The 255,442-nt window shown below is 38.3% G+C and overlaps 12 protein-coding genes, 8 long non-coding RNA genes and 3 pseudogenes across 29 annotated transcripts; 13 read left to right on the top strand and 10 right to left on the bottom strand.

Annotated features, from left to right (window-relative positions):
* Positions 1-3,436: 3,436 nt before the first annotated feature.
* Positions 3,437-5,323, top strand: LOC112175218. Its single transcript, XR_002926359.2, has 3 exons — positions 3,437-3,662; positions 4,325-4,399; positions 5,252-5,323. It is a non-coding gene; the product is annotated as an uncharacterized LOC112175218 (long non-coding RNA).
* An 85-nt stretch (positions 5,324-5,408) lies between these two features.
* LOC112175210 (probable serine/threonine-protein kinase PBL19) lies at positions 5,409-9,824 on the top strand. The gene is made up of 6 exons (XM_040510761.1): positions 5,409-5,482; positions 5,572-5,667; positions 5,759-5,797; positions 8,327-8,443; positions 8,524-8,591; positions 9,484-9,824. The coding sequence occupies exons 2-6, from the start codon at positions 5,647-5,649 to the stop codon at positions 9,485-9,487; spliced, it is 249 nt and encodes an 82-aa protein (XP_040366695.1). The 5' UTR covers positions 5,409-5,482; positions 5,572-5,646; the 3' UTR covers positions 9,488-9,824.
* Positions 9,825-22,332: 12,508 nt separating this feature from the next.
* LOC112177654 (receptor-like protein EIX1) lies at positions 22,333-25,224 on the bottom strand. The gene is made up of 4 exons (XM_024315921.1): positions 24,990-25,224; positions 24,535-24,787; positions 22,923-23,082; positions 22,333-22,701 (listed from the first exon to the last, which is right to left on the bottom strand). The coding sequence occupies exons 1-4, from the start codon at positions 25,222-25,224 to the stop codon at positions 22,333-22,335; spliced, it is 1,017 nt and encodes a 338-aa protein (XP_024171689.1).
* A 3,187-nt stretch (positions 25,225-28,411) lies between these two features.
* Positions 28,412-29,553, top strand: LOC112177655 (uncharacterized protein At2g29880-like). Its single transcript, XM_024315922.2, has 2 exons — positions 28,412-28,834; positions 28,933-29,553. Exons 1-2 carry the CDS (start codon positions 28,493-28,495, stop codon positions 29,551-29,553), a joined length of 963 nt encoding a protein of 320 aa, XP_024171690.1. The 5' UTR covers positions 28,412-28,492.
* Positions 29,530-31,304, top strand: LOC112175209 (protein ALP1-like). Of its 2 annotated transcripts, XM_040510757.1 has the most exons (5): positions 29,530-29,678; positions 29,790-30,338; positions 30,450-30,506; positions 30,579-30,675; positions 30,777-31,304. In XM_040510757.1, the coding sequence occupies exons 1-5, from the start codon at positions 29,622-29,624 to the stop codon at positions 31,283-31,285; spliced, it is 1,269 nt and encodes a 422-aa protein (XP_040366691.1). In that variant the 5' UTR covers positions 29,530-29,621; the 3' UTR covers positions 31,286-31,304. The 2 variants fall into 2 exon arrangements, with proteins under 2 accessions (XP_040366691.1, XP_040366690.1); XM_040510756.1 differs by having other exon boundaries at positions 30,450-30,675.
* A 6,744-nt stretch (positions 31,305-38,048) lies between these two features.
* LOC112175215 lies at positions 38,049-84,134 on the top strand. 2 transcript variants are annotated; one of them, XR_002926355.2, is made up of 5 exons: positions 81,991-82,250; positions 82,860-82,934; positions 83,789-83,865; positions 83,935-84,010; positions 84,100-84,134. It is a non-coding gene; the product is annotated as an uncharacterized LOC112175215 (long non-coding RNA). The 2 variants fall into 2 exon arrangements; XR_005803251.1 differs by lacking the exons at positions 81,991-82,250; positions 82,860-82,934 and adding an exon at positions 38,049-38,259.
* LOC112175211 lies at positions 38,879-44,329 on the top strand (annotated as a pseudogene).
* A 28,051-nt stretch (positions 84,135-112,185) lies between the features above and the next one.
* On the top strand, positions 112,186-119,130 carry LOC112177659 (annotated as a pseudogene).
* Positions 119,131-120,422: 1,292 nt separating this feature from the next.
* LOC121050528 (receptor-like protein EIX2) lies at positions 120,423-122,336 on the bottom strand. 2 transcript variants are annotated; one of them, XM_040510755.1, is made up of 3 exons: positions 121,148-122,336; positions 120,732-121,075; positions 120,423-120,557 (listed from the first exon to the last, which is right to left on the bottom strand). In XM_040510755.1, the coding sequence occupies exons 1-2, from the start codon at positions 122,202-122,204 to the stop codon at positions 120,735-120,737; spliced, it is 1,398 nt and encodes a 465-aa protein (XP_040366689.1). In that variant the 5' UTR covers positions 122,205-122,336; the 3' UTR covers positions 120,423-120,557; positions 120,732-120,734. The 2 variants fall into 2 exon arrangements, with proteins under 2 accessions (XP_040366689.1, XP_040366688.1); XM_040510754.1 differs by having other exon boundaries at positions 120,732-122,336.
* On the bottom strand, positions 122,266-123,743 carry LOC112177660 (receptor-like protein EIX2). Its single transcript, XM_040511391.1, has 2 exons — positions 122,380-123,743; positions 122,266-122,317 (listed from the first exon to the last, which is right to left on the bottom strand). Exons 1-2 carry the CDS (start codon positions 123,741-123,743, stop codon positions 122,266-122,268), a joined length of 1,416 nt encoding a protein of 471 aa, XP_040367325.1.
* A 1,855-nt stretch (positions 123,744-125,598) lies between these two features.
* LOC112177661 (beta-amylase 3, chloroplastic) lies at positions 125,599-127,510 on the bottom strand. Its single transcript, XM_024315927.1, has 5 exons — positions 127,498-127,510; positions 127,260-127,399; positions 126,900-127,042; positions 126,524-126,665; positions 125,599-126,390 (listed from the first exon to the last, which is right to left on the bottom strand). Exons 1-5 carry the CDS (start codon positions 127,508-127,510, stop codon positions 125,599-125,601), a joined length of 1,230 nt encoding a protein of 409 aa, XP_024171695.1.
* A 5,956-nt stretch (positions 127,511-133,466) lies between these two features.
* Positions 133,467-134,585, bottom strand: LOC121050535. The gene is made up of 3 exons (XR_005803264.1): positions 134,419-134,585; positions 133,968-134,046; positions 133,467-133,559 (listed from the first exon to the last, which is right to left on the bottom strand). It is a non-coding gene; the product is annotated as an uncharacterized LOC121050535 (long non-coding RNA).
* A 1,980-nt stretch (positions 134,586-136,565) lies between these two features.
* LOC112177662 (probable serine/threonine-protein kinase PBL19) lies at positions 136,566-162,773 on the top strand. Its single transcript, XM_040510758.1, has 7 exons — positions 136,566-136,796; positions 136,877-136,952; positions 137,042-137,137; positions 137,228-137,266; positions 160,764-161,024; positions 161,922-162,044; positions 162,250-162,773. Exons 3-7 carry the CDS (start codon positions 137,117-137,119, stop codon positions 162,682-162,684), a joined length of 879 nt encoding a protein of 292 aa, XP_040366692.1. The 5' UTR covers positions 136,566-136,796; positions 136,877-136,952; positions 137,042-137,116; the 3' UTR covers positions 162,685-162,773.
* Positions 141,040-142,448, top strand: LOC112175213. The gene is made up of 2 exons (XR_005803257.1): positions 141,040-141,293; positions 142,188-142,448. It is a non-coding gene; the product is annotated as an uncharacterized LOC112175213 (long non-coding RNA).
* Positions 148,929-159,190, top strand: LOC121048765. The gene is made up of 7 exons (XR_005803259.1): positions 148,929-149,026; positions 149,874-149,926; positions 150,407-150,525; positions 150,696-150,782; positions 150,878-150,992; positions 158,166-158,273; positions 159,067-159,190. It is a non-coding gene; the product is annotated as an uncharacterized LOC121048765 (long non-coding RNA).
* Positions 162,774-165,173: 2,400 nt separating the features above from the next.
* On the bottom strand, positions 165,174-167,598 carry LOC112177664 (receptor-like protein EIX1). The gene is made up of 3 exons (XM_040511392.1): positions 167,005-167,598; positions 165,310-166,908; positions 165,174-165,257 (listed from the first exon to the last, which is right to left on the bottom strand). The coding sequence occupies exons 1-3, from the start codon at positions 167,596-167,598 to the stop codon at positions 165,174-165,176; spliced, it is 2,277 nt and encodes a 758-aa protein (XP_040367326.1).
* An 872-nt stretch (positions 167,599-168,470) lies between these two features.
* LOC112175216 lies at positions 168,471-172,048 on the top strand. Of its 5 annotated transcripts, none has more exons than XR_005803254.1 (7): positions 168,473-168,614; positions 168,701-168,776; positions 169,337-170,135; positions 171,029-171,105; positions 171,186-171,266; positions 171,356-171,451; positions 171,528-172,048. It is a non-coding gene; the product is annotated as an uncharacterized LOC112175216 (long non-coding RNA). The 5 variants fall into 5 exon arrangements; XR_005803252.1 differs by having other exon boundaries at positions 171,549-172,048; XR_005803253.1 differs by having other exon boundaries at positions 168,474-168,614; positions 169,337-169,449; positions 170,061-170,135; positions 171,356-172,048.
* On the bottom strand, positions 171,833-182,680 carry LOC112175219. The gene is made up of 2 exons (XR_002926360.2): positions 182,625-182,680; positions 171,833-172,074 (listed from the first exon to the last, which is right to left on the bottom strand). It is a non-coding gene; the product is annotated as an uncharacterized LOC112175219 (long non-coding RNA).
* Positions 174,887-177,012, top strand: LOC121050533. Of its 2 annotated transcripts, XR_005803262.1 has the most exons (4): positions 174,887-175,223; positions 175,392-175,502; positions 175,614-175,874; positions 176,917-177,012. It is a non-coding gene; the product is annotated as an uncharacterized LOC121050533 (long non-coding RNA). The 2 variants fall into 2 exon arrangements; XR_005803261.1 differs by lacking the exon at positions 176,917-177,012 and having other exon boundaries at positions 175,614-175,990.
* LOC112175205 lies at positions 180,231-182,357 on the bottom strand. Of its 2 annotated transcripts, none has more exons than XM_040510760.1 (2): positions 181,879-182,357; positions 180,231-181,453 (listed from the first exon to the last, which is right to left on the bottom strand). In XM_040510760.1, exon 2 carries the CDS (start codon positions 181,450-181,452, stop codon positions 180,943-180,945), a length of 510 nt encoding a protein of 169 aa, XP_040366694.1. In that variant the 5' UTR covers position 181,453; positions 181,879-182,357; the 3' UTR covers positions 180,231-180,942. Both variants share the same exon structure in this region, with proteins under 2 accessions (XP_040366694.1, XP_024168638.1).
* An 850-nt stretch (positions 182,681-183,530) lies between the features above and the next one.
* LOC112177665 (receptor-like protein EIX2) lies at positions 183,531-201,392 on the bottom strand. The gene is made up of 2 exons (XM_024315930.2): positions 201,146-201,392; positions 183,531-184,390 (listed from the first exon to the last, which is right to left on the bottom strand). The coding sequence occupies exons 1-2, from the start codon at positions 201,390-201,392 to the stop codon at positions 183,531-183,533; spliced, it is 1,107 nt and encodes a 368-aa protein (XP_024171698.2).
* A 12,131-nt stretch (positions 201,393-213,523) lies between these two features.
* On the bottom strand, positions 213,524-232,092 carry LOC112179614 (annotated as a pseudogene).
* Positions 221,896-222,725, top strand: LOC121050822. Its single transcript, XM_040512095.1, has 4 exons — positions 221,896-221,954; positions 222,096-222,165; positions 222,274-222,372; positions 222,503-222,725. Exons 1-4 carry the CDS (start codon positions 221,899-221,901, stop codon positions 222,596-222,598), a joined length of 321 nt encoding a protein of 106 aa, XP_040368029.1. The 5' UTR covers positions 221,896-221,898; the 3' UTR covers positions 222,599-222,725.
* Positions 232,093-255,442: the final 23,350 nt, after the last annotated feature.

Below are 255,442 nucleotides of genomic sequence, written 5' to 3' on the forward strand. Positions count from 1 at the left end.
GTGACTTATGAGATCCTCACTGGGAGACGTGTCATAGAAAGACACCGACCAACTGCGGAGCAGAATCTTCTTTATTGGATTAGACAGTACTTGAGACCAGTATTCAAGAGACTAGTATTCTGTCCAAAATGGGTGTACGTTAATTATTTGAAGAAGTTATTTTAGCTCGTTTTCTGCCACAAATAAATAGTTTTTGAAGGTAATCCACACCATATAGTTGAAGCAAAAAGATTTTGGAGACTAGAGGTATAAATGTGAAAATCACAATTGACTTGCTTTTAGTTCCAAGTCAAGTCTTTAGAAATTGGCCGACTTGACTGATTTTGTAAAGGTAGTCATGGCTGATCTCGTTCGGATATCTAATGATGAAGGTAGTCAGTGTTACAAGATGACCCGAATGGATTTGTGGGCTATATTGTTGGGATACTTATCAAGTAGTTTGATAGGTTGCTATTGTTTTGTGCGTTTTTTGACAGTGTGTGATACTTTTTCTTGAGGAGTGAATTCCACACTCCCTAATTTGTTCTTCACTCTCTTTTTCCTTCTTTAGACAAAATTTAAGTTACCAGAAAAGAAAACATGGACTATTTGATGCGGCTGAAATAGCCTCACAATTTAACCCTGCAAAATGTAGTTGTCAGTATAGGATAAGCAGGGATCGTTCAGTCCGTGGATTGTAGGGTACACCTACACAAAAAGGTCAATTAACAAATAAAAGAATAAAATGGGGGTTTTCAAATTTGGTTCCTAATCTACTTAAAATAAAAACAAAACAAATAAAACAATATACAATGATCGACTTCCCTAACCTAGACCAATACCACTCGAAAATTACTAAGTGTAAAAACAGAAAATTCATTTCAACATGCTACAAAAATGTGCCCATCTTAAATGCCTAGATAAGAGCCCAAATGAAAAGCCTCAGCGGATCAATCCATTTATCTGATTCGTTCTAATGTAGGCTTGGATCGGAAAAGTCCTTACCAAGCCTAATACTACTAATTTTGAAAACACTCAGCGTAATTCTCTTAACTAGTAGTATTATCTAACCCTCGAATCAACTCACACGTGCAAATTAACCATTACACATAGAATTTAACACGTAATTTCCAGAATTGTTTAATCATTAAAGCATGATTTTCACCATCGTTAGAACTAATTACGACTTGTTTAACTCAGCGTCTTAACAAATAACAATTACTCTTGGCAAATTAAGCAAACACACAAGAACTCTCACCGTTATTCTAGCATGCAAACTTATTAATCTAACTCTGAAAATTACCTAAACACGTAGAAGGGCACAAGATTGTAACATGCATTATAAAAGAATTCTCGAAATTAACTCAATAATAAACTGAAAATCTCAAAAATATTAATAAAATATTCTGAAAATTTCATGTCTCCAATTACACAACTCGCAAATCCAAACACACAAAACCGAAATAAAAATTGTAAATAGAGTCATAGTTACACTTTGAAGCTTTCCTCAGCGGCTTAGCAACACGGTGATGAACTTGTCTCTGCTATGGTGGTGGAGCATCCTTGACTCAGCGCCTAAGAGCTTCGTAGATTGATGGATGGATGGTGGTCACGGTCTTGTAGGTGATGGAAGTTTAAGGAGTGAATTGGGCAGTCTTGGAATGGTTTTTGGCCAGGAAGTGATAGGCCAAGAAGTGATCGGCCAGGAAGTGATCTTGGCTGGGAAGTGATGCAAATTCTGTTCTGGACGTTGCCTATTTATAGGGGAGCATTAGTTGGCTTTTGTCGATCATACCCTTCATCATTGGACGGATGAGATTGCATCATAATTCCTTTAATTTCCCAACTGAAACATCTCCTTTATGGCCTTAACTCCTCTCATAATGGGGCAATTCCTTTAATTTCCAAGCTAAAACGTCTTTCTCTTATTTCCAGTTGAAACATCTTTCTCTTTATTCCTCAACTGAAAACGTCTTTCTCCTTTATTCCCCAACTGAAAACGTCTTTCTCCTTTATTTCCCTTCTTCATTGCTTGGTCAAATATCTTAAATGCTTTATTTTATGACTCCATCATTGCTGTTTCAAAGTTCCACCAGGCAAGGTTTCCTACAACAAGCAGGAGAATATCAGAATTTTAGAGAAAATAAAGGGAATTAAAATGTAAAGACCGCAGAAACAGTCGACAGTGAGGAATCCTGATCCAGCTAGGATTTTTCATGAATTTTACTTTTTCCGCCTATTTCAACAAGACTCTCAAAATGACTTAATGACTCAAAACACTAAACTAAGGGAGAAACAAGGCTAAAATGTGGCACATATTCAATAATATCGTCACACTTTTTGCTCCTATCAGTATCGATTATAAAATGGGGTGTAGATTTCACTCTTGTTTTTCTTTGATTTGGTGTTTTGCCTGGCTTTGAGTTTTACCCCTATCCGGTTTTAGTAAGGCCGCTCTGACTCTTGTATGTTTCTCCTATTTTATGAACAAATTGTTAAAACTGTTCTGTCCACCTGCCAATCCACGATGCTCCACCATCGAAGACTTGGCATAAACAGCAGTAACAACACTACCAACCGAATCGAAAACAGTTTGAAATGAAACCAGTTGATCTGTGATTGAAAGAATTTAAGTGGAAGGATATCAGGCCTAGGCACCCCTCTGCCATTTGACAGATTAGAACCAAGTTCAAAGAACGCCAAAAAGAAACCGGAATAGAAGCCAAATCCACGAAAAGCTTATTGTTTTCCAATGATTTTAATTTGGTTCTAACTAATTAGATGAATTCAGTCTTTTCCGAACGTCAAAGCTGAAAGAAAATACACCAAAAGCTTGATGGCTTTGATGCACATCAATTCCACTTGGTTGACCTTGACTATAACCAAAATGAGTTGGACGTTTGTGGAAATTTTGTACAAGTTAAAAGCAAACATATATAGATATTGCAAAGCCAAACTTGTAGAAAGGAACACAGCTGCCTTCAAGATCAAGATCGAGTATTAATTAGAAAGATTTTAGTCCACTAAAATTTGCGTATTCAATCAACTCAAATTAAGAACCAGTGAACTAGGGATTCAATCCATCAAAATAATTAAAACAGAGGCTCAAATAATGTAGATGTTACAATTCAAGTAGTCAAGGGCCGGTCACACCATGATGATACGACCTGTTTGGTATGTACTTAAAAAAGTTATTTCAACCTTGACAGAATGCATGGACGAATCCATTTATGATATTAGACATGATGATTTGCTTTTGAGTAAAGAGCAAGGTAAACATTCCATTTATGTTTTTATCTTGATCGACTTCCCATTTGTACAATCATACTGTTGAATTGGGATATGAAGAAAAGTGCATCGGCATGCCATTTGTAGAAGAACCAACTTGAATATACTGACTATTTTCAGCTAAATTCTATAGCCAACAGGAAGGGTTACAAATAAAAAAAGTAAACTGAAGTGGATGAGGTATGAAAGCATGACACCAAAAACTCTCTTCGGCATTTCATCAAACGCCTTGTAGGCGTCCTTCACAATGACCCAAAAAAGTGAGGTTGAGTAAAACTCATTTTGGGTCTGAGAAGATTTAATTGAACTTAGATTCTCAGACCCAAATAAGGGTTTGAGATTCTCTCAATTGGCAAGTTCTTGGGTTTTGCTCCGAGCTGCCGTCAAAATCAAAGGTATGCTTCTTTCCTCTTTTGACACAAAATCACAATCAGAGAGGTGCTCGATTACTGGATTTGTGGGACTATGAACAAGCTATAGGTAGGAAAATTTGATTCATTGGATCTTTTAGGAATCAAACATTAGCTGTTTGCATAAAATGCTCCGAGAAATTCTTTTGGCAAATATCTCATGCATTCTACTTCTTTGAATAGATGGAGCTTTATTTGCATGCTTAATCTGTTTTTGAGTGTCAAAGTTGATCTGAGATGAATGATGGATAAATATCTTGACTTGTGTTACAATGACTGGATTTTGCTGTTTGGAAATTCCTTGGTTGTTCACCCAAAAATGAAAACCAGCTGATTTCCAGTTAGTAAGTGCCTGTGCATACATTACCCTTTTCTTTCTCCAAAAAAGCAGTATTTTGTAGTTAAGGAACAATCACGTCAATTTATGTTCACATAGATATATGTGCTGATCTTCTTACCATTCTGAAATAGATGGGATGATATGACAACTATGAGTTTTACTGATAACTAAAGCCTGGGAAGAAATTTTTATAATTGATTTGATTCACAAACTTGTTGAGATTGCTTCTTTGTAATTCTATAATCTTATTACCATTCTGGAATAGAAAGGATCATATTGTACTTGGGCATTTGGTGGTTGTTTGCAGTGTATTGGCACACAGAGGCGGGGGGCATGGTGGACATTACTAGGCCTTTATCAGGCCAATGCTTTTCGATCATTGGTACACATCTGTTTCTCATTTTTCTGTCATGCATCCGCTGAAATGTGCAGACAATTTTTGCATTTGTGGACAACTGAAATTTGATTGTCATGATTTTACTACATCAATCCTAGTTGTGGTTTTACATTCAGAAATTTTCAGAAGCATGTAGGATACAAAGTGGGTAACTGAGGTTGCTAATCATCGCTGAGCATTATTCTGTTACCATGCCATTAAGATTTGTGTTTCTCATGAACAAATTTGATGACGCGAGGGTAACCAAAGAAGATATAAAGAGGGCACTAGAAGAGCAGTGTGGTGGTGAGGAAGATGTATTTCTTATTCTGCATGCACTATTGCTTCTGTTTTTCCTGCTTAAATGTATTCAGTAAAATGTTAACCCTGAAGTCCTAGTCCTTTCTCAATTTTTTCATGCTTCGACAGCTACCTAGACATCCCTGGGTTTAACACTCCTTTCAAATTTACAAAATATTCACACCTTACATGCTGGTGTACGTAAGTGAAACTGACAAGGACAAAATACTCTGTATGTATGTCTATGTATAATCTGGTGTACGTGGGTTTAATAACACTCCTTTCAAATGAACTGAATGTATCCATAATCTGTGTACATACACGTGCTTGCTGCATATGTTCATTGGCATTATAGACTTTAAGGGGTGTATTTATAGGGAGGAGGGAGGGAAAATAACTACTTTGTTGTGCTGGTACATTCTATATCCTGAATAATGTTCATACTAGCATTGCTGGTGGGTGGAATGTGAAGTGAACAGAATCAGACCCAAAACTTATAATGCTATAGTTTCCGTTCATTCATTTGACTTCTAGTTGAGAACATCCTTGCTTTTGCAGTATGGAAATGTTGTGCAAGCTCTAAGAAGAGGCGACCTCCGACTTCTTCGGTATGCTTTTCAAGAGCATGAAACAGGTATGAATTGCTTTCATTGTGAAAAGCTGGAGATTGTACTGCATTTTCTATGAGATGCTAATTTATTGAAATATATCAGGTTCTTTAGGTTTGCTGTATATCTTGTCCTAGAGAAGCTAGAACTTCAGGTCTATCAGAGATTGTTGAAAAAAGATGTAAGTTCCCAAGCAACTATAAATCCGCCCTCTGACAGTATAATTTCTCTGAAGATTCAATTCATGATGATGCTTTCTTCATTGTGCAGTTATATTATCCAAAAGCTGAAGGACCCAAGCAAAGCTCACCAGCTGAAGTTGGAAGTAATTGTCAAAGCATTGAAATGGTCATTGATGTGGATGAGGTACTTGCTCTGCTGTCCCTTTCAATCTTGTTTTATTTCCAGTTTCTGTTGTTGATAGGCTATTTAATCAAATATCTGGTCAAATTTGTAGGTAGAGGGCATAATGGCGATGCTAATACACAAAAGTCTGGTAAAGGGATACTTTGCACACAAGAGTAGAGTTGTGGTTTTAAGCAAGCACTGATATCCAACTCTTATGCAAGTCCATAACAATAAATTATACTCTGCTAGTATTATTAACTTGAACACTCTAAAATATAGTTGAATAAACATAACAGAATTAGAAAAGATCTAGAACAGTATTAGCTTTACCAATCATCCATGGGGTTTGCTGTTCCTTTTTGCCATGTACACCGTCATTGTGATATAAATTCTATCTTTGTATCATCCGATAGTTTTAGGTTGCCATACTAACATAATAAAATTCTAGGTTTCTGATACCATTAGTTTTCTCACTTTCTTTGTCACTGGAGAACTGGAGATTCCAGGATCTTGAGACTTGAGTAGTCCCATCTTAGGGGGATTTCAGTGTTAGCAGTGGTCCGGAAAGTTCAAATTTCTATATGCAGAGGAATTAAAACTATGAAGTTAGAATTCTTCCTGACAATTATTTTATGATTAGTCCAACGCTTCCGCCTGTCATGATGATGAATAATAAATTTATCTCAGATTTTCCATGCAATGTTATCTTTATTTTTCTGAAAGGCTAGTGTTATGTTTCTGCTCTGACCTACTGTATTGTACAGAAATATGCAAACCTAGTGGCTAATAAGTGGTTGATGATTTGGCCTTTTGACATTTACTTTGGTTGCTTTATCAGAAGTTGTCAACTAATTTGCTAAAACACTCAAAACGGTATTAGTTTGTTAAATTAAGCTACGTTAATATTTGCATGAAGCCCTTTTCTTCTTCATGGTAAAGATGGTAATTTTGAAGGGACATTGAACTTTCCTACAAGAACTAGTTTCTTGTTCATCAGCAAAAACAAGAAGCATTCTAAAGTCTTGAAATTAGGGAGGTTTGAGCTCAACAGGATGAACTGGTGGCTGTTAAAACTCAATTCAAGAAAGAGATAAGTGAAGTAAAGAAACCAGTTTGATATAGATCTTTAGTTTTTGTGCATTTCTATGAGCTGCAAAATATTTATACATCTCTAAACTCCACCTGCCTGCAACCTCTTTTTTTTTTTTCTTTCACATATGTAGACATGATATTGTTTGTTTCCAACACTAAGTTTATCAGAAAGGGTTAGTATGAGTCTTCCATTTCCCGCAGGGTAGCTATATTGAAACAATAAGCAAAGAAAATAGAAATTAGAGCTGATATATTGGCAGTTGTAGATGCTTTCACTAAGAAGCATGAACGCATATTACTTGACACACTGGACTAGGTTGACAACTATTCTCAAGAGTCATCTGAACATCCCCTAAACTAGATGACAACTTGGTTTGAATGAACATCAACTGACCATTCAGGTAATGAAGAAATATACAGGGAATAGTTTAACCATCTTAAGCCTCAGCATCTGATGCCAAGTATGCCTTGCTTATAATTAATTACTCCTTTTATCCCTCACTCTTTCCCTTTGCTTTTTTCCCACTATATAATAGTAGTTAACTATATACTCGGATACTCAGTTTGTACATAAAGATGCACTTAAAACAAATTTTCTACACAAGAACAGTTTCCTTTTCTTCCTGGACATTCTTCTCTTTGATAAAACGGACAAAAAGGCCGGTGCCAGTGGAGTTGCACTCTGACAGTCTTCATAGTTTCATTCCATTGAGGAACTTTAACTGTTTGGTTAATTTTTCCATTTTTTCTGTCTGTTTTATTCCCCTTGGTTTTCTCCATTACTGCTTGGCTGATTGGTTTTCTTAGTCTTGGATGTTGAATGATTGTGATGGTAGCATTGAATGGTCTTATAATCTGATCCGAAAGAGTTGTTATTATTAGATAGTGAATTATATTACCTTGTTTTTGGGGTTGAATTATTCCTAAAGAATAGTTATATATATATATATATATATATATATATATATCTATATATATCTTCATGTTTTGACTATACTTCTAGTAGTGGCCCTGTTCTGCATTTGTTAATAAACATATGGTTTTTAAATGATTAGTACATGTGTTCTTTTTAGTAGATTTATTGGGTCTGGGATTTATATACATGTGGAGAGAATATCATCATTTGTAGTGTTAGCAAGAACCAAAAGGAAAGTGAATAGAATTAGGCAAATGGATTTCATGTAGTGTTTCAAAAGCATTCCTAAAGTTAATGGTAAATAGACTTGTTTCTCTCAGCTGGAAAACATATCATGCAGCGTTCTTTTGTCTGACAATGCTCTTACCTGTTACTAAAGAAAGAGATTTTTTCTCTCAAGAACTTGAATTGGAACAGATCGTCAAATTTTGCGGATGGATAAAAGTAATGATTAAGCCCTTGAGATGATATTGGCCTGTGTAAAGGATACATCTCATTACTCTTTTAAACAGTTGAGAATGACTCGCACATTCAACTGAACTCTAAGTTCAAAGTTATCCTTTTTTAAACGCCCATTTTGGAGACATTGTGACATTTTGTGCCTCTCATCATTTTATCTATTTAGTTGTCAATCTTATGGTTCGTTGCTGTTTTCAACTTTTCATTTAGGGTCAAAAAGAATGGCTTGCAGAGGTTCAATTTCTTGGTGTGGTAAATCACCCAAATCTAGCAAAGCTTCTAGGATATTGCTCTATAGATGGAGAAAGAGGGATCCAACGGCTATTGGTATGTGAATATATTCCTAATAGGAGCTTAGAAGATCATCTTTTCAACAGGGTTTTGAACCCTCTTCCTTGGATCACGAGGTTACAAATAATGCTTGGTGCTGCTCAAGCTCGGATTGGCTTATCTACACGAGGGACTGGAAGTCCAGGTGAATATAGTTTTCATTTATTTGACCTATGTGTGACCTTGCATTTCCTTTGAGTTTGTTTGGAATGTAGAACTACCATATCATGTGAACATGTGACTCATCTATGTGAATTTGACCAATGGAATACCAAATCAATATAATGACCTGCTTAAGCTAGTGAAGTATTAGAAGTAGGACTAGGAATGTAGCAACTACTTATTACGTCATACATCTTTTACTTGTTTGCTGCATTTATAGTGGCATCTCTGGTTTTGGAACTTAAATTGTATCTGCTAATAATATAATTGCCTTCAGTTACATACATTGTTGGACACTGTCACTTCAGTAACTGTCCATTATCTTGATGTATTCTGTTCTCTAAAAGCTTTAGCTGTTGGGACCCTGTGGTTGTGTCACATAGTATAAGAGTTCTTGTGTTCAAAACCTTCAAATGACATGCACTCTTCTTTGCTGTCTAGTACAAATCGAAATTGGACATAAAACTTGGAGTAATATAAAAGAAGCATGAACTAAATTATCATTGTGTAATTTCTGCGCGTTAATAGGTACCCACTGTTTACTTCAACACACTAGTCCCCTGATCTTGTTCTTCCATTGCTGTAGCTGAAAGTCAATTAAGGGGAAAAATTTAAATTCTTGCTACTTAAAAATGCTTTCTGTGCTTTAATGTTAATGTTATAATACTACATCATAGATTTGGTTCAGCTCTGCTTGTGAGCCTGAAACAAAAGCTGTCTTCTATTTTTGCTTCTGCCCATGAATATCCAAATGCTAAAGAGTGTATTTAAGGATGGTAGATAATGGCTTACCTCGCATGGTAGCTCTTTATTTGTTTGAAGACAAGAATTTTTATGTACTTTGTTGAACCTTTTTTGTTGCATTGTTTGAATAGGTGATATATCGAGATTTCAAATCCTCCAACGTGCTCTTGGATGAGGACTTTAAGTCGAAGCACTCAGACTTTGGGCTTGCTAGATAAGGGCCAAAGGGTGACCGTACTCATGTATCGACAGCAGTAAGTAGATAATAGATGACTTATTTTATTACTACCCCAAGTTCTTTTAGAAATCAATGTCAACTTCATTTGGAGGTTGGCAGAATCTTGTTTAAATTGCAATATTGAGAGGACAATTGGTATTAGTTATTATTCGCCTTTCTGATGGTGTTTCGTTTTTGTACTGCTTGCTGAATCTAATGAAAGGGCTGACCTATTTGCGTTAAACAAAAAAAAAACATTTTCCCTGGTTCATATTGTATTTGCTTTTGTTATCGGGTGTTAGTGACTCATGGATATGCTGCCCCAGAGTATGTTGAAACAGGCCATCTTTATTGGGTTAGACAGTACCCTGCAGACAGTAAAAGTTCAGCATGATAATAGATCCGCTCCTGAGAGACCAGTAATCGCCAAGCTGGCAGATAGCTGCCTAAACAAGAATGCAAAAGACCGGCCAACAATGAATCAGGTAGTAGAGATCTTGAAGCAAGCTATACAAGATTCACAAAAGGGTACCAACTCTGTAAATCACAATTATTGATCTGCATAAATGAGTTCTTGATTTTATTATAAATATAACAAAAGTTTGGAAAAAGGAGAATGGTTGTTCATCCTCTGATGTGTTTGATCAAATGCAAAACATACAAAGAAGATAAGTTCATAAACAGGTTTCATATAGGGTCAAGTGCAATTGGCTCTTGCTGTATTGTATTACTACATATCATAACATCGTGATCGTATATGTTTAAAGGCTATGAAACCTTCAAAGTCTGTGATAGCAACTGCCAGATTCTTGGCTCTTTTATGCGTGAGTCATATATGGACTTCTGTATGATATGCTTCTATACTTGCTTGTTTGATTGTTTAATTAAAATTATTAAATCTGTTTGGAGATTTAATTGTTTCCAATTATTGATTGAATACGTATTGTACACGGAAGATTTAAGTAGAAGAAACTAGGATGGGACAAACTTGGCCGAAGATGTATATTCTTTCGGGTATATGTTTTGAGTCCTTGACATGAAGATGTATATTCTCGTGTTTCTTAATCAATCCCAAAGCTCAATTAGGGGTGAAACGCAGTAAAGATGCACAACTTGTTTTCATTGAAAAAGTTTCTGTTTGAATTTTGTGTTCATTTTCTGTGGCAGAACTTTTATTATGATGGCAGAAACAGATTTGAAGTTAAATAGTAAAAATGCACACCAACTATTTGAGATTTTGCCTGTGCAAGCAAGCCTTGTTTAGTATCTACTGAGTTTTCTACAGTTACCCGTCCGAGCTTGCAGGGTCAATGATGAATCTATTTTATTGATTTCGTACATTTGCTTTAGTATTTGTCACTTTTCAGCATTCAAGTCCACAAAGCAGACAATGTAGCTATTTATAGCCAGATTATAGAGATCTTTCTTTCGCTTTATTCATTACTCAACGCACAGGCTATATTTACATTATGAGTGGTAAATGTTGGTTGGGCTTCTGTGCTTGCTCGTTACCACTGCAATTGGTTGTTCAAGAGTTGGGAGCTCCAGCATAAGATCGGATTCATATCAAAACGGCCGAGTACAAGGCAAGAGCACTATAGGGGATACGTCAGTACAATCTTGTTCACCTACTCGGTTATTTTCATGATCAGTTGTACTCAACTGCCGTTAGATCTAAATCCAATAGTAGAGGATACTGATGGAAAGTAAATAAATTTCATTCACCTTATTGTTATCCAGTGATTTAGAATTTTTTTTTTTCCTACTAGTCCCATTTTGCAATATCCGGACATGTTTTCTTTGATTTGTACATACTTCCATACAAACGTCCAACTTATTTTGGTTAGAGTCAAGGTCAAGCAAGTGGATCGGAATTAATCCACATCAAAGTCGTGATCAAACTTTCGTGTTATTTTCATTCAGCTTTGAGATCCATTGAAAAACTGAATCCATCTAATTAGAAAAAAAAACATTAGAAACACTAAGAATACTTAATCAAAAGTGGTCTCATTAAACCATATGTATAAGGGTATAATCCAAGAGAGACGATACTCCTTATGAAAGAAAAAGAACACACACTCTTAAAAACACAAAAAAAATTACAATATACTGCACTGCAAATTAATTATTCCAATAATACAGTCCATATATATATACAAGTCCATTTGGGATTTTGGTCATCTTGTATATATAGGTTTGATTGTGACACGACCATCTTTGTCTATGAAGAACTTGTGAATATGGACAAGATCAGCCATAACTACTTGTATATCTTAGTCAAGTCGAACAATTTCCAAAGACTTTCACAAAAGCAAGTCATTCAATTTTAACACACACGTATGGTCTCCAAATCTGCTGTCACAAAACGAGCTGAATCAATTTTCTTGCAATAGTTTAACAATTAATTATCGAGCTACTTAAGTTGAGCTATTGATTTATTGAGAAGTGGTTTTCGGAAAGTCATTGATTTATTGGGAAGTGGTTTTCGGAAAGTCATTGATTGAGGAAATATTAAGAGAATTAAGAATTTTCGAGTATTTGAGTATGATCCATTTTTCGAGATGGAGTTCAGTTATTCGAGGAGGCAATTATGTTAGCACATGCATGCATTACATAGTCGGCAGTTCCTTCCAGGTAATAGTCTGGTCGGCAGTACCCTCCAGAATATTTCGGTCGGCAATCCCCTCTAGATGACATGAGATAGTTAGTCGGTAGTACCCTCTAACTATCTATGGTTAGTCGGCAGTACCCTCTAACTATCTATGGTTAGTCGGCAGTACCCTCTAACCATCACCTCCTCGTCCGGTCGGCAGTACCCTCTGATGCGTCATTGGTCGGCAGTACCCTCCAGGTGGCATGAGATGACTAGTCGGCAGTTCCCTCTAGTCATCGCCTATTTTGAGATATGAGTATTTATAACGAGATTTATGGGACTACGAGATTTCTTAAAGGTGTTCGAAAATGGTGACCAAATTGCATCCACTATTGAACTACGAAAATGGTGACCAAATCGCCTATTTTTGAGATATGAGTATTTATAATGAGATTATGGAACTACGAGATTTCTGAAAGGTGTTCGAAAATGGTGACCAAATTGCATCCACTATTGAACTATGAAATTAAACCTTGATTTAAATTTCTCTTAATTTTCTTGGATAAAATTGAAATTAATAAGCCTCTATTTAATAGGAGCCATTGATATTTTTTTTCCCTCAAATATGAGCCATCAGATTCAAAATATATCTATTGCTGTTTAAAAAAAAAAACCGACATTAGAACCGTCCATATAAAATGGATGGATCATAGCCGTCCAAAACATAACCGTTGTAAACTCAATTAATACTAGTTTATTGGTGTTTTCCTTTTTAACGGTTAGATTTAGAACCACATCACTAAATTAATACTAGTTTATTGGTGTTTTCCTTTTTATACGAGTTACACTACCGTTAACTCCAAAAACAAAAACAAAAAAATTCCGTTCAAAACCTCGTACAGCCGTTCACGATCCTTCATGGAATACTAGTTACCAGATATAGGATCCTCTCCTTGCAACAAATTAAAAGAAGAAAAGGAATGCTAACTTTTTCTTCTGTTTTGCTTTCATTTAGCCTCCGTCAGTTGATCTCTCACAAACATACTAAAGGGCTTAAGGATATCAGATTTGTATATATTTCCAATAAATTGTTTCAGGTAATTATTACAGGCCTTTGAAATTCAAATATACCTGCAAGGTTTTTGTTAGAAACAGTATGCTTAAGCAATCACAAACATATAATTTAGAACCTATACTAGATCAAACATGTATATTCAAAACTGAATTCTGTTCCAACAGTGTTTGGAAATCTCCTTGAGTTAAATTCAAGTGAGAAGAAATCTCCTTGAGGAAGATTCAAGTGAGGTGAAATCTCCTCTAGACAGATCTTGGAGAGGTAATATCCCTTGAGATGGATCCGAGTGAGGAAGAAAATCATTAACGGATCCCTTTGAGATAGATCTAATCGTCTTCAATGGAAACTGATTTCCATTCAAACTCTAACACTGAATGTAAGTATGAAATAGGGATTGAAAACAACATATCAATCCTGAAGCTGCAGAAAACAAGAACACAAGATTATGAACCCAAAAAACTTACTCGATGCACTCCCACTGTCCATGATAGCCTTTCCTGATTTCACCCTTATGTTCTTTTAGTATATGGGACTAACAACAAGAACAACTCGTGCATCAGAAGGACCAATCTGACATATACATATAGCAATGCAGCAAATCAGTTTCATCCATAAAGAAACTAATTTCATTGCTTAACTGCCTATTTAACTGCTCTGCAACTGTATTTCTATTTTGAATTCAAAATAATATATATAAGCTTATCCATAAGTCAAGATTAATTGACAGCTTATACACCTATTGTTTAAACTCTGATCAAATTACATATTTATATGAATATATGTACACTCGCATATCAGTGTATGAACTCTAAGCAATGTCCAGTTCCATATGTAAGCCATGTCATAGCTTACAGTTTTTCGTTTATAAAATTGGTCATGGGTGCTTCCCATGTTTTGGAAGTTGTTTCTTGTCATCTATGTTATGGCTTAGGTGAAGAATTGCTTGTTTAGGGGCGTTTCATCGGGTCCTGATTGCCCTATAGCATTTTCAATTGGTTTTGTATGCGTATGCTCAGATCCTAGTCTTTTTATAACTTTGAAGAAGAGAGGGTTTCTTTTTTTGATGTAGTTAACGGCAAACAAGTCTCAGTTTGAGCAAAAAGCCTCAACATAGATATTAGGTGATGTGGTTCTAAATCTAACCGTTAAATGAAATGGAAGATGGAGATTTCACGAACTTCAGGAACTTCACGGTCTTTGAACTTTAGAGTAGTCGGATCATATATTAATGGGAAAGGATCCTCTCCTAAGCAATGAAGTTGCCTAACCTACCTAAGCTTTTATCTATATGTTGACACGTGGATATAATGAATCCAACGGTCTACAACTTCTCTCTTTATTAGACTCTTCCTTCACTCCTCTCTCCCTCTCCTCTCTGTTCTTCTTTATGAGTCTGTCTACAGTGGAGACTAAACAAGTATAGGAGAGTAGCCTAAGGCAAGCTCCAACAGATTGGAATACGATTTCGACACCATTTTCTCTTTGAGAAAAATCAGTCACCGTCCCCAAACTATGCTGCCAAGGCCAATTTGATTCCTGAACTCTCAAAAGTATCAATGTGATATCCAAAGACCTATTTTGACATCAACGTGATACTTCCGTCCAAAATCTCTGACTGTGCCGTCAACTATGTGGCAAGGGTAAAATTGTCTTTCTTTACTAATTAATTATAAAAAAAAGGAAAAAAAACAAAGCAAAACAGATCGAGCTCTCTCTCTCTCTCTCTCTCTTCCTTTCCCAATCTGATCCTCTCTCCTTTCTATCACTGGGAATGGATTTTTGGATTTATGAAGAATAGCCGAAATGGAGAAAATTTTTTTTTGATCAAAAGTGTTTGTGGCTTATGAAGAACAGTCGGAAAGTAGCGAGAATCGCTGCCGATGTCGGTGACAAGGAGGAGACTCTGGGCCGGAGAGCTCAGGTGGAGGTGGACGAAGTACTGGTCAGAGCTGGTGGAGGAGAGAGGAGCGGTGATGATCCGGGTATTGAATTAGAATCTGGGAAAGAAACAACATCTCTTGAAAGCAAAACACGCAAATCCTTCTTGGTTCCAAATCAAACTCCCAATTGCTCAAATCCACCCATCACAGAAATCAAGCTCTATTCTAGAAACCTTAGCAGCATAGTCTCATGGAAGTACCACAGAAACCTCGATATGTCAAATAATTCTCTCAAAGGCTCTGTCCCAGGTTGGTTCTTGTCTCATCCAACCTTAGTCGAAGTCATTCTCTCTAAAACAAGTTCGGCGGCAGCTTCGGGTTTGATAACGGTTCGGTTTCGTCAGTCCATAAGCTATCTCTCCAGCAACAGGTTCACCAACTCTATTACGCTTTCTGGTTTCCCACACCTCAAATCCTCAACCTTTCTCACAACAATTTGGGTGCTCTCCCTTCTGATCTGCCAACCTCACTAATGTCCACACCTAGACATTTCGAGCTGCAAAATCTCGGCAGCTCGAAGCCAATCTCTATTCTTCGCGCATTGACCTACTTAGATGTCTCAAACAACTCCATGAACGGTTCTTTCCCTTCGGATTTCCCCCAATTAGTCCCCTGAAATCCTTGAACATTTCGTTCAATAATTTCAGAGGTATAGTCGGCTTAGAAGAGTACCAGAAATTTGGGAAAACAGCTTTCTACAAGACTCAACCTTTACATAAGAACAACAACTACCCAAACCAAATAAACCCATAAGTGAGTCCAACGATCAAAATCTGAGTGACCCATTACATTTTGCCTCTTCCCACCGTTTGTTGCCTGTGGTTTTTGTTGTTTCAATGTACAGTAACTATGTTGTTGTGTTGTCCAATTGGATTTATATAGTTAACAGTTGAACACAAGAACCCATCCCTTCTTATTGATTCTCGAAACGGGCTGCTGTAATTTCCTTATGGATATGAAGATCGAATTGCAGTGGATTTGGTTGAGGTGGAGCTGTAGAGGTGTTCATCAATGGCAAAATTGGATGAGAAAGAAGGAAGAAGAGATAGAAATTGGAGAGGATCTTGGCAGCGTTGGTGATGGTTTGGGCGAATGAGAAGGAGAGGAGAGAGAAGAAGAAGGAGACTGAGGTTGAAGAAGAAACATAAGCCATTTTCTTTGATTTCTTGAGTGGAGGAAAAGGAGCGAAGCTTGTGGCGGTTTGGCTAGAACAAAATCCCAAAAGAAGAAGAAGAAGAACAAGAAGAAGAAGAAAAAAATAGAAGAAAAAGAACTGAAAAGAAGAAAAAAAAAATTAACACATAAAAAAAAGGTAAACTGGTCATTTCATTTTTTTGAGGGACCCACGTACTTGCCACATTATCAAGTTGACACCGTCAGAGATTTTGGACGGAAGTATCATATTGATGTCAAAATAGGTCTTTGGATATTACATTGATTAAGAGTTCGGGTATTAAATTGACCTTAGCAGCATAATTGAGGACGGTGACTGAATTTTTCTCTTTCTCTTTACCTACAACTCTAATCCATCAAATACTCCATATCTATTCCCTGCCCCCAATAAATGATACATCCCAATTAAAGCAAAACCCTTCAAGAATCTTCCCAACAGAAAATGTAATCCCAAGCAACAACATATTATGTTTGAAGATAAGCTCTGATAAGTAGGAGTAAACAGTAAAGGAATGGAATAAGATTCAGATCACAACAAACATTCAACTAGACAACGTCACACATGAACTGCTGATCGGCAAGACCAGAAACTTCAAAATTCAAACTTGAAGAAATTCAAACAGACTTGAGATGTTACTTTGAAATTTGCAAGAACCCAACTTTGAGATTGAAAATTGGGAAAACATGGAAAAGAAGCAAAAATTTTGGGTGAATAAAAACCTGATGCTTGTCCTTTTCCATTGTACAGAGAAATTGGTTTTCCAATATCATATTCCATTAGTTATTGAAATTTTACAGGGAAGAAACACATCAGTGGAAAACCCAGCCCCAAAATCGAACCCATCAATCCCAACCAATTCCAGGAGAAATTTATCAACCACCAAAACCCATAAGGACGAGTCAAGATTCAAGAACATAACAGAGAGCGAAAGTCTTCTCTGCGGAGATCTGATATTGGAGAGAGAGAGACAGAGAGGAGACGGTCGAGGTTTCTGGCCTTCTGGGTATTGGTTTTTGATGTCAGTCACTACGTGGCACTATTATAGCCACTAGATGTTGTTTCTACACGTGTCATTACTTGATTAAAATCTTAGGAAGCTTAGGCAATTTTATTGCTTAGGAGAGGATCCGGACCCTATATTAATCTCTTAACCTATTTCCAAAAAGAAAAATAATCTCTTAAACCTATTTTCGACTAGAATAGAGAACTGTGACAGGCAGGCATGCATCTTTCCCTTCAAATTCAATCCAAGAAGAAACGAAAGGAGTCAAAATCAGCTCCGGATTTGAGAAACAAAAGCGACTCCTTAACTCCGGTATTAGACCGTGCCTCGAAATCTCTACCATCACCAAGAAGCATACCAGAATTGTACAAAGAGAAGGAGCAGAATTTAAAGGTTTTCTCACTCCAAGAGCTCAGGGATTCAACCAATGGCTTCAGCAGGTTGCAAAAGCTTGGGGAAGGGGGATTTGGAGTGTGTATAAAGGAATAATCAAGCCCAAAAATGGCAAGGGTAGTCCAATCTTGGTTGCCATAAAAAGTTGAATCCACATAGCTTACAGGTTCTAATTCTTATCTTCATTAAGGAGCTTTAACTGTCTGGTTAAGTTTTCCATTTTTTCTACCTGTTTTCTTCCACTTGGTTTTTCTCCATTACTGCTTGGTTGGTTGGTTGGTTTTCTTAGTCTCGGATGTTGAAAGATTGTGATGGTAGCATTGAATGCTATTGTATTCTGATCTGAAAGAGTTGTCATATTGGATAGGGAATTAAAGTAGTTGTTTTTGGGTTGAATTATTCCTAAAGAATAGTTATATATATGTTCATGTTTGACTATACTTCTAGTAGTGGCCCTGTTCTGCATTTGTTAATAAACATATGGTTTTTAATTGATTAATACATGCATGTGGTTTGTTTAGTAGATTTATTGGGTCTCTGTGATTTTATATCGATGTTAATATAGCTTGTTGGATTTATAAGAAACACTATTCAATTCTTCCTGTATACTGCTTCATATAATCCCAAAATACATGTTAGGCACTAGGCATAGTAGAGTGGGGAGGAAAAAGGGGGATGGGGGTTACCAACCCATCCTATCATTCCTCATTCCTGGCCAATTGGAGTGGGATGATATGGAAGTAAATAATCAAATAGAGAATGTGCTCAAGTGAGTAGGGCATGAAAAGACTAAATGTGACATAATGCTTTTTTATTTTTTTTGAAAGGATGATTTTTCTATTGAGGTTGAAAGAATCTGAATGTCTTCTATTGATCAAGTCACGGAAGTTCTGTGGTATACATTTAGTTAACGACCCTACATGTAGTTTTGTGTATGACAAATTTGGACCTTGGAATTAATCTGGTGCTCGAACCCTAGGAGTGTGGAGAGAATATCATCATTTGTAGTGTTAGCAAGAACCAATAGGAAAGTGAGTACTAAACTTTTTTTTTTTGAGGGGCAAGACGACAGTAGAGCCTTTACACACCGCCCATGCAGTGTATCCCAGCATTGCCAGACTAATCACTGCACCGCAGACGCACGAACCTGAGGTGTTAACAAACCCAGGTCCCTCAAATCTGCTGGCCTTGGATTTCATATAGTGTTTCAAAACCATTACTAAAGTGAATTGTAAATGGACTTGTTTCTATTATGCAGCTTTCTGTGTATGACAAGGCTCTTACTAGTTACGAAAGAGAGGGGTTTGCTCTCAAGAACATGAATTGGAACAGATTCTCAAATTTTGTGGAAATAGCATTTTAACTTTGAGAATGGATAAATGTAATGATTTAGCCCTTGAAATGATATTGGTCTGTGTAAAAGATACATCCATTACTCTTTTAAACTGTTGAGAAAGACTCGCACATCCAACTGAACTCTAAGTTCTAGTTATCCTTTCCTAAACACCCATTTGGAGGCATTGTGTGCCTCTCTATTATTTTATCTATTTAGTTGTCAAGCTTATATGGTTCTTTGCTGTTTAATATAGGGTCATAAACAATGGCTTGCAGAGGTTCAATTCTTGGTGTGGTAAATCACCCAAATCTGGTAAAGCTTCTAGGATATTGCTCTGTAGATGGAGAAAGAAGGATCCAACGGCTATTGGTATATGAATATATGCCTAATAGGAGCTTAGAGGATCATCTTTTCAACAGGGCTTTGAACCCTCTTCCTTGGATCACGAGGTTACAAATAATGCTTGGTGCTGCTCAAGGATTGGCTTATCTACACGAGGGACTGGAAGTCCAGGTGAATATAGTTTTCATTTATTTGACCTATGTTGACCATGTATTTCCTTTCAGTTTGTTTGGAATGTAGAACTACCATATCATGTGAGCATGCAACTCATATATGTTATTTTGACCAATGGAATACCAAATCAGTGTGACCTGCTTAAGATAGTGTAGTATTAGAATCACCACGACTAATGATTGGAATGGAGTAACTATGTATTATACGTCTTTTACTTGTCTGCTGCATTTATAGTGGCATCTCTGGTTTTGGAACTTAAATTGTATCTGCTGCTAATATAATTGCCTCCAGTTACATATATTGGTGGACACTGTCACTTCAGCAACTGTCCATTATCTTGATGTATTTTGTTCTCTAAAAGCTTAAGCTGTTGGGACCCTGTGGTTGTGTCACATGGTATAAGAGTTCTTGAGTTCAAAACCATCGAATGAAATTGCACTCTTCTAGTTCTTTGTTGTCTAGTACAATTTGAAATTGAATATAAAACTTGAGAGTAATATAAAAGAAGCATGAATTAAATTATCATTCTGTAATTTCTGCGCGTTAATAGGTATCGAGGGATACTTCAACACACTAGTCCCTGATCTTATTCTTCCATTTTGTAGCTGGAAGTCAATTACAGGGAACAATTTAAATTCTCGCTACTTACAAATGTGCTTTAATGTTAATGTTATAATACTACATCATAGATTTGGTTCAGCTCTGCTTGTGAGCATAAACAAAAGTCATCTTCTATCAATATCCAAATGCTGAAGAGTGTATTTGAGGATGGTAGATACTGGCTTACCTAACATGGTAACTCCTTATTTGTTTGAAGACAAGAATTTTTATATACTTTGTTGAACCTTTTTTGTTGCATTGTTTGAATAGGTGATATATCGAGATTTCAAATCCTCCAACGTGCTCTTGGATGAGGACTTTAAGCCGAAGCTCTCAGACTTCGGGCTTGTTATTTACTGACCTGGAGAATTTGCTCCAGCTTTTGAGTTTCTGTTGGCCTGTTTTCCTATTTCGCTTTGAAGTAGGGGCTGTTTGTCTGCTTTCTTTTACTGTCTGTAGCCTCGGTGCCTTCTCTGGGCTTGGCCCTTTTAATGAAGTTTCATTAATCCAAAAAAAAAAAAAAAAAAACAATTTGGGGCATCTGGGTCTAAATGGGTAAAAAGAACCCCTTGAGGTGATATAAGAGAGAAGCCTGTGATCAACGAAAAGCATTATTAATAGTGTCTACTGTGACTGTTCTATTAAATTTTTAACAGGTTGAAAAGGTCGGATAAGTGGAAATGGGAAGTTTTGTGTAAGTTCCAATTTTGCAGACCTCAAATATTTTTAGCCTGCTATGTTTTTATACCCTTTTTAACCGAAGTTAGGGGTTCTGGTCCAACATGAGGATGGTTTGATCACTACTGAGAGAGGGTGTGTGTACTACTTGAGGGGGTTCGAGTACAATTGGATGGTTATCATTTCTACCTTCTGTTTTCCTGAGACTGAAGCTGTGAAAGTTGGAGCAAAGAATGCAGATAAAGAGGGAGTGAAAAGAATGACAAAAGACTGTATCACTCATTAGAAAGGGTAGTTGATTTTATAAGATTTCACTACCTCAGTGTCAAATGATCTCTTGGAGCTACAATGTGAGCTTTCTAGTTACTGGTTAGCGATGTATGAAACCTTGAAGAAACTACAGTACAATATACATCCGTTTTAGTTGCTTGTCTTAGAAAGCAAAACTACTATATTCTGTCACATTGACATATACATGGTTATCTTACATTAGACGTCATGCATTCTAAACTGAAAGAAGGTAAAAAGAAAACAAAGAGCGAAATGCAGCTACAAAATGAAGAAAGAGGAGGCAAAGACATCTCAAATCGAAAAACCTCCCATATCCTGGTTTCCTAGAGGATACTAATTCCTTCCTCCACATAACAGTAGGCTGCAACTTCTAAGATCATCTTATAAAGAAAAAAAGACCACAGTACAAACATTTATGTAAGTACAAAACAATAAATGATGATCTGCTAGTATTATTAGATAGATCATATCTTTGTACCATACATGAATTTGAAATAGGCGCATCTCATGAAGACTTTAGTAGTGAAGTGTCAGACTCCCAAAATCCTCTGAAGAATCCAAGCTATGCACTATCGTAATAAAATCCTAGGTTTCTGATAGCATCAGTTTTTCCTCAGTTGCATATTTCGGGGAAGTGTTAGCTGTGGTCTGCAAAGTCCAAATTCCCCATAGATGCAGAGTGATAAAATCTCTGAAGTTTGATTGGAATAGATCAATTAATGAAATGCTCTGGAATGGAACAATATATAATTGCAGGTATTATTTTGAAATCAATCGAGAAAGATAGGTTTAAATTACAGCCAGAAAGATGGAATAAAAGTTATACCAGCTCATATAATCCATTATTCACACACATTTCTCAGAGATAAAAGCATAATAATTATTTCTTGCTGAAAGAGAAAGCAACGACATCTGGAAACCTTCAACATTAAGCCTTGAATCTTTCCACTTCGGGATCATTAGGCTCATTTCCCCGAATGCCAGAATCTCTAACATCATGTCGAAACAAATGACAGTCAAAAAACAATATTTCTAAAAGATTGAACAAATATTTTGTGTTTCCAAACGATTGTAATACTATAAATTTGAAAGAGTTTCTACAAGTATATCTAGCCAGAAATATAAACACTAGAAAAATAAGTATCATGTAGCTTAGTTTACCATTTATCTTTGAAGTCTCCTTTGCACTTTTGCCTTGTACACAGCGGTTTTGACATAAATCCAATCTTTTGAATTGTCAGGAATCTGAAATAAGCATATCTCCAAGAATCCTAAGCAGTAAACTGCCGCAGACCATCCAAAATCCAGTGACAAATCCCAGCACAGCACTGATAAAAATCCCAGGCTTATGAGACCATCATTATCATGTTCTTTGTTATCATCAGCTTGAGTTGCTCCATCTGGTGAGCAATTTGGTGTCAGCGGTGGTCCACAAAGTCCATGATTTCCCATATATGCAGAAGCATTAAACCCTGGAGTTGGGTGCCTGATGGAATTCTTTCTGACAAGTTGTTGTGTGATAAGTCCAAGACACTAAGAAAGTTTAAGCTCGCAAACTTGTAGGAATTTTACCAGATATCCGGTTTCTTGACAAATCAAGAGATTCCAACATCTTCATGTTACCAAAGTCTTCAGGAAGCTTTCCCGTCAATTGTTTCTAGACAGGTTCAGAGAAATCAACTCTGTCATACTTGCTATACTTGGCGGAATTTCCCCAATCAAATAGTTGCTTGAAATGTCAATGCTTCTCATACCCATAAGATGGGAAACTCTCTTTCTATTCCTTTCCACATAAGTTCCACAATTTCACCAACTCCAGTATCATTAGCCAATGCGGTTATGTTATTGAAGCAATCTGGCAAGCCTCCTGAAATATTGTTGTGAGAGAGGTCCAAAACATGAATGCCAGCTAGACTGCACAGGGAGAAGGGTATGATTCCATTAAACTCATTTGACCGTAAGCGTAGTATCGCCAAGTTGGTTGGCTTTGGCCAATCCATGTTGGTATCTTTCCCGACAAGTTATTGTTGCCGAGGTCAACTATCGACAATCTGGTAGAGTTCTCTAAAGAAGGCAATTCTCCTGAAAGTTGTTATCATGTAAACGCAATATATCAATTTTCTGTAGATTGCCTAACGAGCTTGGTATTTTTCCAGATAATTTATTCTTTCCAAATTGAATAGATACAAATTTTGAAATTGCATCCAACAATTAGGAAGCTCCCAGACAATAGGTTCTTAGAAATGTCAAGATACTCTAAATTGGAGCCTACATTGCACAAAAGGAAGACACGGCTCAGAAAACATGTTATTCGAGAGATACAACTCCCTGAGCATAGGAGAACAGGATGGCACTGCGCCAGAAAATAGATTAGAAGACAAGTTAACATAATCCAAGCTTGTCGATGACAGATTCGGTAGTTTCCCATGGATTTGGTTCATAGAGAGATCTAAGCCGAAAATAGATCCCAAACCTGGATAGGTAATGATCCTGATAGTCCAGCATTAGAGAGAACAAGAGTAGTAAGATTTGTCTGCGTTAGAATCCACTTGGGAAAAGCTGGCCCACCTTGAGAGAGGACATATCCAACAAACCAGTAAGTTGAAATGGTGGATTCCAATCAGAGCTCAGGTTGATAGAGAAGCGATTATCAGAAAGATCCAAGTCTGTAAATGAGAGAGGTTCAAAAAGTGGGCTTCTGTTATGACACCACTCAAAGAATTCCCGGAGAGACGTAATGTTTCAAGGCTAGAGAGTTGCCCAAGACTCTCGGGTACAGATCCATTTAGTTGATTTGTGTCAAGCTGTAACACTCTTAACTTTGCAAAACGTGCCAAATCTGGCAACGACCCCCAAACTGGTTATCACCCAAGTACAAGGTCTCAAGTGTGTTCTCAGCACAAGACAAGGTTTTAACAGAGTCCTCAATGTTTCAGACAACTGGTTTGACCATAAGGTCAACGACTCTAAGCTGCATAAGTTTTGAAAGCCTTTTGGTATCCCACCTTCAAGTTGATTGGAAGAGAGATCTAGTGTTACTAGAGAAAGCATGCTTGTGAAGACATCTGGGATGGGACCTTGGAAATGATTTTCACTTAATTGAATATGTTCAAAGTTGTTGTTGACATTGGCTATCCAATAAAATATTGAAGAATTAAGATGATTAACAGAGAGGTCAAGGAGTTGAAGAGAGGTGGAAGAATAATAAAGGAAAGTGAGCTTAGATTGACATCAGGAAGGTAACACACGGATAACTGAAGCTCTGTCAGTAAAGTGAGCTTGCTTAAAGATAGTGGCCAATTCACAACCTTTGACAAATCTAGATATGACATGTTTAGGTATCTCAAGGAAGAAAGATGAGATAACCACTCAAGATTTTCAGAACTAACACCATCGTTCCGGTAAAGATCAAGAGTGTGCAAATTAGAGAGGTTTCCAAGTTGGGGAGGAACAGGTCCACCGAAATTAGCATCTGCAAGTTTGAGTTCTTTCAATTGACTCAGAGAGCCAATGAATTTGGGAATCATCATTCCTTCAAAATCATTGGAGGAAAGATCAAGAGTGTGCAAATTAGAGAGGTTTCCCAGTTGGGGAGGAACAGGTCCACTGAAATTAGCACCTGCAAGTTTGAGTTCTTTCAATTGACTCAAAGAGCCAATGAACTTGGGAATGATCATTCCTCCAAAATCATTATAACTGAGGTCCAAGTAATTAGATATTGCAATTCAAGTAGTGAAGGACTCATTTCACCTCTTAAAGGACTTCAGTAGAATTGAAATATGCATTATAGCTAAAGGAGAAATCAAGACTGGTGACATGACCTGTTTGGTTGTCGCATGCTATTCCTCTCCACTTGCAGCAATCTTTCTCACTTTTCCAAGAGGCAAGAGCATTGGACTTATCCACAAGGCCTTGTTTGAACTGGAGAAGAGCATGCTTTTCACTGTCCAGCACATGATGTTGTTGGAGCTTCCAACACTTGAAACAACCAATAGCAGAGGCAATGGCCAGGCACACAAGCCTAACCAAACCAGAATGCATAGACCCACCACTCATTATACTGAAAAACATGATTATGAAGATGATATGCAACCTGCAAAGAAGTGAAGTATATATAGTTGAAGCAAAAGGATTTGGAAACTACATATGTATAATCGTGGAAACAGCAATGAAGTTGCTCCATTAACTGACTCGATCGGCATAATTGGAAATTGGTTTTTTCTTCATTGATTTTCTTTAGTCTCAGTCTCACAATACGACAGAGGATGACCCAGCACCACTCATATCATGTGGTTCGAATATGTTGTACATTTGTACAATCATTCTATGCTTCTCTCCTTTCTGAATGAATACTAGTTTTTGTTATATTAAAAAAAAAAAAAAAAACATGTCGTAGTACTTGGGGCTGGGGCCTCAAGTCTAGCCCAATGCTCTATTCTCTTGTAAAATTGAGAAAAATCCTTTTAGAAATTTGTAAAACCTCTCCTTCTCTCTATTCGTGAAATGGAGAAGCTTTCACTCTGGTTCAGACAGTTGCAGTGGCAAGTTGGCAACTGTCTTTTCTGCCGTTTCCGGCTGGTGCTCACTTTCACTCACTTCCCGGAATTCCATTCTTTTCAAATTTTAACAAATAATTTTGTGAATCAGGTACGGCTTCAAAGAGCTCGGAAGCTTAATCGAAGACCTTTGCCGCCAAAATCCCAATTCCGATCCTCATTCCTGACTTCATTCGATACTTCCATTCTCTCTCTCACTCACTCGCTACCCACATAGTTACTTGTTTACTAAAGAATTCTAATTGGGTTTGGTCGGTTGGGTTTTGTATTGTTTATGAGTGAATGTAAAATTGATCCAAACTAACTCTAATGCCTAAAGCAGAGGACTTGGGTAAAATTACAAGACTTGAGTAAAATCCCAATGCTGTAACTCTAAGATGTAATTCTAATTCAGTTGAATTTTACTCATCAAGATGGTGTTCTGCTGTAAACCTAAGGACATGCTTCTTCCTTTTCCCTCATTGTTGAAGTTTTGAGCTCACATTACAGGCTCAACATGAAATTGGAATCATAGTATCTTACAGCTGATAAAGATTAGTTTTAACTCTTTTTTTTCTTTTAACTTTTATTCTCTGAATCATTCTTCTGTGGAATGATGTGGTGTTTGAACCTAGACAGTAGATGCTCTACTATCCCTCCATTTGGGTGCATGTTAATTAGCCTTTTACTGCTTTTATGTATTTGGCACTCTTCTCCGCGTACTTGAAATTAAGGGGGTGTATTGTATATGGAATTACTGGCACTTTTAAAGAAATCCATGGAATTTAAAAGTCTGGGTGTATTCAATAGAGACTTTTAACAGTCCATAAAAGTCTGGGTGTATTCAATTAGGATTTTAAAAAATCTTTATGAATTCCACCAAAGTCTAGGGGTATTCAATTAGGACTTTTAAAAATGAATAGAAGTTTAGGGGTATTCAAATATCATTCATACATACGGAATTAGAAATCATGGAAAATCATGGACTTTGTAGTGTTAAGTATAAATACCAAATTCCAATATTTTCCAGCCACCAGAGCAAAGATTTTGAGTGTGGAAAAGTCTGTCAAAGTTCTCTCTCTGCGCGTTCAAGGTTGGTCCTCCATCATCTCTCTTTCATGATTTCTTTTTCTTTTCTCTATATTTTGTGATATCAACCTCTAATACCTAACATGTTCATTGTTGTTGTTGAATTTGATTTTTTTTTTTTTTTCAATTGTGATGCTTGGAACCCTAATATTATCATCAACTCCTAAAACAAAGCCAAATAATGTATATGCCTAATGCTTTTACGGTTCGATCATAGTCCTGCATACTATTGCGGTTATTGCTATTGTCGTCGCTTGTTTGCTGCGTATGTTTCTTCTTCTTTGTTTTTCTCGCTAGGTTTTCTGTTTCTTTTGTATTTGTTGTTGTCCTATATGGCATGGTCTCTTTTTTTTGCTACTGCTTTGCCCTTGTGGCTCTTAAGTTCGGGTAGATTAGCCAACGGTGGGTGGTTTTTTTTTTTTTTCCTTCATGCCATAACTTCTTTTCTATACTAATAGTGTGTGTGATTTTACCCTGCATTGAGATGGACTTATGTTGACAATCTCATGTCAACTTTCTTAAAATGATAGTAATGTCAGAGGTGCAATTTGGTTCAAGCTTTGGGTGAATCTATACAGAGTTATTAATTTTCATTCAAATTTTGCTTTAACCCTTCAATTTGAAGCCAATGTTGGCACCACTAAAGTCGGCAATGGCTGATAAAATTATGTCAGGTTATTTATTTTCTTTTTCTAAAATTTTAGTGTTCTTTTTTATGCTTTGAGAATATTATGTGTATGTTGAGCAGAGCTTTAATGTTAGAAATTTTACTTTGGGATTACAGAGTAGTAGGTTGATAAATAGGATCACTGAATCTCAAAGAGTTAATTCAGCTAAGTTTGTAGTCAGCTGAGAGATAGGAATATTGTTCTGGAGTTTTGATTCATGTGGTTGGGCAAATTGCCATATGACAGTTGTCTGTACCTTGATCAGTTTTGTCATCTTTATGGACTCAATTTCTTTAGGATTCAGATTCTTTTATTTCCTCCTTCAAATTCCCATGGAAACAGATCGTGATCAAGTTTGGGGTTATGAGAGTCTGATTTGTGCAATTTATGAGTACTGTTTATAATCATATTGTATGGCATGCTATAAAAACAAACAAGTGTGGATCAAAATGTAATTGAATGAATTATGAAACAAAGAAAAATTAATCAAAGAGAAGTTGGCTAGGTAATAATCAATATGAACAATGTATCAAAATTTGCTATTTTTGTCTCTGCACCCAATTGTCTGAGTTGGTTCCTTTTGTATGCTTAATGCATGTTTAAAGAAAAGAAGAAAAAAAAAAAAAACCTTGCATACGTTTTGAAGTAATGCTTCTTACCAGAATGATTCCTTATCCCTAGTAGCCAAAATCATTGCTCTTAATATGAATAGATTCAAGCTGATGAAGGATACCAGCAACTCTTCTTTACTTTATTATTTTGTTGTGTCAGAAAGCAATTTAGGAGAGTATGAAAACAGGATATTGGTGCATGTTTATATTGATATACACACCTGATAGTTGTGCGTCTTGATAACAGAAGGGTTGTCATTTGGGGTCTAATATCTTTCTTGTTTCTTTGTGGAGCCATGTACCTTGGACTTCTAATTTTTTTTTTTCCAGTCTATACTTCCCTTATGTTTATATTGTTCTGAATTATAATGTTTTGATTGATAAAAGTTGCATGTATGATTACTTTTACGCAATCGTATAGATGGGAGATTCACAAGGGAATGGTAAAAGAAAAGATTACAAAACTTGGAATGCTGAAGAGAGCAATGTTTTGCTTCAACTTATGGTTGAAGGCGCCAAACTTGGATTGCGTGATATTAATGGTGTGATAAGCAAACAAACAGTAGAGGCGAAGCTACTTCCTAAACTGAAGGAAAAACTTGGTTGTGAAATAAGTTTTAGTCATTACCAAAGTAGAGTGAAATGGTTTAAGAAACAATACACCAATTACTCTCAACTTATGCGTCATAGTTCTGGATTTGGGTGGGATCCGATCACAAAGAGATTCACTGCTGATGATGAAGTATGGGCAGATTATTTGAAGGTGAGCTTATTGCTTTTTCATTTTATTCTAATTTAGATTTATAGTTATTTCAAATGGTTATCATCATATTGACACGTGTATTTTTTTTTCCCTACTAGTCACATCCAACGCATGGGCACTTTCGGTCAGAAACTTTTCCAGACTATGAGGACTTGAAAATTGCAGTTGGAAATGGAACTGCAACTGGAATGGGCTCAATCAGTTTAGGTGATGATACAGATGCCTCTACATTTGGAGCGGAAGAAAACGGACCTTGGGGAATTGATGGATTAGTTTTTGATCGAAATACTAACATGTTCGTGCAAAGTGAAAATGAGTCATCACACCAAGAAAACTCGCCATCTCTTTCACAACAACCCTTCCAAGGTACCAATGTAGATGCTCCACCACATAGCAGGACTCAAGGAAAACGGAGTAGGACTGACTATGAAAATAATAGCGGCTCAAAGGGGGCAACTAGTCAGGCTGAGGTTTTAGAAAACTTATCAAGTGGCATTGGTAAAATTGTCACAAGTTTTGATAAAATTTGTGGCTTAATGGAGAAGAGAGAATCAAGAGAGAGTGATCTTTTGGATGCTATGAACGAGACCCCAGGATTAACTGATGAGGCTTGCTTTATGGCTCTTGATTTGCTTAATACTAAAGCAAAGCAAGATTTCTTCATGAAGCTGAGACCTGAACAACGACATAATTGGATCACCTATAAACAAATGCAATAGGTGTGGGTCAATCTCCACTAGCGACACCTAATAAGCAATAGGCTATGTTCTATTATTAATTTTAAGTTATGGAGTTTGATTTTATTTTGTTTGAATTGCAGCTTGTTTTGAATGATTTTAAACTGGTATGTTATGAATTACAATTTGATTTTTTGTTTGAATATTTATGATTTTTGATTTGCTTTTGAATGAATGTTAATATGAATAGTGATATATTTTTTTATAAATATGTTTAGGTGCTTTCTCTATTAGCAATGTCTGAAATGGACATGTATGGAGCTGATGAAGAGGAAGAGCAGTTTTACGAGGCTGTTAAGATATTATTAATGGCAATACAAGCAGTGATTTATGTGTTATACGAACTTGTGTTCAGCATACGTGGTGAACATATTAGACGTCCGCTGACTCGTCGACCAGTGACATCAAGTGGATACATATATATGCACAACATATTGGACAGAGACCCTCAAATCTTTAGAGATGTGTATAGAATGTATCCTGACGTGTTTCGAAAATTATGTAGCATCCTAAAAGCGAAAACACCTTTACGGGATACAAGACACATTTGTGTTGAAGAAATGCTTGCAACCTTTTTACTAGTTGTCGGCCAAAATAATCGATACAGTGAAGCTCGGCTGATATTTGAGCGATCTCATTTTGCTGTTAGCAGAAGTTTCAACAAAGTCTTGAAGGCCTTGAATACAATAGCACCACAGTTTATGGCTAAACCTGAATCCATACCACCTAACATAAGAGAAAGTACAAGGTTCTATCCTTACTTTAAGGTAAGCAATGCAACTTTTATGGATGGTTAATTATTTATTTCATTGTACAGTAATGAAGATATTATTTCATTTTTTCTTTTCAGCTATTGATATCTTTTTTCATTATTTTAGGATTGTGTCGGAGCTATAGATGGCACGCATATTCCTGCAACGGTAGTTGGACGTGAGGTAAGCAGATATCGAAATCGCCATGGGAAGATATCACAAAATGTATTAGCAGCTTGTAACTTTGATTTACAGTTCATATATGTGATTAGTGGATGGGAGGGTTCCGCTCATGATTCAAAAGTGTTGAATGATGCGATTTCTAGACGAAATGGACTCAAAGTGCCACCAGGTATAGTTTTACGTGCATAAAAAAAATTCAGAGTACTTATTACAATTTATGTCATATAACATATATATAACATACTAATTGCACATGTTTTTTATTATTAGGTAAATATTACTTAGGGGACTGCGGATTCCCAAATCGACGTCGGTTCCTAGCTCCATTTCGAGGTACTCGATATCACCTCAAAGATTTTGGTGGTGAAGGAAATCATCCTGTCAATGCAATTGAGTTATTCAATCTTCGCCATGCTTCCTTGAGGAACGTAATTGAGAGAATATTTGGAATATTTAAGTCGCGTTTCACAATCTTCAAATCAGCACCACCATTTTTATATAAGACACAAGCAGAACTAGTTTTGGCTTGTGCAGGACTGCACAATTTTCTTCGACAGGAATGTCGTTCAGATGAATTTCCTCCTGAACCAGAAGAAGATCCGATAGACAATCACGAAGATAATTTTGAATGGGATGATTTTCAAACCCAAGATCAGCAAAGAGAGAATGCTAATGAATGGAGAATGAGTATTGCTACTCATATGTGGACAGATGCCCAACCAAATGCCAACAATGAAAACAATGACAATCAAGAAAGTGAAAATGAGGGAGAAGAATAAATCATATCATTATTTCAAAGACGTCTGCTTATTTGGCATGAAACTTCATCAATGTGTTTTTTTTTTCCTTCTCTTTTTTGGATATCTTTTGGTTTGGTTGATTATATTTGGAGGTTTTTCCTTTATTTTCTTATATGTTTGTTTCATGACATTATTTGAGCTTCTCTGATTCCTACGCTAATGGTCATTAGTTAACATAGCTATGGCATCGTATTTTATTCTCTGACTAATAAACTAGCTTGGTTTTTCTTTTTTATAAGTATTGTGAAATCTACATAAGTCATTCATATAAAGTCTGTAGATTTTTACAAATCAGTAAAAATCTGTGCTAAAAATCAATAAAAGTCAATGGTTTTTAAAAAATCAATAAAAGTCTATGAACTTTTTATAGAATCCATGGACTTTTGAAAAAGTCTATCATTTAAAAAAACTCCACACAAATCCAAATACAATACACCCCCCTAAATGTGAATTGAAATAGCTGCATGAAATGTCAATTCAGAATGTGAATTCTTGTTCAAGTTTGAATTTTGATTCATGTATTAAGTAGGGATCCCTGTTTGGACTGTGACTTATTCAGCTGTTTGGGTGCAGGTTGATGGCATCAGGTGGGCAGTGTGGAAGTCCCTTCATTTGTTAAAGCTTGAGAAAACATTGTCTTAAGGCCTTCCTGCAAAACTCCTTCGGCCATCTTTGGCTGTTTTCAGGTCATCTTACCTATCCTTGACAGCAGAATGTGTGTTTCTGAGGAGTTTAGATATTAACTTTAAAACCTTTACATGCTGACTTGCATTGAAGATGCAGCTGTCTGTTGTGACGTAGTTGTTACTCAAGATGAATGAATTAGATAATGTATTTGGTGTTGATCATACTCTTTGGTGTTTCAAATTAGTGGAGAGCATTTTGTGAATTAATGTGTCAATATTGCTTGTTGTGGATCATAGAGGCTTTGCCCTGCCTGTCATGGTGATGAAATAAAAAGTATATCTCGGATTTTCCATGCAATGTTCTCTTTATTTTTCTGAAAGGCTAGGTGTTATGTTTCTGCTCTGGCCTCTAACCAACTCTCTTGTACAGAAATATGTAAACCTAGTGGCTAAGTGCATGGTGATCTGTATCTGCCTATGGCCGGTTGTCATTTACTTTGGTTGTTTTATCAGTAGTCGGGAACTAATATGCTAAAACACTGAGAAAGGTATAAGCTAGTTTAATTAAGCTACATCTGTATATGCATGAAGCCCTTTTTCTTCAGGGTAAAAATAGTAATAATGGAGGTATATTGAACATTACTACAAGTTAGTTTCTTGTTCATCAGCAAAAACAAGTATTCTAATGTCTAGAAATTAGGGAGGTTTGAGCTCAGCGTAAAGAACGGATGAACTGGTGCTGTTAAAACTCAATTCAAGAAAGAGATGAGTGAAGTCAAAGAAACCAGTTTGATATAGATCTTTAGTGAGTTTTTGTGTGTTTCTATGAGTTGCAAGATATTTATACATCTCCAAACTCGATCTGCCTGCACCCATTTTCATAGACAATGATATGCTTTTGAGCTTGAAACAAAAGTCATCTTCTATTTTGGTTCTGGCCATTGATATCCATATGCTGAAGAGTGTATTTAGGATGGTAGATACTGGCTTACCTCACATGGTAACTCTTTATTTGTTTGAAGACAAGAATTTCTTATATACTTGTTGAACCTTTGTTCTTGCATTGTTTGAATAGGTGATATATCGAGATTTGAAATCCTCCAATGTGCTCTTGATGAGAACTTTAAGCCGAAGCTCTCAGACTTTGTGCTTGCTAGAGAAGGGCCAAAGGGGTAGGTATAAGTTCTTTAAGGACTCCGTGTCAACTTCATTTGGAGGTTGGCATAATCTTGTTTGAATTGTAATATTGGAGAGGACAAATTGGATTTGTTATTTATTAGCCTTTCTTGTTCTTTCCTTCTATTTCACAAATTCCCTGATAATGGTTCATATTGTATTTGCTTTTGTTATCAGGTGATGGGGACTAGGGACTCATGCATATGCTTCCCCAGAGTATGTTGAAACACACCCATCTTTTGATCCATAGTGACTTATGAGATCCTCACTGGGGAGACGTGTCATAGAAAGACATCGACCAACTGCGGAGCAGAAGCTTCTTTATTGGGTTAGACAGTACTTGAGACCAGTATTCTGTCCAAAATGGGTGTACGTTAATTATTTGAAGAAGTTATTTTAGCTCGTTTTCTGCCACAAATAATAGTTTTTGAAGGTAATCCACACCATATAGTTGAAGCAAAAGGATTTTGGAGGTAATCTACACCATATAGATGTATAATGTGAAAATCACAATTGACTTGGTTTCAGTTCCAAGTCTAAGTATCTTTAGAAATTGGCCGACTTGACTGATTTTGTAAAGGTAGTTATGGCTGATCTCGTCCGGATATCTAATGATGAAGGTAGTCAGTGTTACAACATGACCCAAATGGATTTGTGGGCTATATTGTTGGGGTACTTATCAAGTAGTTTGATAGGTTGCTATTGTTTTGAACGTTTTTTTGACAGTGTGTGATACTTTTTTTTTAGGAGTGAAATCCACACGCTCTATTTAGAATTCTCATAAAAAGACAAATTTAAGTTAGTAAAGACAAAATTTAAGTTACTAAAAAAAGAAAACATGGAGTATTGATTATAAAATAGGGAGTGGAGATTCTTATTTTTCTTTCATTCGGTGTTTTGCCTCGCTTTGAGTTTTACCCCTATACGGTTTTAGTAAGGCCACTGTGACTCTTGTATATTTCTCCTATTTTATGAACAAATAGTTAAAACTGTTCTGTCCACCTGCCAATCTACAACGCTCCACCATCGTAGACTTGGCATAAACAGCAGTAACAACACTACTAACCGAATCAAAAACAGTTTGAAATGAAGCCAGTTGATCTGTGATTGAAAGAATTTGAGTGGAAGGATTGAGAGATGGCTTACAAAGACCAAAGATTAGGCCTAGGCACCCCTCTGCCATTTGACAGATTAGAACCAAGTTCAAAGAATGCCAAAAAGAAACCGGAATAGAAGCCAAATCCACGAAAGGCTTATTGTTTTCCAATGATTTTAATTTGATTCTAACTAATTAGATGAATTCAGTCTTTTCCATGGACGTCAAAGCTGAAAGAAAATACACCAAAAGCTTGATGGCTTTGATGCACATCAATTCCACTTGGTTGACCTTGACTATAACCAAAATGAGTTGGACGTTTGTGTGGAAATTTTGTACAAGTTAAAGCAAACATATATAGATATTGCAAAGCCAAACTTGTAGATCAAGGAACACAGCTGCCTTCAAGATGAAGATCGAGTATTAATTAGAAAGATTTTAGCCCACTAAAATTTGCGTATTCATCGACTCAAATTAAGAACCGGTGAACTAGGGATTCAATCCATCAAAATAATTAAAACAGAGGCTCAAATAATGTAGATGTTACAATTCAAGTAGTCAAGGGCCGGTCACACCATGATGATACGATCCTGTTTGGTATGTACTTAAAAAAGTTATTTCAACCTTGACAGAATGCATGGACATTCCATTTATGATATTCGACATAATGATTTGCTTTTGAGTATAGAGCAAGGTAAACATTCCATTTATGTTTTTATCTTGATCGACTTCCCATTTGTACAATCATACTGTTGAATTGGGATATGAAGAAAAGTGCATCGGCATGCCATTTGTAGAAGAACCTAGGGGTGGGCTCGCGAAACCGAAAACCGAAAAAAACAGCACCGATATCCGAACCGCGATCGAAAAAAACTGCACCGAACATGAAAAAACCGCACCACACCGAATCTGTTCGGTTCGGTTTTCGGTTTCGGCCCTAACCGCACCTAACCGAACCGAGAAACCGAACCGCAAAACCGAAATACTGTTCACTTACTACAAAACGACGTCGTTTTTTATTAGGGTTTGGAGACCAACTTACCTCGCTGTAGTCGCCCTTCCTCGAGTCGAATCCTCATTTCCTCTCGCCTCTCTTTTCTTCTCTCGACCTAATCATTTCAGTCTCTCTCTTTCTTCTCTAGCCTCTCGGCCTCTCTTTCTTCTCTTCGATAATCTTCTCAGTTTTCTCTTCGTCATCGAGAATTCGAGATCGTCAAGGAGATTGCCAAGGACTGGAAGGGTCGTTAGTCCTCTTAGTTTTCTCTTCGTCTCTGGTCTCCGCCGCCACTCCGGTCATCTAGGCCCTCAAAGAGCTAGATCGCGACCGCAAGGTGTAGAACATCAAGCACAGCGGCAAGTTGACAATGAGGACCTGAGCGGAACTGTCGCTTTACCCGCACCTTTATTCTTCTTCATATTATGCAGATCCAGAGCCTTTCTCTCAAGTACTCTCTCTATCTCTATATCTGTATATATCTATAGATCTTTCTACCTCTGTTTGATTCTAATTGATATTAATAGTTTTGTAATTCGTAAAAACTGAGATGAAGGTGTTTGCTGCAGATCCAGCCATATTGCTGAAGGCATTAAGCAGCCCCGGTACGTTTTGCTTTCTATGATTAATTTGCTTATTGTGTGGTTGAACATATGGCCAAAGTTTGTGGCTTTATAATCGATTACTGGCTTACTGCTATTGATCTGTAAATTCATGCTCTATATTTCTACTTTACCATGTGGCTTTAGGCTTTCTTAATGGATTCAAATTCTTCATCTATCAAGGACAGCTTACTGTGGTTTGTGATTGAGCAGCCAAAAATAGTGCCAATCTAGTTAAGGAAGTTTAGTTAGACACACTGCTAACCTCTTTAGTACAATGATTGTTTGCTTACAGATTTCTGGAACTATTCGTAACTGTTGTTTTGAAGCTATGAGCGAGCTGCAGAATTTGCTTTTGATTTCAGAGTTTCTCTGGCCAGCTCTGCTTCTACCTGTTGCCGGTAACAAGGTAAGATAAGCACCTGCTTCTTGACTTTAGAACTTTCTTATCAATTAGGCTAAGGAATGCTGGACTCTTTACTATTTAGTGCAAGAACGTTAGATGAAAAGTATCCTTTATTTACTAAAACACATCATATGAATATTCTCTCCCGTATTTGTCTCCTGACTTTTATTTTTAAAGAGTTATAGAATCTTCACAAATTTTGTTATAGATAGCGTTCTATAGTTCTATCTGCTTACGAGTTGCAATACTAAAATATAAAGAGTTCTGTTTCTTTCTGCTACTCTTCATTTTTTCTTTTTGTTTCCTCTCCTGTTAATATGGTGAATGGTGCCTAGATTTACAGTCAGCAAGATAGATCAAAAATGCCACTTGAGCTTAGTAGTGCTCTCTCAATTGAGCGTGAACCAGTTGATGATCCTGAAATTCGTGCTGAAGTCCTGGAGGCAATATACATGATCACATTACAGGTCGACTAACTAACATTTCGTCTGAGTTCTTTCTAAGTGTGCTCTACATGCAGTAATTTATATCTTGACTTGTTTATTTAATGGATGGTATATGGCTGCATGCTTTCAAAGTTAAAAACTGATATCAAGGAATGTGATTCAATAACAAAGGCAGATAGTTTAGCATCCAGTATATTTAGCATTCAAAGTTCATTTTCCAAGGCAGAAATTTTATCATAGTGAGATCTCATCTAGCATCATCATTCATCAGATCATAATGCTCAAAAGAAATCATATTTTCTTTTGGCCAAAAGTAAAAAGATATCTACAAAAAGAAAATGTGAATGTACTCATAGAGAGATGAAGTAACATCTTGCATGCCATGTTAACGAAAAATAAAATAGGACAGAAAGAGGGGGGAGGGGAAAAAGATAATATTTTACTAATCTATTACATTCTTTTAACTCATAAACTAAACTGTGATAGAAAGGCAGCCTCATGCCTCAAAAAGTTGCATCAAATATTGATCACAGGATACTGCTTTAGTGTACTGAATCTGAAGCAAAAACACATCTATGCTAATTTGGGCTTTTTCTTTTGTATATTTGTTCGGCTTTTGCAGGTGAAAAATGATGCAAGCACTAATGGTTTTCGTTTTTGTTACTGGTAAGTTGTTTAGTATTCAATCAGTTTGCTCAACTTATCTAATCTCAACTCATTATCCACTCAAGTTCAGTCTGATGTAATCTTGCAAGTTGTAATGCAGGCCTTGCTAACTCTATTGATAGATTATGGTTCAGCAGCAATGGGACAGAAGTCACAGAACCCAACCGAGGCTGAGCTCTAAGATATGATCAATGAAGTGGACTGTTAATGGATTTTTAACTTTCAAGCATTCTATTTGATTAATTGTAATCTATATATGTTGGTCATTGTAGATAATCATTTTTGCTAGATTTTGGATCTAGGTTTTGCTGGCTGTTGTTGGTTTGTGTTGAATTACTACTAATTATAAGTTATGCCTTAACAGTCTGCAATTGTTGTGTAAAAAAAAAAGACTAGGGAAGATTCAACAAAATAGGTTTTGGTCTAAAGAGGTAAAAGTGGTAAGAACTCTGTTTTCCTTAAAAAAAAAAAAAAAAAAAAAAAAACCGAACTGGACCAGACTGAACCGAACCGAACCGAACTGGTCGGTGTTTTCGGTTTTAAATTCTCAAAAACGCAAAACCGAACCGAACCGAGTCTTAATTCGGTTCGATTTTCGGTTTAGGCTCAAAACCGAACCGTTCGGAACCGAACCCACCCCCTAGAAGAACCAACTTGAATGTACTGACTATTTTCAGCTAAATTCTACAGCCAACAGAAAGGGTTATAAATAAAAGTAAGTAAACTGAAGTGGATGAGGTATGAAAGCATGACACCAAAAACTCTCTTCGGCATTTCATCAAACGCCTTCACAATGACCCAAAAAAGTTCGGTTGAGTAAAACTCATTTTGGGTCTGAGAAGATTTAATTGAACTTATATTCTCAGACCCAAATAAGGGTTTGAGATTCTCTCAATTGGCAAGTTCTTGGGTTTTGCTCCGAGCTGCAGTCAAAATCAAAGGTATGCTTCTTACCTCTGTTTATACAAAATCACATTCAGAGAGGTGCTCGATTACTGGATTTGTGGGACTATGAACAAGCTATAGGTAGGAAAATTTGATTCATTGGATCTTTTAGGAATCAAACATTAGCTGTTTGCATAAAATGCTTCAAGAAATTCTTTTGGCAAATATCTCATGCATTCTACTTCTTTGAATACGTGGAGCTTTATTTGCATGCTTAATCTGTTTCTGAGTGTCGAAAGTTGATCTGAGATGATTGATGGATAAATATCTTGACTTAAGTTATATTACAATGACTGGATTTTGCTGTTTGGAAATTCCTTGGTTGTTCACCCAAAAATGAAAACTAGCTGATTTCCAGTGTTTTGTAGTTAAGGAACAATCAGGTCAATTTATGTTCACATAGATATATGTGCTGATCTTCTTACCATTCTGAAAGAGATGGGATGATATGACAACCATGAGTTTTACTGATAACTAAAGCCTCGGGAAGAAATTTTTATAATTGATTTGATTCACAAACTTGTTGAGATTGCTTCTTTGTAATTCTGTAATCTTATTACCATTCTGGAATAGAAAGGATCATATTGTACTTGGGCATTTGGTGGTTTTTTGCAGTGTATTGGTACACAGCGGCAGGGTGCATGGTGGACATTACTAGGCCTTTATCAGGCCGATGCTTTCCGATCATTGGTACACATCTGGTTCTCAATTTTCTGTCATGCATCTGCTGAATTGTGTTGACAATTTTTGCATTTGTGGATGACTTAAATTTGATTGTCATGATTTTACTACATCAATCCTAGTTGTGGTTTTACATTAATTCAGAAAGTTTCAGAAGCATGTAGGACACAAAGTGGGTAACTTAGGTTGCTAATCATTGCTGAGCATTATTCTCTTACCATGCCATTAAGATTTGTGTTTCTCATGAACAAATTTGATGATGAGAGGGTAACCAAAGAAGATATAAAGAGGGCACTAGAAGAGCAGTGTGGTGGTGAGGAAGATGTATTTCTTATTCTCCATGCACTATTGCTTCTGTTTTTCCTGCTTAAATGTATTCAGTAAAATGTTAACCCTGAAGTCCTAGTCCTTTCTCATAATTTTCTCATGCTTCGACAGCTACCCTAGACAAACCCTGGGTTTAACACTCCTTTCAAATTTACAAAATATTCACACGCTCACATGCTGGTGTACGTAAGTGAAACTGACAAGGACAAAATACTCTGTATGTATGTCTATGTATAATCTGGTGTACATGGGTTTAATAACACTCCTTTCAAATGAACTGAATGTATCCATAATCTGGTGTACATACAAGTGCTTGCTGCAAATGTTCATTGGCATTATAGACTTTAAGGGGTGTATTTATAGGGGAGGGAGGGAGGGAAAATAACTACTTTTGTTGTGCTGGTACATTCTATATCCTGAATAATGTTCATTCTAGCATTGCTGGTTGGGTGGAATGTGAAGTGAACAGAGTCAGACCCAAAACTTATAATGCTATAGTTTCCATTCATTCATTTGACTTCTAGTTGAGAACATCCTTGCTTTTGCAGTATGGAAATGTTGTGCAAGCTCTAAGAAGAGGCGACCTCCGACTTCTTCGGCATGCTTTTCAAGAGCATGAAGACAGGTATGAATTGCTTTCATTGTGAAAAGCTGGAGATTGTACTGCATTTTCTATGAGATGCTAATTTATTTCAAATATATCAGGTTCTTTAGGTTTGCTGTATATCTTGTCCTAGAGAAGCTAGAACTTCAGGTCTATCAGAGATTGTTGAAAAAAGATGTAAGTTCCCAAGCAACTATAAATCCGCCCTCTGACAGTATAATTTCTCTGAAGATTCAATTCATGATGATGCTTTCTTCATTGTGCAGTTATATTATCCAAAAGCAGAAGGACCCAAGCAAAGCTCACCAGCTGAAGTTGGAAGTAATTGTCAAAGCATTGAAATGGTCATTGATGTGGATGAGGTACTTGCTCTGCTGTCCCTTTCAATCTTGTTTTATTTCCAGTTTCTGTTGTTGATAGGCTATTTAATCAAATATCTGGTCAAATTTGTAGGTGGAGGGCATAATGGCGATGCTAATACACAAAAGTCTGGTAAAGGGATACTTTGCACACAAGAGTAGAGTTGTGGTTTTAAGCAAGCACTGATATCCAACTCTTATGCAAGTCCATAACAATAAATTATACTCTGCTAGTATTATTAACTTGAAAGACTCTAAAATATAGTTGAATAAACATAACAGAATTAGAAAAGAACTAGAACAGTATTAGCTTTACCAATCATCCATGGGGTTTGCTGTTCCTTTTTGCCATGTTCACCGTCATTGTGATATAAATTCTATCTTTGTACCATCCGATAATTTTAGGTTGCCATACTAACATAATAAAATTCTAGGTTTCTGATACCATTAGTTTTCTTACTTTCTTTGTCTCTGGAGAATTGGAGATACCAGGATCTTGAGACTTGAGTAGTCCCATCTTTGGGGGATTTCAGTGTTAGCAGTGGTCCGGAAAGTTCAAATTTCTATTTATGCAGAGGAAATAAAACTATGAAGTTAGAATTCTTCCTGACAATTATTTTATGATTAGTCCAACGCTTCTGCCTGTCATGATGATGAAATAATAAATTTATCTCAGATTTTCCATGCAATGTTATCTTTATTTTTCTGAAAGGCTAGTGTTATATTTCTGCTCTGACCTACTGTATTGTACAGAAATATGCAAACCTAGTGGCTAATAAGTGGTTGATGATTTGGCCTTTTGACATTTACTTTGGTTGCTTTATCAGAAGTTGTCAACTAATTTGCTAAAACACTCAAAACGGTATTAGTTTGTTAAATTAAGCTACGTTAATATTTGCATGAAGCCCTTTTTCTTCTTCATGGAAAAGATGGTAATTTTGAAGGGACATTGAACTTTCCTACAAGAACTACTTTCTTGTTCATCAGCAAAAACAAGAAGCATTCTAAAGTCTTGAAATTAGGGAGGTTTGAGATCAACAGGGATGAACTGGTGGCTGTTAAAACTCAATTCAAGAAAGAGATAAGTGAAGTAAAGAAACCAGTTTGATATAGATCTTTAGTTTTTGTGCATTTCTATGAGCTGCAAAATATTTATACATCTCTAAACTCCACCTGCCTGCACCCTCTTTTTTTTTTTTTTTTTTTTTTTCTGTCACATATGTAGACATGATATTGTTTGTTTCCAACATTAAGTATATCAGAAAGGGTTAGTATGAGTCTTCCATTTCCTGCAGGGTAGCTATATTGAAACAATAAGCAAAGAAAATAGAAATTAGAGCTGATATATTGGAAGTTGTAGATGCTTTCACTAAGAAGCATGAACGCATATTACTTGACACACTGGACTAGGTTGACAACTATTCTCAAGAGTCGTCTGAACATCCCCTAAACTAGATGACAACTTGGTTTGAATGAACATCAACTGACCATTCAGGTAATGAAGAAATATACGGGGAATAGTTTAACCATCTTAAGCCTCAGCATCTGATGCCAAGTATGCCTTGCTTATAATTAATTACTTCTTTTATCCCTCACTCTTTCCCTTTGCTTTTTTCCCACTATATAATAGTAATTAACTATATACTCGGATACTCAGTTTGTACATAAAGATGCACTTAAAACAAATTTTCTATACAAGAACAGTTTCCTTTTCTTCCTGGACATTCTTCTCTTTGATAAAACGGACAAAAAGGCCGGTGCCAGTGGAGTTGCACTCTGACAGTCTTTCATAGTTTCATTCCATTGAGGAACTTTAACTGTTTGGTTAATTTTTCCATTTTTTCTGTCTGTTTTATTCCCCTTGGTTTTTCTCCATTACTGCTTGGCTGATTGGTTTTCTTAGTCTTGGATGTTGAATGATTGTGATGGTAGCATTGAATGGTCTTATAATCTGATCCGAAAGAGTTGTTATTATTAGATAGTGAATTATATTACCTTGTTTTTGGGGTTGAATTATTCCTAAAGAATAGTTATATATATATATATATATATATATCTATATATATCTTCATGTTTTGACTATACTTCTAGTAGTGGCCCTGTTCTGCATTTGTTAATAAACATATGGTTTTTAAATGATTAGTACATGTGTTCTTTTTAGTAGATTTATTGGGTCTGGGATTTTATATACATGTGGAGAGAATATCATCATTTGTAGTGTTAGCAAGAACCAAAAGGAAAGTGAATAGAATTAGGCAAATGGATTTCATGTAGTGTTCCAAAAGCATTCCTAAAGTTAATGGTAAATAGACTTGTTTCTCTCAGCTGGAAAACATATCATGCAGCGTTCTTTTGTCTGATAATGCTCTTACCTGTTACTAAAGAAAGAGATTTTTTCTCTCAAGAACTTGAATTGGAACAGATCGTCAAATTTTGTGGATGGATAAAAGTATTGATTAAGCCCTTGAGATGATATTGGGCTGTGTAAAGGATACATCTCATTACTCTTTTAAACAGTTGAGAATGACTCGCACATTCAACTGAACTCTAAGTTCAAAGTTATCCTTTTTTAAACGCCCATTTTGGAGACATTGTGACATTTTGTGCCTCTCTGTCATTTTATCTATTTAGTTGTCAAGCTTATGGTTCGTTGCTGTTTTCAACTTTTCATTTAGGGTCATAAAGAATGGCTTGCAGAGGTTCAATTTCTTGGTGTGGTAAGTCACCCAAATCTAGCAAAGCTTCTAGGATATTGCTCTATAGATGGAGAAAGAGGGATCCAACGGCTATTGGTATGTGAATATATGCCTAATAGGAGCTTAGAAGATCATCTTTTCAACAGGGTTTTGAACCCTCTTCCTTGGATCACGAGGTTACCAATAATGCTTGGTGCTGCTCAAGCTCGGATTGGCTTATCTACACGAGGGACTGGAAGTCCAGGTGAATATAGTTTTCATTTATTTGACCTATGTGTGACCTTGCATTTCCTTTGAGTTTGTTTGGAATGTAGAACTACCATATCATGTGAACATGTGACTCATCCATGTGAATTTGACCAATGGAATACCAAATCAATATAATGACCTGCTTAAGCTAGTGAAGTATTAGAAGTAGGACTAGGAATGTAGCAACTACTTATTACGTCATACATCTTTTACTTGTTTGCTGCATTTATAGTGGCATCTCTGGTTTTGGAACTTAAATTGTATCTGCTAATAATATTATTGCCTTCAGTTACATACATTGTTGGACACTGTCACTTCAGTAACTGTCCATTATCTTGATGTATTCTGTTCTCTAAAAGCTTTAGCTGTTGGGACCCTGTGGTTGTGTCACATAGTATAAGAGTTCTTGAGTTCAAAACCTTCAAATGACAATGCACTCTTCTTTGCTGTCTAGTACAAATCGAAATTGGACATAAAACTTGGGAGTAATATAAAAGAAGCATGAACTAAATTGTCATTATGTAATTTCTGCGCGTTAATTGGTACCCACTGTTTACTTCAAAACACTAGTCCCCTGATCTTGTTCTTCCATTGCTGTAGCTGAAAGTCAATTAAGGGGAAAAATTTAAATTCTCGCTACTTAAAAATGCTCTCTGTGCTTTAATGTTAATGTTATAATACTACATCATAGATTTGGTTCAGCTCTGCTTGTGAGCCTGAAACAAAAGCTGTCTTCTATTTTTGCTTCTGCCCATCAATATCCAAATGCTAAAGCGTGTATTTAAGGATGGTAGATAATGGCTTACCTCGCATGGTAGCTCTTTATTTGTTTGAAGACAAGAATTTTTATGTACTTTGTTGAACCTTTTTTGTTGCATTGTTTGAATAGGTGATATATCGAGATTTCAAATCCTCCAACGTGCTCTTGGATGAGGACTTTAAGCCGAAGTACTCAGACTTTGGGCTTGCTAGATAAGGGCCAAAGGGTGACCGTACTCATGTATCGACAGCAGTAAGTAGATAATAGATGACTTATTTTATTACTACCCCAAGTTCTTTTAGAAATCAATGTCAACTTCATTTGGAGGTTGGCAGAATCTTGTTTAAATTGCAATATTGAGAGGACAATTGGTATTAGTTATTATTCGCCTTTCTGATTCTTTGCTTCTATTTAACATTTTCCCTGGTTCATATTGTATTTGCTTTTGTTATCGGGTGGTAGGGACTCATGGATATGCTGCCCCAGAGTATGTTGAAACAGGCCATCTTTCCATCCATAGTGACTTATGGAGTTTTGGTGTGGTGCTATATGAGATCCTCACTGGGAGGCGTGTCTTAGAAAGACACCGGCCAACAGCGGAGCAGAAGCTTCTTTATTGGGTTAGACAGTACCCTGCAGACAGTAAGAAGTTCAGCATGATAATAGATCTGCTCCTGAGAGACCAGTATTCTATTAATGCAGCTCGGAAAATCGCCAAGCTGGCAGATAGCTGCCTGAACAAGAATGCAAAAGACCGGCCAACAATGAATCGGGTAGTAGAGATATTGAAGCAAGCTATACAAGATTCACAAAAGGGTACCAACTCTGTAAATAACAATTATTGATCTGCATAAATGAGTTCTTGATTTTATTATAAATATAACAAAAGTTTTGAAAAAGGAGAATGGTTGTTCATCCTCTGATGTGTTTGATCAAATGCAAAACATACAAAGAAGATAAGTTCATAAACAGGTTTCATATAGGGTCAAGTGCAATTGGCTCTTGCTGTATTGTATTACTTCAAAGTCTGTGATAGCACCTGCCAGATTCTTGGCTCTTTTATGCGTGAGTGATATATGGACTTCTGTATGATATGCTTCTATACTTGCTTGTTTGATTGTTTAATTAAAATTATTAAATATGTTTGGAGATTTAATTGTTTCCAATTATTGATTGAATACGTATTGTATACGGAAGATTTAAGTAAGAAACTAGGAATCTAGGATGGGACAAACTTGGCCGAAGATGTATATTCTTTTGAGTCCTTGACATGAAGATGTATATTCTCGTGTTTCTTAATCAATCCCAAAGCTCAATTAGGGGTGAAACGCAGTAAAGATGCACAAATTATTTTCATTGAAAAAGTTTCTGTTTGAATTTTGTGTTCATTTTCTGTGGCAGAACTTTTATTCTGATGGCAGAAACAGATTTGAAGTTCAATAGTAAAAATGCACACCAACTATTTGAGATTTTGCTTGTGCAAGCAAGCCCTGTTTAGTCTCTGCTTAGTTTTCTACAGTTACCCGTCCGAGCTTGCAGGGTCAATGATGAATCTATTTTATTGATTTTGTACATTTGCTTTAGTATTTGTAACTTTTCAGCATTCAAGTCCACAAAGCAGACAATGTAGCTATTTATAGCCAGATTATAGAGATCTTTCTTTCGCTTTATTCATTACTAAACGCACAGGCTATATTTACATTATGAGTGGTAAATGTTGGTTGGGCTTCTGTGCTTGCTCGTTACCACTGCAATTGGTTGTTCAAGAGTTGGGAGCTCCAGCATAAGATCGGATTCATATCAAAACGGCCGAGTACAAGGCAAGAGCACTATAGGGGATACGTCAGTACAATCTTGTTCACCTACTCAGTTATTTTCATGATCAGTTGTACTCAACTGCCGTTAGATCTAAATCCAATGGTGGAGGATACTGATGGAAAGTAAATAAATTTCAATCACCTTATTGTTATCCAGTGATTTAGATTTTTTTTCTTTTTTTCCTACTAGTCCCATTTTGCAATATCCAGACATGTTTTCTTTTGATTTGTACATACTTCCATACAAACGTCCAACTTATTTTGGTTAGAGTCAAGGTCAAGCAAGTCGATCGGAATTAATCCACATCAAAGTCTTGATCAAACTTTCGTGTTATTTTCATTCAGCTTTGGGATCCATTGAAAAACTGAATCCATCTAATTGGAAAAAAAAATAAAAATAAAAACATTAGAAACACTAAGAATACTTAATCAAAAATGGTCTCATTAAACCATATGTATAAGGGTATAATCCGAGAGAGACGATACTCTTTATGAAAGAAAAAGAGTACTACACACTCTTAAAAACACAAAAAAAATTACAATATACTGCACTGCAAATTAATTGTTCCAACAATACAGTCCATATATATACAAGTCCATTTGGGATTTTGGGTCATCTTGTAACTTTTATATAGGTTTGATTGTGACACGACCATCTTTGTCTATGAAGAACTTGTGAATATGGACAAGATCAGCCATAACTACTTGTATATCTTAGTCAAGTCGAACAATTTCCAAAGACTTACCCAAAAGCAAGTCAATTGCAATTTTAACACACACGTATAGTCTCCAAAATCTGGTGTCACAAAACGAGCTGAATCAATTTTCTTGCAATAGTTTAACAATTAATTATCGAGCTATTTAAGTTGAGCTGAATTCACTTTCACAAACTGAAAATGATTTGACTGAGATTGGGGCTGTTTTGGAGGGAGTTCGTCTACTGCTGCAGGAGTTTGAGTTAGTGAATTGGAAGCATGTTCGTAAAAAAGCCAATCAAGTAGCCCATGAATTGGCTAGATCAGCTTTGAAGAGTGTCCAGTCCATGTTTTGATGGGAGCGTGGTCCTCCTTGGCTTAGTGAGTTAGTTGAGGCAACAAATGATGTTAGGGGCTGATCTCAGTTTCTGAGATTGTATTAGCTTTCCCTGTATTACTTGTTTGAGTTTAATAGAGAACTTTCCTTGAATCAAAAAAAAAAAAAAACTATCTATGGTTAGTCGGCAGTACCTTCTAACTATCTATGGTTAGTCGGCAGTACCCTTTAACCATCACCTCCTCGTCCAGTCGGCAGTACCCTCTGATGCGTCCTTGGTCGGCAGTACCCTCCAGGTGGCATGAGATGACTAGTTGGCAGTTCCCTCTAGTCATCGCCTATTTTTGAGATATGAGTATTTATAATGAGATTTATGGGACTATGAGATTTCTGAAAGGTGTTCGAAAATGGTGACCAAATTGCATCCACTATTGAACTACGAAATTAGACCTTGATTTAAATTTCTCTTAATTTTCTTGGATAAAATTGAAATTAATAAGCCTCGATTTAATAGGAGCCATTGATATTTTTTTTCCCTCAAATATGAGCCGTCAGATTCAAAATATATCTATTGCTGTTTAAAAAAAAAAACCGACATTAGAACCGTCCATATAAAATGGATGGATCATAGCCGTCCAAAACATAACCATTGTAAACTCACTCTGGTCAGCTGGGGACATGTATGTCAGGAGAGGCCCACCATAGCAGTCCAAATTCATGGATGTCTTCTCTCTCTAGCGCATTATGGCGCGTGCACGTCGTCCTCTTCATCCAGCCCAGCGCGTCCTTTTCAACCTCTCCATCGGGGTGTTTCGTTTGGAGTTGGCCTGACCCAGCCCACATGTGTGGCCCCAATCACTATAGCCAAGTCTTGGTTTTGAAAAAGTCTCATATATATATATATATATATATATATATATATATATATATATATAGGACTTGGTTTGAGTCCAAATTATATAATTCCAAGACCAAGTCCCCCTAAAACCCATTGTTGGAGAACCCAAAACATGTTTGAGTCTCAAGTCTGGTATGGCACCCTTATTGTTGGAGTTGCCCATAGTAGAAAATTTAGTCATGGATCCGGCTTCTCTAAAGTGCATAGTCAGTGAAGTTCGTAAAATTCGTAAAATCTCAATCTTCCAAATAATTCAACGATTAGATTTAGAACCACATCACTTAATTAATACTAGTTTATTGGTGTTTTTCTTTTTATACGAGTTACACTGCCGTTAACTCCAAAAATAAAAAAAAAAATTTCCGTTCAGAACCTCGTACAGCCGTTCACGATAATACTAGTTACCAGATATAGGATCCTCTCCTTGCAACAAATTAAAAGAAGAAAAGGAATGCTAACTTTTTCTTCCGTTTTGCTTTCATTTAGTCTCCGTCAGTTGATCTCTCACAAACATACTAAAGGGCTTAAGGCTATCAGATTTGTATATATTTCCAATAAATTGTTTCAGGTAATTATTACAGGGCCTTTAAAATTCAAATATACCTGCAAGGTTTTTCGTTTATAAAATTGGTCATGGGTGCTTCCCATGTTTTGGAAGTTGTTTCTTGTCATCTATGTTATGGTTGAGGTGAAGAATTGCTTGTTCAGGGGCGTTTCATCAGGTCCTGATTGCCCTATAGCATTTTCAGTTGGTTTTGTATGCGTATGCTCAGATCCTAGTCTTTTTATAACTTTGAAGAAGAGAGGATTTCTTTTTTTGATGTAGTTAACGGCAAACAAGTCTCAGTTTGAGCAAAAAGCCTCAACATAGATATTAGGTGATGTGGTTCTAAATCTAACCGTTAAATGAAATGGAAGATGGAGATTTCACGAACTTCAGGAACTTCACGGTCTTTGAACTTTAGAGTAGTCGGATCATATATTAATGGGAAAGGATCCTCTCCTAAGCAATGAAGTTGCCTAACCTACCTAAGCTTTTATCTATATGTTGACATGTGGATATAATGAATCCAACGGTCTACAACTTCTCTCTTTATTAGTCTCTTCCTTCACTCCTCTCTCCCTCTCCTCTCTGTTCTTCTTTACGAGTCTGTCTACAGTGGAGACTAAACAAGTAGAGGAGAGTAGCCTGAGGCAAGCTCCAACAGATTGGAATATGATTTCGACACCATTTTCTCTTTGAGAAAAATTCAGTCACCGTCCCCAAACTATGCTGCCAAGGCCAATTTGATACCCGAACTCTCAAAAGTATCAATGTGATACCCAAAGACCTATTTTGACATCAACGTGATACTTCCATCCAAAATCTCTGACTGTGCCGTCAACTATGTGGCAAGGGTAAAATTGTCTTTCTTTACTAATTAATTATAAAAAAAAGGAAAAAAAAAACAAAGCAAAACAGATCGAGCTCTCTCTCTCTCTCTCTCTCTCTCTCTCTCTCTTTCTCTCTCTCTCTCTCTCTTCTATTCCCAATCTGATCCTCTCTCCTTTCTATCACTGGGAATGGATTTTTGGATTTATGAAGAACAGCGGAAATGGAGAAATTTTTTTTGATCAAAAGTGTTTGTGGCTTATGAAGAACAATCAGAGTAGCGAGAATCGCTGCCGATGTCGGTGACAAGGAGGAGACTCTAGTCCAGAGAGCTCAGGTGGAGGTGGACGAACTACTGGTCAGAGCCGGTGGAGGAGAGAGTAGCGGTGATGATCCAGGTATTGAATTAGAATCTGGGAAAGAAACAGCATCTCTTAAAAGCAAAACACGCAAATCCTTCTTGGTTCCAAAATCAAACTCCCAACTGCTCAAATCCACCCATCACAGAAATCAAGCTCCATTCTAGAAACCTTAGCAGCATAGTCTCATAGAAGTACCACAAAAACCTCGATCTGTCAAATAATTCTCTCAAAGGCTCTGTCCCAGGTTGGTTCTTGTCTCATCCAACCTTAGTCGAAGTCAATCTCTCAAAAAAAAAGTTCGGCAGCAGCTTCGGGTTTGATAACGGTTCGGTTTCCTCAGTCCAGAAGCTATCTCTCCAGCAACAGGTTCACCAACTCTATTCTGCTTTCTGGTTTCCCACACCTCAAAATCCTCAACCTTTCTCACAACAATTTGGGTGCTCTCCCTTCTGATCTTGCCAACCTCACTAATGTCCAACACCTAGACATTTCGAGCTGCAAAATCTCCGGCAGCTTGAAGCCAATCTCTATTCTTTGCGCATTGACCTACTTAGATGTCTCAAACAACTCCATGAACGGTTCTTTCCCTTCGGATTTTCCCCCAATTAGTCCCCTCAAAACATTTCGTTCAATAATTTCAGAGGTATAGTCGGCTTAGAAGAGTACCAAAAATTTGGGAAAACAGCTTTCTACAAGACTCAACCTTTACATAAGAATAACAACTACCCAAACCAAAATAAACCCATAAGTGAATCCAATGATCAAAATCTGAGTGACCCATTACATTTTGCCTCTTCCAACCGTTTGTTGCCTGTGGTTTTTGTTGTTTCAATGTACAGTAACTATGTTGTTGTGTTGTCCAATTGGATTTATATAGTTAACAGTTGAACCCAAGAACCCATCCCTTCTTATTGATTCTCGAAACGAGCTGCTGTAATTTCCTTATGGATTTGAAGATCGAATTGCAGTGGATTTGGTTGAGGTGGAGATGTAGAGGTGTTCATCAATCGCAAAATTGGATGAGAAAGAAGGAAGAAGAGATAGAAATTGGAGAGGATCTTGGCAGCGTTGGTGATGGTTTGGGCGAAGGAGAAGGAGAGGAGAGAGAAGAAGAAGGAGACTGAGGTTGAAGAAGAAACATAAGCCATTTTCTTTGATTTCTTGAGCGGAGGAAAAGGAGTGAAGCTTGCGGCGGTTTGGCTAGAACAAAATCCCAAAAGAAGAAGAACAAGAAGAACAAGAAGAAAAAGAAATGAAAAGAAGAAGAAAAAAATTAACAAAAAATTGGATAAATTGGTCATTTCATTTTTTTGAGGGACCTACATGCTTGCCACATCATCAAGTTGACAGCACCGTCAGAGATTTTAGACGGAAGTATCATGTTGATGTCAAAATAGGTCTTTGGATATCACATTGATACTTTTAAGAGTTCGGGTATCAAATTGACCTTAGCAGCATAATTTGGGGACGGTGACTGAATTTTTCTCTTTCTCTTTACCTAAAACTCTAATCCATCAAAATACTCCATATCATTCCCTGCCCCCAATAAATGATACATCCCAATTAAAGCAAAACCCTTCAAGAATCTTCCCAACAGAAAAATGTAGGGAAAATGCTCATTTGTTTACCCAAAACACTCTAAGGGATTATTTCCCCTTTACCCAATTAATGTTAAAGGAAAAACATATTGTGTGCCTTCGTCAAAGTGATTGATGGAGAGGGAATCAAGCAATTACCGATTAACATCAATCAGCATGAATTATGAACCAATCAGTAGTTAATGTCATCATTGTAATTGTTCTTTCCATTGTAATTCTCTCCCTATATAAAGGGGTTATGAAATGAAATGAGTAGACCAATTCCAATTCCCATTTTACTTTTACACGTTATCAACACGCTCAGAGCAAATAGTCAAGAGAAAAAAAACTAAACCTTAGTTTTTTTTCTTTCTGCCGCACCAATTAAAAAAAAAAAAAAAAAAAACCGTGCAGATCGGTGACCGCCAGCCCACGTCACCGGCCTCCATCTCAATCCAACGGCTTTCCCCCCTCGATCCCAGCCCTCCAGGCCGCTCGCTGCAGTCTCCGGCCTACAGCACCACCTGCAGCCCACACCCACGCCTTCGACCAGATCGGGGACCGCCCCCTGAGCCTGCAACACCGGCTGACCAGCCATTCCAGCCGGCCTCAATCAAATCCCATCATTGCACCGATCCATACCGGCCAGCAGCACCGATCTCAACCTGCAGCCCTGCTCCAGCCTACTCCGTCCTCCTACCCATGCGGCCAGCCCACAGCGCCGATCCCAGCACAGAATCCGGCAGCCCATCTGCAGCAGCGCCTCCGCCAACGCTCGGATTGGCCAGCCGGGATCCGCTCGTCTCTTGCTCCGCCCCGGCGCCCCTGCCTAGCCTAGCCCCAGCGCCCCCGCGCCCTCGTCCAGACCGGCTTCTGCAAGAAGTTTCTTCTTCCTGCAAACAGCAAAACAAACAGAGAGAACCAGAAAGACGAAGACACGAAGGAGGAGGAAGAGAGAAAAAAAAAACGAAGAGAAACAGAAAAAAAAAGTGGTGACCGGGCTCAAAGATCAGACCCGGCCCAAAGAAAAAAAAAAAAAAAAACAGGGTGACCCGGCCCAAATTTAAAAAAAAAGAAAAAAAAAAGAGAGCAAAAGTGACCCTGGCCGAAGTAAAGACCCGGCCCAAGAAAAAAGAGCAGGCCTCTGCAACCCAAAAAAAAAAAAAAAAAAGCAAAAGCAAAGAAAAAAAAGAAACAGGCCCTGCGGCCCAGAAAAGAAAGAAAAAAGAAAAAAGAAAAACAGGCTAATAAAAAGAAAAAAAAAACAAAGCCCACTGCTGAAAAGGGAGAGGAAGCGGCCTAGTTTCATAAGCCCAAAAACATCGCTATGCACGCCTACATCAACACGCGTGTGCGCTAGAATTGTTTTCTTTTTCGAAACCAAGTATGTTCTTTTTAATTTATTTTCATACTATGGTAAATTCTCATTATTTATTTTCTTGAGCATGCTATATATTTTATTGTTTATGCTTTTATTATAAATTTTTCGAGCAAGCTTAGTTAGATTATATTAATTATTTTACGCATGCTTTGTCATTTATGCTTTATATAATTATCTTTAAGCCATGATTATATATTTGATTTTTGAGCATGCCATATATATCTATATATATTGTTATATATTATTTATGAAATTTTGAGCATGTTTTTATTTTATTTACGCTTATATAAATTATGTCTACACATGCTTTGTATTTTACTAATTGTTTACATTTTATTTTACGCATGCTATATTATTGCTATTATTATGTGTAATATATAATTTGTTGTATATTTGTGCAATTTGAGCATGTCATGTAGTTTATTTTTATATGCTATATTTAAATGTGCTATGATTATTTTTAATGCAACATATCAATACCGTTTGGCCATGATAATGAAAATTCATGCGCATTATACACACACTTACTGTGATAAAGTATTTTCACATAGCATCAAAAAAAAAAAAAATGTGACCATTACGAATCTTGGTCTTGAAATCTAATTCATATATTTGGAAAATAATTTACGTGGATGTCTTTATGACTGTGTAATTTATATCTTCTCTCTTGTTTTATGTAGATGGCTGATCCAACTCAACCTGAGTTTGACATCTTGGACTCAGAAGGACTTGAGTACCATCGTTGGGTTTCCGATATGGAAACTGCCTTTGTGGCAAAAGACTACACTGCCACCATTACTGATCCCAAAGATGATGAACTATCTAATAAGGTGAAAGCAGATGCCTTAATTTTTTTGAGGCGACATATTGATCCTAGCCTACGCTGGGAGTACCTTCAGTTGAAGACACCCAAAGCACTGTGGGATGCCCTTAAAGGACGTTTTGGGAACATTCACGATACTTTGCTCCCAGGACTGGCTGTTCAGTGGAATGGAATCCGCTTGCTTGACTATAAAAAGGTCAATGACTTCAACAAGGACATGTTGCGTTTAAAGGCACGTCTCAATTTCTGTGGAAGGGAAATCAGAGAAGATGATATGATCTACAAGACTCTTACCACCTTTCCTAATTCAGCTTTTATACTAGCGAACCAGTATCAGTTGGATTATGACAACAAAAGAATCACAACATTCAATAAGTTGATAAGCCTACTGCAAGTGGCTGAGAGACAAAATAAGATTCTCTTGAATAACAATGCCAGGCCCACTGGGACAAAGAAAATTCCCGAGGCTAATTATGGAAAAATGAAAGGTGGAAATAACTCCAATGCAAGGGGGTTTAGACGTGTTGATCCCTACCCACGTGACAACCATGCACCACGTGGAAAGGGACATGGGGATCATGGCAACAAGATGCAAACGGAAAGAGTTGACAATGAACCATGCTATAGGTGTGGATTCATTGGGCATTGGTACAAGAACTGCCAAGCAAAAAACAGAGTAGCAGCAAATTACAAGAGGTATAGAGAGTCTAAAGAACAAGTGGCTCACTATATGGAAGAAGGAGGTCATGACCTAGACGTCAACCTTACAGTTGCAGACTCTAATGGCAAAGAGGAACTTGCTAAGTCAATGGATGCTCTCAATCTTGACTGATCTGCTTTATTCATTTTATTTTCCAAAGACAGTTGTGAAGGCATAATGCCTCATTTTTAATTAGACTATTGTTTGGTCTTAAAATTTATTTTCAATCATGGATTGATGAATTAGATTTCTGAAGAAAGACCTTTGATTTGCTTATCGTTGGCTTATTAATAAATTTTGAATTTATTCTGAAGCACTGAAACTATTCAAATTTATTTCTATACACATATTTACATGGTTCGAAATAGCACTATCAAGATGTAAAGCAATACATCCAGAAAAAAAAATTATTAGAATGAAAAGAATACCATTCTACGCAAATAGAAATACTCTAAAGAATATGAGTTATATTTTCTAAATACCTCCCATTTATTTGTAGGAATGAATGGAGGAGAACTTGAGTGCTTAGATGATAGTGGGACTACCCACACAATATTAAGAAATAGGAAATTATTCATTGAACTAATAGCCTATAAATTCCTCTGTGACTACGATGATTGGATTATCACAACTAATAAAATGGCAAGGAACTGCCAAATTTTTGCTGCCTAATGGCGCAACATTTCAAGTCACAGACGCTCTATATGCACCAAGAGCTAATCGAACCTTGTTAATGTTTCAAAGCAATTTGTGCCAACGGTTATCATGTAAAAACACACTGTGAGAATGGAACTGAATACCTTGATATTAACTCTAATGAATGTGGAAGGAAACGCATTTTAGAGAAATTTATGAGTCAATCTAGTGGACTGTACCCCACTACGATTTGGATCATTGAATCCTATATTGTCACCAACAATGAAATGTGGGACCCTGACTCATACAGGCTTTTGCATGACCGCCTATGGCACCGAGGTCATGACATGATGATCCGTATTTTTAAAAAGCACTCACACGGACATCCCTTCTTTCGAGTGAAAAATGGGAGAAAAATCCGCCACACTGCAAGGTGTCGGTTCTAGTATTGCTCAAATGCAGTCATTGCTTTCTGAAGTACCAGAAGCACTACCTCGCTCCCATTATGCCTCATTAACTATTTCAAAGGCACATCACTCGTTTTGCAAAGCCTGCTTTTTAGCAAAAACATGATCGAGACCTTCCTATGCTAAAGATACAAAACAAAACATTCCATTCTTACAAAGGATACAAAGAAATGTCTGTGGACCTATCCATCCAGAATGCGGACCATTCAAGTACTTTATGGTTCTGGTGGATACTTCGACAATCTGGTCACATGTCGTTTTATTGTCCACCAGAAATGCTGCAATACTCCTAGCACAGATTATACGTTTAAGGGCTCGCCACCCTGATCACCCTATAAAGTCTATAAAGGCTTGATAATGCTAGAGAGTTTACATCAAAAGCATTTGATGATTATTGCATATCTATTTGGATCGATGTAGAGCATCCTGTACCCCATGTGAATACACAAAATGGTCTCGCAGAAGCCACCATCAAAAGGCCACAGATGGTGGCTAGGGCATCGGTTATGCGCACCAACCTGCCTATATCTGCATGGGGTTATGCAATATTGCACGCAGCTTTACTTATTCGTTTAAGACCCACAGATAGCCAACCATTTTCTGCGTACCAGTTGGTAACTGGATATGAGCCTGACACTTCACACTTACGCATATTTGGTTGAGCAGTATATGTGCCTATTGCGCCCCCATAGCGCACCAAAATGGGTCCTCAGAGACGATTAAGTATTTATGTTGGATACGAATCCCCAACAATTATTCTCTATTTGGAACCCTTGACAGGCGATCTCTCTACCGCTAGATTTGCGGATTGTTACTTTGATGAGACAGTCTTCCCGTCGTTAGGAGGAGATAGGAAAAAGGATTTTCCAAGGGAACGACAGGAATTGTTGTGGTTTGTCCCCACTCTGTCTCATCTTGATCCCCGCACTTCACAAAGTGAAAGTGAAGTGAAAAGAATAATCGATCTTCAGAACGTAGCAGATTCGATGCCTGATGCGTTTACTGATATCGTAAAAGTGACGAGATCACATATACCAGCTGCAAATGTGCCTGCAAGGTTAGAAGTCCCCAACAAGGGGCACGGTGCCGCAGATAGAGGCACTACAACGGCACTTAGTGGAGGTGTGGTTGAGGCCGTGGCTCCCCAAGGAAGAGGGGGAGGTCACTTGGTTCGATTGACACTCACCCAAGGAAGAAGAGGGTGAGTAAGGCACAAACCAATCATCAATGTATAGAATCCCTCTCATGAGATTGTCTCTGATTATAGTTATATCCATGAATCAATACTGGAGGACGCTCCGATGTTTGAAATGATTCCAGAGAACAAAGAATCTCAAAGGATTACGAGAGTACGTATGAGTTGATAGAAAGATCTTCCATACACATTGATGATAGATACTGTTGCTCAAGGAATCATAGAGCACGATGATATCGAACCACGCTCTATTGAAAAATGTCAACAAAGAGCATATTGGCCTTAATGGAAAGAATCAGTCCAGGTAGAATTAGATTCTCTGACAAAGAGACAGGTATTTGGTCAGGTAGTGCTAACCCCACCAAGTGTAAAGCCTGTAGGACATAAATGAGTCTTTGTCAGAAAGCGTAATGAGAAGAATGAAGTCCTGAGGTACAAGGCTCGCCTTGTGGCGCAAGGTTCCTCACAACGCCCTGGAACTGACTACGAGGAGACATACTCTCCCGTAATGGACGTTATAACGTTCCGCTCCTTAGTTAGCTTAGTAATTTCCGAAGGACTGGAAATGCAGCTCATGGATGTGGTTACTGCATATCTCTATGGGGATCTAGATTCAGAGATATATATGAAAAGTGCCTAATGGCCTTACATTACCCAAGTCAAGTGACTCTAAACCACAGAGTGCGTTTGCAATTAAGTTGAAACGCTCACTTTACGGATTGAAACAATCCAGACGGATGTGGTATACCCGTCTAAGTGACTACTTGATTGGGAAGGGATATAAGAACTATGAATTATGCCCCTGCGTATTCATAAAGAAAACAAGTTCCGAATTTGCAAATTGTAGTAGTATATGTCATAACTGGTACTCTTGATGAAATAAGAGAAACCGCGAGCTACTTGAAATCCGAATTTGAGATGAAGGATCTTGGGAAATCTCGATTCTATCTAGGTCTTGAACTAGAACACCGAGTTTGTGGAATATTAATCCACCAGTCTGCATATGTCACTACTACAAAAATTGAATCAGACGACGGCTAAAAACTGTCGTCTGATGCGGAGCTGACTGTCGTATATCTCGCTGCCGTCTGATGAAACATGATTTAGAGAACTGTCGTCTGAAGAACTCGGCATCCATGTCGACAGCATGTCGACAGACTGTCGATAGCTTGTCGACATCATTAACTGTCGTGTGAACGTCACTCAGACAACGGGCAACTGAAGAACCCGTTGTGTGATGGTGATTCAGAAGTCATTTTTTTTGTTAAAACTGTTGTGTGACTGTTATTCACACAACTAAAACATTGATTGCATCCATGATCTATATTACTCTCACACAACAGTTTTTATTGTATGGCTGTTGTGAACATTGTGTACGTACAGCAGAAAATGAAATCAAAAATCACCAAATGAACAGTAATTACCAATATATATCTAATATTGTTATAATCCACATAATTGTACTGAAACGTATTAGACAATATTGCCAAAAAGGAGCACTATACTACTCCAACACCAAAATATGGAGCACATCTATACTACTCCACTAGCAAAATAAGTGAATAAATGTACTTTAAATTCACTTTGGAGCACAAAAACACATTTCTAGCCTATTTCTTCAACACATAACTTGCGAGCTCATTACGCACTTCATCAATTTCCACTTGACCATAAACATGGTTGGCTCTCCTAGCCCACTGTAATAGTTTGAAAATAACAATGAAAGAAATGTTAGAGAAGAAGCACATAGCACATATATAGAGCATAGAGTATGCAAACAGATAAAAGCCTCAAGGATACATTAAAATACCTATAGACTGCGCAGACTCAAGTCTGGTCTACAACAATCATGCAAAACAAAATGTTATAAATTAAATGGTATGCATGTTAATAGTCTTTTTTGAATATGGTACATAACTACATTGTCCAACCACTGGAAAATAGGGTATTGACTTCAACAGTTCAGCCTTCTAGGTTACTAAAATTTTCACTAGCCAATTCAAAAAAAAAAAAAAAAAAGTACAAGCTATTTTCTTTCAGTGTTCGTGTATTAAATCTGATGCAATGAGTGTAGCTACTTCTTATAAAGCCTAAATAAAGTCATTTCTAGCAGCAGAACAATTCTTAAAACCTTCCATATATAGTATATTAAGTAGTTACCTTTGATGGCTAAAAGTAAAATGTTTTTGTTAAGACTAAGACTCCAGAACTTATGTTAATTATTTGCAGTCCCAACTCTATCCAGGAAGGTCCAAATAATTTCTGGAAACACATAGGTACTTCATTTACCTCAATTACAACGGAATCAAACCCCTGGGAAAACAGAACAATTGGAACATATGACCTTTTGCCTTAACATCTATACTGGATTCTCAATTCCCATACAATTAACACCAATATGCAACCAGGAGAAGAACAATTAACAACAAGAACAGCAAACATATGGCAACTGATTAACAAAATTATGTTTAAAGTTTGTGAGGTAGAAGATAAATTATCAAGTTACATTATATGGAAGAATACCTCTGCCTTTGATTCTACTAGAGCGGTCTCTGAAGACTCATAACACTTGCTGTATCTTGCAATAGTTCACTTCATACTGTAAAAAATTGGCACAGATAAACATCAGCAGCTATAATTTGTATAAAACAGGGTACAATTAATTTCATGTGGCTATAGCACTTGCATTGCAGCATCATTTCTAAGTTATTATATATGAAATCAGTATTAGATCGGCAACCGAATTAATGCTTCGTCTCAAGCTTAATGCAATCATACAAGAGATGCTCTAACCGAAAATATATGGTAGAAAGATACCAATGGAACCAACTAATTAACTAAAGACATTACTTTGTTTCACTAATCCTTGGAGAAAAGAAAGTATGGTTGCCAATGAAATGTCCCATAAAGACTGGGGACTGGAGAAAGCACCTTTACCTAAAGAGGAGACAGCATCTTCAGAGAAAGACTAATAGCTTAAGAGAGTAGGGATATTCAAATATTGTAATATCAGTGAGGACTAAGGACATATGAACTCTCACTCAAGTGCTAATTGATCTTCTATAACAGGTGGCTACACACAAGTCAAGACACTCAAACAGAGATTGTAGACTTATTTACGTAAGGTGAATAGGTTAGCAGAGATTTGAGACTTGGTTAATAGGTCATTAGAGAGCTCAACAACAAAATTCACAGTCTGGATATAAAATACAAGAACCAGCCAGACCGGCATTGCATCAGCATAAGGCGAAGACTTAAAGTCATGTAAGAATCCTCAAAATCAACCCATATCCAACTTCACCAAAGGCACAAACGAGGAACAACCAAACAAGGGAGTTCTCACGAAACAAAAATCTCCTTTAAAGTCTAGTAGAGTAGATTATTTTTCTGCTATAGGTTTCAACGCTAGAGTGACCAGATTACCAGTAATGGAAACTGAAACTGAACCTTCCAGAGTAAACAAAACCTTTTACAGATACGCATCAACATTAGCTTACCAAGGTCCACTTCAGACTCAATTAAGATAGAAAAGAGGTAGCCATTGATTTAACAACAACAAGGTGACCAGATTTCAATTCTGGACTCGCATCCAACTTGTCACAAATAACACATTGTTTTGCAGAATACATAGCTTCGAATTGCTCATTAATCATCACTACCCACAGAGGAAAACCCCCAAACTCAACAACTATTAGTACTAAACAACTATTGAGCAACAATGTAGGATTGACATTCACACGAACCCAAAAGAAAACATGGGAAACAGAAGCACCCACTAGTCCATCTAATAGAATAAAAACAATAAAATATAAACAAATTATAGATGTGATGCAGACATTGAAAAATTTAAATCAAAGCCCCAGATAATTTCAACCAAAGACAAAAGGAAAATTATAATAAATAGAGTAAACATGATCAGAAACACATGCATGAACCTCAAAAAATTCAGAAAACTTAGCCCAAAATTAAAAAAAGTAGAAAAATTTACCCAGCACTGGAAAACTCAAAAAGCTTGCCAGTGTTAGAGAAGACGATGACAACAACCTCAGCATCGCAGAGAATAGCCAATTCCTGAGCTTTCTTGAGTAATCCAGCACGCCTTTTTGAGAATGTGACTTGTCTGCTGTTGGTGTTCTCAATCTTCCCCCTACCCATTTTTTTCTTCATAACCCCAAAAAAACCCAGAAAGCCAAAACCAATTAATAACCCCCCCCCCCCCCCCCCCCCCCCCCCCAAAAAAAAAAAAAAGCCTAAAGGCCAGAGCTTTAGACTACCCAATTCATAAGAAATGAAGAATCTTTCTGGGTTGTGTCTCTGCCTCCCTCTCCCTCTCTCTAAAATCAAGAAAAGGAGTGGTCTTTCTGGGCCTCCAACTCTTGCTACACCTGAGAAAATCTACAAATAGAACAACAATAAAGTATCTTAGTTAGAATTTCAAATAGGAGATCAAAACGAGACCTAAAGATGAACTACATGTGTCTTGGGTTGGCTTTACCTTCTCCATCACTTATCAAACCCCACCACAACACACAAACAACAGAATGAAGAATACCCTTTCCTAATCCCCAACAACCAAACAAAGAACATGAAGAAACAAACCCAGAAACCCATCCATAAATTTGGGTCCTCATGATAAAATACTAGGCGCAGTTGACCCCATGATAATTACAAGAAAAAGATCAGAACTTGAGAGAACCCAACGGAAAACAGGACGTAATAATCAAAAATCATTTACAAAATCGGAGAGAATCAACAGAAAGAAAGTTTTAATACCTGAAATCGCATCCAATGTGGGAAAAAAATGGAGGCACGCGAACAATTCGGTCTTGCATATGTGTATTCGCTTCACCAACACGCTCGGCTGGCTTAGTCAGCTCCGAGTTCTGAGTTTTCGCTCCAGGTTCTGAGTCTTACCAGATTTCTCCAACAGCTTCGCTCCAAGGGAATCAGGTCGAGCTGAATAAAATCGATCTCAGTTCAACGCCTCAAATCCCGTTCGCAGTCTACCATCGCACTCGGAGAGATGAGATTGGTTTGGGAGAGTGACATTTTGGCGAGAGAGTGAGCTAGCTAGGGTTTTGGTTTTGGGTCGTCTGTTGAGAGTGAAGCGAGTCGAGAAAGGGCTTTGGCCTGTTTCGATCGGGTCTATAGAGAGAGAGAGAGAGAGAGAGAGAGAGAGAGAGAGAGAGAGAGAGAGAGAGAGAGAAGAAGGTTTCGGTATTTGTGTCAGTCTAGTTACTTTAGTTCTTTTTTTTGCTGAAGTGTAGGGTTTCAACCGGGTTTGTGATGAGACCCTATCAATTTAGACAAGGACTCACACAACAGATTTATCTAAGAGTGTGGTATGAATGCAGCCATCTAAATTTGGGATTAGTCTCCTATTAATTTGGCTTCCCTCTTTGGGGAGCTGGAGGAAACATCATGGTGGGAAATCTCCCTCCTTTCTGTTAATCGTATAAATCATACCACAGTTTTATTGTTTCTCGTTGTATGATTAGCACCTGTTGGGCAAAATTTTGGACTTTGAGATGGGATTTGGCACCACTGACATGGTGGGAAAGTTGCCGCTCAATTTTTTTAGGGTCATACAACAGTTCTGTCCTGAAACGTTGTCTGAATTTGATTCATAATTTCATATCAGACAACAGGTTTTACAAAAACGACGTCCAAAAAAAAAAAAATCAATCAGACGGCAGAAAACTGTAATGTGTCGTCTAATTCAATTTTTGTAGTAGTGTGTCCAAAAGTCAGGCGATATAACATGGACAAAGCACATTATGTTAGCACTCCCATGATCAGTCGAAGTTTGGATGCAAGGAAAGATCCATTTCGTCCAAAGGAAGATGACGAACAAGTATTGGGAGCTGAAATTCCCTATCTAAGTGCAATAGGCGCATTATTGTACTTAGTCCAATTTACTCGACCAGACATTGCATTCTCAGTGAACTTGTTAGCTAGATTTAGCTCAGCGCCAACGCAGCGCCACTGGAATGGTATCAAGAACATTTTCGATACCTAAAAGGAACCATTGACTTGAGACTGTTCTTTCCCTATAGAGAGACAAGAGGGACCGCACATGGAACTGCAATCCCTAAAGGAAATGTTGATGGCGAAAACGCCACTCACTACACTAAAACGCCAAATGACGTTTTGGTCGGTTTTTGTTGATGCTGGATACATATCTGACCCACATATCGTTCCCAAACTGGTTATGTATTTACCAATGGGAACACAGCGATATCTTGGAGATCAACCAAGCAAACCTTTGTGGCGACCTCCTTGAACCACTCAGAGATCATTGTTCTACATGAGGCGGTTCTTGAGTGTGTATGGTTAAGAACTATCATTGCACATATTCGAGGGACTAGTGGTTTGAGTTCTATCACTGAAGAGCCTACTTGCATTTACGAACACAATGCAGCTTGCATCGAACAGATGAAGCTAGGTTATATTAAGGGTGATAACACAAAACACATATCGCCAAAGTTGTCCTACAATCAGCAACAACAGACTCTCCTCAAGATTCAAATGAATCAAGTAAGGTCTGAGGAGAATGTGGCAGATTTGTTCACCAAATCATTACCTAAGGATACATTTGAGAAACATGTGAAAAGCATAGGAATGTGAAGACTTTCCAAGCTCCCTAGATTAATGTAAGTATCAGGGGGAGGTGTAGACGTCAGGGGGAGTCTAACACACACATGTCATACTCAAATGTAAAAGGTGCGTTGTGCTCTTTTCCTTCGACCAAGGTGTATTTTTGTCCCACAGGGTTTTTATTGTTACTTGGCAAGATTTTTAGTGAGGCAACAACTCATGCACCATTTCGTCTTTGACTTGGCACAAGGGGGAATGTTAAAGGAAAAACATATTGTGTGCCTTCGTCAAAGTGATTGACGGAGAGGGAATCAAGCAATTACCGATTAACATCAATCAGCATGAATTATGAACCAATCAGTAGTTAATGTCATCATTGTAATTGTTCTTTCCATTGTAATTCTCTCCCTATATAAAGGGGTTATGAAATGAAATGAGTAGACCAATTCTAATTCCCATTTTACTTTTACAATTAATTCTTTTTTTCTTCTTTTTATTTATTTTTGGGACTTTTTTGCCCTCTTCCCCCTCACCGATTTCTCTCTCCTCCCCCCTCACTGATCTCTCTCTCTCTCTCTCTCTCTCTCTCTCTCTCTCTCTCTCTCTCTCTCTCTCTCTCTCTCTCTCTCCAGACGACGTCGGATTTCTCTCTCTCTCTCTCCAGACGACGTCGGATTTCTCTCTCCCTCCCTCCATCCCTCCAGCAGGTCGCCCATGACGCCTGCTCTCGCCATCGCGGCGCCGAAACTCGTCGTCGTGCTCTCCGTGGCCAAGCTCAACGCTAAGCCAACGGTCCTCGTCGCTTAGAAGCTCGGCGAGGCCGGGGTTGACCTTTTGAAGGAATCGACAACGGACTGAAAACTGCTATCTGGGACTGAAAACTGCTATCTGCTATTGTGCAGTCATAACCATAAAAGTTGTTACATTAGTGCCTCCCAGTAGACTTTGTATTGGGGGCCAATGATGACTGCTTTATTTATTGACGGACTGAAAACTGCTATTCCAAAGTAAATGTAGTGTTAAATTGCAGTAGTCGATAAATGAAAAAAATTGTGTGGTTTGTGTCAATCTAGTGGGGGTAGTAGACAGAATATTGACCCTCAAAATGTGGGTTTTTAGACATTATCTGTTGTTTTGAGTGTGAATAACTTCTATAATCTGTGAAACATAGGAAGCGGTGTAATGTTTGATGGTCTATTGGGGGGCAGTAGACACATTAGTGCCACCCAGTAATGTCTTTCTTAGGAGACAGTAATCATCTCTTGTTGATTTGTTTGTGATAAAGTGCAATACACTGTGAATCCTTGAAACTGGTGCAAGTTTTAATGGTTTAGTGGGGGGCAGTAGACACATTACTGCCCCCAAATAATGTCTTCATACGAAGTCAGAACCCTTCACTTAACTGGTGCAAGTTTTAATGGTTTAGTGGGGGGCAGTAGACACATTACTGCCCCCAAATAATGTCTTCGTTTTAAGTCAGAACCTTTCACTTAACTATCATTGACAGATTATTGTACTTTAATAAACTCAAAACAACATAAGACTTATCAAAACTCTAATTTCAATGATTAATTAACCACAGTTAAGAAATTAGTGGGGGGCAATCATCTGTCTATTACCCCCCAATAGACCACAGTTTTGACGTCATCCGAGACCTGCAAGGGAAGCCCACACCAGATTCCGGCGTGGAGCTTCGGAGCTTCCCGGACATCTGATGAACAAAACCGGTGAAGCCCAGACCCGATTCCAGCGTGGAGAGCTTCCCGGACATCTGACGAACAAAACCGGCGAAGCCCAGAGGGGTTGGGATCGTGGAGTTAGATGGCGTCATCCTCTGGTGGTCCGACGGTGGGACGGAGCGGCGACGGTGGAGGCCGACATCGACGGTGGAGTGGTAGGCGTGGTGGCTCAGAGAGAGAGAGAGAGAGAGAGAGAGAGAGAGAGAGAGAGAGAGAGAGAGAGAGAAATCGATGAGGGGGAGGAGAGAGAGATATGAGTTTAATTTGTTAATTAAAATGAGGGCAATACTGTCAAACACTGTTAGATTGGGTAAATGGGGTTAAAAAACTCTTGGTGGAGTAAGTGGGCAATTTTTAGCCAAAAATTGGGTAAGTGGTCACAGCCCCAAAAATGTAATCCTAAGCAACAACATATTATGTTTGAAGATAAGTTCAACAACATATTAATCTGGTGCTAAAGAATAGTTATATATATGTTCATGTTTTGACTATAAAGAATAGTTATATATATGTTCATGTTTTGACTATACTTCTAGTAGTGGCCCTGTACTGCATTTGTTAATTAACATATGGTTTTTAATTGATTAGTACGTGTGGTTTGTTTAGTAGATTTATTGGGTCTCTGTGATTTTATTTACATGTTAATAACTTAATATAGCTTGTCAGTTGAACTTGTTGTAAAATAGAAAAATTTATGAGAGAGAGAGAGAGAGAGAGAGAGAGAGTTTGGACACAGATAATCAGATTGTGTGTGTATTCATCTCACCATGAGGGGGTTTATATAGGAGTACATGATGTATACAAATAGGCAATGTTTAATAGCAACGTCAATTACTCTTATTCACAATCCTATCAATCACTAATCTATAGTGAAAGGAAAGGCATATATGACTCTCCATCTATTTACATGATATTAGCCATAATTATTTACAACACTCCCCCTTGGATATTTCATGTCAATAGTGTTTCCTAGGCTTAGCGCTTCTAAGTTGCCTCGTCAAAAACCTTGCCAAGTAATAAAAACCCTGTGGGAGAAAAACAACCTTGGTCGAAGGAGAAAAAGAGCACAACGCGCGTGAATGTGGAGTAGTCGTATCACAATGGAGATAGGTGAAGTCTTCTTATCATCATCATAAGTAGATAGTATGTCTACGAGAGGGATGCATTAGAGTTGCTACACCAAACCTTGCCCGGTAAACCCAGTGGGAGAAACCCGTGGTCGAAGGGAAAAGATGAGCAAATGCAGATATGTCAAATCAAAGCATCTTCAGGATGTACTATAATTGGAGTGACCATGCTAAAGATGTGCCTCGTTAAAACCTTGCCAGGTAACAAAACCCAGTGGGACAAAATAACCCTGGACGAAGGACAAAAAGAGTACACGATGGTCAAGTGGGTATGCTTCAGGATACTCCCCCTGATTTCGACTCCCCCTGAAAATTACATGTTAGGTAATTCAGATAGTTTACGTAGACCAATATCTTGAACATGCTTCTGGAATATGTACTTTGGTAGTGACTTGGTAAAGAGGTCTGCATGATTGTCTTCAAATCAAATATGCTTAACTTCAATCTTCTGATGCTCCTGTTGTTGCTAATTGAAGGAGAACATCTGTACAATATGTTTGGTGTTGTCTCCTTTGATAAAACTCGTCTTTATCTGCTCTATGTAAGTAGCATTATCCTCGTAGATAATGGTTGGTTCATCAGTGGTGGAATGCAGTCCACATGTGCTTTGAACATGCTTTGTAACGACTTTTAGCCATGTACATTCACATACTGCTTCGTGAAGAGCTAGTATCTCATCATGATTCGAAGAGGTAGCAACAAGTGTCTATTTTGTAGACCTCTAAGAAATTGCAGTATTCCCAATGGTAAAGACATAACTAGTCTGGGAACATGCCTTGTGCGGGTCTGATAGATATTCTATATCAGCATATCCAACAAGGCAAGCATCATTCTGAGGATCAAGGGGGTTTGATCCATTCCTTGATGCATAGGGGTAGAATAAGCCCATATCCGCCTTACCTTTAAGGTAGTGAAAAATGTCTTTTATGCCATTCCGGTGGCGGCGTGTTGGCGCAGAGCTATATCTAGCTAACAAGTTCACATTGAATGAGATGTCCTGTCTAGGGCATTGAGCCAAGTACAATAATGCGCCCATTGCACTTAGATATGGGACTTCTGACACCAATATCTCTTCGTTATCATCTGCAGGACGATACGGTTCTCTCTAGACTTCAGACGACCATGGCTGTGCTTGCTTTTATCCTCATTAAAGCATCTTACATCTTCTGGATATAATTTGGTTAATGGACCAAAATTTCATCTGCACTGTGCTCGGGCTCCAAGTCAGACAATAATTTGTTCTCCCAAGGCCTTTCATCTCAAATTCCAACTTTAGGTGCTTTGCGGTTTCCTTGATTTCTTTAGGAGTATCGATCAAATTCATGTCATTGACATAGACCACCACAATACCAAACTAGGAACTTGTTTCCTTAATAAACATGCATGGGCATAGTTTATTATTCACCTATCACATCCCGATTAAATATTCACTTAGACGGTTATACCACCTCCGTCTGGATTGTTTCAATCCATAAAGTGAACGCCTCAAAACTAATGAAGAGCGTGTTCCGTGGTCTAGAACTATTTGCATCGGGTATATTAAGTCCTTCAAGAACTTTTTTGTATATCTCTGTATCGTGATCCCCATAGAGATAAGTTACGACCACATTCATAAGCTGCATATTCTGTTTTTTGGAAACTACCAAACTGAAAAAGTAGTGGAACGTTATGACTTCCATTACGGGAGAATACGTCTCCTCGTAATCAACCACAGGGCGTTGAGAAAATTATTGCGCCACTAGACGAGTCTTGTGTATCACAATCTCTTTTTTCTCATTACGCTTCCTTACAAATACCCATTTAAATTCTACGGGTTTAACATGGGGAGGTGTAGGAACAACAGGTTCAAACACCTTTCTCTTTATCAAGGAATCTAATTCGACCTGGATTGCTTATTTCCTTTTTGGCCAGTCGTCTCTTCGTTGAATTTGATCAACAAAGCAAGGTTCGAGGTCATCGCATATTATAGTTTCGGTGGCCACCGCAAAAACTAATATATCATCGATGATGATCTCATTCCAATTCCAAATCTCACTAAATTTACCGAGATCGGGAGTGGGTTCAAATGTTGGAGCGTCCCCCAACATCGTCTCTTCTAGGACAGACCCATAATCCGGATTTATCTCATGAGATGGATCGGTTTGTGATTGCGATGTTAAGAGGATTCATTTGTGCCAAGTTTACCCTCTTCTAGGGATAAGAATCCTTCGAACCTAATGGTCTACCTCACTTCAGGGCAGGGACATATGACTGGTTAGCCGCCATGGTCGTACCTCGTCCATCTGGGACGATACATCCTACAGGGACGTCTATCCTTGCAGGCACATTTGCAGCAGGTATATATGATCTCGTCACTTTAGCTAGATCAGAGAAAGCGTCTGGAATATTTTGGGCTACACTCTGTAGATCTAGAATTCTCCGCACTTCATTATCACATTGTGCGGTTCGGGGATCAAGATGAGACATAGTGGGGACATTCCACGTCAATTCACGTCGTTCATCAGGAACGGTAACGTTCTTATCTCCCCCTAACGGCGGGAAGACTGTCTCATCAAAGTGACACTCCGCAAATCTAGCGGTAAAGAGATCGCCTGTCAAGGGCTCAAAAGAGCACATAATGGATGAGATTCATAATCGACATGTATGCCCATCCTTTGTTGAGGACCCAATTTTGTACGTTGTGACGGCACAATTGGCACGAGGACTGCATACCCAAATGCACGTAAGTGCGAAACATCAGGTTCGTATCCAGTCACCAACTGTAATGCGGAGTAAGGTTGGGTAGTAGTGGGCCTCAACGGGACCAACATAGCTGCATGCAAGATTGCATAGCCCCACACAAAAACTAGGAGCTTGGTGCGCATTACCAAGATTCTATTTGCGAGACCATCTTGGGTGTGAACATAGGGAACTATATGTTCAGCATCAATCTCAGGGATATGCAATAATCATCGAAAGACTTCGATGTAAACTCTCCGGTATTATCAAGTCTTATAGACTTTATGGGATAATCCGAGTGGTGAACCCTCAATTTCATGATTTGGGTGAGAGTTTAGCAAAAGCAACGTTTTCTTATGGACAATAGTGTAACATGTGATCACTTTGTCGATACATCAACCAAAACCATTAATATTTAACTGGTCCACATGGTGGTTGGATATGTCCACAAATTTCCCTTGCATTCTGTGCAGAAAAATGGTGGTGTATGTACTAGTCTTTGCATATGATGGTCTAGTATGGCATAGCGTGTCATTATATACAAGACCCTTATTCAGAAGGGGGTGCACCTACGATGAATTGAGGATACGGTGCATCATACTTTGACCTGGGTGTCCCAAAAGGTCATGCCATCGCAAGTAGTTGCTTGAATTAGTTAGCTTCTAGCTAACAGATTTCAATTTCTCCAATGTACGCTTCTGGCCGCACACTCAAAGGTTATGCAAAGATATTCCACGCATTTTTCTCAGTGGTTTCAATGTGGTAACTGTTGGTTCGAATGTCCTTAATACTCAATAACGTTCTTTTGGAACGTGGAGATTATAAGGCCTCATTAATGGTAGGTTCAGTACCATTGGACAACATATGGTGGGTTTTGCCATAGCCCACTATCAGGTTGGATTGCCCTGATATGGTTGTCACAGAGGTATGAATAGACAATAAGTTTGAAAAACATCTCCAATCTGGGAATATGGTGTGTGTAATAACACTTTTAACCAGACAACAAACTTCCCCACAGAATATGTCTATTCATTTATTTAATTCAATGTATCACACGTATAAATAAGTTTATTAAATTAAATACATTCGAACATAACCACATTTTCATAATCCAAAATGATTGAAAACATAAATCACCAAAAATAATCCGAAGATGTTTCATTCATTAAGATGAAATAGATATGACACAAGGGACCAATTATACCCATGTCTTCGCGTTCAATCCTCGGTATGTTCAGTAACTGCCTGAAAATCCATGATCTCTAGTGTGGAATCGATAGAAAATTACTCTTCAATAAAGTTGGTATTTCGAGTTCCGCGACCGGCGTAATACTCATCTACTGCTTCGGCTATCGCACAACAGGTGCGGGACCAGCAGTCAATTCCTCCACATCGATAACAAAGATCATGCTGATTCTGATGGCAGCGGGCCGGACCAGTGTTCCTTTGAACTCGGGCTTGCTGAGTTATGGCATCATGGTTCCTACCACATGGGCCTTGGCCACATGGAGCTTGATTACATGGCCTCTTGGACTTTGGCCAAGTGGCAGACGGTTATATGGGCTAATTTCGTTCTGCCAATCATGTCTTGCTTCAAGCAAGAAATGGTCATCTGATGGTGAAAGTGCTCTTCCAGAGCTACCCAAAGAGTCTGTATATCCTCTTCATCGGATACTCAACTTGGAGTGTTTACTCCATATGTTTCCTTTTTGAAAATTATGCACTCATATTAAAAACCTCAATGATGACATTGTTAGCATTGATTGTCAATCTTATCTTCTTTGCAGTCAGATGAATTTTCACATCTTGAGTTCACTTTAGATAGTTTCTTCTGGAGACCTCCAAAGCAACAAAGTCAAACATGTTGAGATTTGACATTTCTTACAGGAAAGGAACAAATAATATTAGTGCTTTGGGTAATATCATCCATAAGCAAGTAATAAGAACTTCAGGTTCTATAACATGCGGATTAGACATGTAAAATCTACTGGTTTTATCATGTGTGGTGAATTTATGAAGGAAACTTCAAGTTTCTTAAATGGCATTATCGAAACTACAAGTTCGATTTATGTATGAACTACTGGTTCATCAGATACCTGCATTTTCTACACATATATTCTAATGCGAAAATTTGGACAAGTAACACAATAATATTGAATTGAGCAAATTGAAACAATCTCACAAATTTGGATAAATAAAAATCACAAATCAATTGAGATATTAATTGCATGCTACTAATTTAACAGATTAATTATCACACAATTATGTGAATAAATGCTTCTGGCAATTAATTACACATATTAAATATGGTGAATCTATTTACAATATGAAATCATTTTTCCTTTTATTTTTGATTCTGCTGGACCAAAGAAGGAGTGGGCTTGATAGTGAAGCCTATCGAGCTTAGTCTGCGGGCTCGTGACCTAGGCTTTCATGCGCTTAGTCAAAAAGTATGTGAGGCATGCTGGGCTGCTAGGTCCTGCAGAGGGAGAGTGGGCCTGCTGGGCTCAGGCTAGTCTGCCAAGGAATGAAAAGTTATTACTCAACCATTTCGGTAACTCCAATTGAATACGACCAGGTAAGGAAAGATGAGGTTTAGGTGGAGCGAGGCTCGCTTAAGTACACAGCCTCATCTGAGCCTTTCCTAGACATCGCATCCAACTGGATGAGCCTAGTTTGAGAAGATTCATAACTTTTGTCATGATAACATGTAGTGAGCTTCTATTCTGGCCTTGCAACTTGGGCCTAAGCTTCTGGCTCGAATTTGTTGCTATGACTTTGGGCTTGATTTGAGCTTCTGACTCAGCCTCATTTAATATTCACAATTATAACATAACCAAATTCAATATATGTTATTAAATCGTAACATAAATATATTAATGCAGCGGTTATATACTTAGGGAAATGGGTTCAAATCCCATTAAAGCTTCTGGCATTATGTACAGGTAATAAATTTGGCAAATGCTTCTGGCACAATGTTTATGTAATAATCACGTAATAATTTAGCCCATAATGCTTCTAGCATAAAGAATTATAATGGCAGATTCAAATTTGTGTAACCAAAAATTAAGCCCATAATTCTTCTATCATAATTCACGCAATAATTCAGAATTGTCTCAATGTGATAATGAAGTGATTGTGGTAATGAGCATAAATTACAGTGGTAATGAGCATAAATTACAATGGTAATTGCTTTAGATAAAATCAATCAAAATCAAATCACGGGTTGATCAATCACCAATTAATTGGCCTCAAATCTGCTTCTGGCAGAATTAATACTAAATAATGTTAACACATATTAACTTGCCATAGTGGTACAGTGGACAACATGTTGAGTTGGTACCTATTTTAGCTGGGTTCGAATCCCAGCAACTGCATAATATGTTTTTTTTTCTTTCTTGTTGAATTGATGTTACTGATATTGATTTGGTACTACTGGACCAAGTACTACAGATATATAGTTGCAGTCCATAAATTTTTCTCTTTTCTTTTCCAATCAAACAATCCCAAACACATGAACAAATATATACAAATACGTATACCAAATAAATAAATCATGTAGGATTTGCTAGGGTTCATGCATTATGGTGATTTTTCATATTCAATCAATAGGTCAATCAATAGGTTTTGGAAAACGTTACTTGATGAAGGACGGATAAATCTTCAGCTTATGTGTGCAGAACTGAGAAGGTTGTCTTCTCAGCCAATCCAAGAACTATTGCCTCTTCTGGTAGGAAATCCCGAATCTCAAAGCTATTCGATCCAAATCTTAGAGCTAGTTGTGAACACGGAGCAGATTCTCTTCTGAACAGCTGCCACTTCAAATGGTGTACAGGTCTCAAAACGACTCCAATATGGCTGAAATTTGGAGGTCAGAGAGAAGAGGCAGAGACGAACAACTTTGATGAAGGAAAGATTTTGATCTGAGGTCCCGATCAAGAGGTTTCGGGGCGTGCAAACAGGCTGCAGCAGGGGTTTTTTTTTTCTGGTTAGGGTTTGGGTTAGAGCTTCGTGCTGATAACGTGTTGTAAAACAGAAAAATTTCTGAGAGAGAGAGAGAGAGAGAGAGAGAGAGAGATTTTGGACACAGATAATCAGATTGTGTGTGTATTCATCTCACCATGAGGGGGTTTATATAGGAGTACATGATGTATACAAATAGGCAATGTTTAATAGCAACGTCAATTACTCTTATTCACAATCCTATCAATCACTAATCTATAGTGAAAGGAAAGGCATATATGACTCTCCATCTATTTACATGATATTAGCCATAATTATTTACAACAGAACTTAGATTTTCATTGGATTTATAAGAAACACTATGCAATTCCTCCTGTATACTGCTTCAATATAATCCCAAAATACATGGTAGGCACTAGGCATAGTAAAGTGGGGCGGAAAAAAGGGCATGAGCTTACCAACCCATCTGTCATTCCTAATTCTTGGCCAATTGGAGTGGGAATGAAATGGAAGTTAATAATCAATAGAGAATGTGCTAAAGTGAGTAGGGAATAAAAAAGGCTAAATGCGACCTAATTAATGATTTTCTATCGAGGTTGAAAGAAATCTGAATGTCTTCTATTGATCAAGTCACTGAAGTTCTGTGGCATACATTAGTTTATTTAGTTAACGACCCTACATGTAGTTCTGTGGTATATGACAATTGTGGACCTTGGAATCCATCTGGTGCTGGAACTCTAGGAATGTGGAGAGTATATCATCAATTGTAGTGTTAGCAAGAACCAAAAGGAAAGTGAATACTAATATAAGGCAAATGGATTTCATGTAGTGTTTGAAAACCATTCCTAAAGTGAATGGTAAATAGACTTGTTTCTCTCAGCTGGAAAACATATTATGCAGCGTTCTTCGTCTGACAATGCTCTTACCAGTTACTAAAGAGAGAGATTTTTGCTCTCAAGAACTTGAATTGGAACAGATGTCAAATTTTGTGGAAATAGTACTTTATATTTGAGAATGGATAAAAGTAATGATTAAGCCCTTGAGATGATATTGGCCTGTGTAAAAGATACATCTCATTACTCTTTTAAACAGTTGAGAGAGACCCGCACATTCAACTGAACTCTGAGTTCAAAGTTATCCTTTCCTAAACACTCATTTTGGAGACATTGTGTGCTCTCTATTATTTTTATCTATTTAGTTTTCAAGCTTATGGTTCTTTGCTGTTTTCATATAGGGTCATAAAGAATGGCTTGCAGAGGTTCAATTTCTTGGTGTGGTAAATCACCCAAATCTTGTAAAGCTTCTAGGATATTGCTCTGTAGATGGAGAAAGAGGGATCCAATTACCGGCTATTGGTATATGAATATATGCCTAATAGGAGCTTAGAGGATTATCTTTTCAACAGGGCTTTGAACCCTCTTCCTTGGATCACGAGGTTACAAATAATGCTTGGTGCTGCTCAAGGATTGGCTTATTTACACGAGGGACTGGAAGTCCAGGTGAATATAGTTTTCATTTATTTGACCTATGTTTGACCCTGTATTTCCTTTCAGTTTGTTTGGAATGTAGAACTACCATATCATGTGAACATGCGACTCATATATGTTATTTTGACCATTGGAATACCAAATCAGTGTGACCTGCTTAAGATAGTGTAGTATTAGAACCACGACTAATGATTGGAATGTATCGACTACGTATTACGTTATCCATCTTTTACTTGTTTGCTGCATTTATAGTGGCATCTCTGTTTTGGAACTTAAATTGTATCTGCTACTAATATAATTGCCTTCAGTTACATAGATTGGTGGAAACTGTCACTTCAGTAACTGTCCATTATCTTGATGTATTCTGTTTCGTAAAAGCTTTAGCTGTTGGGACCCTGTGGTTGTGTCACATGGCATAAGAGTTCTTGAGTTCAAAACCTTCGAATGACATTGCACTCTTGTTTGCTGTCTAGTACAAATTGAATTTGGACATAAAACTTGGGAGTAATATAAAAGAAGCATGAACTAAATTATCATTCTGTAATTGCTGCGCGTTAATAGGTGCCCCCTGTTTACTTCAACACGCTAGTCCCCTGATCTTGTTCTTCCATTGCTGTAGCTGAAAGTCAATTAAGGGGAAAAATTTAAATTCTCGCTACTTAAAAATGCTTTCTGTGCTTTAATGTTAATGTTATAATACTACATCATAGATTTGGTTCAGCTCTGCTTGGGAGCTTGAAACAAAGTCATCTTCTATTTTTGCTTCTGGCCATCAATATCCAAATGCTGAAGAGTGTATTTCAGGATGGTAGATAATGGCTTACCTCGCATGGTAACTCTTTATTTGTTTGAAGACAAGAGTTTTTATATACTTTGTTGAACCTTTGTTGTTGCATTGTTCCAATAGGTGATATATCAGATTTCAAATCCTCCAACGTGCTCTTGGATGAGGACTTTAAGCCGAAGCTCTCAGACTTCGGGCTTGCTAGAGAAGGGCCAAAGGGTGACCGTACTCATGTATCGACAGCAGTAAGTATATAATAAATGACTTATTTTACTACTAGCCCAAGATCTTTTAGAACTCGATGTCAACTTCATTTGGAGGTTGGCAGAATCTTGTTTGAATTGCAATATTGAGAGGAAATTGGTATTAGTTATTATTCGCCTTTCTGATTCTTTGCTTCTATTTAACATTTTCCCTGGTTCATATTGTATTTGCTTTTGTTATCAAGTGGTAGGGACTTATGGATATGCTGCCCCAGAGTATGTTGAAACAGGCCATCTTTCCATCCATAGTGACTTGTGGAGTTTTGGTGTGGTGCTGTATGAGATCCTCACTGGGAGGCGTGTCTTAGAAAGACACCGGCCAACAGCGGAGCAGAAGCTTCTTTATTGGGTTAGACAGTACCCTGCAGACAGTAAAAAGTTTAGCATGATAATAGATCCACTCCAGAGAGACCAATATTCTATTAATGCAGCTCGGAAAATTGCCAAGTTGGCAGATAGCTGCCTGAACAAGAATGCAAAAGACCGGCCAACAATGAATCAGGTAGTAGAGATCTTGAAGCAAGCTATACAAGATTCACAAAAGGGTACTAACTCTGTAAATAACAATTTTGGGGCATCTGGGTCTAAATTGGGTAGAAAGAACCCCAAGTTGAGGTGATATAAGAGAGAACCCTGTGATCAAACGAAAGCATTATTAATAGTGTCTGTTGTGACTGTTCTATTTAAATTTTTTAACAGGTTGAGATGGATGGATAAGTGGAAATGGGAAGTTTTGTAAAAGTTTCAATTTTGCAGACTTCAAATATTTTTAGCCTCCTCTGTTTTTACACCCTTCATATTAATCGAAGTTAGGGGCTCTGGTCCAACATAGGGTGGTTTGATCACTACTCGGTGTACTACTTGAGGGGGTTCAAGTACAATTGGAAGGTCATTATTTCTACTTTTTGTTTCCCTGAGATTGAGGCTATGAAAGTTTGAGCAAAGAATGCAGAAAAAGAGGGAGTGAAAAGAATGACAAAAGAATCGATCACTCATTAGAAAGGGTAGTTGATTTTATAAGGCTTTGATAATTTCACCACCTCACTGTCAAATGATCTCTTGGAGCTACAATGTGCACTTTCTTGTTTGCTGGTTAGTGATGTATGAAACCTTGAAGAAACTACTGTACAATATACATCCGTTTTTGGTTGCTTGTCTTAGAAATTAAGCGAAATTGTTATATCCTGTCACATTCTCATATTTGTTATCTTACATTAGAAGTTGTGCATTGTGAAAAGGAAAAGAAAGAAAGAGCGAAATGCAGCTACAAACTGAAGAAACAGAAGGCAAAGAGATCTCAAATCGAAAAAGCTCCCATATCCTGGTTACTGCATGTGGAGTAGGCTACTAATTCCTTCCTCCACATAACAGTAGGCTGCAACTTATAAGATCATTTTCTAAAGAAAAAAAACCACACTACAAACATTTATGTAAGTTCAAAACAATAAATGATGATCTGCTAGTATTATTAGATAAATCCTATCTTTTGTACTATACATGAATTTGAAATAGGCGCATCCCATGAAGACTTTAGCAGTGAAGTGTCACAGACTCCCCAAATCTTCTGAAGAATCCAAGCAATGCACTATCGTAATAAAATCCTTGGTTTCTGATACCATCAGTTTTCTCACTTCCATTGCCACTAGAGATAACAGGATCTTGAGTAGTCCCATATCTGGGGGACTTAAGTGTTAGCTGTGGTCTGCAAAGTCAAAAATTCCCAATAGATGCAGAGTAATAAAATCTCTGAAGTTTGAATTCTTCCTGACAAGTTATTGTATGGTAAGTCCGAGGCACTAAGAAATTTCAAGCTCGAAAATCTTGTAGGATTCTACCGGATAGCTGTTTTTTGAAGAATCAAGAAACGCCATCATCTTCAAGTGACCAAAGCTGTTAGCACCCTTGCCTGTCAAGTAATTTATGTGAGAGCTGGAGAAGCACATTCCTTTTGTTTGGAGGAAATGGTTGTAGTAAGTTGTTAGATTTCAATTGAATTGTAATCAGGGTGCAGTTTTTTTTTTTATGATAGGTTGGAAATTTCTCGGGGATTTGATTCACAGAGCGCTAGAATAAACTTTCCAATAGTTGTTAGGCACTGAAGCGGATATTCCAAAAATTGCAGAGATGAAGATAATGATGCTCCCTCTGCTCTAAATCCAATATAAAAAAGAAAAAGAAAGGAAAAGAAAAGAAAAGAATGGTATGCGTAATATTGAAATGTTGGATTCTCATCTGGACTCAGGCTGAAACACCAAGACACATGGATGATTATTATAGTGATCAAGTTAGATTGACATAAATGAAACTTCTGGAAAACAAGTTGAATAACACAAACATGATCAAGTTAGATTGGAATAGATACATTGAAATGCTCTGGAATGGAACAATATTTAATTGCAGCTAATTACTTTGAAATCAATTGAGAAATCTAGGTTTAAATTACAGCCAGAAAGATTAGGAAGCTAAATAGAGGTCTTGTTGCATGGAATCAAAAGTTATAGCAGCTCATACTACATACAATCCATTATTCATACACATATCTCAAGAGAAACAAGCATAATATTTATTTCTTGCCGGAAGAGAAAGCAACGACATCTGAAAACCTTTAACATTAAGCCTTGAATTTGTTGGAGAGGAAAGATCCCACATTGGAAAAGTGACAAATAAAATATAACTTATAAGTGGGTGGATCTCACCCAATTGTACCGAGGCCTTTTGTGATTAAAACCCAACACCTAACTGGTGGTTAAGTTGGGACAGTATCGGTACAATGGTGGACCACGGCCACGCTTGTCGCTGTTTAACATGGTATCAAAGCGGGTCCTTCTCCAATTGCGTCTCCATGTAGGCACGTATCATGAGCCCAAATTGGGGTTCCCTGTATTGCCATCAAAATTACTAAGTGTCCAATGTGGGCCTTGGATTGTATCGACCAAGTCTCCGATATGAGACTTGTGTCCCAATTTCTAATGTGGAAATTGGATTAATTAATTTCACGTGCAGACCTAGAGTTAGGTTGCACGTGAGGGGGCGTGTTAGTATCGGTACAATGGTGGACCACGGGCCACGCTTGTCATTGTTTAACAGAATTTGTCCACTTCTGGGAAATTAGGGTCATCAACAAATCTTTTGTGTTTCCAAACAATTGTTATACTATAAATTTGAAGAGTTTTAAGTATATCTAGCCAGAAATATAAACACTAGAAAAAAATAAGGATTATGTAGCTTAGTTTACCATTTATCTTTGAAGTGTCCTCCGCACTTTTGCCTTGTACACAACAGTTTTGACATAAATCCAATCTTTTGCATTGTCCAGGAATCTGAAATAAGCATATCTCCAAGAAGTCTTAAGCTGTAAACTGCCGCAGACCATCCAAAATCCAGTGACAAATCCCAGCACTGCACTAATAAAGAATCCAAGGTTTATGAGACCATCACTAACCTGTTCTTTGTTATCAATTTCAGTTCCTCTCGCGATTCCATCATCTTGAACTGTTCCTTCTCCTGGACAACTTTGTGTCAGCGGTGGTCCACAAAGTCCACGATTTCCCATATATTGAGAAGCATTAAAGCCCTGAAGTTGGGTGCCTGATGGAATTCTTCCTGACAAGTTGTTGTGTGACAAGTCCAAGACACTAAGAAAGTTTAAGCTCGCAAAACTTGTAGGAATTTGACCAGATATCCGGTTTCTTGACAAATCAAGAGATTCCAACATCTTCATGTTACCAAAGTCTTCAGGAAGCTTTCCCGTCAATTTGTTTCCAGACAAGTTCAGAGATTTCAACTCTGTCATACTTGCTATACTAGGCGGAATTTCCCCAATCAAATAGTTGCTTGAAATGTCAATGCTTCTCATACCGTCAAGATTTTCCCAAACTCAATTTCTATTCCTTTCCACACAAGTTCCACAGTAAAACTTCTACTTCCTCCAGTATCATGAGCCAAAGCGGTAATGTTATTCAAGCAATGCGGCAAGCTTCCTGAAATATTGTTGTGAGAGAGGTCCAAAACATTAATGGCAGCTAGACTGCACAGGGAGAAGGGTATGATTCCATTAAACTCATTTGACCGTAAGCGTAGAATCACCAAGTTTGGTAGGCTTTGGCCAATCCATGTTGGTATCTTTCCCGACAATTTATTGTTGCCGAGGTCAACCATCAATAATTGGGTAGAGTTCTCTAAAGAAGGCAATTCTCCTGAAAAGTTGTTATCATGTAAACGCAATATCCCAATTGACTGTAGATTGCCTAACCAGCTTGGTATTTTTCCAGATAATTTATTCTTTCCCAAATTCAACAGTTGCAATTCTTGACATTGCATCCAACAATTAGGAAGCTCCCCAGACAATAGGTTCTTAGAAATGTCAACATACCAAATACCTGGAGCACAGAAGGAAGACAAAGGTCCTGAAAAACTGTTATTCGCGCGCGAGATACAAATACCTGAGCATAGGAGGAAATGATGGCAACGCGATATAAAATAGATTAGAAGACAAGCCAACTTCACTTAAACTTGTCAATGACAGATTCGGTAGTTTCCCATGGATTTGGTTCATAGAGAGATCTAACCACTCTAAGCCAGAAAATAGATCCCAAAACTTATGAGGTAATGATCCTGATAGTCCAGCATTAGAGAGAGAAAGCCTAAAAAGATTTGTCTGCGTTAGAATCCACTTGGGAAAAGCTGGGCCCACCTTGCAAGAGGACATATCTAACTCACCAGTAAGCTGAAATGGTGGATTCCAATCAGAGCTTAGGTTGATAGAGAAACGATTACCAGAAATATCCAAAGTCTGTAAACGAGAGAGGTTCAAAAAGTGGACCTCTGTTATGACACCACTCAAAGAATTCCCGAAAGAATTAATGTTTCAAGGCTAGAGAGTTGCCCGACACTCTCGGGTACAGACCCATTTCTTGATTAGCGCCAAGATACAACTCTCTTAACTTTGAGAAACGTGTGAAATCCGGCAACGATCCCCAAAACTGGTTCCCTGCCAAGGCCAAGGTCTCAAGTGTGTTCTCAGCACAAGACAAGGTTTTAACAGAGTCCTCAATGTTTTCAGACAATTGGTCAACGACTCTAAGCTGCATAAGTTTTGAAAGCCTTTTGGTATCCCACCTTCAAGTTGATTGGAAGAGAGATCAATATGGACAAAGTTGCTGCTGACATTGGCTATCCAATTAAATATTGAAGAATTCAGAGAGTTATAAGAGAGGTCAAGGAGTTGAAGAGAGGTGGAAGAATTAATAAAGGCAAGTGATCTTGGATTGACATCAGGAAGGTTACACTCGGATAACTCGAGCTCTCTCAGTAAAGTGAGCTTGCTCAAAGATTCTGGCCAATTCACAGCCTCAGACAAATTCAGCCATGACATGTTCAGGTATCTCAAGGAAGAAAGATGAGATAACCACTCAAGATTTTCTGAACTAACAACTTGGTTACCGTAAAGATCAAGAGTGTGCAAATTAGAGAGGTTTCCAAGTTGGGGAGGAACAGGTCCACTGAAATTAGCTTCTGCAAGTTTGAGTTCTTTCAATTGACCCAGAGACCAATGAATTTGGGAATCATCATTCCTTCAAAATCATTGGAGGAAAGATCAAGAGTGTGCAAATTAGAGAGGTTTTCAAGTTGGGGAGGAACAGGTCCACTGAAATTAGCTTCTGCAAGTTTGAGTTCTTTCAATTGACTCAGAAAGCCAATGAATTTGGGAATCATCATTCCTTCAAAATCATTGGAGGGAAGATCAAGAGTGTGCAAATTAGAGAGGTTTCCAAGTTGGGGAGGAACAGGTCCACTGAATTTAGCATATGCAAGATTGAGTTCTTTCAATTGACTCAGAGAGCCAATGAATTTGGGAATCATCTTTCCTTCAAAATCATTGGAGGAAAGATCAAGAGTGTGCAAATTAGAGAGGTTTCTAAGTTGGGGAGGAACAGGTCCACTGAAATTAGCATCTGCAAGATTGAGTTCTTTCAATTGACTCAGAGAGCCAATGAATTTGGGAATCATCATTCCTTCAAATCATTGGAGGAAAGATCAAGAGTGTGCAAATTAGAGAGGTTTCCAAGTTGGGGAGGAACAGGTCCACTGAAATTAGCATCTGCAAGTTTGAGTTTTTCAATTGACTCAGAGAGCCAATGAATTTGGGAATCATCATTCCTTCAAAATCATTGGAGGAAAGATCAAGAGTGTGCAAATTAGAGAGGTTTCCAAGTTGGGGAGGAACAGGTCCACTGAAATTAGCATCTGCAAGTTTGAGCTCTTTCAATTGACTCAAAGAACCAATGAACTTCGAATGATCATTCCTCCAAAATCATTATAACTGAGGTCCAAGTAATTTAGATATGGCAATTCAAGTAGTGAAGGACTAATTTCACCTCTCCATTTAGTGGAATCGTAATAACTATAAGAGAGATCTAGAATGATGACATGACCTGTTTGGTTGTTGCATGCTATTCCTCTCCACTTGCAGCAAGCTTTCTCACTTTTCCAAGAGCAAGAGCATTGGAGTCATCCACAAGGCCTTGTTTGAACTGGAGAAGAGCATGCCTTTCACTCTCCAAGCACATGATGTTGTTAGAGCTTCCAACATTTGAACAACAAATAGCAGAGGCAATGGCCAGGCACACAAGCCCAACCAAACCAGAATGCATAGACCCACCACTCATTATACTGAAAAACATGATTATGAAGATGATATGCAACCTGCAAAGTGAAGTATATATAGTTGAAGCAAAAGGATTTTGGAAACTACATATGTATAATCGTGGAAACAGCAATGGAGTTGCTTCATTGACTGACTTGATCGGCATAATTTGGAAATTGGTTTTTTCTTCATTGATTTTCTAAGATGTAATTCAGTTAAACTCTAAGATGTAATTCAGTTAAACTTTGCTCATCAAGATGGTGTTTTCCCTCGTTGTTTAAGTTTTGAGGTCGCATTATAGGCTCAACATGAATTGGAATTATAGTATTCTTATAGCTGACAGATTAGTTTGAATCAGTTTTTTGGGGGAATGATGTGGTGTCTGAACCTGGACAGTAGATGCTCTACTCCCTCCATTTGGGTGCATGTTAATTAGTCTTTACTGCTTTTATATATTTGGCACTCTTCTCCGCGTACTTGAAATTAAATGTGAATTGAAATAGCTGCATGAAATGTCATTCACAATGTGAATTCTTGTTTAAGTTTGAATTTTGATTCATGTATCAAGTAGGGATCTCTGTTTAGATTGTGACTTATTCAGGTTTTGGGTGCAGGTTGATGGCATCAGGTGGGCAGTGTGGAAATCCCTTCATTTGTTAAAGCTTGAGAAAACATTGTCTTAAGGCCTTACTGGAAAACTCCTTCGGCCATCTTCGGCTGTTTTCAGGTCATCTTACCTATCCTTGACAGCAGAATGTGTGTTCCTGAGGAGTTCAGATATTAACTTTAAAACCTTTATATGCTGACTTGCATTGAAGATACAGCTTTCTGCTGTGACATAGTTGTTATTCATAGTTGCTGTGCATGAATTAGATAATGTAGTTGCATGCTTAATCTGTTTTGGAGTGCCAAAGTTGATCTGAGATGATTGATGGATAAATATCTTGACTTATATATTACAATGACTGGATTTTGCTGTTTGGAAATTCTTTGGTTGTTCACCCCAAATGAAAACTAGCTGATTTTCAGTTAGTAAGTGCCAGTGCGTACATTACCCTTTTCTTTCTTCAAAAAGAGAAGTATTTTGTAGTTAAGGAACAATCAAGTCAATTTATGGTCACATAGATATATGTGCTGATCTTCTTACCATTCTGAAATAGATAGGATGATATGACAACTATGAGTTTTACTGATAACTAAAGGCTGGGGAGGAAATTTCTGTAATTGATTTGATTCACAAACTGTTGAGATTGCTTCTTTGTAATTCTGTAATCTTATTACCATTCTGGAATAGAAAGGATCATATTGTACTTGGGCATTTGGCGGTTGTTTGCAGTGTATTGGTACACAGCGGTGGGGTGCATGGTGGACATTACTAGGCCTTTATCAGGCCGATGCTTTCCAATCATTGGTATCTGGTTCTTATTTTTCTGTCATGCATCCGCTAAAATGTGCAGACAATTTTTGCATTTGTGGACAACTTAAATTTGATTGTCATGATTTTACTACATCAATCTTAGTTGTGGTTTTTCATTCAGAAAGTTTCAGAAGCATGTAGGACACAAAGTGGGTAACTTAGGTTGTTAATCATCGCTGAGCATTATTCTGTTACCATGCCATTAAGATTTGTGTTTCTCATGAACAAATTTGATGATGAGAGGGTAACCAGAGAAGATATAAAGAGGGCACTAGAAGAGCAGTGTGGTGGTGAGGAAGATGTATTTCTTATTCTGCATGCACTATTGCATCTGTTTTTCCTGCTTAAATATATTCAGTAAAATGTTAATCCTCAAGTTCTAGTCCTTTCTCTTAATTTTCTCATGCTTCGACAGCTACCTAGACAGACCCTGGGTTTAACACTCCTTTCAAATTTACAAAATATTCACACGCTTACATGCTGGTGTACGTAAGTGAAACTGACAAGGACAAAATACTCTTTATATATGTCTATGTATAATCTGGTGTACATGGGTTTAATACACTCCTTTCAAATGAACTGAATGTATCATAATCTGGTGTACATACACGTGCTTGCTGCATATGTTCATTGGCATTATAGACTTTAAGGGGTGTATTTATAGGGGAGGGAGGGAGCGAAAATAACTACTTTTGTTGTGCTGGTACATTCTATATCCTGAATAATGTTCATACTAGCATTGCTGGGTGGGTGGAATGTGAAGTGAACAGAGTCAGACCCAAACTTATAATGCTATAGTTTCCGTTCATTCATTTGACTTCTAGTTGAGAACATCCTTGCTTTTGCAGTATGGAAAAGTTGTGCAAGCTCTAAGAAGAGGCGACCTCCGACTTCTTCGGCATGCTTTTCAAGAGCATGAAGACAGGTATGAATTGCTTTCATTGTGAAAAGCTGGAGATTGTACTGCATTCTCTATGAGATTCAAATATATCAGGTTCTTTAGGTTTGCTGTATATCTTGTCCTAGAGAAGCTAGAACTTCAGGTCTATCAGAGATTGTTGAAAAAAGATGTAAGTTCCCAAGCAACTATAAATCCGCCCTCTAACAGTATAATTTCTCTGAAGATTCAATTCATGATGATGCTTTCTTCATTGTGCAGTTATATTATCCAAAAGCAGAAGGACCCAAGAAAGCTCACCAGCTGAAGTTGGAAGTAATTGTCAAAGCATTGAATGGTCATTGATGTGGATGAGGTACTTGCTCTGCTGTCCCTTTCAATCTTGTTTTATTTCCAGTTCTGTTGTTGATAGGCTATTAATCAAATATCTGGTCAAATTTGTAGGTGGAGGGCATAATGGCGATACTAATACACAAAAGTCTGGTAAAGGGATACTTTGCACACAAGAGTAAAGTTGTGGTTTTAAGCAAGCACTGATATCCAACTCTTATGCAAGTCCATAACAATAAATTATACTCTGCTAGTATTATACTATTATTAACTTGAAAGACTCTAAAATATAGTTGAATAAACATAACAGAATTAGAAAAGAACTAGAACAGTATTAGCTTACCATTCATCCATGGGGTTTGCTGTTCCTTTTTTCCATGTACACCGTCATTGTGATATAAATTCTATCCTTGTACCATCCGATAATTTTAGGTTGCCATACTAATATAATAAAATTCTAGGTTTCTGATACATTAGTTTTCTCACTTTCTTTGTCAGTGGAGAATTGGAGATACCAGGATCTGAGACTTGAGTAGTCCCATCTTTGGGGGATTTCAGTGTTAGCAGTGGTCTGGAAAGTTCAAATTTCTATTTATGCAGAGGAATTAAACTATGAAGTTAGAATTCTTCCTGACAATTATTTTATGATTAGTCCAACGCTTCTGCCTGTCATGATGATGAAATAATAAATTTATCTCAGATTTCCATGCAATGTTATCTTTATTTTTCAGAACGGCTAGTGTTATGTTTCTGCTCTGACCTACTCTATTGTACAGAAATATGCAAACCTAGTGGCTAATAAGTGGTTGATGATTTGGCCTTTTGACATTTACTTTGGTTGCTTTATCAGAAGTTGTCAACTAATTTGCTAAAACACTCAAAACGGTATTAGTTTGTTAAATTAAGCTACGTTAATATTTGCATGAAGCCCTTTTTCTTCTTCATGGTAAAGATGGTAATTTGAAGGGACATTGAACTTTCCTACAAGAACTAGTTTCTTGTTCATCAGCAAAAACAAGAAGCATTCTAAAGTCTTGAAATTAGGGAGGTTTGAGCTCAACAGGGATGAACTGGTGGCTGTTAAAACTCAATTCAAGAAAGAGATAAGTGAAGTAAAGAAACCAGTTTGATATAGATCTTTAGTTTTTGTGCATTTCTATGAGCTGCAAAATATTTATACATCTCTAAACTCCACCTGCCTGCACCTCTTTTTTTTTTTTCTTTCACATATGTAGACATGATATTGTTTGTTTCCAACATTAAGTATATCAGAAAGGGTTAGTATGAGTCTTCCATTTCCCGCAGGGTAGCTATATTGAAACAATAAGCAAGAAAATAGAATTAGAGCTGATATATTGGAAGTTGCAGATGCTTTCACTAAGAAGCATGAACGCATATTACTTGACACACTGGACTAGGTTGACAACTATTCTCAAGAGTCGTCTGAACATCCCCTAAACTAGAAGACAACTTGGTTTGAATGAACATCAACTGACCATTCAGGTAATGAAGAAATATACAGGGAATAGTTTAACCATCTTAAGCCTCAGCATCTGATGCCAAGTATGGCTTGCTTATAATTAATTACTCCTTTTATCCCTCATCTTTCCCTTTGCTTTTTTCCCACTATATAATAGTAATTAACTATATACTCGGATACTCAGTTTGTACATAAAGATGCACTTAAAACAAATTTTCTACACAAGAACAGTTTCCTTTTCTTCCTGGACATTCTTCTCTTTGATAAAACGGACAAAAAGGCCGGTGCCAGTGGAGTTGCACTCTGACAGTCTTTCATAGTTTCATTCCATTGAGGAACTTTAACTGTTTGGTTAATTTTTCCATTTTTTCTGTCTGTTTTATCCACTTGGTTTTTGTCCATTACTGCTTGGCTGATTCGCCTGATTGGTTTTCTTAGTCTTGGATGTTGAATGATTGTGATGGTAGCATTGAATGGTCTTATAATCTGATCCGAAAGAGTTGTTATTATTAGATTGTGAATTATATTACCTTGTTATTTTTGGGTTTGAATTATTCCTAAAGAATTATATATATATATATATATATATATATATCTCTATATATATCTTCATGTTTTGACTATACTTCTAGTAGTGGCCCTGTTCTGCATTTGTTAATAAACATATGGTTTTTAAATGATTAGTACATGTGTTCTTTTTAGTAGATTTATTGGGTCTGGGATTTTATATACATGTGGAGAGAATATCATCATTTGTTGTGTTAGCAAGAACCAAAAGGAAAGTGAATAGAATTAGGCAAATGGATTTCATGTAGTGTTTCAAAAGCATTCCTAAAGTTAATGGTAAATAGACTTGTTCTCTCAGCTGGAAAACATATCATGCAGCGTTCTTTTGTCTGACAATGCTCTTACCTGTTACTAAAGAAAGAGATTTTTTCTCTCAAGAACTTGAATTGGAACAGATCGTCAAATTTTGTGGATGGATAAAAGTAATGATTAAGCCCTTGAGATGATATTGGCCTGTGTAAAGGATACATCTCATTACTCTTTTAAACAGTTGAGAATGACTCGCACATTCAACTGAACTCTAAGTTCAAAGTTATCCTTTTTTAAACGCCCATTTTGGAGACATTGTGACATTTTGTGCCTCTCTATCATTTTATCTATTTAGTTGTCAAGCTTATGGTTCGTTGCTGTTTTCAACTTTTCATTTAGGGTCATAAAGAATGGCTTGCAGAGGTTCAATTTCTTGGTGTGTTAAATCACCCAAATCTAGCAAAGCTTCTAGGATATTGCTCTATAGATGGAGAAAGAGGGATCCAACGGCTGTTGGTATGTGAATATATGCCTAATAGGAGCTTAGAAGATCATCTTTTCAACAGGGTTTTGAACCCTCTTCCTTGGATCACGAGGTTACAAATAATGCTTGGTGCTGCTCAAGCTCAGATTGGCTTATCTACACGAGGGACTGGAAGTCCAGGTGAATATAGTTTTCATTTATTTGACCTATGTGTGACCATGCATTTCCTTTGAGTTTGTTTGGAATGTAGAACTACCATATCATGTGAACATGTGACTCATCTATGTGAATTTGACCAATGGAATACCAAATCAATATAATGACCTGCTTAAGCTAGTGAAGTATTAGAAGTAGGACTAGGAATGCAGCAACTACTTATTACGTCATACATCTTTTACTTGTTTGCTGCATTTATAGTGGCATCTCTGGTTTTGGAACTTAAATTGTATCTGCTTAAAAAATAATTGCCTTCAGTTACATACATTGTTGGACACTGTCACTTCAGTAACTGTCCATAATCTTGATGTATTCTGTTCTCTAAAAGCTTTAGCTGTTGGGACCCTGTGGTTGTGTCACATAGTATAAGAGTTCTTGAGTTCAAAACCTTCAAATGACAATGCACTCTTCTTTGCTGTCTAGTACAAATCAAAATTGGACATAAAACTTGCGAGTAATATAAAAGAAGCATGAACTAAATTATCGTTGTGTAATTTCTGCGCGTTAATAGGTACCCACTGTTTACTTCAACACACTAGTCCCCTGATCTTGTTCTTCCATTGCTGTAGCTGAAAGTCAATTAAGGGGAAAAATTTAAATTCTCGCTACTTAAAAATGCTTTCTGTGCTTTAATGTTAATGTTATAATACTACATCATAGATTTGGTTCAGCTCTGCTTGTGAGCCTGAAACAAAAGCTGTCTTCTATTTTTGCTTCTGCCCATCAATATCCAAATGCTAAAGAGTGTATTTAAGGATGGTAGATAATGGCTTACCTGACATGGTAGCTCTTTATTTGTTTGAAGACAAGAATTTTTATGTGTTATAAAGTAGGGAGAAGATAGGGAGAGGATAGTAGGGAGGAAGTAGAAGTATATCATTCAGTCTCATTAGCCTCCTTTATATAGAGGTAGGGTTTACATCAAAGTATACAACTAATGAGTATTTACATGGACATCCACATAGATAATAATATTTACAACACTCCCCCTTGGATGTCCACCAATGAATGATGGTATTGGACGCGCTTATTGTTGCCTCGTTAAAAACCTTGCCAGGTAACAAAAACCCAGTGGGACAAAAAATAACCCTGGTCGAAGGACAAAAAGAGCACAACGCGCATATGTCCTAGGTAGCATGCTTCTGGATGCTCCCCCTGATGAGAATCTCCCCCTGATTGTTGCAAGCCTCATTTATGTATGCGATAAGCTACATGTACCATGTATAGTAGTTTGACGTGTCTATCACCGAAGTGAGACCACGTGTGCTTTGCATATAGGGGCTCATCACAAATTTTCATACCTGCAAAGTTTAAGCAATACCAACAAAGCTAGACGATTTCAATAAGTCTTACCTCATATAATAAGGTTAGAAACAATCTCATATGCTCAAATTTATTCACTAAGTAATAGCTAAACAATATAAAGAAATTGATACATTTAACTTTGTATAGCTTAAAACATTGAAAATCATTATGGCATGCCTAGCCATACACATCAATATCTTTGTGTATTGATATGTCTCATATAAGCTCTTCAAGAGCTCTAAATAATTCATAACTTTGCGAAAGTTAGAATATGCTGCAACATTATAATCATAATTCGAATTTGATAATAGTCTCGTCATTGTACTCATTAAGGCAATTTAGATCTCGTTGACTAGAACGAAATGAGTACATATGAGCTAGCTTTAGACTCTTTGATTCCATGAGTGAGCTTCAGACTCTTTCAACCTTTCATGGACTTGCATTTGAATCATTCATGTATTTGAATCCCTTGAGGATTTGATAAGAAATACACTTATTATGACACTTTGCTTTTGAGATTTTGCTTTTAGCAATGTGTCTTCACAATATACGATGACAAAGTGTCATAAATCTCTCGTCAATATAACAGCTATATGTAACACTGTATTTATAGAAAATTGTCATTCATAGAAGGGAAGATATTCATAATCTCATGTCTCTATAAATAGACATTGTGTCATAGTGATTTATCTTCACTTTTGATAAATACCCTTTTGTAACTTGTAGGGTTAGAGGTCCAAGTATTTCATCACGTTTCAAATATTGAATTTCATTGGAATTGCCTCTTTCCAATTTGGCCAATAATATACTTTGTCGACATTTATGGTGAAACGTGGTATAGCGTCCATACAGCCCTTAAAGATTTTTGGTAGCTACCAAATGTAAATTATCATCGATGATCAACAATCATAGATCCCACACATTCTTATATGCATGCATTAGCTATAATAAGCTTATTGATATTGGGTACCCATGCCACTTCTGGGGCATACATTGTCGCTTCTAGGACAATCATCTCTCATAGATGAATTATGTAGCGAATGTGGATCTTTTTACTTATAATCTCATATAGAGCATTATAGGGCTTGTATAATCTTCCCTGTTTTGGGAATTTAAAACTTTAGACCTGGTGGATACAATCCACACAAATTCACGCCGTTATTCAAATGACAGTAGTCTTTCCTCCCCCTAACGGCTGGAAGACTGTCTTATTATGACCATGCTCAAAAGATGCATTCAAAAATCTATCACTTTCTTTGGAGTGAAGGTGTTCATTGGCTGGTGGCGAACCCAAACCAAGTTTTAGGTCAAAAATGTTTTGTCCATTAGCATCAACCATATTGATTTATTATTGTATCACTAAGACATCATTTCCGAATGGCGTACTTACACCCTCTGTATGTGTAGCCATATTAGGAGCTGTGATATTGTTTAATGACATTCTCTTCAGGAGAACCATGTCAATTGGATACATTTGCATCCTACAAATCAAATGGAGTCTACATTGTTTGTATTAATATGGTTGGTCTCAAGGACTTTAACCCAAGCAGATGCCTTTGCATTGAGCATATAATTTTGTCACTTTCTTTTATCAATTCACTAGTTTTGATATTTCTCAAAGTCAAAATGAGACGGTGGATAAATATCTCACACCAATTCATATTGTTCTTCAGGAACAATATTTCTCCCCCTCATTGTAGGAGGATTGTCTCATTAAAGTGACAACTCGCAAATATGTAAATAAACAATTTGCTTGTGAGTAAGATTAGCAATCATCAAACTTGTAAGTGATTCCATGCAACATGGTAGACAAAAGATGAAGTAACCGGTCATGCCAAAATAGTGTATTTGGTTCAAGGAACTTCAGGTTCATGACATCATATGCCTTAATTTACTGCAGAAAATTCAATACAGTATATATCCGATGGCATAAAGTCTTCTCCAACCATATAATAAGCAAATAATGCAACAATATTTTAAATTCGGTAACATGATAGTAGCTCATTTGGAGCCATAGATCAAGATCTACAACTCTTGATATGGTTGTTACCTTAGCTTCAGTAAACATTAATTATGAAATACTGATAATTGGAATGGACCAACTTCATTTTGAACTACTGGCCAAAATGATATACTCGAAAATTTCGAGTTAAAGACTACAATCCATAATAAAAGAGTAACTTTATTACGTGGAGAACCTCAAGTTCACTGTCACGTATATATTAATTTGTGTAGTCATAAAGAGGAGGGACTTCAAGCCCTCATATAATTGGAGATCCAAGAAACTTCAGGTTTCAATTTTTTTTTTCAATTTATAACAACCTCTTAAGGAACATCAGGTTTCTAGATAATCGGATTAAGAAACATTTAGTTTCAATGGGGACTTTAGAGGTTACAATAAATCTAAGGAATAACACAATAGTGCTTTCAACTTTGCTTATTGTAAGCAAAAGACATCAGAGATGTGAGATGAATCTCAATGTTCTTACTAGTCAATGCAATTTAATTTGACCAGTGCCCTTTCGAAAGTGGCTTGATAATCATCCACCATATAGTGTACCATAGGTGACACACACCCAATTTACAATTTCCTCACATATGTGGATGTTAGGACAATATTTACATTGACTCCTGATTTTTCTCTTGCCATGATCCACTTCTGGTGGCATTTCATGGTATAGCCATGTCAATCGGCTTTCTTACTATACAATGAGATCTATGAGACGGGGAGATTACACATCTCTAGTAATATTGGAGGCACAGAATGCAAAGGGACAATAATGTGTGCTCTTCTGGAGCCATCAATCAGATATGTAAGATCTGAGATGATTGTTATATTAAGCTCATAAGCATAAACCTTAATAATGTTTTTTGGACACCATGGATAAAATTGCATTGCCTAGAAGTGACTCAAAACATAAGTTTGAAGATGACAAAAATCAATTGGTAAGAATTGAACAGTAGATCTCATAGGATATACACGAAGCTTCTGGTCCGTGTTATACAGGTAAAACATGACGTTTAATTATTGTATTGTTGTTTGATGTAGATTAACATCAAATGCATTTTGAACTTCTGGCCAAAATAATATACTCGAAATGTCGAGTTTAAACTTCATGACCATGACTTATGAGTGAAGGACTTTAGATGGTCATCTAGTTAGTATGATCATTGAGGAGCTTCAGGTCCTCATGTAATTAAGGATCAAGGAACTACAGGTTATGATCTCTTTTAATTACAAAAGTCACGATCACAAATTTGGAGTATATTCATACTCATTCGTCATAAACCAACGGTCAAATATCTGCTTACTTTTAAATTGGTGTCAATAAAATCCCCTCAAAACTTCAGGTTTGGGGTTGACCGAGATTAAAACTCTTCGATAAATTGTCCACATATCCACTCGAAACTTATGGCTCGAGTTTGCACAATTAGAACTTCAGGTTCTAAGGTGGAATGCTTTAAGCAGGCATAAAGAAAATGTATCAATCGACATATGAAAATTTACTCGAAACTTCTAGTTTGAGTTGACATAAGGTCATATAAACTATGAATGAATTGTATGTGTAATCGAAGCTTCAGGTTCGAATATTTTTTTTTTCTATGAACTGCAAGTTCTAAAATTTCGTAATTTGAACTTCGGGTTCAAATAAATTTGATGCTCGAAACTTCGGGCTCGAGGTGACTAAAGTGAAGTTTCAAGTTCACTTTTAACTAATTTATATTTGGGTTAAATACTGTTTACTCCCTGAACTTTCAGGGAAAAAACAGTTCAGTCCCTCCCTTTTTAATTTCACACGTTTACTCCCTCATCTCTCAATTTTGGACCAATAGGTCCATTCCGTTAACTTGCCCATTAAATTGTCGTTAAGTGGCTGACGTGGCATCTCTTTCGCAATAAAATGTCTATTATACCCTCTCATACCCTTTTTTTGTTTGGTACTGTTTACCTCTTCTTCTTGTTCCAGCTCTCTCTCCATCTTTCTGTTTCCCAATCTTCCTCAGAAAATCAGATTGCCCAATCTTCCAGTTCTCTCTTCATCTTTTTTTTCCCCCCTCTGTAACGCCCCAAACCGCACCTCACCAGCTTGGGCACGTCACAGTGCCGCGGGGCTCTAAAATATAAACCGAAAGCTCGATTCACATTCTAGAGGACCGCTAGGCTTTTTATTTGTAAACTTTTCGTATAAACACAGCGGAAACTACAAATATTTTTTTTAGGTGAAAACTTGAATTGCTAGCAACTATTGTGTTTGTTCAGAACTTGGATAAAGACGTACACGGGGTACGGATTTCAATGAAAGAGAATCCAACTGAGTTTAACCTGGGGCTAGATAACAACAAGCTCCGAAGCACGAAGTTTGAGAAATATAAGTTAACACAACTCCAGACAAGGGTTTACCGAACTTGTTATGCACACCCGGCTCCATCCGCTATTGTCCCGTCACCAGTGCACAGTACCTGCATTCATACTGTTGTAGGGGTGAGCTTTCGTCCTCGCTGCTCAACAGGAACTCTAACTCGACTAGGCATGAAACCAATAAATAAATTTTGGAGCTCCAGTATGAAAATAGGCTTAAACCAAGTACTTGAAAATGAACGACAAACTTTAATATTTTCAACGTGAAAACTGATGCATGATGCTTAAATAAATACGGCGCCAAATCCAAGTGTTACCTGATGGCCGGTCCCATAGACCCACTACACGACCTTACCTCAAATTAATTTATCACCAGGTAAGCGTAGCGAGAACGTCCACTACCTAGCTACACACACGTACCGAGTCTGTGATTGCAGATACTCGGACGACCGGTATAGCTAACCCTCCGGAGGTTTAGGGGATCGAACCCAAGGAAGTCAGTGCCCCTTTCGCTCTCAAGCCATCACATCTCTCACAATTTGGTTAGTATGCATTGCATTTTAACATAACCAAACCGTACTACCCATCATGCATCATTTTAACACAAGATATAAGAAAATAACTAACCGAGGAGAGTCCTGAATCCCTACCTGGATTCCGATGCTTTCTTTCACGTACTCCAAGAGTCGCGAACCTTCCGTTCCTCGGGTAACTGGAATCCTAAATTCCGACATTTCGATAGTTAATATCTTATTGAACAAGTATATGAAATCACGACGATTAATAAATCGTCCAAACCAACCTTTCCTGGTTTGACCAGGATTGACCATTTTAACCATTGTTTGACCAACGTTTGACCATCTGAGACTTGTTCGATAATTAACCCAAATTACCGAACCTTTACTTATTTTCCTTTCTTTGCTTATTACCATTTCATATAATGCTCATACAACGGAAATTATAATAAATTTCCAATCTCGTCAACGAATAAGTTCGACTTCACTTAACGATTGTGTCGCGTAGTAATTCGACGGAATTACTAAGGACACCCAATATTTTTCCAACATAATTTCGACTCAATATGGATGTACCTAGTTTACTCTGGACACCCAATACTAGAAATTGATCTTTTCCAAACTTTTCTCAATCATCTAAAGTCTCATCAACACAACCATTTCAATATCACCAACAGATCCATCAGTTCACTCCAAATTAATCCATAATTCACAAACTACCAAAACTGCACAACTCGATTAAACTAGGAAAAACACCACAGTTCATCCAATATGCCAAACGTGCCAAAGGTGCAGAACTTCGATTTACCTTCGATAGCACAAATTGCAGGTGAAAAACCCAGGCTCCCCTTTCCCGGAACCCGGCTAAAAACACACTGCCAAATCGATGTCCACCAATGCACAGCTTCTGAAATTTCAACTTCACCAAAGCAATAACCCATCAACAACGTCACAACAATCACAACACACCAAAGCCGAGAGTAACTCAACTAACCTTATTTTGATCCTCAACGTTTTCTGGAAAACTCGACGAGGCTCACTCGTGAAGAAGTACGGTCTGGCAGTCACCAACTCGAAATTTCCAGACTTTAACCTCAATCAAGGTCAGTCCTCGCCTATAGATGCAGTCGAGGTGGAAGACAAACCCAGAGGTGCCAGAGAGCGAATGCGCCCTGAATGGTGGCCGGAAACTTGCAGAAACTGGCCAGAGCAGTCACTGCACTCACCGCCACATCTCCCTCCTCGTTCCGTGCATGGACGATCAGAAGCTACTGGGATGTAGGCGATGCAGAGGCGAAGGGAATGGTGGGTATGCGCCGTCGTGCGGTGGCCGGAGGACGGAGTTCCGGCCGGGTTTTCTTTCTCGGGTCGGTGGCGTCCGGTTCTGGTTCTATTCTCTCTCTCTCTCGATCCTTCTGGCTCTCCCAACAGAACACATGGATATATAGACTGATCCAATTAAGGATGAAAGGCTAGGATCAAGAGGTGGAGTCGGTGGATGGCTAGGATCACGCCATCTGTTCCTAATTTCTTAATTTAATTTCTCAAAATTCCTCAACTTCAGAAAATAGTTAAAAATAGCTCGGGTATCCGGAAAATTCCCCGAAAATTTCCACGAACTCGCTGTGCCGTATACTTTACCATCCACCTCCTAATTGAGGATTTCACCCCACGAAATTTCTGAAAATTTTTCCCGAGTACTTTAACTTTTATCGAAATCGATAAGTCAATTAGCGAACTATTTCATTTAAGCTCGAGAACTTTTCCGGGGCTCACACCCCTTCTCTTCTTTCTTCTCTTCCTCAGCAAGAGAGCTAGAAACTTTGGCTTCAAATAGTAGCGCTTTTGATTTCCACTTCTGCAAACCAATTTCTCCTCCACTAGTACTGCAGGCTCTCCTAGAAAAACCAGAGTCAGGAAGAGTAGTATGTGTCCGACAAAGCAGAAGCTCCGGTAAATTTTAACTAATCAAGTACCATAAGCTTTTCTAATCATATAAGTTTGTATTAGCTTTTATGCAAAACAGCAAAGATTCCATTACCTTAAAAGTTGAAAACTTCAAATTGATCATTATCGATCACAAAAGTCTCAAACAACATGAATGAATCAAGAATTCAAAACCAAAGCTGGGTTCTTTTCTGAGAAATCTAACAAACATGTATAAATGCGATTCAAACCATTCAAGTCGGAGAAAAAATATATATACAAGCTCCACGTATATGTAAAATTTCAGTTTATTATCAATATTCTCAGTAACAAATTGACGAACACAAAAACAATGAAAATGGAAAATGAATGAGCAGACCAACCTGTGTTAATGTCTCCTCCGCCATCTCTCCAATTCAATCCAGAACAAGGATCAATAACCCCTCGAACGAATCTCGACCACCCTCATCTTCTTCGATCAAACGATCAAATTAAGCAGCTTTCTCGATTGTGGGTAGACCTGGGAGGGATCTAGAGGGAGGGAGGTGGAGTTTCCGGAGGATATGGCGGTGGAATTGGCTTCGAAGACGGTGGCCATTTAAGATAAAATTTGGAGGAGAGGAAACTGAAATCAAAGCCGAGGAAGACGATGATGGCGAGTGGTGCCCCAACCAAGAGCCCGATGAAGATGAAGAAGAAAACGAATCTCCGCCTGAGGGGAACAGGCTTCGTGCCTTCTCGATTCTAGTGCTCGAAGTCCCCATAGCCGCCGTCGACGATGACAATGAGGAGTTCTTTGATGTGCGCGGCTCCGGATTTGACTATTTCGAGGTCTTCGGAGGCTTCGAAGGCTTGGATTTGGCCGTCGCGTACGACGACCTAGTCAAGCAACCCTACGGCGGAGACGGTGGTTCCTCTGACGAAGCTTGGACTCTCAGCAGAATCTGGGTCTCTCTTAGGAGAGTCGAATCATTCTGTGAAGAACCAAAGCTTTACAGATGGAGATCCTTACTATTCATTTGATGGCAGCTCTGAGTTTGGCATCTCATATAACAAAGCTCTTAAAAAAAGACATAAGGAAGAAGAAGTGGGGAAGGTTGCAGAGGAGAGGTTTCTAGAGAAGAGAGAGCTGAAAGAAGAAAGAAGAAGAAGAGATAAAAAGGCCAAAAAAAAAAAAAGTGAGGGTATAATGGACTTTTTGACGCGGAAGGATTGCCATGTCAGCAATTTAACAGAGTTTTTGAACAGAGAGTAACGGAATGGACCTATTGGTCTAAAATTGAGAGATGAGGGAGTAAACGTGTGAAATTAAAAAGGGAGGGACTGAACTGTTTTTTCCCATAAAGTTCAGGGAGTAAACAGTATTTAACCCTTTATATTTTATACTCAAAGCTTCGGGTTTGAGTTTTACTGTTAGAACTTCAGGTTCTACTATGAAATTTTGAACTTCTGGTTCAAAAATATTACACTCAAAATTCATATGTTCGAGGTATAGGACTGCTGGTCCGTATGAGTAACAAAAAAAAATTAATTTAAAAGATAAGTACTGTAATGAAAGTACATAACAAAATAGAAAAATTGCAGGGAAGAAAAATAAATAGATAAACTATGCAATAAAATTAATTGTGGAAACTTCTGGTTCCATTAATGAAGAAAATACACAAAACTTCTGGTCTGCTTCACTTCACAAAATGATAACTTTTTTTTTTTTTTTCCTCTAATCACACAAGAACATAATTTTATCTTGTGGAGAATGTAGCTTCTAGCTTTACATTCAAAATTGAACTTCAAATTCACATTGTCGTGCGGAGGAGGGAACCCCAATACCCAAACATTTTGAGGAACTTCCGGCCCTCTTATAATTATTGGGGATAAAAAAAATATGTGAGTTCATATACCCAATTATATAACTCTAAGGATCTTCTGGTCCTCGTAATTGTATAAATTTATGAGACTTCATATCGCAATTTTTCCACTTTAAGGAACTTCAGGCCCTCGTGTAATCATATAAAGAAAATATTTTGATCGCATTGAATTTACAATGGTCATTGAAATCCGTCTATGAGCAATAAAATCATATCATATGTCCTTACCTTTTGAGCATACTTATGCACATAATCGTAGGATTGTATAACCTGGATATGAAAAAAATATTGATCCGCCTTTGGGAGTTATTGATCCTGCCATAAATTGAATCAACATAGATAGTGGTCATCACTCTCATCACGTCAAGATTGCTTCTCATATTAATCAATTCATAAATACATGTGCAGATGACAACATAAGGCATATACTAATACTTGTAATCATGAAATATATGACGAATCAGGATTGATGCCTAACGACAATTGAGGGAAACACACAAAAAATCTTATGAGTGTATACTGACAAAAAAAAACCCCCAGAAAATGCTATTAAATAGACAAGTAAAAACTAATGCCTCTATTGCACCTTATGGGATAATACGTTGGGTTTTGGTTGCAAAACCAAAAATAAAGGAGAGAGGCATGATTATTGACAAAAAAAATTGAGATTGTTAGAAAGGAAAACGGGTATGATTCTATTTGCTTGATCAACCAAAACTTTCAGCAATTATACTCATATATGAGAAAAAGAACATATGTATATCAGTATATAAAGCAGGAATTGATGGCACCGTAATGATTATATATAAGATTAAAGCATATATCATGGATCATGAAATAAACTCATGAAATAAAGCAGGAATCGATGGCACCTTAAGAAATAAACTGATATGCATAAATGACATAGATCATGAATAAACTCATAGATCACAAGTTATAGTTAATAGCAACAACGTTGCACCATAAACTCGTAGATCATCATAGAGTTTTCAAAAAATAATAGCAGAGCGTGCTGATAACGTGTTATAAAGTAGGGAGAAGATAGGGAGAGGATAGTAGGGAGGAAGTAGAAGTATATCATTCAGTCTCATTAGCCTCCTTTATATAGAGGTAGGGTTTACATCAAAGTATACAACTAATGAGTATTTACATGGACATCCACATAGATAATAATATTTACAACATTATGTACTTTGTTGAACCTTTTTTTTTGCATTGTTTGAATAGGTGATATATCGAGATTTCAAATCCTCCAATGTGCTCTTAGATGAGGACTTTAAGCCGAAGCACTCAGACTTTGGGCTTGCTAGATAAGGGCCAAAGGGTGACCGTACTCATGTATCGACAGCAGTAAGTGGATAATAGATGACTTATTTTATTACTAACCCAAGTTCTTTTAGAAATCAATGTCAACTTCATTTGGAAGTTGGCAGAATCTTGTTTAAATTGCAATATTGAGATTTGAGAGGACAATTGGTATTAGTTATTATTCGCCTTTCTGATTCTTTGCTTCTATTTAACATTTTCCCTGGTTCATATTGTATTTGCTTTTGTTATCGGGTGGTAGGGACTCATGGATATGCTGCCCCAGAGTATGTTGAAACAGGCCATCTTTATTGGGTTAGACAGTACCCTGCAGACCGTAAAAAGTTCAGCATGATAATAGATCCGCTCCTGAGAGACCAGTAATCGCCAAGCTGGCAGATAGCTGCCAAAACAAGAATGCAAAAGACCGGCCAACAATGAATCAGGTAGTAGAGATCTTGAAGCAAACTATACAAGATTCACAAAAGGGTACCAACTCTGTAAATAACAATTATTGATCTGCATAAATGAGTTCTTGATTTTATTATAAATATAACAAAAGTTTGGAAAAAGGAGAATGGTTGTTCATCCTCTGATGTGTTTGATCAAATGCAAAACATACAAAGAAGATAAGTTCATAAACAGGTTTCATATAGGGTCAAGTGCAATTGGCTCTTGCTGTATTGTATTACTACATATCATAACATAGTGATCGTATATGTTTAAAGGCTATGAAACCTTCAAAGTCTGTGATAGCACCTGCCAGATTCTTGTTTCTTTTATGCGTGAGTCATATATGGACTTCTGTATGATATGCTTCTATACTTGCTTGTTTGATTGTTTAATTAAAATTATTAAATATGTTTGGAGATTTAATTGTTTCCAATTATTGATTGAATACGTATTGTATACGGAAGATTTAAGTAGAAGAAACTAGGATGGGACAAACTTGGCCGAAGATGTATATTCTTTCGGGTATATGTTTTGAGTCCTTGACATGAAGATGTATATTCTCGTGTTTCTTAATCAATCCCAAAGCTCAATTAGGGGTGAAACGCAGTAAAGATGCACAAATTGTTTTCATTGAAAAAGTTTCTGTTTGAATTTTGTGTTCATTTTCTGTGGCAGAACTTATATTCTGATGGCAGAAACAGATTTGAAGTTCAATAGTAAAAATGCACACCAACTATTTGAGATTTTGCTTGTGTAAGCAAGCCTTGTTTAGTATCTGCTGAGTTTTCTACAGTTACCCATCCGAGCTTGCTGGGTCAATGATGAATCTATTTTATTGATTTCGTACATTTGCTTTAGTATTTGTAACTTTTCAGCATTCAAGTCCACAAAGCAGACAATGTAGCTATTTATAGCCAGATTATAGAGATCTTTCTTTCGCTTTATTCATTACTAAACACACAGGCTATATTTACATTATGAGTGGTAAATGTTGGTTGGGCTTCTGTGCTTGCTCGTTACCACTGAAATTGGTTGTTCAAGAGTTTGGGAGCTCCAGCATAAGATCGGATTCATATCAAAACGGCCGAGTACAAGGCAAGAGCACTATAGGGGATACGTCAGTACAATCTTGTTCACCTACTCGGTTATTTTCATGATCAGTTGTACTCAACTGCCGTTAGATCTAAATCTAATAGTGGAGGATACTGATGGAAAGTAAATAAATTTCAATCACCTTATTGTTATCCAGTGATTTAGATTTTTTTTTTTCCTACTAGTCCCATTTTGCAATATCCAGACATGTTTTCTTTTGATTTGTACATACTTCCATACAAACGTCCAACTTATTTTGGTTAGAGTCAAGGTCAAGCAAGTGGATCGGAATTAATCCACATAAAGTCGTGATCAAACTTTCGTGTTATTTTCATTCAGCTTTGAGATCCATTGAAAAACTGAATCCATCTAATTAGAAAAAAAAACAAACATTAGAAACACTTAGAATACTTAATCAAAAGTGGTCTCATTAAACCATATGTATAAGGGTATAATCCGAGAGAGACGATACTCCTTATGAAAGAAAAAGAGTACACACACTCTTAAAAACACAAAAAAAATTACAATATACTGCACTGCAAATTAATTATTCCAATAATACAGTCATTTGGGATTTTGGGTCATCTTGTAACTTATATATAGGTTTGATTGTGACACGACCATCTTTGTCTACGAAGAACTTGTGAATATGGACAAGATCAGCCATAACTACTTGTATATCTTAGTCAAGTCGAACAATTTCCAAAGACTTTCACAAAAGCAAGTCAATTCAATTTTAACACACACGTATGGTCTCCAAAATCTGGTGTCACAAAACGAGCTGAATCAATTTTCTTGCAATAGTTTAACAATTAATTATCGAGCTACTTAAGTTGAGCTATTGATTTATTGAGAAGTGGTTTTCGGAAAGTCATTGATTTATTGGGAAGTGGTTTTCGGAAAGTCATTGATTGAGGAAATATTAAGAGAATTAAGAATTTTCGAGTATTTGAGTATGATCCATTTTTCGAGATGGAGTTCAGTTATTCGAGGAGGCAATTATGTTAGCACATGCATGCATTACATAGTCGGCAGTTCCTTCCAGGTAATAGTCTGGTCGGCAGTATCCTCCAGAATATTTCGGTCGGCAATCCCCTCTAGATGACATGAGATAGTTAGTCGGCAGTACCCTCTAACTATCTATGGTTAGTCGGCAGTACCCTCTAACTATCTATGGTTAGTCGGCAATACCCTCTAACCATCACCTCCTCGTCCGGTCGGCAGTACCCTCTGATGCGTCATTGGTCGGCAGTACCCTCCAGGTGGCATGAGATGACTAGTCGGCAGTTCCCTCTAGTCATCGCCTATTTTTGAGATATGAGTATTTATAACGAGATTTATGGGACTACGAGATTTCTTAAAGGTGTTCGAAAATGGTGACCAAATTGCATCCACTATTGAACTACGAAAATGGTGACCAAATCGCCTATTTTTGAGATATGAGTATTTATAACGAGATTTATGGAACTACGAGATTTCTGAAAGGTGTTCGAAAATGGTGACCAAATTGCATCCACTATTGAACTATGAAATTAAACCTTGATTTAAATTTCTCTTAATTTTCTTGGATAAAATTGAAATTAATAAGCCTCTATTTAATAGGAGCCATTGGTATTTTTTCCCTCAAATATGAGCCGTCAGATTCAAAATATATCTATTGCTGTTTTAAAAAAAAAAAAACCGACATTAGAACCGTCCATATAAAATGGATGGATCATAGCCGTCCAAAACATAACCGTTGTAAACTCAATTAATACTAGTTTATTGGTGTTTTCCTTTTTAACGGTTAGATTTAGAACCACATCACTTAATTAATACTAGTTTATTGGTGTTTTCCTTTTTATACGAGTTACACTGCCGTTAACTCCAAAAACAAAAAAAAAATTCCGTTCAAAACCTCGTACAGCCGTTCACGATCCTTCATGGGAATACTAGTTACCAGATATAGGATCCTCTCCTCGCAACAAATTAAAAGAAGAAAAGGAATGCTAACTTTTTCTTCTGTTTTGCTTTCATTTACCCTCCGTCAGTTGATCTCTCACAAACATACTAAAGGGCTTAAGGCTATCAGATTTGTATATATTTCCAATAAATTGTTTCAGGTAATTATTACAGGGCCTTTGAAATTCAAATATACCTGCAAGGTTTTTGTTAGAAACAGTATGCTTAAGCAATCACAAACATATAATTTAGAACCTATACTAGATCAAATCATGTATATTCAAAAACTGAATTCTGTTCCAACAGTGTTTGGAAATCTCCTTGAGTTAAATTCAAGTGAGAAGAAATCTCCTTGAGGAAGATTCAAGTGAGGTGAAATCTCCTCTAGACAGATCTTGGAGAGGTAATATCCCCTTGAGATGGATCCGAGTGAGGAAGAAAATCATTAACGGATCCCTTTGAGACAGATCTAATCCTCTTCAATGGAAACTGATTTCCATTCAAACTCTAACACTGAATGTAAGTATGAAATAGGGATTGAAAACAACATATCAATCCTGAAGCTGCAGAGAACAAGAACACAAGATTATGAACCCAGAAAACTTACTCGATGCACTCCCACTGTCCATGATAGCCTTCTCTTGATTTCACCCTTATGTTCTTTTAGTATATGGGACTAACAACAAGAACAACTCGTGCATCAGAAGGGACCAATCTGACATATACATATAGCAATGCAGCAAATCAGTTTCATCCATAAAGTAACTGATTTCATTGCTTAACTGCCTATTTAACTGCTCTGCAACTGTATTTCTATTTTGAATTCAAAATAATATATATAAGCTTATCCATAAGTCAAGATTAATTGACAGCTTATACACCTATTGTTTAAACTCTGATCAAATTACATATTTATATGAATATATGTACACTCACATATCAGTGTATGAACTCTAAGCAATGTCCAGTTCCATATGTATGCCATGTCATAACTTACAATCTCCCACTGAACTTGACATTGCCTCAAAATCATATATGACAATGATACATTATATACATATAAATTGATCTACTAAAGTGTGCACTGTGAGTTTAAACACTTAAGTGATTCAAATTCAATTGATTAATAATTCTGTCAATTATGCCTGCTTCAAGAAACCTAAGAACAACATGGTGAATGAGGATAGACACCAGTGTTCCAAGATCACCTTGTAACAGACTATAATCACATGAATTTCACCCATAGCAGTATAAGCATACTTGTGTTATAAATGCATTTAATCACATGTATGCTTGAAGTCCTATCAAAATTTCTAAATTAATAGAATTGGCAACCAAATTATATTTCACACTACTTAATATTGTCAATCTGCAAGATTTGCTATTCATTGATAGCCAACTGAATTTGTACAACTTGAGTATGCAGAAGACAATAAGGTGAAATTGCATAAATGTAGATGAACTTTACTGACCAATTTACTGCAAAACAATGAAAACCATTCTATACCATGATAAGTAAGAATGACGAACATCCAACTAATCTTGTATATGACATATTTTCCATGCTTTTCTTCGGTAATGCATTCTTGGGGTACTAATCTTTATGAGACTCATCTCCCTTGGAAATTGTTGACTCTCCTTTTGTTTCCTTCAACAAACAAATATTTCTGCTAGAAGATAACATATGATCATCAACATATAGGATCAGAAAAATGAAGTTTCTCCCACTGGTCTTAGTGATCATCTTCTACAAAACCTTCAAGCTGCAGCATTTAAATTTCTGCACTTTTCATTATTCATAGAATGAATTGCTTCTAAAACTGAAATGGGATCATTCTTTTCTTCTAAATCAGTCACCATGATGATCGGATACATGTAATTATCATCTGATGTTGCTGGTTTTCTTGCTCTTAAGGATTTTCTCAAGATTATAGCTTGTGATGCTTCTGCAATTTTCATGGTTTGTATTGACCACCTGCAATCTGCTCATTTTGAGCATTTGTTCCAGTAATAACATTATCCATAATTGAATCACGTCGTGCTGCACACTTAGATTTTTCTCCATTGTCTAGGATTGATATATTGCTGCAATCCTAATCTAGTATTCTGGGAGTGATATGTACGTTGCTGCAATCCTGATCTGAAGCCAACTAATATGTTGCTGTCTTGATGGATAAATCATTTCTCTATTTCATTAGCTATTTGTGTTGAGTTTGCATCCATTTATGAACCATTTGTTGCTGTAGCATCCTCCACCAAACTTTCATCAGCCCAAGAGTAAAGATTTTGATCTTCTTTATGGAAAATCTATTGTAGAATTTCCATTTAATAAGGATCATTTACCATTCTTGTTCTCTGCCAAAAATACAACATGTACAGAAAAGAGGAATATAGATGAGAAGGTTTGCTCAGAACCTCATTATTCTTCAGTAAATTCACCTTCTAGTTCTTGTTTTTCGACTTCCCTGTATCCAATCTAATCTCTTCAAAGTAATTTATTTTTTTTCCACCAAGCGTTTCTCCCGCACAAATTTCACATTGGATAGAATCTTTGATGACAAGTCAATAGCTTGATCGAAACCATTCTCTCCTCCACAGCGAACACTCACCACATTTAGTATTTTAGCCTGCAAACATTGATCGAACTTTTCTGACCCACCAAGCACAGTTTTGAAGTTCGCTGATCCTGTCGGTATTAATCCTGCAACATTGACATTTTTTGCTGCCTAGCAATATAGTTGTGGCGTGCCTCCTCTCCAAGATGATCAAAACAAAGAGATGATTGCCCCTTCTTCCATATTTCTTTGGGAGGTCAACATAAGAACCTTATAGAATATCTGTTGATATATTTATCTTTTTCTCATCACTGGTTCCACCACTCCCACGTGAATCAAGGGGTTGATCAATTATCAATTTCAATTTACAACTCTGACTATCAATATGGTCATCTTTAGTTCACATGTTGTTTACCTTACCATCATGGCCCAAGGATATAGCAACTTTCTTACTACTTTGAATAGCTTCCTGAGTCAGCTTTCCACTAGAGTCTCTTGAATGGTTTATCACATCTTGAGTCAGTGAACTTTGTTGAACAAGAAGGCTTTCAGGCAGGGCCCTTTACTAATGCCAATGGAATCATAAACATACTTAACAAGAGCACCACAAGAAGATTTATGTCTGGGAAATTATCAACGCATGATTAATGCCTGAAGAAGAAGGAGTCAGAAACCGAAATCCAGAACTCTTAACCTCCAAATTTCCCACAAAATAAGGTTCATAAGTCCTCCATCATCCTTTTAGTTACTGTAGACCTCTAATGCTCTTCTTACTCAAACTTTGGACCCTTCCAAACGTGTACCTTTTCTTTTCTTGATGAACTCCCCAAATATTGCCTTGTCCGTTGAAGCTATACATAAACATTGATATTTCTATGCAAATATAACTAGGATAGATACTGCATTTGCAATCCCAGAATTCCAGAAAACAAAAACTTAAGAACAACAAACTTACTTGAAGAACTAGATTCGTTCATTTTTAATGCATCTCCTTGCTGTTATTAGCTGCTCTCAGATGGATTTCCTTCAATGCATGATCATAATCTTGTACTCCCAAGTTCAGTTCAATGTCACTTTACCATTTTCCCCAAATTTGAGCCATCCTGTAGTTCAACCTGATTGATGCTCAAAGGAAAATGCCTAGATGTATATGAAGTTGATCAGTAAAATCATTCTAGTTTATCATAATACTAGAATTGTCTGTATGTCCCAATAAAATGAAAATTCATGATTTGAACATTCATTTCACACTAAATGCATATGTTCAGAAAATAGAACCCAACCATTTTCAAGATTTTGACATCCTTTGGGGTGTACTAATCTCTAATGATATCTGAATGTTCAATTTTCATCATATACAAAATCAAGAACCAAATGTTTGATACCAGACTTCTTTGGAAATAAGGATCAAATTAAATTTTAAGTTGCTTGATTTTATTGTTGAAAACCAAACAAGATAATTAATCTCCTTTACACTAAGCCATTTTGACAGCATTTAGCATCTAAGAAGATTTAATTGACTTTATATCAACAATGTGATCATGACCAATCTGAAAGCCATTTACTGAAATATGTATGTATATATGCAGAAAATGAACTCTTCTATTTTCGAGATTTGACGTCCTTTGTGGAGTACTATTCTCTAATAGTTCTGAATGCTCGTTCACCTAATATATACAAGAGTATGAAACCAAATGATTGATGTAAATTTCTTTGGAAATTATACTCAAATTTAATTTTAAGTCTCATAATCTCATTCTGATGAAACTGAATACAGTGTAATTGCTATATATTGGCCACTTTGACAGCACTTTATTATGTAACATATAACTGAATTCATACTATATATTTCACCAGCATATTTGATCCTTTAGAATCTTCATATATGAGACCACGCAACACACCACATATGAAGTTTTCAAGATCAATATCAGAAACTTTAAACATGCATATCCATTATTTAGCATTTCAAAATAATATGGATAATATAAATATGCATTGAGATGAATACAATGTAATCTACATATGAGATAGAGGTCCTGTATGAAACTAAGGTGTTATAGGAGTCTGCTTTTGCCTAAAGTAAGCTGATATCAGAATTTCTGTGACTGACTCCTGACTTTGGAAATTCATAACTAATCCCAGAAAATTCTGTTGTGGGTGATTCCAGTTCCAAATGACTCTTTAAGATGTCTACTAAAACTCTTTAGAAGAAACTGACCTCAAATTCCCAGTAGATCAGTACAGTTTTGCAAATGTAAGTGATTGGCTTGAAATTGCAGAAAATCTGAAAATGGCTAAAATCTCTTTTCTTTGGCCAAAAAACTTTTCATCACCCAATTTTTCAACCAAGGAAAGCATTGTGATTTCTAAGCAATGCTCTAAGGCTATTGCTCGGATTGAAAGACATCAATTAAACATGATACAATGCTCAATAATTAATGTATGAAAGACAAAGACAAATTTGTTCTTGTTGCTGACCATTAAAACAACAATTATCTCTAACCATGTAAACACTTGGACATATATAACAACTAAGATAATTAAAATAGCAACAACATTTGTCAAGATCTGTCATGCAAATCATGCAGGTATAACTGACTATGAATTTTAGTTAATCCTGAGTATGCTATTATACAGATCAACACATGCTAGATAATTAAGATGACTATGCCAAATATGAGATTGTAAATCAACAGTAACATGAATCAAGGCCAAAATACAATCTGCAGCAAATTAAATATTAAAACCAGAAAACAAAACTGATAAGTGTATGTGATACTAACACGATGTAGTTCCAGAATCCGTTGATGCTTCTCCAAGATCCACTCATCAATTATAATCCAAGTAATTAATACATCAACACTACTAATTAATTTAGCCACACACTAACAATGTAAGCAGCATACATTAATATCAATAACCAAATAAAATTAAAGTTTCACTATAATGCCTCAAGGGAACTCACCAAATCAAAGACTGATATTTTGTATACATATCTCATCTGCTTACAAAGCAAGACCTGGATCGACACCAACTTGGTAGAAGCTGCACTATTTGGTGATCAACAAAAGTGATAGAATTTGGTAATTGCCTTAATTGCTCTTTGGTCGTTTTCTTCTGCTCTCAATGAATGAGGGTAAAGGATAATAAATTTGGGAGAATCCAATTTCATTTACATCAATCCAGAGCAAAATGGATTTGCAAAGGTGAGAGCGTACATATGTGGATAGATGCATCAGATATGCAATATACATGTAGATAACTGTATGCGGATTATACGAACAAAAAATTCCCAGAATTCACAATTGTAATGCAGTTGGTTTCTTCAACATGTAATTGATCTATGTATGGTTGCTCTGATACCAATTGTTAGAAACAGTATGCTTAAGCAATCACAAACATATAATTTAGAACCTATACTAGATCAAATCATGTATATTCAAAAACTGAATTCTGTTCCAACAGTGTTTGGAAATCTCCTAGAGTTAAATTCAAGTGAGAAGAAATCTCCTTGAGGAAGATTCAAGTGAGGTGAAATCTCCTCTAGACAGATCTTGGAGAGGTAATATCCCCTTGAGATGGATCCGAGTGAGGAAGAAAATCATTAACGGATCCCTTTGAGACAGATCTAATCCTCTTCAATGGAAACTGATTTCCATTCAAACTCTAACACTGAATGTAAGTATGAAATAGGGATTGAAAACAACATATCAATCCTGAAGCTGCAGAAAACAAGAACACAAGATTATGAACCCAAAAAACTTACTCGATGCACTCCCACTGTCCATGATAGCCTTCTCTTGATTTCACCCTTATGTTCTTTTAGTATATGGGACTAACAACAAGAACAACTCGTGCATCAGAAGGGACCAATCTGACATATACATATAGCAATGCAGCAAATCAGTTTCATCCATAAAGAAACTAATTTCATTGCTTAACTGCCTATTTAACTGCTCTGCAACTGTATTTCTATTTTGAATTCAAAATAATATATATAAGCTTATCCATAAGTCAAGATTAATTGACAGCTTATACACCTATTGTTTAAACTCTGATCAAATTACATATTTATATGAATATATGTACACTCGCATATCAGTGTATGAACTCTAAGCAATGTCCAGTTCCATATGTAAGTGACTTGATACACATTTACGCAAGCGTACGTATCATTGTCAAGATAGGGAAATATTATGCCCAAAGTTTATCGTACCACGGGGATTAGTGGCTAACCCACAATCCTTGGGTAATCGGAAATAAAGACACTTAGCAAACAAAGAAAAGAAAAAGAAAATAAATAAAAATGTTAATCTAAGGCACCAAGTCTTAGCAATGCTCGGCTTTGATTTTCACCAAAGCCTAATCAAAACTAAGAACCTAGTGGTGGATATTCACAAATGAGTGGAAGAGTTCAATATTTGGGAGTTGATTTCAACTTAACAAAAAGATAATGAATGTAAAGCAATAAAAATAAAAATGAAATGTAAACAATAAAAATGGGAATGTCGGGTGCTAGGGAGGATCCTTCACCAAATTCCATGTGTCGGAAGCTAATCTAATGTAGATGCATATTTCCTATTTTGGCGGTAGTCGTATCCAAGGCGGTTCAAGGCTCAAGGACCAAAATTCCCTTTCATGGTATTCCTACTCCGGTTCAAGGGTCGTAGGAACTCACTTGACATGAACTAGAGCCGGTTCAAGGGTCACTAATTCACATCAAGAGGCGTAGAGATCGAGGAATTAGACTACTAAGCGACCCGCCCGCGCAATCACGCAACGGGTGTAAATCACCATGGTTATAACCCCTCGAATACGAAATTGAAGGTTTCTAGCTTAGGAATTAGAGGGGGTCAAGCCTCTAACTCCATCCTAGACATGCTCAAAATACACACCCTAGAGTTGACTAGTGATTCACACGGATTTACGTGTGTTTCTAGCCCTAATTACCTTGAAATTAGCGAATACTCAAGCATTATTTCGTATTATTACTTTGTTTTCTTCATTTGTAGGAAATTATGGTCAAGAGAGGAAAAAGACGATAGAAGTAGCGAATTCAAGCAAAAAGTCAACTGGTTGACCATCGGGTCAACCAACTGATTTTAGTGCTTGAATGCAACTTACGCGCAATAAGGGCACGGTCATCAAAGAAGTGGGAAATATTTAGACCCGAAATTATCGTACCACGGGGATTGAAAAGCTAACTTCAATCCTTGGTTATGCCGATTACTAAGTCACTAACAATTAACAAAGAACCTAGAAAAATAGCACCAAACTATTTACATGCCCGGCTCGGAACAACCAAGCCTAAAATTGGTCAAGAGAACCACAAATAAATGCGGAAACCCACAACCAAGTGGTATTGACAATGAAAGTGGTTTATGAAATTTGATTTTGATTGTGAAAAATAAAATTGACAATTGAAAATTAATATTGGAACTAAAGATAAAGATAATAGAAACTTATCAAGAAATGAAAATTAGGTCACTAGGGTATCCTCCTAGCCAAATTCAATGCATAAATATGCTCCGATATGGTCATTTAATTCATAATGGCATCAAGAACCGTACCCAAGGCTTTTCAAGGCTCATGGGTCAATAGATTCCTTAAAGGGTATTCCTACTCGGATCAAGGGTCGTAGAAACTCAATTGGGACAATCTAGAGCCTTGTTAGGGCCTCTAGTTGCACCAAAAGGCGAAGAGTCCTAGAATCAAGGTTCCCAAGCTAGCCAATACGGCAATCGAAATTGGTATTGTAACTAACCATGTTCTAAACAAGTGTCCTAGCCATAAATTAGAGAAGTGATTAGGTCCCCTAATTTTTCTAGCCATGCTCATCTATATATTCAAGAGTTAATCACGCTCCTAAGCATGCATCTAAGCCAAATATTATAGAATAGAACATATGCCAAACACGAAATTGAAAACCATTAAATCAAAACATATTTATTACATTAAATCCATGCTAGGGCTCAAACCCTAGCTTCCTAAATAGACTACTCACAACCCATCCACAAATCAACAACAAAATACATCAAATAAAGAGATAAAAGTGAAGAGGAGTGAGAAGTCACAAGAACAAGTCACAAATTGCTATGGAACAATTATGACAAGCCTTGATTTATGATTTTTCACTTTTACCCAATCTCAAATATTGATGCTCCTTGAAATCTCTTGAGAAATTGATGAGGAATTGATGTGGAGTAGTGAAGATTAAAAGAAAATATAAAGTGGGTATGGTGGTGTGGTGTTTTGGAGAAGAGGGGAGGATGGAGAGGTGGTGTGCGGCCGTTTTGTGTTGATGAAGGAGAGGATATATATATGCAATTAAAATGTAGGGTTCTCAGGTGGTGCATGGCTAGAAGGGAGAGATAATGACACGTGGCAGCTCATGATAGGAACAAAGGAAAAAGAAAGAAAATAAAAAGAAAATGGAAGAAAAGATGGAGAGTGCACGTGGGAGGGGAAAGAGGAAAAACATATGCTGATGCTAACGTCATCATGATGTCAGCAAAGGGTTTTGTTTTTCCTTTTTCTTTTTCCTTTTTTCTTTTCCTTTCTTTTCTTTCTCCTTTCTTCTTTTCTTCATCTTTCTTTCTTTTCCCCATTTTTTTCTTTCTTCTCTTCTTCCTCAATGCACTTCCACACATTATCAGAGATGGTTTGATTCCACTCCCTTGATGGTGTTGACTACGGTTGACCCGCGTTGACTTTTTCGTCCTTTTGTCGGAAACTCCAATTTGCTCCAATTTCGCACCATTTTCTCTCGTTTCGGCAATTTCGCTTATTTTCTACAAAGTAAATAAAAATAGATTAATTACATATTAATTGACATGAGGATTAGCTTAATTCTAGTGTTTTAGATATAATTACACGCATATAAATGCGTATAATCAATAATCAGTAAGCCATGTCATAGCTTACAGTTTTTCGTTTATAAAATTGGTCATGGGTGCTTCCCATGTTTTGGAAGTTGTTTCTTGTCATCTATGTTATGGCTGAGGTGAAGAATTGCTTGTTCAGGGGCGTTTCATCGGGTCCTGATTGCCCTATAGCATTTTCAATTGATTTTGTATGCGTATGCTCAGATCCTAGTCTTTTTATAACTTTGAAGAAGAGAGGATTTCTTTTTTTGATGTAGTTAACGGCAAACAAGTCTCAGTTTGAGCAAAAAGCCTCAACATAGATATTAGGTGATGTGGTTCTAAATCTAACCGTTAAATGAAATGGAAGATGGAGATTTCATGAACTTCAGGAACTTCATGGTATTTGAACTTTAGAGTAGTCGGATCATATATTAATGGGAAAGGATCCTCTCCTAAGCAATGAAGTTGCCTAACCTACCTAAGCTTTTATCTATATGTTGACACGTGGATATAATGAATCCAACGGTCTACAACTTCTCTCTTTATTAGTCTCTTCCTTCACTCCTCTCTCCCTCTCCTCTCTGTTCTTCTTTACGAGTCTGTCTACAGTGGAGACTAAACAAGTAGAGGAGAGTAGCCTAAGGCAAGCTCCAACAGATTGGAATACGATTTCGACACCATTTTCTCTTTGAGAAAAATCAGTCACCGTCCCCAAACTATGCTGCCAAGGCCAATTTGATACCTGAACTCTCAAAAGTATCAATGTGATATCCAAAGACCTATTTTGACATCAACGTGATATTTCCGTCCAAAATCTCTGACTGTGCCGTCAACTATGTGGCAAGGGTAAAATTGTCTTTCTTTACTAATTAATTATAAAAAAAGGAAAAAAAAAAACAAAGCAAAACAGATCGAGCTCTCTCTCTCTCTCTCTCTTCCTTTCCCCCCAATCTGATCCTCTCTCCTTTCTATCACTGGGAATGGATTTTTGGATTTATGAAGAACAGCCGAAATGGAGAAATTTTTTTTTGATCAAAAGTGTTTGTGGCTTATGAAGAACAGTCGGAGTAGCGAGAATCGCTGCCGATGTCAATGACAAGGAGGAGACTCTGGGCCGGAGAGCTCAGGTGGAGGTGGACGAAGTACTGGTCAGAGTTGGTGGAGGAGAGAGGAGCGGTGATGATCCGGGTATTGAATTAGAATCTGGGAAAGAAACAGCATCTCTTGAAAGCAAAACACGCAAATCCTTCTTGGTTCCAAAATCAAACTCCCAATAGCTCAAATCCACCCATCACAGAAATCAAGCTCTATTCTAGAAACCTTAGCAGCATAGTCTCATGGAAGTACCACAGAAACCTCGATCTGTCAAATAATTCTCTCAAAGGCTCTGTCCCAGGTTGGTTCTTGTCTCATCCAACCTTAGTCGAAGTCATTCTCTCCAAAAACAAGTTCGGTGGCAGCTTCGGGTTTGATAACGGTTCGGTTTCCTCAGTCCATAAGCTGTCTCTCCAGCAACAGGTTCACCAACTCTATTATGCTTTCTGGTTTCCCACACCTCAAAATCCTCAACCTTTCTCACAACAATTTGGGTGCTCTCCCTTCTGATCTTGCCAACCTCACTAATGTCCAACACCTAGACATTTCGAGCTGCAAAATCTCCGGCAGCTCGAAGCCAATCTCTGTTCTTCGCGCATTGACCTACTTAGATGTCTCAAACAACTCCATGAACGGTTCTTTCCCTTCGGATTTTCCCCCAATTAGTCCCCTAAAATCCTTGAACCTTTCGTTCAATAATTTCAGAGGTATAGTCGGCTTAGAAGAGTACCAAAAATTTGGGAAAACAGCTTTCTACAAGACTCAACCTTTACATAAGAACAACAACTACCCAAACCAAAATAAACCCATAAGTGAGTCCAACGATCAAAATCTGAGTGACCCATTACATTTTGCCTCTTCCCACCGTTTGTTGCCTGTGGTTTTTGTTGTTTCAATGTACAGTAACTATGTTGTTGTGTTGTCCAATTGGATTTATATAGTTAACAGTTGAACACAAGAACCCATCCCTTCTTATTGATTCTCGAAACGAGCTGCTGTAATTTCCTTATGGATTTGAAGATTGAATTTCAGTGGATTTGGTTGAGGTGGAGCTGTAGAGGTGTTCATCAATAGAAAAATTGGATGAGAAAGAAGGAAGAAGAGATAGAAATTGGAGAGGATCTTGGCAGCGTTGGTGATGGTTTGGGCGAAGGAGAAGGAGAGGAGAGAGAAGAAGAAGGAGACTGTGGTTGAAGAAGAAACATAAGCCATTCTCTTTGATTTCTTGAGCGGAGGAAAAGGAGCGAAGCTTGCGGCGGTTTGGCTAGAACAAAATCCCAAAAAAAGAAGAAGAAGAACAAGAAGAAGAAGAAAAAAAATAGAAGAAAAGAAATGAAAAGAAGAAAAAAAAATTAACAAAAAAAAAAGGTAAATTGGTCATTTCATTTTTTTGAGGGACCCACATGCTTGCCACATTATCAAGTTGATGGCACCGTCAGAGATTTTGGACGAAAGTATAATGTTGATGTCAAAATAGATCTTTAGATATCACATTGATACTTTTAAGAGTTCGGGTATCAAATTGACCTTAGCAGCATAATTTGGGGACGGTGACTGAATTTTTCTCTTTCTCTTTACCTAAAACTCTAATCCATCAAAATACTCCATATCTATTCCTGCCCCGAATAAATGATACATCCCAATTAAAGCAAAACCCTTCAAGAATCTTCCCAACAGAAAAATGTAATCCTAAGCAACAACATATTATGTTTGAAGATAAGCTCTAATAAGTAGGAGTAAACAGTAAAGGAATGGAATAAGATTCAGATCACAACAAACATTCAACTAGACAACGTCACACATGAACTGCTGATCGGCAAGACCAGAAACTTCAAAATTCAAACTTGAAGAAATTCAAACAGACTTGAGATGTTACTTTGAAATTTGCAAGAACCCAACTATGAAATTGAAAATTGGGAAAACATGGAAAAGAAGCAAAAATTTTGGGTGAATAAAAACCTGATGCTTGTTCTTTTCCATTGTACAGAGAAATTGGTTTTCCAATATCATATTCCATTAGTTATTGAAATTTTTACAGGGAAGAAACACATCAGTGGAAAACCCAGCCCCAAAAATCGAACCCATCAATCCCAACCAATTCCAGGAGAAATTTATCAACCACCAAAACCCATAAGGACGAGTCAAGGTTCAAGAACTTAATAGAGAGTTAAAGTCTTCCCTGGGGAGATCTGGTGTTGGGAGAGAGAGAGAGACAGAGAGGAGATAGTTGAGGTTTCTGGCCTTCTGGTATTGGTTTTTGATGTCAGTCACTACGTGGCACTATTATAGCCACTAGATGTTGTTTCTACACGTGTCATTACTTGATTAAAATCTTAGCAAGCTTAGGCAATTTTATTGCTTAGGAGAGGATCCGGACCCTATATTAATCTCTTAACCTATTTTAAAAAAAGAAAAACAATCTCTTAAACCTATTTTCGACTAGTATAGAGAACTGTGACAGGCAAGCATGCATCTTTCCCTTCAAATTCAAATCCAAGAAGAAACGAAAGGAGTCAAAATCAGCTCCGGATTTGAGAAACAAAAGCGACTCCTTAACTCCGGTATTAGACCGTGCCTCGAAATCTCTACCTTCACCAAGAAGCATACCAGAATTGTACAAAGAGAAGGAGCAGAATTTGAAGGTTTTCTCACTCCAAGAGCTCAGTGATTCAACCAATGGCTTTAGCAGGTTGCAAAAGCTTGGGAAGGGGGATTTGGGAGTGTGTATAAAGGAATAATCAAGCCCAAAAATGGCAAGGGTAGTCCAATTTTGGTTGCCATGAAGAAGTTGAATCCACATAGCTAGGGGTCGTCAATGGGCAGCCCTGCCCAAAATTAATGGGCTCGGGCCGGGCCAAAACATTTTTTTTTTATTTTTCGGGCCGGGCAGGGCCGGGCTTCTTTTAAAAATCAAGGCCCAGGGCCTTACGGGCTTTTTAGGGCCGGGCCGGGCCAGGCCGGGCTTTTTTGGATGGGCAGGGCAGAGCCCATTATATTTATATGTCATATTATTTTGTTAAAAAAATACAAAAACCTATGAAAAAATGATGATATGTTAATTATTGAACAAAATAAAATTCAAAATTAAAAAAACATATGGCCTAATGCAATAATTAGTTTAATATAACAACATAAAAATATATTAATACAAAAATTGAATGGGCTTTCAGGCGGGCTTATAAGGTCGGGCCGGGCGGGCTTTAATGGGCATATAACGGGCCGGGCCGCGGGCTGGGCCTGGGCTTTGAACCCTCCGCCCTAGCCCTGCCTCGTGCCCAATGGGCAGGGCCGAGATGGGCTTTTCTGCGGGCCGGGCCGGGCTTTTGCCCACTGGACCGGGCGGGCGCCCATGGGCTTTTAGGCCCGCGGGCCAAATGATGACCCCTACACATAGCTTACAGGTTCCAATTCTTATCTTCATTAAGGAACTTTAACTGTTTGGTTAATTTTTACATTTTTTCTGTCTGTTTTTCTTCCACTTGGTTTTTCTCCATTACTACTTGGTTGGTTGGTTGGTTTTCTTATTCTTGGATGTTGAATGATTGTGATGGTAGCATTGAATGCTATTGTATTCTGATCTGAAAGAATTGTCATATTGGATAGGGAATTAAAGTAGTTTGTTTTTGGGTGGAATTAAAGTAGTTTGTTTTTGGGTTGAATTATTCCTAAAGAATAGTTATATATATGTTCATGTTTTGACTATACTTCTAGTAGTGGCCCTGTTCTGCATTTGTTAATAAACATATGGTTTTTAATTGATTAGTACATGTGGTTTGTTTAGTAGATTTATTGGGTCTTTGTGATTTTATATCCATGTTAATATAGCTTGTTGGATTTATTAGAAACACTATTCAATTCTTCCTGTATACTGCTTCAATATAATCCCAAAATACATGTTAGGCACTAGGCGTAGTAGAGTGGGGAGGAAAAAGGGGCATGGGGTTACCAACCCATCCTATCATTCCTAATTCCTGGCCAATTGGAGTGGGAATGATATGGAAGTAAATAATCAAATAGAGAATGTGCTCAAGTGAGTAGGGCATGAAAAAGACTAAATGTGACATAATGATTTTTCTATTGAGGTTGAAAGAAATCTGAATGTCTTCTATTGATCAAGTCACGGTAGTTCTGTGGTATACATTTAGTTAACGACCCTACATGTAGTTTTGTGTATGAAAAATTTGGACCTTGGAATTAATCTGGTGCTCGAACTCTAGGAGTGTGGAGATAATATCATCATTTGTAGTGTTAGCAAGAACCAATAGGAAAGTGAGTACTAAACTTAGGCGAATGGATTTCATATAGTGTTTCAAAACCATTACTAAAGTGAATTGTAAATAGACTTGTTTCTATTATGCAGCTATCTGTTGTATGACAAGGCTCTTACTAGTTACGAAAGAGAGGGGTTTGCTCTCAAGAACATGAATTGGAACAGATTCTCAAATTTTGTGGAAATAGCATTTTAACTTTGAGAATGGATAAATGTAATGATTTAGCCCTTGAAATGATATTGGTCTGTGTAAAAGATACATCCCATTACTCTTTTAAACTGTTGAGAAAGACTCGCACATTCAACTGAACTCTAAGTTCAAGTTATCCTTTCCTAAACACCCATTTTGGAGGCATTGTGTGCCTCTCTATTATTTTTATCTATTTAGTTGTCAAGCTTATGGTTCTTTGCTGTTTTAATATAGGGTCATAAAGAATGGCTTGCAGAGGTTCAATTTCTTGGTGTGGTAAATCACCCAAATCTGGTAAAGCTTCTAGGATATTGCTCTGTAGATGGAGAAAGAGGGATCCAACGGCTATTGGTATATGAATATATGCCTAATAGGAGCTTAGAGGATCATCTTTTCAGCAGGGCTTTGAACCCTCTTCCTTGGATCACGAGGTTACAAATAATGCTTGTTGCTGCTCAAGGATTGGCTTATCTACACGAGGGACTGGAAGTCCAAGTGAATATAGTTTTCATTTATTTGACCTATGTTTGACCATGTATTTCCTTTCAGTTTGTTTGGAATGTAGAACTACCATATCATGTGAGCATGCAACTCATATATGTTATTTTGACCCATGGAATACCAAATCAGTGTGGCCTGCTTAAGATAGTGTAGTATTAGAACCACGACTAATGATTGGAATGTACTAACTATGTATTATACATCTTTTACTTGTCTGCTGCATTTATAGTGGCATCTCTGGTTTTGGAACTTAAATTGTATCTGCTGCTAATATAATTGCCTCCAGTTACATATATTGGTGGACACTGTCACTTCAGCAACTGTCCATTATCTTGATGTATTTTGTTCTCTAAAAGCTTAAGCTGTTGGGACCCTGTGGTTGTGTCACATGGTATAAGAGTTCTTGAGTTCAAAACCATCGAATGAAATTGCACTCTTCTTTGTTGTCTTGTACAATTTGAAATTGAATATAAAACTGGAGAGTAATATAAAAGAAGCATGAATTAAATTATCACTCTCTAATTCCTGCGCGTTAATAGGTATCCCCTGTTTACTTCAACACACTAGTCCCCTGATCTTATTCTTCCATTTTTGTAGCTGGAAGTCAATTACAGGGAACAATTTAAATTCTCGCTACTTAAATATATGCTTTAATGTTAATGTTATAATACTACATCATAGATTTGGTTCGGCTCTGCTTGTGAGCTTAAAACAAAAGTCATCTTCTATGAATATCCAAATGCTGAAGAGTGTATTTAAGGATGGTAGATACTGGATTACCTCACATGGTAACTCTTTATTTGTTTGAAGACAAGAATTTTTATATACTTTGTTGAACCTTTTTTGTTGCATTGTTTGAATAGGTGATATATCAAGATTTCAAATCCTCCAACGTGCTCTTGGATGAGGACTTTAAGCCGAAGCTCTCAGACTTCAGGCTTGCTAGAGAAGGGCCAAAGGGTGACCGTACTCATGTATCGACAGCAGTAAGTAGATAATAGATGACTTATTTTACTACTAGCCCAAGTTCTTTTAGAACTCGATGTCAACTTCATTTGGAGGTTGGCAGAATCTTGTTTGAATTGCAATATTGAGAGGGCAATTGGTATCCGTTATTATTTACCTTTCTGGTTCTTTGCTTCTATTTAACATTTTCCCTGGTTCATATTGTATTTGCTTTTGTTATCAGGTGGTAGGGACTTATGGATATGCTGCGCCAGAGTATGTCGAAACAGGCCATCTTTCCATCCATAGTGACTTATGGAGTTTTGGTGTGGTGCTGTATGAGATCCTTACTGGGAGGCGTGTCTTAGAAAGGCACCGGCCAACAGCGGAGTAGACTACTTTATTGGGTTAGACAGTACCCTGCAGACAGTAAAAAGTTCAGCATGATAATAGATGCACTCCTAAGAGATCAGTATTCTATTAATGCAGCTCGGAAAATTGCCAAGTTGGCAGATAGCTGCCTGAACAAGAATGCAAGAGACCGGCCAACAATGAATCAGGTAGTAGAGATCTTGAAGCAAGCTATACAAGATTCACAAAAGGGTACCAACTCTGTAAATAACAATTTTGGGGCATCTGGGTCTAAATTGGGTAAAAAGAACCCCAAGTTGAGGTGATATAAGAGAGAAGCCTGTGATCAAACGAAAGCATTGTTAATAGTGTCTGCTGTGACTATGTTCTATTTACATTTTTTAACAGGTTGAAAAGGTTGGATAAGTGGAAATGGGAAGTTTTGTGTAAGTTACAATTTTGCAGACCTCAAATATTTTTAGCCTGCTCTGTTTTTACACCCTTTTTAACCGAAGTTAGGGGTTGTGGTCCAACATGAGGGTGGTTTGATCACTACTGAGAGAGGGGTGTGCGTACTACTTGAGGGGGTTCGAGTACAATTGGATGGTTATCATTTCTACCTTCTGTTTTCCTGAGACTGAAGCTATGAAAGTTGAAGCAAAGAATGTAGATAAAGAGGGAGTGAAAAGAATGACAGACACGATCACTCATTAGAAAGGGTAGTTGATTTTATAAGATTTCACTGATCTCTTGGAGCTACAATTTGAGCTTTCTAGTTTACTGGTCAGCGACATATGAAACCTTGAAGAAACTACTGTACAATATACATCCGTTTTCAGTTGCTTGTCTTAGAAAGCAAAATTACTATGTTCTGTCACATTGACATATCCATGGTTATCTTACATTAGACGTCGTGCATTCTAAACTGAAAGAAGGTAAAAAGAAAACAAAGAGCGAAATGCAGCTACAAAATGAAGAAAGAGGAGGCAAAGACATCTCAAATCGAAAAACCTCCCATATCCTGGTTATTCTGGAGTAGGAAACTAATTCCTTCCTCCACATAACAGTAGGCTGCAACTTCTAAGATCATCTTATAAAAAGAAAAAAAAGACCACACTACAAACATTTATGTAAGTACAAAACAATAAATGATGATCTGCTAGTATTATTAGATAAATCATATCTTTTGTACCATACACGAATTTGAAATAGGCGCATCTCATGAAGACTTTAGTAGTGAAGTGTCAGAGACTCCCAAAATCCTCTGAAGAATCCAAGCTATGCACTATCGTAATAAAATCCTAGGTTTCTGATACCATCAGTTTTTTTTCTGCCACTAGAGATACCAGGATCTTGAGCAGTCGCATATTTCAGGGACTTAAGTGTTAGCTGTGGTCTGCAAAGTCCAAAATTCCCCATAGATGCAGAGTAATAAAATCTCTGAAGTTTGATTGGAATAGATCAGATTAATTGAAATGCTCTGGAATGGAACAATATATAATTGCAGGTAATTATTTTGAAATCAATCGAGAAAGCTAGGTTTAAATTACAGCCAGAAAGATGCAATAAAAGTGATACCAGCTCATACAACATACAATCCATTATTCACACACATTTCTCAAGAGATAAATCGAGAAAGCTAGGTTTAAATTACAGCCAGAAAGATGGAATAAAAGTGATACCAGCTCATACTACATACAATCCATTATTCACACACATTTCTTAAGAGATAAAAGCATAATAATTATTTCTTGCTGAAAGAGAAAGCAACGACATCTGAAAACCTTCAACATTAAACCTTGAATCTTTCCACTTCCGGGATCATTAGGCTCATTTCCTCGAATGCCAGAATCTCCTAACATCATGTCAAAACAAATGACAGTCAAAAAACAATATTTCTAAAAGATTGGACAAATATTTTGCGTTTCCAAACGATTGTAATACTATAAATTTGAAAGAGTTTCTACAAGTATATCTAGCCAGAAAACATAAACACTATAAAAACTAAGTATTATGTAGCTTAGTTTACCATTTATCTTTGAAGTCTCCTTTGCACTTTTGCCTTGTACACAGCGGTTTTGACATAAATCCAATCTTTTGCATTGTCCAGGAATATGAAATAAGCATATCTCCAAGAAGTCTTAAGCAGTAGACTGCCGCAGACCATCCAAAATCCAATGACGAATCCTAGCACAGCACTGATAAAAAATCCCAGGCTTATGAGACCATCATTATCATGTTCTTTGTTATCATCAGCTTGAGTTGCTCCATCTGGTGGGCAATTTGGTGTCAGCGGTGGTCCACAAAGTCCAAGATTTCCCATATATGCAGAAGCATTAAAACCCTGAAGTTGGGTGCCTGACGGAATTCTTCCTGACAAGTTGTTGTGTGATAAGTCCAAGACACTAAGAAAGTTTAAGCTTGCAAGACTTGTAGGAATTTTACCAGATATCTGGTTTCTTGACAAATCAAGAGATTCCAACATCTTCATGTTACCAAAGTTTTCGGGAAGCTTTCCTGTCAAATAGTTTCTTGACAGATTCAGTGATTTCAACTCTGTCATATTTGCTATACTTTGAGGAATTTCCCCCATCAAACAGTTGCTTGACATGTCAATGCTTCTCATACCAGCAAGATTTTTCCCAAACTCTCTTTCTATTCCCTTCCACATGAGTTCTGAATTAACTAACACATTAGTGAAAGAAGGATAATGGATATGATGATTATTAGCGCTTTGGCTGATGTTATTGAAGCAATGCGGCAAGCCTCCGGAAATGTTGTTGTGAGAGAGGTCCAATACATGAATGGCAGCTAGAGTGCACAAGGACAAGGGTATGATTCCATTGAACTCATTAGACTGTAAGCGTAGAATCACCAACTTTGGTAGGCTTTGGCCAATCCATGTTGGTATCTTTCCCGACAAGTTATTGTTGCCAAGGTCAACTATCGATAATCTGGTACAGTTCTCTAAAGAAGGCAATTCACCTGAAAAGTTGTTATCATGTAAACGCAATATCACAATTCCCTGTAGATTGCCTAACGAGCTTGGTATTTTTCCAGATAATTTATTCTTTCCCAAATTCAACACTTGCAATTCTTGAAATTGCATCCAACAATTAGGAAGCTCCCCAGACAATAGGTTCTCAGAAATGTCAGCAGACCTTAAATTTGGAGACTGCGTTGCACATAAGGAAGACAAAGGTCCTGAAAACCTATTATTCGAGAGATACATCTCTCCTAGCATAGGAGAAAATGATGGCACTGCGCCAGAAAATAGATTAGAAGACAAGTTAACATAACTCAAGCTTGTCAATGACAGATTCGGCAGTTTTCCATGGATTTGGTTCATAGAGAGATCTAAATCAGATAAGCCGGAAAATAGATCCCAAAACTTATTAGGTAATGATCCTGATAGTCCAGCATTAGAGAGATAAAGCAGAGTAAGATTTGTCTGCGTTAGAATCCACTTGGGAAAAGCTGGGCCCACCTTGCAAGAGGACATGCCTAACAAACCAAGTTGAAATGGTGGATTCCAATCAGAGCTCAGGTTGATAGAGAAACGATTACCAGAAAGCTCCAAAATCTGTAAACGAGAGAGGTTCAGAAAGTGGGATTCTGTTATGACACCAGTGAAAGAATTACCCCTGAGAGATAAAAATTCAAGGCTAGAGAGTTGCCCGACACTCTCGGGTACAGAGCCATTTAGTTGATTAATGGAAAGATCTAACTCTCTTAACTTTGAAAAACGTTTCAAATCTGGCCAGGACCCCCAAAGTTGGTTCAAACCCAAGTGCAAGGTCTCAAGTGTGTTCTCAGCACAAGACAAGGTTTTAACAGAGTCCTCAATGTTTTCAGACAATTGGTTTGACCATAAGGTCAACGACTCTAAGCTGCATAAGTTTTGAAAGCTTTTTGGTATCCCACCTTCAAGTTGATTCCGTGACAGATCTAGTGTTACTAGAGAAAGCATGCTTGTGAAGACATCTGGGATGAGACCTTCAAGTTGATTCGAAGACAGATATAGTGTTACTAGAGAAAGCATGCTTGTGAAGACATCTGGGATGGGACTTTCGAGATTGTTGAAAGAGAGATCAATATGGACAAAGTTGCTACTGACATTGGCTATCCAATAAAATATTGAAGAATTAAGAGAGTTCCAAGAGAGGTCAAGGAGTTGAAGAGAGGTGGAAGAATTAATAAAGGAAAGTGATCTTAGATTGACATCAGGAAGGTTACACTGGGATAACTGAAGCTCTGTCAGTAAAGTGAGCTTGCTTAAAGATTGTGGCCAATTCACAGCCTCAGACAAATTCAGCCATGCCATGTTCAGGTATCTCAAGGAAGAAAGATGAGATAACCACTCAAGGTTTTCAGAACTAGCATCATGGTTCCCGGAAAGATCGAGAGTGTGCAAATTAGAGAGGTTTCCAAGTTGGGGAGGAACAGGTCCACTGAAATCAGCAGTTGCAAGTTTGAGTTCCTTCAATTGACTCAAAAAGCCAATGAATTTGGGAACCATCATTCCTTCAAAATCATTGAAGGAAAGATCAAGAGTATGCAAATTAGAGAGGTTTCCAAGTTGGGGAGGAACAGGTCCACTGAAATCAGCAGCTGCAAGTTTGAGTTCTTTCAATTGACTCAAAGAGCCAATGAACTTGGGAATGATCATTCCTCCAAAATCATTATAACTGAGGTCCAAGTAATTTAGATATGGCAATTCAAGTAGTGAATGACTAATTTCACCTCTTAAAGGAACTTCAGTATAATTGAAAGATATAAAGGGCAAATCAAGTCTTGTGACATGACCTGTTTGGTTGTTGCACGCTATTCCTCTCCACTTGCAGCAATCTTTCTTGTTTTCCCAAGAAGCAAGAGCATTGGACTCATCCACAAGCCCTTGTTTGAACTGGAGAAGAGCATGTCTTTCACTCTCCAAGCACATAATGTTGTTGGAGCTTCCAACACTTGAACAACAAATAGCAGAGGCAAGGGCCAGGCACACAAGCCCAACCAAAACAGAATGCACAGATCTACCACTCATTATACTGTAAAACATGATTACGAAGATGATATGCAAACTGCAGAGTGGAAGCATATATAGTTGAAGCAAAAGAATTTTGGAAACTACATATATATAATCGTGGAAACAGCAATGGAGTTGCTTCAGTCCATTCCAAAGCAAGACTCTGGCAAAATTTGGAAAATGGTTCTTTCTTCATTGAATACTAGTCTCTATCTTACATTATGATAGAAGATGACCCAGCACAACTTATATGACTATTGCTGGGGATGCTTATCAATGACTATTCCAAAGCAATGGAGTTGCTTCATTGACTGACTTGATCGGCATAATTTGGAAATTTGTTCATTCCTTCATTGATTTTCTTTAGTCTCAGTCTCATATCATGTGGTTCGAATATGTTGTAGTTTTGTACGATAATCATTCTATGCTTCTCTCCTTTCTGAATGAATACTAGTTTTTGTGATATTAAAAAAAAAAAAAAATACATGACGTAGCTAGTACTGGGCCCTCAAGTATAGCCCAATGCTCTCTTCTCTTGTAAAATTGAGAAAACTCCTTTTAGAAATGGAGAAAGCTTTCACTCTGGTTCAGACAGTTGCAGTGGCAACAGTCTTCTCTGCCGTTTCAGGCTAGTACTTCCTTTCCTCTTCCCGGAATTCCATTCTTTTCAGGTACGGCTTCATGTTTGGAAGAGAATCTGCTCACACACTCGCTACCCATATAGTTATTTGTTTACCGAAGAATTCTAATTGGGTGTGCTCTTGAATAAAATCCCAATGCTGTAACTCTAACATGTAATTCAGTTAAAGTTAACTCATTCCTGATGATGTTCTGCTATAAACCTAAGGACATGCTTCTTCTTTTTCCCTCATTGGTGAAGTTTTCATGTCACATTACAGGCTCAACATGAATCGGAATCATAGTATTTTTACAGCTGATAAAGATAGAGTTTGAACTTTTTTTTTTTTAAATTTCTTTCTTTGAATCATTTTTCGGCTCAATGATGTGGTGTTTGAACCGAGACAGTAGATGCTCTACTATCCCTCCATTTGGGTGCATGTTAATTAGTCTTTTACTGCTTTTATTATTTGGCTCTCTTCTCCGCTTACTTGAAATTAAATGTGAATTGAAATAGCTGCCTGAAATGTCATTCACATTGTGAATTCTTGTTTAAGTTTGAATTTTGATTCATGTCTCAAGTAGGGATTCCTGTTTGGATTGTGACTTATTCAGTTGTTTGGGTGCAAGTTCATGGCATCAGGTGGGCAGTGTGGAAATCCCTTCATTTGTTAAAGCTTGAGAAAACATTGTCTTAAAGCCTTACTGGAAAACTCCTTCGGTCATCTTCGGCTGTTTTCAGGTCATCTTACCTATCCTTGAGAGCAGAATGTGTCAATATTACTTGTTGTGGATCATAGATGCTTTGTGTTCAAATTTTAACAAATAATTTTGGGAACCAGGTACGGCTTTATGTTTGGAAGAGAATCTGCTCGCAAAGAGCTCGGAAGCTTAATCGAAGACCTTCGCCGCCAGAATCCCAATTCCTGACTTCATTGGGTACTTCCATTCTCTCACTCACTACCCACACTGGCTTAGATTGACAACTATTCTCAAGAGTCATCTGAACATCCCCTAAACTAGATGAAAACCTGGTTTGAATGAACATCAACTGACCATTCAGGTAATGGAGACATATACAGGGAATTGTTTAACCATCTTAGGCCTCAGCATCTGATGCCAAGTATGGTTTGCTTATAATTAATTACTCCTTTTATCCCTCACTCCCTCCCTATATTTTTTCTCACTATATTACAGATATTAACTATAGACTTGGATACAATGTTTGTACATAAAGATGCACTTATAAATTTTTCTACACAAGAACAGTTTCCTTTTCTTCCTGGACATTCTTCTCCTTGATAAACCCGACAAAAAGGTCGGTTCCAGTGGAGTCACACTCTAACAGTCTTTTATTCCGGGCACCTTCAGCCATGCCTTTCACAAATTCAACCATGTTCCGCCAGTTGTCCCCTTCGAACAATCGTTTATTCAATCTTAGGTATGTGAAAGCACTCAACGCATTGCCGGAATCTGATCTGCTTGTGGCCAAAACTTGTCCATATGCACCAGAATCATACCTCTCCAGTGCACTCTCTCCTGCAAGTTCAATTCCAGCACTCTTGGTTGCCATCTTTACTTGCTGGACTAACCCCTCAGGTGAGCAATTTGCATTGTCAGGCTGTTCTCCATCTTTCATTTCCATGCAGGTGAAGTTTAATACAACCCCATGTTTGCTGAACATTTTTGCTGTTGGTATGTAACCATCTCTACGTCTAGTATTATAGTAGCCGGCAGTTAATTCAGCAGCATGGGATCTTGTTCTGTAGTGCCAATGAATCCCAGCTACCTTTCCAGATAGTTTAGCTCCAGTTCCTTGGAATACTCCTTTTGCAGCTGCCAGGAGTCTATTTCCATTCCTTAATAGCTTCTCTGAGTACCATTCGAGGAAGAACTGTCCATACTCGGTATTCCAGGTTCCATCTCTTTTGAAAAATCCGGTGTCTTCAGGAAACTGATTGTGCTGGCCGGAATCATGGGGTCCAGTCCTTCCCCAATCTCTCTTTCCTTGTGCCTCTCCTGATGCTTCCAGGGAAGCTTTCATGGACTATAACAATAAACCTTGTTTAGAAATAACATGTATACCAATGTTCTCTACAATCTTTTAGGTGCCTTTCTGATCGATTTTTGGTAGCATGAAATAAAATTAAAATAAAACTCCTTTTGTTTACAATGGTTACCTTGTCATAGCATTCAAATTCTCCAATTCCAGGAAACTTCCATGTTCCATTGCTCTCTGGATAAGCAGGATATCTGAGTTCACCACAAGGACCCATACCGACTTGAATTTCCTGGAGAAATAGTTGAAATTGAGTCTCAAACCTTTTAAAAACAAGTTCCTTATAAACTCAACTTTATATTAAGAGGAACAAATTAATATTGATTGATTTACTACCAAGTTGTCTTAATTATTTGCTCTGTTCAACAGTTTCTTTCTGGGAACACTTGCAAATATATATCTGTGTTTTTTTTTTTTTTGGAGAATACAAATATATCTTTGTGTTTAATTGTTTAGCACATCAATTGAAGTTAACATGTATATTGCAAGTATCTTACCACAATAACGCCTCCCATGAGTAATCTCTGAATCTGTCATGGAAGGTCTTCATGTAGTCGGTGTAAACCTGGATGGGCGTTATTCCTCCAAGAACAGGCAATGAATCACACCCCAAGGATATGTACTCAGGATTCCTGGCCTCCTGCCAGATTTGTCTGTGTACACAAGGTCAGGGTTCTTGCTGATCTCTTCAAGCACCCAAGGAGGTAGTGGAATACTGAAAATTCACAAAAATGATTGTTTTGTGGGTAAATTAGCTCTTAAAACTACACATAATTTCTTTCTAGTCCTACTAATTATTTCGAGATCTATATCCCGACATTAAGTTTAAACATGTCATAACTGCATGAGTCTCCAACATTTCCTCCACATTGATGGAAAGACATGACAACTTGAATCTTCAAGCCATGCTTCTGGACAAAGTTCACATGCTCTGCATACCCTTCCCAATTGTACTTGGAAGGTCCGTCTTTCTCGACCAATCCCCACCAAGCATCCACTGTAAGAAGTAATTAACATGAACATGTATATATTGCACTCAATTTAAGAACACACCAATACAAGTAATGCCTAAAAAGTAAAGCACATAACACTAACCTGAAAAAGACATGTTTGATCTTCTCCTCTGAACAATCTGATGAAGGCAATCTCACTAATGGGGCAGAGAACTTGAATGCTTGTATGTAATTGTTAGAGCAGAGATCAAGGTCTATAAATAGGCATTGACGATTAGGTGCCTCCCATAAAGGTTTCCTAATCCTTTTACATTTAGGCCAACCTTATTCTTGTTCCATATGCAATTAGGTATACCTCATTAGCAAAGTAACCTCTTAAATCAGTACTGATATCAATAGGAAATCTAACATGAACCGATTAACACTAGGAATGTCTATTTGCTTGCTCTATAAGTATGCAGCTTATTTATTGTAATACTTGACGAATATTGATAGTCCACATTAAGTCTTACATCCACCATAACTCCTTCTACTCCTGCATTCTTCAAAGCCATCAAACTCGCATTCATTGCTCTTGGCTTGTTTAAATGCCCTCCATGCGTCACTGTGTCTAGTGGAAGAATCAATCATACTCGAGTAAAACATCACAAATGTAGAACTAATGAAAGAATCAATCATACTCGAGTAAAACATCACAAATGTAGAACTTTCAATAATACTTCTTGAGTCAGAAATCTGCAGATTTAAAATACTGAAACAGGAAATCAAAATCAATGTTCTAAATAAATTTGAATGAAGTCTCCAGCAATAAAATCAAATAATGCAGAAAAATAAATTCTAAATCCTCCCACTAATGTAAAGCACCAAAAACTTAATAAAATTCCCATATGAGTTTGAAACAAACTAACTGCCTTAACTCCTAGCGTCCTTGTTTGGGATCCTCTTCCTTAGAAATCCCTTTCTTCATAAGCCAGTCTTTGAAACCCTTGCAATCCTTTTTGACATGTCCAGGCTTTCGGCAGAAAAAGCATTTTACAGAACTATTCTTAAAATTTTCAGAGTTGCTAGACCCTTGAGAAACTTTAGAAGATGAGGCACCTGATTGGTTTGATCTATAGTTGAATTTCTTCTTAAACTGAGGCTTGCTGACAAGGTTAATTCCAATGCTCTTTCCTTTCTTAATTCTATCCTCTTCTTGAACACATATTGAAATCAGTTCATTTACACTCCAACTCTCCTTCTGTGTATTGTAATTTGACTGCATCTGACTATATTGTTGAGGTAGTGAATTCAAAAGCAAGTGTACCATGAAGGTGTCTTCAATACTGACATTTAGGACCTTGAGTTTTGCAGCTACATCAATACCCTTCATTATATATTCTCTAATGCTTCCAACTCCATCAAACTTCATGGTAATGAGAGTATTCATCAAGTTTCCAATTTCAGCTTTATCTGACACTTTGAATTTTTCTTCTACATTTTTAAAGTATTCCCTAGCATACTCAGACTCAGGTATACTACCTCTCACAGCTTCTGTCATAGATTTCTTCATAATTACTAGGGTCAATCTGTTGTGTTTGTGCCATTGATGGTACCTATCCTTCACATCCTTGCTGGTAGTAGGTGTTGGTTCAGCTGGTGGATCTTCCTTAAGGACATGGTCATAATCTATCATGCCTAAATGCAGCTCTATATCCTGCTTCCATCTTTTAAAGTTTGATCCATTTAAGCTCTCAATTTGATGAAATCCTAAAGGGAGGTTAATGGCTGTAGCAAAAACATTAAAAGGTTCCAGATTTCGTAGGAAATTAATAAATTTGAATTCATGGCATTAAACTGAAGTGCCCTCAAATAATACATAAGGTGTCTGTCTTACCTAGAGTGGCAAAAGACATATAGACGCTAACTGAATCATATAAGCAGAAAATCAAAACTCAACTATAGGTTGTTTAGAACATGTCAACACCTAGGGTGGCAAGAAGACAGTTCAGTTCACCTTCTGAAGGCAAGTTTTAAAGCCTGTTATATGCTGACATCAATCTCAGGAGCCATAATCATTTAAACCTCCTATGGGGAGCAAGGATTCCAGCTTCTAAAACTAATGTCACAAGATGTTGATCCAATACTGAGGTTTAATTAAAGTTTTTAACATGGGATTGCTATTGACAATACTATATGTGAAAAATTTAACTAAACTGGATCAAGAGAATATATGAAGTTTGTGTCTTGAGTTTTGTTAGAGCGTGTTCACAAGAAATTTAATATACTGAATAGGGAGATAAACATAAAGCAGTGAACACACAAAACTTGGATCCAGAAGCACGTACAAGAAATCCAGAACACATAATCAATCAAGTGGAATATATATAAAAACAATGAGCTGGGAGCACTCAAACGTACAATTCTAATCAATCATAGTAACCACATATATGCCAACAAGGCTAAGGAACAGAAGGCAAAACATATTTGAATTGATATAAGATTGATTCACTTCAACTTTGTCTTTTCCAATACGAAAACTACTTTATTTGCTAGGATACAAAAATTTATTTGCTTCTTGTTTGATAAAGAGAGACCGACCAAAAGAACATTATGAAGTTTTACAAATTTTAGTAGTGAGACAAACAGTGAACAATGATTACGAGGAGAAGTAGACACAAAACCAATTAATCACAGAATACTGAGATAGAGGATAAGTACTCTATTACTGGCTAATGAACAAGAATACTCAAAACACACAAAACCAATTAATCACAGCATTCAATTATATGCCTCAACAATACCAAGGAGCAGAAAATAACGTAGAACATATATGAATCGGGCTATTAGATCAATTTTCCTTCAAAATTTGTTTTGCAGCAGTTCGAAAGCATACCAGGATACTGTGCTTGCTTCTTGATGATGAAATGAGACCAGTCCAAAACCCGTATAACAGCTTTTAGGGCTGTCCGATCACGATTCCGATCATAGTTCAAGAAAATTTAGGCGGAAAAAACCATGACCGAGATCGCCATCGAAGAACCCTAGAAATTTGGAAGTCAAATTTGGGGCCAGCCGTTAATTTGAGTAACGATTAGTTTAGGCTAAAGGCTGTCTTCAGAAGCGGGTCTTGGTTTTGTCTCCAAGTGAGTTCTAGGCTTTGATAATGAAGCAAAGCCCAACCAAAACTTTATACAAGAAACAGATTTTTTTTTTTTTTTTTTGAAAACAAATATATTTTTATTTTCTGTTTTGGGTTCTTAATTGAGCACAATGGCTCTTATACCAATTGTAAGAAGTAATTAACATGAACATGTATATATTGCACTCAATTTAAGAACACACCAATACAAGTAATGCTTAAAAAGTAAAGCACATAACACTAACCTGAAAAAGACATGTTTGATCTTCTCCTCTGAACAATCTGATGAAGGCAATCTCACTAATGGGGCAGAGAACTTGAATGCTTGTATGTAATTGTTAGAGCAGAGATCAAGGTCTATAAATAGGCATTGAGGATTAGGTGCCTCCCATAAAGGTTTCCTAATCCTTTTACATTTAGGCCAACCTTATTCTTGTTCCATATGCAATTAGGTATACCTCATTAGCAAAGTAACCTCTTAAATCAGTACTGATATCAATAGGAAATCTAACATGAACCGATTAACACTAGGAATGTCTATTTGCTTGCTCTATAAGTATGCAGCTTATTTATTGTAATACTTGACGAATATTGATAGTCCACATTAAGTCTTACATCCACCATAACTCCTTCTACTTCTGCATTCTTCAAAGCCATCAAACTCGCATTCATTGCTCTTGGCTTGTTTAAATGCCCTCCATGCGTCACTGTGTCTAGTGGAAGAATCACATACACAGGCACCTTCTTGAAGTCGTTGTTATTGCTGCTGTGAGCAATATTTGGGAGTGCATGAAGCAACTCCCTCGGGAGATCATCAGTGGTGGTGCTCACCCTGATTCTTTCCTGGAAGAGCTGTGCTTCTTGCAGGGAACTCTTTGCCCGGATGCGACATGATGGCTTGATTTGCGCAAAGCAAACAACACTGGAGTACTCATCAGAGCTCCTCAGGCTTTTGGAGTACTCTTTTAAGATTAATGAAAGGCGTTGAACAACGAAGCGTTAACGTTAATTAATTTCCTGTGACTTTGGAAGAGGAGAGAAAATGTGATGAGAATGGTGAAGGGTTGTGTGCCTACTTATAAAAATAGATTCCCTATAAGCAGTGTTTGAAGGAGACAATGTTGGTGGGCTCTGGTTTAAAAGTGAAAAAGTGCAAAAGATCAAAATCAGTCAGCCTCACTTTTCCCAGTCATTTTCACTCTATACGTGGTCTTCCATTTTCACTCTATACGGGCTCGAGATGCTGCGAGTATGTTTGTTCTATGAAATTTTATCATTCATATGTCTGAGGTTAGAAATAGCAATTACAAACATTAGATACATTATATAACAGAACATGATATTGTTTTGGGAAGTTCTATTCATACCTCCTAAAATGGTATTTGGACCTCCAACAATTTTTGGAAGTTTTTAAATCCAACTTTGCCCTTCTAAAAAATGAACAAAATGAAAGATTAAAAAAATTAAATAAAATCTGCACCTTCTCTTCTCCCCGGCCTCTTCCCCTCCCTCATTCTCTTATAGTTATACATGAGGATTATTGGGCAACTTTGATTAAGGTAGAATGTTAAAGATTGCAAAATGGAATAAAAGACAAAAAATATAGAGAAGAACAATCAAGAAAATAATGATCGAAAAGCAATTTCTATTTCCTATTCTTTTTGTTTCTTTCTAGTTTGGCTTAATTGCTTCACTTCATGGAGTTGATCGTCAATTGTTATCACCAAATGATTTTTATTTTTTTTGCTAGAGTAGACTATGTTGCTAGCCTGATTTTGGTTTAGGGAAATTGATTTTGATAATAGTCCTCCTGTGGTATTGTAAATTGTACAATTTATTAAGAAATAGAAGGAGGTTCATAAGAGTATCCAAACTTACAAGGTAAATTGTGTTAAGTCATGGCTATGATATGAGTTTTAAGTGATGAAAAAAAAGATATCACTAGTAAATTTGTATTGGAAAAAATTGTGTCGATAAAAAAAGGGCAAGATTGAAAGTTTTGTGTAAATTTTAGAATGAGAGGTCCAAATACCAATTTAAGAGGTATGAATAGAAGCTCCCAAGAAGATATGCTATCCAAAAAAAAAAAAAAAATTATGTACAGATTGCAAAATATGGGTAGTCTTAGCAAAAATAGTTTTTTTTTTTAATTTTTTTAATTTTTTTTTAAGGCAAACAAGACTCAGCTTTATAAATTAAGTAGGAGCGGACTCCTTTTGTACAATGTCTTGGATACACTCCGGAGTGGAGTTCACCCAATTTTAACACGAATTAGATTCAAAAGCAATACCAGCTAGTCTATGGGCTACTCGATTACAAGTGCGGGGACCGAAGCATAAACGCACCAGCTGCAGGTTCTTGAAGGTAGTCTGAATGTCAACAATTAGAGTCCCATATTGAGTGAGAACTGGAGAAGCACTGCATATGTCTTGGACTGCTATTTGACAATCAGTTTCAATAACCACAGACCTGTAATTATGTCTTCTAATCAACTCTAGTCCGGCCTGTATAGCAAGGAGCTCGACATGGAAAGCTGAGCTCACAAAATGGACTAGTCGCTGAAACGCCGCAACAATACGTGTCTTTTTGTTTCTGAACCCAGATGGCATATAGATATTTCATTTTTCTAATTATATTTTAATTATTTACCCTCTTACTTGGATGATGGAGAGAAAAATAATAGAACAAACCCAGAAGACATATATGACACATTGATTTTTATTTGGTACCTACTTGATGTATGTCTAGCTATGTCTATCGCTAACAGTCCATTTGATCTTATCCATAGCCTTTATCTGTGTCTGACATATATATTCACATCTCTCTTTCTCTTTGGCTAAAACAGAGGTGTTTTTCTTTAAAGCTAACACCATTTTGCTATCATAATACTGAGTAGAATAGTATTTCAATCAAATTAGTGGAGTGGTTTGATCACAAAACAACAAAGTTTTATGTAAATCTGGCCAAATAAAGGGTGGAGTAGCACTTGCCTGCTTTCACATAACGAAGTTTTATGTAAATCTGGCCCGATAAAGGGTAGAGAGCACTTGCCTATTTTACTCTGCATTGTTCTTAACCAAGTCCTAAATAGATGAAGAAAACAATAAGATTAGAATGCACACACACTTACATACTATGGTTAACTAGTTCTGTTCCAGAAGTTTGTTTAGTTGTTTGAATTAGGTTTCGGAAAAATTCAACTACTCCTTTTGGTTTACCAATATCTGTATTCCATAGCCATCAGGTAAAGAAAAATCAAAGATGCTCGAAATATATATACATGTAAAGTTAAGTTCCACAACTGGAGCTAATGGTTTCCCTTTTCCATGGTTGTAACTGCAAGCTTTTCCATATTTACATCCCCTAGGCTTAAGTAATAGTGCAAGAAAGATTTTCCATCAACAAAAAAGACTAAAACTTTATGCATAAAAACAATCTAACCAGCACAACCAAATGGAATTGAATAAATAAAAAGTGAGAAGTAGACTGACGTCCATGAAGACCACCAACTATTGTAGACTTGTTCGGGAGACTAGCGAATACCTCAATCATCTTGCCCTAAATTTCTCTCTGTATTCAATTCAACATGAATCGAAACCTCATCAGCAAAACAAACCCCCAAATCGAATATGAGTACATGTGTGCAAGAAAACCCAGGAAAAGAGACAACAAATAAAATGAAAGCCTAGATGCAGAAAACATAAATTCACATAATCATTGACCATGTATACAGACACAACTAAACCAATCAACTAGAGTGATTCAAGTACCCAGCAAACTTCTCACCACAAAAAATTCAAACTTTAACAGAAGAAGAGCTAGATAACAAAAAATCTCAAACCTTGGGATTCAACAGTGAACCAATGAATCCCAAACAACCCAACAGATCTTTCACAAAAAAGACTCATCATACCTACATGTGTCCCTGGTTTTGATACTTACTGCAATCGCAGAGCCCAATCCCTAAATCAACCACATATGAAGAAGATTCACATTGATTTTCAAGAAATCAGGTATGAGGGCAAAATCGTCATTTCAGCTCAAGCCTGCACTGTTACCAAGCCCATGTATGAACAGAAGATCAGGCACTCCCTCCTCTGCGTCGGCATAACATTCGAATCTTGCGGAAAAAAATACTTCAAATTTTTAAGGGCTGACGTAGTTTGGATACCTATCGTGTAGTTTAATATGTTCTATTGTTTGTACCTTTTTTGACGGTGTTTGATCCTTTTTCTTTGGTTCGGTGTTTTTGCCTCGCTGTGAGTTTTACGCCTATACGGTTTTAGTAAGGCCTTACTATACTCTTGTATGTTTCTCCTATTTTATGAACAAATAGTTAAAACTGTTCTATCCACCTGCCAATCTACAATGCTCCACCATCGTAGACTTGGCATAAACAGCAGTAACAACACTACTAACCGAATCGAAAACAATTTGAAATGAAACCAGTTGATCTGTGATTGAAAGAATTTGAGTGGAAGGATTGAGAGATGGCTTACAAAGACCAAACATTAGGCCTAGACACCCCTCTGCCATTTGTACAGATTAGAACCAAGTTCAAAGAACGCCAAAAAGAAGTCAGAATAGAAGGCAAATCCACAAAAGGCTTATTGTTTTCCAATGATTTTAATTTGGTTCTAACTAATTAGATGAATTCAGTCTTTTCCATGGACGTCAAAGCTGAAAGAAAAGACACCAAAGGTCAATTCCACTTGCTTGACCTTGACTATAACCAAAATGAGTTGGACGTTGGTGTGGACAGAATGCATGGACATTCCATTTATGATATTAAACTAAATTCCATTTGCTTTTGCGTAAAGAGCAAGGCATGTATTTAAGAGCTAAATATGTTTTTTATCTTGATCGACTTCCCATTTGTACGATCGTACTGTTGAATTGGGATATTTTGAAAAGTGTATCGGCATGCCATTTGTAGAAGAACCAACTTGAATGTACTGACTATTTTCAGCTAAATTCTACAGCCAATAGAAAGGGTTATAAATAAAAAGAAGTAAACTGAAGAGGATGAGGTGTTGTAGAGAGAACACTTGTATAATGAAAGTATGAAACGAAGGCGTCCCCTGCCACTCTGTCAGTATGTATGAAAGCATGCATGACACCAATTTATGAACTTATGCTCATCTTCATTGCTTATTGTCAAAAACTCTCTTCGGCATTTCATCAAACGCCTTGTGGGCGTCCTTCACAATGACCCAAAAAAAATGAGGTTGAGTAAAACTCATTTTGGGTCTGAGAAGATTTAATTGAATTTAGATTCTCAGACCCAAATAAGGGTTTGTTGGTTGTTTGCAGTGTATTGGTACACATTGGCGGGGTGCATGGTGGACATTGCTAGGCCTTTATCAGGCTGATGTTTTCCGATCATTGGTACGCATCTGGTTCTCATTTTTCTGTCATGCATCCGCTGAAATGTGCAGACAACTTTTGCATTTGTGGACAACTTAAATTTGATTGTCATGATTTTACCACATCAATCCTAGTTGTGGTTTTACATTAATTCAGAAAGTTTCAGAAGCATGTAGGACACAGAGTGGGTAACGTAGGTTGCTAAACATCGCTGAGCATTATTCTGTTACCATGCCATTAAGATTTATGTTTCTCATAAACAAATTTGATGATGAGAGGGTAACCAAAGAAGATATAGAGAGGGCACTGGAGGAGCAGTGTGGTGGTGAAGAAGATGTATTTCTTATTCTGCATGCACAATTGCATCTGTTTTTGCTGCTTAAATGTATTCAGTAAAATGTTAACCCTGAAGTTCTAGTCCTTTCTCATGCTTCGACAGCTACCCTAGACAAACCCTGGGTTTAACACTCCTTTCAAATTTACAAAATATTCACACGCTTACATGCTGGTGTACGTAAGTGAAACTGACAAGGACAAAATACTCTGTATGTATGTCTATGTATAATCTGGTGTACATGGGTTTAATAACACTCCTTTCAAATGAACTGAATGTATCCATAATCTGGTGTACATACACGTGCTTGCTGCATATGTTCATTGGCATTATAGACTTTAAGGGGTGTATTTATAGGGGAGGGAGAGAGGGAAAATAACTACTTTTGTTGTGCTGGTACATTCTATATCCTGAATAATGTTCATACTAGCATTGCTGGGTGGGTGGAATGTGAAGTGAACAGAGTCAGACCCAAAACTTATAATGCTATAGTTTCCGTTCATTCATTTGACTTCTAGTTGAGAACATCCTTGCTTTTGCAGTATGGAAAAGTTGTGCAAGCTCTAAGAAGAGGCGACCTCCGACTTCTTCGGCATGCTTTTCAAGAGCATGAAGACAGGTATGAATTGCTTTCATTGTGAAAAGCTGGAGATTGTACTGCATTTTCTATGAGATACTAATTTATTTGAAATATATCAGGTTCTTTAGGTTTGCTGTATATCTTGTCCTAGAGAAGCTAGAACTTCAGGTCTATCAGAGATTGTTGAAAAAAGATGCAAGTTCCCAAGCAACTATAAATCCGCCCTCTGACAGTATAATTTCTCTGAAGATTCAATTCATGATGATGCTTTCTTCATTGTGCAGTTATATTATCCAAAAGCAGAAGGACCCAAGCAAAGCTCACCAGCTGAAGTTGGAAGTAATTGTCAAAGCATTGAAATGGTCATTGATGTGGATGAGGTACTTGCTCTGCTGTCCCTTTCAATCTTGTTTATTACCAGTTTCTGTTGTTGATAGGCTATTTAATCAAATATCTGGTCAAATTTGTAGGTGGAGGGCATAATGGCGATGCTAATACACAAAAGTCTGGTAAAGGGATACTTTGCACACAAGAGTAAAGTTGTGGTTTTAAGCAAGCACTGATATCCAACTCTTATGCAAGTCCATAACAATAAATTATACTCTGCTAGTATTATTAACTTGAAAGACTCTAAAATATAGTTGAATAAACATAACAGAATTAGAAAAGAACTAGAACAGTATTAGCTTTACCAATCATCCATGGGGTTTGCTGTTCCTTTTTTCCATGTACACCGTCATTGTGATATAAATTCTATCCTTGTACCATCCGATAATTTTAGGTTGCCATACTAACATAATAAAATTCTAGGTTTCTGATACCATTAGTTTTCTCACTTTCTTTGTCACTGGAGAATTGGAGATACCAGGATCTTGAGACTTGAGTAGTCCCATCTTTGGGGGATTTCAGTGTTAGCAGTGGTCCGGAAAGTTCAAATTTCTATTTATGCAGAGGAATTAAAACTATGAAGTTAGAATTCTTCCTGACAATTATTTTATGATTAGTCCAACGCTTCTGCCTGTCATGATGATGAAATAATAAATTTATCTCAGATTTTCCATGCAATGTTATCTTTATTTTTCTGAAAGGCTAGTGTTATGTTTCTGCTCTGACCTACTGTATTGTACAGAAATATGCAAACCTAGTGGCTAATAAGTGGTTGATGATTTGGCCTTTTGACATTTACTTTGGTTGCTTTATCAGAAGTTGTCAACTAATTTGCTAAAACACTCAAAACGGTATTAGTTTGTTAAATTAAGCTACGTTAATATTTGCATGAAGCCCTTTTTCTTCTTCATGGTAAAGATGGTAATTTTGAAGGGACATTGAACTTTCCTACAAGAACTAGTTTCTTGTTCATCAGCAAAAACAAGAAGCATTCTAAAGTCTTGAAATTAGGGAGGTTTGAGCTCAACAGGGATGAACTGGTGGCTATTAAAACTCAATTCAAGAAAGAGATAAGTGAAGTAAAGAAACCAGTTTGATATAGATCTTTAGTTTTTGTGCATTTCTATGAGCTGCAAAATATTTATACATCTCTAAACTCCACCTGCCTGCACCCTCTTTTTTTTCTTTTTTTCTTTCACATATGTAGACATGATATTGTTTGTTTCCAACATTAAGTATATCAGAAAGGGTTAGTATGAGTCTTCCACTTCCCGCAGGGTAGCTATATTGAAACAATAAGCAAAGAAAATAGAAATTAGAGCTGATATATTGGAAGTTGTAGATGCTTTCACTAAGAAGCATGAACGCATATTACTTGACACACTGGACTAGGTTGACAACTATTCTCAAGAGTCGTCTGAACATCCCCTAAACTAGATGACAACTTGGTTTGAATGAACATCAACTGACCATTCAGGTAATGACGAAATATACAGGGAATAGTTTAACCATCTTAAGCCTCAGCATCTGATGCCAAGTATGCCTTGCTTATAATTAATTACTCCTTTTATCCCTCACTCTTTCCCTTTGCTTTTTTCCCACTATATAATAGTAATTAACTATATACTCGGATACTCAATTTGTATATAAAGATGCACTTAAAACAAATTTTCTACACAAGAACAGTTTCCTTTTCTTCCTGGACATTCTTCTCTTTGATAAAACGGACAAAAAGGCCGGTGCCAGTGGAGTTGCACTCTGACAGTCTTTCATAGTTTCATTTCATTGAGGAACTTTAACTGTTTGGTTAATTTTTCCATTTTTCTGTCTGTTTTATTCCACTTGGTTTTTGTCCATTACTGCTTGGCTGATTGGTTTTCTTAGTCTTGGATGTTGAATGATTGTGATGGTAGCATTGAATGGTCTTATAATCTGATCCGAAAGAGTTGTTATTATTAGACAGTGAATTATATTACCTTGTTTTTGGGTTTGAATTATTCCTAAAGAATAGTTATATATATCTGATATACAGATCCTATCCAGAGCGGAGCTCCGCTTTGAAAATTAACGTGTGAAGTTCGAGTTTTGGGTCACTTTTCGGTTGCATATCCACATCTCGACCGTTCAGTTTTTAGGTACTAGTGTATAGATCGTCTCTGCAAATTTTCAGCCAAAATGATGATCGTTAAGGCATTGATAACTGCCTTAAAGCTAGTACGGTTCAGGTTGACAGATTCAGTCCGTCCATTGGTTTAAGCAAGTTAGATACCTTAACGATCATCAATTTGGTTGAAAATTTGCAGAGATGATCTATACACTAGTACCTAAAAACTGAATGGTCGAGATGTGGATATGCGACGGAAAAGTGACCCATAACTCGAACTTCACACTTTAATTTCAAAGCGGAGCTCTGCTCTGGATCGGATCTGTATATATATATATATACAGGCTGGTTCTGAAGCGGACGTCCGCACTTCGCTAAAGTGCGGACGCAGGCGCTGCAGCCCAGCTCAGGCATCGACGGCGGCGCGAATCGGGCCGGAAGCATCCTAGACGGCTTTTGGGCACCGTTCGAGGTCGGAGGAGGTCGGGGTAGCCGGTTTCTGGGTAGCCACCTCACCTGCAACTGCAGGTTCTGTGCAGCACCGGAAAACCCGTCGCCGGCGACTCCACTCGACCGCAGACCCCTCCGCACGGGGGTCTCCCTCCGGCAAGCCGCGTCCCGCCGTCGTGGCCTGAGTTGGCCTGCAGCGCCGTCGTCTGCACTTCAGCGAAAGTGCGGACGTCCTCTTTGGAACGCGTCCGTATATATATATATATATATATATATATATATATATATATATATATATATATACAGATCCTATCCAGAGCGGAGCTCCGCTTTGAAATTAATCATGTGAAGTTCGAGTTTTGGGTCACTTTTCAGTCGCATATCCACATCTCGACCGTTCAGTTTTAGGTACTAGTGTATAGATCATCTCTGAAAATTTTCAGCCAAAATGATGATCGTTAAGGCATTGATAACTGCCTTAAAGCTAGTACGGTTCAGGTTGACAGATTTAGTCCATCCATTGGTTTAAGCGAGTTGGATAACTTAACTATCATCAATTTGGCTGAAAATTTGCAGAGATGATCTATACACTAGTACTTAAAAACTGAATGGTCGAGATGTGGATATGCGACCGAAAAGTGACCGAAAACTCGAACTTCACAAGTTAATTTCAAAGCGGAGCTCCGCTCTGGATAGGATCTGTATATATATATATATATATCTTCATGTTTTGACTATACTTCTAGTAGTGGCCCTGTTCTGCATTTGTTAATAAACATATGGTTTTTAAATGATTAGTACATGTGTTCTGTTTAGTAGATTTATTGGGTCTGGGATTTTATATACATGTGGAGAGAATATCATCATTTGTAGTGTTAGCAAGAACCAAAAGGAAAGTGAATAGAATTAGGCAAATGGATTTCATGTAGTGTTTCAAAAGCATTCCTAAAGTTAATGGTAAATAGACTTGTTTCTCTCAGCTGGAAAACATATCATGCAGCGTTCTTTTGTCTGACAATGCTCTTACCTGTTACTAAAGAAAGAGGTTTTTTCTCTCAAGAACTTGAATTGGAACAGATCGTCAAATTTTGTGGATGGATAAAAGTAATGATTAAGCCCTTGAGATGATATTGGCCTGTGTAAAGGATACATCTCATTACTCTTTTAAACAGTTGAGAATGACTCGCACATTCAACTGAACTCTAAGTTCAAAGTTATCCTTTTTTAAACGCCCATTTTGGAGACATTGTGACATTTTGTGCCTCTCTATCATTTTATCTATTTAGTTGTCAAGCTTATGGTTCGTTGCTGTTTTCAACTTTTCATTTAGGGACATAAAGAATGGCTTGCAGAGGTTCAATTTCTTGGTGTGTTAAATCACCCAAATCTAGCAAAGCTTCTAGGATATTGCTCTATAGATGGAGAAAGAGGGATCCAACGGCTATTGGTATGTGAATATATGCCTAATAGGAGCTTAGAAGATCATCTTTTCAACAGGGTTTTGAACCCTCTTCCTTGGATCACGAGGTTACAAATAATGCTTGGTGCTGCTCAAGCTCGGATTGGCTTATCTACACGAGGGACTGGAAGTCCAGGTGAATATAGTTTTCATTTATTTGACCTATGTGTGACCATGCATTTCCTTTGAGTTTGTTTGGAATGTAGAACTACCATATCAGGTGAACATGTGACTCATCTATGTGAATTTGACCAATGGAATACCAAATCAATATAACGACCTGCTTAAGCTAGTTAAGTATTAGAAGTAGGACTAGGAATGTAGCAACTACTTATTACGTCATACATCTTTTACTTGTTTGCTGCATTTATAGTGGCATCTCTGGTTTTGGAACTTAAATTGTATCTGCTAATAATATAATTGCCTTCAGTTACATACATTGTTGGACGCTGTCACTTCAGTAACTGTCCATAATCTTGATGTATTCTGTTCTCTAAAAGCTTTAGCTGTTGGGACCCTGTGGTTGTGTCACATAGTATAAGAGTTCTTGAGTTCAAAACCTTCAAATGACAATGCACTCTTCTTTGCTGTCTAGTACAAGTCGAAATTGGACATAAAACTTGGGAGTAATATAAAAGAAGCATGAACTAAATTATCATTGTGTAATTTCTGCGCGTTAATAGGTACCCACTGTTTACTTCAACACACTAGTCCCCTGATCTTGTTCTTCCATTGCTGTAGCTGAAAGTCAATTAAGGGGAAAAATTTAAATTCTCGCTACTTAAAAATGCTTTCTGTGCTTTAATGTTAATGTTATAATACTACATCATAGATTTGGTTCAGCTCTGCTTGTGAGCCTGAAACAAAAGCTGTCTTCTATTTTTGCTTTTGCCCATCAATATCCAAATGCTAAAGAGTGTATTTAAGGATGGTAGATAATGGCTTACCTCGCATGGTAGCTCTTTATTTGTTTGAAGACAAGAATTTTTATGTACTTTGTTGAACCTTTTTTGTTGCATTGTTTGAATAGGTGATATATCGAGATTTCAAATCCTCCAATGTGCTCTTGGATGAGGACTTTAAGCCGAAGCACTCAGACTTTGGGCTTGCTAGATAAGGGCCAAAGGGTGACCGTACTCATGTATCGACGGCAGTAAGTAGATAATAGATGACTTATTTTATTACTACCCCAAGTTCTTTTAGAAATCAATGTCAACTTCATTTGGAGGTTGGCAGAATCTTGTTTAAATTGCAATATTGAGAGGACAATTGGTATTAGTTATTATTCGCCTTTCTGATTCTTTGCTTCTATTTAACATTTTCCCTGGTTCATATTGTATTTGCTTTTGTTATCGGGTGGTAAGGACTCATGGATATGCTGCCCCAGAGTATGTTGAAACAGGCCATCTTTATTGGGTTAGACAGTACCCTGCAGACAGTAAAAAGTTCAGCATGATAATAGATCCGCTCCTGAGAGACCAGTAATCGCCAAGCTGGCAGATAGCTACCAAAACAAGAATGCAAAAGACCGGCCAACAATGAATCAGGTAGTAGAGATCTTGAAGCAAGCTATACAAGATTCACAAAAGGGTACCAACTCTGTAAATAACAATTATTGATCTGCATAAATGAGTTCTTGATTTTATTATAAATATAACAAAAGTTTGGAAAAAGGAGAATGGTTGTTCATCCTCTGATGTGTTTGATCAAATGCAAAACATACAAAGAAGATAAGTTCATAAACAGGTTTCATATAGGGTCAAGTGCAATTGGCTCTTGCTGTATTGTATTACTACATATCATAACATCGTGATCGTATATGTTTAAAGGCTATGAAACCTTCAAAGTCTGTGATAGCACCTGCCAGATTCTTGGCTCTTTTATGCGTGAGTCATATATGGACTTCTGTATGATATGCTTCTATACTTGCTTGTTTGATTGTTTAATTAAAATTATTAAATATGTTTGGAGATTTAATTGTTTCCAATTATTGATTGAATACGTATTGTATACGGAAGATTTAAGTAGAAGAAACTAGGATGGGACAAACTTGGCCGAAGATGTATATTCTTTCGGGTATATGTTTTGAGTCCTTGACATGAAGATGTATATTCTCGTGTTTCTTAATCAATCTCAAAGCTCAATTAGGGGTGAAACGCAGTAAAGATGCACAAATTGTTTTCATTGAAAAAGTTTCTGTTTGAATTTTGTGTTCATTTTCTGTGGCAGAACTTTTATTCTGATGGCAGAAACAGATTTGAAGTTCAATAGTAAAAATGCACACCAACTATTTGAGATTTTGCTTGTGCAAGCAAGCCTTGTTTAGTCTCTACAGTTACCCGTCTGAGCTTGCAGGGTCAATGATGAATCTATTTTATTGATTTCGTACATTTGCTTTCGTATTTGTAACTTTTCAGCATTCAAGTCCACAAAGCAGACAATGTAGCTATTTATATCCAGATTATAGAGATCTTTCTTTCGCTTTATTCATTACTAAACGCACAGGCTATATTTACATTATGAGTGGTAAATGTGGGTTGGGCTTCTGTGCTTGCTCGTTACCACTGCAATTGGTTGTTCAAGAGTTGGGAGCTCCAGCATAAGATCGGATTCATATCGAAACGGCCGAGTACAAGGCAAGAGCACTATAGGGGATACGTCAGTACAATCTTGTTCACCTACTCAGTTATTTTCATGATCAGTTGTACTCAACTGCCGTTAGATCTAAATCCAATGATGGAGGATACTGATGGAAAGTAAATAAATTTCAATCACCTTATTGTTATCCAGTGATTTAGATTTTTTTTTTTTTTTCTACTAGTCCCATTTTGCAATATCCAGACATGTTTTCTTTTGATTTGTACATACTTCCATACAAACGTCCAACTTATTTTGGTTAGAGTCAAGGTCAAGCAAGTGGATCGGAATTAATCCACATCAAAGTCTTGATCAAACTTTCGTGTTATTTTCATTCAGCTTTGAGATCCATTGAAAAACTGAATCCATCTAATTAGAAAATAAAAAAAATAAAAACATTAGAAACACTAAGAATACTTAATCAAAAGTGGTCTCATTAAACCATATGTATAAGGGTATAATCCGAGAGAGACGATACTCCTTATGAAAGAAAAAGAGTACTACACACTCTTAAAAACACAAAAAAAATTACAATATACTGCACTGCAAATTAATTATTCCAATAATACAGTCCATATATATACAAGTTCATTTGGGATTTTGGGTCATCTTGTAACTTATATATAGGTTTGATTGTGACACGACCATCTTTGTCTATGAAGAACTTGTGAATATGGACAAGATCAGCCATAACTATTTGTATATCTTAGTCAAGTCGAACAATTTCCAAAGACTTTAACAAAAGCAAGTCAATTGCAGTTTTAACACACACGTATAGTCTCCAAAATCTGGTGTCACAAAACGAGCTGAATCAATTTTCTTGCAATAGTTTAACAATTAATTATCGAGCTATTTAAGTTGAGCTATTGATTTATTGAGAAGTGGTTTTCGGAAAGTCATTGATTTATTGGGAAGTGGTTTTCGGAAAGTCATTGATTGAGAAAATATTAAGAGAATTAAGAATTTTCGAGTATTTGAGTATGATCCATTTTTCGAGATGGAGTTCAGTTATTCGAGGAGGCAATTATGTTAGCACATGCATGCATTACATAGTCGGCAGTTCCTTCCAGGTAATAGTCTGGTCGGCAATACCCTCCAGAATATTTCGGTCGGCAGTCCCCTCCAGATGACATGAGATAGTTAGTCGGTAGTACGCTCTAACTATCTATGGTTAGTCAGCAGTACCCTCTAACTATCTATGGTTAGTCGGCAGTACCCTCTAACCATCACCTCCTCGTCCGGTCGGCAGTACCCTCTGATGCGTGCTTGGTCAGCAGTACCCTCCAGGTGGCATGAGATGACTAGTCGGCAGATCCCTCTAGTCATCGCATATTTTTGAGATATGAGTATTTATAACGAGATTTATGGGACTACGAGATTTCTGAAAGGTGTTCGAAAATGGTGACCAAATTGCATCCACTATTGAACTACGAAATTAGACCTTGATTTAAATTTCTCTTAATTTTCTTGGATAAAATTGAAATTAATAAGCCTCAATTTAATAGGAGCCATTGATATTTTTTTCCCCTCAAATATAAGCCGTCAGATTCAAAATATATCTATTGCTGTTTAAAAAAAAAAAAACCGACATTAGAACCGTCCATATAAAATGGATGGATCATAGCCGTCCAAAACATAACCGTTGTAAACTCACTCTGGTCAGCTGGAGACATGTATGTCAGGAGAGGCCCACCATAGCAGTCCAAATTCATGGATGTCTTCTCTCTCTAGCGCATTATGGCGCGTGCACGTCTTCCTCTTCATCCAGCCCAGCGCGTCCTTTTCAACCTCTCCATTCGGGGCGTTTCGTCTGGAGTTGGACTGACCCAGCCCACATGTGTGGCCCCAATCACTATAGCCAAGTCTTGGTTTTGAAAAAGTCCCACATATATATAGGACTTGGTTTGAGTCCAAATTATATAATTCCAAGACCAAGTCCCCCTAAAACCCATTGTTGGAGAACCCAAAACATGTTTGAGTCTCAAGTCTGGTATGGCACCCTTATTGTTGGAGTTGCCCATAGTAGAAAATTTATTCATGGATCCGGCTTCTCTAATGTGCATAGTCAGTGAAGTTTGTAAAATTCGTAAAATCTCAATCTTCCAAATAATTCAACGGTTAGATTTAGAACCACATCACTTAATTAATACTAGTTTATTGGTGTTTTCCTTTTTATACGAGTTACACTGCCGTTAACTCCAAAAAAAAAACAAAAAAATTCCGTTCAAAACCTCGTACAACCGTTCACGATAATATTGGTTATGAGATATAGGATCCTCTCCTTGCAACAAATTAAAAGAAGAAAAGGAATGCTAACTTTTTCTTCCGTTTTGCTTTCATTTAGTCTCCGTCAGTTGATCTCTCACAAACATACTAAAGGGCTTAAGGCTATCAGATTTGTATATATTTCCAATAAATTGTTTCAGGTAATTATTACAGGGCCTTTGAAATTCAAATATACCTGCAAGGTTTTTCGTTTATAAAATTGGTCATGGGTGCTTCCCATGTTTTGGAAGTTGTTTCTTGTCATCTATGTTATGGCTGAGGTGAAGAATTGCTTGTTCAGGGGCGTTTCATCGGGTCCTGATTGCCCTATAGCATTTTCAATTGGTTTTGTATGCGTATGCTCAGATCCTAGTCTTTTTATAACTTTGAAGAAGAGAGGATTTTTTTTTTTTTTATGTAGTTAACGGCAAACAAGTCTCAGTTTGAGCAAAAAGCCTCAACATAGATATTAGGTGATGTGGTTCTAAATCTAACCGTTAAATGAAATGGAAGATGGAGATTTCATGAACTTCAGGAACTTCATGGTCTTTGAACTTTAGAGTAGTTGGATCATATATTAATGGGAAAGGATCCTCTCCTAAGCAATGAAGTTGCCTAACCTACCTAAGCTTTTATCTATATGTTGACACGTGGATATAATGAATCCAACGGTCTACAACTTCTCTCTTTATTAGTCTCTTCCTTCACTCCTCTCTCCCTCCCCTCTCTGTTCTTCTTTACGAGTCTGTCTACAGTGGAGACTAATCAAGCCCAAAAATGGCAAGGGTAGTCCAATTTTGGTTGCCATAAAGAAGTTGAATCCACATAGCTTACAGGTTCCAATTCTTATCTTCATTAAGGAACTGTAACTGTTTGGTTAATTTTTCCATTTTTCTGTCTGTTTTTCTTCCACTTGGTTTTTCTCCATTACTACTATCTACTTGGTTGGTTGGTTGGTTTTCTTAGTCTTGGATGTTGAATGATTGTGATGGTAGCATTGAATGCTATTGTATTCTGATCTGAAAGAATTGTCATATTGGATAGGGAATTAAAGTAGTTTGTTTTTGGGTTGAATTATTCATAAAGAATAGTTATATATATGTTCATGTTTTGACTATACTTCTAGTAGTGGCCCTGTTCTGCATTTCTTAATAAACATATGGTTTTTAATTGATTAGTACGTGTGGTTTGTTTAGTAGAGTTATTGGGTCTCTGTGATTTTATTTACATGTTAATAACTTAATATAGCTTGTCAGTTGAACTTAGATTTTCATTGGATTGATAAGAAACACTATGCAATTCCTCCTGTATACTGCTTCAATATAATCCCAAAATACATGGTAGGCACTAGGCATAGTAAAGTGGGGTGGAAAAAAGGGCATGAGCTTACCAACCCATCTGTCGTTCCTAATTCTTGGCCAATTGGAGTGGGAATGAAATGGAAGTTAATAATCAATAGAGAATGTGCTAAAGTGAGTAGGGAATAAAAAAGGCTAAATGCGATCTAATGATTTTCTATCGAGGTTGAAAGAAATCTGAATGTCACTAGGCCAATAACCTTAACATACAACACTTTTTACACAACAAAAAAAAAAAATTTGTTGTGTGATGTGGGAAAGTGAATCACACAACATGTTTACTAAACTTACGTTGTATAAGGTGGTTAAAATTCTGAAATTTTTTTTAGAAGGTCATTGCACAACGGTTACAAGAATAATCTGTTGTGTGAATCAAAAAAAAAAAATGCGGCGGATTTCCCTCCTAGATGGACTCAAATTTGGATCCAAATTGTACCCTAGATGCCACTAAATTGTACAACAGTTTAGTTACTTATGTTGTAGGAGTGTACTTGCAAATCATCATACAATGGTTTTTAATGTGCCGTTGTGCAAGTGAGTGGCAAAATTTGGAGAAGTCTCCAAAATGACATTCATTCTCTCCCCAAAACGAGTAAATTTGGCTTCAATGGTTTGTTATGCTTGCAAGTTCCTACAACACAATGAACTATTTTTGTTGTGTGATTGAGAAATGTCTAACCTCAGCGCCAAAACTGAAATTTTGATTGCACAGGCGGGAAATTTCCATCTTTATTCCCTCAGCTTTGCTACACTTCAGACAACATATATAACTCTATACGTTGTCTGAATAATTAAAAAAAAAAAAATTAATGCGTGGTGCCTTATACAACTCGAGGGCACCATTACACACACTTTCGTTTTTCAAGTCTAAGAGCAAAACCCCGAGTCTTTCTTCACTTCGAGCAAAATCCCGAGCCTTAACATCTCTCACTCCCACTTTGGCCTTAGAGAGTTTTGTTGGATTGGGAATTTAGGGTTTTTTCGATTAACTGTTCAGCTCACTTTGCCTAGGCGAAGACGGAGGCTAGGTGGAAGACGGAGGTACAGTCCAATGACTTCGTCTTCATTCTCTCAAGTCTGATTGTCTCATCTAATTTCTGAAAACCCAAACCTCCTTAAAACCTTCAACCCAGTCTCTGCGACGATCGACGGCAGCGGCACGACGACCTCGTCTCGTTCTCGCAACGTCACTCTGTCAGTCACTCAATCTCGGTCTGTCCCTCTCTCAGATTCGATCTGATTTACCTTTTTGTTAAAAGATTGCTTGATAATTCGATTTGATTTACTTTTTCTCTGAAAAAGATAGCTTGATTTGATCTGCAAGCTTGAAATTTTATGTATTTGTTGCAGCTTTTGGTGGGGGAGCAGAAGAAAGAAAATAAAAAAATAAGAAGGGGTCGGGAAAAAGAGGAGAAAGAAGAGAATAGAGGGATGTTGAGAAAGATAGAGAAGAAAAGAAGAAGAAATAGGAAGAGGGAAGAAGAAGATGTTTATCTTCTGGAGGGTTGTTTTCTAAGGGAGAGGAGATCATAAACGAGAGAGAAGGAGAGAGACGAGTTTGTTTGAAGTTAAAAGGCAAGAACATGGTGTTGGATTCAGTTTCTTTTTGGTGAGTGGCTTCTATTTTCCGGATTGTGTTTGTTTCTTTAGATTATGTTCTTGTTGGTTATTCTTTGATTAATATAGCATGTTATTGATTTGGGTTAGTTCAATTGTGCTAGTTTTCCATCTTATTCCTGAATTTCATAGAAGTTTGGGAACTGGGCAAAAATACTTGATCTTTGTTTCAATTCTATTTTTATTCCGTTTAGGATTTGAGGTGAGTGACTTCCTTAATTACTTGATTTCATTGGGGAATTTTGGGTTTAATGCAGTTTTGGATTTTCCGTTTGGTTTTCTTGCAATTTTTGCAGGTAATATATGAGAAATTTATGAATGCTATACGTGAAAGTTGGTGTCTACTAATATTGGTTCCAGGTAGTAATTCGGTCTCATCTGTTCTTTTTGTCTTCAAGTAATCAATTTGTATGAAATTTGATTGGGAAGCAAGTGCTTCAATCTCATAGTTTTTGTTTTTGTTTTTCATCACTATCAAGCAGAGTAGGTATTATTTGAGATTAGGATTAAAACTCTACTGCACCCAACAAGCAAAGGAGCATGCAGTGGTAAATCTTTTTCATTATTTCTAGGGATAGTAGTGAATTGCAGTGGTACTAGTAGTTGTATCAGTAATCTATTTTTTTTTTCCTGTATTGTTTTTGATTTGGTGCATAAGGGCAGCTTTGAGGTTTTCTTTCTTTGATCTCTTTAAGGTCAGAAAAGCCTCAATTTATTCCTTTTGTATTTGTTTGCTAACATTTTCTTTGAGCACATGCATATCTATAGTGTCGCTGGATTTAGCTTTTACATTTAACCATTTAAAAGAGCTGCTGGTATTTGCCTTCTTGCATTTTCAGTTGAAGCTTGTAGGAGAAACATCAAGTTCAATGGTTCAGTTGCATGTTCAAAGGTGGAATCACATCTTGGTGATGTTCGTGTGCATATATATGTTAATTCCTTGATGGTCATTGCTTTCTTTTTTCAATTCTTTTGCCACTGGTTTTGTTAATCTCACTTGCCTTGATCAGAGCAGCTCTTTCAAGGTCTTTGTATTCCTTTCTTATAAAAAAAGGTCATTTCAAACCATGAAGCATTGTTGACTTGTTGAGTTTCTGAAGCATGTTACCTTGCTATTTTTATTGAAGTTAATGTTGATAAAATTCAAGTTGTCTTGCTTTGTTGTCTTTGAGTAAAAATTAACCTGTTAGATTTCTTGTTGTGCTTCTAGAAATTTGAAAATTTAATATCAAGCATTTTTGATAGCTACCAAAATAAAAGCATATATGAAGGAAAATATCATTGAACAAGTGGTTCAACTATTTGTGTTGTAGATGCTTAATCCTTTGCAGACCATACAATGGTCTGAAGTGTAAGCTTGGCACTTTGGTAGGTTGCTCCATTGCAACCTGAAAGTCCCGGGTTTGAAGGGGGAGATAGCCTCTCCTAGATGGGGTCAACAGTCTCTAGGCTCTGCAATGGCTGGATTCCCATGCATATTGGGCTGTCTGTGTGAGTTGTGCTTGTTATTCTCTCTTTTGTCTTGTAACATCATGTATGTGATTTTAAGATGTTGCTCATTATTCTTTCTTTGCACGGTTTCATCATGCACTCCTTCTTGGCATAGACAAGGAAATTTAGCTATGAAGCTCCTGATATGCTATATATTTTTGCATTCCCAGAAAATAGACGAGAAGGCAATCAATGAGGTATTTCTGAAAGTCCTGGATAATTAGATCAAATGGTGCATATACCTGCGGATCTGGCTTGTATGGAATATGTCATTTCAGTAACCTAACGATTTCCTAAATTTATTGATGCCTAAATGCCTTTGCACCCTGCGAATTAATATGTATTTCCACAGCACAAGCAATTAATCGGGACATAAACTTTTTCTGGTGTCATTGTACTTTCTGATATGGGGTGAGGCTGCAAATGTCCACTTTCTTCCTGAATGCATTTGCTACATGTTTGACCATGTAAGGCTCCAACATTTCTAGTTAACTTTGCTTGCAGTTTGATCTGTTCAGTTTTTTCATAGTAGCTTTAAATATCTGGTTATTTATTTGTCTGCTAAATAGCCTCATTAACATTTTCTGTTATGGAGACTGAACTGAGCTAACTGCAAACGAGCTCCTTGTAATTTTTGATTGTTCTACTATACTAACAAATGCCTGGGATCATAAATCCAACTTCATCACAAAATCATTTGTCTGCAACATTGAAGAAATTTAAATATAGGATTTTTGGTTTATATCCAAAGTAATTTTGCAAGTTATAGTGGAATGATCTTTGTACTGAAGATGGTACTCTTAGAAAACTCTATTTTGTCAATATTTAACAACATTTCACTGTTGAGGATGATATCTACATGATTTGTTTAGATTTTTTACGGCAAGTGGGAAATTGCTGGATATGCATCATGATACCGTTGCTTCTTTATTGTCAATTGTTTGTATTTTTTGATTGTGCGGAGACTTTTCTGAGAGATATTAGCAGTTGTTTAAGTATAATGTATTTGAGAGAGATTGATGAGAGAGATGTGTTCTTATTATTGAGAATAGGAGCCCTATATATATAGGGATTACAGAGTGCTAGTTCTAATGTTACAAGGAATACCAATCCGTGTAGGATTGGGAAATCTAGAACCTTCTCTCCTATTGCTACTCCTAGTTTGATAAGGCACACTAAATCGATATTCCTTCAACACTCCCCCTTGTGCCGCTTCAAACTTGGTGGTGACGCTTCATCCGTTGCCTCGTTAAAAACCTTGCCAGGTAACAAAAAACCCTGTGGGATAAAAATAACCCTGGTCGAAGGACAAAAAGAGCACAACACGTCCTTCACTCTTCGAGATCGAACATGTAGACATCATAACTCCCCCTGATGTCGATATCTCCCCCTGATTGCTATAATCGTGGGAGTTCGGATAATTTTCTCAATCCGATGCTCTTCACATGTTTCTCGAAGGTGGATTTAGGTAACGACTTAGTGAATAAGTCCGCTACATTATCCTCTGATCGGATTTGATTCACTTCAATCTTTAGAAGTGATTGTTGTTGCTGATTATAGAAGAACTTAGGCGATATATGCTTGGTGTTGTTGCCCTTGATGAAACCTAACTTCATTTGTTCAATATAAGCTGCATTATCCTCATAAATGCATGTAGGTTCATCTGTGGTAGACTTCAAACCACAACTTCCTCGGATATGTCTAATTATAGACCTTAGCCATATACATTCATGTACGGCTTCATGTAGAGCAATAATCTCTGCATAATTTGAGGAAGTAGCAACAAGGGTCTGTTTCGTAGACCTCCAAGATATCGCAGTGCTTCCCACGGTAAAGACATAACCAGTTTGGGAGCGACCTTTGTGAGGGTCAGAGAGGTACCCTGCATCAGCAAAACCCATCAAGACATCATTTTCGTTTTGATGGAGGGAGATAGGAGAACGCCGGCCACCATGAGCGGTGGCGGCGCCGGTGGCGGCAACATGGCCGGCGGCCATTCCATGGACGGGGGCGTTTTGCCTTTTGGGGTCCAATCCCAATTTTCCGTCATTCCTTTTCTCTCTGTAGGGATAGAATAGGCCCATATCAATCGTACCTCTTAGGTATCGAAAGATTGTCTTTATACCAATCCAATGGCGGCGTGTTGGCGCAGAGCTATGTCGAGCTAACAAGTTCACTGCGAATGAGATATCCGGTCTTGTGCATTGAGCTAAGTACAATAATGCGCCTATTGCACTCAAATAGGGCACCTCGGCCTCTAATGGTTCTTCGTCCTCATCCCTTGGACGAAACGGATCTTTTCCGGGCTCAAGACTACGGCCGATCATGGGAGTACTCGTAGGCTTTGCTTTATCTTCATTAAAGCGCCTTAGGATTTTCTGAGTATATGCAGACTGATGGATCAAGATTCCATCACTACGGTGCTCGAGTTCTAAACCGAGACAAAACCGTGTTTTCCCAAGATCTTTCATCTCAAATTCGGATTTCAAGTATTTAGCAGTTTCCTTCAACTCATCTAGAGTTCCAATTAGGTTCATGTCATCGACATAAACTGCTACGATTGCAAATCCGGAACTTGTTCTTTTAATGAACACGCATGGACATATTTCATTGTTAATATATCCCTTCCCAATCAAGTAGTCACTTAGACGGTTATACCACATCCGTCCGGATTGTTTTAATCCATATAGTGAGCGTTTTAATCTTATTGAAAACGCGCTCCGTGGTTTAGAGCCACTTGATTTGGGTAATTGAAGTCCATCTGGAACCTTCATATATATCTCTGAATCTAGATCCCCATAGAGATATGCTGTAACCACATCCATAAGCTGCATGTCAAGTTTTTCGGAAACTACCAAACTGACAAGGTAGCGGAACGTTATAACGTCCATTACGGGAGAATATGTCTCCTCGTAGTCAATTCCAGGGCGTTGTGAGAAACCTTGCGCCACAAGGCGGGCTTTGTATCTAACAACCTCGTTTTTCTCATTACGCTTTCTAACAAAGACCCATTTATGGCCAACAGGCTTTACACTTGGGGGTGTCTGCGTTACATGCCCAAATACCTGTCTCTTTGTTAGTGAATCCAATTCAACCTGGATTGCATCTTTCCATTTAGGCCAATCCGCTCTATGTTGACATTCTTCAACAGAGCGAGGTTCGATATCATCATATTCTATAATTCCTTTTGCAATATGATATGCAAATGCATCATCAATCGCCATAGAATTTCTATCCATCATCTCATGTACACTAGTGTAATTTATGGAGATCTCTCTATTCTCTGGAGTTGGTTCTGACATTGGAGCGTCCCCCAATGATGTCTCTTGGACATAACCATAATCCGGAATATTCTCATGAGATGGATTATTTACATCGATGATTAATGGATTATTTTGTGCCGAACTCGCTTTCTTTCTTGGGCGAGAATCCATCGAACCTATGGGCCTCCCGCGCTTCTTGGCGGGAGCCGTGGGCCTAGCCACAACGTCACCATCATTGAGAGATGGGACGTTGGCGCCATGCTCATGCATTCTTGAGTTGGCGTCATGTCCTTTACTTTTAGGGACATCAATCCTTGCAGGCACGTTTGCAGCAGGTATGTGTGATCTCGTCACTTTAGCGATATCAGAAAACGCATCAGGCATCGAATCTGCTACGTTCTGAAGATCGAGAATTCTCCGCACTTCAATTTCTGACTGTGCGGTTCGGGGATCAAGATGAGACAGAGTGGGGACAGACCACGACAATTCCTGTCGTTCCTGTTGAACATTGATGTTCTTATCTCCCCCTAACGACGGGAAGACTGTCTCATCGAAGTGACAATCCGCAAATCTAGCGGTAAAGAGATCGCCTGTCAAGGGTTCTATGTAGCGGATAATCGTTGGAGAATCATATCCAACATAAAGGCCTAATCGTCTTTGAGGACCCATTTTGGTGCGCTGTGGCGGCGCAATAGGCACATAGACTGCACACCCAAATATGCGTAAGTGTGAGACATCAGGCTCATACCCAGTAACCATCTGGGACGCAGAGAAGGGTTGAGTGGCAGTGGGCCTTAGACGAATAAGCACAGCTGCATGCAATATTGCATAGCCCCAAGCAGAAATAGGGAGATTGGTGCGCATCACCAATGCTCGAGCAACCATTTGTAGTCGTTTAATGGTGGCTTCTGCGAGACCATTTTGGGTATGAACATGAGGAACAGGATGTTCAACATCAATCCCAATGGACATGCAATAATCATCAAAAGTCTTTGATGTAAACTCCCCAGCATTGTCTAATCTTATAGACTTAATGGGATGATCAGGGTGGTGAGCCCGTAACTTAATTATTTGTGCTAGGAGTTTAGCAAATGCAGCGTTCCTTGTGGACAATAGCATGACATGTGACCAGCGTGTCGATGCATCAACCAACACCATAAAACATCTAAATGGTCCGCATGGTGGTTGAATAGGTCCACAAATATCACCTTGGATTCTTTGCAAGAATGGTATATTTTCTTTGGTGTCCTTTGCATAGGATGGTCTCGATCCTAACTTTACTAAAGAGCAGGCTTTGCAGAACGAATGATGGGCTATGGAAACAACCAATGAGGATTTTGGTTGAGCCATGAAGTCACAATGGACCTTAGAAGTAAAAATTGGAGGCAAAGGAGCCTTGGTGGCGTCAATGCCACCCTGAGGTCGCAGGGGGATGGCGGCGCCGGCCAAGGATGGCCGGATTTTGGGGTGAACGGCGCCGTGAGGCGCAGAGGCTCCTTCGGTGTCCAAAAACCGAGTTTGACTTCTTTACGTTCTGAAAAAGGGATGTCCGTGTGAAGTCTTTAATATACGGATCATCATGTCACGACCTGGGTGTCCCAAACGGTCGTGCCAAAGCCTATACGTGTCGGAATCCCATAAATCATCTCTCATGACATTGTTGGATTCAATGATTCGAATAGTGGTTGCATACAACCCACTAGATCGACACATAAGTTTCTCTAATACTCGTTTATTTCCGTAGTCATTAGAGGTGATGCAAAGGAACTCTTGTCCATTCTCACAATGCGTTTCCACATGAAAACCATTGGCTCTTATATCTTTGAAATAATAAAGTTCGAAAAACATGTCTACGACATGAGATAAAATAAATCGATACTTTATTAATAATATCCAATGATGACACCAAAGTTTCGTGACCATAATCTAATCCAATATAAAAATCAAATCGTAGACAAATCGTAGTCACTCTATCCGTTCGGCAATTTCAATTTAGTTGTGACCAGGTAAGGTAAGGCGAGATTTTGGTGGAGCGTTGCTCACTTTTAAAACCGTTCTCTCAGATCAAACCTTGCCTAGACATCACAAGTACTCTTGAGTACGCTTAGAGGGAAAGAGTTAATACAATAAGTCATTTTATTGATTTAAGGCATAATTGCCATTACATGATTCTTGGAAAAGTAAAGGACTATACTAATCAAAATCTGCAGCATCCTTGTGCAATTCTTTGTCAGATTTGAAGTCCGTTATGGTGAGATTGACGTTGGCATCATCACCATCTTCTTCTATATTTTCGGCAAAATTGGCTTCATGCTCTCTGAAGTCTCTAAATGCCTTGTAATGCGCAGCCAATTGTTTGCTTGCTTTGCATTGTTTGAACCAGTGCTCACTAGATCCACATCGATGACACATGTCATTGTGATTTCCTCCCTTTAATTGAGGTGCATTGTTTGCACTTGGGTGGCGTCCCCTATAGGAGTTGGCGCCATTCCCACAGCCTTGGGTGGTTCCTCCACGTCCTGGAGCCCCACGGCCTCCTCTCCCACGTTGCCATGTATTGCCACGTGATCGTCCTTCATTCTGACGAGTACCTTCCTTTGTAGGGCGGTTATATGGACCAGAACGTCCGTTGTGTCCCTTATTCTTAGGGTTCCGCTCCTTGCGCCCTCCTTTGGGTGCATTATTATAATTCGCCTCATGAACGCTCTTAGTTCCGATAGGCCTTGAATTATAATTTCTCACGAGGATATTATCATGCTTTTCAGCTACAGACATAATATTAATTAGCTGATGAAACCTCGTGAGCCGTCCAGTATTGAATTCAGTTCGGTATTGCTTTGATAGCAAAATAGCTGAGACGGGGAAGGTGGAGAGAGTTTTCTCAATTAGTTCTTGCTCTGTGACAGTTTGTCCATAGAACCCCAACATGGTTTTGAGGCGAAGAACTTCTGAATTATATTCAGCTACAGACTTGAAATTAGTAAATCGTAGATTGTTCCATTGAACTTTCAAGTCAGGGAGGAGGGTATCCTTTACATTACCAAATCGCTCTTCTAGCGCGACCCATAATTCTCTAGCATCCTTGATTGCCATGTACTCCAATCGGAGTGATTTATCCATGTGGCGCCTTATCAAAATAAGGGCGGTGGCATTATTCGTAGTCGTATGCTCGAATAAGAGATCTGGATTTGGTGCCTGAATTACGGGTAGGATCCCTTTTGAAGTGAGATGATTCTCAACATCCGTGACCCAACTATGATATTCAGAGCCAGTTGAGTCAAGGATAGGAAAGTCAAGTCTTGACATCCTGAAATAAGAAGAAGAAATATATTAGTCTCGGAGTTAAAACTTCCACGACGACTAAATATTAAGATTTCCGAGCTATGCTACCAAGAAATCGATTTCCAAGAAAATTGGATTAGACCGAAACAATGATGTTTATAAGGTCATAAATCGATGCTTGCGGACGCTCTTAGTCCGAAGTCTTACGAACGCTCTTAGTTCGTTAATCGCGTGAATCCCCACGATTCCGCTTTTCAATGATCGAACCCACGTTATAAGAAAGGTGGGATGTAGAAGAAGGGAGGTTTTCAAGTCCCCGAGAAAAGAAGAAATATTTAAATTTCGAATTATAGGAACTTCAAAACTTACTCTTTTGAATACTTACTTGTTGAAAATTCGGAGCAGATTCTGTTCTGAACAGCTTGTACTTCGATTGGTGTACAGATCTCAATATAACTCCGATAAGGCTGAAATTCGGAGGTTAGATGGAAGAGACAGAGACGAACAACTTTGATGCAGAAAGTTTTTCGATCTGAGCTTCCGAACTAGACGTTTCGAGGCTTTCAAGAAGACGGATGTGCACAGGAACGGGAAAAAGATGCAGTGGGTGTGCGTTGGCTTGTTTGCGCAGCAGGGATGCTTCGGTGGCAGCAGGCTGGAACGCAGGGCTGCAGGGAGGGGGCAGCAGGGGCTGCTGTGCAAGGTTGCAAGCACACGGGTGCTCGGGCTGCAGCGAAGGCTCGGCTAGCTCGGGCTAGGGGCTGCTTTGTGAATGAGTTTTGGTTTTCTGTTTTGTGGTTAGAGTCGTGCTGATAACGTGTTTAAGTATAATGTATTTGAGAGAGATTGATGAGAGAGATGTGTTCTTATTATTGAGAATAGGAGCCCTATATATAGGGATTACAAAGTGCTAGTTCTAATGTTACAAGGAATACCAATCCGTGTAGGATTGGGAAATCTAGAACCTTCTCTCCTATTGCTACTCCTAGTTTGATAAGGCACACTAAATCGATATTCCTTCAACAGCAGTACATTTATTCAAACTTTTCATATCATTACTCATGAGATTTAACATCATCACTTATGGTTCTGCAGATGGCGAAGGAGTTAGATGCTATTCCTGCTGCTGGCTGCACAATAGAAAATGATTCTGTGTCCTTCCTCAAGCAGATTGTTTATCCTATGTATGAAACATTGGCAGCGGTCTGTGCATCTCCATTTGATTTTTAGTGATTGCACATTTTATGCATCTAGTTGTATTTTATGTCCAAGTATAAATTAAATGTTCAAGTGTGCCAACTTTCTTGGATGCCTTCTCAGTGGTATTATTTGGTCTTTTACTTGTTTTTTTATATCTTGAACAAGATCACACTTCTCTGAAAAGGTGTGATAAAAGCTTACTAGATCTTGCTTTATTTATTTATAATTTTTTTATGGGTGCGATTCTGGAGATCATAGTGGTGTCATTACATAAGATTCTACGACACCTTGGTTATCTTAAGTTGACTGGTCTGGAGATTATATGAATTTATGGCTTCTTGATCAAATCAGCATGATTTTCATTTTCACCCAAAATAAATAAAAGAAAAAGAAGAAACAAGAAAGTAAGTCTTACTTTTTTAGGTTGCTCTTCAAGTCATTGAGGTAACAATTCAATATCTCAACTTCTGTGGTCCTTTGCTGTTGAACATTGCTGGAAATATTAGGAGTGTCTATTTGTGCGGTACTTATAGATTTGAAATGTTGAACGCATGGGTGGTATTTTCGGCATTATGGTATCACTTATTATTGTTAAGTAGTCGCATAGTCTGGCTGATATATACTCCAATGTGGGAAAGGGAGTAACAGTGGTTGCTTTGTGGGCATTACTAATATGGTGACTTCTTTCTGATGCTTCTTTCATTTTTGATAAAGCTATCTTGTCACATAGTCTACCTGATGTGTACTCCATTTGATCTTGAGAATAACTTATGCTTTGCTTTAACCTTGCATGTAGGAAGCTGCTAGAAACAATAATGGGAAAGCTGCGCATTTCAGTGTGGCGGAATTATGACGACTTCAATGAATACTTTTGCTTTGTTTGCTTGTCATTCAATTATGGATGAACAATGTGATTCCTTCTTTTTGGTGTGTGAAGCGTCTGTGGAATATGCAGGTCACCTGCTTGTTTAGTTGAGATAAGAGATTGGATGAAGATTGTGGAATCGTAAGTCGCTTGTATTGATCATACATATTAGGTTGTTGCTGAAGGAAAGCATCATTTTTGTGCTTCTCTGCTGGTCCAATATTCATGCACTGTGTGGCATGTTTTGTAACAAATAGTTTGTATTTGTATCAGCTTTTGATGTCCCAAGTAGATGGGCATGCATTTGAATGCTTGTCTTCTTTTAATGTTGGCTTGAATGATTGGGAAATCCTCCCTTTTAACGTTTGAATGCTTTTCTTCAAATAGTATGAGTTGGATTACTCTTTATTCATAGATTCCAGTGTCTTTTATTTACAATTAATCACTATTCATTAGGTAAAATGGAGCATTATTATCAATGCACAAAATCCAGAAAAGACGATCATACAACAGAATTTCTAATGTTAATAACATTGTCTGAAGTAACAATTTGGATGTTCACACAATGAATCCTTATATAACCATGCAACGGTTCTAACAAACTTACGTTGTCTTATTTACAATCACACAACTGTAATAACTAGAATGCGTTATCTAAAACTAACACACAGCAATAAAATTTCTAAAAGTGAAGTGTGAAGATAACTCATACAACAGATAAAATAAAATGCTGTTGTCTGATTAGCCTTTCATACAACGCCTCAGAAACAACTTTTGTTGTGTGAATGATGCCAATGACATGTGCAGCATGACTGCGCGGCAATTGTGGCTGCCATCTGCCGAGAGAAGGCACAACGCTTTTAACTAAATAAGTGTTGACTGTTTGTGTTTCATACAACGGCTTTCCACCGTTGTGCCAGTTTTTCATTACACAACGCTCCGATACACAACAGAGATCGTCCAAATCACACAACGATTTTGGTCCGTTGTCTGTTAGCTTTTTTGGCCTAGTGTGTCTTCTATTGATCAAGTCACTGAAGTCCTGTGGTATACATTAGTTAACGACCCTACATGTAGTTCTGTGGTATATGACAATTGTGGACCTTGGAATCCATCTGGTGCTGGAACTCTAGGAATGTGGAGAGTATATCATCATTTGTAGTGTTAGCAAGAACCAAAAAGAAAGTGAATACTAATATAAGGCAAATGGATTTCATGCAGTGTTTGAAAACCATTCCTAAAGTGAATGGTAACTAGACTTGTTTCTCTCAGCTGGAAAACATATTATGCAGCGTTCTTCGTCTGACAATGCTCTTACCAGTTACTAAAGAGAGAGATTTTTGCTCTCAAGAACTTGAATTGGAACAGACTGTCAAATTTTGTGGAAATAGTACTTTATATTTGAGAATGGATAAAAGTAATGATTAAGCCCTTGAGATGATATTGGCCTGTGTAAAAGATACATCTCATTACTCTTTTAAACAGTTGAGAGAGACCTGCACATTCAACTGAACTCTGAGTTCAAAGTTATCCTTTCCTAAACACTCATTTTGGAGACATTGTGTGCCTCTCTATTATTTTTATCTATTTAGTTTTCAAGCTTATGGTTCTTTGCTGTTTTCATATAGGGTCATAAAGAATGGCTTGCAGAGGTTCAATTTCTTGGTGTGGTAAATCACCCAAATCTGGTAAAGCTTCTAGGATATTGCTCTGTAGATGGAGAAAGAGGGATCCAACGGCTATTGGTATATGAATATATGCCTAATAGGAGCTTAGAGGATCATCTTTTCAACAGGGCTTTGAACCCTCTTCCTTGGATCACGAGGTTACAAATAATGCTTGGTGCTGCTCAAGGATTGGCTTATTTACACGAGGGACTGGAAGTCCAGGTGGATATAGTTTTCATTTATTTGACCTATGTTTGACCCTGTATTTCCTTTCAGTTTGTTTGGAATGTAGAACTACCATATCATGTGAACATGCGACTCATATATGTTATTTTGACCAATGGAATACCAAATCAGTGTGACCTGCTTAAGATAGTGTAGTATTAGAACCACGACTAATGATTGGAATGTATCAACTACGTATTACGTTATCCATCTTTTACTTGTTTGCTGCATTTATGGTGGCATCTCTGGTTTTGGAACTTAAATTGTATCAGCTACTAATATAATTGCCTTCAGTTACATAGATTGGTGGACACTGTCACTTCAGTAACTGTCCATTATCTTGATGTATTCTGTTTCGTAAAAGCTTTAGCTGTTGGGACCCTGTGGTTGTGTCACATGGCATAAGAGTTCTTGAGTTCAAAACCTTCGAATGACATTGCACTCTTGTTTGCTGTCTAGTACAAATTGAATTTGGACATAAAACTTGGGAGTAATATAAAAGAAGCATGAACTAAATTATCATTCTGTAATTGCTGTGTGTTAATAGGTACCCCCTGTTTACTTCAACACACTAGTCCCCTGATCTTGTTCTTCCGTTGCTGTAGCTGAAAGTCAATTAAGGGGAAAAATTTAAATTCTCGCTACTTAAAAATGCTTTCTGTGCTTTAATGTTAATGTTATAACACTACATCATAGATTTGGTTCAGCTCTGCTTGTGAGCTTGAAACAAAAGTCATCTTCTATTTTTGCTTCTGGCCATCAATATCCAAATTTTAAAGAGTGTATTTCAGGATGGTAGATAATGGCTTACCTCGCATGGTAACTCTTTATTTGTTTGAAGACAAGAGTTTTTATATACTTTGTTGAACCTTTTTTGTTGCATTGTTCCAATAGGTGATATATCGAGATTTCAAATCCTCCAACGTGCTCTTGGATGAGGACTTTAAGCCGAAGCTCTCAGACTTCGGGCTTGCTAGAAAAGGGCCAAAGGGTGACCGTACTCATGTATCGACAGCTGTAAAGTATATAATAGATGACTTATTTTACTACTAGCCCAAGATCTTTTGGAACTCGATGTCAACTTCATTTCGAGGTTGGCAGAATCTTGTTTGAATTGCAATATTGAGAGGACAATTGGTATTAGTTATTATTCGCCTTTCTGATTTTTTGCTTCTATTTAACTTTTTCTTCTGGTTCATATTGTATTTGCTTTTGTTATCAGGTGGTAGGGACTTATGGATATGCTGCCCCAGAGTATGTTGAAACAGGCCATCTTTCCATCCATAGTGACTTGTGGAGTTTTGGTGTGGTGCTGTATGAGATCCTCACTGGGAGGCGTGTCTTAGAAAGACACCGGCCAACAGCGGAGCAGAGGCTTCTTTATTGGGTTAGACAGTACCCTGCAGACGGTAAAAAGTTTAGCATGATAATAGATCCACTCCTGAGAGACCAGTATTCTATTAATGCAGCTCGGAAAATTGCCAAGTTGGCAGATAGCTGCCTGAACAAGAATGCAAAAGACCAGCCAACAATGAATCAGGTAGTAGAGATCTTGAAGCAAGCTATACAAGATTCACAAAAGGGTACTAACTCTGTAAATAACAATTTTGGGGCATCTGGGTCTAAATTGGGTAGAAAGAACCCCAAGTTGAGGTGATATAAGAGAGAACCCCGTGATCAAACGAAAGCATTATTAATAGTGTCTGCTGTGACTGTTCTATTTAAATTTTTTAACAGGTTGAGATGGATGGATAAGTGGAATGGGAAGTTTTGTAAAAGTTTCAATTTTGCAGACTTCAAATATTTTTAGCCTCCTCTGTTTTTACACCCTTCATATTAATCGAAGTTAGGGGCTCTGGTCCAACATAGGGTGGTTTGATCACTACTCAGGGTGTACTACTTGAAGGGGTTCAATTACAATTGGAAGGTCATTATTTCTACTTTTTGTTTTCCTGAGATTGAAGCTATGAAAGTTTGAGCAAAGAATGCAGAAAAAGAAGGAGTGAAAAGAATGACAAAAGAATCGATCACTCATTAGAAAGGGTAGTTGATTTTATAAGGCTTTGATGATTTCACCACCTCACTGTCAAATGATCTCTTGGAGCTACAATGTGCACTTTCTTCTTTGCTGGTTAGTGATGTATGAAACCTTGAAGAGACTACTGTACAATATACATCCGTTTTTGGTTGCTTGTCTTAGAAATTAAGCGAAATTGTTAGATCTTGTCACATTCTCATATCCATTGTTATCTTACATTAGAAGTTGTGCATTGTAAAAAGGAAAAGAAAGAAAGAGTGAAATGCAGCTACGAACTGAAGAAACATAAGGCAAAGAGATCTCAAATCGAAAAAGCTCCCATATCCTGGTTACTGTGGAGTAGGCTACTAATTCCTTCCTCCACATAACAGTAGGCTGCAACTTATAAGATCATCTTCTAAAGGAAAAAAGACCACACTACAAACATTTATGTAAGTACAAAACAATAAATGATGATCTGCTAGTATTATTAGATAAATCCTATCTTTTGTACTATACATGAATTTGAAATAGGCGCATCCCAAATCCTCTGAAGAATCCAAGCAATGCACTATCGTAATAAAATCCTAGGTTTCTGATACCATCAGTTTTCTCACTTCCATTGCCACTAGAGATAACAGGATCTTGAGTAGTCCCATATCTGGGGGACGTTAGTGTAAGCTGTGGTCTGCAAAGTCAAAAATTCCCAATAGATGCAGAGTAATAAAATCTCTGAAGTTTGAATTCTTCCTGACAAGTTATTGTATGGTAAGTCCGAGGCACTAAGAAATTTCAAGCTCCAAAAATCTTGTAGGATTCTAACGGATAGCTGTTTTTTGAAAAATCAAGAAACGCCATCATCTTCAAGTGACCAAAGTTGTTAGCACCCTTGCCTGTCAAGTAATTTACGTGAGAGCTGGAGAAGCACATTCCTTTTGTTTGGAGGAAACGGTTGTAGTAAGTTGTTAGATTTCAATTGAATTGTAATCAGGGTGCAGTTTTTTTTTTTTTTTTTTATTTTTTTTTTTATGATAGATTGGAAATTTCTCGGGGATTTGATTCACAGAGCGCTAGAATAAACTTTCCAATACTTGTTAAGCACTGAATCGGATATTCCAAAAATTGCAGAAATGAAGATAATGATGCTCCCTCTGCTCTAAATCCAATATAAAAAAGAAAAAGAAAAGAAAAGAAAATAATGGTATGCTTAATATTGAAATGTTGGATTCTCATCTGGACTCAGGCTGAAACACTAGGACACATGGATGATTATTATAGTGATCAAGTTAGATTGACATAAATGAAACTTCGGGAAAACAAGTTGAATAACACAAACATGATCAAGTTAGATTGGAATAGATACATTGAAATGCTCTGGAATGGAACAATATTTAATTGCAACTAATTACTTTGAAATCAATTGAGAAAGCTAGGTTTAAATTACAGCCAGAAAGATTAGGAAGCTAAATAGAGGTCTTGTTGCATGGAATCAAAAGTTATAGCAGCTCATACTACATACAATCCATTATTCATACACATATCTCAAGAGACACAAGCATAATATTTATTTCTTGCCGAAAGAGAAAGCAACGACATCTGAAAACCTTCAACATTAAGCCTTGAATTTATCCACTTCTGGGAAATTAGGCTCATCATTTCCCTGAATGCCAGAATCTCCTAACATCATGTCAAAACAAATGACAGTCAAAAAACAATATTTCTAAAAGATTGAACAAATATTTTGTGTTTCCAAACGATTTTTATACTATAAATTTGAAGAGTTTAAGTATATCTAGCCAGAAACATAAACACTAGAAAAAATAAGGATTATGTAGCTTAGTTTACCATTTATCTTTGAAGTGTCCTCCGCACTTTTGCCTTGTACACAACAGTTTTGACATAAATCCAATCTTTTGCATTGTCCAGGAATCTGAAATAAGCATATCTCCAAGAAGTCTTAAGCAGTAAACTACCGCAGACCATCCAAAATCCAGTGACAAATCCCAACACTGCACTAATAAAGAATCCAAGGTTTATGAGACCATCACTAACCTGTTCTTTGTTATCAATTTCAGTTCCTCTCGCGATTCCATCATCTTGAACTGTTCCTTCTCCTGGACAACTTTGTGTCAGCGGTGGTCCACAAAGTCCACGATTTCCCATATATTGAGAAGCATTAAAACCCTGAAGTTGGGTGCCTGATGGAATTCTTCCTGACAAGTTGTTGTGTGATAAGTCTAAGACACTAAGAAAGTTTAAGCTCGCAAAACTTGTAGGAATTTTACCAGATATCCAGTTTCTTAACAAATCAAGAGATTCCAACATCTTCATATTACCAAAGTCTTCAGGAAGCTTTCCCGTCAATATGTTTCTAGACAGATTCAGAGAAATCAAGTTTGTCATACTCGTTATACTTTCCGGAATTTCTCCAACCAAATAATTGCTTGAAATGTCAATGCCTCTCATACCCTCAACATTTTCCCCAAACTCAATTTCTATTCCTTTCCACACAAGTTCCACAATTTCACCATCAACTCCAGAATCATCAGCCAAAGCGGTTATGTTATTGAAGCAATCTGGCAAGCCTCTTGAAATATTGTTGTGAGAAAGGTCCAAAACATGAATGGCAGCTAGATTGCACAGGGAGAAGGGTATGATTCCATTAAACTCATTTGACCGTAAGCGTAGAATCACCAAGTTTGGTAGTCTTTGGCCAATCCATGTTGGTATCTTTTCCGACAGGTTATTGTTGCCAAGGTCAACCATCACTAAACCGATACAGTTCTCTAAAGAAGGCAATTCTCCTGAAAAGTTGTTATCATGTAAACACAATATCCAAATTGACTGTAGATTGCCTAACCAGCTTGGTATTTTTCCAGATAATTTATTCTTTCCCAAATCCAACACTTCCAATTCTTGACATTGCATCCAACAATTAGGAAGCTCCCCAGACAATAGGTTCTTAGAAATGTCAACAAACCATAAATCTGGAGCACAGAAGGAAGACAAAGGTCCTGAAAAACTGTTATTCGAGAGATACAAAGACCTGAGCATAGGAGGAAATGATGGCAACGCGCCAGAAAATAGATTAGAAGACAAGTAAACATAACTTAAACTTGTCGATGACAGATTCGGTAGTTTCCCATGGATTTGGTTCATAGAGAGATGTAATAGTTCTAAGCCAGAAAATAGATCCCAAACCTGGATAGGTAATGATCCTGATAGTCTAGCATTAGAAAGATAAAGCCTATAAAGATTTGTTTGCGTTAGAATCCACTTGGGAAAAGCTGGGCCCACCTTGCAAGAGGACATCTCTAACGAATCAAGTTGAAATGGTGGATTCCAATCAGAGCTCACGTTGATAGAGAAACGATTACCAGAAATATCCAAAGCCCGTAAACGAGAGAGGTTCAAAAAGTGGGCTTCTGTTATGACACCACTCAAAGAATTCCCGGAGAGATATAATATTTCAAGGCTAGAGAGTTGCCCGACACTCTCGGGTACAGACCCATTTAGTTGATTAGAGGAAAGATCTAACACGCGTAACTTTGAAAAACGTGCCAAATCTGGCGAGGACCCCCAAAACTGGTTTTCACTCAAGTCCAAGTTCTCAAGTGTGTTCTCAGCACAAGACAAGGTTTTAACAGAGTCCTCAATATTTTCAGACAATTGGTTTGAGGATAAGGTCAACGACTCTAAGCTGCATAAGTTTTGAAAGCCTTTTGGTATCCCACCTTCAAGTTTATTCCAAGACAGATCTAGTGTTACTAGAGAAAGCATGCTTGTGAAGACATCTGGGATGGGACCTTCAAGATTGTTGGCACGGAGATCAATATGGACAAAGTTGCTGTTGACATTGGCTATCTAATAAAATATTGAAGAATTAAGAGAGTTCACAGAGAGGTCAAGAAGTTGAAGAGAGGTGGAAGAATTAATAAAGAAAAGTGATCTTAGATTGACATCAGGAAGGTTACACTGGTATAACTGAAGCCCTGTCAGTAAAGTGAGCTTGCTTAAAGATTGTGGCCAATTCAGAGTCTCAGACAAATTCAGCCCAGACATGCTCAAGTCTCTCAAGGAAGAAAGATGAGATAACCACTCAAGATTTTCTGAACTAATATATTTGTTCCTGGAAAGATCGAGAGTGTGCAAATTAGAGAGGTTTCCAAGTTGGGGAGGAACAGGTCCACTGAAATTAGCATCTGCAAGTTTGAGTTCTTTCAATTGACTAAGAGAACCAATGAAATTGGGAATCATCATTCCTTCAAAATCATTGGAGGAAAGATCAAGAGTGTGCAAATTAGAGAGGTTTCCAAGTTGGGGAGGAACAGGTCCACTGAAATTAGCATATGCAAGATTGAGTTCTTTCAATTGACTCAGAGAGCCAATGAAATTGGGAATCATCATTCCTTCAAAATCATTGGAGGAAAGATCAAGAGTGTGCAAATTAGAGAGGTTTCCAAGTTGGGGAGGAACAGGTCCACTGAAATTAGCATATGCAAGATTGAGTTCTTTCAATTGACTCAGAGAGCCAATGAATTTGGGAATCATCATTCCTCAAAATCATTGAAGGAATGATCAAGAGTGTGCAAATTAGAGAGGTTTCCAAGTTGGGGAGGAACATGTCCACTGAAATTAGCACCTGCAAGTTTGAGTTCTTTCAATTGACTCAAAGAGCCAATGAACTTAGGAATGATCATTCCTCCACAATCATTAAAACTGAGGTCCAAGTAATTTAGATATTGCAATTCAAGTAGTGAAGGACTAATTTCACCTCTTAAAGGAACTTCTGTATAATTGAAATATCTAAAGGAGAAATCAAGTCTGGTGACATGACCTGTTTGGTTGTTGCACGCTATTCCTCTCCACTTGCAGCAATCTTTCTCACTTTTCCAAGAAGCAAGAGCATTGGACTCATCCACAAAGCCTTACTTGAACCGGAGAAGAGCATGCCTTTCACTCTCCAAGCACATGATGTTGCTGGAGCTTCCAACACTAGAACAACAAATAGCAGAGGCAATGGCGAGGCACACAAGCCCAACCAAACCAGAATGCATAGACCCACCGCTCATTATACTGAAAAACATGATTATGAAGATGATATGCAACCTACAAAGTGGAAGCACATATAGTTGAAGCAAAAGGATTTTGGAACAACCTACGTATGTATAATCGTGGAAATAGCAATGGAATTGCTTCAGTCCATTCCAAAGCAAGACTCTGGAAATTGGTTGACTTGATTGGCAAAATTTGGAAAATGGTTCTTTCTTCATTGATTACTAGTGTCAGTCTTACATTATGATAGAAGATGACCGAGCACAACTTGTATGACTACTGCTGGGATGCGTATATGACTGGTCTCAAGTTTTGTTCAATCATTCTTTTTTTTTTGTGATATTAAAAAAAAATACAAAAACAAAAACAAAGTACATGATGTAGTACATGGCTTACCGTATTTGTTATTTTGTTTTGTAAAACCTCTCCTTCTCTCTATTCATGAAAATGGAGAAAGCTTTCACTCTGGTTCAGACAGTTGCAGTGGCAACAGTCTTCTCTGCCGTTTCCGGCTGGTACTTTCTCTCACTTCCCGGAATTCCTTTCTTTTCTAATTTTAACAAATAATTTTGTGAATCATTTACGGCTTCATGTTTGGAAGAGAATCTGCTCGCAAAGAGCTGGGAAGCTTAATCGAAGACCTTCACAGCCAGAATCCCAATTCCTGACTTCGTTGGGTACTTCCATTCTCTCTCCCACATAATTGGGTGTGCTTGGTTGGGTTTAATTCTAATTGTTGCAAGTGAATGTAAAATTGGTTCAAAACTAAAAGGGTTTCACTGTTGAGCCAAAAGCAGAGGACTTGATTAAAATCACTAGACTTCAGTTAAATCCCAATGCTGTAACTCTAAGATGTAATTCAGTTAATCTTTACTCATCAAGATGGTGTTTTCCCTCATTGTGTAAGTTTTGAGGTCGCATTATAGGCTCAACATGAATTGGAATTAAAGTATTCTTATAGCTGACAGATTAGTTTGAATCAGTTTTTTAGGGGAATGATGTGGTGTTTGAACCTGGACAGTAGACGCTCTACTATCCCTTTGGGTGCATGTTAACTAGTCTTTTACTCCTTTATATATTTGGCACTCTTCTCCTCGTACTTGAAATTAAATGTGAATTGAAATAGCTGCCTGAAATGTCATTCACAATGTGAATTCTTGTTTAAGTTTGAATTTTGATTCATGTATCAAGTAGGGATCTCTGTTTAGATTGTGACTTATTCAGGTTTTGGGTGCAGGTTGATGGCATCAGGTGGGCAGTGTGGAAATCCCTTCATTTGTTAAAGCTTGAGAAAACATTGTCTTAAGGCTTTACTGGAAAATTCCTTCGGCCATCTTCGGCTGTTTTCAGGTCATCTTACCTATCCTTGACAGAAGAATGTGCGTTCCTGAGTAGTTTAGATATGTTATAAAACCTTTGTATGCTGACTTGCATTGAAGATACAGCTTTCTGCTGTGACATAGTTGTTATTCATAGTTGCTGTGAATGAATTAGATAATGTAGTTGCATGCTTAATCTGTTTTTGAGTGTCAAAGTTGATCTGAGATCATTGATGGATAAACATCTTGACTTATATTACAATGACTGGATTTTGCTGTTTGGAAATTCCTTGGTTGTTCACCCCAAAATGAAAACTAGCTGATTTTCAGTTAGTGAGTGCCAGTGCGTGCGTACATTACCCTTTTCTTTCTTCAAAAAGAGCAGTATTTTGTAGTTAAGGAACAATCAAGTCAGTTTATGTTCACATAGATATATGTGCTGATCTTCTTACCATTCTGAAATAGATAGGATGATATGACAACTATGAGTTTTACTGATAAATAAAGGCTGGGGAAGAAATTTTTGTAATTGATTTGATTCACAAACTTATTGAGATTGCTTCTTTGTAATTCTGTAATCTTATTACCATTCTGTAATAGAAAGGATCATATTGTACTTGGGCATTTGGTGGTTGTTTGCAGTGTATTGGTACACAGGGGCAGGGTGCATGGTGGACATTACTAGGCCTTTATCAGGCCGATACTTTCCGATCATTGGTACGCATCTGGTTCTCAATTTTCTGTCATGCATCCGCTGAAAGGTGCTGACAATTTTTGCATTTGTGGACGACTTAAATTTGATTGTCATGATTTTACTACATCAATCCTAGTTGTGGTTTTACATTCAGAAAGTTTCAGAAGCATGTAGGACACAAAGTGGGTAACTTAGGTTGCTAATCATCGCTGAGCATTATCCTGTTACCATGCCATTAAGATTTGTGTTTCTCATGAACAAATTTGATGATGTGAGGGTAACCAAAGAAGATATATATATATATATATATATATATAAAGAGGGCACCGGAGGAGCAGTGTGGTGGTGAGGAAGATGTATTTCTTATTCTGCATGCACTGTTGCCTCTGTTTTTCGTGCTTAAATATATTCAGTAAAATGTTAACCCTGAAGTTCTAGTGCTTTCTCATAATTTTCTCATCCTCGACAGCTGTCCTAGACAAACCCTGGGTTTAACACTCCTTTTCAAATTTACAAAATATTCAAATGCGTACATGCTGGTTTACATAAGTGAAACTGACAAGGACAAAATAATCTCTATGTATGTCTATGTAGAATCTGGTGTACATGGGTTTAATAACACTCCTCTCAAATGAACTGAATGTATCCATAATCTGGTGTACATACACGTGCTTGCTGCATATTTTCATTGGCATTATAGACTTTAAGGGGGTGTATTTATAGGGAGGGAAAATAACTACTTTTGTTGTGCTGCTACATTCTACATCCTGAATAATGTTTTTGTTTGAATGATGTTCATACTAGCATTGCTGGGTGGGTGGAATGTGAAGTAAACAGATTCGGACCCAAAACTTATAATGCTATAGTTTCCATTCATTCATTTGACTTCTAGTTGAGAACATCCTTGCTTTTGCAGTATAGAAATGTTTTGCAAGCTCTAAGAAGAGGCGACCTCCGACTTCTTCGGCATGCTTTTCAAGAGCATGAAGACAGGTATGATTTGCTTTCATTGTGAAAAGCTGGAGATTGTACTGCATTTTCTATGAAATGCTAATTTGTTTAAAATGTATCAGGTTCTTTAGGTTTGCTGTATATCTTGTCCTAGAGAAGCTAGAACTTCAGGTCTATCAGAGATTGTTGGGGAAAAAAAAAATGTAAGTTCCCAAGCTACTATAAATCCGCCCTCTGACAGTATAATTTCTCTGAAGATTCAATTCATGATGATGCTATCTTCGTTGTGCAGTTATATTATCCAAAAGCAGAAGGACCCAAGCAAAGCTCACCAGCTGAAGTTGGAAGTAATTGTCGAAGCATTGAAATGGTCATTGATGTGGATGAGGTACTTGCTTCCCTGTCCCTTTCAATCTTGTCTCTTTTAAGTATTATGTAGCTTAGTTTACCATTTTTTTTTGGAGTGTCCTCTGCACATTGTCCAGGAATCTGAAATAAGCATATCTCCAAGAAGTTTTAAGCAGTAAACTGCCGCAGGCCATCCAAAATCCAGTGACAAATCCCAGCAGTGCACTGATAAAGAATCCCAGGCTTATGAGACCATCATTAACACTCAGTGCCTCTCGTGATTCATCATCTTGAACTGTTCCATCTCCTGGACAACCTTGTGTCAGCGGTAGTCCACAAAGTCCAAGATTTCCAATATATGCAGAAGTGTTTAAGGACAAGCATATTAACAGAGAGAGAGAGAGAGAGTAATGTTGCAGAGAGAATGGAGATTCAAGTGTATTATTCTTCTCACAAAGGAGTGTATTTATAGGAATACATAGCTAGTGTGAAAGCTCTAAGAGAAACTCAATTTGGTAACAATCTTCTCTTGGTTGATTGAGGGCTGCAGCTCCACATACTTGCCTTCAATGATGAAATCTGCCATGCTTGTTGCCTCTTGGTATAAAGCATGTCACACAAGTCTTCATACACTCAAGTACCTATGTTTATACACTCAAGTACCTATCTATACACTCAAATACTTATACCATGACTCATACAACATGACTCATACAATATGACTCATATATACTACAACACTCCCCTTTGGATATTTCATGTCAATAGTATTGTCTAGGCCTTGCGCTTCTAAGTTGCCTCGTTAAAAATCTTGCCAAGTAATAAAAACCCTGTGGGAAAAACAACCTTGGTCGAAGGAGAAAAAGAGCACAACGCATATGAGTGTGGAGTAGTAATATCACAGCTTCGGAGATAAGTGGAGTCTTCTTATCAGCATCATAAGTAGGTAATATGTCTACGAGAGAGATGCAAATATAGTTGCTGCAACAAAACCTTGCCCGGAAAACCCAGTGGGAAAAACCCGTGGTCGAAGGGAAAAGATGAGCAAAAGCATATATGTTGAATCAAAACATCTTCAGGATGTAGTATAAGTGGGGCGACCATGCTAAAGATGTGCCTCGTTAAAACCTTGCCAGATAACAAAACCCAGTGGGACAAAATAACCCTGAACGAAGGACAAAAAGAGTACACAATGGTCAAGTGGGTATGCTTTTGGATACTCCCCCTGATTTCAACATCTTCTTTGTGTCTCCCAAACGTGGTGCTTCTCTCGTTGCCTCATTAAAAACCTTGCCGAGTAATAAAAACCCTGTGGGACAAAAAATAATCTCGGTCGAAAGGGAAAAAGAGCACAACACACTCTTCACGTTTCGAGACCATATATGTAGACATCTCCCCTCTTATTGATCTTTGAGGAGAGTCTGTTATTGCTGATTTTATGCTTGATGTTGTCGCTTTTCATGCAGCCTTGCTTCATTTGTTTCAAAATAAGCAGCATTATCTTAAATGCTTATAGGCTCATCTGTGGTAGACTTCAAACCACAATTGTTCGAACATGCGTAACTATGGATCCAGTCCATATACATTCACGAACTACTTCGTGAAGAGCAATAATTTCTGCAATGTTCGAAGCTATAGCGACTAAGGTCTATTTTGTAGACCTTCAAGATATCGCGGTCTTACCCATGGTGAACACTTCACCAGTCTGGGAAGGCCTTTGTATGGGTCAACAGATACCCAATATCAACAAAACCTTCCAAAAACACTTATGTCATTTTGGGGTACGGATAGAAAACGCAGGCTAGCGTTTGGCGGCGTTTCTGGTGTGTGATGGGTCTGATTCCATCATCTCTTTGTAGGGATAGAATAAGCCCATATCGATCGTACATCTCAAGTACCGAAAGATATCTTTTACACCAATCCAATGGTGTCGCGTTGGCGTAGAGCTATACCTTTAGCTAACAAGTTTATGTCAAAACGAGATGTCCAGTCTTGTGCATTGAGCTAAGTACAATAATGCGCCTATTCGCACTTCTGCCTCTAGCACATCTTCGTCTGATCATCCTTCATACGGAGAGGATCCTTTTCAGGATCAAGACTACGAATGATTATGGGGTGCTTGAAGGTTTGACCTTTGTCAAAATGCCTAAGCATCTATCAACACGATGCTCAAGTTCCAAACTGAGGCATAATCGTGTTCCCCCAAAATCCTTCATCTCAAACTCGGATTTCAAGTGTTCAGCGGTTTCCCTTAACTCTTTAAGGGCTTCTAATGAAGATCATGTCTAACATAGAAAACCGCGATAGAATCCGAAACTTGTTTATGGAAACGTGCGGGCATATCCCTTCCCAATCAAGTAGTCACTTTAGTGAGCGTTTCATCTTTTATTGCAAACGTGCTCCGTGGTCTAGAGCCACTTGATTTGGGTAAATAAAGTTCACCATGAACTTTCATGTATATTCCGTATCTAGATCCCCATAGAGATACGTAGTGACCACATTTATAAGCTGCATGTTCAGTTATTTGGAAACTACCAAACTGACAGGGTAGTGGAGTGCAATGACATCCATTGCGAGAGAATATGTCTCTTCGTAGTCAATACCAGGGCGTTTCTGTGAGAAGCCTTGCGTCATAAGGCGAGATTGCCATCTCTTTTTCTCAACACACTTTCTAACGAAGACTCATTAGTCAATAGGTTTTATGTAAGAAGGTGTTGGCATCACTGACTCAACGACCTTCCTCTTCGTTAGAGAATCTTACTTAACTTGGATCGCATCTTTCCATTTAGGCCAAATTTCTCTACGTTGGTATTCATGCTTCAACGGAGCGTGGTTCGATATCATCGATCTCAACAAACTCATGTGCATCAAAATGCGCAAATACATCATCAATTATGATGGAGTTTCTATTCCACGTCTTATGTACACTAGTGTAATTTTCATAGAGCTCTATATTCTCATAAATAGGTTCTAACGTTAAGGCGTCCCCCAACGATAACCATAATCCCGAAGATACTCATAAGACGGATGTTGAGTGTCGATGATCCAAGGATTGTGCCAAAGTATCCTTCGAATCCACAGGCTTCCCACGCATCTTAGCTGGGGCCATGGCCTGTAACACTAGAGTGCCACTTTCTATGGCGTTGGCGCCTTGCCTACCTCTGTGTAGGGTGGTGCTACGTCCTCTTATCACTATGCCAATAAACTCATCAGACGACAGAGCTCAGACAAAAGAATAATTGTTTTCTGTTGTCTGATTTTTTTTAACGACAGAATAATAAAAAACTGTTGTCTGAGTACTATGATATACAATGGTAAGTTAGTTTTGAGAATAGGGGTCGTGTTTAGACAACAGAAAACTGTTGTCTAATAAATGGGGATTGTTGAAGTGTTGATTGTGTTCCAACTTATATTTTTTTGGCACAACTAGTGAAACTATTCCTCCCCGATAAATTTAACAATCTGAAAACTCAAACCAAACTTCTCTCTTCTGCACAGCGTCCTCAAGCCAATTTTCTCCCCTCTTCCTCGCGCAAAACTGAAAACTCAGCGCCCACAACCCAAATTTCTTGCCAAATCCGAACTCTCCTCCAATCAAACCTGAAAACCCAGAAAAACCTCAGCCCACCATCCCCATCTCGCTTCGACAAATACAAAAGAACCTCATCCCCCATCTCTGTGAAACACATAACCCATCTCAATTACTTTTTCAAACCATAGATCCAAACCAGCCAAACCATCTCAATCCCTCTCATGCTTCGTGTTGGTGTTGCAATTGAGAATATTTCATCGGTCTCAATCCCTATTGTTGGGTAATCCCTTTGATTAATTGTTAATCAATTTAGGGTTTCTGTTGGATTGGGTTTTAGGGTTTTAATTGGAAATTTCCTTTCAAATTTGATTTTTGTTTGGTGGGTTATGTTCGAATTGGGATACGGGATTATCTTTTGTCTGGGTTATGTTCGAATTTCCTTTCAAAGGTATGATATTTGTCTCTAAAATCAGAGAAGGAGCTGAACCAACTTTCTGGGGGTTTGGATTCAAATTGCAGGAGTTTATGGGTTTTCGTGGATTTGAGAAGGAGATGATGGGTTAGTTAGCGTTTTCTTTCCGTTTACCTATCTAAACTTTGTTTTGCTTAATTATCTCTGTTAAGGTTTGATACATGTGGTATATTTGAAATATGTGCATCTTATTTGTAGGAGAGTTGGGAAACGAAAGGCTAATCTCCAGTTGATAAGTGTAGCAAAGGAAAGGCCAAGCAGATGAAGAAAGCCAAGAAACACCCAAACAAGCAAAACTTCTATATCTTTTGTCTTTTTCAAATTCTAGTGCCACTCTAAGAAAGACCCCACAGTTTGGTGGGTTGATGACAATACATCAACAACTGCAAAGCTTGATACTGGCATGTTAATTGCTGTGAAGACGAATAACTGAGAAGGTTTACAGGGTCACAAGGAATGGTTGGTCAGTTTTACTGTCTGCTTACATACAAAGTTTCAATCTGTCTTCCTGATTCATTTCGTTATCCTGAACCTAGCCTCTGTTCAAATCAATTGAGTATGGCACACATATGAGAATCTAATACACACATTGATGTTCAATTTCTGAGGAGATTCAATTGGTTAATTACCAGTTGTCCAAGAAGACATTGTTTGGATTCATGGAACAATCTTAATGGATCTCTGTCCCTAAGAGTTGTTATAGATAATCAATTTTAAATGTAATGTTTTCACATAAATTTATTAGTGCACCTTGAACTATAGACATAAATTAATTTACTACCTAGGACTTGCCCTACAATATTGTAGACCTGTTTATTTGCTAAGCTGTATTTGGGTTTTGTTTCAATTTTCAAAATGAGTAACATTTTGCTCATCGATCACTTCATTGATTGAAAATCCTCTACTTTTATTTCCAGTTCTGCCTATCTAAATGTTAATAGTGTATTTGCAATCAAATTAGTTTATTGCGTTTTGGTTTGAATAAGAAAATTACAGAATGCCTAGCTAAAAAGTATATATTGAGGAGGACGCAATTAGACCATATCTAATAAATATAATATAACGTTTTAGCTGCAATGCTAATCCTCTTTGCTAGCTTGCACATTAACATACACAGAGGATATATATATATATATATATATATATATATTGTCCTTTTCTTGCCAATTCAATTCTGATTTAGCTGAAGTTATAGTTGGAAAACATAACTCATGGAGTGATAGTTGAAAACTGTGCTTATAATTCTTTATGATCGACATCTAAAGTGGCTTTGTTAGTAAGTACTAATATTAGGTTGTTTATTTGGTTAGTACACCAAATTTATAGTTGAAAGCCCTATATCATTTAAGAATATGAATATGCTCTTTATCTTCAATAGTTTGAATTTCTGAGTATTGTCTGCTTACTTGAGTAGTATAGTTTTTCCTAGTTATGACATTCTTTCCCACTAATTAAGTTTCTAGCTTGTTTCATTTATATCCACTTCTCCTAATTGTTTCAGGGATCTAAAGGAGGTTCAGTGAAATTAACTATTCATAGTGGACCTGAAATCAAGCACTTGGATTTAATGGAAGTTTTGTTCTTCATTTATCCCTGCAAAATATTGTTATTTAATTGTCTAGACTTATGCTTTGTTCTAATAAGTTAACTTGGAGGAACAAATGATGCAGTGAAGTCTTTGACCAAGGTAGTAGATACACAAAGAGGACATGAGTAATGAATCTGGTATATTTTATATTAGTTGTACAGCTTGATGTATCATGCATTTTGCTTCTCATTGTATCATAAAAGTAGTATTTACATAGTGAGCTAAGTCCAAAGGAAGTCGTGTCATAGCAAAATAATTGTAGTGCCTAATATCAGACCACTAATTACTATAAGTGTTAGCAACTCTCTAGATGCTAAGGGTATGTAACTATTTGTTCCTTTTGTCACTGAACTAATGCTGGTTGATGTTGTCACAGAAAATGGTCTTCACTTTTTAGACATGGAACTTGGGAGTATTGAGACAGTTGTTCTACAAGGATTAGATCAAGGAAACAGAGATCTATCAGGGCAAAAATGGTCATACAAGGTCTATAAAGTTTAGAGCAAGTAAGTTTATGTACCTTTTCTCTTACTTGCACTGGAAATAAAGCAATCTTACATTTTCTAATGCATTGCTTTTCTAAGTATGGCACACTTTGTGTGCTCAATACCACATAGTAAACTCTATGTATATTTTTCTTATGCTATTTTTTGTTTCTTTGTTTAGTGTATTGTTTTTCACATGTAATTATATGAGTCCAGTTATTAGAACACTTGTGTCTTTTCTTCGACAGCTTTTGGGACCAAGAGAGTAGAACAACAGAACTTGTGGTTGCAGCTATGAAGACAAACAAGATGTCCGAGGTCAACTTACATACATGTATGTTTTCAAGGTTGTTTGAAACTGTAGGTGTGGTACTTTCATATGGCATTGCTGGTAGAAGAGAAAGGGGAGCAAGGGTAGAAGCTCAAGAGCTTAAAAAAGATGATGAAGTGTGGCTGGTCGGGAGAACAGTTTAGAGCACCAGATGATCTGGTATTTTCATATTATGTGGATTTAACTCGTGCAGTTATAGTTTGCTTGATTGATGTAATGAGATCTGGATACTTGTACGTTTTCAAATGAAATTAATTATAATGATAATTTGATTGAAGTGTTTGTCTTACCATTACAATTAAAAATTTTAGACCAGATTTCTTAATATGGTGTCGTGCAACTGCACTTACTAAGACATACGAACCAAATAAAGCTAACGTCTAAACCAACATCAAACAACAGAATTCAAGCAAAGGTCTTTTGTTAACAGTCTTATACATCGACATATAACTGTGGTTTCTAATTGAATCACACAACAGAAAGACCCAAGAAAGTTCAAGCCTCTATATATTCAGACGACAGATTTATGTCATTTTAATTAGAAAGCCACAACAGAACATAAGAAATATATGTTGTCCACAATTGATTCAGACAACAGAAAAAATTCAAGATAATTCAAATCTCCATATATTCAGACAATAAATTTCTGTCGTCTTAGTGAAATACAAACGATAGACTTTTATGAAAAGATGTTGTGCAAAAACCTTTATAACAATATATAACTGTCGTTCTGTTACATCTGCAACAACAGAAAGTCATAATTCCGCATATTTGGAAATAATCAGACAACAGATTATTGGCCTGCCTCTGTTGTTTGAGTGAAATATAGATCACGGGTAATATCTGTCGTCTGAAGGCCTAAGAGATATCAGGCTACTAGACAGCAGAATTTTTTCGAATCAGACAACAGTCCTTGGCTGTTGTCTGATGAGTTTATTGACATAGTGTATAGGGACGTCCTTCCTTGAAGGCATTTTTGCAGCAAATGTGTGTGATCTCGTCACTTTTAATAGGGATCGAGATGAGACATAGTGGGGACAGACCACGACAATTCCTGTCGTTCCTGCTGAACATTCGAGTTCTTATCTCCCCCTAACGATGGGAAGACTGTCTCATCAAAGTGACATCCGTATATCAAACGGGAAGGAGATCGCCTTGCAAGGGCATTAAGTGGCGGACGATTGTTGGAGTCTAAAATCCAACTAAGTTGCTCACTTATTTGTAAGGACCTACCATAGGCGCTGTGGCAGCACAATTGGCACATAAATGGCTCACTCGAATGTGCGTAAGTACAAAATATTTGTACACAGTCACTAGCTGTAACGCAGATATACATTGAGTGGCGGTAGGTCGTAGAGAAATTAGCATAGTTGTATGCGATATTGCATCTCCCCAAGCGGATATAAGAAGATTGGTGCGCATCACCAATGTCTGAACTACCATCGTAGTTATGTCCGCGAGACCTTTTGGGCGTGTATATGGGAATGTGATGTCTAACATCAGTCCCTTTGCAATAACCATTGAAAGTCTTCGATGTAAACTCTCTAGCATAGTCAAATCTATTTGACTGAAGGATGAATCTGGGGGGGGGGGGGGGGGGGTGAGCCCATTGTCATATGATTTGTGCTAGGAGTATAGCATACGTAGCTTTTACATGTGGATAATGGCACAACACGTGATCAGTGTGTTTGCGTGTCAACCAACATCATGAGATATTTAAACGTCCGCAAGTTGGTTGAATAGGTCCACAAATATCACCTTGGATTCTTTGCAAGAATGATATATTTTCTTTAGTGTCCTTTGCATAGGATGGTCTCGATCCTACCTTTGCTAAAGAGCAAGCTTTGCAAAACGAATGATAGGCTTTAGAAGTAACTCTTTGGACCAATCTTTGGTTCGTACTTCTTTTCATTTTTGAAGAATGGATGTCCGTGTGAAGTCTTTAATATACGGAGCATCATATTACGACCTGGATATCCCAAACGGTCTTGCCAAAGCCTATATGTGTCAGAATCCCATAAGTCATCTCTTATGACATGGTTTGATTCAATTACTCGAATAGTGGTTGCATGCAACCCACTAGAGCGACACATAAGTTTCTCTAATACTCGTTTATGTCCGTAGTCATTAGAGGTGATGCAAAGGAATTCTTATCCATTCTCACAATGTGTTTCCACATGAAAATCATTGGCTTTTTATATCTTTCAAATAATAAAGTTCGGAATTTAACACATGTCCATGACATTGAATAATAATGCGACACTTTATTAATAAGAAAAATAGCCAATGATTACATCAAAGTTTCCAAAGTAGAGAGAGATGTTGGTGGAGCGAGGCTCGCTTAGGTACTCCGATCTCAATTACTTTCCTAGACATCATACTTCATTTGATGCGCCACATGAGAAAGAGTTAATACAATTGTCATTTATTGACTAAGGCACATTTGCCGTTTATTGGAAAATAGAAAGGACTATTCTAATCAAAGTCTGCGGCATCCTCGTGCTCTTTATTTGCAGCTTTGAAGTCCTCAGTGGTGAGAGTGATATCTTCACCGTCTTTATCTTCAGCAAGATTGATATCTTCATCTTCAGCAAGATTGGTTTCTTGCTCTCTCAATTGTCTATACTCCTTGTAGCTTTCAGCTAGTTGGGTACTTGCATGGCATTGCTTGAGCCAATGCTCAATTGATCCACATCGATAACACATGTCATTGTGGTTACCTCCCTTCATTTGAGGTGCAGGTTGTCCACGTTGTGGATATTCCCTAGGATGGTTGCTGCTACTACCACGTCTCATGGTGCGACCTCCACGGCCCATATTGTTACCATATCCTCGGCCCATGTTACTATCGTATCCACCTCTCCCACGTGTGTAGTTTCCACCACGTATGTCTGCTCTAAAGTTGTGGTTTCCTTCTTTATTGGGGCGGTTATATGGACCCATTCGTCCTTCTTGTCCCCTGTTATTAGGGTACCGCTCCTTGTGCCCTCTTTTGGGTGCATTATAATTCGCCTCACGAACGCTCTTGGTTCCAGTGGGCCTTAAATGATAATTCTTTACGAGGATGTTGTCGTGCTTTTCAGCTATTGACAAAAGATTGATGAGCTCATTAAATCTCGTAATTCATTCAGCATTGACTTCAGTGCGATATTGCTTTGATATCACAATTGCTGAGACGGGGATGGTGGAGAGAGTCTTCTCAATTAGTTCTTCTTTTGTGAGGGGCTTTGCACAGAACCTCAACACGGCTTTGAGGCGAAGAGCTTCTGAGTTGTATTCAGCAATAGACTTGAAGTTGGAGAAGCGTATATTGTTCCACTGAACCTTCAAGTCAGGGAGGAGGGTATCTTGGATATTACCAAAACGCTCTTCTAGCGCTACGCATAGGTCTCTGGCATCTTTGATTGACATGTACTCTAATTTGAGTGTTTTGTCCATATGGCGTCGCATCAAGATAATAGCTTGTGCATGCTTTGTGGGTGTTCGTTGGAACACAAGGCCCTGGATAGGTGCCTGTATTATGGGCAATATCCCTTTTGCAGTGAGATGGTTCTCAACGTCGGTTACCCAGCCATGGTATTCCGAGCCTGTTGAGTCAAGTATTGGAAAGTCGAGTCTAGGTTCATTCGACATCCTGAAAAATAGGAAGAGAAGATATATTAGTTTCGGAGTTTAAACTTCCACGAAAACTAAAATAATAAGATTTCCGAGCTATGCTACCAAGAAATCAATTTTCAAGAATATTTGGATTAGACCAAAACAATGATGTTTGCGGACGCTCTTAGTCCGAATATTATGAACACTCTTAGTTCAATATTGATTACGAATGCTCTTAGTTCGTTTAGCGTGAATCCCCACGATTCCGCTTTTAGTTGATAAATTGATACTTGCGGACGCTCTTAGTCCGAATATTATGAACATTCTTAGTTCATAGATTACGAACGCTCTTAGTTCGTTTAGCGTGAATTTCTATAATTCCTCTTTTTAATTACAAGTCCCTGAAAAGAAGAGAAAAGGAATACAAACTCAAAAACAGGAACTTTAATCTTTAAAACTTACTTGTTGAAATTCGGAGCAAATTCGCTTCTGAACAGATCCCACTTCAAATGGTGTACAGGTCTCAAAACGACTTCAACATGGCTGAAATTTGGAGATCAGATATAAGAGACATAGATGAAAAACTTTGATGAAGAAATGATTTTGATTATATGTCCCGAAAAGGACGTTGCTCGGTGTGCAAGCAGGCTGATCTGCACAGGAATGAGAGTGCTGGACAGCTCCCACTTCGGATGGTGTACAGATCTCAAAACGACTTCAACAGGGATGAAATTTTGAGGTCAGATAGAAGATACAGATATGAACAACTTTGATGAAGAAAGTATTTTGATCAGAGGTCCTGAACAAGATGTTTCGAGGCGTGAAAGCATGCTGATCTGCACAGGAACGAGCGCAGGGGCAGCGCACGGTATGGCTAGCAAGGGCTAGGAGCTCGTGCTGATAACGTGTTTAAGGAGAAGCATATTAACAGAGAGAGAGAGAGAGAGAGAGAGTAATGTTTCAGAGAGAATGGAGATTCAAGTGTATTATTCTTCTCACAAAGGAGTTTATTTATAGGAATACATAGCTAGTGTGAAAGCTCTAAGAGAAACTCAATTTGGTAACAATCTTCTCTTGGTTGATTGAGGGCTGCAGCTCCACATACTTGCCTTCAATGATGAAATCTGCCATGCTTGTTGCCTCTTGGTATAAAGCATGTCACACAAGTCTTCATACACTCAAGTACCTATGTTTATACACTCAAGTACCTATCTATACACTCAAGTACTTATTACATGATATAGACATTTATACTATGACTCATACAATATGACTCATATATACTACAACAAGAAGCACTAAAACCCTGAAGTTGGGTGCCTAACGGAATTCTTCCTGACAAGTTGTTGTGTGACAAGTCCAAGACACTAAGAAAGTTTAAGCTGGCAAAACTTGCAGGAATTTTATCAGATATCTGGTTTCTTGACAAATCAAAAGATTCCAACATCTTCATGTTGCCAAAGTTTTCGGGAAGCTTTCCCGTCAATTTGTTTCTTGACAGATTTAGAGAAATCAACTCTGTCATACTTGCTATGCTATGCGGAATTTCCCCCACCAAACAGTTGTTTGACATGTCAATGCTTCTCATACCAGCAACATTTTTCCCAAACTCGATTTCTATTCCCTTCCACATGAGTTCTATAATAATGAAAGAAGGATCATTAGCTCTTTGGCTGATGTTATTGAAGCAATGCAGCAAGCCTCTTGAAATATTGTTGTGAGAGAGGTCCAATACATGAATGGCAGCTAGAGTGCATAGGGAGAAGGGTATGATTCCATTGAACTCATTGGACCATAAGCGTAAAATCTCCAATTTTGTTAGGCTTTGACCCATCCATGTTGGTATTTGTCTAGAGAGGTTATTATCCCCGAGGTCAACAACAACTAAATCCGTACAGTTTTCTAAAGAAGGCACTTCTCCTTCCATGTAAAGGCAATAGCACAATTCCCTGTAGATTTCCTAACCAGCTTGGTATTTTCCCAGATAATTTATTCTTTCCCAAATTCAACCGTCCCAATTCTTGAAATTGCATCGAACAATTAGGAAGCTCTCCTGACAGCAGGTTACTAGAAAGGTCGAGAGAATACAAAGATGGAGCGTGTAGTGTTGCACATTAGGAAGACAGGGGCCCAGAAAACCTGTTGTTCAAGAGGAGCAAATACTCAAGCGTCGGAGATGATATTGATGGCAATGCACCAGATAGTATATTAGAAGACAAGTCAATAGTACCCAAGCTTGTTGACAGATTCGGCAGTTTCCCATGGATTTGGTTCATAGAGAGATCTAGGTCATCTAAACCAGAAAATAGATCCCAAAGCTTGATAGGTAATGATCCTGATAGTCCAGCATTAGAGAGAGAAAGCAAAGTAAGATTTGTCTGCGTTAAAATCCACTTGGGAAAAGCTGGGCCCACCTTGCAAGAGGACATGTCTAACAAGTCAAGCTGAAATGGCGGATTCCAATCAGAGCTCAGATTGATAGAGAAACGACTACTAGAAAGATCCAAATCCAGTAAACAAGAGAGGTTCAGAAAGTCGGATTTTGTTATGACACCAGTCAAAGAATTCTCGGAGAGATATAGCCCTTCAAGGCTAAAGAGTTGCCCGACACTCTCGGATACAGACCCATTTAGTTGATTATTGGAAAGATCTAACACGCTTAACTTTGAGAAACGTGTGAAATCTGGCAACGATCCACAAAACTGGTTCCATTTCAAGTTCAACATCTCAAGTGTGTTCTCAGCACAAGACAAGGTTTTTACAGAGTCAATGTTTTCAGACAATTTGTTAAAACGTAAGTCCAACAACTCTAAGCTGCATGAGTTTTGAAAGCCTTTTGGTATCCCACTTTCAAGTTGATTCGAAGAGAGATCTAGTGTTACTAGAGAAAGCATGCTTGTAAAGACATCTGGGATGGGACCTTCAAGTTTGTTAGAATGGAGAGCAATACGGACAAAGTTGCTACTGACATTGGCTATCCAATAAAATATTGAAGAATTAAGAGAGTTCCCATAGAGGTCAAGAACTTGAGGAGAGGTGGAAGAATTAATAAAGGAAAGTGATCTTAGATTGAAAGCAGGAAGACTACAATAACATAACTTAAGCTCTACAAGTGAAGTGAGCTTGCTTAAAGATTGTGGCCAATTCACTACCTTAGAAAAATTTAGAGATGTCACGTTCAGGTATCTCAAGGAAGAAAGATGAGATAACCACTCAAGATTTTCTAAAGTAATAAAATAGTTCCTGGTAAGATCGAGAGTATGCAAATTAGAGACGTTTCCTAGTTGGGGAGGAATACATCCTGCAAATTTAGCTTCCATAAGTTTGGGTTCCTTCAATTGACTCAGAGAGCCAATGAACTTGGGAATGATCATTCCTCCAAAATCATTATAACTGAGGTCCAAGTAATTTAGATAGCGCAATTCAAGTAGTGAAGGACTAATTTCACCTCTTAAAGGAACTTCAGTAGAATTGTAATATGGATCATAACTAAAGGAGAAATCAAGACTGGTGATGTAACATCCTGACCTTGAAGCCTTTTCTCTCTCTCTCTCTGCTCCCTCTATCCTCTATAGGTAATTCGTAAGGAATTGGGTAGCCATCCAGAACCAAAATGGCTGGGTCTTCTTCTTCCTTTTTATTTCTCCCACCAAGTTTCTCTTCTGGTTAAGAGATTTCGAGAGAGATGTCCAGTATTCTAGAGGGCCCCTGTCTCCTTTTCGATAGATCTCTTCCTTTTTCCGAACTCTCTCCCTCCTAGATTTGCTATATGGCAGCAAGACATAATACCACGTGTAGGCTTAGAGACCTACAAATATTTGTTATATGAAGATAAAATTCATTTAAATTTCTTTGGCTACCCATTGCTAAATCAATAGTAGTCAATTTCTTCATTTACTAGAAATAACTAATTTTAATATTCGATTCTTTTATTCACTTCTCAAATCTGTGAAGATAATAAGAAAATATTTATTCCATTTTCTCGTGGTTTCCTGATCATTCTTATTTGAGAAAGATATACTTTGTCACTAATTACTTATTACTAAACAATCATATATTATGTTAGTAAAGATTATTTATTTCTAAAGTGTCTCGGGTATTACAAATCCACCCCCTTAAAAAAATTTCGTCCTCGAAATTTGAAGCAAGTCGATGGTAAATATGCTCATGTTGTTCTTTAACGCGTAAAAACATTTGCGTTTATTTGGCATACTTGGTATGTTTTGGCATATTATACACTTTTTGTCAAACTATGGTAGCACATGCAAGTGATAATCACTTCGATATCACGAGGGGTTGAACTCTGTTAGTACGACTCATGCATGGTAGAGAAGTTCTCTTCTACCACCATTCTGTTGAAGGAAGTCGAAATCATATGTGCCTCTTCAAATTAGGGCTTTAGTCGTAGAGTTGTAATAGGAGAAGGTTCTAGATTCATAGTTATGATTGGATTCTATTACCTTTCATGTACTCTGTAACTCCCTATATAAAAGGCTCATATTATCAATAATACAACACAATTCTCTCTGCAATTTCATTTCACTTAAACACGTTATCAGCACGAGTTTTAACCCTACCCCTAAAGAAAAAGAAAAAAAATCCTAAAACCAAAAACTGCAGCCGCAAGCCCTAGCCGAAAAAAACCCTACACCTCCCTACCGCAGCTTCCCTGCAGTTTCCTGCCGCAAGCCTCAAGCCGCAAGCCGCAAGCACTGCACCTCCCTACCGCAGCCTCCAGCCTCCCTGCCGCAGCTTCCCTGCAGCCCCCTGCACACCTGCGCACCAGTCCAAGCATGCGCCCACGCACACTGCAGCGCAGCTTCCAGCCTACCGCGACCCTGTACTAGTCCTGCTGTCCCAGCGCGCCCGCTGCTGCACTACTGCTGCCTGCTGCAGCCGAATCTGTTGCTGCCGCTGCTGTTTGTTATTCGGCTACTGATTTGCTGCTGCAGTTTACTACAACACGCCTGCTCCAACACACGCGTGTTCTCAAGTCCCAAATCATCACGTAAGTTTTTGTAATTAAAGTTGCTGCTTTCTTGTATTTTAAATTCTTTTTATTTTCTGCAGAATTTTGGAATATATGAACAGGGTTTTGAGTATTTAATAAGCGGAATTATGAGGATTCACGCTTAACGAACTAAGAGTGTTCATAATAAACGAACTAAGAGCGTTCGTATGAACTAAGAGTGTTCATAATGCTCAGACTAAGAGCGTCCGTAAGCATCAAATTGTGATCATATTAAAACATCATTGTTTGGTCTAATCTAAATTTTCATGGAAATTGATTTCTTGGTAGCATAGCTCAGAAATCTTATTACTTTAGTTTTCGTGGAAGTTTAGCTCCGAAACTAATATATCTTCTCTTCTTATTTTCAGGATGTCGAATGAACCTAGACTCGACTTTCCCATGCTTGACTCAACAGGCTCGGATTACCATAGCTTGGTAACCGATGTTGAGAACCATCTCACTTAAAAGGGAATATTACCCATAATCCAGGTACCTAACCCGGATTTTGTGTTCGTCCGAACACCTACAAAGCATGCTCAAGTAGTTATCTTGATGCGACGTCATATGGACAAAGCACTCAGATTGGAGTACACGTGGATCAAAGATGCAAGAGAGCTATGCGTAGCGCTAGAAGAGCGCTTTGGTAATGTCCAAGATTCACTCCTCCCTGACTTAAAGGTTCAATGGAACAATCTGCACTTCGCAGACTTCAAGTCCGTTGCTGAATATAGTTCAGAAGCTCTTTGCCTACAATCCATGTTAAGATTTTGTGGACAACCTGTCACAGAGCAAGAGCTAATTGAGAAAACTCTCTCCACCTTCCCCGTTTCAGCCATTGTGGTATCAAAGCAATATCGTACCGAGGTCAATGCTGGACGAATCATGAGGTTTCATCAGCTTATCAATGTTATATCTGTAGCTGAGAAATATGATAACATACTCGTGAGGAATTATAATTCAAGGCCCATTGGAACTAAGAGCGTTCATGAAGCGAATTATAATGCACCCAAAGGAGGGCGCAAGGAGCTGTACCCTAAGAATAAGGGACATGAGGGACGTATGGGCCCATATAACCGCCCTAACAAGGAAGGAAACCGCAAAATTGGTGCGGATACATGTGGTGGCAACACCACACGTGGGAGAGGTGGACATGGCGCCATAGGCCGTGGTGGTGGCGCTAACCCTCCTAGGGAGTGTCCACAACGTGCACCTCAATTAAAGGGAGGCAACCACAATGACGTGTGTCATCGATGTGGATCCAGTGAGTATTGGTTCAAGCAATGCAAGGCAAGCGCCCAACTAGCTGCACGATACAAGGAGTATAGAGACCTGAGGGAGCAAGAAGTATACCTTGTAGAAGAAGAAGAAGAAGATGGTGTAGATGTCAATCTCACCATAGAGGATTTCAAAGCTGAAGATGAAGTGCACAAGGATGCCGTAGACTTTGATTAGAATAGTCCTTTTTATTTTCCAAGAATTACGTATGGCAATATGCCTTAGTCAATAAATGACAATTGTATTAACTCTTTCTCATGTGGCGCATCCAATGAAGTATGATGTCTAGGAAAGTAATTGAGATGTGGTACTTAAGAGAGCCTCGCTCCACCAACATCTCTCTCTGCTTCCCTGGTCATATTTGATTAGAGTTACCAAACGGATTGAGTGACTACGATTCGTCTAAGTTTGATTTTTATTTTGGATTAGACTTTGGAAACTTTGATGTTATCATTGGCTATTAATAATGTGTCAATTCTTTTAATTAATGTCTTGGACATACCTTAATTCGAACTTTATTAGTTTAAAAGAGCCAATGGTTTTCATGTGGAAACATATTATGAGAATGGACAGAGTTCCTTTGCATCACCTCTAATGACTACGGACATAAACGAGTATTAGAGAAACTTATGTGTCGCTCTAGTGGGTTGTATACAACCCATATTCGAGTTATTGAATCCAACCATGTCATGAGAGACGACTTATGGGATTCTGACACATATAGGCTTTGGCATGACTGTTTGGGACACCCAAGTCGTGACATGATGATCCGTGTATTAAAAAACTTCACACAGACATCCATTTTCAGAATGAAGAAAAGTAAGAACCAAGAATTGGTTCGAGGAGCTGCACATGCGCCTCATGGTGCCATGATTGTGAAAGACTGGCCACACATAGCCAGCTCCGCCTACCCCTGCTGCAAATACATAGCATTGACGCCATAAACCCTAATTCAACTCCTCTCTCTAGTTCTCAAGTCCATTGTGACATTGTGGCTTAACCAAAACCTTCATTGGTTGATTATAAGGCCCATGTTTCGTTCTGTAAAGCCTGTTCTTTAGGATTGAGACTATCCTATGCAAAGGAGATTGAGCAAATAATTCCATTCTTACAAAGGATCTAAGGGAATTCTATAGATTGGATCAACCAACTTGCGGACCGTATAGATGATTTATGGTGTTGGTTGATACGCAAACATGCTGGTCACTTGTTGTGCCATTATCCACTCGTAATGCTGCTTATACTACACTCCTAGCACATAACATATGGCTACGAGCTCACTACCCAGATCATCCCATTCAGTCAATTTGACTTGATAATGCTAGAGAGTTTACATCGAAAATTTTTGATGACTATTGCATATCATTGGGTATTGATATCAAGTATCATATTCCCATGTACACACCCAATTGGTCTGGCGGAAAAGCCACCATTAAAAGACTACGATGGTAGCCCGGACTTTGGTAATGCGCACCAATATTTCCGCTTGGGCTATGCAATATCGCATGCAGCTATGCTAATTCGTCTACGACTCATAGTAGCCACTCAACTTTTATTTGCGTTACAGCTATTGACTGGGTTTGAGTGTAATATCTCATACTTATGCATATTTGAGTGTGCGGTTTATGTGCCAATTGCGCCGCCACAGCGCATCAACATGAGTCATTGCAACGAATGCATATATATATATATATATATATATATATATATATTTGTGTTGGACATAGGCCTCCAACTATAAGTCTGCCACGTAGAACCCTTGACAGGCAATCTCTATTTCGCTGGATTTGCGAATTGTCACTTTGATGAGACAATCTTCCGGTCGTTAGAGGGAGATTATAACGTCAATGTTCAACAGGAACGATAGGAATTTTTGTGGTCTGTCCCCACTATGTCTCATCTTGATCCCCTAAAAGTGATGAGATCACATATACCTGCTGCAAACATGCCTGCAAGGATTGATGTCCCCACAAGAGGACATGGTGCCACCCAGAGAAGATGGGTACGACACCACCACCATGGATGATGGTATGGTGATGCCACAAGGTGGCATAATGGCGTCATAGGCCATGGGTTCCCCTAGAGAACGTAGGAGACCCATAGGTTCGATGGATTCTCGCCCTAAGAAGAGAGCGAGTTTGGCACAACTTGATCCATTTATCATTGATACTCAAAATCCGTCTCATGAGAATATTTTGGATTGTGGTTATGTTCAAGAGACATCGTTGGGGGACTCCTCAATGTTAGAACAAATTCCTGAGATTATAGAGATCTCTACGAACTACACTAGTGTACATGAGGACGTGGAATTGTTGAGACCAATGACATCGAACCTTACTCCATCGAAGAATGCCAACGTAGAGAAAATTGGCCTAAATGGAAAGATGTGATCCAGGTTGAATTGGATTCACTAACGAAGAGGAAGGATATCGGGCCTGAGATGCCAACACCTCATAACATAAAACCTGTTGACATTAATAGGTCTTCGTTAGATAGCATGATGAGAAAAAGAGATGATAATCTCGCCTTATGGCGCAAGACTTCTCACAAAACACCCTGGAATCTACTACGAGAAGACATATTCTCTCGTAATGGATGTCATTGCACTCCACTACCTTGTCAGTTTGGTAGTTTCCAAATAACTGAACATGCAGCTTACGAATGTGGTCACTACGTATCTTTATGGGGATCTAGATACGGAATATAATGAAGGTTCTTGTGAACTTCATTTACCCAAGTCAAGTGGCTCTAGACCACGGAGCGCGTTTGCAACGAGGTTGAAACGCTCACTAAAGTGACTATTTGATTGGGAAGGGATATGATGAACTATGCCCACGCGTTTCCATGAAAAGTTCAGGATTTGAAATTGTCCCGGTTTATGTTGGTAAACATAATTGGAACCCTTGTGAGTTAAGGAAAACCGCTGAACACCTGAAATCTGATTTTGAGAGGAAGGACCTTGGGAGAACACGATTTTATCTAGATTTAGAACTTGTATACCGTGTCAATAGATGCTTAGGCATTTTGATAAAGTCAAAGATGCACTCCCATGGTCGTCCGTAGTCTTGTCCCTAAAAGGGATCCGTTTCGTCCCAAGGATGATGACGAAGACGTGTTAATAGCAGAAGTGCTTACTTATGTACAATAGGCGCATTATTGTACTTAGCATAATATAAGACCGGACACCTCAATTATTATGAACTTGTTGGCTGGATATAGCCCTGCGCCAACGCAACGCCATTGGACTGGTATAAAGACAATATTTCGTTACTTAAAAGGTACGATTGATATGGGCTTGTTTTATCCCTACAGAGAGAAAAGAAATGATGGGAATTTGGGATTGGACCCCATAAGGCAAAATGCCAATTTCCGTAATGTAGTTGTCGACGCCACTACCCATGGTGGCCGGCGTCCTACTCCTCCTCCCCTCCATCAAAATGACACCAATGTCTTGATGGGTTTTGCTGATGCAGGGTATCTCTTTGACCCTCACAAAGGTCGCTCCCAAACGGGTTATGTCTTCACCATGAGAAGCACTGCGATATCTTGGAGAGCTATAAAACAGACCTTTGTTGCTACTTCCTCAAATCATGTAGAGATTATTGCTCTACATGATGCCGTGCGAGAATGCATATGGCTAAGGTCTGTGATTAGACATATTCGAGGAACTTGTGGTTTGAAGTCTACCACAGATGAACCTACTTGCATTTATGAAGATAATGCAGCTTGTATTGGGCAAATGAAATTAGGATTCATCAAGGGCAACAACACCAAACAGATATCGCCTAAGTTCTTTTACAATCAGCAACAACATTGATCACTTCTAAAGATTGAAGTGAATCAAATCCGATTTGAGGATAATGTAGCGGACTTATTTACTAAGTCGTTGCCAAAATCCACCTTCGAGAAACATGTGAAGAGCCTCGGATTGAGAAAGTTATCCGAACTCCCATGATTGTAGCAATCAGGGGGAGATGTCGACATCAGGGGGAGGCATGATGTCTACATGTTTGATCTCGAAGAGTGAAGGACGTGTTGTGCTCTTTTTGTCCTTCGACCAGGGTTATTTTTGTCCCACTGGGTTTTTGCTACCTGGCAAGATTTTTAACGAGGCAACAATCAAAGCGTCATCACCAAGTTTGAGCGGCACAAGGGGGAGTGTTGAAGGAAGTCGACATCATGTGTGCCTCTTCAAACTAAGGTTTTAGTCGTAGAGTTGTAATAGGAGAAGATTCTAGATTCATAGTTATGATCGGATTCTATTACCTTTCATGTACTCTGTAACTCCCTATATAAAGGGCTCCTATTATCAATAATACAACACAATTCTCTTTGCAATTCCATTTCACTTAAACACATTCTTATTTATTAAATTCATGCCCAAATAATAGGCTTATGCATCTCAAGGCAATCAAACTTGCCGAATCAGCATAGTAATATGAACTTCCTCATGGACTTTGGTAACAAAGTTTTAGACAAAGGGAGGTTGTTGCGAATCATATAATTCCCCCCTTTTATATCTCTTACCTAGGGCTCGTCAACCGCCCCGGCCCATTCATAGCGGGCTTGGGCCGAGCCGGGCTTTACTATATTTTTAAATAATGGCGTGCCGGGCCTGGCATGGCCTTGCAGGCATTTTCGAGACGGGCCTTGTGGGCTTTATTTATAATAAATATTTAAAGACACTTATGTTTTTTATAAATCTATATTTATATATCATACATTCCAAAGAGCAACCTCTACCAATTCAAAGAAAATGGGAAAACCGACCGTTGGATGTGATTATTACAATAAATTATGCATGTGGTTAAAAATTTAGTCAATTTCACCATAGTTTTGAACCCGATCGGATTGGTCAACCGTAATCATTTGTATGTTTTCTTGGTTGACCGATGGCGTGAAGACTGCGAAACGTGCTTATTTTTTCCCATCACGTCTGTAACTATTCCATAGATGGATATGCGTGAACATAAGATAAAAATTTCAATTTTAATTACAAATACGTTGGTCTATACCAATTTGCATCCTAAAGTTGCATAACTTATACATTGCATTTAAATTGTTGAGGTTCATTCTAAAGCAAACATGAAGTGGAAAATGAATTTCGAGAAACCAACCGCTCGATGGGGAGATTGTAATGTTTTATGGTGGTTGTAAAAATTTCAGCCAATTTGGTTCTCGTTTCGAATTGGATCAACTAGGTCAAACTTAGTTACTCTTATAAACCTATATTTATATATCATACACTCTAAAAAGCAACCTCTTTCAATTCAAAGAAAATGAAAAAACCAACCGTTGGATCAGATTATTACAATAAATTATGAGTGTGGTAAAAAATTTAGCCAATTTCACCATATTTTAAAATCCGATCGAATTGGTCAACCGTCGTCACTTGTATGTTTTCTTAGTTGACCGATGACATAACAACCGCGAAACGTGCTTATTTTTTCCCATCACGTCTGTAACTATTCCATAGATGGATATGCGTGAACATAAGATAAAAACTTCAATTTTAATTACAAAGACGTTGACCTATACCAATTTGCCTTCTAAAGTTGTATAACTTATATATTGCATTTAAATTGTTGAGGTTCATTATAAAGCAAACATGAAGTGGAAAATGAATTTGGAGAAACCAACAGCTCAATGGAGAGATTATAATGTTTTATGGTGGTTATAGAAAATCCAGCTAATTTGGTTCTCGTTTCGAATTCGATCAGCTAGGTCAAATTTAGTTACTCTTATAAACCTATATTTATATATCATACACTCCAAAGGGTAACCTCTATCAATTCAAATGAAATGGAAAAACCGACTGTTGGATGAGATTATTATAATAAATTTTAAGTGTGGTAAAAAATTTAGCTAATTTCACCCTATTTTCGAATTCAATCGAATCGATCAACCGTAATCATGACATGTAGAATATTTATGCACATAATTCTATACTTCTATATAGAATTATGTGTTTGGACCCAAAATGAGCATTTTGGCCTGACAAGGCGTGTCTTGGAGAAATTGAGCCAATATCAGTGGCTCAAGCTATATATTGTCTACAAGTTCAAAATATATATTTAGAGGCTAAATAAAGCCTACTATGGAAGCATGAAAAGTCAACTTTAGCACATTTTCCTACTTCGGCTAGGAGAAACCGAGCTAAACAAGGAAGGAGGGGCGGAAGACTAACCAAATGAAATCTAAATGAGCTAAAACTTTTCAAATTAATACTAGACATCCCAAGGATCATTTCTTATGAAGAGTGTCAGAGCTAGTTTTGAGTGGAAGGCCTTCAAACAATCAGTCCAATTTTCTACAGAAGTAAAACTGGAAAACTGGACCTGTAAGAGGTCCAGCAGCATTTCCATCCCAACCGCATGGAATAAAGCTCTGAATATTTTTTAGGATGATCTACACTCATAGTGGAACATTTTTTATGAAGAAGTCGAAGACTCATTCTGAAGTCTTGGTGGATAAATAATTGAAGGAATAAAGGGGCAGAAACTGACCTAAAACCAGCTCAACATTCATCATGTGCATGTTTCCTACCCACATGAAGAAAGCTAGATGCTTTTCTCTTTTTCCTTGGATATATTTTTCTACTACAATCTCTTTAATAGATCAGCATCACTTCCATGTTCCTGCACCTTCATGCTTTCATTTCATTTCATCATTTCTCTATCTTTTCCATATATATTTTACAAATCACTTCCATACTCCACTTTCATTATTTTTTTTCCACTCATCATTTCACTCTTCTTTTTCTTCCCTATATAAACACCTTCTCCTCTCATTCTCAAACACACATTCACAACATCAAAACATCTCTCAGATGATCTAAGTTCTCTCTAGAGCAACCTCTCTAAGAGCAACTCCTCTCCTTCTCTTTCTCTTACCGGTGATCACACTCCTAGTCTTAGTCTTCTCAGAAGCCGACTTTCAGTGCCACCAAACCCTCTGTTAACGTACTTCGGTCCTAGTCTCCTCGAGAGCCGATTGTAGTACCACGACCAAACACCAACACCAAGACACATTCACAACATCAAAACATCTCTAAGATGATCTAAGTTCTCTCTAGAGCAACCTCTCTAAGAGCAACTCCTCTCCTTCTCTTTTTCATACCGGTGATCACACTTCTAGTCCTAGTCTTCTCAGAAGCCGACTTTTAGTGCCACCAAACCCTCTGCCAACATACTTCGGTCCTAGTCTCCTCGGGAGCCGACGGTAGTGCCGCGACCACAACGGTTACAGAACCAGCCAAGCAAGGGTAACGCCCTCGCAAACCAGCCAAGCTAAAGTCACGCTTTAGCAAGTTCTCCTCACTTCCCAGTGGTTCTCGCTCTACTCGATCTACAACATCGAGTATCGATTGTGATTTTCAAGAAGCTTAGCAAAAGTCCTCGCCACGAGGCACAAAGAATCCTGCGACGAGGTTGGTGCTCTCCTCGTCTACAATTGCTCGACAGAAGTCAGGTCAAGGGACACCCCCGACGACCGCACCCGAAAGGTGCTGGCACGCCCGCGCAAGAAAAGAGACTGTTGACCAGCTGCAACAAAACTAGAGCCAAACAGTATGTACGGAATCGCAAACCATAAAATTCTTCATAAACTAGACACATGGAGCTTTCCGTGCATATAGGGTACATCTCCTAATTCTATCTGAGCAGTTCCCAGTAATTCAGCGAAGTTCGGTTCTAGACATGAACTTGTAAAAGATGTTGCAGATTTCCGTCTAAGCAGAACTGCCTTCACTTAAATTGTTATAACTCCTTCTAGAAAAGTCGGAATCCTAAACTGTAAAATTCTTTAGAAACTAGACAATGGGGCTTTCCGTGCATATAGGGTACAGCTCTTAATTACATCCGAGCAGTTCCCGGTAATTCAGCGAAGTTAGGTATTCTGCACAACAGTTTCTGTGTTGCAAATTCTCGTGCAAACTAGACTGCCTTCACTTAAATTGCCATAACTCCTTCTAGAAAAGCCGGAATCACAAACTGTAAAATTCCTCAGAAACTAGACACATGGTGCTTTCCGTGCATATAGGGTACAACTCTTAATTCCATCCGAACAGTTCCCAGTAATTCAATGAAGTTAGGTGTTCTGCACAACAGTTTCTGTGTTGCAGATTCTCGTTCAAGCTGAACTGTCTTCACTTAAATTGGCATAACTCCTTCTAGAAAATTTGGAATCACAAACTGTAAAATTCCTCAGAAACTAGACACATAGGGCTTTCCGTGCATATAGGGTACAGCTCCTAATTCCGTCCGAGCAGTTCCCATTATTTCAACGAAGTTAGGTGTTCTGCATAACTGTTTCTGTGTTATTTATATAATATTTTTTGTTTGCGGGCTTTTACGGGCCGGGCCTAACGGACTTTTATGGGCCGGGCCTAACAGGCTTTTGGCGGGCCGGGCCTGGTTTCAAACCCCTAAACCAAGCCCGGTCCTCTACCCATCGGGCCGGGCCTATGACGGGCTTTTTCACTGGCCGGACCTGCGGGCCTCCATCGGCCCACTTAATCCGCGGGTTTTTTTTATGAGACCTACTCTTACCTCATTAGAATTACCGCTTGGTCATTTAAGGATAATATTTTCATATTAGTTAAATAAGGTTCATGATAAAATTTTTCTGCACCTATACGCCCATATAGGTAACTATTCCCATGATTGCACATAAACCCACAAAAGTCATCAAAGTTATACGTGATTGTTAATTGTTCATAAAGGCAAAATCAATTATTTATGCACTGTAAAAGGATGTACCAAAGCAAGAGATCGACAATTAAACGTATTTGTATTCAAGCATATGGAGTACTTGAGTAGACGTGAAGTGCTTGCCAAGCTTTTTTATTTACAAGCAATAGTATATGTGGGAATTCTGCCAAACCATTATTAGCATAAGCTCGCAGATATCATGAATACTCTTACCCAGCATATATTCAAGCATTATAGAAGCATGAATGGTTTCATGTCTCCCAAGGGCCAAGAGCTACTCAATGACTTGAGCAAGCTCAAATTTACACCCCGAATTTTCCAATTCAGATTAGACCATGCCTGGTCTTAACATCTATAAATCCATAAAAATCCGACTGTACCTGGCCTTGCCATACAAACTGACTATTGTCACAAGTATTTATTTTCGTTTTCACCTGCTATGTATCATTTCTTTCTTTTCCTATTTTCCTCTTTTCCCCGATTAGGCCCATTGCTCGCATTAAGGCCACCGAGCAACCCCGTATTAAGCGGATCCCTGATTGGGTTTTGAGTCTTTCACCCTAGGGAGGCACAATCCCTACTTAATTATTTGCTCGAATCCACGAGCCCCAATCAAGTTTAGGGTCTTTCACCCAAGGGAACTCGATCCCTCGTTACTTTTATCCCGGGCCTAACCGGATTAAAATTCCTTCAGATCACAAAAGAATCATTCATTGTCTTTAATTTCCTTTCAGTAAACCATTATGATTTGAAGATTTCAATCTCACTTATATCTATGAGCAGGTTATATATGCAGACATACACATCAATATAATGACTGATTTAACCCAGGCCAAGTCATGCATGCAAATATATTTGAGCCCAAACAAGGTAGCTAGGTATAACATTTATAGAAACTAACTGATTACTTAAAAGGAGTAACTTACCCGACTATATATTTGCATTCCCGAGATTATTGCATCCTTCCCGAGCTTTCATTCACCCATACATATCATTACACATGCAAATACACAGAATATAAAAGCCATCCATCAAAGATGTAAAAAAAACAACTGAAATTTCAATTTTTACAAGAAAACAGAAACTAATGCAGTTATTCTCTTCTTCTTCTTCTTTTTCTCTTCTCTACGAGAATGGTTACTCCTGCACAAGTGCACAACCTCTCAATAAATGAGTCAGTAATCACCTTCAAGAATATCCAAGCACAATTTATTACAATCCTTTACAAGTCCTTATGTCAATGTAAAACGATCGGCCAGCAACCCGCTTATCCATTGAACTTCTCACTCTTGATGGTATACGTACACTACCCAAAAGCACCAAGGTTTTCTTTCAATAGGACCATGTGTTAATTTAAGAATTTCAAACTCTTACTTGTAGTTAGAATACTTGTACAGACATAGGAAACATGTTACTGAAATGATACCAGTCATCAAATGAGGGCTTGTTATCCCTCTATGACTCCCATCGACCACAACATAATTACATATAGCATTTTATGAAAATAATTGTGCACAAGTGGATTTCAAGAATCTACTTGCAATCGTAAAACATATACTATAATCAATAAACTAAGAGTAGTTTACCTTAGCTTACCTGCAGTCCCAAGGTTATTGTGTCCTCACATTCACCCAATATCAATATACGTACATAAATGCATACCATGTAGTAGCTAAATAAATCAATAGCAGAACACTAAATACTTAGGACTCTGCCTTACTGGGGGCATTCTCTTCACCATGGAACTGTGTTTGTACAATCCTAAATCTTGCATCTACAATAGGCTTGGCAACGTGCGGGTATAGTGCGGGTACGGTGCGGGTTCTTAACGGGTCGGGTTTTTAACGGGCCGACCCGGTAAGAACCCGTTAGCTTAACGGGTTTCGCGGGCCAAACCCGGCGGGTTTGCGGGTTTTCCGTTGGAACCCTTTAAAACCCGCAAACATTTTTTTTTTTTTTTTTTTAACTTTTTATCAAAGCAATTAAAACCAATTAAGACTTATATATATATATATATATATATATATATATATATATATATATATATATATACAGATCTTATCCAGAGCGAGGCATCGCTTTGAAATTTCAGAGTGAGGTTAAGGTTTAGGGTCACTTTTCGGTCGCATATCCGCATCTCAACCGTTTAGTTTTTAGGTACTAATGTATAGATCATCTCTGCAAAATTTCAACGAAATTGATGGTCTTTAAGGTATCTAACTCGCTTAAACCAATGGACGAACTAAATCTGTCCAACCTGAACCGTATAGCTTTAAGGGAGTTATCAATGCCTTAATGACCATCAATTTGGCTGAAATTTTGTAGAGATGATCTATACATTAGTACCTAGAAACTGAACGGTTGAGATGTGGATATGCGACCGAAAAGTGACCCTAAACCCTAACCTCGCTCTGAAATTTCAAAGCGATGCCTCGCTCTGGATAGGATCTGTATATATATATATATATATAACCCCCCTCATTTGCCATTTTCTCTATATGAACTTTTTTGGTTTTCTATTTTGAAATTTTTTATTTTCTATCTTTTTAGATTTTTTTTCCTTTCCTTTTTTGCCAAAAAATAATTCACAAATCACAATTATACGATGATCCAACGGTTGGACCCTCACAGATCACCAAGAGGATCATCTTTACTGATTTATACGATGATCCAAAGGTCGGATCCTCACGGATCGTCCTTAGTTCATCCTCTCAAAATTATACGAAGATCCAATGGTCGGATCACCTAGAGGATCATCTTTACCGATTTACACGATGATCCAACGGTCAGATCCTCACGGATCACCTAGATGATCATCTTTACCGATTTATACGATGATCCAACGGTCAGATTCTCACGGATCACCTAGATGATCATCTTTACCAATTTATACGATGATCCAACGGTCAGATCCTCACAAATCGCCCTTAGGTTCATCCTCTCAAAATTATACGATGATCCAACGGTCAGATCCTCACGGATCGCCCTTAGATTCATCCTCTCAAAATTGTACGAAGATCCAACGGTTAGATCGTCTCGGATCGCCCTTAGAATCATCCTCACAAAATTATATGACGATCCAACGGTCAGATCCTCATGGATCGCCTTTTGAATCATCTTTGCACAATTATACGAAGATCCAACGGTTGGATCGTCCCAGATCGCCTTTAGAATCATCCTCACAAAATTATATGACGATCCAACGGTCGAATCCTCACGGGTCTCCTTTTGAATCGTCTTTTCACAATTATACGAAGATCCAACTGTCAGATCCTCATGGGGAATAAGAAAAATTATAAAAATACCCTGGTTGAAAAAAAAAAAAAAAAAAAAAGGGGAACCGTATGTGTAATGGAAAATGGGTTTTTGGGAAGGATTTTTAGTTAACGGGTTCCAATGGGTTTAGCCTGCAAACCCCGTTAATTTGCGGGTTTTTTGAGTGCAGGCTTTTTTTAGCCCGGATTAATAAACGGGCGGGTTTGTGCGGGTTTTTAGAGTGCGGGTATAGTGCGGGTTTGCGGGTTACGGGTTTAAATGCCAGGCCTAATCTACAATATACATATAAGTGTCTATATATATATATATATATATATATATATATATATATATCAAGCAAATCTTAAAATGTCTGAGCTGTGGTAGTTCAGGGATTGAGCAATTATTATCTTATACAAAGGGTCAGAAACAAAGGCAATAATCAAATTCCGTATGAACAAAACCAGAGTTTATGATGAACAATACCAGAAATACACTAATGTCCAAATTTTCACATATCAAGCATTGAGCAATTTAAATTGCATTTATTAGACTGAAACCTGGATTAATAGAAAGTAAATCCGGATTTTTAAAGGGAATATAGAACATGAAAGATCTCAACCCAGAAATTTGTATGAAGAGTCATCAGTTTTACCTTGATTTGGGGCAGATCCAACCATTGGACTTTCATAAAATTTGAACACAGTGTAGAAAACACAATTCTAAACAACTTTCATGAAGAAGTCAGGATCACCTGAGTACCAGAAGATGGAGCGTTTAGCCGTCGAAGTCAGCTGACGAGCAGAGTTTCGTGAAATTCAGGCTTGGCGATCAGAACTTGCCCTGAAGGTCCCATAGATCTTCCTCCACCGCAGGGTAATCCCAAGGGAACTAATCCCTACTCTGATACCATTTCTAACATCCTGACCTCGAAGCCTTTTCTCTCTCTCTCTGCTCCCTCTATCCTCTATAGGTAATTCGTAAGGAATTGGGTAGCCATCCAGAACCAAAATCGCTGGGTCTTCTTTTATTTCCCCCACCAAGTTTCTCTTCTGGTTAAGAGATTTCTAGAGAGATGTCCGGTATTCTGGAGGGCCCCCGTCTCCTTTTCGATAACTCTCTCCCTCCTTCTAGATTTGCTCTATGGCAGCAAGACATAATACCACGTGTAGGCTTAGAGACCTACAAATATTTGTTATATGAAGATACAATTCATTTAAATTTCTTTGGCTACCCATTGCTAAATCAATAATAGTCAATTTCTTCATTTACTAGAAATAACTAATTTTCATATTCAATTCTTTTAGTCACTTCTCAAATCTGTGAAGATAATAAGAAAATATTTATTCCATCTTCTCATGGTCTCTTGATCTTTCTTATTTGAGAAAGATATACGTTGTCACTAATTACTTATTACTAAACAATCATATATTATGTCAGTAAAGGTTATTTATTTCTAAAGTGTCTCGGGTATTACAGGTGACATAACCTGTTTGGTTGTTGCACGCTATTCCTCTCCACTTGCAGCAGTCTTTCTCACTTTTCCAAGAGGCAAGGGCATTGGACTCATCCACAGGGCCTTGTTTGAACTCGAGAAGAGCATGCCTTTCACTCTCCAAACACATGATGTTGTTGGAGCTTCCAACACTTGAACAACAAATAGCAGAGGCAATGGCAAAACACACAAGCCCAACCAAACCAAAATGCATAGACCCACCAATCATTATACTGAAAAACATGATTATGAAGATGATATGCAACCAAACCAAAGTGAAGTAACATATAGTTGAAGCCAAAGGATTTTGGAAACTACATATGTATAATCGTGGAAACAGCAATGGAGTTGCTTCATTGATGGACTTGATTGGCATAATTTGGAAATTGGTTTTTTCTTCATTGATTTTCTTTAGTCTTAGTCTCACAATATGACAGAAGATGACCCAGCACCACTCATATCATGTGGTTCTAATATGTTGTAGTTTTGTACAATCATTCTATGCTTCTCTCATTTCTGAATGAATACTAGTTTGGGTTTTTATCCATTTACCCCATTTCTAGGGATTCTTTTTCCACTTACCCAAAACACTCTAAGGAAGTCTTCCTTAATACTCCATGAAGTTTTTTTTTTTTTAAAGACTTTTTTACCCTCACCTCTTTGTTACTTAGAGAGAGAGAGAGAATGGAAGAAAGAGAAACCATCAGAGACTTTGCAGGAGTCCCGTCACTAGCCGCCGAATTTCTGTCATCGGTCACTAGATTTCGGTCAACTTTCACTGGAATTTGGCCACCAGGTGACTGGATTCAGGCCAACTTTCGCAGGAATCCGGTCACCGGCCGCCGCTCACCAAACTTTTCTGAAAACCTCGCCGGAGGTCCTTAAAGAGGTCGTTTGAGATTTCATAGGTCGCTGGAAAAGTTTATTGCCCCCCCAATAGACGTCTATTTCCCCCAAACGTCTATTGCCCCCTAATAGTACTTTCGGTTGCTGGAATATGAATTAATCTTCCTAAAATTAGACAAATAAAACTTTGATTAAAGAAAAAAAATGAATAGATTATATCAATTCGAAATGTCTATTTCCCTCCAATAAACGTCTATTGCCCCCAATAGACATTCAAAACTTTTTTTTTCTTTCCTCCTGCCCTCCAAAAAACTGATTTGGGCACCCACATCAAGAGTGGTTTTCTCGCCAGTGCTTCGGAGCTCCGACTCCGAGTTGTCTACCATGGACTCCGGCGAGGTAGGTCCTACCAGAAGCTCGGGGTTGTAAACAAAGGCATTTGCGGCATGTGCCAAGGCCTGAGGAAGTTGGTAGCGGTCGCCTCTTGCCTGAGTCGGCTTAGTGCTATGTGCTCATCGCCGTCCGATGTTAACTGGGTCCTCGATATGCAGCGTCGTCTCCAGCCTCTGCGACGCTCTCGACCTCCAAGGCACTATCGTCTCATGATTCGAAGCAACAAGTTGGTCGACGCGTCTGGTTCTGCAGGATCCGATTCGGATTCTCTCGGTTCGAATCCGATCAGTGCCGGAGGTTGAACTTCTCCAAAAGTCACTAAACTCTGTGGCACCAGCAGAAGTCGAAACCAGAGTGGAATTTGAAGGGGGGGAGAGAGAGAGAGAGAGAGAGAGAGAGAGAGAGAGAGAGAGAGAGAGAGAGAGAGAGAGAGAGAGAGAGAGAGAGAGAGAATTTCGCATATCGTAATGGGATGAGAGAGAGAGAGAAGATGGCATGAGGTAGTTTATTAATTAACCCGAGGGAAAAATTGTCATTTAGCTGTTAAATGGGTTAGTGGGAACAAAAAACTGTTGTTGGGGTAACTGAGATAATTTTAGCTCATTTTAGTGCTTTTGGTCAAGGACCCTATTAGTTTTTGTGATATTAAAAAAAAAAAAAAAAAAAAACCATGACGTAGTACTTGGGGTTGGGTCCTCAAGTCTAGCCCAATGCTCCCTCTTGTAAAATTGAGAAAATTCCTTTTAGAAATTTGTAAAACCACTCTTTCTCTCTCTCTCTCTTTTTTTTTTTTTTGGTCTAGAAACTGGAATTCATTAAAGCCGCAAGGGCAAGGAAAGAAACAACTGAGAAGAAATTACAGAAAAACTGAAAACAGCTGGAAAGAAATAAAAGAAACTGCAAGAAAGTAAACACAACAGAGAAGTCCCAGTAGGAACCTCAGGGAGGGCCAGGAAGACCATCATTTCTTAGGATTGAGATGAGAGAGGTTGGAGGCCTATTGGCCCATTCCTGAGAGCACAACCTCGCATTAGCAAGCTTCGCCGTTGCATCCGCAACATGGTTAGCTTCACGCGGGATCCAATTCCAAGAGATCCTTTGAAAAAGAGGTAACAACTGAGAAACTTTGTTGAGCATTGGGGATATCTTCCAATCCGGAGCAGCAGTGGTACCATTCAGAGCCTTAATCACTTCATGACAGTCACTTTCCAAAATGATCCTTTCAAGTTTCAGGTGGGCAGCAAGTTGGAGACCAAGGACCACCGCCTCAGCTTCAGTCTCAATGGCGGAGTTGTGGGTCCTGTGTAAGCTTGCTCCGGCTAATGAGAAGCCCCTGTGATTTCTGATGATGACTCCTATCCCACTGTCAAGGCTATTCTTCTTCCAGGCCCCATCAACATTCACCTTTGCAAAGTGTGGAGGCGGAGGATACCAAAGAGGTTGCGGGGCTGGGTTTGTAGCTGGTGTTTGTATAGCCTCCAAGGTCTGTCTCGCCTCTACCCAGTCTCTGTAGCTGCGATGGATATTTTGAATGGTGACCGATGGATTTGGGGTAGTTTTTCTCATGATCACTTCACAGCGGTGTTTCCATATTTCCCACAAATGGAAGCACACAAACTGGAAAAGGTTGTTCTGACCCATAGATAGCACATCAGCTTTGTCATGCACTGCTAAAAGCCATTCCTCCATATGAGTGATTTTTTCTTTTGCTGGAATGTACCCCAGAGAGCTACCAAACCACACCGCCTTTGTCCAAGGACAGAGAAGAAGGCAATGCTCGGTTGTCTCTAGGTACTCTCCACATATTTCACAGATGGGGCTTGGGATGATTTTCCTTTTAAACACATTCCAACCAGTTGAAAGGGCAGCAGAGAGGGCCCTTCAGATGAAGTTAGAAATCTTTGGAACAATTGAGGGCTGCCAAATTAACTTCCAAATGCGGCCATTGATTTGATGGGAAGAGGATGGTTTACCGGGATCCGATTTGCACCTTGAAGAGAGGAGTTTCTGATAACCGCTTTTTACAGAGTATACACCACATTTTGTGTGAGGCCAGACCAGGGTATCTGCCTCACTTTCCTGCCCAATGGGGATGGCTTTAATTGCCATTATATCTGACTGTTTCAGGAACGGTTCTATGTGGGAGATGTTCCATTTTCTATGCTCATCAATAACATCTGAAGCACAGAGCGGGGTAAACCTGTTTGAAGTGATGCTTGGTATTATCATTCCCCCATTTTGATTAGGCACCCACCTAGCAGTCCAAACATCAATCGTTTTTCCATTTTTCACTTGCCAAAGGGAGTGCTCGGAAATCGTATCTCTACCAGCTAAGAGGCTGTTCCAGATCCATGAAGGCCGAGAGCTTTTCTTTGCTTTCAAGAAAGAAGAGTTATTGAAATATCTAGCTTTCATGATTTTTCCCCATAGGGAGTTGGGATTGTTGATCAAGCGCCAGCACTGCTTGGCAAGGAGGGCCTTGTTGTAGGTCAGAAGATCCTTGAAGCCCATTCCTCCCTCCCATTTACTTTTGCAAAGGGACTCCCACGACTTCTAGTGCAGTTTATCCTTTGAATCCGAGTAACCCCACCAAAATCTTGAGATATCGGAGTTAATTGCCTTACTAAGGGTGGTAGGCATTAGGAATATGGACATGGGATACGCTGGTACCGCCATTGCAACAGCTTTTATGAGCACTTCTCTTCTAGATTGGGAGAGAACATTGGATTTCCAACCATCAAGCTTCTGTTTTATCCTCTCCCTGATATAAGACAGAGCACATCTTTTGAAGTTACCCCAATGAGTGGGGAGACCAAGGTAAAGGCCAGGCTTTTCTGCTATTGGGATGTGAAGGGTCTTGGCTATCGATTTTTGAAGGTCCGGAGGGGTGTTAGCCGAGAAGAAAATAGAGGATTTGTCAAGGTTGACTGATTGTCCAGAGGCAGTGCAATACGAATCGATTATAGTGCTTAAGGTCCAACAATTTGCAACAATTGCCTTTACAAAGAAAATTGCATCATCGGCAAAGACCAGGTGAGAGAGACCTGGGCAGTTGGTACTGAGTTTCAAATGTTGCAGCTGATTTGATGAAATGGCATATGTAATGTTCCTTGAGAGCACCTCTCCCACAATCAGAAATAGGTAGGGAGACAGAGGATCTCCCTGTCGGAGGCCTCGAGTGGGAAGGAACGGTTTGCTTTGCTTACCATTAATTAGGATAGCAAAGGAGACCGAAGTAACCACCCTCATCACCAGAGCAACCCATTGGGGGCAGAAACCAAACCTTAGAAGAGCTGCCTCCAGAAAGTCCCACTCAACCCTATCATAAGCTTTATTCATATCCAACTTCAAGGCTAGTTCATGATCAGACTTGGACTTCTTGAACCCTAAACCACTCTTTCTCTCTATTCATGAAAATGGAGAAAGCTTTCACTCTGGTTCAGACAGTTGCAGTGGCAATAGTCTTCTCTGCCGTTTCCGGCTGGTACTTTCTCTCACTTCCCGGAATTCCATTCTTTTCAGGTACGGCTTCATGTTTGGAAGAGAATCTGCTCGCAAAGACCTCGAAAGCTTAATTGAAGACCTCCGCCGCCAGAATCCCAATTCTGATCCTCATTTTTGACTTCATTTGGGTACTTCCACTCACTCACTCACTCACTCACTCACTATCCACATAGTCATTTGTTTACTATAATTCTAATTCGATGTGCTTGGTTGGGCTCAACGTGTGCTCTTGTTGCAACTAAATTAAAATTGATTAAAATTAAAAGGGTTCCACTGTTAATGCCAAAAGCAGAGGACTTGGGTAAAAATTACAAGACTTTAGTAAAAACCCAATACTGTAACTCTAGGATATAATTCAGTTTACTCATCAAGCCAACCTAAGGACATGCTTATTCTTTTTCCCTCATTGTTGACGTTCTGAGCTCACATTACAAGCTCAACATGAAATTGGAATCATAGTATTCTTACAGCTGATAACGGTAGAGCTTGAACTTTTTTTATTTTTTATTTACTTTATATTTTAAATTTCCTTCTTTGAATCATTCTTCGGTGGAATGACGTGATGTTTGAACCTAGACAGTAGATGCTCTTGTATCCCTTTATTTGGGTGCATGTTCATTAGTCTTTTACTACTTTTATATGATTGGCACTCTTCTCCGCGTACTTGAATTTAAATGTGAATTGAAATAGCTACATGAAATGTCATTCACAATGTGAATTCTCATTTAAGTTTGAATTTTGATTCATGTATCAAGTAGGGATCCCTGTTTAGATTGTGACTTATTCAGGTGTTTGGGTGCAGGTTCATGGCATCAGGTGGGTAGTGTGGAAATCCCTTCATTTGTTAAAGCTTGAGAAAACACTATCTTAAGGCCTTACTGGAAAACTCCTTCGCCCATCTTCGGCTGTTTTCAGGCCATCTTACCTATCCTTAACAGCGGAGTGTGCGAACCCTGCGGAGTTTAGATATTAACTTTAAAATCTTTGTATGCTGACTTGCATTGAAGATTACAACTCTCTGCTGTGACATAGTTGTTATTCAAGACGAATGAATTAGATAATGTAGTTGGTGTTGATCATACTCTTTGGTGTTTCAAATTAATGAAGTGCATTCGGTGAATTAATTTGTCAATATTACTTGTTGTGGATCATAGAGGCTTTGCGCTGCCTGTCATGATGATAAAATAAAAAATGTAACTTGGGATTTTCCATACGATGTTCTCTTTACTTTTCTGAAAGGCTAATGTTCTGTTTATGTTCTGACCTACTCTCTTGTACAGAAATATACAAACCTATAGGTAATAAGACTGTGGGTAACCACTTATAAGTGGTTGATTTGTATCAGCCTATGACCTTTTGGCATTTACTTTGGTCGTTTTATCAGTAGTTGTCAACTAATTTGTTAAAACAGTGAAAAAGGTATAAGTTAGTTAAATTAAGCTACATAAATATTTGCATGAAGCCCTTTTTCTTCATGGTAAAGATGGTAATATTGAAGGGACATTGAACTACAAGAACTAGTTTCTCGTTCATCAGCAAAAACAGGAAGTAAGAACAAGTCTTGAAATTAGGGAGGTTTGGGCTCAACAGGGATGAGCTAGTGACTGTTAACACTCAATTCAAGAAAGAGATGAGACAGATGAGTGAAGTCAAAGAAACCAGTTTGATATAGATTTTTAGTGAGTTTTTAGTAGAAAAGAATACTTTGATTTTAGGGTTTTCAATAATAATTCTATTCATCCCACAAAGGGGTATATATACAAGGACAAGAGGAGTAGTCTAACCCTAATAGGAAACAATCATTCCTATAATTACATGATAACCTAAATAAATAAGAATCATAATTACATAAGATTTACAGCTATTCTACACTCCCCCTCAAGTTGGTGCATAGATATCTATCATGCCCAACTTGTCAACTGAGCTGTCGAATATCTTCCTGGACACTCCTTTAGTAAGAACATCAGCTAACTGCTCTTCTGAGTTTACAAATGGAAAACGAATAACCTTTCTGTCAAGATTTTCTTTAATAAAATGACGGTCAACCTCCACATGCTTTGTCCTATCATGCTGAATTGGATTATGTGCAATCTCAATTGCAGCTTTATTATCACAATGCAAATCCATAGGTTGTCTAAGCTTGTAACCTAGATCTTTCAGGACATTACGAATCCATAACATTTCACAGACTCCATATGCCATACCTCGAAATTCAGCTTCTACACTGGATCTGGCCACAACTTTCTGTTTCTTGCTACGCCAAGTGACAAGGTTCCCTCCTACAAAAGTGAAGTACCCAGATGTAGAACGCCTGTCAGTTTTATCACCAGCCCAATCTGCATCTGTGTATCCCCAACTTCCAATTCATCCTTTTTCTCAAACAGTAATCTTTTACCTGGCGCCATCTTCAAATACCTCAAAATCTGAAAAACTGCATCCATATGTTCTTCACTAGGACAATGCATAATCTGACTGACAACACTCATAGCATAAGCAATATCAGGTCTAGTATGTGAAAGATAAATCAACCTTCCTACAAGACGTTGATACCTTCCTTTATCAGTTGGAATTTGATCAGGATAAATGGCAAGTCTGTGATTCATCACAATGGGTGTCTCAATTGGATGCAGTCCAGCATCCCCGTTTCTGTAAGTAAGTCAAGAACATACTTCCTCTGTGACAGTGAAATTCCCTTCTTAGACCTCGCAACTTCAATACCCAGAAAATACTTCAGTTGCCCCAGATCCTTCATTTCAAACTCCTTTGACAGATACTTTTGTAACTCATTCATCTCTTTCGGATCATCCCCTGTAACAATCATGTCATCAACATACACAATAAGAGCTGTAATCTTACCATTCTTGCACTTGATAAACAAGGTATGGTCAGAATTGCTCTGTCTGTACCCAAAGGCTCTCATGGACTTTGAAAATCTCCCAAACCAGGCTCTTGGAGATTGCTTCAGGCCATACAAAGACTTCTTCAATTTACACACCTTGCCAACTTCACTTGGGTAATTCTTAACACCTGGGGGCACATCCATGTACACTTCTTCTTCCAAGTTCCCATTAAGAAACGCATTCTTCACATCAAACTGGTGCAAGGGCCAATCTTTGTTTGCTGCAAGTGAGATTAGAATCCGAACAGTATTGATCTTTGCCACAGGTGCAAAAGTCTCCTCATAATCAATCCCATAACGTTGTGTGTATCCTTTGGCAACCAACCTCGCCTTGTATCTATTAATAGTTCCATCTGCATTAAGCTTCACAGTAAATACCCAACGACACCCTACAGTCTTCTTTCCAACCGGCATAGGTACTAGTTCCCATGTTGCATTCTTTTGAAGAGCTTCCAATTCTTCATTCATCGCCTTTGTCCATTTTGGATCCGTCAATGCATCCTGCACGTTACTAGGAATAGATACAGTAGATAATTGATTAATAACAAGTGCATGTGACCCAGAAATCCTATGGTTAGACATAAAATTAGCTATAGGGTATTTAGCTTTGGCTTTGATATCTAGTTCATATTGTTTCTTAGGAATTCCCTTGGTAACCCTTTGTGATTTCCTAGGTTCGACACTTTCTAACCCAGAAGATTCATTAAAGTTTAGGGGTACCTGAGGAGGATCATTCTGACCGGGATCTTCAGTTGGTGATGCAGAAGGGGGAATATCTTGTGTGTGAGCTTCAGATACGTCTTGATTTTGATTCAAACTATCCAGAAAAGTCGTCTCTTCTGTCTCGGAATTCACAACACTCTGTTCGGCAGTTACATTTTCTGTTTCGGAATTCACAACACTCTGTTCGGCAGTCACATTTTCTGTTTCGGAATTCGCAACACTTCGTTCAGCAGTCGCATTGTCTATTTCGGAATTCACAATGCTCTGTTCGGCAACTGCATTTTCTATTTCCAAATTTCTACCCTCAAATGTATCCTCCAAATTTTCCAAGTCTTCAAAGACATCAAAATCAATAATAGAACGAGGATTCCCTTCACAACCTCTCTCCCCCTGAAGGGAAGACTGAGAAGCTCCCCCTGAGTAATAAGGCTCGGATTCACGAAAAGCAACATCAAGAGAGACATGTAAAGTGCCAGTAAGGGGATCATAACATCGATAACCCTTCTGGAAGTCAGCATAACCAACAAAGATACACTTACGGGCACGGAGATCAAGCTTGCTACGTTGAGGCTGCTTGGGAATATGAACATAGGCTGTGCACCCAAACACCCGGGGCTCCAAATTAGGCATAGAAGGGATGGTCAAAAATGTATGAAGCTTCTGATGAGGATTCTGAAACTCAATCACCCGTGAAGGAGTACGGTTGATAAGATATGCTGCAGATTTTACTGCTTCTCCCCAATAGGACCGAGGTACATTCATGCCAAATAAGGAAGCACGAACAACTTCCATCAACTGCCTGTTCTTCCGTTCTGCTAACCCATTCTGTTGAGGAGTATAAGAATTGGAGGTTTGATGACGAATTCCATGTGACCGGCAAAACTCAATCATAGGGCCATTCACAAACTCTCCACCATTGTCAGACTGAAACACTCTGATGGATTGTTGATACTGAGTTGCCACCATTTTGTGAAATTTGATAAACATTCCAAATACATCACTCTTATTCTTCAGTAATGACACCCATGTCATGCGAGTGCAATCATCAATAAAAGTTACAAAATACCGAGCTCCAGAAAGAGAAGGAATCTTTGCAGGACCCCAGACATTAGAGTGAATTTTCATAAAAGGAACAGGACTTTTATTAAGACTTGGTGAATATGAAATACGGTGGCTCTTGGCCAGTTCACAAATGTCACAATGGAAATCTAAATCACTGACAACCGAAAACAAATGAGGTTGCAGCTTCTTAAGATAACTAAAAGATAGATGACCTAAACGGCGATGCCATAACCATACTGCTTCCTTTGCATTCTCTACCCCATTAATCTGATTAGCTTGCCCCAAAAGATGCTTCTGGTTTTCTCCAGTCTCTGTCAGATCCAGATAGTATAATTTTCCCCTTCTAACACCATAACCAAGAATCCGCCGAGTCAGAATGTCCTGAAACACACAGAAAGATGGATAGAAGGTCACAATACATGCAAGTGCCAAAATAATCTGACCAACAGATAGGAGATTATAAGCTAGTGAGGGAACAACTAGGACAGATTCAAGGGTTAAGGTATCAGATACAACAATAGAACCTTCTCCGGTGACCGGAGTTGAAGTACCATCAGCAGTAGAGACAATATTTTGAGAGGAACGTCTAAGGTTTTTCACAAGACTAGGGTCATTGGTCATATGATCAGATGCACCTGTATCAATTATCCATGTATTATTCAAAGTAGCCTTACCCTTCATACCTGACTGCGCTACATTAGCGGAGGCATTGTCGAGATGCTCTTCCTCTGTAGTAGCAATAGCCGCCTTGCCCGGATTCTTTCGCTGTTTCCTGGTGAAGTCCCACCAATCAGGGTAGCCAATCACTTCATAGCACCGCTCCTTGGTATGACCTACTTCCCCACAGACAACACATTTTTTGTTTGCATATGGGTTTGGTTTGTCATGAGGACGGCGTGGAGAAGGACCTGATGAGAAGCCTGGAGGAGGACCTGGTCGGCGTTGAACGGCCATAACAGAAGATTCGGTAGGTACCGAACGCCCCATAGCTTGTTTCTCTGATTGCACCTTGCGAATGTAAGCATAGCTCTGCTCCAAGGAGAATTTAGGCTCCTTGCGTAGGATTTCTCCACGCACCTGATCATACTCTGGGTCAAGTCCACTCAAAAACAAGTGAACACGCATCCGGGACATTGCTGAAGTTTCTTGAACGACAGTTGCAACATTATCATGTTGAGAGGCCACCCTTTGATCAATCTCCTGGAACATTGCCACTAACTCATTGTAGTAGGTCGGAATGGGCCTTCCATTCTGCTTTGCTTCAAAACACTTTTTATTCAACTCAAAGATTCGGGTTTCATCAGAATCATCATAAAAGGTTTTCTCTACAGCTTCCCAAATATCTTTCGCAGTAGGAAGACGAATATACCGGTTCATGAGAGAGGATTCCATGGAGTCAATTAGCCAACTTTTCACCTTTTCACTGTCCGTGGCCCAAGCTTCATACTCTGCAGAATTCATGGCGGGTTCAGCCTTTACTCCGGTTAGATAACCAAGCTTCCCTCGTGCTCCAATGCGCATTCTCATAAGAGGAGCCCATATGGTGTAGTTGGATTCATTCAAGACAACACTTGTGGGGAAAGCAGAGTTGTCTTGTTGGGTGGTGTAGTGGTGATGGATGATCGGTGAGGATGACACCATTGTCTTCTTGGGATTTGACTGTTCGCCTTCAATTGCAGGTCCGGCCATTGAGGAATTTGGGGTTTGTTTGTTTGTTTTTTTTTTTTTTTTTTTTTTTTCAGGTTTGGTTTTTCTAGGGTTTCAAAAAATTCAGGGATGGCTTGATTTTAATGGTGGTGGTACGCAGCGGTTTGTGGTGTGCTTTGGGATTCAGGATTCAGGATTCAAAGGATGCAGGCAAGTTCAAAGGATTGAACCTGCTCTGATACCAAGTAGAAAAGAATACTTTGATTTTAGGGTTTTCAATAATAATTCTATTCATCCCACAAAGGGGTATATATACAAGGACAAGAGGAGTAGTCTAATCCTAATAAGGAACAATCATTCCTATAATTACATGATAACCTAAATAAATAAGAATCATAATTACATAAGATTTACAGCTATTCTACATTTTTGTGTTAAGGAGCCCCTCCCGTTCTTGGAGCAGCTTCCTCTCCTATGAGCTGCAAGATATTATCTGCCTGCACCCATTTTTTACATATATAGAAATGATATTCCATTGTTTCCAACATTAAGTATATCAGAAAAGGTTTAGCATGAGTCTTCCATTTCCAGCACTGTAGCTATTTTAAACAATAAGCAAAGAAAATAGAAATTAGTGATGATATATTGGAAGTTGTAGATACTTCACTAAAAAGCATGAATGCAAATTCCAGCGATGTAGGCTGAGGTACAAATCAAAATACATATTGGGTGTTTTTCAATTTTGATTTTGGGTTACTTGATTTTTGGGTTCTGTTGATTGCTAATTCATTTTCAATTTTCAATATTAGGTGCAATTGGAAGTTGGAGTTCCAAGTCAATCTCGAGCCGAAAAGGAAAAACAAGAAGGAACAAAGTTGATTCCACTTTTTATTGTTCTATGCTCAAGTATTTAAATTCAAAGTTTAGTAGACTTATATTTGGCTTCTCTTTAGAGATCTCAATTATTGAAGACTTCTTTTTTTCATTTCATTTTATTGATGTATATACATTTTTCGCCCAGGGCCTTGAAAAACTTAGGACCAGCCCTGCTGAACAACATCCTCTAAACTAGATGAAAACCTGGTTTGAATGAACATCAACTGACCATTCAGGTAATGAAGACACATACGGGGAATTTTTTTAACCAATCTTAGGCCTCAGCATCTGATGCCAAGTATGGTTTGCTTATAATTAATACTCCTTTTATCCCTCACTCCCTCCCTATTTTTTCTGTCACTATATTACAGAAATTAACTATATACTCGGATACTGTGTTTGTACATAAAGATGCACTTATACAATTTTTCTACACAAGAACAGTTTCCCTTTCTTCCTGGACATTCTTCTCCTTGATAAAGCGGACAAAAAGGTAGGTTCCAGTGGAGTCACACTCTGACAGTCTTTCATTCCGGCCACCTTCAGCCATGCCTTTCACAAATTCAACCATGTTCCGCCAGTTGATCCCTTCGAACAATCTCTCATTCAATCTTAGGTATGTGAAAGCACTCAACGCATTGCCGGAATCTGACCTGCTTGTGGCCAAAACTTGTCCATATGCACCAGAATCATACCTCTCCAGTGCATTCTCTCCTGCAAGTTCAATTCCAGCACTCTTGGTTGCCATCTTTACTTGCCGGACTAACCCCTCAGGCAAGCAGTTTGCATTGTCAGGAATCAGGATGTTCTCCATCTTTCATTTCCATGTAGGTGAAGTTTAATACAACCCCATGTTTGCTGAACATTTTTGCTGTTGATTTGTAACCATCTCTAAGTCTAGTATTAATGTATTATAGTAGCTAGCAGTTAATTCAGCAGCATGGGATCTTGTTCTGTAGTGCCAATGAATCCCAGCTACCTTTCCAGATAGTTTAGCTATAGTTCCTTGGAACACTCCTTTTGCAGCCGCCGGGAGTCTATTTCCCGGCCTTAATAGCTTCTCTGAGTACCATTCGAGGAAGAACTGTCCATACTCAGTATTCCAGTTCAATCTCATTTGAAAAATCTGGTGTACATCTTCAGGAAACTGATTGTACTGGCCGTAATCATGGGGTCCAGTCCTTCCTCAATCTCTCTTTCCTTGTGCCTCCGCTGAAGCTTCCAAGGAAGCCTTCATGTACTGTGACAATAAACCTTGTTTAGAAATAGCAATATACCAATATTCTCTACAATCTTTTAGGTGCCATTATGAGTTTATGATCGATTTTGATATGATCCAATTTAGGGCCATTTTGTTGGTAGCATAAAATAAAATTGAAATAAAACTCCTTTTATTTACTGTGGTTACCTTGTCATAGCATTGAAATTCTCCAATTCCAGGAAACTTCCAGGTTCCATTGCTCTCTGGATAAGCAGGATATCTAAGTTCACCACAAGGACCCATACCGACTTGAATTTCCTGCAGAAATAGTTGAAATTCAGTCTCTAACCTTTTAAAAACAAGTTACTTATAAACTCAACTTCATATTAAGAGGAACAAATTAATATTGATTGATTTACTACCAATTGTTTTGATTAGTTTGCTCTGTTTAATAGTTTCTTTCTGGGAACACTTGCAAATATATATCTGTGTTTATTTGTTTAGCACATCAATTGGAGTTAACATGTTTGTTGCAAGTACAATTACGTTTCCCAAGTAATCTCTGAATCTATCATGGAAGCTCTTCATGTAGTCGCTGTAAACCTGGATGGGCGTTCTTCCTCCGAGAACAGGCAATGAATCACAGCCCAAGGAGATGTACTCATGATTCCTCCTACCAGATTTGTCTGTGTTCACGTACAAGGTCAGGGTTCTTGCTTATCTCTTCAAGCACCCATAGAGGTAGTGGAATACTGAAAATTCACAAAATGATTGTTTAGTGAGTAAATCAGCTCATAAAACTACACATAATTTCTTTCTAGTCCTAGTAATTATTTCTAGATCTACATCCAGAACTACTATAAAGATTAAGTTTAAACATGTCATACCTGCATGAGTCCCCATCATTTCCTCCACACTTATGGAAAGAGATGACAACTTGAATCTTCAAGCCATGCTTTTGGACCAAGTTCACAAGCTCTGCTTACCCTTCCCAGTTGTACTTGGAAGGTCCGTCTTTCTCGACCAATCCCCACCAAGCATCCACCATAACTCCTTCTACTCCTGCATTCTTCAAAGCCATCAAACTCGCATTCATTGCTCTTGGCTTGTTCAAATGCCCTCCATGCGTCACTGTGTCTAGTGGAAGCATCACATACACAGGCACCTTCTTGGAGTCGTTGTTATTGCTACTATCAGCTATATTTGGGAGTGCGTGAAGCAACTCCCTCGGGAGATCATCAGTGGTAGAGCTTGTAAGCGGAAAATAAACTACACATGAAGTTGCACAAATAATTAACACAAGATGAAGATCATATATATATAGCATAGCATAGCAAGACAATAATAGAAGGACTAAATATTGTTTAGTCCTTGAACTTTTGCCCTAAAAACACTTCAGTCCCTGGCCTTTTAATTTCACACGTTTAGTCCTTGTACTTCAAAATTCAAACTAATAGGTCCTTGCCATGACTTTCCGTCCTAAAATTCCGTTAAAACGCTGACGTGGCAGCTTCTCTGCGATAAAATGACTATTATACCCTCACATCATTTTTTTTAATTTAATTTTTTTTTCTTTTCTCTCTTTTTTCTGTTTTTGTTTTTTTCTTAATTTATTCTTTCTTTCTTTCTTTTTTTTATTTTTACGGTCGACATTATAGCACCTTCTTGCTCTCTATCTTCCTCCATCACTCGTCACACTATGCCAAAAAAGCTATCAGACAACAGAGTTCAGACGACAGAATAGTCATTTTCTGTTGTCTGAGTGTTTCAGACTAAACTCAGACGACACATAAATTAAATGTGTTGTCTGAATACAATGAGAAACCATACTTGTTTCATTTTGAAGATATGGTCAGACTCAGACGACACTTAAGTGTCGTCTGAAAAAATGAAAATTTTCTTAGCAAAACGTTTAGATTTCCCTCCAACAAGAATAAGTCTTTTCCCTCCTAAATTCCCAAACCCTATCGATGACTAGTGAATGTAAAACTATTCAGGCAACAGAGCTAAGAAATTCTGTTGTTTGAATAAGGTGACTTTGACTTTTTTAATTTGAAGTGTGTTTTTACATAACACAAAACCTAGCAGCTTCGTTTTACCTCTCCGTCTAAACTCTCTTACCAACAGAAACTCTATACCTCTCAAAAATCGTCCATCTCTCAAATCAAATCTAATTTCTGAAACCCAGTCCTCTCTCACCCAGATTTCTCTCCTATTCTCCTTGACGAATCGATGACGGGCAGCGATACATCTCTGCTCCCCCATCGCTGACCTCGCCAACTCGATTAGAGACTTGGAGTTCTCCCGACTCGGCAACCTGCAAGAGTGCAAGGCTAGAACCAGCAACCCATCTCCGGCCTCCGATCTGGGCCTCCAGCCTTTCAAGCCCCACTGGCCACCGACTCCAGTCTTTCAATCCCCACCAGCAACCCATCTCCGCGGCTCCGCCTCCAGGTATCTCACCATCTCTCTCCCTCTCCGTTTTCTTCTCCTCCTCTGTGACAGCGGAAGGGTCCTTCAGTGTTCAATACTTTGCTTTGCTCTTCGCAACAGAAGAAAAACAAATTGGTTTCCTGATATTCTATCAGTGTTATGCTCTCCTGACCTAATTTCGTTCTATGAACCCAGATAGAAGGTTGAGGAGTCAATAAGTCCAAAATCAGGACTATAGAAGAAGCAGACTTTCAGGTACTATTATCTCCCTAATTATTGGTGGGTACTCAGATTTATAGGTTCATGGTTGGGGATTACACTGTTTATTTTTCATGGGGTACTCTTGGTTTTAACAGATAATTGCTTCTTTGAATCCTCTTATAGCTGGAGGATAGATCTGGGTCTCGAACAAGCACGTCATGTTCAAGCCAAAGGTATAGAATTCCTATCGATATAGCTTCACCCAATACATTCCTTTATCAACATCAAGTTCTCATTTCTTCTTTTGAATAGTCCAGGTTATCAATTTTTGCCTTTAATCATTTGGTTCCCTTGTCTGAGCTACTAAAAGAGATGTAGTGGTTATTGTCTAACAATCCAGGTTATCAATTTTTACCTGTTTCAAAGAAATTCATTTTCATTATCAAGCCAAGGAAGTCATTAACTTCGCATTGTCTTTCAAACATTTGTTACTTCTGAGATTCAAATTGATAGGCATTATTTGAAATGTGAGGCAAATGATCTCCTTGGTGAAGTTAAAATGGTTGAGAACATCATAGATGTGTTTGGCCTTACATGCACACCACCTATTTGATGAAAGTTCCAGGTGACTGAAAAGAAGTGCAAGTTTAATTTATAATAGTTGTTTTGTAGTATATACCATTGGCTACCATATCAGTCAGATCATTTATTTTATTTATTGCTCCATTTTCAGTCGTAGCTCTTCAAAATCTTTACAAGACCCTGAACTAACTTCCCCTTTGATCTTATGCAGTAAACTTAATGGTCTAAATCTCTATGGGTATATTACTGCTGAGATCTATTATCTCTACAGTTTGAAGCAACTGTAAGTGGTTCTACTGTTTTTTTTTCAACTTACTATAGTTGTGTAAGCATGCTTGTCGCTACATCTCTTCATCTTTCTTCTTCAAGGGATATTAGTTCTAATAGCATTGGTGGTGAAATTCCATGTCTTACCCCCAATGCGACTCATATGTAAGTAATATGCCTCTTGTGTCTGCATAAATGTTTGGACAACATAATGCAATTATGTGGATTCTTCGTCCTACTTCTAGATACCCATATGATGTAAATATCGTCTCAAAGTTGCTATGTCAAGGAGTAGAGAGAAATAGATTGAAATCCTTCTGGAACGAATGTGTTTTCCCTTTAGTTGCAAAATGATTCTCAGCAAGGGAATTTTTCTTGTACTGAATCTAAATTGGAGGTAAAGGGAGGTGGCTTATTGACATTAATGGGTTTTAAAAAGTTGTTTGTAGCCTACTTAACAACCAACTCTTTCTATCATTAAAGTCAATACTTGTATTTCAAGTCTCTGTGCTGCTCTTTCTTTTCAGCTAACTAGCATACTGGATGTGTTCCTGTAAAATGTGTTAGTATGTCCTACTCTCTGCTCTCTAGATCAGTAATCCTACCTTGTCCCAAAAAAAAAACTAGTGTCCTTAATTTTCTGCTACATATATTCAAAGCTTGCTGTCCTTAATTTCATAAACTATCTATAGCCTGCATTGTGCATAAGTGAAAATACCTGAGACTATGAAAAACTTGCGTTTCTAATTTCAATGATGTTCAGCAAAGTTGATGTAACATTCATGTTTGATTTTTCACTTCATGCAGAACTTACAGCAATCTCTTTTGTAATGGTGGAAGCAACCAGTTTGTATTAGACAGGTCAGAAGCCAATATGATATTATTGAAAACTAACTTACACTTTAATTTTCTGCAAAAAGTAATACCGCTTTACTACAATTGTACAAAATACTACTTTGGAGTTTTGTTGTGGGTGTGGGTTTGATTCTTAAAATTAGAGATGCACTCTCATTATAATGTATCTGTCAGCTCACCTTGCATCATGTAATTACCATCAGATATCAACTATCTTTAAAATATGTGTACTTGAAGATTTTGTACTAGCTACCTGTTTTTACTGTACTTTACCTGCTTTTTTAGTCCTTTGTTTCTACAGTTTAAACAACACAATATTGAAACAAATAATCAGATCTGCAAAAATTGTTCAGATCATTGAAACATAGCATGATTCATCTTATGTGCTGAATTTCCATACTTGGATTTTCAGCTGTTTGTTTTTCTGGGATACTAATGCGGGGTAGTACTATGTATTTATAATCTAAAATCTACGTTTTATATTTCAGTTCTACTGTTAGCCCCTATAGATATAATGACTAATGGGTTGGTGAAAGTGAATGATGACCATAACCGATCCAGCCAACTAGGTCTGCCATAATATGTTATACTTGAAAATAATCCAATCTTCAACCTACTATAATCTTCAATCATTGTCACTCTATTTCACCACTATACCTATATGTCATCCATTATTCTGTTCATGTTTTTGTTTTGTTCCAAAAATAAAATCACTCTATAGGTTGATTCTAGAACAAATGCAGAATATGTAAAACACAGAATAGTTTGAATGATTGAAATATAGAGATTAAATCACTATCAACAGGACCAGCATCATTATGACCTTCCATACTAAAGCATAGTATCAATTACTATCTACGAATTGATAACCAACTGAAAATACATCACAGTACATGCTGCATTCTAGGTATATTAACACCAGCTTTTATTATGATGCAGCATTTTAGGTATCTGATGCAGCCTGCCCCTCCTTCAGTTAATTTGATTATGATGCAGCCCAATTCAAGTTTTTATGACAGGCATAAAAGATACTCTTCAGGTTAGATATGTTTAAAGTCCATGACACTTCACTGCATACATTTAAAAAAGTTTAAACAGATAGAAGTGCCCATTTGAGTTCTTTGTCTAATCAAAAGTAAAACTTGGTGTGTTTCATATCGTTGGTTCCTATGCTTAATCACTCTACATTTTTTTATGTTACAGAGAAATTGATTCCCTTCTTCAAAACAACCAAAATCTAAGGAAATGCTTGAATATTTTGACATAGCTGTTTATTGTCACCGAATTCTGCAGCGGGTCCAAGTTATCAGGATAAGAGGCAGAGAATAGAAAGGTATAATTCAATTTGTGCAATGATATAATTACTGTTTCTTATTGCAGTAGTATATACTTGACAATATTTCTGTAAACGCATACGCCAAGACACAGAATGAAAACATGCATATATTTAATAAAAGTTTAAAAATAGTTTGTGTACAGCTCTCTGATCAGGAACTATTTATCTTCCTTACATGAGAATTTAACTAAAATACGTGCAACAGGTGAGCTGAAAGTAGAGCTGAAAGTTTATACCTATTTTATAGTATTAAGTATCTTGGCATGAAAATTATCCTGCTTTTATCTTCTTTCAGAAGCACATTCTGATTCAATGCTTGAGAGTCAATCTATAACTGGCAGAGGGGCTCAAATGTCCGTGGATTGAGATGTTCAATCCTTTCGGTAATCATAATTTGATGTTTTTTTTGTTTTATTTTTGTTTTGATGTTTGTCTTTCAGAGGTTTTGTAGCAGCCTGGAATGTAGGGGGAAAACCTCCCCATAGTGGCCTTAATCTAGAAGATTTTCTTCAAGGTAATAATCCACAGGCATATATGTCTTGGGGTATGGTTTCTCTTCTTATTTTTCGTCTTCTCCTGATATTCTTCAGGTTAATAATCCGCCTTTTCCTAATTCCTTTCGAATTAGTTATCCTCTTCCCATTTGATTTTGATTTGTTTTCTTCCTATATCAGTTATCCCCTTCCCATTTGATTTTGATTTTGTTTCTCTTCTTACTGTCAGTTATCCTCTTCCCATTTGATTTTGATTTGTTTTCTTTTATATGGAGTATACCTTTTTTCTTTTTTTTGGTATTTGGTTTGACTAGACACATGGTTCAGTTTATGTGCACCAACTAGATGGACTTTTTTTTTTTGGTCTGAACTTGGTTGTCATGGTATAAGAAAATATTTTGGTCTTTAAATATTAGTTTGATGGAGAAAATTGTAGCTTCATTGTGCTAGCTAACACTGGATCATTTCTCTAAAGAGATTATTTACCATCTTTAACTGTTCTTTAAATTTGGAACAATCAAAGGTTTTGAAAAGATTGCAGCATTAGCTTTACCATTACAGATTTGAAAAAAGATATTAACGGAATTACACATTATATAAATCTCAGGTCTTTTGAAAAACAATACAATGAGATATGATAGATTTGAAAAAACAAGGTCAGGCAGTCCAAAATCCTTGGTTTTCTGTGAACCAAATTGTAGTTTTGTCAATGGAGCATTCTCACTATGACAGTATTTTCACTTTAGTAGTGATTCATTAGTTGCGATACAAGCTTCCAAAATGGATTTCAACGAATAAACTATTCACTTACTATATAACCATCTTATTCTGCAGCTGTATTACCTTAAGCTTAGCACAGAGTGGCAGTGGTGTGGTTTCTTCGCTGTTGGTTTTCTTGCAATTAAATCAGGTGAATAGACTATTTGTTATTTAAGTTTAACAAAATCAAATTCATTACTTTCTTCAATTTCTTATGTTAATAAAGAAGTCCAGTTTTTGATAACACCATTTTCTGTAACTCATTGAGATGCTTCACAATATGTTTACACATTGCTACGGTGATATAAATAAGAATACTCTGGTTATATCGTGTATATGTTGTCATTTTTTATCTACTCATTCATCAGTGTCCTCATCACTGTTGCCCTTCTTTTTTATGCATCTTTATCTATTATAAATTTCATTCATTATTTTCTATGTAGTTTGAGCTTGAAGACCGTCTATACTGAACAAGTTGGGCAGATGTTTGGAGAGTTAAACATTGTGCTCTGAGGTAAATATAATCAGATGAAATGGAAGTACTTTCTAGAGAAATTCAATCACGAACAGTTTGTCTCTTCACAAAAATACTATTGCAATGTTAGTTGTCATTGGATGTTGAGGGTTGTGAACCCCGGTGAAGAAGTGGTGCACTTCATGGATCCATTAAAGAGGCGACTCATCTCCGGTGAATGGAAAACTATTGTGGACGAGTAAGTGGCTTCTACATTCAGTTTGGTTCAATGTTAAATTGGTTGTTATACTTGCATTTTGCTGGAATTATTTCTATCTAAATGTTACTTTGTAAGTTGTTCAGTTTCTGGCTGATTGTTGTTCTCGTCATGTTGTTTCAGTTCCATCAGACTATACAATGCACAGAAAAATAGGAAAGGCAGAAAAATAGTTCAATGGAAAAATTGTGCGGTACGAGTTGCAAACCAGCTAACTATATGCTAGTTGATTTTACTTCAACAAATGTTCTTTTTATTCCATAGCATCAGCCAAGTATTCAATAATTTTATGATGTTTCAGGGCATTCCGGAGCAATTGGACGATAAAACTTGTGGACTGTGGATTATGTATTACATGAAAGACATAGCGGAGGACAAAAATCAACAGTGGAGTGCTAAGGTAGGTATATATATATATATATATATATATATATATATATATAAATATCAACTCCTTCCAATTCTGATTAATGTTGTGAAACATATCCATTCACATTTTTACTTGTATTTTTTTTTTTTTATACTTGCAGTGGGAAAGGAAAGCAAATCACTTCTACACACAAAAAGACATTGATCAGGTTCGGGCCGAGTGGGCAAAGTATATCAGCCAATTTCAACAAAGCTAGTGTGTCGAGAAGATTCTAATTTTGGACATGCATCATCTATAACCCATATTAACTAGTTATGCAGTTGGTCTAAGTATCTATTTTTGGCCTGCAAGTACAGTTTAATTATGATCAGTAGCTAGTATGAGATATCGGTGGTTTTTGGGTTACATTTGTTGATCATGCCAACTGCTATGAGTTATTGAACTGATGTTTATTAAGTTTAGCTCCATGATGGATGTATGTATATATAGCTGCAGGAACAGATTGATCAAATATTGGTATTTTTGTGAATGGATATCATATTTGATGAATGCATTGTGTTGTTCCCAGATTTACATGATTATGGCACAACAGGGATACGTGTATGACATCTGGAATAGAAAGCAACAACAAAATGATGTTGTTGGACGCATCAAAGAACAACAGAAGCAAGAAAAAATGTGTTCATATTTGGACACTTAAACAAAATGAAACAACATTTAACTGTTGCTCAAATTAGCTTCAAGCAACAAATTATTGTCCTGTATGTGCTCTTCAACCTTTATTTAACTGTTGTAGAGTATAAACCACAACAATAGATAAATGTAACCTTAACAACTTTTAAACCACACTTAATTGTAATTCCAAGTTATATGCCACAACAGATAACTATTACTATAAGTTAATAAAAACCACAGACAACTGTTATTTGTATTCCCTTTAAACGTCATTTAACTGTCATCTGTGACTAAACTCAAACGGTAAATAAATATAGTATTAACTAAGTTCAATGTACACTTATCTGTGACTATAATGCATATAAAACAACATATAAGTGTTATCTTAGGTGACTAAAGACGATAGATAATTGTATTCTAAACTGAATACGAATGACAGTTAACTGTTATTGAACTGGAATAAAACAACATTTAATTGTTATTATAAGTCCATTCAGACCACAGAAATTATAAGGAACTGTTATTTGTTTCTAAATCACACCACATTTATCTGTCGTTTGAATTCACTAGCCTCATGTCTCGATTTCATCAGACAACAGAAGACCTAACAAATTTCTGTCGTCTGATAAATAAGACGACAGAGGAAATCTGTCGTCTGATGCCCCAAGAGACGGCACCGTACTAGACAACAGAAATTTTTTTAATCAGACGACAGATATCCTCTGTCGTCTGATTGCTTTTCTGGCATAGTGTCACCATGCTGCCGCGCCGGAATCTCTTACCAAACCCTTCTCTCCTCTACTCAATCACCACAGTCCCCTCACCTACCTAGAGACCCAGAGCCACCAACCCAACCCGACCCGCCCTGACTCACCCACTGGTGCACCCATCACAACTTCAACCCCTTCGTCGATCCCTTCGATTCACGCACCTCTAACTGCGACTTCTTCTCAGATGCCGCCTCCGATTCCCACGGTGTCGTTAGCTACTTCGATTTGTAGATCGAGATGGAGAGGCTGGGGCGCTTGGAGGTGATTTGGGGTTTGGTGAGGTTGAAGCAGGAGTTGAGGGAATGGGAGCGGGCGGCGTCGTGAGTTGTGCTGGTTTGAGTGGCGGCGGCAGCGTTGTGGTCTATGATGAGAGGGATGGCAGAGAACTGGTGGGGGAAGTTGGTGAGCTTGATTTTGCAGAAGCAAGGAGAGGAGGTTTTGAGTTTTCCAAATTTGGGGATTTGGAGAGAAAGAGACAGAGAGATAGAGAGAGACAGAGAGCTGGCCACGAGGCTCGGGCCAAGGAAGGGCGAGCACCGCCGAGGGCTGAGCGAAGGTGATGGCGCCGTAGAAGAGGATCCCAACTCGGGGTAATTTTGGTTGTAGAGAACAGTGTGTGCGAGAGAGAGAGAGAGAGAGAGAGAGAGAGAGAGAGAGAAGAGAGAGAGAGGCCCTTGGTGAAGATCGGGAAGAAGAGAGAGAAATTTGCCAATTTCCCAAAAAAAAAAAAAAGAAGAAGAGATAAACAAAAGGAAAAAAAATTAAATTAAAAAAAATGATGTGAGGGTATAATAGTCATTTTATCACAGAGAAGCTGCCACGTCAGCGCTTTAACGGAATTTTTTGACGGAAAGTCACAGCAAGGACCTATTGGTTTGAAATTTTGAAGTACAAGAACGTGTGAAATTAAAAGGCTAGGGACTGAAGTGTTTTTAAAGCAAAAGTTCAAGGACTAAACAGTATTTAGTCCATAATAGAATCGGTTATGAACATGAATCATACCAGCAGTGGTGGAGAAGGCCATCGATCTTGCAACAAGGTCTTCTGTGATCCTCTCAACTTAGAAGCTACTATCATCTATGGGGCTAGAACTGTATGCTTGCGTGTTTTGGAGAACAATGAATACCTGCTCATAACAGGTTACTTAATATCATTATTACTGTATCTAACAAAATATATCTGATATATTCTTGCATGGTTACCAAGCCATTTAGATTCCCAATCGTAAATATTAGATTCACAAATAAATACGAATATCATGGAATAGGTTTTCTCATATTATCTCAGATTACTTTCTCTTTAGGTAACAATAGTTATTACACTTGATATGCGTTCATTAGATGTTCATATCAAGTCTTACAATCTCCCACTTGAACATCTAGTGAATCCATGTAATAAGAATATTGCTCAGCATAGACATAGTAATCAACTAAAGTGTGCACATAGATAAAATGAGTACCTTAATCCAAATCTCTGTCAATGTACAACCATGTAGAAGAACCGCAGAAAAGATTCAAAATTGTAAAAATTGATCCCTCTGCAATTACAAAACCCATGATCATGCATCACATGAGACACTAGAATTATCACTTAATATGTATAGTGCCAATGAATGTGAATTTGAACTCTTGATGCATCTGTACATGGTCCTCTTAATGGTTCAATGTGCAAGAACCTCAACACTCAGTCAATGATTATAACTGATCATAATGTGTTATCAAAATTTTGATCCATAATAACTAATTGCTGAATGTATACATATATGGTAAAAGTTAGAAACGAATCAAAACATAATTCAAAAGAAAAGCTGCAGCAAATAAAGGAATAACTAAAGCCATAGATGGATAGAATTTTATTGACTTGTAGAATTCATATGTCAAGTACAACTAGATAAGTTTTTAAGAAAAACTCAATCAAAATACAAAACTGAAACATAAATAAAAAAACTTAAAATCAGCTCAAACAAAAACAGAACTCCCACTGAATTTGGCAATACTCCCACTAGACTTCAGTATCCAAAGTAGGCAGAATGCCAATACTTCATGCGTGAGTTTGGAAAGCTGCAACAGCTATGAATGGATCAGCCAACTGGTTCTGGGTACTAATCTTCACAATATCAAGCTCCTTATGCTTCACCCTTTCTCTAACACTATAATATTTCAAGTCAATATGCTTAGAGTTGGTTGATCTTTTATCGTTCTTGGTAAAGTAAACTACAGCTGAGTTGTCACAGTGTACTTTCAATGGTTTAGAAATAATTGAATTCACCAACTTGGTCTGCTGCAAGAAGTTCTTCAACCACAAGCCTTGACACGTTGCTTCATAAATGGCAATGTACTCTGCCATCATAGTGGAGGTTGCAGTCTGTGTTTGCTTCACACTCTTCCATGCTATGGCCCCTCCAGCAAGCATGAATACATAGCCGGAAGTTGACTTTCCAGAATCAGAATACTGCCCAACAAAATCTGCATCCGAAAAGCCTTCAACTTCAAGCTCATTCACTCTTCCGTAAATTACCAAGCTATGACTTTTGATTTTCTGCAAGTACCTTAAGATTTTCTTCCCAGCTATCCAGTGTTCATGTCCTGGATTGGATTGAAACCTAGCTAACATACTTACTGCAAAAGCCAAATCAGGTATAGTACAGACCTGAGCATACATCAAGCTCCCCACAAGCCTAGAATATGGTTTGCTCTTCATGTCTTCTTTCTCAATATCATTTTTGGGGCATTGACTCTTGTTTAGTTTATCACCCTTAGACATAGGCACTTGTCCTGGAGAACAATTATGCATTTCAAATCTCTTCAATATCTTTGAAATATAATTTTGCTGGGATAGTCCTAGTAGGTGCTTGGTTCTATCTCTAGTGATTTCTATTCCCAGAACATAGGAAGCCTCTCCCAAGTCTTTCATATCAAAATTACTTGAAAGGAATGACTTGGTCTCCTGTAGCAACCCCTTATCAGTGCTTGCCAATAAAATATCATCCACATAAAGCACAAGAAAAATAAAATTCCTGCCACTGATTTTCATATACACACATTCATCAACCAAATTTTCTATGAAACCAAAAGAACACACAACTGCATATATCAAACTTTAGGTACTAATGTCGTGAGGCTTGTTTCAACCCATAAATTGATTTATTAAGTCTGCAAACTAAGTGTTCAGTTCCAGGCTCAATAAAACCTTTAGGCTGTCTCATGTAGATCTCCTCATCTAAGTCTCCATTCAAAAATGCAGTCTTCACATCCATTTGGAGCAATTCCATATCGAAATGTGCCACTAAAGCCATAATAATTCTGAATGCATCATTTGTGGAAATGGGTGAAAAAGTCTCATTAAAATCTATTCCTTCTTGTTGTGTAAAGCCTTTGGCTACTAGCCTAGCCTTATATCTCTCAATGGAGCCATCTTCACATCTCTTGGTTTTGTAAACCCACTTGCAGCCAATTGCTTTATGATTCTTCACAGGTTCCACCAATTCCCAGACTTGATTATCATTCATTGATTTCATTTCAGCTTTCGTTGCTTCCTCCCATTTTAAACGTTGATCACTTTCAATGGCCTGCTTAAAGTTTAAAGGGTCATTATCATCAGAAAACTCCAAATCTGCCTCATGCAGGTACACTTCATATTCTGCAGTATTAATTGTTGGTCTTCTAACCCTTGTTGATCTTCTTAAAACCTGGTTATCAGCAGCAAGCTCCTTTTGAGCTTCTCCTGCAACTACATTTTCATTTTGTCCCTCCCCCACAACACCAACTTGAGGTTCTACTTCAATTTCTATTGGATTTGGCAATTCAACAGCTGGTTGTTGAACTTGTTGCATAACTTCAAGTTGAGGTTGCAGAATAGGTTCAGCAGGGATATTGATGTCAAGTGGTGTGCTTGATATTTCAGTTTCATCGTCAGGCAATTCTTGAAACTCAAGCTCAAGATATTCAAAAGCATGGGAATGCATGGTTTATTTCATCAAGGAAAATAGCTCTATTTGTCTCAAAAATTCTGGTGCTATGATCAGGGCAATAAAATCTGTAACCAAAAGATCTTTTTGGATAACCAATAAAATAGGCTGAAATTGTTTTGGGATCTAGTTCTCCAATATGAGGATTGTAAGGTCTAGCTTCAGCTCTGCATCCCCAAACATGAATGTGATTCACACTAGGCTTCTTATTCTTCCACAGTTCATAAGGTGTTTTTGGGACAGCTTTACTCGGGGTCCTATTTATCAAATAATTTGCCGTTTTCAGTGCATCACCCCAAAGAAATCTAGGTAGTCCAGAGGTACACATCATGCTCCTAACCATGTTTAAAAGAGACCTGTTTCTCCTTTCTGAAATTCCATTGGATTCTGGTGTTCCGGGTGTAGTATATTGAGCTTGGATTCCATGTTTTTCTAAATACAATGCAAAAGGCCCCTTTTGTTGTCCTGCTTTAGTGTATCTACCGTAATATTCTCCCCCTCTATGTGATCTAACTGATTTATTCTCTTTCCCCAATTCTTTTTCTGCTTCAGCTCTAAAGATAATGAATTTCTCTAAAGCTTGAGATTTTTCAGACAACAAGAAAACATGACAAAATCGGGTAAAATCATCTATGAAAGTGATGTATCTGTTTCCACAGATGGTGATGTTTGCAAATGGTCCACAAATATCAGTGTGGATCAACTGAAGTGGTTCAGTGTTTCTATTTGAAGTTTTATTCCTGGATTTAGTAAATATCCCCTTAAGGCATTCTATGCAAGTATCAAAATCTGACCGCTCAAGCTTAGGCAACAAATTTTCCCTTTCCATTCTCTGCAATCTTTCTTTGGAAATATGAGCAAGCCTTCTATGCCATAAATATGCAAAGTTTTCACTAAACTTTCTTTTCTTACTGAAGTCTGGTTCACTATTTTCAATCAACATCACATCTTTAGGCAGAGAGCAATCAAGCAACCAATAATCATTAATGAAAGGAGCAAAGGCAAGAGATTTCGAACCAAAAGAAACTTTTATTCCTGATAAGTCGATGAAAAAAGTACATCTTTTCTTGACTAAACATGAAACTGAAATAAGATTCCTCCTCATAGAAGGGATATAAAAAACATTTTCTAAATCAAAAATGGCTCCAGAGCCTAGTACTAGCCTAACTGTCCCTATAGCTTTAACTACTACTCCAATTCCATTTCCCACAGAGATGTTGACTTCATTTTTCCTTGGTACCCTCTTTGTTATGAAGCCCGGAAAATTGTTTGCAATATGTATGGGTGAGCCTGAGTCAAGAAACCAGGAACTAGGGGAAAAATTTACTAAATTTACTTCAATAGAAAACACTGAAAACTAAGACTTACCCTTTTTCACCAGCCCATCTTTAAAACCCTTACAGTTCTTTTTAATGTGCCCTTCCTTCTTGCAGAAAAAACACTTAAATGTCCCAGGTTTCTTGCCCTTATTGACACCCTTCTTATGACCAAGTTGATATGTCTTAGTCCCGCTTGTGCCCTCACCAGAATTTGCACCAAAATTTGCAGCACTAGACGCTACAGCTTTGCCCTTACCCTTCCATTTCTGCTTGTTAACCAGATTCACAGACACAGTCCTATGGTTCTTAATTAGCTCTTCTTCCTACACACAAATTGCTATAAGCTCATTCAAGTCCAATTTTTCCTTCTGTGAAAAAGATGCAGTCTTCAGTGGGCCAAAACTAGGAGGAAGACGGATCAGGGCCAAGTGAACAATGAAGGCATCAGAGAACGCAATCTCCAGTTCACTAAGTCTAGTGGTTATGTGAATAATTTTCACTATATGCTCCCTAACACTCTTTGAGGTGTCAAACTGCATGCCTAAAAGCTTATCTAGTAAGGCTGAAATCTCTGCTTTCTCATTCTCCTTAAACTTCAGGCCAATAGCAGTCATGAATCCCAAAGCCGTATCAGGTTCAGCGATACTACCCCTCACCACAGGTGACATGGTTTGTTTCATAATTAGTTTGGCCATTCTATTGGTCCTATGCCACTCCCTGTGTTTCACAATTATCGCCTCAGTACTAGTATCATTCAAAACAGGTTGAGGCTCCCACAAACACACATCAAGTCCTTGGAGGCCAAGATAAAGCTCAATACGCTCTTTCCATGTTTTAAAATTTGAGCCATTAAGAGGCTCAATGTTGTGCAAAGAATAGTCTGAGTTCATAGTTGAAAAAACAAGGAAAAGAAAAAAAATTCAGTTTTCTGTTCAAGATTTTAAAGGCTTTGTTTGAAAAAATCGAATGCAAAACTCATAGCAATCCACAGGAAATTCAAACAAGCAAACGAGTGAAAAATTTCACACAGAAAACAGAAAAGATCCCCAAAATGCACATTCAATTGAAAGGCTTTACCTATCGGCACAAAGACAATCCAATATACTGTATTTCTTAATTGTAAAACTGAAAAATTAGAAGCTAAAATATCCCTGAACTTTCAACACATATTAGCAAGAACAAAAGATCAGTTCACCAAATCTAGTTTTTAAAATTTCATATTACACTGTTTTAATTTCAAGAACATAAAAGTCTAATCTTTCTGTCGAAGATACAATTATATTCTAAAAATCAAAGACACAAGTTGCAAGTCTATATCTGAATGGTTCTCAAAATAATCAAATGGCAGATTGATGCTACAACATATACCATAAACCTATTTTGAAAACTTAGAACTTGGCACTGTAAAGATTGAACTTTACGATCAGTTTGTTATCAAATTACAAATTAACGAGATACTGAACAATTAAGGGAGACAATCTTGTCAAAAGCAATTCATTCATAACAACATACATACATAATTCATAAGATACAGAGTAGTGAAAAAAAAAAACACAAAACCCATCACTCAATCACAAGACAATTTCAACAATACAATCAAAAATTCATGATCAAGCAAAACAAAATTTAAATTCCATCTGGTCACCATCTACACTAGCCTAGATGCACGCCGGGAATGCTTCTAAGGTTCTCATTCAACATCAGAATTATGCATATATGTAAAATTCCAAGTTTTTGAAACGAAAGCTTACCGGTACGCTCCTACGCTGCAAAAGAGTGTTAATTGAAACAAATACACATTCATATAATCATATCAAGACATACCCGTGGCAGAACTTGAAGGAATTTTCAATCAGAAGCATCCAATTCTCAAAAATTAGAATTTTCTGTCACAAAACCTAAAACCCCAAAACTGAAAACTGAAGAGCATAGAGCGTTCTGCAAAACTAACGTGTATTTTGGGGTAGCTGTACGTGCGTATGCACTCTTGGGCCAGAAAACAGGCCTAAAAAATGGTTTGTGAGTAGACTTGAATAAAAGGAGCAAGCCATAAAAGGTTTTGAGCCTGTTCCGAATTTTTTTTTTTTTTTTGAAAATTTTGCAACGCAAAACTTAATATTGCAAAAAGCCTGATCTGATTTATTATCATGCAACCTGGCTCTGATACCAATTGTAAGCGGAAAATAAACTACACATGAAGTTGCACAAATAATTAACACAAGATGAAGATCATATATATATAGCATAGCATAGCAAGACAATAACATAATCGGTTATGAACATGAATCATACCAGCAGTGGTGGAGAAGGCCATCGATTGTGCAACAAGGTCTTCTGTGATCCTCTCAACTTAGAAGCTACTATCTATGGGGCTAGAACTGTATGCTTGCGTGTTTTGGAGAGGTCACAGGGACCCTTTTTTTTTTTTTCTTTCTTTCTTTCTTTCTTTTTAAATAAGGAGGATCAAAGGATTTCATTCATACCCCCATGGTGACTCGAACCCATGACTTCGTACATAGGTAGTGGGTGCTTTAACCACTGAGCTAACACCACATCGTCACAGGGACCTTGTATTTATATTGTACAGAACAATGAATACCTGCCCATAACAGGTTACTTAATATCATTAATACTGTATCTAACAAAATATATCCGATATATTCTTGCTTGGTTACCAAGCCATTTAGATTCCCAATCGTAAATATTAGATTCACAAATAAATACGAATATCATGGAATAGGTTTTCTCATATTATCTCAGATTACTTTCTCTTTAGGTAACAATAGTTATTACACTTGATATGCATTCATTAGATGTTCATATCAAGTCTTACAGAGCTTACCCTGATTGTTTCCTAGAAGAGCTGTGCTTCTTGTAGGGAACTCTTTGCCCGGATGTGGCATGATGGCTTGATTTGCGCAAAGCAAACTACACCGGAGGACTCATCGGAGCTCTTCAGGCTTTTGGAGTACTCTTTAAGATTAATGAAAGACGTTGAAGAATGAAGAGTTAATGTCATTTAATTTTCTTTGAGTTTGGAAGAGAAGAGAGAAAATGTGATGAGAATGGTGAGAAGGGTTGTGTGCCTATTTATAAAAATAGATTCCCTCTTTAAGCAGTGTTTGAAGGAGACAATGTTAGTGGGCTCTAGTTTAAAAGTGGAAAAGTGGAAAAGATCAAAATTAGTACCAAATACCAAACAATAAAGGTAAAATTATCTTTCATGTCCAAATTGGCCATTCCACAAACATAAGCACAATCCAGTTTTGAGTTTAGCAAACACTTTGCCACTGCTTTTGCAACTGACAACACTTATAAAAAGTCAGTTTACCAAACACTTAGCTGCTTTGCTTTTCAGCCACTTATTCCAAAAACTAAGCAGAAGCCAGGTTTTCTTAAAAGCACAGCCATACTAAACACATCCTTAGTCAGGCTCACTTTTCTAAGTCATGTTCACTCCGTACGTGGTTACACCTCTTCCATTCTTATCAATACTCTGCATCAGCATAACATTTGAATCTCATGGAGAAAATTTTCAAATTTTTAAGGGACGTACAAGTGAGCCCTGAGAAAATTATAACGTTACCTAGGGCAACTCCAACAATGGGGTATCATTTAGGGGTGCTAAACCTGTTGCACTATTAATATAGGACGTATTCAATTCTCATCTTCAACCGTGAGATGCTGTATGAGTGCTATTTTCACTATTCTTAATTAAAACATAATATGAGTATAATGTTTATAAATATTATATTAAAAATATGTTAATTTAATTAAACAAAAGCAGATGCCTTCATTTTTTGTTTTTTGTTTTTTTTATTTTTTTTATTTTAAAAGAAACTGCTTTTATTGAACGCGCCTCCACACTCGAGTAACCGCGTTTTTGGTTTTTCTTTTCCGTCCGGCAACACGTCCTAGCGATGTCGTCGTCGGACGGGACTTGTTGTTTTGTGGGTTTCTTGGCTTCTAGTGTGGTTGGTGCTAGGACGTTGGGTCTGGACTCCGGGTGAGGAAGGGGACAGGGTTGAAAGGGGGCGGCAGGCGGCCTACACTGCGACGCAGCACCGACGTTCAATGGAGTAGTGGGCGGCCCGGCGAGGGGAAGAGGGATCAGAGCTCTTTCTGCCCTGGGGAGATCGATCCGATCTGAGTCCATTGGTGGTGCCCTACCAGATCTGGTTTCGGGCCACTGGTGGTCGGCATCTCAAGTCTGGCGAGTCGTTTGGCTTTAACGGCGGTGCTTCGAAGACGGTAAGGGCTCGATGGGCGAATGGGTGTGGTAGTGCGACGGTGGGGATGCAGCAAGGGCTCGTTTGGGTCGGGTGGGGCCTTCCCACATTCTTGGATTGATCTTGGGCTTGGGTTCTGCTGTTGAGCCTGATCTGGGCTGTGTTGCTTTTTATTTTCAGTTTTTTTGTTTGTTTGATTGTAGTTTATTTTACGCTTTCAATAAGTCCCAAACACTATATGGTTTGGAGATGTGGGCTCTGTCTCGGCTTGTGCACCTTGCGTGCCATATCTGCTCTAGGAAGGCGGCGAGTTCTTTGCTTTGTCAAATGGTCGCAGCCTCCTAGTGGCAGAATGAAATTTAGGGTCACCGGATTATATTTCCGGTGGCAACATACTGGGAAAGCTAATAATATTAGTAACTTATGGCCCCGCGTGAACATTGTCTTTCCGGTTTGTCACCATAATTGTAAAGTGAATGGAGTAGCCTATAGTGCACTCTTCGCTAAATGGTGCATGTTAGAATGCATTTGCTTAGGTGAGATGTCACACCCCGAATTTTGAAATAAGGATTCAAATCCGGAACATGACTAATAACAATACAAATAACGTTCTGAATTTTTCTCTCAGAAACAACCACACCTTACACCTCTTAATATTACATAAACCAAATTCTCAAGCTACTTATTACAGCACACTCTCACCAAATCAAATTGTAAAGCTCAAATGAGTATAATTCTCCTCACGAAAACAAATGCTGTAAATCTAATACTAATACTCTAAACCGCACGATCACTGCCCTGATTCTCCTGACCTGTGAGATTACCCGCTACACAATTTGAATAATGTACCGGGAATTGCAACAACACAAAACCCGGTAAGCTTTTGACAGCTCGTGAGTAAACAAGAAAGAACTATTGATTGATTAAATTACAATTCTTATAACTCAAGTAAACAATCAACAAATATTGCAACATTAATATGTGAAATAACATTAAAGTAATACATGCTTGATTTTCATTTTACTAACACCTTCACATATTCAAAATATATCATAGATAGATATTTGATCAAAATAACACAAGTACACTTCTCTTTTTAGTGAATTTTCAGATTAACTGGTAACAAATCACAAATCCACGTGTTAGGGTCCATAATACCAAAACACGGGAAAACCAGGTTGACTGGTATCAAATCATAAATCTACGTACTAGGGTCCATAATACCAAAGTACGGGAATCCACATGCTAGGGTCCATAATACCAAAGCATGGGTAAGCCGCAGCATACCAAGGACACCTCCAAAGTATGTATACTCAAAGTAACACCCTTCCTAAGAGTATAATAGTGCACTATCTGAAGGGACTAGGGCCCACAGCTTAACGTCATCATAACATCAAAACACGTTTACCAGTAATTCACTTAAGCACGAGGTTGTTGTAATCACCCGGCTTCACAATTGTACTTTTCAGACATAATCAAATTCACAACATACAATCTTTATAAATTTTAGATTGTATAAATGTATATGTACACCCATATAAAGAGACATATTATTTCAAGACAAATCTTTACTTCTTAAAATAATTTCCACATATTCACAATTGGGCATATAAAATAGCTTTCACACCACATGATCAACATTTCATTATTCAACAATTGAATGGGAGATTAATAGCTTGAATAATATCCAATCCATTCTCAATCATTTCATCATACCAATCACACGTCAACCAATATATATATTCCACGTAAATATATATATACGTAATCATCCGCTCAGGAATGACCACTAATACCAACTATAGTTCAAGCATAAAAACCGTGAAATTCATTTGTATAATAAAATCATTTTACTTACCTATGGACCATAGTTGATCAAGTCCATGTGATTTAAAACAAATATTTATTCCATAAATATTTTCACACAATTACCACAAAAATAAAGTAATTAAATTTATTCGGTTCGTAATATGAACCATGTGAGGTTTACTCACCTCTAATCTAGCTGCGTCTTCTAAAAAGTCAAATATATCAATATTCCAAACGCTCGTCAACTCAAACCGTCAAGTACCTAATCAAGTATGGTCTTTGCTTAGTAAACGAAACACGAAATAACCTTAAACGACAATCCAATGGTCAGATTCTAAAATAAAGACGATCCAACGGTCGGATTCTAAAATAAAGATGATCCAACGGTCGGATTCTAATTATATAATGATCCAACGGTCGGATCCTCACGGATCGCCCTTAGGATCATCCTCCAAAATTATCACGAAGATCCAACGGTCAGATCTTCCTGAATCGTCCTTACAAACATCCCCTCAAAATTATACGAAAATCTGACGGTCAGATTCTCACGAATCGCCTTCCGAATCACTGTTTCTCAATTATACGAAGATCCAACGGTCGGATCCTCGCCCGTGACCTCACAAAGTCATCGGGACAGTCATACGATCATCATATTAAAATTTGAAGTAAATCTGACGGTCTGATCTTCACAGATCGTAAACCGAAGATAAAACGTAAAAACGTTAAATAGTAACGTCAAAACGTAAATCCACTATTTATCAACTTTTTCAAAAATAACCTTGTAATATATCAAAACGCTCGTATGGATGCGTAGATCATCGTCCAGATAATATAAACTCAAAATATGGTCTGACGCGCCGCCACAAGCGGTGGTCAGTGGGTGGTCAACGCGGCGGTCAACCACCTCCGATGCAAAAGTCGTCAACTACAAACTTCTTCAAAATGAAGGGTTGATGAACTTTCATACCTGGAGCTAAGTCTGGTTCGGCCTAGATCTTCCTAGATCAAGCTTTGAAGTTGGATTAAATCTCGGACGCACGATCAGATCCTAGATCAAATCAGGGACGTCGAAAAAGTCAAACCTTGATCTAGCGTTCTACACACAAAATCGTGATGAAAGACTTACATGGGGATGATCAGGGGGAGGAGGAGATCACGAAAATGGGAAGGATCGGCCGAGGGGACGCCGGAAAACTGGAAATCCGGCCGGGTCACCGATCGGAGCTGTGGCTCCTTCGATCTCCGGCTGGAGGCAGCGGCGGAGCAAAGCGATGGCAGAGGGCGGCTGGGCGTGAAGCAGCGATCACAGGGAGCGCCGGGTCGTGACCGGAGGACGCCGGAGGAGAGAGAAACAGCCGGGTCGGGTCGGGAGCGACCCGCCGGGTCTGAAGGTCGAGAGAGAGAGATCGGAGGGACTATTCCGCAAAAACCAGATTTTTTCGTCCTTAATGAAAAATCCGGAATTTTCTGATATTTATAGAAAATTCCCAAATTTCAAATATTCATAACTTATTCATACGCACTCCGAATATTGCGTTCCACATATGCACGCGATCGTATCGACGAGCTCTACAACTTTCATGAAGGAAATTTTCCCAAATTCCATACGTATAAAAAGTCACTTTTTGAGATCCCCTAAATAACGTTCGATTTCGAAAATAAAATCGTTCGAACTACTTCCACAACTTCTCCAAGCTTCGTACTCGCTCCTAATACCGCGAAATCAATTCTAAAAATCCACGGAATTTAATTTGGATTTTTCGGGGTATTACATGAGATGCCTATTATTATCTCAAGTACTTCTCTTGATGTTTATTGTAATTTGGGGTTAAGGCACTAGCCCCCCATGTATTCTATGGTTTCATTAATGGACAAGGCGTAAGGGCAGCCGCACCAGCCCTTATTTTCAAAAAAAAAATTAAACAAAGTAAAATTTTACATTTATATTTTTATCATAATATTTAAAAATTATTCTTATCTTTTTCGACACAACCATCACCACCAATGGTGATCCTTGGCAAAGAACAACTTTTTCATTGGACCCATATTTTTTCAAGAGAAAAAAAAATTTAAGAACATGAAAATTGGTGAGTAAGAGCAAAATTTTTGAGGAGATGGAGATGTTTGGTGTGAAATTAGGAAGAATGGGTTGATATTTATAGAATTTCTAAAATTTACTGTTCCAAAGGGCAGTTTTTTTCTTCAATTTTTTGGTAATTATTTTAATTTTTGAGTTAATTTGATTAAAGTCCAAAATCTAGACTCTATATTGATTGTAGTCTAGATGAATTTTTTTGATATTCGCGATCCTATGACTCAACTACCATATTGGATTTATTTCTTTTTCTATTTTGCTGATCAACACCTTAATTTTTTATTCCTAATATACCCTTGTTTAATATCTTTTGCACAAAAAATAGTAAAAATCAATATATGAACTATAATACTAAATTATGCAATCTATTTTAATATAATATCAGTAAATTTAATATGTTGACATTAATTTATATTATTAGTTTCTGATTGAATTCAAAAGAAAAATCTATATGTAATAAGAAATTATTCTTTCTTGATCTTGCCTATTACACATTGTCTCATTCTCTTTCTCTTTCTCCTTCTTCTTCTTCTTCTTCTTCTTCTTTCTCTCATCTCCTATCAATTTTCTTATCATCATCACTTTTCTTATCACAACCATTAAGGTAAATATTATTAGAGTGTTGTGTGTGTGTGTGTATTGAAATTGTTGACTTAATTTGTCTTCATTACTCTCTTACATGAACCATTTTTCTCTTATCAATGGATTGATGATTTTGTATCATATAAATATAATTTTTGATTATGTATCTATATATGAGGTATAGTATGTGGTTAAAGATTTAGCTTTGTTTTAGACATATATGGTGAAAAACTCACGTCTTTATGAGGGGGCCGGTTTCTCTATATGCGGTTAAAAATTCTAGTTTACATATTATTTTTTATGTTGATTTCATATTCTATAATTATAGGGTAAAAACTTCAAATGGTACCTGAACTATTGTGAAAGGTATTTTTTGGTACCTACGAATTTTTTTTACCCCAAATGGTGCCTGAAGTATTGTGTCGTTACTAAATATAGTACGTGCATTAACTTTTTTGTTAAAATCTCGTACGTGGCATGTATTTTTTAAATAAAAACTCCAAATGGTACCCAAACTATTGCAAAATGTAATTTTTGGTACCTATAGCTTTTTTTTTTTTTTTTACCCAAATAATTAATACCTCACATACATAGTGATCACAAATTTAAGATATAACTCCAAATACATACTTGAAGTACCATTTGGGGTAAACTTTTTAGGTACCAAAAAATACATTTTACAATAGTTTGGTACCATTTGAATTTTTTATAAAAAGAAATATATGCCACTTAGGCGATTTTAATGGAAAAGTTAACACAAATTCTATATTTGGTAATGGCGCAATATTTCATGTACCATTTGGGATCAAAAGAATTCATGGGTACTAAAATGTACATGTCACAATAGTTCAAGTACCATTTGGAGTTTTTACTCATAATTATATGTACCTTGTAGTTAGGTTGATTTAATGTTCTCCATGTTCTCCTTTTGGTTAGGTCTATACTAGAATACCATTTTTTGAAAGAAGGCAAAGCGCCAATATATTGATCAAAAGCCAAAATGACCCTTACATACCCTTCTGCTGCCATCTATAGACAGACAAGAAGATGTGTCGGTACCCACAGTGGTACATAGAACTAGGTCACTCATTTGACATTAAGTACATCGAGATAGCGTGAATCCTCCATCGGTACTACTCCGGAAGATTCGCTAAAGGCACAAAAAGTGCGTAGGTCCCTAAGAAATTAGGGAATTATTGATAGTAAAAACATTACTAACCTAGGGTTCCTTTAACAAAGGAAATACTAGAAAGAAAAGACTAACTAATTAAAGCCTAACTGGCCCAAAGAAAACAATAGAACCCTAAGCCCAACAACTGGCCCAGCCTAGTTCCACCTCCATGTCCCTGTGCTGAGAACAACACAAGCAAGCCGCGAAACAGCCACCGCCGCCCCGTCATGCCACAACCATATTGCTGCCGTCAAGCTTCAAGGAGCACCGCCAACCCACGTCGAACCACCTAGAGAACACCAGCGAAGCCATAGACACCAGATCCGATTCAAGGATGCCCGCGCCCCAACAAACGCCAAACTACACCCATTGGTGATGCTGCGCTGTCCCAACTTGTTAGCAAAATAGTCACCCTCAAGTATAAGGGGTACAAGTAATAGTATAGGGATTTAAGAAAGGTTGTCGAACCCACGAGGATTAGATTCCTTTCACTAGCTAGGGTGTTAACCTAAGGAGAGCTAGAATATCCAAATGTACAATCACAAACCTAAATTCAAAAGGAAATCTAGGCTCATGGTGAGTATGTGCATTGTGGTGATAGTGAAATTGTTTGTTCGATAGAGTAGTGAACTAAATTAAAATAAATGTTCAAATGTAAACTAAACTACTCTAAACTAAACTAGTAATATAATGGATGAAGTTAGGTTGGATTGTCTACCACTAATCTCCCTTGCAAGTATTCAGTTCACATACAAGTGATGATATTTTAATTTTCCAATTACCCTATTTGCATCCGGATAAGACTACAAAGGCTTGAACTCCTTTAATGTTATCAATTCCAACCGGATAAGTCTAGAATTAACTACCTAAGAACAAATCCTATTACCGGTTAAGTCTCAATTCATTGTTCCTAGATGCATAAAGCTTTGAGTTTAGATAATCATGCAAGCAAACCAATCCTAGATCTAGGTGATTTTAACTCACAACCTTCACATGCACATAGAGGATGCTATCATGCTATCAATGCTCAAGGTTAACTACTCCCTAAACATTTTTTCATGAGATGACAAACACAACACATTCAAAATAGTTAAGTTTGTGTTTGGCTCCAAAACCAGTTGGCATGCAAACTGTCTCTTTTGAGCGTGTGCGCAGGCGTGCCAGCACCGTGGGGTGCAGTCGTCGGGGGAGTCCCTTGACCTGACTTCTTCTTCAAGCGTTGTGGACGAGGAGAGCACCAACCTCGCCACAAGGTTCTTCTCTAGCCTTTCGAGAAAGGACTTATTGCCTTACGGGTAAGGACTTTGGCTGTGATCTCTTCGCGTCACCAAATCAATACTCAACGTTGTAGGTTGAGCAGAGCAATCACTGGGAAGTTTGGAGAAAGCACGGGTTTTGCTAAAGCGTGACTTTAGCTTCGCTGGTAATATCTGTGGTAGTAGCACTGACAGTCGACTCGGGGAGACTAGGACTGAAAGTATGGTCGCCGGGTTTCAACAGGGTTAAAGGTTTGCTCCAAGGAGGCTTTGTAATCGCTGGGATTGATTGATTCGAGAGAGGTCTTTCACTTTGCCGTTTAACCCTGTATTTATAAACCTAGGGTTTCGACTGCTCCTTGCCTTAGAAGGATTATTAATTGAGGTTTCCTATATAATTTTTGCTACTCGATTCCAATAAGGTTTCGTCTTCCTTATGGATCACGGAATGGGCGAAGCTATACCCCAAACCCGAATAGGCTTATTTTTGGGCTGCAGGTATTGGCCCACTGGATCAAATCCACCAAAGGATCTTGCCAAAAATACTTTTGGGCTCAAACATTGCCCCCCAGGCCCCGAAATCAGGCCCACGAAGATGTAACTGATTGAAGGGGACTAAAATGACGCGCCGATCGCTCGAAAAGATGTCATTAATGAAGGTCACGTCCTTTCGCTTGCGAAACACCTTTCTGTCATATCGTTTCCCTCACAAAATTCCTTATTTAAACCCGCAGCCGCATCAGACCGGTCACATCAGAAACCCTTTCAGTCTCCTAAACCCCAAAAACCCACTTTCTTCCGACATCTCCTTCGCTGAAACCCAGAAATGGCTCCCCCAAAGAAGATAGTCATCGATCAAGAAGAAGAACTAAACGAAAAGGTTGCCCAGACTTGGGGAACCAGCATCGGTGCCCTCATTCGTCTCCACACCTCCATCCATAGGTCCTTGCTCCTCCAATTCCCACCATCACATCGGACTAGGGCCAGCGCCGCAAGACTCTATTCTGGCCGACACTATTGCTTTCTACGGCTTGCCCGCTCGTCGGTCCATTCCAGTCCTCCGAAGGGCTCCTGGAGATTTTAGTAGTTGGGGTGCCCAGAATCATCGAGCCAAAATAGGGCACTGGCCGTCCTCCATTAGCCCGGCGGAGCTTTCTTGGTATCGTGAAGCACGGACGCGAGATCTGGCTCGCTGGAATGCAGCAGGTATCACACATACTATCGATCTTTGTTTTCGTCTTCCACGCGGTGGCAATCGTTCGCCGCTCGCTGCCTTTCTTTGTTTTTGGAATACCACCACAAACACTTTTGATTTTCGATTCGGTCAAATGAGTATTACCTTGCTGGATATTCTCACCATCTCCGGCCTACCCATCGATGGCGAGCCTTATTTACATGGTCAATTTGACTCTGTCACCTTCACCTCGACCATGGCCCAACATGGTCGCAGCGCTCACAGTGGCTCCTATCCACGGTGGCTGTCATATTACAGCCGGGAGCACAATGCAACAGGCGGAATTGCTTTCTTAGAGTATTGGCTCTGTAAGTTCATCTTCTGCACTTCCTCTTGTAAGCCCACGGGCACTTGGACTCTTCTGGCGATGGCCCTCTACAACGGCCGTAATATCGGGCTTGGGCAACCTGTGTTAGGAGCCCTCTACCGTACTCTGTACCAGGCTATTATGCACCCTTTTGAGACTAGCATATCTGGCCCCTTTTGGATCTTAGACTTCTGGATCCAAACTTATTTTCCATTTTTCCGTCGCGATGACATCCCGCTGCTTCCACCGGCCGACCAACTCTTGGGTCAATGGTTCAGCCGCGAGGAAAGGTACTCATCTCCTCCCTACTCCGAATGCTTTACATATATATACCTTCTGGATGAGATGCCATATTGCGATATAGTATTGGGTAGAAGATTCCCAACTCCGGTTGAAAACGGATTCCTTCCTGGCGCTTCTCGCTACAGCGATTGCGCGCGCTTGGCTTTTTACCGCGCGATCTCCTGTTCAGACTTTAGGATCGCTGCCGAAGAACTTAGTTATGAGCTTGACGCTCCTGACCACTTCGCTCGTCAATTCGTCCTCGTCCAATTGGTGCCATTTCTTCTGTACGATGCCTGGAATTATAACACTTCTTGGCGTAGATTCGGCCCTCCTTCCTGGCCTTTGCCTGTACAAAGTATGCTGCGCTAGTTGACCTTCCCGATTGGGCTAAAGTCATCGACGCCGTGGACTGGACTGAGGAAGGATACGAAGAATGGTGGGCAGAAGTTTCCGTCAATTGCTGGATTCAGCGGGAAGACGAACTCTTTGCGGCCATCTTTGGGGAATTGAAAAACCCCTATGCTGCCAACATTGAAATGCTCGCTCGCTTCTCTGAAGATGCCGCACGATCTCTCCTCCTCCGACAACACAACCGGTGCGAGCCCCTCGTCAGGCCCAGGCTGGTATCGTGATTCGCGAGCCCCCTTCTGCGGTAAGTATCTTAGTTTATATTTTATCCCTTCCTTCACCCTTCCCCTTTCACTCACTCTTCGCTACGTCAGGGAAATGTGCCACCTTCTGGCAGTCATGCAATCAGTGCTTCCCCAGCCACTGGCCAATCTGGAAAGCAGAAAACAGTGATCGTGGAGCCTGAAGCTGACGATTCTTCTTCCGATGATGATAATACGTAGACGTTAAGAACTCTCTTGTTCTTAGAACCATGCTTTCTCCCTAAGCCAAGTCTAATCCTTTGATTCTGGCAGGTTGCCGCTGCCTTGGCTCGCAAACGCAGTCGCTCGGACCCTCACACTGACCTGTGGGAAGAAGATGAACTAATCGCTAATCGACTGGTACGAAACTAGAAACACACATTAGAATTTACCTCCCATTTCGTCCATTCCTATAATAATCCTGGCTTGCAAATTCGTCGCCGGTCTTTAAGACAAACTGGGGAAGGCTCTTCAGCCGCTGGTGAAGGCACATCTGCTTCACAAGCCCAAGCGCCCACGGATTCCGATAATCCTCCACCTCCTGCCAGCATCGCGAGCGACGTGCAATTGGTCTCTATCCCAGTACAGGTCATCGATGACAGCTCGCCTGAACTGGAAGAGAGAACAACTCCTTTGGATGCACCGCCTGAGGAACCAATCGCCGCACATCCCCTAGCACAGATAGCACCTGACCCAACTCCCGGTGAAGCGGCTCAAGAGCCTACACCGATAGCAATCCTTCACGAGCCTCCGGCCACAGAGGTACATTCTCTTAACAAGCATAATGTCTTGATCCTTATTTTATTCTTTGTGTATTCTAATGATTCTTCCTTAACCACAGAATCTTGGTCCTGTCGAGGAAACGGACGTCTCTGCGGAAGTACTGGGCGCCAATCCTGCCGGCCCAGCCGATGAAGATATGGTGAACCAGGAGCTTGCCCACATGCTCTTGAAGCGGGAGAAGGGATGAATGTCGAACCGGGGCCTGAAGCGGCTCCTGTTATGGAGCCTCATGAAGCTCATGGCGCTGCTGCTGCCCCAGACCCACTGCCTGAGCCTCCTTCCAGACTGGAAAGGCTAGCTCGCGTACTTGAAGTGGCCCCTCCCGGAGTTATAGATGAGGCCAGGGATGGGCTCCAACGCCTTCTGAGCCCTGACATCCTACTGCCTGGCGCATCCGCCAGAGCTCTGGAATACTTGAGGGTTCTCTGTCGAGAGCTAACTATCACTGAGAATGAGTTCACTGAGATAGACGAACTGCTACAGAATCTTCCCCAACGGATTAATGAAAGAGCGGCCGCGACTGTACAAGCCAGGCAACCCCAGGCCCACTATCAGGGCCTCGCACAACAAACGGATACCTCTCGCGACTTCTTGGGAGATAGGGCTATCCTCGTTAGAGACTTGCGGATCACGCAAAATCATCTTCGGACCCAAATCCAAGAACTTCAAGCCCAATTGACTGCTGTAACAGCCCGACTTGAGCATGAGGAACCCTTGCTAGAGCAACCCCTAGCAGCCTTTGAAACATGGTCTCAAAACCTAGCTCAAGCTCGCGAAGCGGCCCGACAAGCGGAGCGAGATGCTGTAGATGCCAGTTTCCGCTTGGACGAACATTTACTGTGTCTGACCCATGCGGGCCGAAAACTTTAGGCCTCTTGTATTAGGCCCCTTTTTGTAAGAACAATATCATTATTAACAGGTTAAATATTTAGCCCACTTCGTTTGGCCCAAATATTACTTCAAACTTCAATTAGTTCAACGCACCTTTATTGACATTAAAACTGTTGAAAGGATAATTCCAAATGGGGCGGTTACCTCCTTGAAGACTACCCTGCTTCCCATGCGTTTTCAACTTCCTTCATTTCCGAGATTATAGCATTCAATTCCATTGATACTCTCATTGATGGCGTTGAAAGTACTTCAACTGTTCATTGCACGGTTGAGGTTGCTGCGACTGGGACTATAAATACCTGTACTTGGGGGAAGTAATGAAGCCAGGCAACTATGTCTTTTCCATAGATAATCTCGCAAGCCTTGTTGCTCTTCCTTCAGTTTCTAAAATCTTCTTCCCATGATCTCACCCTTAGCCACCAATTCATAGGCTTCATGGCTTAATCTCAAGACCTGGGTCGGCCTCATGGCCTAATCTCAGGTCCAGTGGCATGTCTTTGGTCTCTGGAAATTCGGATGAAATTTGCCGGTTTCAGTTAGGCCGAAGAACATGCCACGCTCCTAACGTGGCGGAACCAGATTCTGAGGGATCCGTCTACTCCGATTGTCCGCGTGGAGCAGGAGGGAGAGAGGCGGAAGGCCACTTTGAGGCCGACCGTTCTTCTTTTGCGGTCTACGTCCCGGGTCCGACTACGAGGCTTCCATTTTTCCCCTAGAGGTAGATGTGGTTGTGAGTCGCGCTCGCTCTGAAGACCATCTCCATCCCGGAGGATAGTCACCTGGAAGGGGTATGATGGATTATTCCCTTCCCTCTTCCTCCGGTACAGACGATAGCAGCTGCGACTCAGATCGGAGGAGGATGTGGGTGAAGAGAGGAAGAGCACCAGCGGTCACACCACATCCTCCTTGCCGCAACCAGATCCAGAAACTTTTAGAATCTGTGTCCTTTATGATTTTCAAAGCCACGTTTGGCCTTATAATTGCAAATGTAACCATGTTGATTTGTTTTTGTACTGCCTTTGGCCGCAAAGCCACTTTATGAATGGATGTTTCTTTGAGCATGATGCAAAAACTTGTTGCCAAAAAATTGTTAGCCTGAATAAAGCCTCATGTATAGGCCATCATGTACACTCTTAACACAAATTGTCAAGGATAAACACGTCTGAAACAGAAAACAAAAAACTTAAAATTGGATAAATAAATTGCATATGGCCTCAACTAAGGCCTGAATATGGCCTTATTCTTCGCGGTTCTTGTTTCACGGACCTCTTGTCAGGGAGTGTTGGTAGTTGATGGCAAACCAAGTCCGGTGACAGGCCGGGCATGTCTTTGTACTTCTACGCGAAGCAATCTTTGAACTCTAGTAACAAATCAGTGAGCCTCTGTTTCTCGCTAGGCTCTAGGTAAGCACTGATAGCCACTTCCATAGGCTTGTCTACTGTTCCCAGATTAACCTTTTCAGTAGGGTCTCTGACTTGAGGAGGCGTATCGTCTAGCGCCGCCGGAGCAAGCTGAATATCTATTTCATCCTCTCGCTCCTGATCAGAAAGCTCTTCATTGACGATCTCCAAGGTCGTGATTCGATCGTAAGCCTCTTTTTCCACCAAGTATGATGACAGTCGTTCGTATAGCGAGTGGAAGGCCTCTATTCCTTCCCCTGAGAGGTCGTAATCCATTAATCATTCAAGGGTTTGGGCACAGTGTGGCCAGGCCTCTCTAAGCCTTCTTTTGCTAGCGTAAGCCCCCACTGTGCCAATTCAGAGGCAGTCACCCCTGTGGGGCGGCCTTTGTCATCGATGCCACTAACCTGCAATAGAGTGATAGGCTCCAAATAGTACCTGGCATCTACATAATTCGCGGAGACTGGGAATGGACGAGGATCCGCTTTGATCACCTCAGCTGTATCTGTCTCCCTGTTCCACATGATCAGTTCATAATGAAGAGTTGACGATACACAGTAACTTCTGTGGATCCAGTCTCTGCCCAGAATAGCACTGTAGGCCGCATAGCAGTCTGTTACAAAGAAAGCATAAACTCCCTCTGCTGGGCCAACCTCTTGATACGTAAGAAAAGTAAGCCTACGGTCTTTGCTATGGTTCCCGCAAAATTTTTGAGTGTGAGGGATGTAGACTGGATTTTCTCCCTCTTGATCCCGAGCAAGTGCATGGTCCTGGTAGTGACGACATTAACAGCGGCTCCGGTGTCAATCATGATCTTACTAACTTTGATACCGCCAACCTCTACTGTGATATATAGTGGTCTCATGTGTTGGACCATAACTGGCGTCGGCTTGGAGAAGTTCATGAAGGGTCCTTTGTTCTAAGCCTCCTCCGTCTCATAAAGGATGGCTTCTTCCACAGGTGTCGTGGCTGCCGATGTGATCTGCAAAGGCTGCGCATTCTCTTCTTCAGCTTTCACACAGTCCTAAGCAGCGACTGGTAGTGCATACCTCGCGGGGAGCACATAAACCATATTGCAAGAGGCATCAGTCATATCTGTCTCCTCCATGTCATCTTCCAGGTTAAGCTTGGGTTCCTAGACAGGGGTATCGGCATGGAACTGCTTAGCCAAATAGTCCGCCAACGATCCTTCTGTAAGACCTTTTACCTCGCATTACTCGTGTTCTTGTACCACGGAAGCCTGCTTAGGGGTTTCCGGTTTCGGTTCCCTTGCCATGCACTCATCTGAGGCAGCGACGACTACACTCTGGACCTTCTTTGGTCTCCACTGTAAGGTATTGGCAGTCTTGTCCTTGCCCCCCAATCTATCAAAGACCGAAGACTTGGCTTCCAGTTCGTCGCGAAATAACTTGCCCCTGACATGTGGTCTCCAAGTTGGCGAGCTCTCCTTTCGCGCAATCGGAGGTGTCATCTCCTCAGTAATCCTGCAAAAAACACTAGGCTTAGATGCCCCTGTTAGCGAACTAGCTTGTCTTCTAAGGCTGCGGGGAGCCATCAACGGTTTAGCAGCTAATGCCTCCATTTCTCTCTGATACTGCTCAGGTGACTTAACCAGTTGTGAAGGCTTAATCAGGCCCTGGTCCAGAGCCTCTAGCGCGCGCTTGGCTTCCCCAAACCTGCGTTGCAATTTCCTCTTCTTGGAAGTGCTTATTTCCACAGCCTTTCCCTTTTCCCTGGTATACCATTTACCTTCCTTGATAGTGGCGGCTGATGCAGGTGGGATGTAAGGTTTGGTCAGCACATCTTTATGTTTGTCCGTGGCCCTCTCTTCTTGTTTCTGATCAACTGTAGCTACCCTCAGCTTCTTGAACAAATTGGAGTCCTTTTGGGATGGCGGTAACTCCATCTTTTCTTTCTCTCTTGGGCTAGAAGGTTGATAGTTCCGCGATGACGAAGCCCACTTGACGGGCGGTAGAGAGCCAAAACGAAATGTTTGCTCGACCTCCTCATGCGATACTTGAATGCTGCATTCTTCTTTGCATCGCGAGCAAAAGACCACAGGCTAAGCTTGACTGATTGATTTAGCTTTCGCCTTTGTAGGTGTCTCGTCCGCGGCGAACTTTACATCTCGCTCCATTGACCTCAAATCCAAGGTTGGTTTCCTTTGCCTCTGCTTGGTCCAATTCACATCGACCATATTGATCCCAATGTCCGGAAAGGGGTCCAAGTCCACTAGCGCTACTGCCGTGACTGGAGCTTCCACCTGCAAACTGCCATTATTAAGCCACACCTGAATCTGGTCTTTGAGTTTCACACAGTCCGCGGTGTTGTGATTCCACAAATTGTGAAACTTGCAGTACTTCTTCCCTTTCAGCTATTCTGGTCGAGGAAAAGGTCCAAAATTAGTCTTCACCATTTTCGCGGCGATCATTTCGTCTAGAATCTCATGCGCCTTGTTGGCATCATATGTATATGTCGCGAAATCAGGTTTGGTGAAGGCCACCGATTTAAGCTTGACATGTTCCTTGGAAATTTTCAGTTGCTTCAAGGCTAGATTATTTTTCCGGCTAACTCGTAGGCAGCGATATCATTCTCCTCTTCCTCATCGTCATCCTGGACCACTTCTTCATTGTTATGATGGTAGTAAGGGTCATAGGTAGCCGGCTGGTAGCTTAGGGCCGCTACGGTACGATTTTTTCCTGTTACGTATGTCCCTCTGGATGCATTCTTCCTTGCGTCACTATACCACAAAATTAATCAGACAACTGTCGAACAACTGTTGTCTGAATGAAAAACCTGCTGTTGTCTAGTAGCCTGATGTCTGATTGACTTCATTCAGACAACTGTCGATAACAGTTGTCTGTTTCTCAGTCACACAACACATATAAGTAAATATTTGTTGTCTGAATTTATCCAAAATCTAATGTGTGTTGACTTAGACAACAGCTTATTATTTTGGTGTTGAGTGAAATTACTTTAGGACAACTATTTCCTGAATGTTGTGTTGTGTCTGATAAATCTCCAACAACAACAATATGTGAATGTTGTTGTCTGAAATGAACCTCAGACTACACTTTTTTTTTTTCTGTTGTCTGAAATGTATTTAAGATAACAGGTTGCTAGATGTAAATGTTGTCTGAAAGCATTTAAGATAACAATGTGCTGGATGCATCTGTTGTCTTGAATGAACCTCAGACAACACATAATTTTTGTTTCTGTTTTCTGAAGTTCATTTAAGATAACATGTTGCTGGATGATAACGCTGTCTGAAACTCCATTAAGATAACAATGTGTTGGATGCATGTGTTGTCTTGAATGAAACTCATACATCAGTGATAGTTTGGTTATGTCGTTGCAAGGAATTGCACACAATGTCTCCTTTATTAAAACTGTTGTCTGAATGTTCCTCAGACAATAGATATTATGTGTTCGTAAATTTATGTGTTGTCTGATGATATTGCACTACCACAGTTAATAGCCTTATATATGTTGTTTGAATTGAATAAGCACAACTAATTTCTGGAAATAGGCAAATATGAAATACAAATTAGTTCAAATGTCATTTACTAGCACATCATTGTCATACATTGCCAAAACACACTGAAACTACAAATAGGGTACCCAATTGTATGAAGTATTTCTTACATATATATCAATTCAAAGTACTAACTATTTCTTACATATCAATTCAAAGTACTAGCTATTCATGTCCAACCAAAACGTAACCACAAACTTTGAACTGAAATAACAAAATAGGTCTCCAAGAAGTACCAACACAAATCTTACATATATGTTTTAACCACAAACTTGTCCCACTCAGTTCTGACCACCCAGTATGGGTTAAAGAGAAAGGACTTCCTGCAAAAACAAAACACTTGTTCAATAGTAACTATATTGTAGAATAATTAAGTGATACTTGAGCAACATCTAATGTAAACTGAGTTCAGTGGAAAGGATTTGCACACTCTCTCAGTTCAGTGGAAAATGCTGGCACGGAAAATTTGCTGTCCATGTCAAGCCACCAAGCCGTTGGTGCAATCAATGCATTCTTATGGTCTTATGGACTCTAGAAATCTAGAATCGATGGCTAATGGCAACATAAGATGGCATAACTCTGTACCAATAAATTGCAAAAAAATATTTCCAATGGTACAAGTATGGACTTCCAAAGAAAATTAAGCATCCGTACATTTTATTGGTTTACTGTATAAAATGGCCCAATCACCATTTCAAGGGGAGCCACATAATTTCATACAAATTGCTAAGAATGCAATGCAAGGTTACTTAAAATTTCTCTGTAACAGCACACCATCTTACATGGGTACACGGTATATAAGTATAATATTAATGTGCAAGCCTACAACTGTACTGATAGCTTATAGACCATAATCAATATAAGAAGCCTTATATGGCTTTCTATCAACTAACTACAAAGAGGCAATTCAGTTTATTGTAAAACTACTTTAAAAATATCGGTTATGCAAGTAAGCTTATAGTGTCATTTGGAAATAACTTGGGGAGTCCACTAATAACTAGACAAAACTAGAGTGATCAAGACTCACCTAACTGTAAAAGATGAAGGCAAGAGAGCTCCAGAAAGTAATTACTGCAGAAATTCACAAGACTCACAGCCCTATGAACTGAACTAAACCCATAATAACTTCCTTGTGCCTCACCAAGTTGTCCTAAAAGCAAGGGTTAAGTCCATAGTACTAAATAACCCATAACAACTTCTTGTGCCTCACCAAGTTGCAGTCCAAATAAAAACCTCACTGGAAGTAGCAACTAATATGATTTTACCTTCCAGACAAGTATATTGACATCGTGTTGCTGCACCATAGAGGTTTGGACTGACTTGTTGTTATGCACCAACAAGTATCAAGATCAATAATTCAATTTTCAAAAAGAAAAAACAAGAATTCAACTTATTAGAGCATAAGATATATAATAAAACTGGACTTTGTTGCACTGAATTTAGGTGGTGATGGCTAGTGAACTGTGATCATCTGGTTCTAGTCTGAATCAATGAAAAAATGATTTTCAAATCATTTCTGTCAAAGTATTCGTTATTCAGCTTCAATCTTAGGTGTGGCCAACATAATACTTTTGGCATGTAATCAAAATTCAATCAAAACACCATGTCTATATTTGAGTCACAGCACTGCTGACAGCATCTTTAAATCACTCAGATTGCAAAGTTTTTAATTTATTATAGGGACCTTTTTAAAAAAAAAAAATGAAAGAGGGGAAATACAAAACAGTGGATAAGAAATCCTAATCAACTAAGAACTGACAGAAAAACACAAGAACAGACAACAACAAATAGATCAAAACAAAGACACCAGTGACTTGCAATGATCAATTACAAATGAGTCCAGTAACCACAAATTGGATCTTCTGTGATACATATAGGAAACACTCAAAAAGAAAAGATTGCAGAATTTTTCACACAATACCTCTTTTGGTTGAATCATACCAGAAACTTCCAGAACACTACTTGCATCTTTGTCGCCAAATAAGCTATCTAGAGAATCTGATTTCTGCACATCCTATTCAGTCAGAAATAGGTAAAATATAAGCATATTTTCTTCTTTCCAACGAAAAGTGAAAAGTATAAAATATATTATGGTATTACCTATAGATATGGCCATTGTGCTTCTTTTGTAACTGTACAAAATTCAAATATAGGCAGTCAGGTATACAACTTACTCAGCTTCTTTACAACCATAGAAAAACAACAGAACCAGAAAACAAAAAATAACACATAAGAATGAACACAAGTATACTTACACATATGATACAGAATGAACAAGTTCTTGCAAGTCATCCACTGAGAAGCCAAGTTCATCATATACAACATGATAATGAGTAGGACATCCAGGTACTGAAGCTTCTGTTCATTTAGCAATAATTCATGCTATGCCTATAATTTCCATAAACACCAAAGAGAGATTCAATGCACTTTCTCGATTCAACTAATTTAGTGGATAAAAATCTTTAGAGAACATCCAGCTCAAAAACAACAAGATTCCAAAGTTCATTCCTTTCTAACCTAAACTGCAACTAAAAGCCACCCAAAAACTTACAGTTTCATTTACAGCGAATAAAACACAACTCAAAAGGTTGCATCTTTACACAATCTAACAACAAAGCAAGCTCCAATCAACCAATTTACGCACAAAGCTTCATACTTCAAATTTAAAAATAAAATAAAAAAAAATCTTGCATAATTTATACCGTTTCTTTGCAAAATTATACCCCAACGACATCGAAATCTTCCATGCAAAAGGGGCACAAAAACTCAACCTTTATCTCATCGTCTCCTTATGTTTCCTCGTGTCCGAACAGATCTGCAATCACCCACAAAAACCCATCAGCACCTATCAAACCCAAACAAAAACCCAAATTCAAAATTCCAATTCGGTAAAAAAAAAAAAAAAAGGAAACGGATCGAGATTGGTACCCCTCGTGTTTGAGGACGAGAAGAAATTGCTCTACAAATCAGAGTCCATTCCAATGAAATTACAAAAAAATTAGGTTAAATTGAAATCCTAGAATACAAAGATAGATTAAAGACGAGAGATATATATATATATATATATATATAGAGAGAGAGAGAGAGAGAGATAAAGGCGAGTTTGTGTGAGTGTTAGAGGAAGCGACCAAGAAATTGCGTGAGAGAGAACACAACAGAGACTCTCTACCCAAGCTTGGCGGCGCCCAGAATCTGTCAACCCAGAGTGAATGAAACACCTTTCTCTATTTGAGGAGAGTTTCAATTGAAGAGGGAAATCGAAAATTGGGGGAGGAGGGAAGTGAAATTTGGGGAGGGAAACGAAAACGCGAAGTACATTGCAGTGTGCCGCGTTTTGTTATTTCAATAGAATTTTAGTTTTTAATTGGAGAGCGAGGTGGAGAGCTAGGGTCGGTGAGGTTGAGAGGGTGAGGGGGATTAAGGGTGAGAGCGATGGTGAGTTAGAGGGAGACGTAGAGCGATGGTGATTAAAGGCGATGATGATTGAGGGTGAGAGCGATGGTGAGTTGGAGGGAGACCGAGAGCGATGGTGATTGAGGGTGAGAGCGATGGTAAGTCGGAGGGAGGCCGAGAGCAATTTGGGAGGGAGAGTTTGACCCAAATTTTTAGCTAAGGGAGGGAACTCGGGTTAACTGCTAGGTTTGGGTGTTTTTTTTTTTTTGGCTGAAAGGTTTTGGGTGTTTTGAGAGGGGAAAAAAATAAATATAAATTAATGATTGTTTTTTTTTTTTTCATTATTCAGACAACATATATCCTTGTTAGTGTTGTCTGAAATCTCTCAAATTTACGAAAGGATCTTGTGTTGGATGAGTAGAGATGAGACGACAGGTTTAAAAAATCTGTCGTCTGACTAACTCAGACAACAGCAAAAACTCATGTGTTGTCTGATGGCTGTCGTGTGATTAAGTTATTCTAGTAGTGCGTCTGTTTCTCTGAGGAGATGTTCGAAGCTGCCCACCTCTGTGATGAGTTCTCCCATCGATTGAATCATGCTGCCATGCTGCTTCTTTCGTTGACGTGGTTCCAAACCCTTGACCGCCAGCTTGACTAACTCTTTCTCAGGCAGGATGACGTTCAGCTTGGCTTTCTGAATTTGAAAGCGCTAAAGATAGGACACAGCGAACTCTGTAGGATTCTGGGCCATCTGGGTGAGAGAAGCCAAGTCTACCTCAGGCTCAATAGATCCGAAAGTTTCTTGGAAAAGCATTTCCATCGCGGGCCAATCCGCCACTGTTCCTAGTTGAAGCTTGGAAAACCATCTGAAGGCAGCTCCTGACAGAGAAGTACCAAAGATCCTGTATTTGGGAATATCATCATTCTGGTATTGGCCGCATTGTACCCTAAACCTAGCCAGATGGGTCGCCGCGTCCTTAGTGTCTTCCCCTGAAAAAGTAGAAAATATGATATTCTTATAGCCCCTGGGAAAAGGTGCGAGCATGATATGTGGTGGGAAGGGTCCCTCATAGACCCCATCCGGCTGGGCCCTAGGGTTAGCCAACCTGATCATCTCCTCTACCTCATCACGTCTTACATATTCTGGACCCGGAAGAGGAGGTGGTGTCGCTACAGTCTGGCGAGTAGCCTGTAAAGGCATTGCTTGGTTTACATTCGCCGGCCCTTCTCCGACATGTACAACGCGGGTTGTAGCCTGTTGCTGAAGAGTCACTGCTGGCATAGGCGTCTCCTTTGACAAGGCTGTTATCTTAATAGGGTTGCCGGAGTGGTCAATCCCGTAATAACTTCCTGGCAGTTCTTGGTATACATTTTCTGCCCCATCGCTGTCGTACTAAACGAACGTAGCAGAGTTGGATGTAGTTGCCTGATGCTTCTGTCTGGTGGCCTGTTCGCTTGACGAGGTAGTCTTTTCCTTGTTGCCGCCGATAACCAGAGCTTGCTCTTTATTTTTTAGTAGTGTAGTAGCAACAGTAGCAAAGGGAGAAGCAGTATTGCTGCTAGTCCTCTCCTGCTGATTTGGCAGCACGTAGTTGCCCGAACCAGATGGCTGGCCAAGAGAACTAAGGATAGCGTTAGGATCCCCTAAAGCCTTGTTCAAGACTTCTCTCGCTTGGTTCAATTCTGCTCTTTGCATGGCCACCTCAGTTACGAGGTTAGTGCTATCCTTGCGAAGACCTGCCATATCTGACGCGGTCTGCTTAGTTTGGTTCGTGATAGCCTCCATGATTTCTCTCTGGCACTGATTCTGCTCGCTAGCGATACCCGCGGCATGGGCCCTTACTGCATTCTCTGATTGTGCGATCTGTTGTCTAGTATCCTCTGCATGTCGGGTAATGCGTTGATCTAGTTCGCGTATGAGTTGATCTGTCTTCGCGGTCTCCCTTTCAAAATCAGCGGCTATCTTCTTGCGATGATTTTCAATATTCTCCATGATGATCGCGAACCTTAACTCGGAGGTCGCTCCCTCTGGAATAGGCTTCGCAATGAAAGCCTCTCTTTCTCCGCTCTCCGCTGTGGTGGTGACAGTGGTGGGGAGAACAGGCTTGCTGGCCTAATTAGTATTGACACTCTGACCCTCAGTAATGGTCGGGTGATTCTCTGCCCGTTCAGTTGACATGTTGGGTGATTGGGAGTGACGAGAGAATCTTTGAGTCACTTGTTCTTCAGAAAGACCACGGCAGTCCACGCGAGAATGCGGTCTGTAACTGGAGGTCTTATGCTTTGAGCAGCTAGCGTAAATCTTTTGGTAAGGGTTTTCGCTAGACTTCCCAATGGTTACGTTCACGAAAAGACACTATTGCGGTCCCACTGGGCGTGCCAAAATGTTTAGCTCCAAAACCAGTTGGCGTGCAAACTGTCTCTTTTGAGCGTATGTGCAGGCGTGCCAGCACCGTGGGGTGCAGGCGTGCCAGCACCGTGGGGTGCAGTCGTCGGGGGAATCCCTTGACCTGACTTCTTCTTCAAGCGTTGTGGACGAGGAGAGCACAACCTCACCACAAGGTTCTTCTCTAGCCTTTCGAGAAAGGACTTCTTGCCTTACGGGTAAGGACTTTGGCTATGATCTCTTCGCGTCACCAAATCGATACTCAATGTTGTAGGTTGAGTAGAGCAATCACTAGGAAGTTTGGAGAAAGCACGGGTTTTGCTAAAGCGTGACTTTAGCTTCGCGGGGTTGCGAGGGCATTAC

This window comes from Rosa chinensis, chromosome 7, assembly GCF_002994745.2.
Source record: "Rosa chinensis cultivar Old Blush chromosome 7, RchiOBHm-V2, whole genome shotgun sequence".
Taxonomy (NCBI): Eukaryota; Viridiplantae; Streptophyta; class Magnoliopsida; order Rosales; family Rosaceae; genus Rosa; species Rosa chinensis.

Coding starts and splice junctions, on each gene's coding strand:
- LOC112177665 (XM_024315930.2), bottom strand. CDS start 201,392: ATGATTGGTGGGTCTATGCATTTTGGTTTGGTTGGGCTTGTGTGTTTT. Junction 184,391..201,145: donor CCAAACAGGTTATGTCACCT/GTAATACCCGAG, acceptor TTTATTGGATAG/CCAATGTCAGTAGCAACTTT.
- LOC112175210 (XM_040510761.1), top strand. CDS start 5,647: ATGGTCATTGATGTGGATGAG. Junction 5,668..5,758: donor TGGTCATTGATGTGGATGAG/GTACTTGCTCTG, acceptor TCAAATTTGTAG/GTAGAGGGCATAATGGCGAT. Junction 8,444..8,523: donor GAGGGATCCAACGGCTATTG/GTATGTGAATAT, acceptor TTGGATCACGAG/GTTACAAATAATGCTTGGTG.
- LOC112177655 (XM_024315922.2), top strand. CDS start 28,493: ATGGGAGATTCACAAGGGAATGGTAAAAGAAAAGATTACAAAACTTGG. Junction 28,835..28,932: donor TATGGGCAGATTATTTGAAG/GTGAGCTTATTG, acceptor TTTCCCTACTAG/TCACATCCAACGCATGGGCA.
- LOC112175205 (XM_040510760.1), bottom strand. CDS start 181,452: ATGTCGAATGAACCTAGACTCGACTTTCCAATACTTGACTCAACAGGC.
- LOC121050822 (XM_040512095.1), top strand. CDS start 221,899: ATGGATCCATTAAAGAGGCGACTCATCTCCGGTGAATGGAAAACTATT. Junction 222,166..222,273: donor TTCAATGGAAAAATTGTGCG/GTACGAGTTGCA, acceptor ATGATGTTTCAG/GGCATTCCGGAGCAATTGGA. Junction 222,373..222,502: donor ATCAACAGTGGAGTGCTAAG/GTAGGTATATAT, acceptor TTATACTTGCAG/TGGGAAAGGAAAGCAAATCA.
- LOC112177662 (XM_040510758.1), top strand. CDS start 137,117: ATGGTCATTGATGTGGATGAG. Junction 137,138..137,227: donor TGGTCATTGATGTGGATGAG/GTACTTGCTCTG, acceptor TCAAATTTGTAG/GTGGAGGGCATAATGGCGAT. Junction 161,025..161,921: donor ACGAGGGACTGGAAGTCCAG/GTGGATATAGTT, acceptor TTGTTCCAATAG/GTGATATATCGAGATTTCAA.
- LOC112177664 (XM_040511392.1), bottom strand. CDS start 167,598: ATGATGATTCCCAAATTCATTGGCTCTCTGAGTCAATTGAAAGAACTC. Junction 166,909..167,004: donor ACCAGTGTAACCTTCCTGAT/GTCAATCTAAGA, acceptor ATATTTTATTAG/ATAGCCAATGTCAACAGCAA. Junction 165,258..165,309: donor GTAAAATTCCTACAAGTTTT/GCGAGCTTAAAC, acceptor ACAACTTGTCAG/GAAGAATTCCATCAGGCACC.
- LOC112177660 (XM_040511391.1), bottom strand. CDS start 123,743: ATGAGTGGTAGATCTGTGCATTCTGTTTTGGTTGGGCTTGTGTGCCTG. Junction 122,318..122,379: donor TCTGTACCCGAGAGTGTCGG/GCAACTCTCTAG, acceptor GTGTCATAACAG/AATCCCACTTTCTGAACCTC.
- LOC112175209 (XM_040510756.1), top strand. CDS start 29,622: ATGGAGTTTGATTTTATTTTGTTTGAATTGCAGCTTGTTTTGAATGAT. Junction 29,679..29,789: donor TTTTGAATGATTTTAAACTG/GTATGTTATGAA, acceptor AAATATGTTTAG/GTGCTTTCTCTATTAGCAAT. Junction 30,676..30,776: donor TGGACTCAAAGTGCCACCAG/GTATAGTTTTAC, acceptor TTTTATTATTAG/GTAAATATTACTTAGGGGAC.
- LOC112177661 (XM_024315927.1), bottom strand. Junction 127,043..127,259: donor TCCATCAATGTGGAGGAAAT/GTTGGAGACTCA, acceptor CAAATCTGGCAG/GAGGCCAGGAATCCTGAGTA. Junction 126,391..126,523: donor AATTTGAATGCTATGACAAG/GTAACCATTGTA, acceptor TTATTGTTATAG/TCCATGAAAGCTTCCCTGGA.
- LOC121050528 (XM_040510754.1), bottom strand. CDS start 122,204: ATGTCCTCTTGCAAGGTGGGCCCAGCTTTTCCCAAGTGGATTCTAACG.
- LOC112177654 (XM_024315921.1), bottom strand. CDS start 25,224: ATGAGTGGTGGGTCTATGCATTCTGGTTTGGTTAGGCTTGTGTGCCTG. Junction 24,788..24,989: donor AGCATGCGACAACCAAACAG/GTCATGTCACCA, acceptor TCAAACTTGCAG/GTGCTAATTTCAGTGGACCT. Junction 23,083..24,534: donor AGTTCTGAAAATCTTGAGTG/GTTATCTCATCT, acceptor CTCCCTGTGCAG/TCTAGCTGGCATTCATGTTT.